The sequence below is a fragment of the Scomber japonicus genome, chromosome 16 (assembly GCF_027409825.1).
Source record: "Scomber japonicus isolate fScoJap1 chromosome 16, fScoJap1.pri, whole genome shotgun sequence".
Classification (NCBI taxonomy): domain Eukaryota; kingdom Metazoa; phylum Chordata; class Actinopteri; order Scombriformes; family Scombridae; genus Scomber; species Scomber japonicus.
In genome coordinates this window covers 13,749,466-13,971,998 of record NC_070593.1, presented here as the reverse complement: position 1 = coordinate 13,971,998, position 222,533 = coordinate 13,749,466, and the positions used below count along the sequence as shown (strand labels likewise).

At 40.9% G+C, this 222,533-nt stretch overlaps 1 protein-coding gene across 1 annotated transcript; it reads right to left on the bottom strand.

Annotated features, from left to right (window-relative positions):
- Window positions 1-11,725: 11,725 nt before the first annotated feature.
- On the bottom strand, window positions 11,726-150,824 carry pacrg (PARK2 co-regulated). The gene is made up of 5 exons (XM_053335140.1): window positions 150,756-150,824; window positions 126,307-126,441; window positions 77,654-77,825; window positions 69,645-69,794; window positions 11,726-11,886 (listed from the first exon to the last, which is right to left on the bottom strand). Exons 1-5 carry the CDS (start codon window positions 150,822-150,824, stop codon window positions 11,726-11,728), a joined length of 687 nt encoding a protein of 228 aa, XP_053191115.1.
- Window positions 150,825-222,533: the final 71,709 nt, after the last annotated feature.

Here is a 222,533-nt window from a genome sequence, read left to right as displayed (position 1 = left end):
TTAAACACCAAAAGCAGACAATATTGGTGCATTTTACACAGAGACTGAGGACTGAGGTCTGCATTCCTCAGCTTTAATGTGCATGGGTAAACACCAAAGGGGAACTCAAGAAATATACTTGGGTGTGAGTTAAAGGGGAAACCATACAACCCCCAACCCTGAAAAAAAAATACATTGGGTGTGAGTTAAAGGGGAAACCATACACCCCCCCCCCCACCACCACCCCTTTTTGGAATTTCTTTGAGGCCCCCTGTTTTTATGTATTCTTGTAGTTTCTGCATTTGCTTCACTTTCAGACTGGTAATGTGATTATAATTTAGTTTTTTCGCTATACAATAACGTATGTGGAACTTCTGATCACGCATTTTGATTAAGTCCCACTTATGTCACACCTGTGATTTGCTATCCTGATTAACAAGCAGAGCCTGATGAAACCTGATTCAGAGAGTGTTGGAGATGTGTAGCCCCTGCAGCCATAGAGCCTGCTTTCCTTGATTGTAAAGATACATTAACATGATTGCAAAGCATGAACCTTTTTGTGTTTTTCAAGTAGAAAGAACACAGAAATCCTGTAAGATGCAACAAGATCATCAGCACTGTCTTCCATGTTGCTCATCCCGTGTGAAAACAACCTCCCACTTATTACTTGAAAGCACTGTTGACCCATTTGTCACTTTGATTTTATGAGGTCTGGTATAATTGTATGGTTTAGCAATGACATGTACTAATCTGGTATGGACTAGTCTAGTGATCTGGTTCAAATAGTTATATGTGGGTTGTGTTCAGTGTCCCATATCCCATGCATAGGGTTTATGTGTGACAGTGGTAACACATGTGCCAAGACCAGCCTATGGTTGTGGATCTCATGCATAGGTTTCACTTTATGGTGCTGAATTATGAAAAAATGTGTGTGGTCCATATCCTACAAGATGCCCATTGTTACTCAAGACTTGTACATCTTGTTATCTGTCGTGGGACCAATTGATCAACGCTCCAGTGATCAATAGAGCCTTTTCACTGTCCTGTCCTTGGGAGGACCTTTCCACATATCTTCCGAAGATTAACATCCCTGATCAATGGGACACACACAATCCAGCTACCTCCGGTTTCTCAAATCCTGCTAAGTGTGAAAATAAACCACAACTGGCCTGTTTTGACTTTAACAGCTGTTGACTGTGAGGGGCCTGGCTAAATCTGAGCCTTGACCTTCACCCTTGTTCAATTTGTCCGCTTACTGTTCACCCACTCATGTCTTTGTAAAATAGTCTCTACGCTGGGTGTATGAATGCTCAAACAGCTGCACTCTGACCTATTGGCATCAGTGTGTCGCCACTGTGTTAGTATCGTGGGATACAACAATATGTCAGAGGAAATTGACCAAACAAATTTAGACTCAGTGATGTCTTTGGAAAAGTTTAATACCAACTTACAACATACATACAAGCTGTAAACCTTCACACATACATAAAATCATACACAGTCCCCCGCAAACAATCCTCAAGCCCAGATAGCATTTGGGAGTGCAGCAAGGCGACAGGAGCCACCACATCAAAGCAGGAAGACAGATACCGTTGCCTTAACAACCAGTGCAACACATTTACTGGCTCCTGCCTTTCTGCCCTTCAGCCACTGTCTACATATAGCCACAGTATGTTATTGCTATAATTACTGCAGAGCTTTAGTTGAATCTTAGGTCTGATTCAGGTGAGACAAAGGCATCAAATGTTGGGATTAATTTACTTGTTTGAAATACTGAAGTAATTCATTAAATATTAGCAATTTTTAAATTACTTTTCCATAGTAGGTTTTTACAGTTTAATACCTGAATTAGCTTGGCAGCACATCCACTGGCCTCTGGACAGTTTATCTGTCTGGCATTTATCACTTGATTGTCATTATTTTAACCAGTGACCATAGGAAAAGACAGTTTTTTACATAATGAGTTGTCATTTGCACCACCACCAATTACACAGGACATGTAATATTACTCCTGTCGTCCAAATGGTCTGCAATATCAGCGCGCTATCTTCAAGCCAGGGTGATAAAACATCCCTTGAAGTCAAACACTGATAAGTGATTTTGATGGATAAGAGTAAGTAGATAGGCAAACGGAATGAGAAACCCAATTTTTCATGTGACTTCGAGATAGCTAAATTGTTCATGGTGTTGACTTTATGTCCCCCCCCCCCCCCCCTCCCTTTATTCTTTGAATATATAAGCGATGGAAAAAGTCACAGACTTCTTGCATCAAAAGGAATCTGGCATTTATTCTGAGCTTTGAAAATGGGTTTAGTTCTTATCTCTAACGTTGCGCATGGTAATTTGCACCTTGCCTAGCGCTCATTCTTCTGAGTTGGGTCACATACAGCTTTCTGTGTGTGTCTTGATATGTGTGCGAAATAGAAACACAGAGTTAGAAAGAGAGAGAGACACAGCGACAGACAGGCATAACATACTGAAATGTGTGTGTGTGTGTGTGACAGTGAGTGCGTGTGTGTGACAGCCCCGGAGTAAACAGAAACGATATTAATCCCCCCTTTTGCTCCCCCTGCCCTTGTGTTTTCGTCATTTTTAATAACACGGTTTCTATTCAACAATTAATCCAATTAACAAGGATCCAGATAATTAATGAACATGCGTTTAGCCCCTTTTGAAGAGAGGCTGTTAGCTCACTCACAATGAGCTTGGAGAGCGCCCTGGGTTTTCAGCTGAAAGTATGCTGATGGAGACAATGGGGCCCTCGGTACGGGCCCTGTAGCTAGCTGCAGTCTGCCTCGGGGGCCGCAGCCGCAGGAAAATGAGTGGGAGCTGGTGACTCTGTCGAGGCAAGGCTGTCTGTGATAACGGCTGAGGCTCCGGAGGAGGTGAACAGAGGCCCACAGGCTCTGATAACATGCAAACATACAAACAAGAACAACATCTTTCCCTCTTTCTTTTGACTTACTAGTTTGGGGACTATGGGGAAAAGTGCTGGCGGAATCTGGGTCATTTACATTTTGAGGAAGGTATGAGCACAGCGCAACAAAAAATAAATGTCCTTCTAGCAACCACAGCAAATACAGAGAATATACAGAGAAATACATAATGTACCTATTATTCATTTTAACCCATATCATAAGCATGACATGAAAAATACCCTGTTCAAGCTTGTGTGCGTGTGTTCATGCACTGTTGCACTCATACTTGTTTGTGAGGGGCTCGTTTTGAACAGTCTGTGTGCATTTGTTACTGTCAGTGACTGAACATTATTTATTTCCCCTACAATCACCCAAGGAAAGAATTATAGACAATGAGGATGAAGGGGAAGGATGTGGAAATGAAAGTGGATAGTGAGACATGTTGGGATGACAGGCTAAAAATCAACCATTTTCCCCCCATAGTTTGAGTTTATTGGTGTTGTAGATTCATTTTGTAAAAATCAGTAAAGTTTAGGGCCTCTAAACCACTTTGTGAGCACGCATTGTAAATGTCAATACAGCCGATCACACAATCCAGGTGCTGCCATTTATGTTTACTCAGTCAGATGACTTTGTAATCATAAAATTAAATGATTGATCAGCATCCCAGTGCAGCAGCACAGGAATTACTGTTCACAGTGGTTAACAAGTAACATTTGCAAGTTAAGATCAAATCACTGTTTTATGCTCATTTTACGTGTCTGACAGCACAAAACAGACACATATCCTAATGAGAACGACTAAATTGTGAGTGCAGCTGTGCTAAAGCACATTTTAGATGATGGTGGAGAGTAGGAAGAGACAGAACTGAGCTTTAACTGGCTGACACTCAGCAGAGGCTGTGCCTGTCTGTCTCGCCTCTACTAAATGTTGATTTTGATGCATAACTGTGTTGTTTGCCAACCAAAACAAGACCTTTAATAGTGCAAACAAATCAACCTTCAGACCCTACAGTGTCATCATCAGAGTCAAAATGGAAAAAGACATCTGGCAAATGTATTATTTTCCTCTAAATAAATTGAGCTTTTTTCCTCTTGTTCATGCGTTTAAGAGCAGATGGAGATCTTTACTTCAACTACTCAAAATCGACTGTAGTGGTCTGAAGTAGTCAGTCTTGATGTGGCGATAAGTGATTATTCGGGACCCAAAACATCAGTGTTCCATTACAGTTGTGAGTGTGGGGCTGGTCTGTTGTGGGGTGCAAGGGAGACCTCTATCCATCATATTTGACACCTACCCGCTGACTGAATTAGAGGGTTAAGGAAGGCAAAAAAATGGATGCAAAAGGATGTATTTTCAAGTTTAGAGCGCTGAGTTTGGCCCTAGCATGAGCTGTACCTGTATTTTTTCAGATGCTTTTAAACCAGTCGTGGTTGTTGAATTATTTGGGGACTGAAGAGGGAACTAAATGGGTGAAGATAAGGGAGGAATGCTTACTTCATTTCTTTATCCACGCCAAGTTGGACTACTCATGAGAAAGAATGTACACAGTGTCAGCTGGTGCAAAGTTATGATGTGGGTCGGCATGAGAAAAATATCTATCACAATTCAATATGAAGCTGCGACATTCCAGCTCTTGCGTTTCCAATAACCCACTCTCACCACCACTGCTATTCACCATTCTCTATTTTGTTAAAGGTCACCTTGGGTGTTGTCGTCTAGATGCTCCAGTGGTTTGGCAATCTGGTGATGGAAATGCCTGTTGGCCTGCCTGTTGTCACACAGACGGGGGGAGAAATGGGGTGACAGCTGGAGCCACTTTTGATAGAAGGCTCCGATTGGGAAAACATCACCTCCAGACTCCCACCTCGAACCTGCTAATCGTCAAAATCAACAGGAGGAAACGACACACAAATCACACTTTACTGTAAAGGGCACTTTAACAGGCGGAGCATAAACAGCAAAAACAAGTTTTACCTACTCCGCCTTCCTCATTCTGCCCCTTGAGGAGAGCACACTAGTGTCAATACGGCTTAAAGAAGTCCAGCCAATTGTTACCAGTGTGGATCCATTCCTGCCCCTACTGAAGATGCTTGTATTTGTTTACTTGCTCGTTCGCCTGTTTGTGCACGCCTGCCAGCCCGTAGCAGGGGGAAGAAATGAGTGTTTGTGAGTGATAAGACCTGTAGGAGAGGAAGAGTAAGAAGAAGAAGGAGAGCTCATAAGAACAGAGAGTGAGAGGACAGAAGGATAGATAGAATCCTCATTTATCACACATGATGATTGTAAGCAGATTATTATTATAACAATTTTTCTTTCTTTTTCTTCATTTCTCATGTGATTATCATCTAATTGACATTTTTATATTTATTACATGAATATACTTTAATGAAACAGACAACTTGAATTTTATTGTCTCTCTCAAGATACAGTACAGCTGGTTCAAATGCTTGTTATTTCTCTGATGCATCTCACTGGTTTGTTTCTGGCAGTTTGTCATAAGCTTCAAGGAGACAATGTTTTTTTTTTGTTTTTTTTTTTTTATTGAGAGAAAATGACTTTCTTTTTCCCGTCATAATTTCAATGTGCATGCAGCAGCAGCCCAGGTAACCAGCGAGAAGCAGATGGGTTAGGTAATAATGGAGCCACAGTCGCTAAGTACATATCATATGTTTATCATGGCAGTAAAGTAAAAAAAACAAAAACAAAACAGAATTACCATAGTTTAAAAGTTTTTTCCATATGTTGCCATGTATGAAAAGACCCAAAATAAACACTAAGCGGACTGCTTTATTACTATAGGCAAATGATTTAAACATCAGTTGTATAGGAACGATTGTGTCCTAAGCTTTTAACCTATATAAGCAAAGTGGTCAGTGGTCATATAAGTGGTTGACCAATGTAACTGTGATCACTATAAGTGGTTTCCATTGTACTGCGGTGTAGTATACTAGATTTATGAGTAGGAAAAAAGAGTCACACACTCTAGCTCCTTATGTATTTCTCTTTAATCTAGATGACGTTTCAGACATCAGGCCTTCTACAAGAACAGTAGTAGGACACAGGCACTGATTTGTTATATAGGTGGCACCCTAATAACACATCTGATGGAGATTAGACAATCGTGTCCCTTCATTCAGGTGAGAAAAAACAGCCAATCAAATCATTACAAGCAAAGTGAAAACGTCTACTTGATTCATTATGTATGTATGTATGTATCATATCATATCACATATAGAGATTTAAATTTTACGTTACAATTTAATGGTTAAGTATATTCAAATGTGTTAAAATACATGTGGATATCTAATAAAAGATACACAGTTCCAGATAAAAAGAAGTGATTCACAAAACTAAAGTAAATCTGGATATCAAGAGTTTAGCAGACTTTATCCATTTTTAAGGGAAGCATTACAGAGGACTTCACAAGGAAAACAGAATATTAGCTCTCCTTTCAAAGGTGTTTACATTGTTCCTCCACTCATGAATTAAGCCTGCAAATGAGACACCTGGCATATGGAGAGGCAGATAGATAAATCTCCATTGTGCTGTCTTGTGTTGCACATGCTCAGTAGTTAGATGAACGTGGACTCCGGTAGGCAGAAGTGAACAAGCTGAACCGTTCCCAGGGGGACATTTATTTCTGTGGCACAGACACAATCCCCTCATTGCTCAGGTCCTAACAATCTGCCTTTTGAGACTATAACACTGAAATAAGAGAGACAGCACGGCAAAAGAAGGGACACGAGTGAAAAGGGAAGGAAGTGATAAAGGGGAAGACAGATGCTGACAAAAGACCTCCTGAATGCTTAATAAATCCTCCACTGTATGCGGGGGTTACATCACAACACAACTTTGATCATATTAAGTGTGACCCACATGGATGAATTATTTGATTTTCAACACGGCAGCGCATTCACTTTTAGCTTGTTTGTTCAGGTAAGGGAGCATGGTGATGTCGTTAAGTGCCAGTTGTCGCCTCAATTCTTTCCTGTTTTTCTAAAGTGAGCGAACAAAACAGATAAACAAGTGGTTGAGTTTGTAGAGCCCCTCCTCCACCACCACCACCACCTCCTCCTTTTCTTCTTCTTCTTCTTCTTTGGTCTCTTATTCCTCTCTCTGCAGTTGGCTGCTCCTAAATTTCAGGTCTGGCTAGACAGCTCTCTCTACCAGGTGACACAACATCCCACTTCCCTCCATCCATCCCTCTTGACGCAGCCCACACAGTCTCCCCCCTTCACTTCATTTCTCTCTGTGCTGGATTCATCTCAGTTTGGCGGTCTGTCTTCAAACCCAGGCGCGACACATCTCCCCGTCTTCCTCTTTACTCAACATGTTCTCTCACTTGAACACACACAAACACCACAAATATTTTCACGCTGCCTTTCCTCCTCCATAATTGTCTTAGCCTTTTCTCTGCTTTTCTCAATCTCATTTTTCCCCTCCGTCAACAGAACGCTATCGGCATGTTTGTGTAGCTTTTGTTGTACAGCTCATTGCAGTACAAAAGCCTTTGTTGGCCTGCCACCACTGTGATGTGGTGAGACGGAGATGCACAAGGACAAACTTGTGGAGCCAGCTTTCAGAGAGTCACCGCTAACTCACAGATAAGAGCTCAACCTGAAGGCTGGACAAGCTGGTGGCGTGTGAGCAAGACACACATGTAAGCACTTGTCTGTGACTGTTGATCTGTGAGGTTATATGAATTCTGTGTATAAATTGTCCCATGTTGGTGCAATGCTTAGGCTTCCCATCAGTGAAATGGCTTGCATGTGTTCCTCAGTGGGAGTTATTGCTAGCTGCAGGCCAGTGACAGCTGTTGTGAGGGCTGAGCTACCTAAGCTAATAATAACCCCGGAGCTGAGTAAATGCCCGTGGCCCCCATGTCTTCTAGGGTTGACCCCCGGAGTCCAGTTGCAATAGAGAGTGAGGATTAGACCAGGTTTTGGATTAGAGAACGCAATTTCACCTCTGTAAGGACGAATAGGTGTGCAGGAATGCTACACACACAGTGATTAGCGTTGGGGTCACAGCACTCTGAATGGACCACATTGGAGGCACCTGGTGAACCTGCACCATGTGATAGTGTTTTTTTGTCCCCAAATCCAGTTGAGTGTTGGAAAACACACACAAAGGCACGTTGAAACATCCCAGAAACAGGATCAACAAGTTCTTCAACCACCTTGGACTTAGATCATTTTTTTAAAGACAAAATTTCCCTAATCTTTTCAATACTTGTCTCACTGAGGAAAGCAAAGATGTGTGCAAAATGGCTGAATAACATTCTAGATCAATACCATCGCCCCCTCATGCCATTAGGCAGATCTTTCACAATAGACAAGGAATAAAAAAAACATCGGAAATCCTCTCAACTGAAAATAATAATGTGGCTTTATCTGCAACAGATATTATCTGCTGTAGGGAAGTAGAGCATGGTGTTATAACCTGTGCTCTATGACTGGAGGAAATACACTGAATGGGAAGCAATTTATTTCCGTGTGTATGTTGGTACACCCGGAGTCAGAAAATGATCAATTGCTCATTATGACTAAAGCGCAAGAGGTCAGAATATTATGATTAGGACAATTTCTGCTTTATGCTAAATTTGTTTTTGAGGCTTTTGTTTGCATGTCCGAGAAAAGGGTGAGATAAAGGAGAAATTCTAGTAAAGTCATGCTTAGTCTTTCCAGCCTGTAGGTCTGGACCAGTCATGCGTTGATCCCTTTGATAGGCCAAATAACCTTATTGGCTGCTTCCATTCCTGTTCATTTCACAGTTCACTCTATTACTTGCATCAGCAATTACATCTTGGTGTTTCTGTTTGGTATTGTTTGCCATTGTTTGTGTGTGTGTGTCTGTATGCAGGCATGTGTGCTTAGGCTTATGCATGTGTGTTCCTGAATGGCTCTTGATGCAGGAGACCATACTCTCTAGCGCTCCTTTCCAGACTGTCACCTTTCTTAATGAGCTTTAGTGGCTCCCTGAAGGGGTCGAAACGGACACCATTTAGCATTTAATGCCCATTAGTGCCCATGATGTGAGCCAAAGCAATAAGACTGCTTGGCCCTTTAAGAGTGAAGAAGAAAAGTAAACTCCAGGCAGTTCTATATATCATGGCTTATATGACATTGTATGCTGGCTTGAGGCAAATGGCTACAGATGGAAGGTTGTTATTAACATTTGTTCTGTACTAGAACCCTTAACAAATATGCTCACCATGTTCCGGTTTGTCCTTTTTTTTCTAGCTGTCCTATCTATCTCTAAGCTCTCCTGCCTTTCCTGGCCAGTTGCTAGCCTGTGGCTCAGTAAAATTGGACAGGTGAAGCGGGACAGCGGGGCATCACTGATACAGTTCGACAGAACTGCAGGCTACTCAGAGTTCGATCCGCTCATCAATTGAGAACAGAGGTGGAATTGTACCATTGTACAATTTAAAAAGTGTTTTTTGTGCCTGTGCCGCTGCTATATCTGTTGTGTTATGCAGTGGCAGTTATTAAGGTGAAATATGTGTTTTGTGTTGAAAGGGGACTGCTGCGCACTTCTTTTCGTCTTTCACTGCACAGATCAAGCAGCAGGCAGAGAGCAGCTCGGCTGAGTTCAGCAGTGTGGAACACCTATTCAGTAACATTCTTTTCAGGATGTGCCGAGGGTGAAATATGAGCATTATGAACCTGTCTTCTGGTTGAGAATAGATTTCTCTGCAGGCCTGTAAAGTTGCTTTTGCTGGAGACATGACTTACAATAAGAGACAGCGCGAGTGTCCTTGTGAGTGTCAGAAATCAATTACGCTATGTTTCCCCTGTGGGTCGCTGGATTGTATATGTATATGCACAAGTGTGTGTATGCGCGTATGTGTGTTGAGAAGTATGGTTGCTAAAGCTTCCATTGTGTCTGGGAAGATGTTTCCACTGTGACTTTAATGTAGAAGAGGATAGAAGGAGAGAGAGCACCTTCAATGTGCACAGTGTGAGAAAGTTGGTTAAAGTCGCCTGCTGAGTTACTGATCGGTCTTGATAAACAAAGAACGCTCGTATGCTGTCATGCACAAATACTCACAAATAAGCCCATATGCACTTCAAGTATTCACTGAGATCACTGTGGGGTAACGTTGTTAACCAAACGTGTGTGAGTATGTACGTGTGTTTGTCTGGAGGAATGCTGTCGGTCGTCATTCCTGTGCATCTTTGCCTGCGTGTTTAGACAGGCTCTGTCTCCAGCTGGGTTTTGTGACAGAATGGGTACAGTGGTACAACAGCACTGCACCACACCACAGTTTAGAACAGAAGCAGTTGTAGAGAAGGACAGAAGACAATGCAGACGTATAACTTGCACTTGCACTGATACTGGAAAGACGAAACTGCATCACTGAAATCACATTTTCCTTCCTGCCACTCAAAATGCATTAGAACCTTTTCGATTAAAAGCTTCACAGTGTCGAGACAAAGACTTTCAGATGTTTACTACTTCATCAAATACACACTTTGTTTCTATTCCAAAATATCATATATGATATAAGTGACACTGTCTGTTCACAGCATGCAGGTTTAAAAGGTGTAAGAACTAGAGCCTGACCGATATATCAGTCAGCCTGATATTACTGGCCGATATTGGCACAAATGTGTATGAATTGGTGTATATGTTGTCTGATATGTACATTTTATGTTTATTTAATCCTTTTTTTAAAATTCAAGTTGAATATATATGTTAATATGTAAATTTATAGTAATCAATAATTATTACATTTTCAGTGAAGATTAGTGCACTGATGTCATTTTATAAGGTAAGGTTTATTGTTAAACTATAAAATACCATGTCTCCATTACATATACTGTATTGTTTGTATTATGTACAGTACCAGTCAAAAGTTTGGACACACTTTCTCATTCATTGGAATAGAAAGTTGTGTCCAAACTGGTACTGTATATTGAGCATATATAAGACTATCAGCTGACATATCGATATCAGAATTTTTTACCCCCTAATATCAGTATCGGCATTGGCCTCAAAACTCCAGTATCGGTCAGGCCCAAGTAAAAACAAAAACAATGCTGCAGGAGTGGTTTGACAAGTTTTGTCTGACTTTTTAGTACTTGTTCCTCCTCACAAAGTCATCACCAGTGGAATCCACTGTCAACAACTATTGTTCTCTGTGAAGTCAAGCATTTAGGGGTGAGCGTTCGATAGTCAAAAGACAGATTTTGAATGAAGTATCACTTAAAAGTCAGAGAATCAATTATGTAATTATGTTAATTAATCAATAGGGAATCAACTATGCATCTTAAACAGTCTTTTTAAAAAAGTGTAGTTCTGTGCTTTTATACATTTTGTAAGTGTGTGTTTTTGATCGAATGCATGCCACGGTTTTAAATAAAAGTCATCATGCGTGGAGGGTTTGTTATCAGCTAGCTAAATAAATCATAGTTATAAAAAATCAATAATACATGGAAAACATATCAAATTCACATGTTTATTTTAATGAGAGGAAATTTGTCAAGTTTAGATTGATATTAACAAGCTATGGTGATAAATATACAGATACAGAGAGAAAATACTTGCATTCATGAATGTAATAGGGCTATAAAAAATATAGGCTGTTTGAGTGGAGTGGAGGAATGAATGCTGGTTCGTGGAGGGGTAAAAGTATGGTTCAGACACAAAAAGATAACTAATTGAGTGAGTGGAGATAGGGGGATAGGGGAGTGATAAAGACAGAGATAAGAGAAGGATTTGAGTTAAAGAAGGAGTCAGGAGGTACATAAGAACAGATAAAACACTGATACAAAGGTCAAAAGTCTGCACCACATCGGTAGTGATACCCCTCCCCCCCTTCAGTTAATCATGCAGGACTCATAGGTGGGCACCATGTATTTGATGTTTATGAAGGCGTCCTCCCCTCCGTAGCGCTCAAACACCTCCAAAGTCTCCTGGATCAGATCACCAATGTTTTCTCTCTTCTGCTGGCTGTAGTCGATGCCATCTCCAGAGTTAACTAAGGGTAAAGTGATAGAGAGAGTGACAGACAGAATGTGAGAAAAAGGTAAAACACAAAAATAAGTTGTATTTTAGCTCAGTCTGGGTGATTGCAGGCTCTGAGGTTGATGTCAGGGCTCACAAAGCACCACCTGTGGCCTCGCCGCACTGCTTTTGCTTCAGACTGAGTTGGCAAATGCCATCCTTCCATCTGACTTTAAACCCAATGGACAGACTGAATTTAATTTACTCCTCTTATGCTGTGGCCAGTTGGGACTCAACAGTAGAAGACTTTTTAACTGTTCAGCTGAAAGTTTAATGAGGCAGCCTGCAGAGAGCAAGGCAGCGTAAAGGACACACAAGCCAGTGATGGCTTTGCTGTTGCAGAGGCACAAGCAATGACCTGGAGTCTCACTCCACAGGTAGGGATGTGTGTGACACTGGTGTTGCTCTAAAATAAAAATCTGAGATGGAGAGCAAATTCAACACAATCAAAGAAAAGAGTCTGTTGTGTGTGTGTGTGTGTGTGTGTGTGCGTGTGAGTGAATTTTTTTTGTTGCATATCCCAGGTGTTTATGTGCATGTGTAGTAAATGGCAAATGGAGAACATAATACACTTGTGGCCAATCACAATACAACAACAAAGCTGCAGAAATCCCCTCCCCCATGACACACACACACACACACACACACACACACACACACACACACACACACGCAGACACAGTGCAGTAAAACACACAATAATGTACAACAGAACCCTAGTGCGCTGAGGGAACTTGTTATCGAAAAAACATTCCTGAGGTGTCCAGGCTCTACTCCTTTCTCCTTTTCACCAGTAGACACACTTAGACACGCACACACAGGCACACATACGCACACACACGCACACACACACACACGCGCACACACACACACACACACACACACACACAGACACACAGATTGTGACTTTATCAGCGCACAGCAAACTGCCAATCTCTTGCCACTGCACTGGGGGCTCAAAACACTTTACAGGCGGAGGTAAATATAGAGAGGAATGAGGCACACACACAGTTTTCCTTAGGCTATAGAATAAAAACAAATAAATGAGTGAAGAGAAGAGAAGAGAAGAGAAGAGAAGAGAAGAGAAGAGAAGAGAAGACAAGAGAAGAGAAGAGAAGAGAAGAGAAGAGAAGAGAAGAGAAGAGAAGAGAAGAGAAGAGAAGAGAAGAGAAGAGAAGAGAAGAGAAGAGAAGAGAAGAGAATACCTGTGATGTGAAAAACTAACAGCAGGACTTTAAGGAAGACCCCTCAGCCCCTTCTCTTACTTCTAATTAGACCTGGAGAGAAGGGGACATTAAACGTCTCTCCCACTTCTTTATAACACTGTCCTTTATTCTTTCTCTTTTCTAATCTCTCATCTTCCCTGACAGACTCAGCCTTCCTCTTCTCTTTCTCTCTCTCTCTCTCTCTCTTCGCCTTTTCCACCCATCCATGGCCTCCTCATTAAAACACAAAGAGAGCCAGTCCCATAAAGCGGGCTGTTAAGCAGTAACACATCTATGATCTCAGTCTGCTGCACTTGCTTTCTACTCAGGATCCGTTCTCGTGTTTAACATGAAAGTGACAGGGAAGAATTCTTCTGTCGTGCTTTGACCGTCAGTCAGCCCAAACATACAAGTTGAACAAACCCGGTCTTTATTTAGTGGCTACTTACTGTTTCCCTTTTAGAGAAAGAAAAAATGTATATGTTCAGGATTGCAGCCGCCTTAAAGAAAAGCTGCTTGTATCTAAACTCGGACTGTGTTTTATTCTTGAGCTACCCACAACACAGGCATATGGACCCTAGTAGTTAGCAAAATCTTAAATAGCATCTAAAATGCAGGCATCTGAGCAATAAAAGAAAAAGAAAAAGGAAGGCGAAGCAATCAGTGAGGAATGAGGACCACCATATGCTGTGATGTGTGTAGCTGGAGCGGGAGAGTGGTAAAAAGTGAAAAATAAAGTGACCCGAGTCAGCTGGGTCACTCTTACATGCAGGCTGTTTTAGCTGCGTGTTGTATGTGTGTTACTGTGCGTGCATGTATGTTAGTGTGTGTTAAAAAGCTAGGCCTGTGCAGAGCCACCCCCTGTTAGTGTGGAAATGAGCAGCCAAAGCAGGCCCAGAGGGAGAGCTTGGCCTTCAGTCTCAGCTCAGACCCGTTTACTGGCGCCTGGAGGGGAGGGGGGGCAAGGAGGTCCTGCAAGGGGGGAATTGTTGCTGTTATTATAGTGAGCGCTTCAGTCTCTTCCGACTGCATTTCTACTGCTGAGCTGTTAACATCTGAAGGAAGAGGGCAGAGGAATATGCAAAGATTCTCAATATTTAAAGAGCAGAAAAGGGAGAAGTGTGTTTAAGGAGGGATGGAGAAAAAGGAAGGAGGGGAGGGGTGAGGGTGTTAAAAGCTGCCTCTGCAAATGTCCTTCAGCAAAATAACTTTCTCTTTCTCTCTCTCTCCTCATTTTCTTCTTCATTCCCCCTCCTGCCTTTTTTCTTTACTCCTCTCTCTGTCTCTGCTTTCGGCAATATCCGCAATTCTGTCTAGAGAAGGGGGGGAAAAAATCCTTAAAAACAATCATAATATAAACTTGCGCTCTGTGAACAGAAGGAAGCCCTAGCAGGAGTTGGCTGTCTGTTCCTCTGAGGAAGAGGAAGGGTCGATGCATGCGCAGGCAGGGGAGGATTCTCGGCGCAGCGACATTTGCTACACAGAAGGTGGAGGAAGAAAAGGAAGGTGGCAGAGAAAAAAAGTGCTTTGTTCCTGCCTTTCATGATAAAATCCCGGGATTTGAGGGGTTTTTAGTACATAGACCACAAAAGTGTGTAGGAGAGAGGGAATAGGTGAAAGATAAGGGAGATAAAAGGAAAGCATCCTATCAATCTATCTATCTATGCATCTATCATGTCTATAGCCAGTATTGTTATATAAAGCCCTTTGTGACTCCAGAGGGAGCTGCACTAAGTCTTTTAAATTGCCTCAAGTGATGTCATTTGGGTCAGCGTCAGCGTCTCTCCTGGGCTCTGTGGTGATTTCTGCCAAACCCCGCCACAGCAACTCTGCACACAACAGCTGCAGCCTTCCTCCTCTTCCTCCACCCTGCTCTTTCTCCATCCCTTATTCCCCACGGTCCTAAACAACCTGTCTTCCCACATCAAGCTGAAGACAAGCAGTCACAGATGCAGACGGAGCTCGCAGTTTCCTCCTAACTACTTCCAAATAGATTTTTAGGGTCTATATACTGTGGACAAATTGGGTCTGATTTATGATTATATTATAATGCTTTACTGTTCCTCTTTCTGACTGAGGTTAGCTTGCTTTGTGTGTATGTTATGTTGATATAATCCCATCTCATGTGCTGTGCCTGACGCACCCCTGTGACACGCACACCGCAGCGGCTTTGGGAAGTTTAGCTCAAAATTCCAGAGCTGTTTCAACATAATATCAGCCGACCTGCTGTTGTTTCTAATCAACTTACCCCTGATTGTGGAAGTTCCTTATAAAGCAGCTTACAGAGGAGGCCCCCCGACACAATAGAGCTTTGATCATAGCAGCCAGATGCAGAACAGAATCAATGAATACGAGAGACCCGGTCGGTTCTTTTTTCTCCATGGGTTTGGCCTTGCTTGAAAAGGGAAATGGAGGAATGTAGGTTATGAGTGTCATGGACTAACTCGAGTTCCAGGAATATTTTGTGCAGAAGTTGATCGTGGCTGCACAGCTGAGAGTGTTATATGAGCTATGTGTTGTCATTCTTTGTTATCACAGTGATAACCCTCCCTTTCCTGATTTTTTCCAGGGCATAGAGAATATACATTATCCTTGGCATCACCATATTTTATTACATGTCTTCAACTTCTTTTATGATGCAATCACCCTATTTCTCCTTGTAATTCATTGGGAAATATGTTTAAAGAGAAACGATGCTACTTTTAAATGTAGATCAAACAAGTTTGATTCCTATGAAAACAAATGATGTGCTACACTCACCTTAACTTTCATTTGGGACACCACCGCCCATTTTTCTTAAGTGTTCGGGGAAGGAAGTACGGTCATATCTGTGTTCCCAAACAGGAAGGTGTAAACAAAGGTTCAGAGTGGGTATGGAGCACACCCTCCATAACACAACTTTTTTTTATTTCTAATTTTAGCGTTAGGGGCTGAGGTTCAATATCTTAACATTAGGAGGGTGAATGCTAACAAGTAACCTTAAGTAACCTTTGAATTAGTGTTATCTAAGCTTTTGCTAAATAAACCTAAGTAGCTGCAACAATAAGGTTATTAATCAATTAGTTGCCAACTATTAAATTAATCACCAACTATTTTGATAAGTGATTCATTGTTTTGAGGATCTTAAAGAAAAAAAGAAGTTCAAATTCTCTGAATCCAACATCTCAAATATAATATTCTCTGGTTTCTTTAGTCTTCTAAGATAGTAAACTAAATCTATTTGTAGACAGTTATCAACGTTTTCCACCAATTTCTGATATTTAATGGACCAAACAACTAATCGAGAACTTCATCGAGAAAATTATCAACAGATTAATCAATAATGTAAATATTAATAATGTTAGTTGCAGCCATAAACCTTAATTACAAAAAATGCCTCTTAGTCTAGCATAAGTAGGTTTGTATTTGTTATAATGCCACTACTGATAGTAGCCGCACATATCGCCAGACAAATCCAAATTGCTTTCATTTATTTATGAGTCTTTTGGTGAATTCAGTTTTTTTCTTGTTGCTTCTGTGAAAGAAGTCATTTATACATTTATGGTATTATAAAAATGACTCTTTATCATAAAAGTCTGTGTAGATGCTTTTTTCTTTTGTGTCCACTGAGGGAACAGAAGTGTGGTTCACAAACCCTTCCCCTACAGATTCGGTTTAAATGCAGAAATAAAAAGAAACTACAGGTAGAAATACTGCAGGCCATGTTTTATCTCATTTAGACTTTTTGTGGGATTTTCTCTAAATATCTTTCTTTTTATCAGTGGTTGAAGTTTCTCATAACTAAATTGTTCCTGAACTAGGGGGCAAATGTGATCACAAGTGATCTCTCTGCAACATATTTGAGATTGATTCTGATGGTGTGATTATGAGTTGCACCAGTAAATGTTTGAACAAACGTTCTAATTCAAATGAAAGTGTGTTCAAACTTTTGACTGGTGCTGTACATTCCAGCCATATGCATAGTAGATACAGAGGAAATATGTGGATACTATGTGTGAATCAGGCCATGAGGACAGGGAGAGGGTGGTGTTGCATGTGTGACAGGTGTGAGGAGGTGGTGGGGACTAGATGGGGCCACTGGAGGAGGTCTGTGCTTAACAGCAGGGCTCTAATTAAAAGGGCCTCACAGTTGGGCAACAGACAGGCCTCTCATAAAGAGACTCACACTCTAGCAGAGAGGTGGGAGAGACCAGGTGTGTGTGTCTGCGCGTGTGTGTGTTTGCATGTGTGTGTGTTTGCGTGTGTCTACGTGTGTGAGATAGAGACAGAGTGTGCTTATGTGTGCGTGCCTAACCACAGGTGTATGTGAAGGAAAGGTTGCAGACAGAGCAAGGGAGTATCCTAACAGTGTGTATGTGCATACTGAGGTAAATATGTTTTTGAGGGTATTCTGCGTTTACGTACAGACACGTATACGTGGAGTTGCACACACACGTGGAAAGAGGACAAGTGTGCTTATATGATAATGAGAGAAAGGCACTGTGTGTGGAAAAAGAGAGAGAGAAGGAGAGTTGATCATGGACTAAATGTGGAGAAAGAAATATGCTGATCTTTTATTCAGCAACAAGTAAAAAAGACATTGAGTCGGTTATTCATGCTATCAGTACTTCCAGTGTTCCATTATTGATGCAAAAAACACGATTTGATGTTTAAATTGTACAGATGTTATTAGCTCTACATCTGATAAAATGTAATGGACTAAAAGCATTAAGTATCACAAAATGCAAATACCTACTTCAAAATGACACTTGAGCAAGGTGCAATTCCTTTGTTTCTTTCCACCTCAGCTTTGGTATGTCCCTCCTCCAAAGTCTCCAGCCCCCTTTTCCCCTAATGGATAAGCCAGAGGCTGATGGACAGCACAGCTGTGGCTCACATACACAATCATGCACACACAAATACACACATAGACACACACACACGCACACACACACGCACACACACACACGCACACACACACACACCTGGAGCTGGGCCCATACCCACTATGTTGCTTTTCCATCTCAACCTTTGTGTTTAATCAATAACAGCATTTCAGCTTAACACAGCTAGCCTCAATGAGGGCTGCAGCTTCAGCCACACACACACACACACACACACACACACACACACACACACACACACACGCATATCCACACACACACGCATATCCACATGAGGTTGTGAGCAGAGAAGTAAAACAATAGGCTTATGGTCAGCAGTAGTTTATTAAACCCCCAACCTCTACACCAGCCATCATCTGACTGCTCTTACTTACTGAAGTCCAACCTTTGCTGTAGGTCAGTGATCTCATTTTCCATGTGTTCATCCAGCCTAGCAGTGTTCAGTCTATACGCTCGCTGCAACTCGGTGCCATTTCAACCCAGTGAAAGTTGGACGGCAAAGCAGTACGCCAGGTGGAGGAAAATGTGTCAAGGTCAGGTTTCACAGCAGAAAGTAAGACCAGAGGAATGTGTAGACAAAGTTGAGACAAAGATGTAACCTGCTGATGATGCTCCTGAGCTGCACAGGAGCTAAAGCTGTTAGATTCCTATCGATCCGGCTCCCACCGGCTTACTAGTCTACATCTGTACATAGGTATACAGGAATTGAATTCCAATTCCACACTTCCGCCAAAATCGTGCCATGTCTTTGGCTAATCTTCCCTGAGAAATCCCAGGGTGTAGGAGGGATTCAAAGCCCTGCTGAGGCAAGGTGGAAGAATCAGTCTTCCACACCTCACAAAACCGTCTTCTTGCTCCTTTCTTTTTCAATTAGCCAACTAGACCTAGCCATGACTGATAGCAATATCAGTTTGCACCATTTAGTCATGGCATTAATGCACAAAGAGGGCTCATCTTAGATGATGGATCAATGCTATTTTCCAAGCTGTTACCATGTCCATTATTGTTTCAATTACCACCATTCAGATAATGGTTATCCCAGTGCCATCTCATCCAATTGTAGCCTGATACATCTGTGAATCAGTTTCAGTATGCTTGTCCCTGGTCTGAGGGAAAGAGTCATCTCGTGTTGCAAGTATATCACACTAATGGCTTAGATGGGGAGAAACTTTTTAATTATTTTCAATTTAGAGTCCATATTTTTCAGGGTGCACAAGTCAGTTTGTGTTGCTGCAGCTTATAAATGATCCCAGAGACCTACTGAAGTAAAGGTTTTTATCCATGCCAGAAAATACAAAGCACTTCTTATCACTGCTAGGGCCATGCATAACCCAGCAGCACAGACCCACACCACAGTCCACAGGCAAGTCTACACACTGCATTTGACTGCGCTGCACAACAAGAAGCTGCAGCTGCTGATGTTTCTGTAAGATGTGGATTCAACTAGAAATACATAATCTTGAATGAAACAAACATGCCCAACAGACCATTTTCTCCAAAGAGATGTTTTAGATAAGTGTGGGATTGTGGGTTAACAAAAGACAAAATCATTGAGATAACTGCAGTGGTGCAAAATACACACTGGTTCTTGTTAAATGCAAGATTAAAAACTGATATGATTAGAAAAAGTGCTGCAGCTTCGGCTGAAGAAATGCTTTTTGTTATTTCATCACCCATTTACACACGCAGACCCCGCCAAAAAAAAGAAGAAAAAAAAATTGATAGGAAATGAACCAACGCTTTTAACAGTACAGCACACCACAGAGGACCTCGCCTTTCCCACTCTGCGTGTCTGTGTCTCTCCCTGGCTGGAAGCAGTGTCAGTGCTGTCAGGTGTGAGTCAATGCCGTCAGATGCGATCTCATTACGCCAGCTTACCTCAAGGTTAGCAGTGGGCTGCTGGCTAGGCACAAAATCGATCTGCACCAGGGACAGGCGCTAAAGGCCACTGCGGTGTGCTGTGCGCAGACCAAGACAAAAACAAACACTGCGCTTTGAAATGCAAAGGCCCACTAATTCAAGCAACGGCACGTAACATATATACACAGAGATCTGAAAGCACACTGTGATAGAGTCTGGTGCCGTGTGGAAGGGGAGCAGATTCATATATTAACATATTGCGGGGAATTACGTTCCTCTCAATGCAAGAAGTCTGCAAACATTTCAGCGGGCAGCAAACTGTGTTTTATATTTAGTCAGTGGTCAAAATACTAGTTTGCTTTAGTCATACAGATCGAGGAAGAACTCATTACCACAAAAAAAGCACTCAGTCGTGTCACTTAAAAGGAGGTCCTGAAGTGAAGAACTGTGCAAGCATATGACTTCATGCATATTTAATCAACACCTAGCATGTGACATGTCCCACAGTTTATGTGGGACATGTCACAATAACATCCCAACAGCACAGTCCTCTCTTGATGTTGTCTCTTGTCATATAAAGCAAATGAAATGTTTACTGAGAGCTGACAGCAGAAAGACTGTCTTATAATATGTTGCGAGTTTGACAGGAATCCAATACCCAATGACATGTTTTTTCACCCTTCAATCCATCAATCAGACCATTCAAGTTTAAAGAAAATACTCACCTCTAACATAAAGTACCTTCATCTGAAAATGACAGGACACTATTCCTTTCTCAGATCTGAGAACATATAGATGTCAAATTAATGGCTGTCACAGTTAATTTAAAAAAGCAAGGAATAGTTTTGTTCCTATTCCGGGTGGTTTTTGACCTTCAGTACCAGAAGCTAATGGTGAATGAATTAATATTCATAGGAAACAGCTTGGTAAGTGTACCTTTGCTCTGGTAGCAGGTGTCCATACGTGGAGGTTACTGGCACCTTGCTAAGGCTGGGCCCTCATTTATACATCCTAATGTGCACTGAGAGCATATGTTTAAGTTGCTACAACTGCTCGTTTTTCCCCCATTTGTTTATATGCAGGTTCTGAAAAGCAGGGTTGTCCATTTGGTGTGTAAATCTCAGAAGGCTGTCCAGTAGTTGATTATCTGTCATGATGGCTCAGAGGAAGTTACTCGTGTTTGTCGCTATACAGTGTCGACACACCATATGTGTTTTTTACGCATGTCTAAACAGTGCTGCAAAACTGTAGAAACCGCTTCGAATGCTCCTAGTTTTGCTAAATGGAGAATCCACCCACATTTGGTGCTCTGCAGTATCTTCTTATCACAATGAAATGTACTGAAATAAATGTATATGTGGCACAATAATGCAATTCATCAATTTGGCTGGTAAAAATATTCTGGGCCAGTGGATTTTTTCATTCTCCAGGTGAGTCAAAAAGTTAATTTCAGACATTTTTATGTTTGTTTTTTGTTTTGTTTTTTTTTGGGGGGGGGGGGGGGGGGGGGGGGTTTAGAAAATTTACTTTCCTTGAGCACTTCTGAATATAAACATTACAGTACAGCTTGGACACAGTGCAGATGTTCTGTTTTGTTTTGTCATTAACATCTATACATTGTGCATTTGGGCATGCAAACACTATATATATATATCAACACTAAAAGACAAACACAGTGAATGAACAAAGTAATGAAATATGAGGTTAATGTCCTGTGGAGGCATCTTTTGATTGTCACAAATAAGAGAAGGAGGAAAAAAGAGTTTCCTAATGGAAGGAATTTCCTTGTGTTGCTTTCAGTGAATTGAGATGGATTTTGATGTTTTTGTATAAAAAGGGCGCTTTGGTTTTGGTTCACTTTATGATCTCACACACACAAAATCAAAACAAAGGGGAGAAATCAAATAGAGGCGCAACTGTAATTCAATTTGAATGATTGACAATGAAAGATAAAGGCTGGCACTGTGTTGAGGCCTAAGCTTCTTCAGGTTGTGAGTGAAAGCTCAGCTCCTCAAATGCCACCCATTCAACTGTACTACAAACAAAAAGATAGGACAAAGCATTTGTGGAGATGTGGAAAGAAGAGTTCACATGATTACAAAACAAATTAGAGGCAGGCCTCAGATGACACCTGAAAGATATAAAAAATGGATAAAACAAGCTGCTGACAGTGGAATGACCTGGACAGCAATGTGAGGAATGGAACCAGAGGAATCACTCTCATAAAGACAGCAGCATATGTCCAGACAAAAAATCATGTGGGCTTCTGGTGGAAAAACTGACAAAGACACAGAGATGGAAGGAGAGAAGGAAGAGTGACAGAGAGAGAGGAGGTCGAGCGGCGAAGCAAATTCAAAGAGCAAATCCATTTGTCCCCTTCACTCGTCAGACGATGAACATTTGAAGTGACATACTAATTTAAGTCAGTGACAAATCAAAGTCTATCACTGATATTACCCTAAAGTGCAGTGAGTATCCTCTCTGTGCTTCATTTTTTTGCAAGTCATTGAAGGAGTATGATTGTAGTTTAAACTTCAAAGGAATAAGGTGTGCTTTAGCGCCTCAGTCACGCTGTATTATCTCCACTCACCAAAAACAGTGTTGTTACTGCACTGCGTGAAAATACAGGCACACACACACACTTGCCTTCACACTCGTACGGGAACATGGGAACGCATGCACACACACACACACACACACATACACACACAGAGTTATGTCCATACACCATGATGGGCCTGGCTAATAAAATCACTTTAGTCTTCATAACCACTTTAGCCTTGGAAGCTACCATCAGTGGAAGGACAAACACACACACACACACACACACACACGTACAGGAACGAACGGTGAGCGGTCCAGCCCTTCCATTAGCCTAATGAAGTGGCTCCCTAAGATGGATGACATGACATCACCTCCAACACCAATCACAATATCACCCCTAAAAAACCTTCCACTAAAAGCCTCATCCCTCCCCCGACTCACCCCCTTCCCCCTCCCCCTATTCCCCCCACCAATTGGTGGCTGCACCAAATGGACGATGAGCATTCCAGGGCCCATTCGGCCCCCTCACAACACTTTTATTGGTGTGGTTATTTATCTCTTTAATGCAATTGGCTGGAGTGGATGCCTATGGATGCGGAGAGCTAGTAAATCATGGTGGGCTGGGTCGGCAGTGTGATTAAAAGAACTTTGGTTCAACAATGACAATGGCACCGAGCGAACTGCACGCAGTCTGTCTGCATTTAGAGCAGGGACGAGCAGGGAGAGGCTACGGGAAGCCGGAGGGCAGACATTTATGGTGGATATAGACAAGATTAGATAAGATATTCCTTTATTAGTCTCACAATGGGGAAATTTGCACACAAATGCGAATACATTTAAAAATGCACCTCTTTCTTCTGCATTTTGGCCTTCCATGCACACTGCTATTTTCCAACAAGTGAGAAAGTGAATGTGGATAAGAAATGCCAAACTTACATTACAGTGTTATATATGCTTACATACAGTATGTTTGTCATGTGAATGCAGGTATTTCACTCATATCATGTGATAAACCTGCTGGTGCACTCTGTTCTGGTAACAGCCCACACCCACCTGCCCACCACCTACCCTCCTAGAAGGACAAAGAGAAGTGTTTATGAGTGGAAGGATGCAGGTACAGGCATCCGTAAACAGTCAGTGTTTTACAGGCAGCGGCACGGCCCGAAGGCCTGTCAAGGTTTACGGGTTCCCAGGCCCTTTAAAGCAGAAGTGTTTAAGTGTGGTATTTACATAAAGCGGGCCAAGGTGTCGGTCTTAACCTCACACCAGTAAAGTTAGCGGCTGATAGGCTGGGACTGGCCTGTCATCAGAGAGGGAATGTTGCTGAATGACAATGACAGACCAAGATAATGATACCTTCCTTTATTTGTGGATCTAAATTATATATAAATCCTGTTTGAGAAATACTGTTATGATCTGAAGGCTGAAACAATCTCAACATAACAAAGGTATGAGGTAAAAAGGTAAAATACTGTATGTTTTACTCTTAAGCTGCAGCATGTGTTGTATCTCAAAAGCCTATAGCTCATAAAGTATAAACTATAATACCACAGATCTTTGTTGTATATGCCATTAAATTAACACTTTCTCACTCAGTTCCAATTTCAATTTGGCTTCAATCATCTCTGGACTTTCTACTGGCCAGCTCTGTCCCTTATTCTCCATGCAGCTTCTATTTATTTTTTGCTTTCCTCACTCCACAGAGAGAAAGGCACAAAACTCATGAAAACACAATAAAAGCTTTGGAAATCAGGCTTGGCTCGTACAGCATGTAAGTGTGTGTGTGTGTGTGTGTGTGTGTGTGTGTGTGTGTGTGTGTGTGTGTGTGTGTTTATGTATGTCACCTTTACGTTATGTTTGCTTATCATTAGCAGATGTCCCTATGAGGTGCAGTCCAAACAGAAGCAGAGGGAGAGAAGGGAGCAGAGGAGGGAGGATAGAGGGGGAAGGGGGGTATTGAGATGTGCTGGAACAGCAGTACCACCCTGATGTGAGTCATAGGACACACTGTCAGCAGCCATCCAACATCACACACTGACTCATTACGCTGGAGGAGAGGAGATGACAATAGTAGCCATGATCAAGGAGAATGGAAGGGGTGCATCAGTGAGAGACAGACAGAGAGGACGCAGTTGGCGTCAGCAGTTATGGCAGTGGCACTTCTCTCAGTCCTCACAAATACAACCACAGCAGAGCTCTCCATACATTTTTCTTCTTAAGTGATTGCTGTTGAAACTCATCCATATCTTACACATTTCAGTTGGGGACTGTCCTCCCAAGAAAAACAACAATATCAGTAGTTTCAGCAAATGCCTCAAAAACAGCATCCACATATGTTCAAGCCCCCCACAGCTGTAGGAATTATAACTTTCACCCGGCAGGAACACCAGAGGTGATTTGGGTGAATGGAAGGGCCAAGAAAACATCCGACTTTAACACAGGAGATTTCTGTTTCAACTGTGTTTTTAAAAACAATCTCAAACCGTAACCTTTTCCTGACCGTAGCCATGACACGTTATGTTTTTGCACCTAAAGCTAATTGAACCTTAACCATAGCCGTATCAGATCAGACAATGGTTGTATTTTTGCAATGATACGTGACAATTTAGGAACACACTAACAAATCAGGTTTTCCTGTCAGTTAGGGGAAATAAGATGAGAAAATGCTTATAAACTATTTATTTCATCATTTAATTTAGAGGGCTTGTTCAGTTGAGCTAGTTTCACTTGTGTGTCTTTACAATACGGGGGAAAAATAAACCTTTGTTATATGTTTTGTACTTAATTAAAAGGTCAACAGATTTAAACAACTGAATTTGCCTTGTTGCTGTGAACGCTGGTAGGAATGAATGTTTACTGTGAATGTTGAAATCTGACTCAAATGTTTATAGTCAAGCTAACTTAAAGGCCTCAATTGGCACACTTTACTTTTTTTTAGCTGTTAGCTGACTGTTTGCTTTTGGCAGCCAATCCATAAACTAAATTATATGTGCCTGCAATCTTCTGGCATGAATTATGCTCAACTATAAACAATGTTTTGAATGCACATTTTAATTCTGTGCATCAAAAAACTTGAACAAACAAGGGAGACACCTTTAAAACAGTTTTTCCACTTGGTTGAGGCCAAAAAGTTGTTAAAAAACAAAAGCAAACCATGAATAGAAATAAAGACTGAAATAAACTGGCCGGACCTTCTTCCATTTCATTTTCTGATGCATCAATGGCATATTTATCCCACCATCTGCAACATGCCTCTACTCTACCAGATAGCCCAAACAATCCAGGTTGGTGAAAAAAACAACAAAAAAAAAAAAAAAAAAACCCACCACCTGCTGTGATGACAAAGAAGACCGATTCAGAACATATGCTGTAGCAAATGCCATCTCAGGTGGGAAGCAAAAATGAAATGCCTTGATGTACAGAAAAGATACTTGCGTTCATTTAATTATGTAATAAATCTAAGACCCTGTTGAGAATATTCTCACAATGTAGCAGTAAACAATAGAACAAGGACCCATTAGCATTTCATTTTGCCATCTTTATGGAGAAATTTTCAGGGACTTAATCACATATTTTGTAATATCCTCCAGTTGAAACATACCCCTAAAGGTTATAGAGCACTGCATGCATATATATGAGTGTTTGTGCTGTGTGTTACATGATCATGTATGGTATTTGAGTGGGTCGTTGAGATTTGAATTATTTCACTGTTAGGTCCCCCCACAACAGAGGACCTCATGTCACAGTCATTCGTCACCATGCAATCTCTATACAATAAACACTACCCCCAGACAAATACAGAGTTTGTCTGGGGATATGTTGACAGGCTTTATTCATAAGATGTGTGTATGTGTGATGCGTGCATGGCATGGCTAGTTGAAGCTTATATGTTTTCCTCATTGGAGGCTGATGTTTGTGTCCATGTAGTCCCTGGGCTGAGCGCTGTCCCCTGGCCAAGTGGAAAGCAGGACCATTAGGTCGGTGGAGAAGGACCATTTATTTGGCTCTTTTCTGGCTGTGGCTGTATTATCTGCCGTGATGCTATTTGTCTGAGACCAGCCGAGCCGCCGTTGTGACAGGAGGGGGAGATGAATGATGGGCTCGAAGACACGGCCAGTTTTGCTTCGCTGACAAACTGGGGCAAGAGCTGGAGGGATGTGGCGAGAGGAGCGAAGAGAAAAGAGCAAAGGGGTGGAGACAGGGCCGGGAATGAAAACATACGGGAGGACACTGCGGTAGCCGCTCGCCAGAGGACACAATTTACAGCACCTGTTGGCTGTGATTGATCAAAGGAAAAGAAGGGAGGGTAATGGTGTGTGTGGTCTGAGGCTGGATGGAGTGATGGGATAGTGGAGAGGGTTAAAACCAGACAACCAGAGAAAATGGAGTGTGTGAGAGAACAAGGGGGATATTAGGGTTGAGGAGGATAATAAAGACGGAGTCAGGAGGAGTGAGGATACAGAAAGAGAGAGGTAGCAAGAGAAAGAAAGAGAAGGGGGTGAATAAAGAGAAAAGGTCATTGGTGCAGGAATGTGTGAGGAAAAGAGACGGAGGGAATATATATTTGTCCCTTGATGGGAGTGTGTTAGAAGTCCATCTGTGGAGAAATGAGATCAGTAGCTGACTTAGTGGTAGAGGAAGACTTTGCTACCCTGCGGCTTACACACTGACTCAACACCCTCTCCTCCGTCTCTCTCTTTCGCTCTCTGGTCTCATACAACCTGCAGCACATTTAATCTGCTGGACAATTCTGTGTGTATGTTCAGGCTCGTGCGCATGTGTGTGAGCGCACATGAACGCAAGCAAAGCCTTATTACCCAGGCAAGTGTCCCACTCCACCTCTCCATCAATATGACCAGGCCAGTCTCCTCCACTCGTCTGTCCTCACTATCTCTTTTGCTCCACCCCAGCTGAGACCACAGAGGAATCTCCTCATAGAATCACCCACTAAATCATCTATCCAGCCGACAGACACCTTGGCACACACTCTTACTGGGAGCTTTCATTTTCAATCTAAACACACACACACAGGACAGAGAGTGGGCATGCATGCACATATGTGTTGGGGAAAATAGTCAACAAGAAAAGCAAAATTCCTCTCGTTTGTGCATATGTGCTACAATGGATTTGCTTGTATTTGTGATTAATTACAGGAAGGTGTATGTGCAGACTTGAATTGGATTGCACTAACTCTGTTGCCTGTGAATGTTCTCAGTAACTATAGATGGTTTCAAATGAGTAATTTAATTATTTAAATTCAATTAAATAACATTTAAACTTAAAGGGGTTGTATCATGCACATGTGTCTATATTTTTAGTCTGGGGCTCTACTGGTATTTGCATGATTTACATTTCCCAAAAAACTCCTTCTTTATCTTATATTGGACCTTGATGCAGCCCCTTACTTCAGTTCAGCCTCTATCTGAAAAAGGGCCTGTCTCTTTAAGCCCCTATCCTGATCATTTGTTAGCTCCCTGAAGCTGCCCCACTGCAAATGTCTGCTGACTCTGCTACATGAACAAAAAATAGTTGCCATAGTTGTCAAAAATAGTTGTTTCTTTTTCTTTGTCTTTTAATCAAAATAAAAACGTCTCAAATACATCTGTATATGTTCGAGCCTGAATCCGATCTGAAGAATATGAAAGTCAACAATACAAACAGCTTCTGGAACAATCTGAACAACAACCGTCGCAACAAAAGGCTGCAGACTGGACGGCCGTTTGTGGGCATGCACGAACGATCTGGCTTCAGTTCGATGAGGAAGTAGAGTTACTTTGCAAATGGAGAGTAAGGAGCAGGTCTTACGCCATTCTTACATACATTTGCTTCAAGTTTTGGACATGTGACCGTGTAAATATAGACATCTGATATAATCAGAGTATATAAATGAAACAAAATCACAAAAAGTATGTTATATCCCCTTTAAAGCGACTCTTACCTTTCTTGCATTTCACACAAAACTTGAACAGCAGCAACCCCTCCTCTCTCCTATGTCCCACCCCCACACTCCCTTCCCCTCCGCCTCCGCGAACGCGCACTACAATAGTTTTCTGATATAGTTTTCTTTTTCCTCGTGAGAGCGGCTGGAGGAGGAAGCCGTTTCCCACTTTTGTCGGTCATTGTCAGTCGCTACTGTCTGTTTATGGCTATCTCCGTGGATCATGGATGTATATTACTCTTCCTTTTCCCTCATTTTAATTTCATTATCTGAATAAGCAAATAGTTTTCAATTCAAAACGTTAAACTGCTAAACTTAAGATGTCTCCTATTTGTGCACTGGAGGCTTCAAGATTCAACATCACACTTGTGTAAGTTGAATATTAAACCATGATCTGTTCCAAACTACTTGTGATGTCACATGTCATGCTCATAGACCCACCCCTAAAAATGGACATTTGAATGAGCACAAAACGGCAACAACCACGGCTTGAAATCAAAGTCCCTTAAAGGGCAATGCCAGTGGTGCTGCCCCATGCTACATGCTAGCTACTAGAGTCCCATTCAACTTCTCATATCAAATACTAAGTCAATATTTATGTAGGAAAAAAACCTGTGTAGTGCACCTTGTGATACGTAAATCCTCACTTGGTAAACACTTGAAGTTACAGTATAACTTGAAGTTACAGAGAGCTAGTACAACCGGCTCGTGCACTGTGAGTGCATGTGTGTGTGTATGTGTGTCGTCTGTCCAACACTTTCATCTCACATGCAGGTTACCACATAAGCCACAGGGCCAACTACTGTTATACTCAAACCCAACACACATGGTACTCCACCTAACTCCTCAACACACACACACTCACATAACACAGCACAGGTTTTCTCCTCCCAAGAAACCAGATGAAGAGAGAAACAGACCTAGGCCTAGTGCTGGAGTGTGCCAGAGGAAAGCTGGGGGGGGGGGGGGGGGGGCGCAGATTAGAACGCCCAGGGGCTCTTGAGGAGGAAAAGGAGGAAGAAAAGGGGGGAAGAGAGATGAAACACGTAAGGAGTAGCAGTGGAGGAGTTAGCTTCAAGCTCATAGTATCTGACTGAGATTACTCTGCCTCTGGGCTTACCTGATTACAGCACAGTGCTGGAGGACAGTGAAAAGACGTACGCACATGGATTGGCATGCACATGCACACACATACAACTGAGGGCCTGAGGGTCCAACAGGAGCTAGCAACTGTAATTTGCTTTTCTGGATGGATTTGGACATCATGGTGGACTGTTTATGCCTACAAGTGCTTTTTTTGTATTACATAAGGTGTGTGTGCGTGTTACATTCGAGAGGAAGAAACACATCAGATGTATTAGTGAGTTCACCAAAGCTATTCCTCCTCCTCACTCTCCTCCAGTTTCAGAGGAATCAACCATAGGCACATATAATACACACTCTCTCCTTGCTCAAAGTTTCCTCTTGATCTATGTTTCATGTCTTGACTGGGGTGTATAAGACCAAGTCGGAGCACACAGCACTGCAGCAGCCGTACAAAGGTTCAAAATTATCCCGGCCTTACGAGGACGAGGAGGAGAGTAGTTAATTAATCACGAGTGTCTCATTTTCTCTTTATAACACTCTCATTTACTTCGTGGCTCATTTTCTGTGTGTCACTCTTCCCTCGCGGTCTTTTCCCATTGCTTATCTACCTAGCTCTGAAGGACTTGATGACAGTAACAGTGATTGTTGCTGGTTTTCAAATAGTTTTAGAGTAAGATCACATATTTTGTTGACTCGTACACGTGCACGTCAGCCTCATTTAACCCTGAATGAACTTGACAAACTTTATGCAGTCAATTGGGGATCTTAGCATGTAAATAGTGTCTCAGCTGGATGGTTAGTCAATTAGAGAGAGTGGATATTTCGTCATCTTGAGGAATGTGGTTTCTGTGTGAGATTTTCTAACTGCACTCTGTGGTTTAAATATTGATTTGAAAGTTTGAGCTAAGTGCAAACTGTTGTGAGAAACCATTATTTGGTTAATCAGACTAAATTAATTGGCAACTATTTTGATAATCAGTTAACTCTTATTTGTTGAGGAACATTATGTGATTTAAGCCCCTTAAATGTGAAAATGTTCTGCTTTTTTCAGTGTTCTGTGATTGCAAATTAAATATTGTTTAGGTTTGGAAGAAGAAAAGTGAGTTGAATTGAATGTTGAATGAATCAATCAATTGGAAGAAATGTTTGGCAGACTAGTTGATGATAAAGATAATTATTGCAGCTCTTGAATGAATCATCTATAAGTGAGTCAGTGGCTTGTTGTAAGTTATGATCCCAGGATTTGGTTCTTTATTAAGATTATCACATTTTTTAAAAGGCACACTAATCTTCAGAGAGAGAAAAAAAAGACTTCCTTGCCCAAAAAGAGAGGGGAAAAGTAGAGTTGATTAGTCATTTTGGGGAAGATCATTTATACTAAAAAGGACCTATTAGACTCTTTTCAGGCTCCATATTTTAATTGTGGGAGTCCACTAGAGTGGCTTTGTGTGATTTACAGTTCAAAAACCTCCTTATTTCCATACTGTCCTTTAACACAGCCGCTCAGTTCATCCTCTGTCTCTGAGACAGTCTAAGCTCCTGTCTCTGTAAGAAGCCTGCCAAGGTGGAGCAGTATCAGATTAATGTTAAATTACTACCGATGCAAATCCAATATTTCCTGCTTTACTGCTTTATATTAAAACCTTTTAAATGACTAAATAATGGGAGACTTTTATCATCAAGAAATTATTATCCAGAATTGATAGGAAATTAAACGTGTTAATCACCAAATTTGTGGAGCTGTCTTCCTTTTAGCAGTGCTAAAAACTGGTTGACACAACAACATATGGAGATATTTGGAGCTCTTTGTTCAGTGGATTAGTTAGAAATAATAAAGGGAGAAATAGTGCAAGCAGAAACAGCCACAGTGATGATGACGTTTGATGAAGAGCTGCAGATGACGAGCACACCTCCAACAGATATATAACTTTTACTTTGCTGTGCAATGGGGGAAAAAACACTCGACTTCAGTAGCCATGACTCAACGTAACTACTCCCAAAACAATAGAAAAATGGCATAATATTGGAAGCAGAGAACTTGCATGCTGTGTTTGGAGCAGACGACCTTATAACGAAATCCATCATGAGTTGACGTCAGCTCAGTTTGAACTTAGAAAAAACTCTTGGAGTAGAGCAGTCAGAGCAGTCTGTAGTCTGAGTCTTTTGCTCACAGCGATTACTTCTACACATGTCTACCTCATTATCTGAAACTTTGGCCACATTTTTGCCAACATTCAGCATTGTAACATTATATATGACTGGAAATAAGAAAGAGCATAGTAGATCCTCTTTAATAACAAGTGGGAATGTGTCCGCAGCTGTGCCTTAGCTCATGTCCTTGTGATGAATCCTTTATTGGTTGGTGGCCAATCTTCTTGAATATTCATTATAAGTATTCATATAGATTTTATGCAGTCATGGGTTTCATTCCCTATAGCAATTAATTTTTAATATACACAAGAGTGGTACAGAAATAATTAAATGCATAGAAAATGTGACATATTTCTGTGAAGTTGCACATGAGTGTAATATGTGGCTAAAGGAATTTAGCTCTTGAGTGTGACTTAGATCGCAAGGCCCTGTACTAAAACACAGCCACAGACAAAACTTAAACACAAACTTCCTCCTGACTACATCGTTGTAATCTGAAAAACAAAGATAGTGATTCTGTTTCTTATGATTTCCTCCCTCTTTCTCTATCTCTGACTCTCAGCTGTGCCCTGGCGATGTGTGCGGTACCCTCAGGAGAAAGGTCACACCACTGATCCGCTACAGTGCAATCAGACTTGAGACAGAGCCTTGAACTACACAACCCATGGGCCTCCTTCGGCTGTATCTTGCAGAGAGGCAGCTGGATATGGGCGTGAGTTAGAGAGCACACGCACAGAGAAAAAGTAAAAAGTAGAAGGTGGAGAGACGCCAGTCAAAAGTTCTGAAACATGCTCCTTGAATAATCAGCGCCCAAATCAATTTGTTCAACGTCCAAGAAGAGCGTGCGGACTACAGAGAAATATGTGGAGTAGGCGGTCGCTCAGTGCGCATCCGAGTCCATATCTCAGACAAACACACAACGGCAAGAGAGTCTGCCTGAATCAAGAGAAGGATGGCCAGGAGGAATGGGACTGGGGAGAGCTATGGACACACACACACACACACACACACACACACACACACACACACACACACACACACACACACACACACACATGAACACACTGCATTGCTTTTTAGTTTTCTTCTTTTCTTTCTTTCATTCTTTCCTAGTTTTGATAGAAATTACAATGCGCATAAATTTCCATATTCTTTTGAATCAATGCATACTTCCAACTTTATGTATTTGTTGTCTATACCCACCTGTTTCATTCTATGTAACAGACATGGTCAAAAAGAGCACACTATTGTCAAAAATATCATTAAAATTTCCCTTAATTTGAACTGAAGAGTGAAAACCATAAAAATAGAAAGTATTCTCATACTGTTTTTATGCTTTGGCAAAATTGTTTGTATTGAAACATTATGACGAAGCTTAACAGGTTTGAATTGAGATAAGAGCAAGACAGAGGGAATGCAGTCCGGTGCTAGTAGATAGACATGAAAAGGCCTGCAGGCGGTAACTGGCCCACTGTGCCCTGCTCAATAAAGACGGTCATTTTCTGACCCCGCCTCTTGGCATTTTAATTTTAATACTCTTCTTCTTTCTATCTCTTTTCTTTGTCACAGCTGGCTTTGTATTTTCTTTCCGTTGTCTTTGAATTCATACTCTGTCTCCCAGATGCTCTGCCCATCTTCTGTTTTTTTTTCCCACTCGTATTCCTGAGCCCTACGGAGAGATTTAGAGTAGGCCTAATGTGGGGAGGAGGACAAACGCTGGCCTAACCAGATTAGCAAGTATCCTATTTCTCACATTGACAAATTAATTTCCGTACAAATTAAATGAAGGAACACTCCCTTGATAATTCCCTGGGAAATTGAAGATGGTTTTGAGGAATGAAATAAAACAACAACTCCGTCGACAAAGAAAAAAAAAATCTAATTACCCGCAGAGCAAAATAAAAGTAGGCTAATAAATTAGGAAGAAATAAAGCTGGGCAGCCACAATCCTATATGGTCTATGAAACTGAGTAATAGGAAACTGAAAGATGGTTAGTGAAGTGGATTTGGGTCCAATGGGGATTCTGGGAAACGAGGGAAAGAGAAAGAAACACAGAGACAAAAAACAGCCTTGTCTATTACAGGATGTGCTATTTTCCTGCAGGCAATGGTGAGGCTGAGGTAAAAGACAATAATAAAAGTGTGGGAGAGGGCAGGAGATGGAGGAGGATGGGGGAAGGAGAGGAGAGGAGAAAATAAACAGGAGCCAGACAGAGACAAAAAGAAGAGAAGAGCATGAGTGGCAGGCGACGGAGCTAGGCTGTCTAGGCTCTGGCTGTTCAGATCCACTGACATTTACAGAGTGGCCGATCGCTCCTTACCTTCCTCTCCTTGAAAAGTTCAAACGAACACAGATCCACAGAGGAAATGCTACGCCGTGTGGATTAACGCACTGTCTCACATCTCTCTGCAGGCCTCGCCTCCATCTTTGTGTGTTACGGCTGTCACTCTGCCTGTTTGCGCTTCAGTTGGGTTTCATGTCTGTCTCCTACCTGTGTCTGCATGTTCAACAACAAAGGTCTGACTCAAAAACACAGTCTAACTTCCCTTGTGTGTGTGTGTGTTTGTGAGTGTGTGTGTGTGTGTGTGTGTGTGTGTGTGTGTGTGTGTGTGTGTTGAGTTGTCCTGGCCCAGCTTGTGGCTGGCACATACACAGGTAGGGAGAGAAGTACTGGAACCCTGGGTGGGAGAAGGCTGCTGAGATGGGCCTAATTAGAGTTGAGCAGTCGCCCAGCTTTGGCGCAGCAGGAAAACTCCCCACCTCCACCCTCCCGACACACACAGACACACACACACACACACACACACACACACACACACACACACACACACACACACACACACACACACACACACACACACACACACACACGCATTTGCTGATACATTGGCTGGCTTACTGGTTGGGAGAAGACATTGAATGCACTTCCTATGACCTCAGTGTTTTCCCCTGTTTCTGAGCAAAGGGAGTCTAATGCAATTTCTGTTTTTCTCTCTTATCATTACTCTTTAAATCTGTTTTTACTCCTGCTTTACAGTTTTACATTCCTTTTGAGTCAATGGTAATTTTATCTTTTTTTGGCATTTTAGCTTATTGATAGCAATTGTAGAGACACACAAAAATGGATGCTTGTAACATGTGCTTCTTAGCCACTAGGCCTATAATTTTTAATATAATAATTTTTTTTAGTAACAAGTACGTACTTTATGAGGATATGTTAAGTCTGGGGTGCTTCATTGTCTGTTTAACACTTGAGCAAACCTCACATGAACCAGGTCTACTCTTAGAGCATGACTATTCAACATTTTCTGAACAGCAGTCACTGTGGCCAAAAGTGGTACTTACAGGTTAATTTAATGTCTACATAGGCACATCACATTCACCAAAGAAAAAGAATGGAGGCCTTATTTTGTAATTATGACATTTGTACCTAGTAATGCTGACTCACTATTTCATAATTAGGTGAAATTGTCTCTCTCTCTCTCTGTCTATCAGTCATTGCTATTCAATCATCTAAAAGGCAAGTTGATGCTACATGTTCTTTATTTGCTTTTCTTTCCTGGTTTGGTTTAAGACACTGGTAAATAATAACGTCACTGAGCAACGTCAGTGGTTTTAATATTAGTGAGTCAACACTGCATAGTCATCTAAAGTCCTTGAGATTGTTCAGGTGGAAACCACACTCTGTAAAGATCCAGTAATTTCAAGGTTGAAACTCATAATGATCTTTGTAATCACAGGGTTTGTTTGCTTTGGTGATTGAATGCACTTCTCTATATTCCCCTTTATTTGCCAAGATTCTTTTGAATCAGTTGCTTTTCAAATATATCATTAGGCAACTTGACTGAAAGTAAGTTGGATGGGGGCACAAACAGGAAACAATAAACATGTCTCCTGGTAAGGTACAGTGTGTTTATTTGTTGTTTTATATTTGTGATAAAACAACATACTCATAAAGTATAACATTATAGAGGGAGGAGTCATACAGTCAGCAAACTGACTCAGTAATGTCAGTCATAGTAACATTTATGTAGGATTTGCTAATGATGGTAATGTTAGATATCATTAACTACCGTTTAAGTAAGGCTGTGGCAGCTAAATGCCTAAGTGACTTGAAATGAACAAGGGTGTGCTTTATTTCTTATGAATACAACTTTTCATTTGTGAGAGAATGATCTTTTTAATTTCCCTTACATTGTCGCCCTTGAATCAGTAAGATAACAAGCAATTATCACCTGCCAGTACAAAGGAGATCATACTGATAATGTGTTAAATACACAGTGACGATAAAATAAAGTTTTAAAACCAACATAAAATATGCAAGCACCGTGACCAGACAACAACTTTAGAGTAATTTTAGTGCCTTTACTGATTATCTCTCTGCTTACAGTGCTTGAACTTTCTCTGTCTCTCATCTCTCTCGCCCCACATGCAGCCCAGAGTGAATCTGCCTGCAGAGATGATGGTCGGCCTGCCCTCTTCATCACCTCTTAATCAGAGTGTTGGCACTGACTGCCCAGAATTGGATCAACCTTTGTGACCCCTGCTGCTGCTTTCCTTCCAGAGGTCAGCCTCACATCACTACACTGTCTCTGAGGCAGCGGCACGCTCTCTTAAATGAAATCTTATTTCTCCCCTTCTCACTTCCTGTCTCTCTCTTTGTCTTTATCTCCCTCTGGCTTGGTGTATTAACCCAGGCGTGATCTTTTCCAGTTCAGACCTGAGTTACTGGAGCTCTCTTTATTCTCAGCAGGGCTTGAGTTTTGTTTAATAGCTTAGTTAGTCTAGACAGTATTTTTGTTTTGTTTTATACAATATTACGTTATTTATGACAAATGATTAACAAGACGCGCTGTTCTTATGACCCCAGGTAAAACAGGCACGCAGGCATAGTTACCCTGATTGGATTTGATTGTAGGATAGCTGTAGTGTAAACAACACTGATTACACATTGTTTTTTGGGGACTCTTAAAACGTCCAAGATTAGGGTTGGTTTCAGCCTCCAATGGCTTGTAAACAATAAAAAATCAGAAAATGAAATAAATAAAACCACCAGCTGCCAAGAATAAGTTATACTGACTTAGATGATTTCATATTTTTTCATATAGATTTGTCAGCCCGCCAACTCTTAAACTCATTTTGTTGTGCCGAATCAATGAGTTCATCTTACAGCACTTACTCATTTTGGGTGTGCCAAGTTTACAATACATAATGATGAACAACCACAGTACAAATTACAAAAGAGCCGTCTGTTATCATCTAAAAGCAATGATTAGCAGCAGTGTGACAGATTCTACCTCACACATGGAAGTATACGTCTGCAGACAGTTTATTGTGGAAATTGTAGGAATTATATTTGTTGAGTGCAGTCATGCTGAAACATGACAACATATTTTGTATACAGTATGTCTACATGGCATGCAAACCAGGTGTCCGTGTATACAAAACCACTGAACCTCATGAGTATGGTGGTAGCATCGCAAATTACCCTGATTTATCTGATATCCAATATTTCAGTTTACCATAAATCTATGTATATTTTCAAATAATGATTTTATTCCATGGAGTATATACCATGCAATGAAAATGCTCTATAGGCTAAAAAGTGGTGCAAAGCTGCAATGTAAAGCAGGATTGAATGAGAATTAACTTGCTGTTAGCTAAAAGAAAGAATAAAAGTTCAACCTGTTCTTTCTGCAGGCCTGAAGACAGGTTGGGAGTTCTCTATGGCAGGCTGACATAGAGGACGTCAACACGCTGACAAGTATGTGTTCATGACGTTTGTCTTTGGTTCCACTTGGCTGCCTACACACACACACGCACGCGCACACACACACAAACACACACACAGATTCAAGGTGTCAAGATACAAAGGCAGTCATGCGTGAATGTACTGTACTCTTTCAACTTCCTGTATTCCAGCACAAGTTTGCAGCTTCTTGCATATCTTGTGTGTGTGTGTACAGTGTGTGTGTGTGTGTGTGTGTCAGTCTTTCCCTTGTTAAATCCAAAGTGAGCATCTGTATGTTTGGGTGTCAGTGTTCAGGTGAGCCTGTTGGCATGAAATCGCACCTGCACACTGCACAGAGAGCACATAGGAAGCATTAACAATATATTCGAACACACACACACACACACACACACACACACACACACACACACACACACACACACACACACACACACACACACACATAGAGACCAGCTTTCCTGACTTCCATTTTAGAGCCACATCCAATATGTTGCTCGATAGTTTGCTCCTGAATCTTTTCCCTCAGGTATGTAAGCTCTTCATTAAAGCCGTGGCAATCAGCGGGGGAAAAAGTACTGCTCCTCGTAAAGAGAATAGATTACTTCCCCATCTTTCACGGAAAGCTGTTTGCTAGAGTAGACACTCTCCTCCATTTTCATTAGCGACCTGACTACTATATATTTTAATTGAGGTTGAAACCTTCTGCTCTGTAATGGGGCTTTCCATAACCGTCTTTTAAAAGTGAAAGCCTGCCATCCTTGTGCACTGTGTGATATTGGCTTGTGTTGTGCAGTGTGTCTGTGTGTGTGTGTGTGTGTGTGTGTGTGTGCCGTCAAACAAATCACCTCCTGTCATCTTCTTCTCGTGCTACTTTTCAAAGACGTCTCGGAACAAACAAAGGCTTGTCCTCACTTTCTGAAAAAACGTTCTGTATCTGAAAAATTAAAGACGGCGATTAGAAATGAAATCTCCGCCTCTCTTTGTTCACAGGATTCAGACTTTCAGAGTTTGAACAGCTGAATGTAGCCGGGTCTTTGTCATGTAGGCCCATGGACTTGAATTTGTGCAAACTGGCAAAACAAACTCTTTTACAAGCTTATTTATATGCATGAGTTTTAGAACTCTCCTAATCATTATTTTATTTTACTTCTTTTATGTTGCTTTTATATTCTTTCCTCTTATGATATTTTATGTTTGCTGTGGTTTTTATGATAAGATGTGTGTGCCAGAATGAGATTGTAATGTTTATAATTATTTTATAAACTATAGTAAGACAGTTGGCAGTAATTTTGGGGCCCAGCATTTAAAAAAAATATTGGTATGATAAATTCACATACTTACTAATGTTGCCTCACTGCTCTGTAAGCGGAACATTAAGATTAAGCATGTCACTTAAATAGTCTCAATAAATGAGCACTACAGCGTGGTAAAGAATTTAAAAAAACCTTGCATGTGTTAAGTTGCTGAAACCAAACGCATCACAGGCAGCACATTTCCCTATCATCTTCATTTCACCTCAGTTCAGAACATCTGAGAAGTCGACATCTGAGAAAGACTTAAAGTAAAGTCGAGACAGTGAATGTTAAATGTGAGGTAAATTACTTGGCTGGAGCCATTTAAACAGCTAATTAAGCTTTTTGAGTCAGTCATAAAGCAGCGATTTTCTGCCATGATTTTTTTTATTCCAGGAGGAAGGATGACCCTAAACTCCTCAGGTAGATTTGGCTTTGTTTTACTGAGGAGACTCGGTGGCTTAATGTGACAAAGACCAGCCTCTCCTCTGCATTAACAGTAACAATACATCAGGAAAATGAAAGGCATATATGTATCCGTGTCCTCCCACCCATCTGGATTCAGCTTTCAGTATCGCCAGCCAACCTCTGAGTTAGTCAGCACCGTGTTTCAAACCTACCTGAACTCTCCCTGCATCTTTTACTTCCAGCCTATTAGCCCAGCTCTTACAACATAGACAACTCAGCTTCTCAAACTCAGTGGGGGTGATTTGTGGCGGTGTGTAAATTGGAAGTTGCAGTCTGAGTCAAAGCAGAGTCATAAATAGGAGGGGAGGGGAGGGGAGGACGGCAGTGCTCTGCCAGATTCGGGGGTGAGGTGGGGGTGGAATTGATGGAGTCCAGCAGCCGCACGTACATGAGAAACGCATTCTTAATAACTATCTCGTCAAACACATCACTCTGCCCACTCCCTAAGCCAAAGTGTAAAATAAGAAAGTGAGGAGTCAACAGGGAAGAGCAAGTTTTGGGCAGACAGGTGAAAATGTGAATGTGGATTAGTCCAGCAGTGGGTGGTTGAACATGCTGCCTATCTACAATCATTAGGCAGAACTGAGGTTCAAAGTTCATTCTTCATTTTGGAAACAGCAGTTGAGAGCATTTTCTCATCCGCCTGCATCTGGAGCTTTTCAAACATATCACAAGGTCATCACCCACAGATAAGTTTACTCAGATGTTATATTAACATTTGTAAGATTGCATTTAATAAAATGACTCAGAGTAAGTTGCAGTTCAATAATCCAAAAGTTTCCAAACAAGAAGTTCCTACGAAATGGGAATTTAACTTTAATGACTGTGATTTTATTTATAAAACATTTTAGTGTTACAGACAGTCAATGCACCGATAATTGACATCAACCGCAGCTTGGGTAACAATACTGTCTACGCCTTTGTTTGTGCTACAGCTCAGAATAGTTTCAAAAGTCAACTCAAGAATGCTTTTACTTTTATCCACACTTTTCAAAAAACATCCATCCATCCATCCATCCATCCATCCATCTTCTACCGCTTATCCGGGGTCGGGTCGCGGGGGCAGCAGCTTAAGCAGGGAAGCCCAGACTTCCCTCTCCCCAGCCACTTCGTTCAACTCTTCCCGGGGGATCCTGATGCATTCCCAGGGGTCTCCTACTGGTGGGACGTACCCTGAACACCTCACCAGGGAGGCGTTTTTAAAAAACAGATCTTTTTAATCCTGTCTCTGTACATGAAAGAAGTGGAGTAATCCAGTTTGGGATAAGCATGAGTTTTTCACTTATTCACTTCACTCACTTGAGTAGATCCATGTCCACTCATACCTTTCCATCTGTGCATCACACCGGCTCTTAAATTTACTTTACATCTAGTCTGAACACTCGGCCACCACAGTCCTACAACCAAAATGAACAAATCCCTGAAGATTGGCTGTTTGGAAACACACACACATCTCCTGAGTGACAGCAGCTCTGTATCTCTGAGTGTGGATATTATCTAACCCTGTGTTAAAACGATGTCATCACCGCTGATTTAAATGGAGCTGAAATGTTACGGGTACGTGTGAAATGCTGAGTCAGAGGGTCCCCCAGCTCATTCTGATTTCTGAGTGTCTGTGTTTGCTTAAATTAATGTGAGTGTGTGAATACATCTCGCGGTGGTCTGTGCATATCCATAATGTATGAGTTGACACTGCACTGTAAAAACGAACACTTGAATAAAGTGGCACTAATGTGATTTTCAAGTGAGCTGAACAAAAACTATGAATTGGCCATTTTCAACTATATCAGTATATATTAGTTCCAACAAACTGTATTGAGTTTTTTGTGAAAAGTTGTGATCACAACAATATTACTATTGGCAAGATATGCTTATTTCAGTCAGACTCCAACTGGGACTCTAACTCCGTAGCATAAGCCTTAACTGCTGTTACACCCACTTTCAGATTTATGAAACCTTGATTTTGCTCATTAAAACAGAAAAACAGGTGATTTCATGAATTAAGGAATAGGATTTTTTTTTTTTTTTTTTTTTTTACAAATGATTGATGTACTCTTGAAATTATAAAGTTAGTTTTGCATGGGTTTGGCCTGAGAGTCATGAGACTTTTACTGTTTTTAAACTAAGGTTGTTTGAATTTTAAAATGCAACCAGTTCACATAATTGCAAATTATTATGTGCATGATCATCTGATGTACACTCATCCAAACACTTACAATAAACAGATGAGCAGTTTTTAAATTTAAAAAGAAAACAGTGTTGTGTATATAGTTAAAACAGAGGAGGTTGAGAACTTTCTGGTAACAAAAGTGTATAACTGTCTAAAAATGTCAAAACTGACTTGTAGACTGACTCCCAATTTACTCATTACACTTATAATTTTGGAAATATATAATTCTTGGTTAGAATAACTCGAAGTTTCAAGTTTTTCTAAAGAAGAAAAGTAAATTATCTGAACAAAAGATTGTAAGTTGGCAAAACTGTTTCAAAGGGTACAAGTGGGGATCGAAGTAACTAAGTATTGAAGTAAGTTATCTTGAGTTTTCTCAACTTTTTTGTTTTTTTACAGTGAGTGCATCTCATTGTGTGTATGTGCCGCCCAGTTTGTCTGTGTTTGTGCTGTGATGTGATAATGCATCAACATCTGACATCTGTGTCATATGCGTGTGTGCGTGTGTGTTGGTAGCTACACGGCGCAGCTCTCCAGGGGACCATCAGTGTGTGAGTGTTTGTTTGAGAGAGTAATAAATTCGAGGAGGGCGGGGAGATGAGAGGCTGCAACCACCAATCGATCCCTCAGCTGTTTCTCAAATTAAGAGGGAGGGATGAGTGTGAGTGACGAACAGGGAGAGGGAGACAGAGAGACGGGAGGTGTTGAAGTCAGTGGCGACACAGAGCATTTCAGCTGGGAAGGGGCGGAGGTAGAAGAGACACACATGTACACAAGCAGAGGAAGAGATAGAGAGAAAGAGGGATAAATGGGTGGAGTGAGACGTAGATACTGTACCAGGGAGTGAGGGAAGTGAGTAGAGTGAAAGACAGCCAAACGCTGACAGGAGTCCAATTAAGTGTCATCCCAGTGGAGGCAACCGTCCCCATCCTCTCCTGCCAGTGTTACACAGCCTCAGCTTCCAAGGACACACTTCTCATCACGTGGCGCAACACTCACACAAACCTCATCACGCATTCAGAACAGACACTAGCACATACATGGTTGCACAATTTCACCAGAGCGCTGAAACACACACATAACACCTTTAACAGAATCACCACACAGACAGACACTAGCATGCACGTATCTGCAGTCGTACACATCTCCTGAGGGGCTCAGCCTTTGGAGGACCCAGGGACGAAGCGGTGCCAATGATGGCTGGCGCCAGCAGCTACTGGTCCCTAGGTGCAGATGTGTGCCAGGGGCTAACCCACTCATCTCTGCTCTGCTCTGCCCACCCACCAGCTGCTACCCAGGGGCTGCACACACACACTACCCTGGAGTGAGCTAGACATCAAGTACAAATGCACACACACACAAACATGTAATGCCTCTGTGTGAAAGAAGCCAAATCCACCTATGTATATACACAAGAAAATACAGTTCACATGCACACAGAAACAACCTAGCCCGTGTCTAACACACAAAAGCAGTGGCATTGGGGGTGGCTCTCTGTCTCTTGAAAAAGTCTGGTTAATGAGTGAGGCCTCTGGCTCTTGTGGTTTTGGACTATAGCAGAGCAGAGGAGTGACTGAACGACAGACTACGGCACTACAGTGGGATTAGAGGGATGCTTCATATTGACATAGAGAATAAATCGACATACTCTAATAATTCCCTTTCACATTCTGCGGCAGTGTGAGAGGAAACAGCAAATGGAAGGGAATAATAGAGGTCGAGGCAGACGGTCCCCTGTGAGTGCTTTTACCCCCCAGACAGCACAGCCCACGCTTTCACACACACAAACATATTAATGCACACATTTTGTACAAATACAAGTGCGCGGTGCACGCACGGATAGGCACAACACACATGCACTGAATGGAAACAAGTTATCCTTTTGACGGTGTGCACTGCAGCCTGAGTTTAAACAGAAAAACACAGAAAGCAGACAGAGAGAGTGGAGGGGGGGGGGATAGAAGAAGGTAAGAGTGTGAAAAAGAGAACCAGACTGGATTTAAACATGTGAAAAAAGGCCCTGTTATAAATTTTACTGGGCCTGCCTTAGATTTAATCTGGGCTGGGATGCAAACAAAACGCTGGCCCAGCCTCAACAGGGTGCTGCATGTGGAGTGTGTGTGTGCGCGTGTGTGGTAATGCGTGTGTGTGGGCGGCTGAAGGATTGGTTGCCAGGGAGATTCTGACATATCGGGCCCCACTCCCTGCTGCCCTCAGTTTAGCCTCGACAAGTCAGAGAAAACGCTCTGCAGCGGCCCGGCTAATTTACAATCTCTCCCTCTCGTTCCCTCTAGCCTCTGCCTCTCCCTCTTTCTCACGTCATGGTTTTCCTTTCTCTGCATCAAAGTTGTAATTTTTACTTTTCATTGTACTATTCACTTTACTTCACAACTAATTTTCTTAGTCGTCCTAACATATGTCCCCACACCGAACCATTCACCTTCTTTTTCCTCTTCTCCTACTTTAGTCTTCTCACCTCACTCTCTTTCTTCCTCATGAGCATCTATCCATCCACTCCTCCTCCTCTTATTCCTTTACTTTGCTCTCCCCTTTTAGGCTGATGTGGTCGGAACCTGTTGTTCTCATCTGGTGACAGCCAAACAGGGCCTGTTGTAATTAGTGTGGAATTCTAATGAGCTTATCAGGTCAAAAGCAGCTTAGTCCTCTAGGACCCTAGCAGGGTGGAAATTAGCCCCGCTCCCTCCCAGACACAACACACACACCCGCATGCACATTACACATGAACACATTGTGCATACCGATGATACAAGCTTGATTCATTAACAAACACTCGCTGACAAATTCCGCCTCACCCTCTCCTCTCATAAAGGGATTAGCCCACTTTACATCAGTCAGTTAACAAAAAGGCAAATTATTAATGTGAGTGGCAACAACAACAAAAAAAGGCAGTACAGCAGCAGTAACATATAAGACTGCTATTGTGCTAAATGAAAATGTAGTTGGAGGTAGGGAATAAGTTATTTGGGAAGGGGGAGGTAAGACAGAGGTAAATAAACATACAGTGAATAAAAGCCTAAACATGTTCAGCAAAATAAAGTATCTTGCTTCCTCTGACGCGATTCAGAAAGGAGTTTCTGGCTTAAAAAAGCTGAAAACATCAGACTTTCCTCTCATCTTCTTTTCCTGGTCGGGCAACATACTGCAGTGGACGGGCTGAGGCAGCCAGACGGCACCTATCTCTATTAAATATCTCCACAATTAGTTCTGGGAAAGTTGCAATGATACGCAGAAAGCAGAGAGGGAAAGGCGAGGTACATTGATTAAGCTCTGCAACAGCTGTACCAACAGGATTATACTCAAGAATTTTAATCGTACTTGTCAGCCATCTTCAAATATGATAAGATGCCCGAAAAAAAAAAAAGTAGATAGCTGAATGCACTTTGCGGACAGAAATGAAACTAAAGGTGAAATGTGTGTTAGTGTTATGGTGGAAGAACTGAAGACGGTAAAGGATTATGGGAAAATAGGAGGAGGTGGGTGGGATAAATCAATTTCCTGTGTTTGGTGATGTAGCGCAGCCTTCCATCTGTTTTATTCCAGGCTGGTTAACATCCAATCACTTACTGTGATACTTTTTGGTGTGTGTGTGTATTTAATGTGTGTGTGTGTTTCCCTACGAGTAGAAAAATGGAATGCAGAAACTCCTACGCCCAAAATGTTTAGATGTTGAAAACAGCACTGTGAAGCAATGTGTTTGAGCCAGCAGCTAATAGTGCTTTGTTCTGTCTGAAAAATAGCGTTACCTTCCGAAACAAGAGAAGCACCAGGCAAACCGAGCAAGAAATAATCAAAATAGAATCACGGCGCCACAGGAAATATTAAAATCTGTGAGGTGAAACCCTGAAGTCAGAGCTGTTTAAACAATATGAACACCAAGACACTGTTACTTACTAGAATAGCGGTACAAATATACTACACCTTTTATGGTTATGAGTAGTTTTTGATTCAGTGCTCATTAACCGTTCAACCTGCCTGCATCCAGTAACGCATAAATGTACTAATTTAATAACTGTATTTAAACTTTATTTCATCATTTGAGACCTTGTTGTCATATGAAGATTGTTAAGTTAAAAACACAAGTGAGCATTTCTTCTGCAGGCTGTCATGGTGGTAGATAATTAGGCCATCTGTCTTTACGTAAGTGAAATTTACACATCAATCCAGTGCATCTCCCATGGCTTCTCCTGGTATTAAACACAAATCCCTGCATTACCAAGCAAAGAGAGAGCAGAAAAGGACCAGACAAAAAAACGAGAGACAGAGAAAGAGAAAAAACAGCGAGAGCAGCAGTCTTCCAATGTGAGTGACACAGACAGCCACAGACAAACCCTGGCCATGGACCCTGGGAGTTAATGAAGCAGTCCTTCCCCATTGTTTCTACCTGCATCCACTTCAGCACAAGGTAACATGACCAGACTCTCCTCTCCTCTCCTCTCCTCTCCTCACTCCTCCTCTCCTCTCCTCTCCTTGCACCTCAGTCCTATCCATTACCCTGAAAACTAATCCTGCACACAACTCATCCCTCACAACGCACACTGTAAACCGTACCTGCCTCCGTCCCGGACAAAGGCATAAATCTGCCCTTGTTTCCAGGTAATAAAGAACTTCTGATAGCACAAGAGAGAAACAGAGAAAAAGAGAGTGTGAAAGAGAAGTGGTGGCGATGAGGTGCTAAGTATGAATTGCAGTGGCAGAGAAACAGATTTATTAAGGGAGTGAAAGAACTCCCTGACTAATGAAGTGAATAAAAGATTCATGGTGCTGATGCCATATGGTATAATGGTCATGATGGGTGTTTCGCGTAGGAAAATCTGATATAATTGCAAGATAACTTGAAAACAGAGTGGTGGCAGGTATGACCTAGCAGAAAAGTCACTTTATTGTGAGATTCAAGAAAGGGTCTGATGGCAGTTTTACAGGCTGGTAGAACTACAGGTTAGAGTGCCACAACATTGAATATCCACGTCGGTCAAGATCACCAATATAAAAAGTAACCTCCTCTGGCCAAAATCAAATGATATGATGAATGATCAGATGTATATGTATATGATTTTTATAAAGTATCTCTGGTTGTGGATGATGTGTAGTTTAATATACAGTATATAATATACACAGTGAACTTTGACTGGTACGACTGGTATGTGCCAGCTTAGTTTCAGACTTTGAGCTCAGTGGTTCATATGAGTCTGGTGCTATTGATCCATATGAAAAACAAACGGCCAATCAGAGCTTTGTAAGCAGGATTAAAAATGTTGATGTTGTCTTCCTTTATAGCTAGCTACTTACCTCCATGACATTGACACAGCTGTACAGGTTGTGAGTCGATTTCAGAATGAACAACATATCAACATATTCAATCTTCCTAAAAAACTGCTCCTAGCAACCACTGCTGCAGCTTCATGTTGACCGCAAATATGAACAATACTAATACCTCTCTACTAATACTACATTAAGTCATTTTTCTACCTGTTCTTGCCGGATGAGCTTATCTCTATCAGAACACAGAGACTGGCGGACACAAATGCAGGCAGGCAGAATCAGTTCTCAAGTAGTTTATTCAGTCCAAGAGTCGGTAACCAGGAAGTCCAATATCACAGGGCAGGAGTACAAAATCACCAGGCAGAAACTCGAAATCCAAAAGGCAAAACGGGTCGATAACACTGGGAATCAAAACTAGGAATAACGCTGGAACTCTTACAGAAAACTGATCTGGCACTGACACACAGGGGAGCACTGGTTATATACACACAGGAGGGAAGGGATAACGAGACACAGGTGAAACACATAAGGGTGGGGACAGGTAATCACACGGGGAGCAGGAAGTGAGCACAGAGACTAGGGTGTCAAAATAAAACAGGAAACAGACACATGACAGACCCTGACAATCTCTTAAACTGGGGGAGGTGTGAGGAGTGTTTCTGTGTTTGCACTTCCAAATGTGTCTCTTTTTTAATATGCTTTTTTTGTCGAATTGTTGAATATATGTCACGCATTTAATTGTTTTCTCCGGTTGTAGTGCACTGAGTTCTCCTGACCACCTTACAGAAAAGGTTAAATCACATTTGAAGTCTGCTAAACTGACTTGCCAGACTTTCTGAAGACTCCCTGCAGCCGTACAGAAACTGTACCAGTTATGAGTGTTGGAGACAAGTGAGTATTGCCTTACTGCCGCTCTTCCCCTGGGAAGGATGTTTTTCTGTAGTGCCTCACACATTGTATCCAATAACATTTCCACTAATATCAATATTGTATAACTGGAACAGTTGTCACGTCTCATTTTTCTTGGTTTCATCAGCAAAATAGGTCTGATGAATTGCATTTCGTGTGAAATGACAGCACTCTTCCCTTAATATATGTGATCTAGTTTGTTCTGTCTTTCACACCTATGCACCAGACCGACAGGGTGACTTTGTTGTGCTGTGCTTGATTGATGTCTGCACATACACACTCATAGTCCCATCTGTTGGCACAGACTTTTGTTACAGAAAAGCTTTGATTTCCCTGTGCTAGTGAACTGGTAATTGAACCTGTCTTGTCACCCATTCCCAATACAAGCTTGCCTAATACTGTACAAATCTGTCTTCATCACAATTAAGCAGGCATGAGACAGAAGTCAATATTTAGCATCCTGGCTTCTGTGGAGATAAAGAAACAGAGGCATAAAGGTTTGGTCTCTTGTGATGCTAACAGGAAGCTAGCTTCTCGGTCTTATGGTAGCATTTTTCATTCTGATTAGGACTCAAATGACACAGAGGTAATGAAACAGGAGAGAACTTGTTGATTTGCTCGTTGCCAATGTACAGTTTAGTAACCAAGCAGATTATCAATCAGTTTTATGTTTCCTGCTGTTTCCTGACTGCAATCCATTTGACTGTCAGTCAACACGTTTAAAGATTAAATAAGCTCAATTTCCATTCCGCCTCAGCAAAATCACATCTTCTGTCCTGATGCCCGTCTGTCATTTCACAGCCATGTGTGGAACACACCAGAGATCTCAATCTTTAATGCGGCTAATGTCAGAGAGAGAGAGTAGAAGGGAGAGGGAGAGAGACTGAGAGACTGAGACAGAGAGACCAAGACAGACATGACAGCAAAAGAGAGACAAAGGCGAGAGAAATCGACAGTGATATTCTTGGACTGGATGTGAGGCTGTAAGTATGAGAGGCTGGGGGGGAGGAGGGAAATGTCACGGCCAATCTCTAATGAAGGGCCTTCCGGGAACTATAGTTAGATAAATTATTTAAAGGCTTTCATTTAAAAATGTCCAAAAAACTGTGCTGCGATGATTTGCGCAGGGGCTGGGGAAAGGTCAGACGTGTGTTGGGAGTGCTTCATTAACCTCCCACCACCTCCCTACCTCAATTATTTCTGTCAAAGAGCACCTGGGGGGGAGGGTAAGAGAGATAGGGAGGGAGCGTGGCTGCTGTGGTCGAGCTGATACCACTCTGCCACTGTGGCTGCCGCTCAGGAGACGAGAGCTGAGGGGCTTCGACGACATGAGGCTTATCTCAGAACCTGATGGCGGTCCACACCAGGTGGAATATGTTTGGGGTGACTTCAGCGCTGTGAAATCCCTGAAGATGTGGCAGGTGAAGGATGGATGAAGTAATGTGGATGCTTGTATGGCTGTGTGAATAAATGGGTAGGGAGGAAGCTGGCTGGTGCCCAGGCCTGGGAGTGTTAAATACTTTGATCTTGTAGAATGTTTTCTACAAGTGTGGGACTAAGAGAGCTGCAAGGAAGTTTGAAAGCATGTTCACGCACATACACACAGTTTTGTTTTTTTCCCCCTGTCACTTCATCACACACGTCATCACTTACCTCATGTCAACATATGTCTATCAGAGTGATGTCCATCTTTTTCAGTGTGTAAAGACAAGAGCTTACTGTATGCCTGTGTTTGCCCTGTAGATAGTATTACATACATTTTATCCAACATATAGGCTTATCTAATCTTTAGCTTTGATTGCCGACTTTGCTTAAAATAATGTGTGTTGCTGCATTTCCTTTTTTGATATACATGTACTCACATGTCTTGTGGTTGCTGAGAAGGGTTGCAATGAGCTTAATGAGAGTCTTAGGCAGAATGATGCTATTGCTATTCTTGGAACCTTACCTAGAACTATGCAAAAGCTTTGTCCTAAGGATGGTATTACAAGAACACCATGAATAGAATAAGCAATTTTTTGAGCACCTTGTATCTTTTGATATGTCTCGACATTTTTAAATTATGAAATTGTTTTGCTGATGGTGGCATCAGATGAAAGATAGGCAGTCATTAAAAATCACAAGGAATCATCCTCTATGGATCTTGAATAGCAAAACCAGATTTCATAACAACACATCTTGATTTTTGAGGGAACAAAAATCAAAAAGGGAAGGAAGTTATCCTATTTGCTGCGTTGCACCACCCAATTTTATGTAACCCTACTCTTTAAGAATACATACCTCTCCAAAAGAGGAAATGTGGCATAGTTTGCAGTCATTAAAAAGGAGTGGAAGCACTAACACATCCCCTTTCACTTTGCCACTTTCCACTGTGACCAGACAATTCCAAGAAAATGCACCTCTGAGTGAAAAATGTGAAGCTCTAAATATGTTTCTTTAGACTTTCTCTGGGTAGGAATACATTTTGCTCTCTTTCTCTCTTGCTCTTCCTCTTTCTTGCTTTCTGTCTATTGTGTTACTCTGATCCTGTCCCAGTGAGGCAATAGCAGACTAATTGTCAGGCCATTCCTCTAATGCCTGATTTCTGTGTGAAGGGGCAGCTGTCGACTCTCCTGAGCTAATAAAGAAGAAGAAAGTGCAAGAGCGAAAGAAAGGGAGAGGTAGAGAAAGAGGTAGACAGGGAGGAAATCTGATCTGGCTAACATTTCCTGAAATTCCTCTCATTGTGCAACACTGCCCAGTGTGCAGGCGCTTCCACAATGCACACCGAGAACGCAGGACACTGAACTGTACAACAGAAAGGTGCTCACACATGTGCACACAGCTCTGCACCACATCTTAAAAGCAAAGTAGTTGGAAGAAAGTGCAATTTAGCGTGCTGATGTGTGAAGGGGTTTCAGTATTATGTTGTTCATACAGCTTGTGATTTTGTATTTGTCTCAATCAGCCCTATTTAGCCGGCAAGTGTCAGGCCGTCTTCCACATAAGAACCTTAATATAGGCTGCTACATCAAAGAGGTGACTAATCAGGCTGACGGAGAGAGGTGTCACAGAGTGTCAATCCTTCAGGGCTGCAGCCTGTCTCTCAGGGAGCCCACTCCATCAACTCTGACCTCAAATAACCCAGCACATGCACCCAGCACGTGCACGTGCAGCGGCACACATGAAAAAACACAAGTACATGTAGGTATAGACATACAAATGCGCATACACACCCATACCATACTTTGCACATGGATGCGTATACGTGTTACCTACACATATATTCATCTACTTACACAGACATACTGTACTCGTACATGCTAACCCAGCAACACACGTATCCCTGGGAATCATGGTGGAAGATGACTCGGTTCAATGATAGGCCTCTGTTGATGAGAGCTGATTAAAGAGGTAAAAAATGGAAACTCATCTTGATGTATTTGGGTCAATTTCACGTCCACGGCCGTTACTTGGTCAGGCCTATTTCTAGCAGGAGTGGTGGCGGTAATTAATGGGTGATAACGGACACATTTAATTGGCTGTAATCTATCCGATGAAGTGAGGAGCCTCCATTCTTTTGAGGACAAAAGCCCGTTGGGAGGGCGGAAGAATCTTGCCTCATCTGTAATGCTGCAGGCATACAGTATAGAGTGGACCATATATCAGCATAACAATAATGCAATACTGTGACGCTAAACAATTAAACCACACAATACATTTAAGACAATGTAAATACACATCATTCACTATGAGCATGACTGCATCTTCCTGCTTGAATACAGTGCAACAAGCCAGAATAAAAACCGCCTGGTGCTTAACATAAAACTCAATAAATCAGTTCAAGCAAGCAATGCAATGTATGTACTCAAGGCGTCTTGGTTCTGCCCGAGAGCTCACTATACAATCTAGATCCTCCACATGATAGAGAAGAGAAAATGCAGTCTGCCAAGCTCTCCTCCCAGAAGAGGGGCAAACACTTATTTGCATTGAAATGAACTGTCTGCATGTATATGTGTGTGTGTGTGTGTGTGTGTGTGTATGTGTGTGTGTGTGTGAGTGTGTGCGTGCGTGCGTGTGTGTGTGTGTGCGTGCGTGCGTGTTTGTGTGTGTGTTGTTACAATATTTTGCACTTGTGTGTTTTGTCAGGGGGGGCGTTGGCTTGTGTGTTGAACTGCTCAGATCACTAGAGATGGGGTGACTCCTCAATCTCACCACCCGCTCTCCAGCCTCAAGGGGACCTGTGTATCTGGATGTACTTAAAACATAGCGTATGTTCTGTCCGTTCCCAGTGCTGCCGCAGTGCTTTCCCATCCCCTGCATGATCTACGGGCTAGCGTAGTAGATTCAATGTCACTGTAAATCAACGTGATGTTCGAAAATCTCTCACAGAATTCATTTTGGATGAGGTCATTTACTGTGCAAACTTCACATTAGCCATGTTACTATATGTTAGGTAGGCAAAATGCCTTCAAATATCATGTCATGTTTCACACCCTTGTTTAAGTGACATATCATATTTGGAGACCAATAAAGCACCACAAACTGCCACACTGTCTCATTTTTGATTTTTTTTTATAGACCATTACCTTTAATCTTGCTAGGTCTAGTTCACTAACTAGAACCATTGTGAGGTCTAGCTAAACTGGCCTTGATACAACGCTGAACTGTTTTGCTACAATAATAATTTGGATTACTTAAGCCAACAGTTGATGGAGACTCACGGCCAATCAGCTATGAGCCGTGGTTTAGATAATACCCACAACAAGACAAAGTATGTTTCTATTTCTAGTGAAGCTGCCATTATTTCTAGATGATGCCTATTGAGCCTTGCCAGTTTACATTTGGGCTGTGTCCAATATCACTCCCTTGTTTACTCATTTACTATTATATTATAAACACTCAAAAGTTTACTTTATGGTGCATAGTGATTTGAGATTTGAAGGAATAATTATTATGTTGAACCATACCTGACAGGTCTATTGTTGCAGAACTGCAATTTATCCATCTACCAAAGGCAAATCATTACACGGTATGACTGTAGAATAAACTAGTAACTTTAATCTGCTATAGACACTACACTTTCTATACAGGATTTTTTTCAGGGTACTGCAGTGCATAGAATGTATACTTGGATTTTTAACATTTAAATAAAATGGCATAAATAAAGTGCAGGTGTGGTGCTGTCAGTGTATCATTGAGCTTAACCACAACTTGAGTGAACATTTGAGTTGAGAAGCACATATTACAGTACCAAATACACATTATATAAACTCATTATACTCTACATACCAAGTTACAGTAATAATATTAAACCCTTTAATGAAATATCAACATTTTGGGAAATAGCTACCCTTGTCTGCTTATCAGAAGACTGGTGACACACTCCTGGCAAGTAAGACAATGAGTGTACAGTATAGTATGTCCCAAGATATCAAAGTATTCCTTTAGTGGAAATCAATAGAAATTGCACAGGGCACTCAAAAAGGGAAAACAGACCTACAGTATAAAGCAGTACACATAAACAGACCATCCACAGGGAAATTAAGACAACCAGATCAGACAGAGCTTAATTAACAACAGAACACTTTTACCTCTGCTGGTTATAGACAATTTGTGAAGTACAGTAATGTAATTTAATTCTAAATTGGACTCAGTTAATATGATATAGCATGAATGGTCCGAAATGCTCTGACCTTTTGCAATGGCTTTCTTATTGTGCAGAAAGATAACGACATGTCTTTCTTTATAATGTTCTCCAGACTGATGCTGTCCTCTTTGGCCTGGTTAACTTTCCACAAATACAGAAAAACTCAACGCTGCTGAAAGGTTAGAGCGATGTTATGAACAGAGCGGTTCAATGCCACAGGCTGACAAACTAGACATCTGTTTGTTATAGGCAGGCCTCACAATGCATTAATACAGCAGCATTCAAATATCACATAACCTTTTCATCAACACAGGAGATATGCTGTATACATTCTGTGTGTTGTTCATGGACCTGCGTGTGTGTGTGTGGAAATCAACTCATGTTTGTGTGTTGCATTGTTGTTGCTATGCAGAAGTGTGCAGATACCTTTGTTGCTGCACTGCTGAGGTCTCATGGTGTGGCGGTTGAGCCCAGACTGATGTTCAGACTGAAAGGCCATTTCGTTACCACTCCATTATTCTGTCTGATTGCCTTCTTGTTAGCTGATTTCTGTGGGAGGATTTGCTTTTGCCCTGAACCGATGCTCGTGAATGACATGTCTGGCTGCTTTGACGTCCTTTTCAGTCAGCACTGAGGCTGCATTAGTCACTGTACAGTTTACCTTTAAAGTTCATTGTTACAGAAGAAATACTGACGATTCCACTGTTTTACAACTCTGGTTTTTAAAATATTTACCTGCTCACTGTACTGTAGCTATCTGACACAGCTTGGTAAAGTCACCATTTCACCCATCTTCAAAGGCAATGACTGGCTCAGATGTCTCTCCAAACTGGAAAACAGCCATTTGCCAGAGTGACATCAGATCTGTTTGAATTGGTTGACAAAATTTGAGATGTGGGTGGCGATTCAGAGGTTTGGAACCAGGCTAAGTTGAGCCTCCCTGTGCAAAGCATTATCTATGGATCACAGCTCGTCTCCACTGAGTGCTCTTTATAGGTAATCAATAGGCGAGCTGGCTCATGATGGCTCTCACTCATTACAACTCTTTAATAAAAGCCCACCCTGCGGTGACTGCTGCTCTGGGTAGTATAAACACACACACAGCCATATGGGAAACCAAATCTCTGTTTACACATACGAAAAAACACAAACTCACAAACATGGAGAGAGAACAGCATAATTTGCTAGCGGGCAGCTCAGTGCCATTCATTTAAAGCTTTCGCAACACCATTACTCGTTTATATCCCTACAAGCATTCAGAGATGTCCTGTTGGTGAGGACTTTTAAAGTATTTCTGAGTAGGGCCTAATCAATATGCACATTGGCATATTTTGATGGGGTGCTGGTTTTAAAGTATCAGGAGACTCTCAAGTAAAGGTGACACACACACACACACACACACACACACACACACACACACACACACACACACACACACACACACACACACACACACACACACACACACACACACACACACACACACTTAAATGCTCCAATCAATGCTCTGCAGTTTGCATTTATTAGCAACTAACCACCCCTCTCAAGTTAAGAGTGTCTTTCTTGGAGTCAAGAGAGTTGAACTTCAAATTGTATGGTCTCACATAACCTTCAGCAACATACAGTTTCCTCTCTAATTCACTCCTCATGCTGGAGGTGTGTATCCTTGTAGCAGTTTCCAAATCTCTCCAGAGCAGCTGTTCACTCCATGTCTCCGCACATATGGAAACAGGTGACAAAAGCCTCCTTTTCTGTCTTTTCCAGTGAGGCCTCACACAAGAATATAGGGTTGCTTCATCATATGTGCAGGGTTAAGGGCAACGATGTTATGGGTCAGTTTTCCGTGAACCACCCACCACCTTGTCGTCATATGTCAGGGAACACATAAATACACAAAAATAGAGAGGGGAGCCAGTGACCCTGCTTCAACTGTCACATACGTCAGTACCAAGCAGCAAACTCCAGGTCTGAAGAGTGAAGCTAATGCGGAAATTACTTAAAACTCCATTCTTTGTAATGGCCAGCTGGGGTTGACTCCTCTGATTGTAAAAAGAAAAGTGATTGTAAAGAAGCACTGCAGTGATTGCACTGAAGCGTCCTCAAAGGAGTCGATTCTACATTTTATTTAAGCCTGTTTTTCTCCAGCCAAAATTAGCATTAGCAATAGCATTATCAGTTAACCACAGACTGTAAATGGACCATGCTAACAAAGCTAGCAACTGGCATTAGGGTTAGCTCTACCCTGTTGTTCAAACATGGTCACTCCACAAACCAATGGGTGACGTGACAGTAGCTACATCCATTATTTTATATATATTATAGTCTATGCGCAGTACTCAACGAGAACATATAATGTAATAAAGCACCTGTTTAGATGTGAACTGAGCCCACAGGAACAACCAACATGGACCCACTACACCCTAAAACTGATAAAACTCAAAATAAAAGTCTATGTATATATATATTATGTATTGGAGCTGATCCTAAATGGTACAGGAATCTGCATATCTCTTTAAACAGTGGTACATATAAGCACATAAACAGACTGCTACAAATTAACAACAGAACATTGTGCCTCACCCTACTACAGGGAGACTGTGTGTGGTTATGATCTAAGCATCCTTAAGGTGCCTGTATCTTAGGGGAGAATGACCTTTCCCTGACCAGAATAGCAGGCCTGTTGGGAACAAACGCTGTGATGACAAAAACGTAAGAGGGACTGTGACCCTGCAGGGAAGCAACGCACCCAGTCTGAACTCGAGCTTTAATTGTGAGCCTGTATACCTTCACGAGTCACCAGTGACAAGTATGTAAAATCACTGAAAATGTAGTTTCAAATCACAAGTATTTCAATAATTTTCATCAGTGTGTATGGGTTTTGATTTAAACATTGCCAAATCTGGATTGGAGCACAGGAGTATGTGACATTACCTTTTTTCCACTGAGCCTCTTCAAACCAGATGGAGGAGCAAAGACAAGAGAGCACAAATCAAAACTGTTCAAACTTCAGCAGAAAATAGTGTGCTCCTGTGGGATCTCATCCCTCACAGTAAGAAGCTGGTTGAGAAAATAGGTTTTCGGGGGCCTTCAAGGTGTGAACATGGATATACCAATCACACTCACAACATATACACACAGACACACACACCCGCGATCACCTTACACATCATCTTGAGTGACAAGCATATCAACTGCCAGCTGAACTCTGATACACACAAAACAGTCAAAGAGAGAGTGTCTCATATTACAGACTTTGTGTTTCTCTCTGAGAGAAAAGGCAGAAAAAATAATGTAGCTGGTGTTGGTCCATCAGCCAGTGTTGGAATGAGGGAAGACGTAACTGCCTGTTCCGTGTAATAGCACTGCCGACTACATGCTATTACAAAAAATAAAAGAAGAAAAGGTGACTGTGGTATCTAAGCATTCTGGTTCACAAAACATCTATGTAGGACAGATTTCATGCTAGACAGTGGCAGGCCATGATTGCAGCTCTCGCCAGCACAGAGCTGAGATTTCAGCATGTTTGACAAGGCCACTCAGAGGGGGCAGAAACCTAAATGTTTCAGGCGCTCATCGCGTCATTCTCTCCCCCTGTTGCCTATCTCCATAAAGAGAGAGTTGAGAAGAACAGTGGGACATAAGGCGTTAGAGGGAGAGCGATGAGGTGAGACAGTGAGTGGAATCCATGGGGTAGACAGGGATGTGTGCCTCTCTATCCACACTGATTAAATATTTGATGTGAGGAGGTGATGGAGAGGAGCTGAGCTGAGGTGAGAAGGGGAGAATCATGGGTGCGTCTCCTTCGGGAGTGTGTAAGGTGTCCCCGGCATCCAGGGAGGAGGGGCTGGGGATGGGTTGGGGATGTTACAAGAGTTGCCACAGTGCACCAAGTGAATTATTCATGTGGGTAAGGTCAACACTAGAACAGCATTATGGGTGGCCCACAGTAGAGAACAAAGAGGCCAAGGCTTTTAGCACATAGGCTACACTGAACAAAAAGTGAAAACCTGGCACGACTCGAGATATGTGGAAGAGAATAAAAGAGGGACAGCGAGGGAGAGAGAAAGAGAAAGAGTAGTGGAAGCAAACAGGGAGGAAAAGATAATGTAAAAACCCTGGTTGGTATCGGAGGTTAGATAGAGTTAATTATATGGCTCCTATAGCAGGATGTAGCAGGAGGGGGTCTGCCTTGTGCTCTTATCAAAAACAGAGAAATAACAAGGAAGAATTGGAGACTGCAGATATGTCTAAACCACCACAGTAGGAATTCACCATCCTTGACCCTGCAGTGGTTTGTTTATCTTACCACGAACATTTTGTTTGCTTACATGTGCGATCCGCAATATGGACACTGTTCTCTAACAGAAACCGACATAAACAGTTAAACAAAAAGACCCATTTCATGTTTTAACAATCAGTGTCTGCAGTGGTATTTATACAGTAAGAGCATTGACCTTCATGCCATATTGCGGAGTGTGATTTAGGCATTCCAACTATTCCAAGGACTGCTTTGATTTTCTTCTTCCTGTATTTACAATTGATAACAAATATTTTCAAGTACACCATCTCAACACAAAACTGGCAATTATCACAGTTAAGTTGCACATTCGCAGTCCTTATACGCCATAGCATGTTATGTTAAGTTTTGAGGTCGTGAGCAACATGAGAGCCTTTTGAGACACGCCAAGTAAACAACCTGGAGTATGATCAGCGGTTGATCATTGCAGGCATACTCGACATTCTACATGGTGGTGTGAAGCGGACATATTGATGTTTATATCCTCTCTCGACTTTGAAGGGCATGGATGGAATGTGTGTGTATGTGTACCCCTGTCGGCATGCCTGTGCGACAGAACAGATCCAGAGAGTAAATAAGACAGTACTGTGGGAATTTTCTCAGTGTTTGCGCAGTAATGACTGTCTGCAATAGACACACACAATCACACACACACACACACACACACACACACACATTGTATTTCCTGATAGCAGTCTTCTCTGCTTGGGCGAATGGTGTGGTACCAATATTATTTACAGATGAAGCTGCACTGAATTAATTATGCAAACAATGTACAATGTGCATTCTAAATTATAATACTGTGCATTGCCAGAAGCTTATTTAAATATTAATATTTTCTTTATTAAATGAATTTTAACCATTAGCAATGTTGCAGCACTGAAAAGTGTAAAATGCTTGAAGCACATTCTTTGCAGATAAAAATTGCAAGCGACTCCATTAACTTCTTATCTCAGCTTGCATGCAAACACAGTCACAAGCTGCATTTGTTTTGGTCTTGATGGTTTTGGAGCAGAATATTGTAAAAATCTAATGTTTTTTCAAACAATTCGCAGAAATGTTTTTTTTATGTTACAGAGAAGATTACAGCAGTGTGAACTTGTTAGTTACTGAGAGTCTGAAGTCGTTGCCATGGGGTCTCAGAAGACCTACCCTGTCAAATTGCCAAATGTAGTTTTAGCGCAGGCCAGTATGACAGAGGGTAGGGAGGACCAGTTCATCCAACCATTTGAATTACAGCATTTAAATTTTTAGTTCACAATTTTAGCTCAAAAATATACTCCAATGAAATGAACAATGCCTTTTGCTCGATTACTTAGCATCATGGGTGCATACGGCACGTTATGTCTCTGTCTTTTTCATTTAAGATAATGTAACGTTGTGAGTTAAGTTAGCTAACTAACATTAACAAACAAAACACTGGTCACTAACTGACCTACTTAATACAATGTATTATGGCAGAAGTAGTGTGGTATGCCAATCATCTGCCATCTGTTTTTGTGATGTGAATGTCCCAGTTTTAAAATATTCAGGATAAGACTACCAGGATTCTTTTGCAAGTAGCCTCCAGTCTCGTCGCAAATCATTGATCTCAATTGTCCTTTACAGATCACTTGGCTCTTATTGAGGTTTTTTTTTCCTTTTTAATGTTACAATATGTCTAAAGCTTGAAGGTTCTGGCTTCAGTTGCAAATGCAGTTTGGTTGGATGGAGTTTTTATAGAGAATAACACTCCAAATGGCCATTAAGTTGCCAAGAGAGATACTTTTAGAAGCTTTAGGAGAAATAAGGATTCATGTGTCATGTCCCCGATACAGAAACACCCAGTGTGCTCTCGGCCAAGGCTGTTCATTCAATAGGTATTCCCGCAAAATTGCCAGTGAAAAGAAGTGTCAAGAATGGCATTTTTAATATAAAAATCAGAAGGATGACAACTTTAAATATAGAAACAAATTTCAATGCAGTGCTGACATTTTTTGTGATAGGGAGCCAAAGCCTTAAGGCACAATTGACTGTAAAATGTGCTTCATGTCATCATATGAAGAGAAGAGAGCGGAGATGATATGTTGTTTTATTGTAGAGAATAGGAAACAGATAAAACTGACTGACTCTGATTAGCTGAATGACAAGCAATCCTTGACCCTAGTCCATCTCCTACCAGGGTCCTGGGTGGTCAAACATAATAATGAACATCTGCTTCAGTAGATTGGCTTACATAGGGTACAAGCACATAATAAAACACACACGTATGCACACTTACACCCGCCTGTTACTTTAAGACAAGATGTGAGGTGTTATACTCCTATCCTAAGTGAAAAAGAGCCAAAGTCAAATAAGCCAAGTACTGTTATTTCACTGGTTAATTAAGTTAAAAAAAAGAGTAGCGATAATAATAGCAATAACAAACGAGTCCTTTGTAATTCTCTGTAATTCTCTTTTGGTTGAATTTGCCAACACATGCATTTCAGCAATTTTGCGGGACCCTTCTTTTCCCATAATTATTTTGCTGTGCGGTTCTGCTTAGAAAACACTAACTGCTGATCCATATTGCTGACCTGGATATTAGATCTATCATTAGCCTATATGTCTAACAGAGGCTCAGCAAATTGTTAATATATGTAAAACATGATAGGGATGATTAAGTATGAATATGATGAATAAATGAGTACCTATAAATACAACTACATAGTTTTTCTTTTTATCGCTTGCCTGCTAAGTGCAACAGTGGGCAATATTGTGACTCATTTATTAAAAAAAAAACCTTCTTTTTGATTGAAAAGAGTGATTATTTTTGTCTTAATGGACTTAATGAATGATGGAGAAATTGTAACTTAAACAACAGCCACTAATTCATTTTAATTTAATGGCAGCAATCATTATGAGAGTCTTTTCAAATAATGGATATGACATCTTGAGCTAAACACTGCATATACAGTTCTTATTATAAACTCATATTTTGTGATGGCTGGTGGAATATGAGCAGTGGAGCCAGATGGAAACATTGGAGATGGGAGCCAGCTAAAAACTGTTGTCTGGACCTGGGACAAGAGTTGGCAGGGACAACCTTGGGGGGGATTTGTGTGTGCTGGGGGGAGTGTTGTGAGGAGGTTAAAGGGGGGTGGGGGTCTTGAGACACGGTGTGCATTAGAATGTTAGAATAGTCTTCAATTACATCCATTAGAGATAGTGAGAACTGTGACTGGCGCATGCTGACATGCCAGTATGAAAATGGTGGAGATAAGGTTACCTCTGGTTTGGAAACGTGCTGAGAAGGAGTGCTGGGGCAGGGGCAGTAATGTGGTGTGGAGTGGGTCTCTAAAAGAGGCAGACAGACTGGAAACAGACCCCATAAATGGCAGGTTGTGGAGGCACGCACCCTGACAATACTATTCAGTGACTACCTCCACACCTACCTTTATCCTGACTTATTAAAAATGATTTTAGTACCTAAAATAATATATCTATTATCCACAACTGAAATATTAACATATTCACTTACACAGTTTTAATTTTAGTAATTCAATGACCAGGAATATAAAAAAACAGGACAATTCTCTACAATGATGAATGCATTTCTGGATTTCAAGATTATGGAAGTGTCACCCTCAAAAATCTGATTTTACTTTTCTGTCATTTACGTGTGACATGCATCAGGACTATATCTATTTTATGCTCACAGTTTATTATTATTTTTTTCTAGGAAAATAACTCTCTAAAATGCTATTTGGTATTTGTTTAGCAAAACTGTGCATTTTTTCACTTTGAAGTAGCGGGCCAGTTTGTGAAGGTGTGGCTGTTTATGAGAGCTGACAGGGAACCTGGCGCAGGGTGCGAATGCTGATCCAAAGCGGGCTGGACAAATGTCTGCACACACACCAGCATTGTGTTGCTGGCTGCCCGCGGAGATGTCAAACACAATGATGTGGTGAGAGGCTGCAGGAGAGCTACCCGTGCGCTATTAGGAAGTCATGACACACACAAAGACACACAGAAGGACACCGATTCAAACACGAGCATACACACAAAGCTAGATTGAAAAAGCAACCCACACGTTGGCTATCAAGTGGCTGTCAGCCCCCCCACCCCCACAACCATCAACGGATACACACACACACACTGAGGGGGTATAACAACATAACAGCCCCATCAAAGTGACCCATGTTCAGGTTGGAACAATCACCTGTCTTTAGCAAACAGTTAATGTTCACTCTATTCATCTCACTCTATTGTCTAATTTCGACAACTCGATAATTGTGTTACACATGTCAGGCCCCCGGAGCCCGGACAATCCCTTGAATCGTTTCAAAGTGCCCCAAATTCATTAATTACAGAGTGTGTTAATCTCATTGAGATGGGAGGGAATGGAGAGAGGAAAAGGACCCTCATAACTCATCCAATTAGGTAATTGAGTGCTATTTGGATTAAAGGGAATGAAAGGAGGAGTCCCGTTGAGATTGAGGACTTCTGGGTCCATACTAAGAATACATATATAGCGATCTCCAGCTTACAAGTAACCATGTGCTGAAGTTGACAATACAATCCAGCTGCAGCCCCGGAGCAGAAGCCCCTGACGTGACAAAAGCCTCTGGCATGACGGAAGTGACGTAGAATACCAGAAATTACGTTTTTTGAGGATACGCGAGTACCTTGCTGCAGTAAAGATCATAGACATATATATATGTATATATGTAGACATATATACGTATATCTATGGTAAAGATGGTCGACAAGAGCGCCGCCATATATCCAATCCTTGCCGGAATCGCCGCTCATATATTGCCAATCCTTGCCGGAACTGTCAGGAGGAAGTTAATCGCTGCTCCAAGCAAAAACAAAAGAAAAAGCCTAAAAAACTTCACATACGTCGTTTACACATAACTCTATGAACTTTGTTGCAGTTACATGTTTATTGTAACGGTATAATTGACTCCACAAGTTTATAGGCTACTGTAAGATTAAGAAGTTAGGTTAGAAGCCTACACTAATCAAGTTATAATGTTAACGTTTCATGGATTTAACTTTAATATCAACATTACATACAAGCTATATTAAGCAATTCTGTTTTACTAAAAAACAAAACAACGTTAACTAGCAGGATTAAATAAAGGTCAAACAAATGAGGGTTAGATAATTCATAGACGCTATGCGTAATTTCAATTTGAAAAAAGAGGCCACTTCCATCAAGCCAGAGGCTTTTGTCACGTCAGGGGCTTCTGCTCCGGGGCTGCAACTGGATGCTACTCGAAGTTGAGGCTATCCATCTAAAAGCTCAACCTTCACCTGAATAGAAATCCTTCGTTTCCCATTAATTTCCAAGGTTTTGGTCTTGGAATTTAGTAAACTACATGAGGACCCGTGAGCTAGCCTTTGTAGATGATCAAGCACTTAAGAGAAATTGGATGTACACATGTGAAGTCAAGTCAAATGTATGTATACAGCACATCTAAAAACAAAAGCTATTGACCAAAGTGCTGTACAATTAAAATATAAAATCCATAAACCAACACAGTAAAAACACTGGTATAACAGACAAAACATACAAGACAACTCTCACACTGTGTTAATGTTTGAATTTGCTTGTTTGTCTCATACTCTTCAGCTTCTTTGAGCCCACACTGGGTTCCTCTATTCTTCTCTTGTCCAGGGAACTTAAGGGTGTGAATACAATTTGACAAAAAAAACCTGAACTCCAGGTCCACTTACTACCTATTTCTGGAGCGTTCAACCGCATCCCACTGTCCTCCTTAGTGGTCTTGAACCGGTTTAAAGCATTTTGCACTCATCTTACACATTTATCCACCTGCTACACACTGAGCGTCAGGCGGATAAAGAGTTCAGCTCAGAGTAGATACGCAATCTAAGTCATAGCAGCTTTTCCCAAGTCCAATCAGAAGAGCAGAGTGGCGGACCATCCCAACTGAATTGTCGACAAGAAGACTGAAGGGAAGACTAGTGTTTTTGTAACAAACCACGTCGGCCTGTCTGATGTCACAGATACTGCCCAAAGGTCCAGTATAATCCTCACAAAAATTAAATTTGAAAGATTGTTGAAAGATGCATGTTATGTTAAATTACAATGCCATATTAAGGAAATAACATAACCATGAATAAAGCAGTCAGACAAAACTGTTGACTGGTAGCAGGGACTTAGGGGAAGGTGATCAAGGCCATGCAAGTTTAGCTGGCAAGCTTCCACACACTGCAGCAATCGAAGTGATGTTTTGTTAGAGTTGCAAACAGCCGGTACGAAGAAGCCAAAACTCTATTTAATTTTGAACATACTGCCAGCCTCGGGGCTCAGTGCCATTTAAAGAGTGGATCCCATAATTCCCCTAAGTGCTCCATATCGCAAAAGGCACTATGTACAAATTAATGAACAAATCAACAAACATAAAGCCAAGTTCTTACTGAACTCTCAAGCAATTAGCAAAAGTACATTATCTAACTTGATGGAACATTTGCAGGACAAACATGTTTTCTGTTTAGCTGAAAGAGGAAAAAGAAATGTCCATCGCAATTTGAAAAGTAAAGGTTTTAGAGGGTCAATTGTAGACGGAGTATGATGTGTGTATTTGTTGAATGTGCATGTGTGTGTCTTCGTTGAGCTGCCTGCCTGTCTGCCTGCAGAGCAGCCCAGATTATGCGTGAATCTAGCTGCTTATCAGCTGACCTTTAAATTGGAGCCGCAGAGCGACTGCAGGCCCAAGGGCTGGCGCTCATGCCTGATTGGCTGCTCCGTCTCAGACCTGCTGACAATAGAAATTAACAGAGCCAGGTGTGCATATCCGCAGGCAGAAGGGGTATAGAGTGGAGGGAGATAGGGAGAGGTGGGGCAGGGGGAGGGGAGGGGACTACATTAATATAAAAATATATTTCCACTATTTTCCTCAACTGTCTTTTTCTTGAGCTTCAGGAGAGAAGGAAAAAGTCATTATGTGCTGTGAAGCATGCTAACGGAGGAGCAGGTAAGAACAGACGAGTGCGGTATTACCTGGATTTCATCTCCCGCTCACTCACGTTATCTTTCCCTCCATCTTTCTCTTTTCTCTCTCTGTTTCTCCCACTCTTCTTGTATTTTAATGGCGGAGGGGTCTTGGCAGGCTGTGATTGCTTGATAGATAGATATCTCCTGTTGGAGAGGGGTGGATGGAGGAGGAGATGGGTGCTGAGGATGAGGTGTGTGGTCTGCCGTGCATAGGGACAAGGAGCTCTGTATGTCTGTGGAGGATGATGGATTACATGGGGGCCATGGGTTTATGTGTGTGTTTGGATGTGTGTGTGTGTGTGTGTGTGGCCCCCTCCGATGTGCTGCTATGTACACAGAGAAAGCATGGCAGTGAATTAATTTTTCACAACAGCAGCTGGAAAAGGTCATTAAATAAAGCAAATGTTTGTGAATGGGAATCCCCAGGAATTAACTTCAACACCATATACGCAACAGTGCGTTGTTCTGGCATTAAACGGGAGCATTACATTGTATTGTGGACAAGAGCACAGGTGGCTGAGTACGCTGGCATACGCTTGGCCTTCTGTCAGATTAAAATGAGTCAGTGAATAAATGCTTTCGATTTGATTTGCCTGTGTGTGTGTGTGTGTGTGTGTGTGTGTGTGTGTGTGTGTGTGTGTGTGTGTTTGTGTGTGTGTCCATTTAATACTGTGACATGTTACATGTGCATGATCTCCATCCACAGATGATGGAGTGTCATTGTCCACTTTGTTCCTGCCTATCGCCGTCCTTCTGTCATGAGGTCAGCCAGCTCTTCCTGTTTATTTCAGTTCAGCCATCAGCATGAGCTGTAACTGATCCACCGTTATCATGAAGACGTCCAACATGAGCAGTGAGTGTGAGTATGTGCATGTGTGTGTCATGTGATATACACAGATAAAGCACTGTGGGGGAAGACGGAGTGGCCAGCCAAAGCACTGCATCTGTCACCAACACAAAAACCTCACCAGTCGCCTGGGCAAAGAAGACAGAGAGCCACTATCACAACCTCTGTGTGTGTGTGTGTGTGTGTGTGTGTGTGTGTGTGTGTGTGTGTTTGTGTGTGTGTGTGAGTGTAGGCCCAGCATTGTATGTGGGTGAGACCTTATCATAGCTGGCCACATTCCTAGCAGCAAGATAAAAGTGTGTCTGTGAGCAATGTATGTACAAGTGTATGTGTGTGTGAATGTGTGCGTGTGCTTTAGTGTGTGCATGTGTGTGTGTGAGAGAGAGAGAAAGTGTTTGTCAGTGATGAATAGGAGTTTAAGGACCTACACCTTACAGATAAGCAGAGAAAATCATCAGGACAAGAACAACAATGCTACAATGAAGGTGCAAATAAATACCAGGAGAGCCCTCCAGGCAAACATCAACTACATTCAGACAACTATATGGCAATGCAGCAGTGTGTGTTTTAAGCTGTTCTCATTTTTATTAGTCGTTGCGTGGTGGAGGTAGTGGTCAGGGAGAAATGTCCTTATACAGTATATATAAAGAGAGTCAGATACACATAAGCAAGCAGAAATGTTGCCATATCTTGATCAACATTTGCATTACTATACTAGAACCTGACTGATACATTGAAAGGCTGAAGTAAGCAGCCGATATGAGGTTAGAACACGTACAGTAGTTGGTGTTGGCAGCAGTAAATGGGAGCAATCCATGTTTTATTGGTGGCATTTGGTATATATTTTATTTGTGTTTTTTTCTTTTTTTCTGTGTTTTTATTCAAAGTCATTTTAGTTTCAGTGATGTTTAAGGCTCAAAATATAATTCTAATACTGTCATGTTTGGTAATGATTTATTATTCAACTGTAAAATATTTTTAATAAGACATGTTCATCTAATATGATCGGTAATAGAAAATTATTACCAGCTGATATATTGTCATCAGACTTTTATTATTCTCATGTATTGATCAGTTTTGGCTACTAACTAATCTTTAGTCATGACTAGAGATGCATTCATCAGGCTTTTTGTCCCATGATGCTGATTCCAATACCTCAGTTTAGGATATCTGATACAGAGCACTGATCCAATTCCAGCGTTCTCTTTTTAACTCACCGGGCGGAACTAATTGAGAACACACTGTATTTATGCTGGGACCCGTGGAGCCAAAAGGTGAGTAGTGAGTCATGATTGAATGAATGGGACTGCATTTTATAACAACAATGACACGGAAGTTGTATTTAATGTGGATTGGTTTGTCTGTTACCCAATCTCCTTAACAAGGGCAGTATCGGCACTTATCTGATCCTTATCCATGCCCTCTGAATATTTTCTCTACCTCTGTGTAGTTTCTTTGGCTGTTTTACAAAATTGTACAAACTCTCTTTCTCACTCTCTTTACGCAGATGACGTACAGTAGATGAGTTCACTCCTTCCTTCGAGCTCAGAGGAGGAATTTGCTGGATGAGGGAGCACATCTCTCCTTCATAAGGAACGTTGTTGCATTTCATTAGGGATAAGATTCATCACAGCAGGCAAACAAGAGAACCGTGCAAATCACATTGGAGGAATTCCTACACTAACCTCAACATTGTCACACACACACACACACACATAAACACACACAAACACAGCTGATATGCAAAAGGCACATAGCAAACAAAAGCTGAGAGAGCTTATTCGGAAGACAAAGGGGTACATCAAGGACGGTGATACTCTGTGATTGCTCATTATTGTGCACTTCAAAATGACACATTACTGTGCCAGTGGTGAGAATGGCAGCTGGCTGCCTGGAGTTAAACAGGCATATTTTCTCTCATTAGACAATAGAAAGTTATTTCTTTGGAGGCCTGGACCCCAGCGTGGTTGAGCTGGTGGGTCAGGAGTATGTTCTCCTGGTCAGAGGGCCAGCGCTCCATCTGAGTGAAAGGACACCCGAGGGTCCGTTTTGGAGATGGCTGTTAAGGTCCAGCTCTGACCCTGGAAAAATGGCACAGATAAGGCCTGTGTACAGACCAATTTAACAGGTCATAACCTTGTCTCAGAGCGGGAGAGACACAGCGGGAGTGTGTGAACACAGCCTAGGGGATCTGTCCCATGATGAGATGTTGGTGATATCCAACTGTAGCCCCTGACCCTACAGCAGTGGCTGTCAGCCTATTGATTCACAGCTCTAACAACTGGGGAGACAAGGATGGTGTGTAACCATAACTGGGACACTGTGAGATTGTACAGTATATGTGTCTGTCTGTGAGTATCTAGTAGACGCTGAGCATTATGCGCCCGAGGCTAGCAGACAGAAACAGAGAGGGATGGAGACTGAAAGCTGGGTCCTTCATCCACACTGGAGCCAACAGCTGCATATAGGACACAACAGATCTATTCATGACAGATGTACACAAATGTAGACACGCACAAGCACACACAGTTGGCACATGCGAGACAGTGGCCCTGTTGTGGCTCAGGAGATGAGAGGGATGCCATGCAAGCTCTGTGAGTTACAGTGTGGGAGAGCTAAAGGGAGATGTTACCACACACTACGAGACACTGTTCTGTGTCTTCGAGTGTATTACACAATGATTGTACCTGTCTGCAAGAGGCAGGACGCTGGCTCTGGTTGAGAAAGCCAACTAAAGTGTGGGACGGAGCTGGAGGTGCACATGAGCGATAATAGATGGACTTCAATGAAAGCTTTGATATTGATACAAACAAGTCACACAAGGAGGAAGAGTGTGAGAGAACAACCACCCTAAACTATTGGCGTATAAGAGAGAAAGAACATAGAGTTCTGCTTCACACAGAGTTTGGTCCCCAGAAGAGAAGCATCTATTCTCTGTATTTGAAGTCGTATCTTTCTGTGTTAGTGGAGAGTGGGTGGAGCAGGACATGAATTGACAGCTCAACTGTCAGATGGGGAAAAAACAAAAAAACACTATAAAAGATTACTTTACTTTCTTCCTATCTGTTCCATTGACTAGTGTAGTAATTTTATTTCAACTTTAACTCCTAACCAAACTTTACAAAGACGGAAACTCGACTGGACGCCTATAAATTGCTGAACAGGAAGCACTGTCCTTGTTTAGCAGATTGGGTCCTGTGCTTTGGCAGCTGTATGGACCCCTCTCTGGCCCAGACTTGTCTCTGTGGGGGAGGTCAATATCGGGGACGTCTGCCAGGTGAGAGGTTGGCTCAGGTTTAATCGACGCTCGCCAGAGGAGGACAGAGAAGTGGGCAGGCAGGTAGACGGGGCGGCACGGTAACAACCAGGTAAAGATAAACTATTCCTGGTGGGGTTCACCGGCCAACTGCTGAGGCTGTGCCGTGGTGGAGAAACTCACACTCCAAAGTGGTTTAGGGGATTCATTTGACAGCTAATTTACAGAGGAGATTTGCATAAGGCCATGCATTAATAAGGCTGGCTTTTCTTTTCCATCCTTTGTCTTTCTCCACTATCTCTTTTGGGCATTCTCCTTCCTTTTTTTTAGACCTCAGCAAATAGTAACAGATTATGTAAGCAAATTAAAGAGACAAGAGATTCAAATTGGATATTGATTAACAGACTAAAGCCCTGTGTTTTTTCCTGTTAAAGCCTGTGTTTAAATGATTGATTCACAATGTCACTCTTCACATCCTACTGACTGTGTAGTGAGCTGTGTTTGGGATTGGTTGTGCCTCTAAGCCTTCAATGGGCTCACATCATGTCACACCATGCTAAGTGCTTTGACACTGCCACACAAAGAGCCCTGCCTATCTGATGCCAATCTCCCCAGGTCCTGGTGTCATCCAGGTGGAGGCTTTCAGAGAGAGCAAGGACAAAGTCTCCTCCTCAACAGCACCGCACAATGCAGCCTGACTGACAGCAGAAAGGACAAAATGGAGCTTCTCTGTCAAATGGATGTTTAAGTGGGAGGAGGAGAAGGAAAAAGGATTCAGGGACAGGCGCATACATTGGATCCACAAAGAAAAGAATAGGTAGAAAACAGGATGTTATATTTGAGTCACAGTGAAACAAAAGCAACGGTTAACATCTGTACATAATGTGAGAACTGTGAAATCACACGAACATTGGTTTAACCACTGGAAGCTGGTTGAACCTAACCACAGCCTTAATACAGGCTGCACGCATAACATAAACACCTATCAGTGCCTTTCACAGACTGCTAAATGTTTGCCAACTCACTGACATAGAAGCAGCACTGGCATAAAAAAAAAAAAAAAAACGATTTATGACACAAAGGGACTTATAGCTTATACATCGTCTACTCCACACAAGCACAGAGAGACGTCATGCTGACCGTCCATAAATGAACACAATTTGCTTGGCTCGGACTTACTGTTCATGTTCTTGAAGATGTTGAGAATGGGGAGGATCTGTCTGTAGTAGGGAACCAGAGCCTCTCCTACCATGTCCCCAGACATCACCAGATGTTGCAGGACTTTCAGGGTGGTGCAGATCACCTGACGGTTCCTCGTGTTCAGGGCATCTGGAGGGCAGGACACAAATGGCAATGGTCATGAATCAAGACTCGGCTACGTCTGAAGGTCAAGAGACTGAGCTGCAAGGACAAACAGTTTTTAAAGCTGCTTTAGGGGTTATTTGTTGAAGCAGGTGGATGTACAGTTAATGTAGAGTGATTGTGATGCCTGGAACTACAGAACCAATGAAGGGGAAGGTGTATCCAAACTTTTGACTGGCACTGTATAGAGTACATAAGTGTAGGCTGTGCAGATACACATAGTCAAAATACATATAACATTTTAACCACTACACAATCCTTTTCCCTTGATAGCATATCCTTTATAGCTGGGCTTTGATTTAGACCGGCTTGTCTGCAATCAGTGATTTCAAATGCACTGGGGAGGCAGGAGTAAGTGAGAGCCAATCACTGGGCTATTTGGCCTACAGCTGCACTTAACTCCATCTCCCACTGATAAAGAGAACAAAAGGGAATGATGGTGGGAGAGATGGAGGGCTAGGGAGATCAAGAGAGACAAACACACAGAGAGGGAAAGAGAGAAAGGGGGAAAACAATAAAAGACAAAATGTCAGAAAGAGATAAAGAGATGTGACAGACAGAGGGCAAAGGGTTAGAAAATAACTATGATTAGCAGCAAAGACTGACATATTTTTGTAGTTCTTTACGCAGGTTTTATTTGTGCTGTTTTAGCTGGGGGTTTTTTGTATGTGAGCTTCTGCATGAGTGCTGGTAATTCCCTTTGTGCCGACTGTCAGTCTAAACCAGCATACCCTTAGTTAGAAAAATAGACCTGAGCAATTTCTCTTTGTGAAACACTGAATCGTGATTTAACGCACACAGTACCTCCAGAAAGAGAGGATGGTAATGGCATCACAGGGCCTATTTTGCCGGTAAGCACTTATAGCGACAAAAATGAAAGGCTTGAAAAAAACATTTAAAAACAAAGAAAACCGCTACAGTGTGAGCATAGACACCACAGGCTTGTGGCTGATATGTAGGAGGAAAAAAGCAGGTGAGAGGGATAAAGAAACAGAGAGAAAGTGACAAGAGAATGTCAGAATGAGCGAGAGACATCGTGGTTGCTGAGAAAACACAGCATGTGATATCAAAAAGCGGAATAAAGCCTTTGTGTGAGGGGTGGAGCTATGCCTTCACAGAACAAGTGGCCACCAATCACTGACTGTATAAAAGATGGATGTCATGACAGCTCCCCAAAAGTGAAGCCAAAGCATCTCGATTGCCTCCTGGTGGCTGGCTGCAGTACCCCCCTCCATGCTAGCAGATGGGACATGAGACAAACTAAAAAATCAAAGCACACATCAAATTTAATTTTTTGTCAAAGATGGTTTCGGTCACGGTAGGTAGTTCTTATCACACTGATGTTTGTCCATGTGCTCTTTTTTCTGATAAGTTTGTTTTTATTTGACTATATAAAAAGGGGTTTGAAATCATGATTGGCTGTGACCGCTGCTTTCAAACCTCCATCAGACGCTAGGATGGCTGTGTCATATAAATCACCTGTGGAAACAGTTACTGTAAAAACCAATCATACTAATATTCAGATCAATGCAGAAAAATCTTTAGATGTTGCTGCTGTAATCACATCATTCTTTCATTTTTTATGATTTTAATGGGATTTACTGGTTGGACAGTATTCTCAAGTATTTAGCTTGTCATTTATTTTCCTTTTAGACTGTCAGTAGATTAGTTTCCACCAGGAATGACATGATCCTGAGATGTTTATTATCAGTAGAACATATTCTACACAGGCTATTCAGGGAAACCAGCATATTAGCACATTAGCAGCAGCTTCAGTCTTTTGTCAGTGTCCACACAGGATGCGTTCAGGCACACTACTGATTGTAGGTCACCAGCAGCAGTCAAAGCCCAATACACAGTCACTGAGGTTACGCATGTAAAATGAAGAAAATAGGCATGAAGCATAAAAATACTCTCTGGGTTTTTGTTACATTGGTAAAGTGTGGGCTATTTACCCACCTGTATTGATTCAAATAGAGGCGTATCTGTTATATCAGACATGCATGTGACGGATGACCAAAAAACACTGCTGAGACTCCTCCTGTGAGAAAAGCCATTAGACCAAATAAAACCAAAATACCACCAAAAACTCAACTTGTGCTGTCCCATTTGGATGAAATACTCCTCTCACCTCCTGAACTTGATACAACATTTTTTCAAGGTCAAGAAAATACTAATGTGTTGTTTGCTCAAAATGAATCAATAGAAAAATATAGTTTAATATAGTACCAAACCAAAAAGTAAGTCTCAACACAAGCAGCCATTTCAATGAGATTCCAAAAAAGACAAGCCCCAATCTTACTGAAATGAATAGAAAAGACAGACGCAGACAGAAAGTGAGCAACAACCCTAAAATATTGTGGATGACAGTTAGAGCACTCAGAGAACAGCATACTGCATCACCCACTGCCTGTGTTAAAACAGCTCATATGCAAATACAACGCTGTCACAAATGTAGACACACACTCACACACAGAAGTCACACAGAGACATGTGGGCAAGCACACACATTTCAACACACACACACACACACACACACACACACACACACACACACACACAAATGAATTAAACCCAATGAGGCAAAATGTCAGCTGCAGTCATGAGCACAGAGAGTACTGAGCATGAAGTAACAAAAAAATGAAGCAAGTTATACAATGTGAATGAGTCACGTGGCCAGGAGGTTGATACAGTAAGTCGAAGGATGTATCTCTATTCATATCAAGTTTATGGTACAATCCAATTTTGCTTATGAACAGTTTATGAGAAATTGACCATTGTTTTGTGCCATTTGAGTGTATGACAAGTTTGCCTCAGCATGTCTCTGTGTGTGTCATTGACTGTGTGTGTGTGTGGGTGTGTGGAGGCCTATACAGAGGACCAGTTGTGGAGATGGTGCTGAATGAGCAAATTGTGCTTCACGTCATCTCTCCATCTAAGCCGTACTGTCTCCCCAGATAGACAAGTGCGGAGATATCTGCCATCACCAAGATAAGGTGGAATGTGGAATGACAGGAATTTCAAACCTACATAACAAACAATGAAATTCTAATTACCAGCCAGCGCAAACAATTTTCCCTGCTTTGACATTTGGACCGCAGCAGGACTGTTCAATTATTCATCGGCACTCTCGCCTGGCTGAAAAAAAAAAAACAGAAAGGAAAAAAAAAAAAAAATTAAAAGAGCTGGGGAGAAGGCAGCCATGGGCTTGATTTATTATATATATACTAATATCTGAATAAAGTAATCATCTATTCATGCTAGGACCTGTTTCATGTTCAGCGTGAAAATAACACAACGGCGACCTTGTATTCCGTTTCCTGTGAAATGTCAGAGGTAGGGTGACACATTGGAGAGTTTAGTTGCAAATTGTTCGTCAGTCGATGTATAAATATACTTTTCAGATCAGAAGAAGATGTTCCTGTGCAGAGGCGTAACTGAGGATCTCCTTGTAATGAAAGTCTCATTTTGGTTCAAAGCTGAACAAATGTTATGCCAATCAACCAAGGCTCAAAGGAGGCATGGCTCTGAATCCTCCTTCCTATTTAAGGAAGCCAGGAAAACCCAAACCACAGCGTTTCACGTTTTACCCTTTCTCCTTAAGTCGTCATGGTAGTGCGCAGCTTTGTTCTTACAGTATCCAAAATATCAGTGTTACATATAAAATAAGTTATCACATTTTATTGCTGTATAGCTTTTTTGAATATTTTTTTACCAGCAGTTATTTTCAAAAACATCACCAAACCACATGTATATGCTTGAATGTATAGCTTTTCCTCATGAAGGCATAGGCATCTAATGTGGGTTGAAGGGAAAGGGGTCTACAGTAGGAAAAAGTTCAGTATTTAAGTCATTGAGGACAGGGCCTTGGAGTATAATGTCAGCCAGAGCCTTCTTCATTGTGTATTCTCATTGGGTGACCTGCAGTCATCATCAAAATTCACCAGGGCCTGACATGACTCAGTCGCTCTGCAGATAAGAGCCTGCCAGCCACATTGAAGATGTATTAACGTCAGAGGAGAAAAATATATATCTTGCCATTTTAGACTGCAGACGGCTTTTTACTTTCTTCCTCTTTCTGCTATCCCTCCTTCTTTCCTGATCCTTAGAAAAGTAATTAATCTGCAACAGAGACACGGACTGGTGGCTTTGCCTTGTGGATGGCGAAACAGGCCTGATTTTTAATAAACCAAGAAGTTAATAAGGAGCAGGCCATTTAAAATTCCATTATCAGTGCGAAGTGTGTGTTTTCATAAGGAGCACAACCATCACCTTTGGTCTGGCCCCCGAAAGGCAAATGGCCAAAACTGCTGAGAGGTTTGAATTTATAAACTGCTGTCTAAGTTAGAGGGTAAGCCAGTCAACGCCAAGTTAAAATGGGTTCTTCTTGATGAAGGGCAAAATAGACAGTAGGCTATCCAAATATTTAAACTATCGATGGAAAGCTGCTGGCACATCATGTACCTGTTTTATTAATATACTTTGTGCTGTTCTGTGAAACAATTTACTATACTGGGCATGGCTGGAAATGATTTAAATGTATTAAATTAGTTTTACTTTAATGAATAATTGTTGTTTCCTTTATTAAAGGTGACATGCATGCTTTTTGTTTTTTTAATTTTTATATAGCTATATCAGCTAAGCATGGCCAATGTTCCAAAATTTGAGGTGAACCAGAGCATGTTAGCGTAGTGGAGCAGTGAAAATTTCTGCTCCTCTCTCACATAGTTGTTCGTTCTCTTTGGCAACAGCTGTTCCAGGCCGCTCTGTTTTCAGATTTTATCCCGCTCCACTCAAATCACCCATGTTCGCTTCAAAAAAGAAAAAAAAAGCTGCATTGTATTTTAATTTTAGCCTAAACACTAGCTTGGCATCGCCTGACTAATCTGTAAATAAAACATGAGCTAGGCAGATTTGTCTTTGCTAAGCTACTTAACTACATAATTTCATTTCATTAAAAAAAAACACAACCCAACAGCAGTGCTGTCGTCTTATTATCCTCGGCCTCCTCTTCAATGCCAGGGTCAGGGAGGAGGATAAATGCTTGGATCATGTTACTGGCACTGTCGGTCACTACCTAAATCACACCTCATTGCACCTTCCAATTTTGCAGTACACTTTCGTACTTTCGCTAATTGCGCTCTGTATGTGCTAAAAGCCTAACAAAAGCGTTGTCCCCAGATTTTCCCATCAATGAAATCAATCTCAAAATGAATCTATACTAACTGCAACAATTTTGCCACATTCTTTTTCTTGTTCCACATTATCGTTATCTGTTAGTGTTGCAGGAATAGTATGCCAGTATGACTTCTCACCTTTCTTTTTCTATGTACTTAGTGAACTCTGTTGTTGAGCTAGCAGCAGCTGATTGTTGACAGAAAATAGTGTGGGTACGCAGATGCATTCTGGATCGAGCGTGCTTTGAACTTGTGGTGTAAGTGATACCGGAGCGAAATTGGAGTGTGATGGAGCAAGACATAAGGCGATGCTCCAGCTTTTTAAAAACATCTGCTCAATGCTCCTGCCAAAATCCTCCCACTTGCGCTCCACTCCTTCACGTGATGACAGACTTTTCGTGAATGCTCCAAAACAGCTGTTTGACCCTTAGTCTTTGATGCTGAGGTTGTTCAATGGGTTATCTGCGTTGCCCATTCATATATTTTGGATCAGATTCCTGCTGAAACATGCAGAGATATATATGAGAAGTTTCCATTTCAAATATGTTCAGTTTTTGTTTAACATAGCCTCTGGATCCACTGGAAGTTGACTTCGAAGGTCACCAATCAGAGTAGAGTGGGCACATTGAGAGGAGTGCCTTAAAGATACAGGAGCTAAAAGTCTGTTTCAGAGAGGGGCTGAACTGGCGGGCTGCGTAAAGGACCAGAGTAAGATAAATGTTGTTGTTTTTTAAACTGTATATCTTTCAAACATATTCCCAGAATATAAATACAGATTTGGAAATGTGCATGATATATCCACTTTAAGGAAATAAAGTGGGAAACCAAAAAAAAAAGAAAAAATGTAGTTAAAAATGCAGTGACGATAACACAAACACAAGACTAGATGTGTCAGTTGGTAACGTCTATAATGCTTAAGACCTCACGGTGTGTGTTCAGTAAAGTATGTAGTGTGATAACAGACTTTGTGCCAGGGTCAGTCTGTCACTGTGTCTCTGTGTCTCCAACAGCCCTGCTTAGTGTTGGCCGTTACGCCCTTCTGCCTCCACAGACGTCCAACACACACACACACACACACACACACACACACACACACTTAACATACACATACACTCTACCAGCCAACTGCCCGAGACATGAACACTATCCCGGCCTCACTGGGCGCCACTTAAAGACTCCCACTTTGAAACTGACACTCCACTTGGCAGCGGCGCCAAACAAAAGACAGTGTGTGTGTGTGTGTGACTGAAATTCTCCAACAAAAGACACACTCTGCATTATTCTAACTTCTCTGTTGCTTGATGCTCCTCATGTTCACCACACAGGAAACTTTTGCTATCCACATCCCTGTAAATTCTGATGTCTATTTTTGAAGTCATACACCCATCCACCCCTCCCCCTGAGACGTGACCTTTCCGCCCACCTCCGTTAGCCAACTTGAGTGTGTGTGTGTGCGCGTGTGTGCGTGTGTGTGTGTGTGTGCATGTGTGTGTGTGTGTGCGTGCATGTATGTACTTGTGTCAGTGCGGAAAGGTAAAGAGGCACAACACTGTGACACAGTTAAATGTAGCATGTCACCACATTCATGGCAGATTATCAGGCGTGCTTTCAGAGCCAACTTCTTCCGGCAAATGCAAAAACAAGGACGCTTCGCCCTGAGGGTTAATGTAATAATAGGAACAGTATGACTGCAAAACCAAATTAGGACTTGTCACAGGGCCTGTTGTATGGTAATGTTAGAATCTGTTGTGGTGTGAGTGTGTAAGACAGGTGAGTCTATTCCTGGTGAAGTATGTTGTTCTATTTTGGTTGCACTCGATTGCCTCTGCAATATTGTCTAAAAGGGGTGTTACAGCGCCGCTGTAAGTAATTATTCAAACACGTTAATAAGATTTGAGACATTTATTTAGGTTTAGATGCATAATGATTTAATTATTTAATTTTATAATGTTAATGCTTTTTCATCAACTTTAGAACCACATTTCTTTGGTGAGGAAAAGCATGTAATCTACAGTATATCAAATTTATTATACTAAACCTGATGCTAAAATAGATAGGGATATACACTCCACTCCATTTAAGATCAGCAAACAGGAATCAAAACAGTTAAAGAGTGAATGAGTGAGTAAAAAATATTTATTAAGCCAGCAATTAAACTTACTCGAGAAGATTACTTGACTGTCAGTCACTCATTAAAAAAATAATATTCACTAAACTAATGCAAATGAATTAAAGATAGTGGGAGCATTTTATTGCTTAAGTTAATTGAATAATTGCCCCGTTTTAATCATCTATAATTGCTTTGATAATAGCCCTGAACATATTTTTGTGCTGAAATAATAATATTACTTATTTTAATTCCCAAATTCTTCTTTGCTTTCTCTTTTTCACTTGATAGTTGTATAGCCATATTCTTCAAAGTCTTTTATGGCTTACTGGCAAAACATTTTAACAATCATTTTATTTAAAATGACACAATAAGCATTTGTAAGGTGTCTCTATTGTCTTGAGATCAACCACACAATATCCCATCAGTAGAAGAACTGAAAGGTAACACACAGTGACGGTAAAATGCCATCAATATGCACAGGGGGTCACTTGGGAAAGGAGCCATGTGGTGTGTGATTGGAAAACTGTAGTAAGACTTACTCTTGATGGGGATGATGAGCTGGGGAATGACGGGCTGGATCTTGGGGCCTCCGTGCTCCAACATGTCATGGACTCCCTGGCGGGCGAAGAACTCGTAAGGATGAACAGTCTCACACAAGCCATCAAAGAACAGAGGCAAGTAGTGGTGGTAGTCCAGTTTATCAATCTCGACCTGAGGAGAGAAATTTACATTCACATTATGGGCATGATTAGCTGCTTCTTTAATCCACAAAGGCGAAAAAAAGAGAGGTGGTAGTTTCTGTCCTTCGCTCAAGGGCAACACACCGGAATGGGTTTTAAAGTGGGAGGTGGGGGGGCATGCAGCTTTGGATGACGCAATAGTTTTTTTAATATCAACTTCCTTTCAATTTCAGCTGAGCCAACTGTTTTTGCATGACTAAAATATGGTAAGAAATGCATTCCCTCCTCTCATCAGGGTACTTCCAGATCAAACTGGGGTTTTTGTTCTTTTTCTTTTTTTTATTTAGCACAGTGGTCTGCCAACAAGCAGCGGCTAAAAGGTTCAACTCAAAAGAAGCGCCCTGGGTCTTTTTGATGTTTTCTATTCTGAGAACTGGTCCATTGTAACCCAACAACCAACCAAACGGTCAGTATGTTTTTTAATAAGGTTTTAAAGAGGATCAAAATTCATGCTCTATTCGGAGGCCTCCAATGCTCTATCCAATATGTCTCCTAACATACAGTACAAATAGAAAGCACCTTAGTAAAGCGAGGTTTAGTATGCTAGTATGGTGGATATCATGTCCACGTTACGAGGTGCAGCATACAGTACTAGAGTAGGCTTACCATACTACAGTACTTGGTTTAGATATTACCACTTAATTACCATAACACCTGAAAATGGGTCTTGTTCTCACCCATATTAGTGCTCAAGGGCATTTGCTGGAACATATGGCTACTGATGGAGACACTGGCGAACAGCAGGGATGAACGTTATTACTGGATAGTCTCTCTCCTTAAACATGCTTAGTGAGAGATGTTTTCGAGGAAATCAGTTATTGCCACAAAGCTCCCTTTCATTGTTTGCCCTTTCTTTTTGTTTGTCCTTGGCATATTATCTAGGGCAAAAGCTCCTCTTGCAGCCATTTATAACCCTTACAGTAAATACATACATTCACATGATCACATACACACACACACACACACACACACACACACACACACAATGGAGGAGGACAGCTGTTCAGGAGATCATGACACAGCGGCATGTGGCATCCTGTGGGCTGACATGTTAACACCTGTTTACACCATTTACAGGACAGGCCGAATGGCATGCACACACACACACACACACACACACACACACACACACACACGCAATCGGGCAGTAGATGAAGACATTTGTCCAGCTACAGGCCACAGGCAAGCTTTGATGTTGTTTGGCTGAGGGTGTGGGTACTGTGTGACACATTAAAGTGAAGTCTTTCATGTGTGTGAAGCCATCAGAGGGCAGCCACTCAGGCACACTGAGCTGGAACAAACAGCTGACCCAGAGGAGGCTGTCCTTGAGCCTAGCATGTGTGTGCATGTGTTCATATAAAATCTTAAATGTGGCTCATATACTATGTGTGTGTAACAGGGGTATCAGCTGTACCACTGTATCCCAGTGGCGCTATTGTTGAGCGAGAGGTTAGAGGTTGACGGGGGGATTCTCTCTTTCATGTAATGAAAGGTAATCCCTTGGGTGCAGAGGCAAATAGCCCCCAACAGCTGGCAGTCCTTGAGGACAGCTGAGGCCATGAGGAGACATCCTCTTGTCCACACACATATATATTATATATACACACACACGCACACAAGCACCGTGCTGGGTCACGCTGGTCTGTGCTGAAATGTCACCCATGCAGTGACTCTTGGTGCTTTCAAGTCCCCAACCCTCGCTCAGCCGCCGGTCAGAGTCAAGACTTCAAAGCAGGGTAGATCCGCACCCCCAACCCCATCCCCACCCCCCGCTGCCAATCCTTCCTGACACTCGTCTCCCCCTAGGGTAAACACAGAGACAGAGGAGAGAAAAAAGATGGAGAGATGGCAAGAGGGAGACAGAGAGCTCACATTCACAGCCATAGAGACAAAGCTGATTGCTTTGAGGCAATTTGCCGACCAACCTTGACCTTTCCTTGCACTTGGTCAAGATCATCATTGTGAGTCAGGCGGGCGGGAGACGAGAACAAAAGCAAACACGAGCACAGAGAGAAAGGCAGGAGAAGGAATGGAGGGGTGTAGAGGCTGAGGAGAGTCGTGATGACACCACAACAAAGCACTGCTTGCTAGCCAGTGGCAGTCACTGGCACACAGGGACACGTCATGCCCTAAGCTGCTTTTTTAAAATTTCTTTGGACACTATAAAAATACTAAAACACAATCCCACAACATCTAAGCCATTAGATTTTGACTTGTATGAGTAGTTACATATTCTTAAATGTTTAAATGGACATTATGTGAATATTTCATGATATGGGATAAAAGGTTTATTTACATTAGAAATCATTTTGGTCTTATTTCATTACACTTCTATTGGTAGTGTTTATGTATTGTGTGTGTGTGTGTGTGTGTGCGTGTGTGTGTGTGTGTAATGTTATCATTGGCTGTTTTTATTTTCTTTGTCAGGCAAATGTAGATCAGTTTAAATATCTTTTTAACAACCAAAGTGAGTATTTTTTTTTTTTTTATTTGGTTGTGTGATGACTGATGCAATACATGACATCAGTACATTAAAGCCAAAGATAGGCGTACCTTAAGCCACCGATAATATTACACAGTCCTCTTTGTCAGTGGATAATCAGGTCTCACATTTAGGCTGAGACACGATCTCACCTACCATGTTGTAAAGCTGAGATAACATCTCATCTTAATGTGGTGTCGTTGCAAAGATGCTTCTGAAGTATATGATGCTCTTAATCAAAATCACATAAACAAGCACTTAGGGACTGGTAGAGATTCTAGTTAACGCTAAAGGAGTTGGGACAATCAGCAAACACATTTACACATTCTCACATAGCACACACACACACACACACACACACACACCCACCCACACACACACACACACAACCACACACAAACACATTTTCCTGGAGAATCTTAATCAGCGGCTGCGCTGAGCAGTAACTCTTGCATCCGTTATCGATTGTCCGCCCAGGTTTGTTTGTCTTTGGGTGCCTGTGGGAATCCCACCGGAGTCCAGGGAGTCAATGAGAGCAGAGCCCAGAAAGAGTATCAGGCAAGTAGCAGCAATTAGCCCTGGGACACAGACCTGCATGTCTCCTCTGGTCAGCGCTGCAACAGCAGACACACAGCAACAGAAGCAGACTAGACTTGAATCTAGTCTGAGCAAGAGAGTCTCTGCTCATTAAACAACAGTATCAGAGGCCCTTGACAGGCACAGGAGACCAGGAGGAATGAAAACAGCAGGTTGCCACTTTAAATACACAACGGCTGGACGTGATCGTGTGCATGTGGGCATGTGTGAATGTGTGTGTGTGGGTGGATGGATGTGTGAGTATATGAATGCTTACATGTGACTCCATGTATAGACTGTGTGTGCTCTGATGTGATAAGCTATGAGGCTACTTTGCCAAGGTGGTGTGAGTCACTTACGTTACAAAGCTAACGGCGAAATAATGCAGAGGCTTAATGCAGGATTGGATCCAGTGTGAATAAGAGAGAGAGAATAAAAAATAGAAAGAGACTGCATGTGCCTGTGTGTGTTTACATGTATTTGTGTTTGTGTGTGTATATATGTGTGTGTGTGTGTGTTTTCATTCTGACCCTGGGGTAATTACTATAGGCTGCTAGCTAGCAAATGACAAAAAAGTGAAGCTAATCTTAATTTGTCAATCTTCTTCTCTCACTCATCAGCTAGGGGTAGTGACAAAAGCTAAATATTTATAGTAAGTATGTCAATTAGATCATTAAAAAACACACTTTATGGCACTGAATAATAATTCAACAATCAAATGATGATGCTATAAATGATTTGACCTGGATTCAGCTGTCTCTTAATACAAGCACAGGTTACTGTATTTAAATGAGCTGACAGATGAGCTTCTGTCAGTTATTTCAGCTTTGAGAGGAGAGCCGGCTTCCTGTTGCTGCCACTCGCACTATGAGTCATTCATGGTACTCTGGCCAAACAAATATCCATTTGTTCTACCGAGAACGTATTATAACACACCTGACTGGAAGGCAGGGGTCATGTACGCATAGCAGCACGTACACAAGGTATTTACACTGAGGAAAGAGATATGCATTGAAACTGCCATACATCGCTGAGATTCAGAAGGCACACATGAACCAACAAGCACTCGAAACAACAATACATACCACAACAGAATTCACATCAGTCATCGGTGTTATCTTGAGACTAGATGTGAGTTTTTGACACCCCATCTGCGGTCAGTGTATTTTAGATTTGTGCACATAAGTTCTCTCCTAGAGTAAGAATTATAAAGACTTGACACTACACTCTGTGATATTGTCAGTTTTTGTTGTAGATGCACTGTAGGCTTCTTGGAAGTGTTCCCTTATTTAAACAGTGTTGCTGCATCATGATGTGTGGACATGGTCCTGTAAAGGAAGCACTCCATTAAGTAATTCAATAAGTAGCATTCAGACTACCATGAACATTACACTGACTTTGTGACAATATACCTCTTATTAATTTTTTTATATGACTTGTTAGAATGAGTATTTACCACCATGAAATTGATCTTTTGAATGCAATAACTGCATTGAGTCCATGAGGCTAGCCTCCAATTTCACTCTGTGCAGCTGCAGACATCACAATTTGGCCTCTGTTACAACTTGGCCAGAGAATCAACCACGTTGACAAATAATGATATGAAGTCAGTGAAGTCAAACATGTAAACAGGACAGACAGCCAAACAGGCCAGTTATTCAATTCCATATTTTCAGCTGCAAGAGGGGCCATTTTTTGTTATGATTGCGGACTGTCACTGTGGGTAGAGAAAGACCAGGATGACTTTCCACATCTGTTTAATGCCAGCTTACAGTGCAAAGGGCTACTGTAATGATTGTAAGGACTGATGTATAAACTTTCTTGGGGTTTGTGGTGTTGGCCACACACTCAACAAATGACTGCTACATTCAATGTTTGGTTCTTGTGGAAGATGTTAGCACAGTGGACCCAATTTTAACCACTCAAGTGCAACGACAAGCTCAGTAGATCTTAGGCGCATGAACTGTGTGGGCCTCTATGAGCACCTGCTATTTTGGTTCATGTATGCAATGCAACGTGCAAAAGGGGCTGAGTGAAGGTTCATATAAATCAGCGGATGTGGTGATTAATAAATACCCTCCCAGCCTGTCACCTCACCACTCTCATCTCAGCTCTAAAACAGTTGTGCCAAACACAGTTAAACATGATAATGACAGCTCAATAAAAAGAAAACTTTTCTACAGGAAATGTCTGGATGATTCAGAGAGCCATGATATAAACCCACATGACCACAAATCTGCACCTAAAGATGTATGAAGTGTTGCGTAGTGTAGCGTAGTGGATAATTAGCTGTTCTCATCAGTTATTTGGTGAAACCATTTATATGATTATATTGGACCAATACTATTTCAACAATAATTCTAGTGTATCTAAGCCTTTCCCTGAACCCCCCCACCCCCCCACCCCCATCCCCATAATGGATGTAGGCATCATGTCCCCATTGGTTTTTGAACTCTTTGCCTTGAGTTTGTATTTTGACCATCATCATCTTGTTTATTTGGAGCCAGAATTGGATAAGAGGGTGGAGCTAACCCGAAAGCTAGCTACTAGCCAGCACGGTGCATTAAGGAACCCCGACTATGAAGACTTATATTAAGACTATTTATTTTACGTCATCAACCCAGAGTTTATTGCAGATGTAGTGTACTGGCGGCCCCTGTATGTCAAAATATATATTAAATGTTGATGATATTTTTGGCGTATTTTAAGGCTTACTGGTCAGGGTTCCTTTTAAAACAAAATGACCTTACTAAAAAGTATTTGGAAAAAACTGAACATCAGACTCCTTTGAAGGTCTTTTAATACAACAAAACACTGGATGAGACTTTTTTTTTTGGAAACCAAAATGTTACAATTAACTGCTTTAACCACACTTAATGTTATTTTCGGTGCTGATTTTGGTTGGAGAGTATTTAATTAAAATACATTGTTAGCATAATAAGCATTAATCCATTACTGACGCACATATGCAGCAAATATTTAGTTTGGTCCTGTTGATGAAATCACCAAAGCAGCAGCGGACTGACGTTGCACCACAAATAGACATGGTTCTGTTTTTAGCACAACGTCTAAGCAACTTTCAAGGTCAGGAAAATACCAAACAGTCGGAGCGCTGCTTGCACTGGTCGTTGCACCTCCATAAAAGTACAGCTTAGTCAGTCATCTCCTCATAAACTATTTTAACACCATGGCGGCAAAATAAGTCCTAGACTTTATTGTGTTGTCCATGACACGCAGGCTTTCTACTGTCAAACCAACAAAGCTCACCTGAAAAGAAGCCTCTGATGTTGCACTGATGTTACAACTCTTGACGGAAGCTTTAATGGCAGAACACATTTTCAGGAATCAATGAACACATATACAACACGCAGCCTAATAATAATTTATTCATCCCAATTCTACTTGTTTCCAGCTGTGCCACAGGTGCACGGCACACCTCTGGCCAAAAAAATAAAATTCAAGAATCAGTTGCCATGCTGTGCGCACTCTAAATATGAGAAAGAATGAAAAAATAAAATAAAAGGGAGACAAAGAACAGAATATTTTGACTTTCTTGGGGGGTCACAATGAGAGGAGCTAGACCGGAATAGGGAAATAAGTGAAGGAAAGAGGAGTGAGTCACTCGCACTATCTCCCTTGACAGCTGTTTCCATCTAACAAGCATGCAAGTATGCTCAATTCAAAGCACTAGTAGTAGAGTGCATGGTGTCAATTGAAATGATACCTAACACATGCTGCATGAGACAATTTTGGGGCTTCAAAGATGGTTCAAAACCAGGACACAGGCAGTTATAAATTTTATGTGAACATACCACACAAACTGAGATGAAAAGGATTTTATTTAGGCAAACAGCAGCCCCAAATGGTGTGTTGAGGATTGAAAGCATGAGGGTGTTATTAAAGTAACACACATTAGCCACAGTAATTGAAACAGTGATGCTGCAGACAGTGTTCCTGTTGAGATTGTGCTTCTGTTAACACCATTGTTAAAGATGAAAATACCCTGGTAGATGTTCCTGTTAGAGACTACACATAGAGGCGCAAAAAGAAATCATTTTCTCAATAAAGCCTTTTTTTGCACGGTGAAAAGAAAATCCTGAATTAATGTCCCAGGATGCATAATAAGTCAAAATGTCACTTGAATATTTAGCAACAAATATTAAAGAGTTTTGGCTTTGCTGCAGGCTTTTTTAATGCAGACAAGTACTCTATTTACCCAAACTGTCATCATCAAAATCATTGTTAAGTTTGTGTTTCCGCAGTTTCCTTGTTTACATAAGGAACAAAGAAGACATTTAGTTTGTTCTTGCGCTCCCACTGAGAACCCATCACAATTATTTTTCTGTAAACAAGAAAGCAAGTAAAACCAATTAATTTCCTGCACGCATTTCAAACTTGCCAGGACAATGTTGGCAATGTCTGGCAATAACTGGGTTTGTTTACATTCTTCTAGTAAATCATGCCGTTTTTCGTTGCACACAAAATCGACTGTACAGCTGCGTTAGCCACAGCACAGTGCAATCAAAGTGACACGACACAACTGGAGTCCTGAGCAGGTCTCGATGGCTGCAGTGATTGGAGAAAAAAAAAAGGGGGTAAATGGAGTGATAAAGAGCCGAGCAGGTTGATGGAATGGAGAGACAGAGGGATGTGATGTAAGAAGAAGCTGAGGGGGATGAAGAGGAGGAGGCTCATCCATATAGGACCAAAATATTAAAAAAGAGCCATTGGTTGAAATAAACCATTACCAAATCTTAGTATCTTTTATATAAACATGTTTTGTATTTTCTTTAGAAAAAAAATCCATTATAGAAATTCTGATTAAAATGCTACAACTGCAACAGCTGCAGGGCAGGCAAAAGGGGAAAGAGCACTCTGTGTGAAGCTGTGAGAGGAGAGCAGAGGAGGAGGACGGGCTCCTGCTGTCTTCCTTAGGGCGGGATCTCTTATATCAATTTAATGCACTTCATTTTTCTCATTCTTATCTGTTATTGGCTAAAACACGTAAAATAATGCTCCAATGGAGGATGTCCTCATTAACCAGTCAACAAACACCATAATAATAATAATGCAATATTCACATCGCATTGGTCCAATAATATTTTCTTTTACCACTGTATTCTACATGAGTGTGACGAACTGGTGCTAAAGAGATGGACAGATAGATAAATTCATATTTCATAAGTCAGCATATTAGAAAATAACTTATAATATGCAAATTGTGAATTATTTTTAAACACAACCCAAAAAAATTCAGCATTTTATGTGAGTCCAAATTTCGTTTTTTCTATTTTAAATCTAGCAGTAACATTAAATTTCTGTACTTGCATCAGCAAACACAGTTTTAATGGCATATTAAAATTGTCTGCTCCTCTGGTTTCATTGAATGGAGGACAATGATGCAGTTTGTCATAATATTCCATGTTACATTTTGTTTAAATATGGGTTGCTATAATTCAACAGGTTATGGTGTAAATTATGTGGGTTTATAGTGTTTTAAATTCTTGTTGCACATGCCCTTTTTTCAACTATGAGCACTTGCCGCTCTGAAGGTCTGTGCATGGCCTGCATTTGAAAACAAAAACATAACTTGAACATGAGAAAGTAGCCTGTCAGCCACAATTTTTGGAGTCACCAGCTGCCTTTGGTCTGGATCCTGCTCCAGTTTTAAAGGTGAAGCAGCTAAATAAAGCTCAGATTAGGACTCCACTCACTGTGCTCACTGTGTGTGTGTTTTTGTGAGTGTGTGTGTGCTACTGCACGGGACCCTCTGCCACTGAGATGGAAGTAGGCCAGAACATTGGAGAGGAACAAGGGGAGGAGGGAAATGAGAGGCAGTGAACATGACAGCAGTTGGAGACAAAAGGTTTCATAGCTGGAGCTTTCCTTATCTCTGTATAATGTATGCATGCCTGCACATGTGTTGGTCTATGTGCACCCATGCCCAGATGCTCTGACGGTGTGAGATATGGGCCTTTTAAATGACCTATCAATGGCCATAGGTCACAGCTCACCAGCTAGCGGTGTGATCGTGGCTGTGTCTTGTCTATCGTGGAGCCGCGGCCTCTGCTCTTAGCTTCCACTGATTACAGCTCAGCAGCCGAGCTTGACAACACACAGGCAGAGTGTAATCAAGTCAGAGAGAGGGAGGTGTAATCAGCATTTCCCCTCCAATCAGCCCCAAAATCACTGTCTCTAATCTGCAGCCAGCCATTGATGGGTTTGATTGATAGGATGGATTTGTTATCTGGCTGTGGGGGTCTACAGGGAGCAGAACAACAAGCAAGAGCAAGAGACACAGTCAGCTTATCAGCTATCGCTACATTTGTTACCGCTCCCCTCGTTGAACGAGCTGAGCTTTTCCTCACAGGCTACAACTGCAGCACTCCTCTCATTTATCATACAGAAGAATTAAATGTGGACACTTCAAAGTACTTCCACACACGAGGGTCCCCGGGGGCATGTGTTTTCTCCCCTGTTTAAAATGGAAAGGGCCAATCCATCACTGGTTGTTTGTGATGGAAACAGAAACCACAGTGAGTATTTGTGTGTCTGTGTGTGTCTGTGTCTAAAGCATGAATGTGTCTATGTATGCATTAATTACTCGGATATGTATGTGCACAGGCGCGTGTGTGTGTGATTTGTACATGTCAGATGCACAGGGAAGATAAGAGGACAGAATAATGCTTTTTCAGCAAGCAAATACCATGACTGTAGCATCTAGTGCCTGTACGGTTTTGATAAATCTCGCTCCCTCTGCCTCACGCTGTACTGAGAAATCCTCACAAATGTTCAAACAAATATGCTCATTTTCAATGAGCATGTGATGAATGAGCTCCATTGATTTTGCGTATGAAGCCAAAACAATAGAGACCAAGACAAATGTTAGCTCTGTTTAAGATAACAAGGCAGCTTTACCAGGCTGTGGCACACTCTCGCTCTCTGTGTTTGAAGAATCAGGATCCACACAATAAAGAGGATAAAAGACAGGATTTAACTTAAGAGATACAGATGTGATTAGATTTCACATTTGTGACCATAAACATGTAAAACTATTCAACTGTTTATTTGAATGTTACCTGTTTCTTTGTTTTCCTTAGTTAATTATTTGTATCTCACACAGATAATGAAGCAAAGAAGCAGTTACTTAAACCAAAACTGTCAATATTATTTAAATATAATGGATTAAAAAGGGGATTTAGTTTACTCCACCAAAGCAGTGGTATCAAAATTAAATCTTTTCATTGTTATAACAACCCTCTGTATATTGGATTAATAATACACATGTACGTGTGTGTGTGTGTGTGTGTGTGTGTGTGTGTCTGTGTGTGTGTGTGTGTGTGTGTGTGTGTGTGTGTGTGTGTAGGCAGAGGCCGTCTAATACAACACACTCTGTATTGCATGTATTGCATATGTATGAAGAATCATGTAATTCCAAATCAAATGACAACTGGACGAATTCCATCTGTGATACAATCAAAAGCACTAGAACAGTTACTAAATGGATCTTGTGGTGTGATTTTTTTCTTTCTTAACAAAATATTTCTTATTTCAGATGCCCAAATTGAAAATTATAATTTCGCTGAGGCCCTTTGATCAACCGGGCAGCCCACCAGAATTTCAGTTGCATACACAGCAATGGGAGACGGCTCCATGACTAACTAAAAAGAAATCACAGAGGGAGCATTTCAATATTTGAAATTCAACAGGTGAACCTGATTCTGAGCCTGTGTGTCAAGTGCGCTGAGCCAGTAATGCCCACCCTGAGCTGGGAAGTAGCACAGAGAATCAGCAGCATCAGTAGCAATAGTGCTACAGCAGTGTGCTTTTAGGGGCCAAGCAGCAGCAGCAGGAGCAGCAGCAGAGGCAGAGAGTGTCTGTCAAGGCTCTATCCAGCTCCTAATGGGATGTTCTTGTTGTTGCCAGCGGATAACTCTCATCCTGTGTTCTGGACTACAGATCAAAGAGTGCCTGGACTCCGCAGAGCTACAGAGGCTGTATGGATGGAGAGGACAGACGCAGTGAGCGGAGCAGGAAGGGTAAGTAAAGGGTAAAATGAGGAAGCAAACAAGCAAACAGGTAAGACTGAAACAAACGAAAAAAAGAAAAGAAAGCAAAAATAAAAATAAAACCAAAACTGTCTTCTGCAGTGAGCATGCGTTGTGTCCTTCTGTTCACCTCCGCAGGCAGATTACAGTACATTCTTCTATTTTCTGTCTCTATTTAGGTGAGGGGAAAAGGAGGGGAGCAAAAAAAGATAAAAGCCGACTGTAAAAGTCAAGAGGGACTGCTGTGTTTTCTTTAAACCAAATCCAGGAAAGCTGAGAGATTGATGTGCCTGTGAGCGGTGGCACAATGTGGCGCAACATGATGTCACTTTGACGTGGTTTGCCAGCAGATTTGACTTTTTGCTACTTTGTGAAAGACAGTCAGACAAGAAAATCAAAACTTTTGGGGGTACTTGTTGGGTCAACGAATGGTGAAGAGGTGAAAGGAGACACTGTCACATCAGAAACTACATAGCTCGTAGCCAATGGGCACACAATGTTAACCCTCTCTGCTAAGGGTCAGTAGTGATGTCAGGGCAAAGTGCTTTGTCAGGTGATGTGAAAAACCTTTTTTGAGTTATGAGTGGCAGCCAGCTGTGCAGGTAATGATCCAGGGATACAAAAAAAATGGTTTGGTGTGATGAATATCTAGAGGTAAAGAGCAAGGTGAAGGGGCACCAGCATCGGGGCACATGCAGACACAACAAAGAATAAAGCCTTGTACACAGGGCTGCACAGACTTCATACACACACACGAACACACATGCAGGAGTATGATGATAGCATCTTCAGTATGATGGTTCAACACTCGCACTTGAGGCCTTTGACAAGAGGACCGAATCTAAAGAAGAGGATTGTTTCAGAGAGCTGACTAATGTGCGCTACCTTAAGAGTGGGATGAAAGGTAGCTTTTGAAATGTCACAGTAAATGTAGTGTTTCAACATTCTGAGCACACACAGAATCGCTGCAACTGCTGCAAGATTCATGTTTCAGTGGAGACTGGCCATGATCTTTTGATAATCAGACGCAAAGTAATGCAAAGCCATACTGAAAAGACAGAGTTCTTTTCCAGTCTTCCAGGCGTCAATGAAAAAATAACCAGGGTTGAGATGATGGCAACTACTAAAAATCGCTTTCTAGGCGCGCAGGTGGGCGAGTGGTTAGAGCGCATACCATATACGCAGCAGACCCCGGTTCGAATCCCGATCAGAGGTCCTTTGCTGCATGTCACCCCCCCTCTCTCTCCCATGTTTCCTGTCGATCTACTGATGAATAAAGGCGTCTATGCCAATAAAATCTTTAAAAAAATATATATATATCGCTTTCTATGCAAACATGAAATCTACCTAGACAGTTTGTGCCTGTGACAAAACACTGTCTTTCACAGTTCAAGTTGGAATGAGAAGGAGCAGAAGTCCAAAAGATGGGCATCTGGTGACAGGCGACAATGTCACGATCCGCATCATGCATTGGTTTCACACTACTTTACTGATTGACAATTGGTGGAGGTAACACACCAACAAACATAGCTACTGTATGTGCCAACAATAGCAAATAAGGAGAAGACTGCTAGCAAGCAAACACGGACGTAAAGAATGAACGATTAAAACCTCCTGATAATAAAGCAAAAAAGGAATTTTTAACCTCAAATCAATTTTGCAGGAAGAAACAACGTGCTCCAGGAACATGTTGGGGAATAGTTGTGTTTTTCTACTTGGTAGTGTAAAGAAACCTCATGATTTATCCAGTGTACAGTACTTGTTTTCACTACAAAAAATACAGTAATAGATTTTTTATTTTTTGCAATGTGAGAAAATGGGCTAATGTTTTTATTATTTATTATTAAGGAAATGTAACTATAGTTTTCTTAAAGTCTTACTGTAGGAAGCATTAATGCCAATAATGTATATTTTCTGGATTTAGAATCTGTATGAGCTTTACAGACTTATTATTGTTATTATTTATTATTTGTTCACACATTGCATTATGTTTTATTTTACAGCCTACATCATCCTCTCAATGTATTTTGCATAAAGACACAAAAACTACCTACTACCCCTATACTGGAATACTTCCTGCCCCAGTTTCCCTGTATGGCGGTTAGCTTGTGGTCATTTAATCAACATCATTATTTGGAAAACTGTAAGTATGCACATTGATATGTCCTGTATAAAATACAAATCATTGCTCCCATACCATATTATTGTTATTTATTTTTCCTTGTTTGTTTATTTAATAAACTGACATTTGTTTTATCTAATTCAATTTTCCTCATTCATGGTAGTTCCCCCTGAACCATGTAGTAACAACACATTACAAAGACAAAATAATCAGGTTTCAGAAAGATTTAAAAAAAGACAAAGATATCAGAAGTAGATTTTGACAGAGGGACCCTCAGGATCCAAATGATTTCAAGCTGAACTAGTTGATTTTGTAGCATAGTGGTACAAATTCCCAGTCAAATTTCCAAATAATAAAAAAGAAAATGATTGAGTAATCTGCTTTGCTAGGATGATAATCCAATCTTATAGATCACCTTTCACATATACTGCAAGAGCTTCACTCTTGACTTCAACAAAGACAGAAATAGAGGTAGTGATGTGCAGCATCTTTAACACTACAAGTCTGCCCTGTTTTCCCTGCCAGGAGGCACTTCTCTCCCATGAGACATTAGAGATTCACTTTTCCTAATGTTAATGTTAGTCCAAGAAAAATAATCAATTTTCTGCCTTTTAAATTCACTAACGGGATATTTTTACCCTTAAGACAAAAGATTGGCTTTGAAAAAATGTTTTCTGAGAAAGGAAATTCATTTAACATGTTCATTAGACCTCCAGCCCGTACAGAGATATAATGAATGTAAACAGAACTTTTGTAAGTTTATAGGAAAACTACACAGGGCATCTTTAAGTGTGGTTATAGGTGACATGGGTTATGGAAAGAAAAAAACATATACATTTCGAACCATGATTAACACTGGAAGAAGGTTACTGATTAGTGCGTGTGATATTGAAATCATTAAACCTTTCCTTGAGAAATAGATCCCATTCAAATAAAATAAGATAAGATAAGAAAGATTTTATTTGTTATTCAGATTATTCACTATATGTTTTGGTGCTAAAAGCCCTGCCCATCAGGCTTGTTGGTAAAGACAAAGCTTGGCATCAGTGGCTCAGGTCAGTGTTGGACTTTGTATTGCAACAGTACTGTAAGCCATGAGCCAGTAGACCTAGAGAGGTAAAACTGAGCACCATAACTTGACCTTTCAATTCAAGACAGATCTCATATTCTTTCATGAATCATTTCCTCCTTCAGTAGTCTAATGTAAATAGAATAGATGTCACTTAAAATGTGTGTAATTAAATAATAATTACACACACAATTACAGGCATACACACACAGCTGTAGAGTGTAGCGATAATTTAATTTTATGCCCATATTATAACGGCAAAATGGATAAATACAGCCTGAATCCACTAGCTTGAAAAGTGCAGAGTCACAGTAGGGGATCTGTTATAGCAGGGGGTGGATGGCATTACAATGGATGGAGAGAATATACAGAGATATATATACTTGGGAGGACAAAAGCCTTTCTTCCATTTAATGTTGTTTGTCTGGATATAAGAGAAATAGCTTGTGCCCAAAGATGGTGTACAGGGATTATGCTTGTTCATGCTTGTTTGTTTGCCAGAACACTCACCCACACACACACACGCACACACACACACCCACACACCCACACATACCCACAAATCTACTTCCCGTTGGGAAGAAAGAGAGAGTGAGGGGAGCAGAAACAGTGCAGTGAAGCAGATGTAATTACAAAAGGCAATACAAGCCGTGTGTCTCCAAGTCTCTCTGACCCACAAGGAGGAAGTAAGTCAGAGCTTATCAGGGTGCCACAGAATGGGGGAAATCTTCCAGCAGAGGTGGCAAGTGTTCCCTGCTCTTTTCACTGGGAAGAAGATAATGGCGGTGGTGGTGCAGACTGGTGGTTGTGGTGTAGGTAGTGGTTGAGCTCTAAGTGGAGAGAGTAGCAAATAAGGAAATAGCCCCTTCTGCATTTCTGAGAGCAGGTAATCTCATGTTTGCCCCCAGAAAGAGAGATTTGAGGCAGATAAACAGCACTAGTCCAGTCGTCCTCTCATGCACTGACAGAAAGCTCAGTTAGACGATGCAGACGAGGGAGTGAAGGTGACAGGGTGACAACATATGATTGCTGGTTGCACAGCCATTATATAAGGAATTAAATGTTGATCATCTTGACTATTAATCATTCAGCAAAAAAGCCTATAAACTGTTGCACTGTCAATTTGTAATGCTCTACCAATCTTTATGTCCACAAATCACGTGTGGAGATGCTGTTTTTTTTAGGTATTCCTGCAGAGCGCTTTGACAGCTGTTGGCAGATGACAAAGTGAACAGCCAGGAGATGAAGATGGGCATGCTTGTGACAGGTTTATTGCAAAAATTGTAGGTGCAAACTGTCCGGCCTTGATGCTGCCTGCTGTTGCGAATGCAGGCAAGCAAACAAGCATAATATGAAAAAGACTTCTACATACAGTATGCACACGGTCAAGGACACACAGCACACAAACACAATTACGCTGCCTCAGAAGTTTTCCCAAGACAGATGATTGAAAGAAGCTGTTTTACCTCAAGATGAAACAAAGAGGAAAAACACAGGAGAGAGAGAAAGGTAAGAACATAAGATTTTAGTTTTGGTTTTTGCCATCTCAAAATAAATAACTCTAATTCTTAATCTTAATGATGTCTCATTCAGATTATGGACAAAATGATATGTTATCACTATTATTGTCAGTAGATTTAAACTGCCTTAAACAGTAATATGACATTTCTTCACGTTTTTAAAGTCATTAAATAAAATAATACTATATTTATAATATACAGTATATTTATATAGTTTGCTGTCCATGATGTGGATGTGCTAGTATCGGTTGATTTAGGGATATTATTATTACATGCAGAGGTAATCAAACTAAGGCTGTCAAACGTAATGATACTTCAGTACTTTTTTAAACCAAGTGTTTGAAATGTTTCAGTCTCAGTTAATTATTTGTTCAACTATATCAAAGGTACGTCAGCTAGAAATATATTTAAAAAACAACAAATCTACAATCAGGCTGCACAGACGATACAACATGGAAGAAAATCAACTGGTTCTCAACCTGTTACAGCATTCTGTCGAACATGGCACATTTATTTATTTTTAAATAATCTAATTTACTTTTTTTCCCCTTTTTTTGTTGTGGTTTTGAAAGAGGTATCATGCACCATAATTTTATACTAGTATTATATGTAAGTTTAAAATACTGGTATTGTCACAACCTTCATTTAAACACTTCAATCATATACAGTATTACAGTATAGTGCAATGCTTTGTCAAGTACAAATATTACTTTCCTTTTCCTTTGTAAAGCTGAGCCGCCCTTTTAAAGCATACTATAGTGTTAACACAAGTAGCTCACAAACATCCAAACCTCAGATATTGACAAGAAGAATTGAAAAGATGAAAAATGTAGACCATTACAGTTCAGATCATTACAGTCTTTACACTAAACTCCATCAATACCGTAAGAACAAGGCAGCGAAAAAACAAGAGAACCTCCTCACAGGGTATTTTGCCTCCAGGATGCAGCCCCCCCCCTCCCCCCATTACCTCTACTGATTCACTGGAGGTAATCACCAATATGGCTTTGGAGAAATCATAAGGATAAGGAAAGAGGGAAAAGTCTGTTAAACAGAAAGAATGAGGATACATGGACAGGGCTTTGAATGAAATATGGCTTATATTATTTCTTCCTGCCCACCAGACAGGGCCGTCTGTCATGGCGAGGAAGGGGCCAGAGAAAGTGGGCTAAGTGGTCAGGCCATTTCTTGTGCCTTTCCAAGTGGCTGAATAGATATTAGGATTTTACAGGCTATTACACATGATAATTGCACAGCATATTGAATTTCGGGCAATTTTCTCACACCGACTCTCTCTTTCTTCCTCTCCCTCTTCTATAAATAAACATTTTACAGTATGTAAAGTATCTGTCATATGTTGACTATGATTTAAAGGTTATTTGTGACATGCAATCAGTGTCCGCAGCATTCATTTAAATTCAATAACAGCATTCTACTAATTGCATGGCTTAAACCCAGCTTTAGCTCTTCAGATATTTATCTAAGCCAATTAAGTGAGAGGCGGGTCGGCGATGGGGCATAATCCGTGTTCGAATGTTAGAGTGCACATTCAAGAGCAATGTCGGAGGAGGATCCAGTCCACTCGAAAATTAGCAGCATGGCTCACCTGACATTTATTCACCCTATGTGTTTCTATTAAAAACACAAGTGCTACTACAAAAAGATAAAATACTGTAAACTGAGAACAGATCATAAAGAATTAATAGTTATGGTTATATATCCATTTCTAACCTTATATATAAGTGTGTGGTGTTTACTATATTTTCTCTTTATTATTGGTCAATTAGTGATTTGTAGCAGTAACATTATACCACAACAAGAAAATTCTTATTAGTGAAAAAAAACAAAAAAAAACAATAGTCGATCCAAATTCAGCCAAAAATAGAAAAGAGACCAAATGTTCAGTAGAATTGCCATTATTAAAAATAAAGCAGCCTCTCTAAACAAAGGGGGGGGGAGATTTTATGATGATGCCTGCACTACAGCAAAAAGCTGGAATGGAAACAAGAGGAGAATGTGGTGCCATTTCTAAAAATAGTCTCCAATAACCACAGCATCAAACAAATTAAAGAAGAAATGATAACACTGCCAATAAGCGTCCAAACTTTCACTGAAAAGTAAGTTATGTTTCCAAGTAAGTCTGTGTTTAGACATCAAGCTGAAGAGCACAGCTACAGATATGATCAACTTCTATTTGACTACGACTGCAAACACCAGCAGTTTTCAAGACTGTTCATGTTCAAGAATCTTTCAAAGTTCATCAGAGAAACGCGAGTTGTAAAGAGGCCTAAATTCAAGTCTGTCGAGTATTCGGGTAGCATCGCCGTGTGCACCATTCACCACACTCGCTCAGCCTAGTCGTGATAAAGAGCAGAGAGGGAAGAAGACAGATTATGAAATGCTGATGGAGTACCCTCAGCACTACCATTCATCAACATAATTAAGCATAATCAGCACCATCCGCAGAGAGAGAGAGAGTAAGAGAGGTGGATGATGGAAGAAAAAAAAATAAAGACTGTCAAGTAAGAATGTGCAGAAGGTGGCAGAGCTGCGTAAAAATAAACATAATGTCACATCAAAAACCTCCCCCATTTTCACAGATGTAAAAATCCACTGAAAATTACATAGACTTTATTAATTATCAATGACTTCTGATCCCCCCCCCCCCCCCACACACACACTGAAAGTCTGCACATGCTGTGTGTCTCAGTACCACGTCATCCAACACTTCATATGTCATACGAATATCTTTAACCATGAAAATAGTGATTAGAACAATGATATCGTTATCTGAGTATTAATGATGTGAGTCCAAAGCTAAGAAGAAATCTAAATTTAAGCTAAAGCTTGCATGTCTGTGGATCACCACTATAGCTACGCTGCACAAACACACTGAAGGCTTGTCAAGTCTGGCCTCTATCAAGTGTCTGCATCTCATCTCGCATAATTTTGTCATACTTTTCATCAGGGTCAGCAGACATACCGACAGATTGTCTGAAATATCCAGTCAGCTCACGCCATGTCCCAAGCCCAGTTCCCATTACACATGCTGATCTGCTCGTCTTCATTCATTATTAACTGCCAAATGCAGCCGGGGCCATGTAGGCCACTTTATGGGAGTTTAAAATTTAAATACTTCAAAATTCCTGGGTAATTTGGACGACGACCTGACAGGAGAAAGGTGACTCACTGCATATAATCTGAGAGAGATTTACACCTAATATCTGCATGGCGGCATTAAGGCTCTAGTAGTTGGCTCAGACTCTGCATGTCAGTTATAACCATATAACAGTTACTATCTGAGGATATTATGAACAAGGACCAGTAGCTGCAAATATGACTGGTTGTGCAAAGCTAAATATACTAATTGAAAACTGTCTCTGAAAGTACCCAAGCACTAATATTTAAAAATCTTTAATTCAGCTGTGTTAACGTTTCATAGGGAAATCATGAATAACAATTAAGTCAGATCTTCTTTGTTGCGTAGACAGCGGGAACTAATATTTATATTCCAACTACATTTTACAAAATTGATTAAAACTCCTGTTAGTACTGCTAGGTTTTGCTTCTTTTTTTTTTACATTGTCTTCCTCAAAGGTCGTGAAGTAAGTTCTAATGTGGCCCTTTTTAATTATCTCTGTATGTATGGAGCGGTTTGAGTGTTGCGTGTTTCACAAGCAAGTCTGCCAGAAGCCAATCCCCTATGACCCTGACCTTTTCAGGAACTAATAGAATTACAGCACACTGAATGCCAATTAAATAAACACATAAATGGAAAACAAAACAGGCAGAGAGAGCACAGGAGTGTAATTGCCATAAAACCCCTTAAGGTAAACACATGTTCCCGCAGTGCAGCCTCAGCTAGATATAGGGTGATGAGGAAAGGGAGGAGAAGTGTGTCTGCCTGTGTGTGTGTGTGTGTTTGTGTGTGAGTGTGTGTGTGCACTGAGGTATACAGAGAGAAAAAGCCGGGGAGGAGGGAGTCAAACAGGCGAGGCAGGCTAGTCTGTGAACGTGTTGTTAATTTAGCCCTATTTTAATTAGCTCTTCTGCCAGAGCACAGCAAAGCAGAGGGGCTAGCGGGGAGCCCTGAAGATGTGGGCAGACTGGCAGGCTGAAAGAGGCCACCAGATTGGCATGCCTAACTACTACTGCCTGTCTGAGGACCAGCAGCTAGGCACCCACATAGCCCACCGCTGTTCTTACCACCCAAATGTGAAAAAAAAACTGACCTGACAATAACAACACACACACTCTTAGACACACACGCACACACACATTATACTCATTTTATTAACTCCTATTCTTTTTTATGTTGTTTTTTTCTTTTATTCCTCCTGTGTCCTCAGTCTAGCTTTAATTAAATCATGGTCTGTTCTGATTTTCTCTCTGCTTAACAATTCACAGTCAAAATTTGACAGTTTCTTATGATAATGCTCCTGACTCTCACTCTCCAAGGGACAATCTATTTACAGAGTTCACACTTGAGCTCCGTTGAAAGTCAAGTGGGTGTCTGCTTTGTGTATATGAGGCCAGCTGATATTTAAAGAGTTTGACTATTTTATGAGTTTCAGTATTATGACGAAACATTTTTTAAAAAAGCAAAACGGAGACAATTCCCTCTCAGCAGCAAACAGCGCGTGTCCTGATGGAATGAGCAAATATGACCCTGCTTTAGTTCTCTGAGAGGATTTATGACATTGCGTCTTATTATCTGCAGGTCGGATTACTGCCATGCGCTCCCCTCCGAAATAAAGAGGTTCCACGCCAAAAAGCCCAAAGTGTTTTCTGAGCTGCCACACTCCCTTGCACTCTCAGCACAGATTTTAAGGATGACTACACTGTTCACTTCTTCGGTTGATAATGACGAGTTGCTCACGTTAAGCCTGACAGACCCACTCACTACCCTCGTTTGCCTTAGCAGTTGATGCAGCAGGACAATCAAAAGGTCAAGAAGACACAGGCATTTTTCCTTAGTGTCACCAACCTGATGAGCCCTGCACTTGAAACGGATAGTAATTGGTTGGTGAGCACCCAAGTAATGTGGCGGAGCTCTCCAGAGAAGATAGATTAAGCTACCTGCAGATGGAGATAGGGCAGGGCCTGGGGACAGAAGGGAAAAGGGTCTCCTACTTGACTTTGAAGACAGAGAGAGAAGATGGAGAGCTTGTGATGAAGGAAGCTGATTAACATATTCTGCTGTAGAGAGAGAGCCCCTATCTACAAGTCAGACACTGTCTAGGGAAATATGCAGCGTCCGCCACAGTTAATGGGAGCCAGCATGTTTATTGTCCTGTTAATTAGCAGGGATGTGGTTAGGGCTGTAAAGATACGTAGTCTGTGAATTCAGGGAGGATGCAGGAACAAGTAAACAAAGAGCTGTAACAGCACACAAGATTCTCTACTCAAACAATGATGACAAATATTGTTGGTCAACCCCTTTAACAACTCTGCGGTGAGCAGCTAGGACTTTTCCTCGCATCACAGTAAGTAATTGCAGGGTTTGAACCACATTTCCTGAGGCTGTAAGAGAGGTAACTAACTCCCTTGTCTGTGAGTTGAGTTGTTTGATCTGCTAACTTTGATCATACAGAACGTAGAGTTGGACAATCCAATTTGACTGCATGCCACAGTGAGAAAAAATGCCTACAGTACAGTATGATTTTCTATACCGTTTTCTTTTTTTCGCCCCTTAGCATCCTTGTTTTTACCACAGTGACTTCACCAATGGAATGACACAACAGTGCTTCTGCTTCAAGAGGAGGTGAATGCACATCTGGTCTGAGCAGACAATACTCATCCAGTGACTTTGCTCATTTTAAGTGCAGAACAAAAGCTCACGGCTCATTTCAAGTCTTCCTTTTGGCACAAAGACAGCGACACAGAGACAAACAGCTTTTGGTATCATATCTGATCACTGGAGGAAAAGGAGGATTCTGAGGCAAAGCCTTTGGGCCAGAAAACCCCTACAGCCATTTTCATAATTCATGTTTCAGCCAGCTAATGTTAGACACCAAAATAGAAATAATGGATTTCCTGGTCTTTCTCTTTCATTCACCTCCCATTCAGAACCTGCCGACAACACACAAATGTGCGCACAGACACACACACGCACACAGACACACATAATGTAGTACTCTGGCCCAGACCAGCAGTATCAGAAGACAGTGTTAGCTCCAGGCCTCTAATTGGCCCCATTTCTCCTCCTCTTGTCTCTCTCTTTGTGCTCATGAAAGCACCAGCTATTCTGTCTAATACATGTTCCTGAAAAGGGTGGACGTACTGTAGCCTGCACTTATCCAAATACAATAAAAACTCTCCAAATGAAACCAAAGATAAAAGACGAGGCCAGCGTCTTGAAAAGTGTGCATGTGTGTGTGCATGTGTGTGTGTGTGTGTGTGTGTGTGTGTGTGTGTGTGTGTGTGTGTGTGTGTGTGGTCCAGGTATTCCGCATATTGTGGGGACAAAAATCACATAAATCCTTAATATTAGGGTAAAGAAATGGTTTCAAGTTAAGGATAATTTAGGGTTTGGTTAAGGTTAGGGTTAGGAATGTGGTGGTTATGGTTAAGGTTAAGATTAGTCTCCAGGAACTGAATGTGAGTCACTGTAATGTCCTCTGAAGTGATGTAAACATGAGTCTGTGTGTGTGTGTGTGTGTGTGTGTGTGTGTGTGTGTGTGTGTGTGTGGGTTAGAGAAAGAGAGAGACTAACAGAAAGGGGATGAGATGGAGAGTGCAGTCACACAGGGAGAGTGTGCTGGCTGCAAACTGTAAGGCATGAAGGACGTCCATTGAAAGATCCATCGCCGGCATCTCACGGACATAGCTATGAGTGCGACAGGGCCACAGAAAGAACAGAGGCTCTTCAAAGCTGATTGTGGCATGCATCACTTAGAGCCAGTGCCTCCCACCCACTGTCCTGGCCAGCCAATCAATGGGCCTATTGTTGTGATGTATGTGTCCAGAGGTTTATGGGTGCCCGTGTGCCGCAGTGTCTGGCGACTATAGCTCTGAAACTGCTACTGTTGATTATAAAAGACTGCTGCTGCACACTCTAACTCTGTCTCTCTCTCCTTTTATTCTTCCATCTACTGCAGAGCCAATTTGCTAATGGATGCAGCAACTGTGTGATTTATTGTTGTCAAAGATACGCTTCAAGTAAAATGCACTAAATGGTTTAAGTTTGCAGGCAAAATTTACATTTGAAAGCCAACCCACTCTGGAGAGCGCCTTGCATCAAATATGCAAAGTTGATTATGTGGAGCATCTATTTAGTGGTTCTAAATCATTGTTCTAGCCCTCTCAGTGATATTAAACTCAGTATGGATTGTCTGCGGTTTGCGTCTATTCTTGGATTCAGTTTCTGAGATGGAAATTAAAAGAGCTACAAGGAAGATAGTACTGCAACAAAACCCAGAGTCACCATTGTCTGGCAACTCTGATATTAAATCTGCCTAAAGGTTAAGGTAGTTTCACAGAATAGAGCTGGAATTTTCTACTTGAGTTAAAATACTCTGGGCTGTACGCTTAAAGCAGAACAGACAGCGTTGAACGTAACAGCCTGTACTCAATTTTATTTTATTTTTTTCCTCTGTATTCAGTGTAGACACCAGACAGACGGTCAGTTCAACAGCTCCATCTCCTCTCACTTGTATAGGCATGCCGGATCTATAACTCCCTCTATCTCTCTGTCCCTTTTTAACCCATGTCAGCACAGAGTTATTACAGACAGACCTGCAGGAATGTCTGAGAGCTCCCCAGGGTGTCTAGCTGCTGCTGAAACCAGCTGTGGCTCCTAGAGCTAAGTGGCCCTCTCAAAACCTAACAGACAGTCCGGAGCAGCAGACGCAGAGTATTTCTTTCACTATCTGTCAACCGTTTCACACATTTCATTTTGTCCCATCCACCACTTTTCCATTTATGCCTCTCCTCTTCGTCTTATTCCCTTTTCCCTCTTCTCTAACCCCCTCCCCCCGGCTTACTCAGCATGTTCCTGCTCTGGTCTCCCCTTCTCTCAGTACCAACAGTACCAACAACTCCTCCTGCCTCAAAGGAGGAACAGACCACCACAAAAAAAAAGATGGCTTCAGGTAATTTACACACTGTTGGGCTAGAGAGCAGATAATGATTATTTTCATTGTTAATGTACATACTATTTTGTTCAATAATGCATCAGCAAACTGAAAAGTATTTCTTTTTTCTTTACATTAACTGATTAACAGAATTATTGCAAACTCATTTTCAGTTGATCTATTTTGATACTCAATTAACTGACTGACTGTACTGGCACTACACTGGTCCAGTCTAAAATCTGAAACCTACAAACTGCAAAATGCAAAAGAGCAAAAGCTCACGAAAAGAGGAGAAGAGTCTTAAAGATAAAAATCCTTCATGGCAATTAAAACACATATGGTTTCAACTTTTGACTCTCAGGATTCAAATGAAGAGATAATACCAGAGTCTGACCCTCTGTGACCTACCAGCAGTTCTTTGGTTGGAGAGTGTCTGAAGATTTACCCATTTCTGGACTAAAATCTAAAACCCAAACAGGGAAGAACAGTCTGTTAAAAGAAATAATTGCAAAGCACAAGTAAAATACAAAAAAAGAGAGTGAATTATCTAAAATGATATAAAATAAATGTTTAATTATACCTTCTGCTGGACATGCTATTTTGCATTAAAAGAAAAGAGTGACAATGATATTCAAATCAGGACCTTGCTAAAAGTACTAATTTAAGTAATAATCAACAGAGACTACGGATGTCACTTACAGTTCATTTTGCTTTCAACAGACTGACACCCATTAACCGGTAACTAACCATTTTATTTTATTTTTTAAATATTTCTAAGCAAAGTTGTAACATAGCTTTAGTTTGTATGACTTGTCCAGCAGTTGGTGGTCAGAGCTAGCTTGTCTGCCCTGACTAACTTGACTTTCAGCTTATCCTTCTTCACCTCAAAGTGTTTTCCAATGTGTTTCGTCACAGTAGTTCTCAAAGGTTTAACATACTAAGGCTTTAGGTATACCAAGCCAGCTCTTATGATCCCTGAACCCTTTACCACACTGACTAGCAGCAAATCGGGAGCGCACTGCCCAGGAACGCCAAACAATGTGCATGTTTACACTATTTAACCTTTAGCTGTGTGCCTGTGTTAGTGTGTGACTTTAACCTGTGGATTAACCTGTAGCTGTGGCCCAGTGTCGAAAGACACTTGGAGACTGTCAAGGACATGTAAAACCTAGAGAGCAGCCCTCAGGCACTGCCTTGAGGCCCTCTGACTAGCTTGCTCAGTGACACAAATGCACACATACTGTATACTCTATGTTCAATGCACGATTCTGTAACCGATTCAGACCTGCTGCTATCACCACAGGGGCAGCACAGCATGGCACGAGGGGACAGCTAATTTGCCCTCCATGGCACAATGCAGACCCAAGTACTTTTCAAATGACATTAAAATGATCTAAATAATGATCATGTCGGCGTTGCAAATAAATCACAGGACATTTGACACACAAAGAGCCCATTCCCATTCTGCATTGATGAATGTCAGGGATGCCACGCGGGCAGCTAGGGGTGCTGTTTCACACTTGGTTGAATCTGCTTACCGTGACATGCGTGTCACTGTCATGTCAAAACCAAATATTCAGAAACAAATGCAACATGCAAATGAAAAATAGAGAGGGGATGAGAGGCACCTAAATCCAGCAGTGAGTGTTTCACAGCATAAAGTCCAGGTTTGATTTAAATATATCTCTAAAAAAAAAAAAAAAAGAGTATATCAGTCCATATCTGAATGCAGACTTTTCTGACTTGCTGGTTTAGGGTGGCAGGACCACAGAAGCACGCTGACCTTTTCAGATGGTGACGCACAGCAGCTATATGGTTCATTCCCTCTCTTTGACAGTGGAGGCTTTTAGTATCAAGTGACTCAAGAGGGTATAACATTTACTTTAGCCTGCTTTCAAAGGGCTGTTGTAGTGCTGACAGAGCCATGCATTAGAAAAAGCAAGCTAAAAAAGTGTAAGGGAAAAAGCCTGGGCAAAAGCAACACATTACATATCTCATTCACATTTGGCATTCAAATCCCTCCCTGCTCTGCTCTGCTCTGCTCAGCTGTGCTTTACTGAGGCTCGGCTGGCGTGTGTGATCAAACAGAGAGATTGGACAACTGACTTTCTTCCTTCGCTTCACACCGCGCCATGTTGAAAGGCTTCATTAAAGCACAGGGCTGGAGATACAGTATCAGAGGCAATTTTCCATGCCTTTCCTTGGGAAATAGAGGATCCCATTGTTAGAAACAGAGGGAGAAAAGTCTGTCAGGGCCTTTAGATGATATATAATACAGTGCTCTGCCGCCTCTGTGCTGTAATCTATAGTGATGGGCTCGGGCTAATAGGAGTCTGACCTGCAATAGAACTCATTGGGAGCCATGCAAAGAGGCAGAGCAGAGAAAGGGAGAAAAAGGAGGGGACAGCAGGAGGGCAAGAAAGAAAGACAGAGAGGGGGGAAGGGGGGCAGGGAGGAGGAAGATAAAGAGAGAGAGATGGGAGGAAGAATTGGCTTGAAATTTTCTGACAATGAAATGTCTCCAGTAATTGTTCCTACGGTGATAAATGGTGTCCTATTGTACAGTGGGTCTCCTTGTCCTTGGGAGTCAAAGAGATGAGGAGGAGAGGGGAGGAGAGGAGAGGAGCAGAGAGGAGGGAGGGGACGCAGAGATGGACTGGTAGAGCAGCATTTAACTTGGCTCGCGCTGCAAGCAGTCAACTTTCTGAAGGTGACGGTGTGCGTGCATTAAGAAGAAGAAGTAGAGGAAGAAGTACTTTATTGATCCCAGTGGGGAAATTGATCCTCTGCATTTGATAGGAGCAGTGGGCAGCCGCAGTCTAGCGCCTGGGGACAGACTCCAGTTCTTCTGCCTGTTCCAGTAGTCAGAGTCACTGACAGGAGCTTTAACCCGAAAACATGTTGTGATGATGGGAGAACATGTTAACTCTACACAGAAAGGACCTGGTACGGCCAGGGTTCGAACCCCTCTTGCTTTGAGGCAATAGAGCTAACAACTGAGCCACTGTGCTGCCTTATGTGAGTGTTCGTGTGTGCTTGTTTGTGTCTACATGTCTATGTGCCGTATATGTTGAAGCATTTCTGGTGAAGTGAACCAGCAGGCAGCACAGTTGTGAGTGGGGCTCCTTGCCCTTGGGGATGAGGCTGACAGAATGAAAACACATCATAACACTGTAGTAATATTCCCTTGACAAGACGCTCAAAGCACTTTGTGCCCCTGAGACATTTTTTGCCGCCATCCACAGGGAAGAACATTTACCATGCTGTGACTTCTTCAGCAGTTTTGTTCGAGGCCTTATCACTTACAATTTCAGTTTTTACAATTTTTGGGTTTTTTTTTATACTTTGCTTCCATTTGGTGTTTATTTTGTTTCATTTGATAGGTTTGAATTACATGCTTGTACCAAAGAGGCATGCATGTGAATCAAAGGAACATTAATTTTTAAGATTCACTGTGTTGTATTATTTCATGTTTTGGGAATTGTAAGGAGCTTTGGCGAGACAAGAGGCAATAGTTCCAGTTTTCTGCTTCTTAAATGTATTTCTTTATTTTTTGTATATGTACAAACAAGTAAATGTTTAAACAATGTCTAATTTTGGTGGCTACATCAGGAACTACACACTTTCACTCATAACCCACTCAAGAAAAACAGGAAAGGAATTAAGTCAAATAAATAAGTGAAATGACCAGGCACTGAACCATGATATATAAAGATGAAGAAAAGGGTAAAAAAGGCTCAATTTGCCAGTACAAACGCTGTAACAAATACTTCTAACAACAAAGTTTTCTTCATTTGTGCATATATAAAGTTTGATTCAATACATTTACAAAGCAGAATATATATATTCATATCGAGAATCTGTGCAAAAAGATCCACTAAATACTAAACCGCAGAATCAAAACATCTACAAGACAACTGATGTACAAGATTAAGATGTTCTCACAGGTTGTCCTCCAAGGCCCCCCGCCCCACCCCCCGCTAAAGTTGATCATGCAAGTTACAACAAGGGTGTTAAATGCTTACGGAAATTGATCATTTTACGATCCTGTCTGCTTTACAATTTTCAGCTGAATCAGCGGTGTAAAGACGACGTAGTGCGGATATATTCCAGCAAGTGAACGAGCCTTTCCTCAAAAGCACATTCAGACCCAGACAGTTAGGTTAATTGGCATTCATGTCATTTATCTTAATTGGTATTTGTGTCATGCTGCAAAGAAACAGACGGGGGAGAAAAAAAATGATGATGGGCGAGATGTAGCACGGATAAGTGCAATGGGAAAAAAAGTGAAAGAACAGCATTTCAGTTACTTTATGGCAAAACGAATCTGGTGCAAACTACTTAATCTAAGTAACATCTATCACTGTGGGCCCAAGTAGGCACATGAGAAGAATGGAAGAGATGGGAAGCGGTTTTTATTGCAACATAAGAACATAAGGAAAGAGGAGAAGAAGCTGTTCAGGCTCTGGAAAGATTGTGAAGGCAAGAAGAGGAGGGCATACTGCAAATGCTAAAGAGACTGCGGAGCCTCGAGTTACCCATGACACACATTAATCATTGGTGGTCTCTCTACACTGCATACGAATGTGTGGTGATGATGATCCTCCCCTTGCACCACTATCTTACCCACAGCTGTGACACAAACGCAGGCCCAAGTGTCACATATGCCGGTCTGCTCTCTTCCTCCCCACTTCGTGTCCCTTCACATTTCCTCTACCTGTGTTTTCTGCATCATCTCGTGTCCTCTCGCCTCCTAGACTCATTCCGGGCCAACAACACACATGCACTCCAACATTCATCTTATCTCGCTCCCGCCCCCCACTCTGGTCCCTGCTGGCCTTGGACAGGTCCATGCCAGGCAGAAAGCAGGTGGCTGAAAGAAAAAGGTTACACTCATTATACAGATTAAACCTGTAAATGCCCTGTCATTGGTGTAATCGATGTGCCACTTCATTGCAGTGACTTATTGATCAATCTCGTCTGGGGGTCGCACACAGTGCATCGTTATAGCTTCAGTAGTAGCAGGGACTGCCCATCACTAGAAACTGAATTTCAATCATTTATATTTGAATTTGAATTGCTTGGCTTGAATAAATGCATTAAAAAACTGAACCTGAAGAGCATAATTTGAAAATTGAATTCATTAGTTTGGAGCTAAATTCCAATAAACTTGAGAGATATACAGAGTTGAATTTTCAGTGAGTATGCGGCACACAGTGCAAATGAATTACATTTCATAATATTACATTCAGTTTCAAGTTTATTGGAATTCAGTTGCAAACTAATACATTCAACTTCAAATTAGGCTTTTCAGATTCAGTTTTTCAATGCAATTATTCAAGTTTAACAATACAAATTCATATTTAATTTTTAAAATATGATTATTCGAATTGAGCAACTCAAATATAAATGACTCAAATTCAGTTTCTGGTGGCACACATTTCTGTCATTTCAGACCCCGACCTCACTGTGAATGTACTCTAATATGAGGTTTGCTTTATCCTCCAGCTGAAATTAAACAGCTTTTTTTTTGTCAGCTACAGCAGACATATCTGCTCTGTACATAACTTGTCCTGTGTTCTCCTTTGAGGAATAAAAGGAGATGTTTTATATTTTTTAGTGTTATGATGGTGTCCCCAAAGTTTTGCATCAGTTTGAACAGCATTAGTTCTTTGTCTTTGTCGACAGACTTAGATCTTAGGCAGAGCAGATGGTTACAATGAGCCAGATAGCAGCTGCGGCTACACAACACACAAGCTACAGACCAAAATTAGCTTTCCTGCTAAAGGCTGCTCTTATCTAACTGACAAAAATGAACTCACGTCTTGTTCCTGTACCATGCTCGTTGTATGAGCGACAAAACAAACACTGCACTACTAACATCAATTTGCAGGCTGAACAGGCGATTAACTGCTTAGCTGCAGCACATTAAACAGCATGTAAACTCACCTGAAAATGTCACTTTCCAAAACTACAGCCAACAACCTACTATCACACACATCATGTAGCTACAGCGGAAGTTTATGAAATCACATTTTAGCCACTTAAACAATTCAGTCCAATATTTCAACACCAAAAGCCAGATGAATATCATGTTGGGTTATTACATTGTGTCACATGCACATTAAGCTCTGTCTGTTGATAAGCACACAGTGGCCAATCAGTGTGAAAAATAAATCTTTTTGCCCTTTCATCAACCTTTCCACAAGTTTTATGCAAACGGGAAAACAAAACAAAGGGGAAAAAACAACCACCAAATTCTTTTGATGAAGGTAATTAAAAGTGATAAGCGTCTAAAACAGAGGTTTTTCTTTATCTGCAATTGTTTTCAGCAGCTTGCTAAAAATCCTACAAATCTAATTCTCCATTAGAACAAAAAAAGCCTCAAGACAAACTGGAGCTACCCTTCTTTCTATAAAAAGTGGGATAGTTCCTGAATTGAGGCTTGACAGAGGATACATCTCAAAAATGACAAAGATAAAACACAGAAAAACATATTTATTGTCATGGTTCCTCATTCTAGACAAAAGGAGAATACAATATATTTGTGTGAAATCTCCACTAACATCCTAACACCTGTTCAATCTTATCTGAGGACTTAAATAAACTACAGTGACTCCATTTTGACTAACTGAAAGGAGATACATTTGGCTCCTTTGAAAGGAAACCCTTTACTGCGGTGAGGGAAGAAAGACAGAGCAGCTGTCTGGCCTCACATGACGCCTGCCTCTCCCAACCCACAGATCACACCAACCCATAGCTACAAAGAACATCAATTTGTGATTACAAATAACACAACGCTTCTTCCTCCACAGTCAGAGACGCACTGCCCAAAACCCCCACTGCTCTTCTTTAGAAGTCCTCTGTCCCTGCTGCATCAGTCTGATGGGGGAGGTATCAGGTGCACCTTTGGATTGAAAAAATAATTGGTTTTGGTAAATGGATAGATGGAGTGGGTGATTGGCCAAGTTTTGGGAAGCAGAGTTTGCATGCTTATCATGCTGCACAGCTGCACACCGCAGGGTTTCTTTGTTTTATGGTGCCTCGCTAAGAAGAGCCTTGATTGCTAGTGAGGCAGATAACTTTGTTTTAAACCACTGTTAAAAACTGCTCTGAATACATAGGGCATTGTGAATTACACAACACCAAAACAAAAGAATTTCAGAGCTAATTCCTTTCATTTGACTTGTGCGATGTCTTTCTGTGCCCCCCCTCCCACCCCCCTTTCACCGGAAGATGTGAATGTAGGAGCTTAAATGTAAATATTGCCCGAGGGAGCTATGGTGACACAAGCTGAAGGCATGAGGCAAAAATGACTGGAATCTCTAGCCTGTTGCTAAAGGGTAAATCTATCATGCAAGTCAGCTTTCATTTCAACATGACACACCCTCCTAGAGGCACAGTATCCTCCATCCATCTGTACGCCACAGGTCCACTAAGAAAAAGATCATCAGAGCCCCACATGACTGAGAAATGCGTCACTTGTAAATAGTGAGCATTTGAAGACTGCGAGCACTGTGCTGTGGTATTTTCCACAGGGGTGAGAGTGTATGAGTATGGCTTGTCACTACGAGGAGTAAGCTCTTTCAGTATGAGGAGCCATATTAAAGTCTTCATCATTCACCATATTTTTTCTCCTCACCTTCAGTTATGGATGGAAACAGATGACCGGGAAATTGCACCCTGTCTGACAAATGGCAGGATGGCATCGCTCCACAGGCTGCCCACCGGCAAACTGCTGCTACTGAAGGAACGGACGGGAACAAATAGCCTCCCGCTGCTCCAATTACCGGGCACGCTCATCTCGCAGAGGGACTGCAGTCAAACTCGATGGGAGGGGGATGGAAAAACACTAGCTCTTAAGGGCACATGATGATGGGGGTCAAGGGTAAGATGACATCTCATTCCAATCAGCTATCAGCCTTAATTTGTTATTTCACTAAAGTGGGAGTACGTCAGACAGGTGACTAATGCAGTTAGGACGTTGCTGTATAATTCAAACAGTTAACTGGTAATTTAGGGCCGTGGAGGTGCTAAATATTCGATTCCAGAAAAGAGCAGAGACAAGGATTTCCTGTACAGTTAGGATGTGATATACTTGGGCTATGGAATGAGGTTTGGCTATTCACTATTAGCTTAAAGTGCTCCTTTGGGGAATGAGGGAGTTACTTAGTTTTAAAAAATAAAATTGTGGATAAAACAGGGAGGGGGAGTGGGGGCTCTTTGTTAGATTTAAATGCTGCACTATGTTCTCTGTGACAGGCTAGAGGTAATTTATTGCCACAGCCATTACGGTTATTAGAAAACTCACTCAGGAAGACAAATGGCAGCCTGGCTGGTCGTTGGTCTTCCATCAGGGCTGACAAGGGAGACGCAGCACTCTTGGCTATTGACATTTTCACACCTAAAGCCAAGCTCTGCCAGCTGTATTGCAATTCAAATCCCAACTTAATGGCAATGAGCTAAATCATCCCTAGCCTTGGCGTACAACATTTCTTTATATCCTTTATAAGAGGACGAGACGAGCATTCTGGTAATCAGCAACAGGGTCCAGCCCTTTGGAGTAGCCATTTCCTGGTCAGACTTTTTTCTCCCCCAGACTGACAGATTAAAATGAATCTTGCCATAAATAACTTCTATCACAAAGAGCCATTAAGAGAGACCGTTAGGAGTGTCTAAATGGAAGCCATTTCTCCTGTATGACTGAGGGTGTAGGGGAATGAAGGTGGAAAAGGAAGGAGATTTCAGATGAAGGCAGTGTGTGCCAATGTGCTTTTTCAATTTCAACATTTTTGAGGCCTGTGAGTCATATTTCACTCAGTGGCCCAGAAAGAATGACAAATGATTTCAGTTGTTTTGTAGCAATTGAATGTGAAAGGTGACATGGCTATCAGTGAGGGCTTTGGCCCCAAAATAACACTTTGTCCGGTGGCACAAAATACAGGGATAAAAACAAAGACTGCGTCAAAACAAGACCAAAAGTCATTGATGCTTTTCATTGCCTCACACAATATATAAGAAATTAGTGAGGTTTGACCTGATGAAGGCACATAGGAAAGAAAAAGTATGGTGCAATTGACATTTTGATGTCATTATGGTACAACTGGCCTCTCATACATTAGGTGTATTGTGTGGAAGTGGGGAATTTAGAATGAGTGGCGCTAGAAGAAAAGTAAAGAAAACTAATCAATTCATAAGATTTATCCTCAGGGGAAGCATATTTCATGCAAATTGTGACCATTTGTCTTTGTGATATTTTGTCATGGATCAAAGTCCAGCCAGAGGGAATTAGGGAAGAGTAGTGATGTTAGACAGAAGTTCAATGGGAAGCCAGAAACAGATTCCCCTGAAACCAAGTTGCAAGGGAATCTGGCTTGTAGATGCCAAGACATCTTGCATGTTTCACAAACAGACTCACAGAAGGACAAACAGACTCATACACAGACCAGCACTGAGAAAGGATCATGGTTATGTAATTATGTTGGCGTTACTTTCTCATCTGGCCTGACCAACATTGCCCTCCTTTGGCCTTTCTGCTTAGTGGGGATAGCACACCAAACAAACTAGTCATGTAGAAATCAAGTATTTCATTTTACAAACGTTATTGCAGAATATCCAGAATGTTGCTTATGGAGTTATAAGTTAGCCAAATGTAAATATGGAGAAGGGTTGTGTGAATAAGAGACAGTAATTGTAAAGTCTAGTACTCTAACACTGACATGTATCCCTGAGAGGCCACAGGGTGGTGAGTAGCTGTGTGTTGAATTGCTAATGGAATGTCATGTGAAGGGGAGTGCTGGATACATGAGGGTAATAGTGATGATGATACTGTGCTGATAGCTTCCACAATAGTGTAGTTTGTGGCATGTTTTTTGCATTCGTCGAGGGAAAGGGTAACATACAGTACGGAGGCTGACTCCATGACTTAAAATATGACATTTCCAACAGAAAAACTGGTACCACTTTTCACTTGTAGCTTAAACTGAAACAATACAAACCTAACAAGATTTAATTCTTTCTGGGGTCATTTGTTTTCTTTTGACCAGGATAAGAATAGAGGTAGGCCTACATATTGTGACTTGTACATTATACATGCTAGGCATTTATTGAAACTATGTATAGCTTAGAGAAGGCCAAGGTTCAGGGCAGACTGGGGTTAACTGCCACTCCCTAACAGCTCAGATAAGAGAGTGATGTGCACAGTGGGAGGTCACTGTGTGTCAGACCGCCAGCTAACACTGGCTCATTGGGAACCCGGCATGCTCCATTTAACTTCACAGGGCATCCACACCCAGTGTCACACACAGAGACAGACACATACACACACACACACAAATACACACACATTAAGACCCTTGCTCTCCCTGCCTCTCCTGCATGGCCTTGCAGGGCTCCCTGCCTCCTGTAGCCTTCCTAGGAAGCCAGAGTCACTCTGCCTCATTAGGGTAATTGAGACAGGTCCTCCCGAGACTAAAGAGCTGCTGAATTGCTACTCACTCGCGCATTTAAAAGACCACTTAATCAAGCCCTTGTGTGTGTATGTTTTATTCTCTCTCTTTCTCATCATTCCCCTCCTCTTTTTAGTCATACTTTTTTAACATTTCTTTTTTTTCCCCTTCCGTTTATGTGTCAGGTCATTGAGTGGGATACAGTGTGATGTCTGTGTGCTGCTAATTGCCAGTAAGGAAATGATCTAGGGGGTTTCCTGCTCTAGACTACAGTCCCCTGGTGTAGAGAAAGTTTCTGGTCCATGGAAGTGTGAATAGGTGACAGCAAAGAAAAAAATGCTGATCTGTGGATGTTGGGAAGGAGGAAGGGAGGGGGTAGAGATTGAGTGAGGGAGGAGAGGAAAATCCGCCACCTCAGCGATTCCTGGGGCTGGGCTGCTCTGAGCTGACAAAGACACCCAGATTGTGGCCAGAGGTTGTCTCAGCAATGCGAGGTGAGCCAGAGCACCCGTCATGTAACAAGTCAGATTTAGCAATACTGCTGGGTCAGGTCAGACCCAGATTGAAGTTGGAGTCACGGCTGGCACCACGCTACTCACCTCTTCTATTGCTCATCCATCTGAACACAAATTACTGAACCTTCCTCCTTAGGCTGAGAAATATAGTCTAGTGCCCTGTGTACGCCTGCACTTTATTCACAGGCAAACACACAAATCAAAATAAAGTGACTATCCTAAAGATGATGCAGGATGGAGGGATGCTCCATTGTATTTTATTTTCTCTCAGGACATTATACAAGTCTGTGGCCCAAGATGATGAGGACAAAAAAAGTCAGATGTTGTTTGTCTGATCCCATGAAATAAAGCAACGTCAATGCAGCATGTTCAACAATCTATCAAACACAAATCAAGATTGTCATCCCATAGAAAAACCACACAATAGGTTGTACTGTCAGTCGTCAAAAACTACCTATAGTTAGGTTTGAGTGACATCTGCCATCCAGCTGCCATAGTAATTATGACCCAGAGATGTGGCTCAGTTCAGGCAACAGGTGTCTATATAAGGTGACGAATCGGTGACATGTTGGGTAGTTGGCTAAATTCTAACTTGCAAAAGGTGGACTTAGTTGACTTTGCTGCAGGTGATTAATGTTTGCTTCCTGTTTCCAACCGAGTCGAGTCGGGACACTGTAAAAAAAAAACTATGATTCAAGTTTCAAGTTTATTTTATTTTTATTGCACCTTCTATAGCACCTACAAGCATAAAGCATGATTGTCATGGTGTTTACTTTTCTCTAACTTTAAGGAAGTAGTAACTGTAGCCCACACCAGGTTTCAAACCATGATCATTCTCTAACAAAGTGATTTATGTGCCTAAACTGAGCCAGACCTTAACCATGGCATTGTCATATCATTTACATTGATTTGTGACAATTTGTAAAGCACAGACAATTATTGTCCTGCTGATTACTGCTGATAGGAGTGCCAGATTAGAAAATGCTCCAATGGGTCATTTTGGAGTGCATGGTAAAACGGCCTATTTGGGTGTTTAATTTGGAGAACTTGTTGCACAACATGGGGAAATGGGAGAGAGTCACCACAGAGACCTCTCTCTTTAATCATGCCCTGTTTCTTTCTCTTTCTGTTTCTCTTTCTCTCTAACACAACTATATCATTTTCTTTATACTGCCATTCTCTTTTTCTTTCCATTTTTCTTATTTCCCTAGATCCTCCGCACATGCACCTCCCTCCCTTCCTTCCCTCTTATCAGTGACAGGCTGGAAACAGAAGCGAGATAAGGAAACGCCAAAGCCAATACGAGGTGTGGTGGTCGAACACCCAGGCAGATTAGTCATTGACACGTTTGTCAGTTAACAATGGCAAACTTGCAGCTCAAACAAGAAAATGGGAGCAGAAACAATGAGATGAATTTTTCCTCATAATGCATTATGAGCCCTGCAGCATCAACGGCCAGATCCAGATACGTACAGTTCGTCCATTGAGGTGTGGAGGGACAGATTACTAAAATGGAGCTGCTATTGCATACCTTAATCAGTTCCTGTCACTCAATCACACACACACACACACACACACACACATTTACATACACCCACTTACAAACTAAAATACATCAGGGTCTCCTTTATCACTCCCCTGTTATCCCTGTCTAGACAGTGGAGGCCTCAATTCTCGTGTGTACCAACAGTTTTTGTGCACTCATTTCTGTACATGTGGAATGAAAATGATCTCTTTCCAAAAATGTCACCACTGTTGTCAACCACGTCAGTAAAATTGATTGATTGATAACTGATTGTCAACAATGGTGCTTGGCCCTCTGCTGTTAGAGTGCAACTCAGACATGGGATAATCTAACATTTTCAGGTGATTTTCATTTAGAGCTAACAGCGTTCATGCTCTTTCAAAAGGTCATATGCAATTTCGTTTAGTTCAACATCTCCTTTATGAATACCATCAATGTATTATACATTCAAGATGTAATTTAGTTATTCTAAACACTGACCTCCTCCAGGTCCTCCGTGGAGTGAGCAGCATTGTCAAACTCTTTGCTGTCTGTGTAGGATTTTGGTTCTCAGTGCCGAGTTCACGGTGCACAGGTAGGAAAAGAGGTAGGATGTGAGGCTCATTCCAATGAGACAGTACAAAGCTAGTTTTTGGTATTTTGGAGGAAATTGGGTGAGAGTAATGTCAACAGAACCATATCTGTTTCTAGCTCAAAGTTAAGTCTTCCCTGGCAATTTAGTGACTATCAATAACAGCAAACTAAAAAATTGAAGCAAATGTGCAGCAATAATGGAATGATGCTTAAAATGTAATAAAATAATTTAAATTAAACACTCTTTAAGTCAGCAGCAAGTTAATGTTTAATTCATTTAAAGCAGGAATGTCCTCCAAGCACTCTGCATTTATCAATAAATGAATATCTGTTGTCCACAACTATGTAATACTGCATGACAACTCCTTCAGCTTATTGAATCCCTGCAGTCATCTGAAGGCAGCTCAGGACAGATATGTTCATAAATCTGCAGCCTATGATTGGAAAAGTGCAGCGCCGGCACGTAGTGCCATTTCACAGGGACGTTCACAGATTTACCTTGATTAAATCACATGTAAATGACACCAGGCTGCTACAAAATACACCTCTACACACATCTGACTGATCATTATACCTCGGTGTGCTGCCTGTTTATGAAGGAGAAGTCAGATTACCGGGGCTCATCAATTCTGTACATCATTGCCTCCTATTCAACTTTGTTTTTGTGTGTGTGTGAGTTTCATGTTTTATTCTTGAAACGCATTATGTTAGAAACGCTGTTGTGTCACATCAATTAGGATATGATGGGATCATTTACGACGTGAGACACAGTAAAGAAGAATTATGACTGAAAATGAAGACTCGAAATGAAGTGATCATATAAACAGTTTCAGCAAAGTATTTTTTTTATTATTCATTTATGTCATAATTGTAATAAACAACTATTAACAACCCATTCCATCTGCCTATAGCTGATGATTTCTGATGCTGTGTGTTGACACCTATGAAACAATTCAAATGTGCATTTAGGGATGCCCACACAGTTCATGCAGCCAAGATCTATCGCTCTGTGCTTATTGTTGTGCAGCTGCAAATAAAAATGCCTTTTATTACTTGCTGTTGTTTTTCATTTAGTGCATCACTGAGCACAAGCAGCTGAATTTGTACCGCACATCTCTAAGCCAAAGTGAGACTTGACACAACTGGAGGATCTGTTGACATTATGATATTACGCTGATGAACTTTGACATTTTGGCATCATAATTTCTAACGGAACTGACCATGTTGGGTAATGTTCTGCTATGCTGCAACTGTTCAAATAATATCAACACCTTAAAACAATTTTCTCCCTTCTTTGGTGGAGTTTCTTCTGTGGCTGACAGAGTTGCACTCTCAGTTTCACCACCAGGGACCAATAATTGCTGCTATTTTGTCATCTATGGATGACACTGAAGTACTCTGCACCCCTTCTGTGGCAATAATGGCTGTCATTGAGCTGCAATTTTTCGAAGGTCAAGCTATTTTTCCTTCACCTCTGCCACAGTTCTTATTATAGGTGAGACAGTGTTCACAGCGTTCGTCAGTTGCCCTCATGCTGTGTTGTTGTTGTTTTTTTAGTAGCTCAATCTTAATGTCTTACAGTTTTGTCTGGTTTTTCTTCTGCTTGCTGTCTTTTTGCTTCTAGCTCAAATGTTTTTTTACATTTAGGACACTAGGGGCCTTTTATAAAATCTTGTTAACCACACATGACAATTTAGTGGTGTAAATTAATTATTTAAACACCAAGAGGGGAATCACTTCTGTTGCTGTACAAGGCAGGCTTTTGTTGCAGTTTACAGTTTAAGGTTGATATATGATCTTGTATTCAAGTGAAGATTCCTCATTGAGCCAGATTCAACAGGGAGCAGTATTTCTTCTCTGTGATTATTGCAGTATTAAAACTAGTCATGCTAGTGTGGTGGTATTTCACCTTTTTTGGGTATTGCAATTACACCACACAACACTAGTTGACCCCACTTGAGAAACAATGCACTAGAGATACTGCAATCTATCTCTAAAATGCAACAACAATATAAATTTAGTTTTATTTCCATTCAGTATTGGTACTTAAGCATCAACGGCATAAAACCATGTTCAAGTGCATTACACAAGAGTTATAACTCCTCACTGGTAACTGAAAAGAAAAAAACACTATCATCATCATCGTCTGCATACTGATATATTTTAAATAAGACAACTTAATACATTTAAATGTTTTACAGCACTGAGCTCAAAATAGATATCTGCCACATGCCCTGGCTGTCAGGAATTTAGCTGTTGCTGCCCTCACACACTAATGAATGCATGTTTGTTGAATAGCTGATAAACCAGCTAGAGGCACTGCTATAGCCAAGAGAGGACAATATTAGCAAAATTAAATGGCAAAATCTTTCAAAATATTTGGATAAATCTGTTTATTGTCTACACCAATATTAAGTCTTTTGAAATTACAATTACAGTAACAGCTGTTATAGGACTGTAATTGTCTTTAAAACTAAGACAAAAATTAGACAGATGTGGACTTCAGATTGGAATGGAGTGCTCTGAGAAGATTACTGAAAAGTAATTTTTGACATGCAGGAAAACTTGGACACTGAGTCAGGGAGACAAGTCCATTCACAAACACAGCAGAGTATGGAAACTGCACTTGACAATTAAATATATTTATAAATGAGCCTATATATGCTAATTAACCTGTTTGTGCACAAGATGTATGTGGAACAGGTGGGATTTATTGCTTCTCACTGCTTACAGCAGTGTGTGCATGCGTCATTTATTTTGTGCATACGGGTGGTTCATACATATAGATTGTGTTCTATGCATGCTTTGATAAATACAGCGCCTGAACTTCTGAGGCCTCTCTTTCCCAACAGCCCACCAGAGACAAATACTAGAGGCGTTCTAGTCAGCCACCTGCCCCTTTAAATGGCACTTCAATCAAGAGAATGGCCATGAGTCCTCGACTCCCTTAAAATGTTGCCATTTAAAATTATTGCTGCTGTAAGAGGGTGAAGACTAGTTTAAAGCACAGAGCATGAAGCCATTCAGCGTTTCTTCCCAGCTTTGTCCCTTTGTCTTTAACCCAGTTAAGCCAATATTGTATTATTATACTTAAGAGTGTGAGGGATAATAAAACTCCTTTACATGGCACCACAGAAGGTTTTGCTCCTCAGTTCCGCAAAGTTTTCGTTTTTCTCTCAAACAGCTCCCGCTGGCTCAATTAACTATTGATCAGATTTGTGGAACCGAATGTAAATAATTAACAAAGGTGGAGATAGCATCTGCAACTCTGCAAACAACTTCAATACAGAGGCTTCTGTGTCTCTGATCAATGGGGTGTGGACAGCATACACAGCAGCCACAGTGGGGACCTCTGCAAGGTGGCCAAAGAAACAGAGAAAATCACATTTTTATCAGACATCGCAGCTGTGTCAGCAAAAAAACATCAAGACCACAGTAGTAATCAGGCAGTGGCTGTGTTATTGTAGATACCAGAGTGCGGAAAATGATCTCTCTGACATTTAGAGGTAATCTAATTAATTCTCTGACATGGCATACTAATAGGTAAATGAAAAAAGAAATTAGTGTTGATAAGTGCTGACATGCATTTGGACTTTTTTTCCTTAAATACAGGAATTCCACAGAGGATGGTGTGCTGCTCCCATGTTAATATGTCATTCTATAAGCAGCTCAAAGGGAAATGATAGCCCGGTTGTGTCCAATAAAGCCATCGTAAGTAAAGATGTAACATAGTGAGGACAAAAGCATAAAGGTCCTTGGGGAGGAGAGTACAGTGTGGCACCGTTAGGGGGGATTGAGAGACGGCCTTTGGGTAACCCTATTTGAATATGAATGCCTTCTATGATCCACACCAAGGGCACTGACAGGGGCACCTCTACCTACATCTACCTCCAGCAGATGTAATTGTGTGCCTGCGTATTTGTGTGTGTGTGTGTGTGTGTGGATGGGTGGGTGGGTGCACAACTGATCACTCCATGCAGCCATCAGCCACCGCATTATTCCAAGGTACTTTGTACAGTGCATTAATCACAGGGACCCTTGAGCGCTTCCACCGATCCAAATATTCCGACCTTGAGGTTACAAGAAAGACATTAGTCCTGATCCATTCAAAGTATTGGAGAGTGGGAGTGGAGCAGAGGGAGGGGGCAGAAAAGCTTTCAAGGTAATGAAATTCTGCCATCATTTAAAGGAAAAGACTTGTGGGGACAAGCCTGAGCCAGAGTAAGAAAAAAAAAAAGATTAAATTGGATTTTTTTTTTTTTTTCGTTTTCCCCTTTATTTTAAATTAGGCTTAAGTGCATGTGGGGGGTAGTTTTTCTTTCTCTTTTTTTTTTGAACAAAAGCATGATAACAGCATTAACGTCCAGAATGAATCGAATCATTTCCAAACCAATTAACCTTTGACAGAATGGATGAGTGGACAGGAATGAGAATGGTGCAGAGGTAGGAGGGAAAGTGCAGGCGGCAGTGTACAGAGACAGAGGTCTGCCTGGCAGGGACTTAGTATTTTGGGGGTGACTACATGAAGGGCTCTGATTGGGTGAACACATTTAAACCAGTGCTGGTGGTTGATTTGATTGCGATTTTGCAGGCTGAATGCACTCACAGCAAACCTGAATTGCATGTTTGCCTCATTAAAAACATATCAGTGAAAAAAATAAATGATAGTGAATACAGGATTCAGTGCAGAGGATAGAAAAAAAAAGACAGAAGAGAGTCCCCTCTCTCACCTCCTACTCCTGCCTTGTGTCTGTCCTGTCCATCCTGACTGATAGTCGGAGGGGTCTGCAGTTAACCCCACTTATTCTTTATGCTGGCTCTAACACCGTCTCTCACTCTGTCTATCTCTTTCTATTCCTCCCTCACTGGCTCACACACAGCTGCAGCCGGTCCATTAAGTTAATTAAAGGCTCCATTTTGAGCTGGAGCCCGCTAGCAAATACGAGTGCCAATCAATAGATCTCTGGCTTATTTTGTGGGAGGGAGGGGTGACAGCACTGGTGCTGCATTCGGGGACATGATTTGTAGCCTTGGCAGACGAGCCATGTCCCTCTCTGTCCGTCCTCTGTCTCTGTCTAATTTGGTAGCCACCCTGCCCCTTCCACAATCTCCTTCCCTCTTTTCACCGTGATGTCATCTATCAAGTTGCTCTCCCTTCTTTACCCCCAGCTATCCGCGGCCTTTCCCATCTGCCTACAAGGAGACGGACCTGTGTCTCCCTTACAAGTGTGTATGTGTTTTAGTCGCCATCTGCACAGGGGGGGTCAGGTGTGTGGGGCTGGGGGGTGGGGGAGTCTGGTGTGTGGGGCTAGGGTGGGCAAAATGTGTCCAGAGGGATGATGTTAGCTTGGGGAAGTTAACAGCAGGACAGAAAGGGGGCGGCTCAGGGTGGAAGAATGCACAGCGTTCCACACATCACATCACTGAAGCCCCATAATAATAATAAGAGTTGGGTCACTTTGTTCCATACAGACAGACGTTAGAATTAAACGCTTTTATTCTGATTCACTTTGTATGTCATCTTTTGAAATAAAAGCTTCCCCAGTGATCGCTCCATTTTCTCAGAAATCTATTTTTTGCTATTGTCTTATACCACAGCAAGAGTGGAAGACCCACAGGCAAAACAACCATTATCAACTTCATGTGGCATTCGTCTGCTATGAATAATGGCCGAGGGCGGCAGGCAGCGTAGCAGTTCAAGATCCACAGACAAGCTTTCTCTGCTGGATGCCTTCGTTCCAACAGTCCTTCCATTCTTGCAGTTACATCAGCAGCGTGGCAGCGGTAGCTCATCGGGCTTCTTCCCAGCAGTCATTCGGCAATTCTCTCCCTCCAGGGAGGCAGCCCATACAGGCCTTGATAGTTAGCCAGTGTTACTTGTTGGAGGCCTTTTCCCTTCACCTCCTCCTTCCTTCTCAGTGAAAATGGCTGGTGTTTTTTCCACTTCTTTAATCTAAACTCCCCCCTTCTCTCTTCTCTCTCCTCTCAGAGAAAGCCCAGGGGGGCTTGTTCATATTCTCTCCTCTTATTGTGTTTCATCTTTTTCCTTATGACACAGAACTATCCCCCCAGAGTATCCAGCTTTCAGCCAGGGTGCTGGAGAAAACGCATGGTTAACCCCATTTTATTCTGTCTATTCAAGGGTTCCCCGACAAAGCTCTAGTGCTCACAGCAGATAAGAAATCATTCACATGGAGTAGAGGAGAAGGTATGGTATACATTCAACAGAAGCAGAAGAGAAGGTCATTTTCTGCAAAAGTATGGCATTCAAAAGCAGTGCATTTTGAAGCAGTATGTTGTACCATATTGTGCAGCTTTCAAAACAATGGGGGAGCTCACTTACCAAAGGCATGTCTACTTTTTATTGGTTGGAGTAGAAGTTCTTAGCTCTTAAACTTTCTAATTCATAAGATAATTATATGTTACGGTAAGAAAATGTCAGTCATACAGTTGAGCCTATGATATTATTACATATTCACAGAGATATGAGACTATAGGCTTTAAGTCTTCGAGACAGCTTTTCCATATAGTATGCGTACTGTATGACAATTTACTGTTAAGTAAATGACAAATTTGGTCAGAGCAGCACTCAGCTGTGAATTGACACCAAAGCAAAATGATGTGCCCATGCCATGTGATATAGCTGTCAAAAGAAGGGGTTATCAACCATAAGGTATGACACATAAAAATGTAAATGGTTAGACGGGGGGAAAGGAGGAGGGAGGGAGAGAAATAAGGCTCCTCTCCATTGCTGTTTCTGCAATGACCTCATCTCTCTTTCACCCCACTCTTTCGCTCTTGCTCTATTTCATTCTTTTTCTCTCTATCTTTCACTCTCTCATATCAAGCACACACTCCCTCTGCGTTTCTCAAGCACATGCTCCCTCATCCTCGGTCACCCTAACCACCTCATTTCTCCAGCCCTCCCTCTTCTCCAGCTCTCACTCTGTGCGTAATTCAATCATCCCAAGGAGATGGATATCCGTCCCCTAGGAGCGCTTACGCTCTCCATTTCCTAAAGCGCTTGATCAGATTAATTGATTGTCCCCCCTCATCTCTGCGCCCCTTCTGCCGACTGAGGCTGATGTGGTGGCGGAGGGTGTGCAGAAATCAGGTTTGCATTGATATTTTTATAAAATGGCTTTTTCCTTCTGCCCCCAGACAGACCCTGTAAAAGGACAAAGGGGAATAGATAAAGTACATGAGCCAGGAGAAGGCGGGGGCGGTGGGCGACACGGAGGGGAGGAAGCCTGCAGAAACAGACAGGCAGGATTTATAAAGAGGACAAAACAACAACCTGGAGCGTACAGGAGACACAGAGCTGAACAGGAGATCAAGGGACAAGATAAAGCAGATAGGCGATCAATGAAATGAAATAATAAACAAGGCTGTTTAGGAGGTGTATAGTACATGTGAGGTGAGCGTGGATGCTTGCATACATTTACCGTGATGTTTGGCCGCAAGCCTGCAGAGCACAGCAGAGGGTGGAGAGGGGAGAGTCGAACCTAGCCCCACAGGGAACGCAGGAAGACCTCAACTCATCCATTATAACTGAGAGCCAAGCGGCTGCCATGTCTCCTGATTGCTGAGTCCCTGTGGAGCTGTCTCTCTCTCTCTATCTGCCTCTCTCTCTCTTTCTCTCTCTTTTTCTCTCCCACACCTCTGTCTTTCTCTCTCCTCCCTATCTCTCTTTTTGGCACTGGGGATCGTAGTAGATTACACTGCTGTTTCAGGCCTTTGGCTTCTACTTTATGGCGGGGGGCAAATACACACGCAAATGTACACATGCGCAAATGTACACGTGTACATGCACGCACACACATACGTATATATACTCACAAGCAGACAAACACACGAACACACATACACAGGGATAGGAAGTTGCTCGTCTCTCTCTTATCTATCTGCCGCACATGTTCCCCACACGTGTAAAGCTTTTACCTGAGCGCGCCATTACAGCTGAGGCTTTTACCTCTGGAGAGCCAAATTACCTTTCAGATACAACCTTCCCTTTTTTAGCTTGCCCTTGACACTTAGTTCACTTGTATTTCCCCTGTACATATAGGGTCGGACACACACGCACACACACACACGGCCTCTCGTATGCACAAATACACACAGTGGCACGTCCTCGGGTTCATAATTCTTTTTCATTTAGACCTCACACATTTTCTACTTGTTCTTCTTCTTCTTCTACAGTATCTTTTGTGTTAAACAAATGCTGTATGTTTACGGGATGGACCACACGACTCGGGCTGGTACATACTTTAATCACTGAGTAGGCCATGTTCCTTTATGCGGCAAAACATTTCAGACTTGCCAATAACAGGTGGTGCTCACTTTACATCTGTTTTATTAAGAAAAGACGACATTGCTTCTATCAATAGGGAAATATTCATGCAATAACACTGGTCTCCAGCTCTACTTATTGCCATCTGTACCAAAACAAATATAAGACACTCTCACAAATACAGCTTATTCAAACACAAGATGCGTAAAAACCATGAAAAAGGGTTAGAATTGCATGTAGTGCGATCGCTCCATAGATAATTAGAAATTGATGTTTTGTGTTTTCACAATTAATCATATACTTTGTTAAAAGTCCATTATTCAATATTTCCTGTATTAACATTGATTTAAAGTACTCCCTGTGAAATTAAAGTCTTGGTATTTGCTGATCCTGCTGAGAATCAACACAGCACTTTGCAGTTATATGCAAAAAATATATGCAAGACTGCTCAAACAAGCCAATTCTGCACTGTCTGCCCAGTGTGAAATGACATAGTTGTATTTATCGAGAGGCTCTTGAAGAGACCATTTAGCAAGCAAAAGAGACTCAGATACTTTTCAGGAGTTAGTGAGTCAATGTTAAACTTAGAGAGAACTGAATGTCGAGGTTGCTTTTGACAAGATATAGTGACAATAAAGAGGATTCCAGTGGACAGCCCATTTGGCTTTGTTTCTGGAGTGCAGGACTTTAAATTAACGTATGTTACAGTCCAGCCCTTGCCAGTTGAGTTCACACAATGCTGATGAAGCTAATCATCTTTAGTTCACAGTATACAGAGATTTTAAATCTGGTATCTGTGGCGACATTACCACATTGGCACACTGTGTTCAGTACTATAAGCACTCTCGGTGGCTACAGATGTACAGTTCTGACCACATCCAATAGTGATGCCAGACATGAAACTTTAAACATTAAACCAGAAGAAGTCGATGAGGCAATGATTTTTAGCTTAGTGCTCATAAAATATTTAATCTTGACTTTGTGACAAATAACTACAAACAGGTATATCAAGCATGTCCGATCTATTAAGGACGGAAAAAGACCCTTTCTTAATAGAAACTTACTTCTGGATTGCAACTGCACCCACTACAAAGTCATTCAATCATTATTTTTATTCAAATTTGACCTAAAATATGGCCCAAACCCAAGACAAAAAATGTTAAAAGTGAAAATAATATGTTGAGGACTAAAAATTAGATAAATTAAAACTATTTCTGCATATTATACACTATGACAAAACTTATTTTCCTCCAGAGTATTCACTCACCCAACTGCCTACAGCGGTGCTGAGCTACTACAATGTAAGTGGAGAAATGTTAATGATACCCAGCAGATGATTCATTAAGTACTCAGGAAAACATGCTGCTGCTCCCTGCTGCTCGGAGGGGGAATGACCATATAAGTGCAGAGAAGGAGAAAGGAGCTACACCTGTACAGAGGAGAAATGCTTTTATTGATTGAACAGACTCGTTTGGCTAAATTTGCAGCCTATTTCTTTACATTATAGTCAATTTAGGAAGTGAGTTGCATTGGCTGTTTGGCAAACATGTTAAAACAGCACATTTGTAGGAAGGAAAACTGAACTCCTGACCTGAACACACATACCCATCAATGCAGACAGACTGAAACATACACACACAAAAACACACATGCACACACACTCTGTATGCTTGAGTTCTCAGTTCACAAACTAAATCAACAAAGCATTTATTTTTCTTTCCGAAAGAGTCTCTCTTTCTTACTTTCCCCAGACTTTTTATTTGCTAGAGGCTTGAGCTCGCAGACTGGGATTGATCCTGATCTGCCGTCTTGAACCTGTGCCCTGAGGGCGGCTCAGTGCAAACACGCAGCAGCCCCTCTCCACTCTCTCTCAATCATGGTTACACTTTGTTACACTGTACCCACATACAGTATATGCTGTACCCACACAGCGAGTGTCGACCGTCTCTACCTGGGCTGCTTTAAACAAACAGTGTGCTGATAAACAGTAATTACAAGGAAAAGCTAATTAAATTAGAAAAATACATCTCCTCCGCTAAAACAAACACAGCTTATAAACACCCCACAGATACTTGTTCACAGTCAAAGTGCAAACCCAAAGAGCCACAGTGGGCCTGAGCAGTAAACTCGTCTTTTGAGGAGGATTTTAAAAATGACTAGCATATGTATTGTATTAAATCAATAAGCATAACAGCCGCATTGGGTATGACAGCAACAATTTCATACACCACATCCCATTTGCTGAGTGCTTTTTCAAGGGTAGAGAACAAAAGAAATCCATTATTTTTCACAAATGCAAAGATCATTTGAACATTTTACATAAATAATTCATACAAAGAGAGATGCTTTTTACAGTGTTTTCACCTGAAGACAGGCAGCTAACTAGCAAAAAAGCTCACTCACTTACCCACCCTACCTTCTCTCTTTGAAGTCAGTAAAAAGGGAGGAAAAGGGCATAATTTGTTTGATTCATTTATCGTTGCTTACTACGAATGAATGTCATTAAGAGTGGTTGCTGCGCGGCTGTTGCGAAGTTATGGAATAGCTGGCAGCATAGTGGGAGCTGAAATAAAGCAACATGGTGATTAGAAGAATGTATCCATCCCACACACACTGTGCTATTCAGGAAAGTAATGGCTCTGTGGAGGCTTGCACTTTGAAGCACGCATACACACACACACACACACACACACACACGGGCCAGAACACAAATACATATGCAGTTACTCCGTATGATTTGCCGTGACTGCCATGGGTTCCTATAGAGTTTGTGATTGATGGATTCTGTGATTGGTGCTGTGAGACAGGTGGGGCCCTCAAGTCAGCTAATCTACACTGCCTCCTACAGGATGACGGTTCACACTGGACCTGGGAGCATGTCAGAAACAGTCATCATCACCATCAGTCGACTTGATAAATAATTACGATAAATGGTGTTTGGGTAGTAGCACCTATCAAGTCTTCAGATTCAACCGCCGTATCTGCTTGACAAGGATGGATTCACACAGCAGACTGTGTACAAGGACTGCTGTGTAAATTGTAAATGAAGAATTCCTGCTTGTGTCCCCATCAGAAATTTGGTGGGTTTCTTTTTTTTCTTTGCACGCCTTGAATCTGACACTTCTTAATGGCGAGTTTAGCACCCAAGCTTTTTTTGTCAATAAAACCATAAGCGTTAGTCAGTCCTTACCGGAGTACAGCACGCCTACCTTCCATGCAATGCGGTTCCCTTTGGTGTCATGCTCCAGTGCCATCGGGAACTCACCGCGCTCATAGAATTTGCGAAAGGTTGTTGGTTTGGAAGGCCGCTCCCTAAAAGCCCCTGCAGCCGGGGGGCCCACCACCTGGTCAGACACAAAGGAGAGAAATGGGAATGAGGCGAAAAAAGAGAGGAATAGAGAAATAAACAGAAAGAGACGTACACAGCAAGTGACAGTGTTGTTTTATGAAATCAGAATTGACTGTTTTCTCCTACAAGAATAGAATCACTCCCACTGCTTTTTCTTACAAGTAATTCAGGGAGACACATGTGCCTGCTTCTCTGCTCCTCTAAGAAAGGCAAAACACAGATAGTGTGTGTGTGTGTGTGTGTGTGTGTGTGTGTGTGTGTGTGTGTGTGTGTGTGTGTGTGTTTGCCTGTAGCCAGAGGCACTGCCAGAGGCATTGTTAGGATCATCTTGTCTCTGCCTCCATATTGGATATGTGCTATTACTGTGCCACTGAAAGCCAATGGGACTCCTATCACATCAGCCACAGTGTCTGCTGCTATTGTAGTGGGGACCTTTGGTGGTGGTGGTGGTGGCAATGCCGGTGGTGCCCATACAACAGATGTAAGTTAATGCAAGAAACTGGAGTAGAAAATGGACTAGAAAAGACAGACCGAGGAAGATTTTAGGATTAGAGATTTAATGTGTAATTTTAATACTGTCTTCTATGGGACAAAAATAAAGTGGTGTTACGTTTCAATTTCATAAAAATGCTAACTTCTTGAAAGATGATAAGCTGTTAAAAGATGTCACATATATTAGGAGCCTTGACAGGATTCTAGACACTCTGATGTCACATTAACAACCACAGTCATTTCCAGGAGGACAACTGGCGGTTGATTTAAACTGTGGAGATATGTGAAATCAGTACACTGTACGTGACAGAGATTTCCTACCTGGAAGTTACCGTAAACAAACACTGTGATTGGTTCTATTACCCCAAAATACCCAGTGATGAGATTGCTCAAGTCAAGTGGGGGCTCCTCATACACTTGAGGAATTAGGATTTATATGATTGAAAACATTACAGCTTTGCAACAGCATGTTGTAGCGGACGAATGACAGAATGTTGGAGTCAATCTTCTCCCCGTCTGTGTCCCTTGTGTGCATCCCCCGCCATCTGTGTCGTACCACCACATGACTGGCAGATGTGTTGCTGTCATTAATCCTCAGATTACCACCCATTGAGAAACTGAATTTTGCCACAGAAGCCCACAGAGCAGAGCAGAGTGCGGGACAGGGATGTGCTATCTTTGGCAGGACCGCCTAAGATTGGTGTGCAACTTAAGATATTTTAAAGAGGTTTGACTCTATTACCAGGATGCTACCCAGTGGTACTTTGGTTTTTTTAGGGTTACATCATTCACTTGTGTTGCCTGTTTGTTGCATAATTCAAAAACAAAATAGAAATAAAAAAAGAGGCCCAGAACTGCAAATGTAGCTCAATGAGACTGCCACAGAGGGATGATGAAACATGGATCAAAGTTTAACTTACACGTGTGACGTGTTGTAGCTGGTGCCAGCACAGTCAGGCTCAAGAGAAAACTAAAAGAGGAGAAACTATTACGAGGGACCCTGAGTAAGTGTCTCCAAGCACTCACTGCATTTAAACAGCCCTAATGCACCGTGGGATTGCAGCGCAGTCATTTCAAATGAATCCGTTTGGAGCATTTGTTTACCATGCCAGGGAATACTGAATAATATTATGCTGAATTAATAGGCCTAGGTTGGCATACCTGCAGGAGAAAGACTACCCAAACAAAATGTCTGTGTCTAACAATGCATGTAAACACTAGAAAAAGCACTTTTTCAGTATCGCCTGTACTAGCCAAACAGCATTCCATCACAACAAGTACGCCTGGCGTCATCTTTTAATTCCTGTCTTATATTTTGTGTGTATTTTATGGTGATATGTTTAGTTTAATGTGTGTTTAATACAGTCACAAAAACAGCTATTGTTTTGTGACCCTGTAAACAGTGCCCGAAAGATTGCTCAGTTTTCCTTAAATTAGTGTTTAATTAGTTAATCAGTAAACATTTGAATTATTTTGTCTTGTCAACATCAGGCTCAAAGTATAATTTAATACAAAAATGCAATAATGTCTTTCGTGGTTTCATTTACCCACTGCAGGGTCTAATTATGAGTCAAAACATTATTTAATATGAATACTTGGAACGCTGTGCAACATACATCTCCATCATCTTTCCATCTTCCATCTTTTCTTTGCATGTCTCTGTTAACTTTCACTGCAGGAGTTGTTTTGCAGCCCCGACTGTGAAAATGGAAGCTGCAAAGCTCGCAAGATCATTGCTGCTCCAGCCTGCAGGAGTGACAAAGCCCTCATATCCAGGTAGCTACGACGGCGGTAGAGCCACGCTGCACAGGGAAGCTAAAAATAGCTCAGACTGGGCAGTGAGAAGAGAGAATGAACCCAGACTGCATTGACTGGCTGAGCAGCTTTTATGGTCAGGAATGATGACGCTGCAGTCAATTCCACGGCCTGCGTTCATGGCTGAGGTGTCGAGAGCTTTGCGGCCATTTCCCTGCTTTCTCTCCAATCATCATCTGTGGCAGAAAAGACACAAACAGCCAAGAGGTTGTCTACACATGCATGCACAGCAGCATATTTCGCTGTGTCTGTGCCTTTTCCTCAGCTATTGATGTAGGCTGCTGTTCCGGGCAGCTTAAGGAGAACTGTAATAGGAATAGCATTGTGGGGAGATTATCGCCTGCCAGCTTCCTGATACGATTTCAGCGATCCGCCTGCTCCTGTTCCACCATTGATGACATTCGGGCCTAAAGCACCTGCACACCAAGACAAGAGTCCCAAAGAGCCACTAACCTAGTTTATTTTACGGCAGATTCACAAAAACCATCTTACTCCTTACAGTATAACTTATATTCTAAGAAGCCGGGTGAACTTACGGACATGTCATGAGACGCATTTCAGATAAGAGGCACACAGTGTTATGAGCAACAATGTCCCTAAGTTCATGCTTGTATGGATGAGCACGGATCTATGTTAACTTGATTTAAACTGGCTGCAACAACGACTGCTGCTTATTCTGTTATGGCTCCTTTGGTGTGTGTGTGTGTGTGGCCACAAACGGTGGCTGTGTTGTTATTGAAATGGGCATTGGGAAAAAAAAAAGCAGCCCCATGCAGAGCAGAATACTGTGTTCATCCCAGCTCTAAAACATAGGCATAAACACAAACAGAGATAGTGAAAAAAAGAGCCTATAACGCAGACCTATATGAGCAGATAACATCCCGGCCCCTCAGTGGAAGCCATAAAGTGAGCCTGTGAGGCGACAGACTACAGAACAGAGATAGAGGTGGTGTAAGGCAATAAAGGGAGGAAGAGTCTGTTTTGTGTGCTCCTGGTGCACACATCAGGGAGTCATAACAAGGCAGTACTGGTCAGATGAGCTCCGGGCTGTCATTTCTCTCTTTCGTCTTCACTCTGCCTCCAGATCTGTTTCCTCCCTAATGCTGTTGTCCACACCAACTAGCTCCACCGTAAACCTGGCTGCTGCTGCAAGGCCCACAGAGGCAATAACACAAAAGCATGCACTCGTGCGCAAAAACACACACACACGCACGCACGCACACACAGCACCACACTTCACACGCTGAGCTCCCCCATGGGCGAGCCCCTGCAGAGGTGATTGAACACCGGCAGGGCCTCATGCTCCTGTCATTTATAAAGGTGTCACCCTGAGAAACAGAGATGCTCCCTCTAACCTTATTAGTATGGCCCTTCTATGGCTCTCCTGCCTGATGTTGACACACAGCCAGGGTGTGGTATTCAAAAAAGGTGTGAGGGGGAAAGAAACAGAGAGAGAAAGAAATGAAGAGAAAGGAAGGTGAGATATAGAGCAGAGAGGCACAGAAAGATACAGAGACTTGAGAACGATGAGAAGAAACGGTAAGAGAGAAAATCAAGAGACAAAGGGTGAAGAAAAAGGAGAAATGGAGATGGAGAATGGGGGGAGGGTGATGAAGGAATAGTGGATATGAGGGGAAGAGAGAGACGGGGAGACAAGAGGTGTGGCTCATCAATTCTGAGGGTGAGTTCAGCGTGGCGGGGCTGCTGCAGCATGTAGGTGATCCATCACTGTGCCTGGGCCTCCAGCTCCAGCTCTCTCTCTCTCCCTCTCTCTCTCTCCTTCACTCATCTCTCTATACCATCACCCCAAAACGCCTCTGAATGCCTCTGATAGATGCCTGGTGAAGGGCTGTCAATTCATTGTCAACCCTGCATCACCATCACCACTGCACTTCCTCAAATGAGTCCGTCGTTAATCTCCTTCTTCATTTCTATCCATCTATCCTATCGCCCTCCTGCCTCGTGTCTACCGGGGCGAAAATGCATTTTGTTGCATTGCATTTGTCGGAGAGCAAGGGTGCCACTGCACAGGGGTGCACTGCATCACCTGTTTACTGAGGCAGCAAAGAGGGGTAGGTGACTGCTCCCTCGCTCTCTTTCTCTCTCCCTGCATTTCACTGCTGTTCTCGGTTGAGAGGTTATTGAAATCTAGCTCCGCACAGAAGGCCGCCTTTCCTGAGGGAGGAAGCAGGGTAGGTGAGTCACAGAGGATGGAATAGACAGGCCGAGGCTTTCCTGATAAGGTCAGCTCGCACATCGCTGCCACAGGCAACGAAATTAGCTCTCTTTATTTACAGGGCATTTTCCTCCATAGACTAGCCAGCTGCCTGCCCACCAGCCACCAGGGATACAGTCTGGGCTCGAGACGTGTGCTTTATCCTCCGACTGCATTTCAATGAAACAAGAAACAGAAAAAAACGAATGGAGGTATTTAGCGTGTTCGGAAATACCAGCTATATGGTCATGTACAAACAATCATTTGACAGGAGATTTTCCTCTGCAAGGCAAAACACAGACCGGTGGGAGGCTGATTTCTTTCAGTAGAATAAATCTGCAATATTTGTGCAGCAATCCATTAATTTCTCATGACCAAACAGCAAGAAGAGCAATCAGTCTGCGAGTGATTTTCATTACGTGCAGAAATTATCCCTGTTGTGAGAGACAAGGTCGGATGAGAACAAATGAGTAAAAAGCTCTCACTGGACAGGAATACCACAGACTGATGAAAGGTAACAGAGTCTTTTGTTCACAGCTCACAAGACCATAGGTGCGCTTTACAATTGCCACCGTGTCAGACGCTTTTGCATCAACTGTATCGCACACACGAACAAGGGCAGGAATGTTTGTAATGAAAAATGACGACACAGCTCGGCAAAGGCAATACTACACACCTCGTGTCACTACAAAGACACGGGGGGATGAAACAGGTGACAGTCACCTACTATTGAACTGTGCACAAGAGGGATAACTTTAAAGAGGAACTTCAAAAAGAAGCTTCAAGCACTGAAGAGCGCCCCACTGTTTTCTGTCTCCTCTAGTTTAACCCCATCACTTAAAAGAACAGCGCAGACACGGGGAGACATAAACGGGATGTGAAAGAAAATAATTTGAGGTAGTAGTGTGAAAAGGAGGAGTTTAAGCGTAAGAGGCTCGGTCTGAGCGAGACAGAACAAGTGAGAGAGAGAGAGAGAGAGAGAGAGAGAGAGAGAGAGAGAGAGAGAGAGAGAGAGAGAGAGAGAGTGTGTGAGAATGCCCCAAGTATTTTCCATCTTCTCTGTGTGGCCCACTTATCAGCTAGGCAGCAGGGTAGCCTTGTGCTTATACTGTAGAGCCCTATTGGCTGATTCATATCACCAAACCACAGTGGAGACAATGGTACAGAGTGAATCAGCCTCCATGGTAAAGGAAGAATACATTAGGTCTTACTACAAGTTAAGTGAATGGAAAACCACATGAGGTTAAATTTTCAAAAATACACTCACACTGTTTGACACAATGTAAACCAACATGAATACACAGCAAACCACACATGAGCAGTGTTATGTAGTCTCATTGTAATGATCTGTTAGACTAATGAAACAAATCATTTCAATATAAAATAAGAATTGTCTGCCAAAACATGGTGTGATACGTGACCACGATGAGTTAAAACTCCATATCTCCACTTATCATGCTTTGCAACATTGTAATTGCAACCTGGTCATCTGAGCTTTTAGACTTTTGATTTGGGTGTTATTTATTTATTATCTACAAAGGTGGTAGGGTGTATGCATTTAACTGCGGAGATATATTTTACATGTATGTCATACATAACTGTCACTGTGTGTCACCATGCTGTCTGTCCAGACCAATGTTGTGCTGAGCTCTTTGTGTTTACTGACTGTTTTAATGTCTGCATGGAATAATAATACATGTCTATTTTTTAAGGTATTATTTCACAAAACAGCTATTGTTTTGTAAAGTCCTGTAAACAATGCCCTATATTTATTTATTATCCTCAGGGGGAAAAAGTAGAATTTCCTCATTAAAAATGATAAAATTGCACCTATTCCTTATTGCTCATTAAAAAAAAGCCAGAATCAATGAATATTAAAATACTGTTTGTTTCAAATGTTGGATACAAAGGATGTTTCCTCCTTCACTGAAAAGTCTGTTCTCAGTGTTTGTGCACCAGAGGCTTTAAGTTTCCACATAGCACTTGTATAAGTTGTATAGTGGACCAAGATTAGCCTCCAGACTAGCTTTGATGTCACGAATCCTGGTCACAGGCCTACCCTGTAATGACTGACAATACGACTCCAAAGCAAGACTCAAACTCACAGCTCAAAATCCAAGGAGTTTAATGAAAGCAGGTACGGTGTATGAAACAAAAGGCAGAAGGACTAGGCTGGGACAGGAACAGATGAGTCGAACTGGCAGAGACAAATGGGAGCATACAGACTAAATACACAAGGGAAGGTGTGGGATATTTCAACGCAGGTGGCAATAATCGGGACGGGGCAGGTAATCACACACACAAGGGAAGGAAGTGAAGATCTGAAATGAGACACAAAAGGTGATTACAAAATAAAACAGGAAATAAGAAAAAAGAATGAACAAACTCAAGAACTAGACGTCACACACCTTTCAACTTTGATTTTCACTGAGCACTGAGAAACTTGGGGGGGGGGGGGGGGGGGGGGGGCTTTAAGTATATATGTGGATTTGTGTGTGTGTCTGTGTGGTCAAAAAGAACAAAGCAGACAGTGTAATCCTGGCTGTTAGAGAGCGGGGAAAGCACTGATCCAATGCTTTGTCTTTACAGCCCCCCGATGACGACACCTGAAGGTATTGAAGCGCTATGCCGGGCCATGAAATTAATGAGACACACAAGGAAAACTACATCCCTGATATGCTGCATTTGCCACTTCTGCTGCTGAGAATGAAGAATTTAACTGTCCCCCGGATTTTATTCAGCAAATAAGTGGCTTCTCGTCAATAAACACCCTCATAACTGCATTTAATTTATAGCCGACAAAAAAAAAACACCCCATAGAATATTAATGTTCCCGAAGTCAGTAACAACACTTTTTTTAAATTTAGTACTGGCCGCAGCTCAGAATAGCTGCATGACTCATTGCAAAAAAAAGTTGAAAGCTGAGTTTGTTTTTTTGCAGGTAATAAAAGAGGCGGCTAAGCAGATAAGCAGGCAGCTCATAGAAATAAAACAGCCACACGGGGATATCCTGAGGTGGGCAAACTAGGCCGGAAGCAGGCGATGGAAATGATGAACAGATATGCAACAAGGCAGGCGGGCAGGTGAGTTGTGGGGGGTTTGATATGACAGCAGCCGACCCACAAGGGGAAGGAAGAGGAGGAGGACACACGCAGAGCAGCAGGGGGGCCATCAATTTCACCACAGAGCCACAGACAACCCCGGAGATGAGAGAGGGGAGATCAGGTCAGTCTGATGGCCCGCCACCCACCACACCATACACACACACACACACACACACACACACACACACACAGGGTTTCCTGCAGACCTTATTTGGCCAGGCGCCCCGCCCTGCCTGAAATCTCGAGCGCCCGGGCTACAATGTCGGGCAAAAAAAACAAAAAAAAAACACACAATGCATGCAAGCGACACGGCAGCGCTTGAGAACTAATCTACCAGCACACATAGATAGATTTGTGTTATAATGAATTAATGTTGATTCTCTAGTGCTGCACTGTTTGCCTGCAGTGCATTCTGCGCCACCTCTCTCTCTCTTTCACACACACACACACACACACACACACACGCTACCAGTTCTCTGTCAATCACTCACGTTTGACAGCTCACGTCTCGTCTCACTTCAATACCAGTTAAGTTTTCCTCCGCTTGCTTTTATGTCGGTCCGTAGGGCCTGAATTTCAGCGCGGGATTGCGGGTATTGCGCACAATTTAATTGATTCCCGCAAATCCAACACTTATAATGCGGGAAATTCAAGCACACATTTACAGCGATGTATTACTGTTCAACCAACGTCTGCAGCGGGCCGGAACCGCTGTTTCCGACTGTCTGACTGCGACCCTGAACACACCTGTAGCTCCCTCTGTACATCCCGCTAGCATTAAGTTTAAGGAAACAAACACAGACCGCTGGTTAAAACATAAATCTACATCATCTGAGGCAGAACCTGCTCAGAAAAAACAGCGGAGCCCGCAAAACTAATGAAAACCGCGCCATGTGATGTCAACATTAACAACGTTTATCCTCAGACAGGTAACTGTGACGTTACTATAGCAACAAGCTTCAGGCTAACTGTGACGTTACTATACACTATGCTGCGGTGCTGCGCGTTTTATCAGCTGATGTTACAAAACGTCAATTTTAAGTCACTCAGATGTTTCTCATTCAACAGACCTGAAGAGAGTGAGTGAGGCATTCAACAAGAACATGACGCTACTGAAGCTGAATATAACTACTTAACTGTATAATCCAATCTAATTTAATCCAATACAGCAGCTCTGCTATAAATTCTACATTTATGTTTATTCATATATTTATTTAAGTTTATTAATTTTTTGACAAGAAGGTGAAAATTCAGCTTTATGTTCATTATTGAGAGATTGTGGTGTATTAGGGTGCATTATATTGAATGGTGTTCCTAATATTTTGTCCACTCCATTAACATACATGAGGAGTCACACCACCACCACTTAGTATAACCTCAGTAATAAACAAAGTAGAATTATCACTTTTTTGACAATGTCAACAAAAACTGAAAATGTATAAACTCCAAAAAAAGCAGAATGTATATCAGAGCTGTTTATTGGATTGAATTATATTATATTGCATGTGTTCCTAATGAAGTTGCAGGTGACTGTAGTTCAGAGAATAAAACTATACTATATACCATACTATACTAAATAACTAATTACTATATAATATAGTTCCTTAAATTGAAGGAAAGTGCCAAAATACAATCTGTGGCAAGAATAGGACAAGGTGCAACCTAGGCCCCCCCCCAACAAAGTAAAATCCCCCCTATATGAAGCATTTAAGGGGGGAATTCCCCCCTATTTTAAAAAATGAATTTCAGGCCCAATTATTTAAAGTTAGTAGAGATTCTGGTAAACTTTATTCGTAATAGAGCCGGTGCTTTTGTTTTGACCAGACCGTGCGACTTGCGTCGCGCCTCTCACTGCAGTTTTTTTTTTTTTCGGTTTGCCAATTCATTAATAAAGTGACACACACACACACACACACACACACACACACACACACACTAATCAACATTATATTTAACATTGTCTATAAAAGAGAAAAAAGAACATTAGGTATTAAAACAAAATAAATAAATAAAGACCAATGGGTGCACTGCCTGTCATCTGGACTCAAGCTCACATAGCTTCACTTGACAGCTGTCACACCATTATAAAGCTGGATTTTGTCAAAAATGTTAATGATTTTAAAACTGCCAAATATCATAAACTGTTGAAGATATCAATAAGCTGAGTCACAGAGGAACACAGTTTAGAATTTGAATGAAGTCTCTAGCAGAAAGTATGCTGAAGCTTTAGAGGCTCAAAGAAGTAGGAAGATTTGAAGATTTTGAAGACTGTTCCAATGCACAATGCATTCTCTATAGGACAAAAAAATCAGAAATAATTGAATATTGCAAAAAAGTATGAATAATTGAAAAGAGAAAAGTCATAGCATGCTAGACCAGAAAAGGGTGGAAGTAGTAGTTTTCTGTTTTCTGAATTTTGTGTTTGCTTTGTGTGCCAAACTTATTAGGCCATGACCCCAAAAATAAACAGTTCGTGTTTTCCATCATCATGTTAGTGGGTTTGTTGTTAAGCAACTTCTTTCATATTTTGAGAGCCAAAAATAATAATTGATTAAGCAACTTCTCTTTAATTTTGAGGGCAAAAATAATAATTGAATAATCTAATTAATTAAGTAATTTACCCTTTTTTTGCCGAGAACGGTTGCCGAGAACCGTTCTCGGGTTGAACCCCCCCACACTCACCTCCCCCCCTGGCCAAAGTTTTTTCCTGCAGGAAACCCTGACACACACACACACACACTCACACGTCACAGGTAGCCCGGCACTGACAGATCCCAGAGGAGTGGAGGGAGGCATGGGGAGATAAGCAGACTGCACATGGCTAGGAGATATAGGTTCTACCTCTGATATGAGAATATTGTTTAACAGTGAAGAACATTATCTAGGTGATTAGTATGTATTGCAAAATGAACCCCAGGCCCTTGGTCTTATCGCACAACTAGTGTGACTTTCAATTCCAGGAAATCAGTCTTGCTGCCTGTAAGGCTGTCTGTTAAAAAATGATGCTGGGGGTTTGCTTACAGAGACACCATGCAGAGACCAAAGCCCGGCATGGTCTGAAATGTGACCTTTACATAAATTAAAAAGGGGGGAAAGCGCACTGAAGGCTACATCCCTGCTCTGCTAGTAGATACCCAGGATACACAGCCTCAGTCAGACACACACGTATTCTCTCTATCTGCTCGCTCTGTTTCATATACTTATTTGAATGTGACATTAAAATGCCTCTTAATCCAAAACTTGTTTACTACCACAGTCTAATGGAGAGGAGCTCCCAGCAGAGGTTGTTACAGGAAGCAGTGAGTGTTATATATGGAGCAGGGGTCTGTTACTGAGATCCTGCAAGGATAATGCTCTGAATGATAGTCCACCCTTCAGATTAACCCAGGAGACAAAGAAGAAGAAAAGAAAAGAAAAGAAAAGAAAAACACATTTGCTCACTGGATGCCTTGAAAACAGGCAAGTTCTCCGACGCTTAAAATCTCACAATGTGCTTGCTGCTGCAGTTCAGTTTCAGCAAGGCTACAGGGAGACACACACACACACACACACACACACACACACACACACACAAACAAACAAACAGAAAGAAGTTTAAGCAAAGACATGCCCAAAGAACTTGTTACATATGCAAAGTCATACGGGTCTACTTCAATATTATTAATCCGCCCGCTCCTTCGATCCACTCATCTATCTAATCACCCCTCCCCCTTTCTTCACCTCTTGCTCTGCATTGCAGGTTGCCGACACTCTGACAGTGAAACAGGTGTCTGGGCTATTAGTAATAGTCTTTCTGTGCCACCTCCTCTATCGCACCCCTCTGATGACAAGCATAAATCAAGGCTGTGTTGAAAGGGTGCTAGTCAATCAGGAGTGAGCTACAATAGCAGCCAGGCAGCATCCCAATTGTCAAAGACAAATGATATAGAACTTTCTGTTGATGCGACAGATCTGAAACAGGCCAAAGCAATGACTTAAAAGAGTGCAGCGCTGTTTATTTAGGCAAGAGTTAAATATGAGTTCCCAAGTTCAGTCTGAGCAGCAGAAATCCCTTTCATCATCATAAAATGAACACTCATCTACTTAAGAGGTGTGTTGCATCACCCTCTCTCCGCTGAATCATATTCGCTCTCCAATACCCCCCCCCCCCCTCTCCTCCCCCCACTCTAATTTCCTCTCATAAAAAAGACTGCCTTCTACGACTCTCCTTGGCTTGAATTTTTATGTCTTTTTCGTGGCCCATCTCAGAGGAATGTTGTCAAGGTAATGTGATGATGACCCTTACACTCCTCATTAAATCGCTCAGTATCAGAGCGTCAACTAAATGTCGAAAATGTAAATGTGAAAATTCAGCCAAGACAGCACAGGTGACCTTAAAAAAAAAAAAAGTGGTTGGGAATTCTTTTTTTCTATCTCAACTACAAAGGTCTTCATCACATTTGTTTCATATCACTAGATATCACTAGATAATCTAGTGAGATGCTGATGTGTGAGTACTAATGTAAACAAATGTGACGAAATAGATTACCAAAGAGGCTCCAGAGAGTTATTATGACACAGCTTCAGACTTGTGAAACTTTTATTCTCTTTGTGAAAATACAATTCACTGAACTTAAGGGTAGAAATTCACATCACGATCCCTCCATTTGGTTGGTTATGGCCATGTAGAGCTCCTCTTTCTCACTTAAAGACGATGGTGGAAAACTGGAAAATCTTTACCTTTTGAAATACAATCACACAATAATCTTTATAGAGTAAATGTTCTAATCTGTATAATGTGATCTGGATGGTAGAGAGCAGAGAAGAATGGAGAAGGAGAAATATCAGTGAAATTGCCCCCTTTTTTACTCTCTTCATAAGCAAAATAAAGCTTTCATAAATCTGAAAATGGGATTTAAGAGCGTTAAAGCTTCTTCTATGATGTCTAACAGTTTTTTTTATAAGTGTAAGTGGTTAAAAAAAAGAGCATCAGCCGCTAAATATCATTATGTTCCTCTTTATTCTTTCAGGCTATCTTTGTCAGTAATCAAACTAAATGAGAACCAATGAGAGGTCATGGTCAGTACTGAAAGTGACCAGCCAAAGGAGTGGACTCAAAAAAAAGAGTCACAAAAGCCAACTTGACAAGCAGCAAGTGTTGAGCAGTTGGGAGCATGTGGGGTGGGTCGACCTCACGCTCGTCATATTGGACCAATGCTTTCAGATACTTTCCTGTGCGCTCACAGGGTGGAGATGCTTCCTAGCAAAGAGGGTTTTGCTCTCACGGATACTGTTCTGCATGCACACACCAGGTTTTGAGACTAATTAAACGCCATACACAACGTTACTGAGACAGCCAGACAGGCAGTCCAAACAAAGTCAGTTAGATTCAACAGCACTAAAGAGATGGGTGTCAGAGTGACAGATGGAAAGTTGGGCATCTGTCACTGTGCTGAACCATTTGGCCGAAATCAAAGGGAGACGAGGGCCTTCAAAGGACAGGCAAAGCTGTGTCTGAGGCCAGACATGCTCTGGTGTGCTCCGCAGATAAGGGCCAAGGGGTTATATTGCTTTTCTTCTGTCTCTCCTTTTGTTCTCCTCTGTCTTAAGGGAGTGGGAGGGAGATGGAGAAAAAAGAAGACCGGGAAAAAAAAGTAGAAAAGAGAGAGAGAGAGAGAGAGCGAGGTAGAGTGGGAATGAGTCATGAACAGGTTGCCTGTCTCCTCCTGCCACAGCACGCCTTGTTGATCAAACACTCGTTAGTAGAATTTGCTTGGTGTTTCCGGACGGCGAGGGTAATGAGCAGAGGTGGCTGAAGCAAAGGGTTGTCGGGTCGTGATGTGGATCATTTCTGACAGTATCGGAGTACTTTTGCCTTCCAGCCCTTCCCTTTCCCCTGCCTTCTCCAGATTTGCTGCAGACAAGCGGTTGCCTCCAGCGTACCTTCAACAGGGAGCTAAATAGCAGAGCAATCCTCGCTGGAATTTGGAAGTAAATGCACACACACTGCCTCAAATCTCGAGGGGTTCACAGGTTTACTTTCCTGGCACCAGGTGAAGAATACCGCAGCCCTGAAGCACCATCTATGAAGTCGACTGCTGTGCATTTGAAAACGGGGCGCCACTGTTTCACTGTAGCTCTGCCCTCCGATCCGATCCATCCTCTATGTGGAAACAATTCTCCCATAATAAGGAACATTTTTGTGTGTGTGTTTTTTTTAAAACATTTATTACAAGGATGCAACTGCAATGTACTGCACTCATACATGGTGGGACATTTGTCTTTGACCTTGAGGGATTACATACTTGCAGCGCATTTGGGTGTCTGTGTTGGTCAGCAAAAATTTCAAAGGTCAGGCCAATGTTATTGCACTGACAGTGATTTTGAAAGATTTTCAAAGTGGAGGGGCTAGCAAAACAAAGGCCACCATTTGGCATTATTGGATTGGAACAACCGAGTATGTCAGATACATCGATTTGCCACAGGTTCCCATTATGGTGATGTAGGCAGTGTGTGAGCTGCTGTCAGAGGTGAAAAGTAACGATTTACATTTACTCACGTTACTGTAATTGAGTAGTTTTTTGTGTACTTGTACTTTTTAAAGTAGTTTTAAAAATCTGTAATTTTACTTAAGTATGTTTTGTTTGAAGTATTGTACTCCGCTACATTTTATATCACATCCATTACTGAGTAAAAAAAAGTTTTTTAAAAAGCAGGGGATCGTACAGAAGAGTTTAAATGGCATGATACAATAACTTAACATTCATAAAGTGTTGCAGCCTATGACAACCTGGTAGCTAGCTAACAGAACATAACAAACTCACATATTTATGGACGTACACTAAAAGAAATGTCCATTCATTGTGCTGCTGTCACCTGTCTCACTCTGCAGGTACAGTACAGTCACCCAGTGAGCATGATGCGTTCATGTGCACAGGACAGCATCGGACATGAGAAAATTGAGCGAATGATGCACAGGGCACAGTCTTTTTTTACGGATACTTAGAGTTTGGTCTTCTTTGGGTCATTTAGGGAATGTTACAGCGCTTGTGGCCTTCACTCGTTTTGATTTATAGATTTGCAGTACGACTGTTGGTGAAGAAAAGGATCGTTGTGGCGAGTGGTTGTGTTGTTTGAAAATGTGCTTTGGGATGGTCTCCACTAAAATGATACATTATACCTCCATAAATGTTTTAAATGTCGTGTGACAACACATTTTGTTTTGTCACTTTTACATGAGCAGAATATTTCAGTACTCCATCTCTAATGACTATGTAGTAAAGTGTATAACGCATGCTTAACACTGGCTGATTAGACTCAGGTGGGCCCATTCTCCTCTAGCAAGGACAAGTCAGTCTGATGGCTGATAATGATGGAGGATGAATGGAGAGCTAATGTCCTGTCAGTTTAATACACTTAAAGCAGAGCCTCATTTAGATTTCACTTTAGCTGATTTCTATTCTGACCAAAATAAGAGTGTATGAGTCAGTGTGCTTTTGAAAGAATATTTTATTGCACACGTGGATAATAACACGGTACACAAAACAAAACAATGTAAATGTTTGATGAAGATTGACTTTAACTTCAAAGTAAATTAACCACAATTACAAACACTATTACAAAAGGTGGTTCAGAGGAGATTGACAGCAAATTAGCAGCATTTGTCAGTCATAAAAACAGGTCTGGCTATCAGCACTTTAATCCTGAGTTATAAATTGTTTACAATGTAGAGAGGAACAGGTATGAAAATTATGACAAAATACTGACAAATTGCCTCTAAAAGGATGAAAGGTGGTCACAAATTAAAACTAAGCAATAGTGATATGATGGAGGTACACAGTGCACAGGGCAAACTGAAGCTGTGGAGAATTTGCATAACCTGCCTTCGTAGCAGTAGAAATAATGATTTAGTTATTTCAGTGTTTCATCCTGTTTCATGAAATGTTTAGCATATTTTGTCTGTATGTTTGCTTGTAGTTACGGTAACAGTGTGTCTAATTGGTTACAAAAAAAAACATAAAAAGCCATAACAAGGGCTTTAATTAACTGTTTCTCAGCCCACAGTTTATAGCTAACACACTGTATGTTTTCATTTGGTTTCAATCTTATTTATTATTATTGCTTAAAAATTACAAGATTTACATGCACTCTGCCATCTGAGCAACAGCGAGGCAGAAAAGCAGATGATGAAACAAGGAAAACAGTTTTAATTGAAAAGTTATTTTATCACTCTGGCTATTTTAAGGACCTTTCTTTTTCTTTTTTTTCTTTTTTGTATTGTAAATTTTACACATAAAACACAGAAATGTGCAAGTCTCTCAGAATGTGAAACTGTCAAAATAATAAAACTAAAGTAATTGTCCAAATATAATGGATAAGAAAATTTATTAGGTTGCAATATAGTACCGTGAAACCGTTTTGTAAAACAGTTTTGGATGAGATTGCTGGTTTATATCAACAACATTAAAGAAAATAAAAAGCTTAATGTTTAAAAGTAAGGAGAGGTAAAACCAAATGGAGTGATAACTCCACTGTCTTCACTGACACCAAGCCAATAAAGTGGGATAAAACAAACATTGGCTGACAACTTATTAAGCAAATTGATTTTATGGCCATTTTTAACCATGTACAAAGAACTTGGTGTCTAATGGACAAAACAACATGCATATCGTGTTTGTGTATGTGTGTGTGTGTGTGTGTGTGTGTGTGTGTTCATGTTAAACATAGCCACATAAAAGCGTATCCTTATATTCATGCTTCAAATACGACTGAGACTAAGTGAAAACAAGCATGTAATTCAGATGACGCAGCCTCTACATTCTTGATTTTGGTTCAAGAAGGGCACAATTCGTAGAGGAGGCATCGGCCTAGACGTCCTCTGCATTGGTTATCACATGACATGGGCCTAATTAACTCTAGAGTGGAAAACAGAGCCTCTGCAAGGAGCAATAAACATTCTCCATTAAAAGCCATCTAATTAGGATGCAAGCTACGAGGGCTTGAAGGAGACCATAACAAACACGGAGGCCGGTGTAATTGTCAACCGAGCTCCGAGGAAAGCAAACATAATAGACATAATCAGCCGAGCACCTCCTATAAGGTCATGAAGGGAAGGCTGTGGAAGTACTTCTCCATATCTGACTCAAGTTTCCAGATGGTGTTTTCCTCGACTGCGGAAAAGGTTACACACATTTCTGCCAGTCACGCAATTCAGATGACACGCTATCAATTATAACCCCATCTATCAATTGGTACCTGGCGAGGAAAAGCACGAGGCACAGAGACAACTTCTTGTAAACATCTGCCAAAATCATCTTTTAGTTAAATGTTGTGGATTTTTTTTTTAAATCTGTGTCAAAACACCAAAATCTTGAGTTGAAGTGGAGAGCAAAGTCATGGTGGTTTCACCATGGCTCCACTTCCCCTTTTATAGTCACTCTTAATTAACCACATTTAACAAACAAGTCTCTTTAAACAATGTTGAAAATGTGCTTTTATTTTGGGTCGGTCTTATTTTTCCCACTGCTTTTAAAAGTAAGCGGCAGGGCAGCCAAAGTCAACAAAGTCAAAAGTTATGGGAGAAACTGTATGATTTCCAAGTCAGCCTAGTGCTCGAGACCTTTAGGCTCCATGGTTGATCGATAGTAATGGAAACGCCAGCAGGCTCCCAGAGCCCATTGCCAATTTAACCTGTTTCACCATGACTCAATTCTTCCTCAAATAACCCAGATGCTTACTGGGATGGACTACGGGCTTCTGGTGCTGATAAGATGAGCGTGCAGGAGCAGAGGGAAGGAAAGACGGACACAGAAAAATAGTTTTAGTGTGTGCATGTGTGTGCGTGTGTGTGTGTGTGAGTGAGTGAGGTTTACACTGTGAGGCCGTCCAGATGGGGCAAGCAAGTTGACAGGTGAGAGAATCTACAGCATAGTATCCAACTGCGGAAACCCAAACTCAACTTACCTTTACTTGCATAGGTATGCTTCACACACACACACACACACACACACACACGCACACACGCACACAACACATACACAAAAACACATACACATACACAAAAACACCCCTGCCAGCTTCATTGCCAATTTATGTATCATGCTGGGCAGATTATGAGTTCCTGTGTCAGGTAAATGTGTTTAGAGCGATGGGGAGGAATGATTTTGACTGTGAGTGAAAATAATAAATAGACAGATTCATCTCCATAAAAGCTTTCAAGGATTCAATCATGGTCAACAACTGCCTGCTGTCCATATAACTGACAATGGGCTTATTTTTATCTCAAACGCACGACCCCTTTTTTCATCTTTGTTGTGCTCATGCTCTGTTTGTTAAGATTTCTCCACCCCGCCGTGTTTCAGTGGACGGAAGTAAAGATTAAATCATTTTAAATCAAGCTTTTAACCGATACACAACGGGCGATAAGCAAACTTTTGAAATCTGGATTAATTCAAAACCAAATTAAATTTATACCAGCATTTTAAGCAGGTGCATGTTGTAATTTAATAGTGCGATTACACTTAATCAGGTTGTGCCAAAATTCGCAGCTAATTTAAGCACTAATTAAGGATCAATTCTGAACTGTCACTTGTTAAATTTGTTCAGATGGCTTAATTTATTAAGATGACACTAAGGGGTTAGTGCATCAAAGGCAAAGAGCCGAGACAGAGTCAACACATCTCTGAAGCAACCTTATCAAAGCACGGCTCTGAACTATTGACTAAAGACAAAATTACTTTGATACAATACAATTAAATCCCAAAAATCAAAGCCCTCCTACGTTCTGTTACCTCTTGTTATTATTTTATCGATTGGGTTGAGGGTTTATCATACAGTCTAATAGCACCTTTTCTTCTCAGTGTAAAATATCTTTATATTTAGGTATTTAAGGACTTTCCTGGTTGAATGAAGGAAAGACGATGATAGAGAGAGAGACAGATGAAGACAGACAGGGAGACAGCACGGGGGGCAGAGACATCTGCTCAGGTGTATAATGATGACGCAGTGGGGGGAGGAAAGGGAATAAGATATGGAGGTCATGTTTGCTAGTACGGAGTCTCCATCTGTCCCCCCAGGGAGGTTAGTGGAGGTGAGCTGGGGCAGGGATGCTGCGTCGTGGGCTTAAGGGGTTGACGGGTGGTTTGCATGGAGGGTTTGTGTCAGACTCGGGGACACAGCGTTTGTCTTCTAGCTCGATTTTTATCGCACGGGCCAAGCGAACAGTAAATGAGGTACGCTTGTAATGAAAGCGGTCTATCAGGTCGGGCAATCTGCTGACCCTCGCGCACACAGACACACACACACACACACACACACAAAAGTTGGGGTTGAGATCAGGTGTAGTTTGTATCGATTTGCCCTCTCAGATGAACTGTGCAATATGGTGTCTTAAAGAGGATCGTGTCCGTGTTGTTGCATGTGGGTTGTATATGTAGTGTAGAACATAGGAAGGGGGGGGGGGGGGGGTGCAGACATTTTGAACTTTCATCCTCTCTTTCATGTCTTCTCATAAAAGGAGCATTTTCCGAGAAAAAAGGGGCCGCATGACACTTCAGACCTTGAAAATGTCATCACTGAGACAGTCTTTGTTAAAGCACAGACGGCAGTACACAAAAAAGAGGAAATACTATAAAGGACACCGTGTTATTGCAAACATCCGACAAATCATAGCCTACATAAATCAATCCAGGGGCATGATGATGATCGTGGGGCACATATTCCACATCCTCTATAATCAATTCTATCTACATGAGTGTGTCTGATAGATATTGACCCAGTGTTTTCACCTTCAGGTAGGTGTTTAAACTGATTCCTGTCTGTTGTTGCATCTGCTTTTAAACGTACATCAAATAAGAAATGAGAAGATGGCCTGAAAAAGAGAAGAAGAGTCCTGTTTTTGTTGCTTTCCCTCCAGTCATACATGTATTTATTAATATGTCTATGCTATTTAAACTCTTTTTAATGTACAAATTGAAGGAACTGACAGGATTACATTTCACTTCACTGTGATTGTGCCTGATTGATTGACAGCAGCTGGAGAACCAGTCCACCCTAACCCTAACCAACCAGAGCTTTAGAGTCGGTATTAAGAATAAGGATGTCATCTCTTTGTTTTTAATGTTTATTATTCTTGCAAAGCACTTTGTGAACTTTTATTTCTGTTAAAGGTAATATACTAGGGGTGTGACGAGATCTCGTGCCACGAGATATCACAAGACTAAAATGTGACAATATTTCTCATTGAAGTGAATGTTGTCTCGTAAAGCTATAATTAAGGGGCGCACCAAAAAACCAAAAAAGACGATCAGTTTTCTATCGCTCATTTGCACGTCATGTCTTCTTTTTATAATGTCACATGTGGATCATTAACCTTGTTGCAGCTTTTACCTGGTGAGAAGATCTCAGTCAGAAGAAGTAGATGAGGAGAGAGGAGCAGTAGGTAGGTTAACCTCAGGTCTCTACACTGAGAGCCTGAGGTAGGAGGAGCGGAGGAATCTAGCACAGCTATGGAAGTCTAATGATGCAAAAAGTTAAATGAGTCACCAAATTATAACACAATTTATATGTTGTTCTACTTGTGTATTTATGTGACTGGTAGTGTACATTCATGAAAAATAGTCACATAAATGGGGCCACAGAGAATGTGAATGATATTGTTGCAGCTGTACAAGGAACGGACAAATTTGTGATTTGCTACCAGCTGACAACATGGTAATTCAGTCTAATTATCAGGAATAATTAAGAGTCTCAACGACGAGTCATTGAAATCAATTAATTAGAAAATCAATCAATTAGTCGATCAACAGAAAATATACTGGAAACTATTTTGATAATGGACAGATAATCAATTCAGTCTTTTGTTTTTTAGAAAATGGTAAAACAAATGTGAGGATTTGAAGCTCTTAATGTGTCATACATTATCACAGACTGTTCACACAAAGACATTTGCTTATGTCACTTTGGGCTCTACCATCATCGCCATCTTCTGACATTTATACAAAAATAATTAATTGATTATTCAAACAAATGATCGACATTTTAATTGATAGTGAAAATAATAATTAGTTGGAGCTCCAGAATAAACTGAATACACTGATTAAACTCTACTTAGGTTCAGGGCTCAGTATTGTGCACGCTGGCTCAATGAGATCTTATTAGGGCATTTAAACAGAAGAGAGTAAAAACTGCTATGTCAAAATCTCTCTCAAAGATCTGTTGGATCATTGTAGGCAATTTTGCAAATCAGTAAGCAGCACTTCTTTGTGGCAATATTAAATTTCATATTATTTCTGCATCAATCTGATTAATACCTTCATTTGTCAGGTATTCAGTTTGCTGGATTAGCCAAAATCATGCATCCCAACACCGTTACACTGATAGAAGATGTTATCCGTGTTGTCCACTCTGACTGAATAGCTCAAGAAAATCTTCCTTTCCTCAGTAGCTGGTTTATCTGATGTCAGCTGCGACGATCAGCGTGTGTTCAGTATGTGTATTCATGTCCATTCGTGTCACACAACATTGCACAGGTGTTTGGGTTTTCTCCCTGATCCCGTTATTTTTTGTCACCTTTTGCTGAAATAAGCCTCTGACACAGAAAATAACAGCTCTGTTTCCCGTCTCTGTCTGAAACACAAGGTGATGACCTCCCACCAGAATGTAAAGTGCATCTTTTTTCTGTCTTTAAATGCTCGGGGATTGAATCAGTAGAGGAAAAAAAATGGTTGAGAGTTTCAGGGGCTATGTGCTATTGATTCAATTTCTATGACCACAAATACTTTAAAGCATAATAAGCCTATGCTTCAACTCCCCATACCCTTTCAAGTCTTGAAATGGCCTTGTCGTTACCTACAAATCACAGCTCTCCGCAAAGCTGCCCTCTCCAGAGCGATATGTCAGTGACCACAGGGGAGGAAAAAAACAGAGGGCAACAGACACAAGCAAGCCTCTGAAAAATGTAATGGTTTTTGTTGAGGATTTAGCCAGTGGTATAGCGGTGCGAGAGTATCATTCATGTTCCAGACACTGCAGATCCTCTGGGGAGATGGTGAATATTAAAGGGCTTTGCCGGAGCCTTCCTCGTGAAGGCTCTTTGACAGGAGATTTGTTTATGACCTTCAAAAAAAGGAGGAGGAAGTCAATGATAGCTCCGACTGCCTCTTTTGCATCTCAAGGCAAACCCCTGCCACAGAGAGAGAGAAAAAGATAGAGAGAGAGAGAGCTGCAGTTTCAATTCCAAGTATTTACTGTCGTCATGTAGGCCTGATTCTTTTAAGTGGAGAGCGAATGTAACAAGGCAATAGAAAACAAATTAGTGGCTCAGAGAGGAAGGACCTAGTTAAAAAAATGTTTGCATCAAAGTACCCAAGACTGGACAGAGAGGATTGCTGACGGAAAATATTCAACTGACACTTCCCTCAAATTAAATTATTGCTGACCATGGACGCCTCAACTTGCAGTGCGCTCATTTCACCATGAAATACGTCAAAGCTGTCAACAATTAGAGCGTGAAACAAAAAGCAGAAAGCAAATCAATGTATTCTTGGAATATCCCTTGGATACTTTGCAGGTTTCGTATTCCTAAACCTAGTATATAAAAAATTACTTGTAGTGGAAGCCACCTGTCCTCATTTCAACTCGTATGAAGAAAGAGATTCTCGGAGTATCGTGCTGTTTCAATGGGCTGGGGAATAATTGCCTGAGAAAACCAAATGCCTCAATCTGTCAATTTAAGCAATGTGACTGCGTGTGACGAGCTTTGTTGCTCACCAGCAGCAACTGTCTCTGTGTAAAAGGTGCCAAGTGAGAATTAAAAGCAAGCAGACGTAATGTGTGAGGCGTCTCAGACTGTGTTCGTTATATAGTGAGTTCCTCTAAAACAGAGCCAAGCAAAATACACAACTCCTCTCCTCGTGAGCGAAATCGACTGAACTCGCTGCTGAGTAACTTTTCTGTCTCAAGTGAGGATGAGTCTTTGTGGCTCATTCGTGAAGGACTCAAATTAACATAGGTTTCAGTGTTACATGTTTTATGGCATATTTTTTCCATTAAGTGGACATAAATCCTGATTAGCCCTGGTTTATGTGAGCCAAACTCAAGATCTCCACGTGAAAATGTGCTGCTAGGAAGCTTGCTTCCTTCAGCTGATTACAGTTTATCACCTTCGCTGCTCCTATGGACTGCCACATCTGTCAGACCACAGCAGGGGAGGCTACATGTGCACATCTTTCACTTACCTTTACTGGCAAACTATATCAGTGAGGGGAGGAAAGCCAGTTCCCATTAATGTTTAAAAAAAAGTGGTCTGGCAAATTTTGTCCATTTCACAATCATACTAGTACACTAACCCATAGACCACCATGACAACAAACATATAACTCATCCTGGTCTAATAGATTTACCGATACAGGACCCAGCCCGCATACAAGTGGTCCAGATTTCTACTAATAATATAATTTTTGGCAGCACAAAAGCAGGTTTTACTGACCACTCAATACATCCATCAATAAAGACTAATGTCCTCTGCTATATAAACCTATTACACTTTCCAGATCCATCTTCATTTGCAGTAAATGAGAAGAGAGGAAGACCTTACTTGGCTGTCTTTGGAAATTAGTCTACCCTTTCAATAACTACACTAGAGGTCCAATACAGGGGGACTGCTCAGCAAGGAAACCAAGGTCATGATGCTCTTGTTTATCAAAGAATAAAGAGAAAAGGCACTGAGGCTGCTTTAGATGAATGCATAAAAGCTTTTGTGGCTGAGCAAATAATATGACATCTCTCTGAGCTTGTAAAATCAAATCATGTGTTGCATACAACTCCCCAGCTACCCCACACGCATGCCAATCTATAAAACCTTCCTTAATGTGGTGGGGGAAAAAAAAAAAGAAAAAAGACATTTGCATTTTTTTAAGCATATGGCTTCTGGATTTCTTAGCGTCTAATGATAGCGCTATAGCTTTGAAATGGCTTTTAAAAGTGTCATTTTCAGCCCATAAAAGTTACTGGATGATTTTAGAGCTCTCAAATCCCCACACTTGTGTGAAACTCATCCAAGCTTGTCTGACCAAAAGTCTTGCACACATACACACACACACATGCTCACACAAAAACACATGGAAAGCAAAATGATGGTTAGAGAGAGTATGTTCAAGTATTCTGGTTTTTGCTTTTTTTCCCCACTTTTTCCCATCCTCATTTTTCTGTGTTGTGTGCTGAGATTTCACACGAAGAGCAAAAAAGATTATAGGTTCTCCTGAGTAACAATAGACAAATGATAGGGGGAAAAGAATGGGTAGGAGAATAATTCAAAGGAGAAAGTAAGAGGCTGCCCCATCCCTCCATCCTTTTCCATCCATTGTAACTTATCCACACAGATGGCAGCATGAGTCGAAACAGAGTCTTCATGTACTACACAAAGCACAACTCAACCTCTCTGGCTCTGTTACAATACACTCTTGACTGAGACTTCGAGATAGCATTCAGAAACACTGTTAGAGAATGAAACTCGGTGTAAAGTTAGACAGCTTGTGCTCACTGACCGAAACGGTGCAGCCTTACAGACTGTGTGTGCAGCCTATCAGCCCATCACATATTATCACAACTTCCCGTTGCCAGTCAGTAGCTTCAGAATAAGCACGTCCAAACTTAATGCTACATGCACTGCTAACTGTTAGAGCTAACCCAAATAACTTCACTCACCACGGAGTTCTTCATGGTGGCCTTCACGGTGAAGCCTTGCGCTCTCAGGTCCGTCTTGCTCCTCGACATATCGGCAGGTCTTTCTTTGTTGTAAATGGTGTGACGAATCCAAATCAAACTGAAAACGAGCAGCAATGTTGCTATTTGGTAGTTGTCTGACTCTCTGTTTATCGTGGTGGTTGCTATGCAACGTCAGAGACGCTGTACTTTGGTTGCTGCGGAGACGCGTGTCTCCTTGTTACCATAGAAACTCCGGTCCGGGTACTGCTGAAACAGAGGAAAGAGGACATATTAGTTAATAACTCGCCTAATAAATACACAGCTGTTTCTCGTGGATTCTTTAACACTTTCAGAACTCCACATCATCATATGTGTGTACCCTGAATGGTTTAGTTTTTCTTTATCAATTATAAGTGTTACCATCCCACTCAAGTTGACTTATGAAAAGCAACGTATACCCGTTCATTTTTTGTGCATGCGAAAATTGTGTTTCTTTTTTCAAAAGTGCCTCCTAATAAAATGCTTGGCTACTTAAAAAAAAAAAAAAAAAAAAAAAAAAAAAAAAAAAACAGGAAACATGACATTTTTCAAAAATATATAATTAAGATGTGGACATAATCATTACAATGCATTTTTACATATTAACCCTGCCACCTAATCATTTCAGTTATCATGAGGTCAGAATGGTGCATACAATATAGCTAGTGTTTGTGTTTGCATGGATGTGCAACAATAATTAAGGTCCAGTAGGTGGGCAGAAGATTTTTGCTGCACCTCACACTTCTGTTCAGTGAAAATAATGGGTCAAATTGGTACCCTGCATACTTCTGCCAGCAGGTTAGTTTAACACGCTGAACTAATGGGCTACAAACAGGGGGAAGGTGACCTAAGCTCACACTGGATGACCTGCCTTTTTGTGTGCTGCTGCAGCAACTGCCAAGCCACCACCCTTTCATCATAGACACAGAGTATCGATCATAATCTCAGATCATCATTATACTCATGCAGTGGATCTTCATCCAGGAGTAAATACTTTGTGATGCTCTTTGGCAGGTAGACCAAGGCCTTGACTCTCAATAAGCTGGTTAGAGAGCGGACTGAGCACTGAATCATTCCAATTTAGGGATGTGGCACTTTTAATCTTCAAATATCGTTTTTGCGTCTGGAGACTTTCTTGGGTGAACTTGTGCAACTGTTATTAATCTTCAGTGCACAGGCAATTTCTCTAAAAGCCCCTATTTGTTTTTTATGGCTCCATTGAGAGAGGAGGGTATAGCAGCAGGGAGGGAGACTGTAAACAAGGTATGCAAGGAAGGCAAGTTATGTCCCTGTCAGCATTCAATGCTGGTCTCTCTCTTTCTCTCTCCCTCTCTCTGCCTCCCCTCAGAGGATTAAAAAGAGGAAGAGGGGAGTTTTCAGAAAGCAAACTGAGCAAACTGGAGCGTCAGCATGAATTCAGCTGGACTGAGAAATGACTGTTCAAACAGAACTGCTCTATCTCACTCCTGTGAGTGTGTGGTAAGGGGGTAGCTGGTCTTTGTGCATTGTGCTAAGATATCTTGCAGGAATCAAGCATGAAATACAAAATATATTGTTAGTTTTGCCACACTCTCAAATTCTGTCTGTTCATGTGGGAATGTGTGTGTGTAAACGTGTATATCCCTGTCAAGATTCTAGTGTCGGTCACTCTTCGGGTCAAATTTATATCTAAGTTTCATACAGCCACTTCAAGGACAAACACATAGGTTCTGAATTGACTTACACAGCGAAGATTCATTTGCATTTTCTGCCACTAATGATGTATTGTGGATAACCAGTTCCAGTTGGTTCGACAGGTAGGGCAAGAATGAGGGGGGAAAATATGAGTAGCAGCACTGAAAAAGGGACCATATGCTTTGATGAATGTGTGTTTTTTCCCCTGCATCTACACTATGAATTCATCATCATCGTGTCCATGGTTTGATCTCGAGCTCATTTGCTGGGCCACCTTCAGGCTTGGCAACCATTGTCCACTGTGAGGGAAAACAGCAATTATGATATCATTAGAGCAGAAACTGATACCTACAAAGCAGGAGACCCAGAGGGGGCCAACAGAAGAGTCTCAGCAGGAAAAGATAGAGACTTTGCTGCAGAGTCAGTTGCTCCCCAATTACCATAAAACAAGGCAAACAGCCATTAGAGTAGGCCATTAGGCTGTAGGGAGAGCGGCCAGGGGCTTGTTGGCTTTAACAATTCGTCAGGTTGTGAAAGTCACACAAAGTCTACAATGTACTGTATGTGGCAGAGATAAATGCTATCGAATGCAAAGAGAGTCAGGCTTGTAGTATATGTAGTTGCATGATATATCATATGGTATTCCACTGTTAAACCAGAACAAAAAAATGTAAGCCTGGATATATGTAGGTACACTATAGAACAGCTATACAGAAACCCATAAAGTTCATCAAAGTCCTTATAACAGCACAATTGGGTCCAATAGATAGTGTACCCCTTCAAACAAGATTATTTTTATGAATACTGTATATGTTGTATCTGCTGCAGTTTACATTTAACTGTTTATTTAAAATGTTGGTAAAATGGTAAAGCCATTGCACAAATACGGAGCCCCTCTGGTGACATGGTCAAAAAAAATTTAAATTGTGGCCACAATATAGCTGTAATGTGTGCACGAAATAGGTGTAACGTGCGCACGAAATACTAATTTGTGGCCACGAAATAGGTATAACGTGCGCACGAAATACTACTATAATATTAATATCATTAACATTATAACCTGCAATAGCCTATGTCCGGACCAAATTCTGTTCACAGTTTCAGCTTGAAATCAGCTTAAAAAGTGCCTTTGTCACTGATCATCACCGTTGAAAGTAGCATCATATCTGTCAGACTCTGAGCTGAGGTAATACATAGGTTATATGAACTGCAGCATTTAATGATGCCACCAGACAAAGCCGTGCAGTTACAGTAGTGCTCACTGTATGTATCACGTTGCCAAGGGAACCTATAGCCTATCAGTGATCAGAATCTAGTTTGTATTGATTTGCAGGTTGTTGTTGCTCTGACTGAACTACTGAATGTGTAGTGTTCTCTGGACATTTGTCCTTCAATAAAATCACAGAAGATTAAAAGTTCACTATATTATTGATCAGTCTGACGTTTACCTGCAGATGAAATGTGCTATAATTCCTTTAAACCTTTATGTTAACCCTTTGATGATGTTTTATGCTTGGACCTGTTTCGCTGAAGTCCGTTTTACACTGCTATATTACAGCTAATAGAACCCTGATTAGAAAATTGCGCAATCCTTTATTACCACAGATAATATCTGATCAATAAAAATCATTCCACTTTGATTTGCCAAAGACTAAAGTGATTTCATAGGACAGTGTCAGAGCTTGAGCATAATGTTTAAATCAGCTGCATCAAGTTTAAAGTTTCAGAGCTCTACAATGTGCAGCTGTTACCAGAAATACGGGAGGCATTGAGAGTGCACCCAGCACCCAGGAATGATATTATTAATATTATTAATTAGTATTTCATGCGCACGTTATACCTATTTCGTGGCCACAAATTAGTATTTTGTGCGCACGTTATAGCTATATTGTGGCCACAATTAAATTTTTTTTTGACCATGACACCAGAGGGGCTCCGTACATAAATGTAGTTTTAACAGACCAAAAACAAAGGTGATCTCTTGTCCAGTATGTATGCTACTACACACTCTCAATTTAATTTGAGATGAGATTTTGCCATTTTTAGTCGCTAAAGGGCCCTGCACACCACACACACACTCCACAGGTGTTTTCAGTGTTGCCTGCAGCTCCTTTCAGGACTGTGTGGGTGTGTGAAGACTCTTGTTTTCTTGCACCTGTTATCCCAGAAAATTACACCTTTACAATTTTTATTAGTACAACAACTTTGGTGACCACACATAATACCCAGAATGGCAGCTGCCAACTTAAACCTTGGCAGATGTCTAATCAGTCAGGCTAAGTGAAAACACCAGTGTGGGTGTACAGGGTCTTTGATAGTTTAATGTGTCATTTGGAAGAGTCTGGTACTCAATTAAAGTTAAAATGAAACACAGAATGGCACGATCAGAATACTCAAAGAGAATTATTGAATGAAAGAGTCTGCTATATTCTCTAAAAACAATTACAGTGAGGGAATAATATTCTTTGGTTGAAATGATCAGAACGTATTGGCATATGCAGGGGTGGAGCAACGATCTTAAAAGTATGGGGGTTCAAAGGGTGGGAACTGAGCACAGCAACCCCTCACCTTCAGCTCACATTCCATTCTCCACAACATGCCAAATTAAAATAAATGCCAGACATTTCTACATTTTTTTCTGGTAGCAGTTTACTACCTATATACCTATAGTCCATGGACTAGTAGAACAGAAACTGTGGAATTTTTTTTCTCTTCCAAATCCAAAAAGGAGTCCTTTAATTGTTTTTAATTGCAAAATTAAATACCAAAACTTGTCCAGGACGTTGTGTAACAGCAGCTGTCACTGCCTCGCCAATAGCCACAGGGAATAGTCAGTCCCTCTTCATCCACAGCCCACCTCAAAGCTAAACATAAGCAGGTGATTTGAAGCTAGTGGGGGCAGAGAGTGAGCAACTAGCTCTCACAGGCTAACTCCCACAGCTACAAACATATGGGCCCTTTTTTTAAAGTTTAAGACAAAACACTATAGCTCACTGCAAGTCATATTAAATGTAAAACACACATTACCCTCTAAAATAAGAAGTACAATTATGACATCTACAGCAACATCTTGAGCTTAAAACAGCACAAGCCATAATTAGCTCTGGACAACTTGTACAACCTAGCTAAAATCTGCCTAGTATGGCAGCTAAATAGCAATGAGCTTAACTCATAATTAGCATTCTAATAAACATTCATTTGGTGGTTAAAACTTTGTCACGAGCCATGCGATACATTCCCATAAGTAAAATAATGTTATCTGTGTCTATGACCATTTTAAAAACACAACAGTAGTGACTTTACAAACCAAATTGGTCACCCACTTGCATTTAGGACAGCCTATGTTCAATTTTAGCTGACAAATCACTGCTGGTTTGGTCAAATGGCTGTGATTGGCTTGATGTCTGTTCAGTTAATCTAACTTGAACATTAGCTCTTCATGTACAGTATGAGGAACACAGTTTCATTGCATCAATGACCACCTCAAGAAAAAGTGGAGGTGTGGAATCATCTTTCTGTGAAGGTGGGGTGGCTGCAATGCACCTGGGCATATTCAATCTTTGATGAGGGGGAGAAAATAGGCATTGCTTGACTATAATGGCTTACACGCCCAAAGATTTGTGAAAAAGACATTGTGCACTAGAGGATTATATCAATAGAAGTCAATGCAGTACAACTTTAGAGGGAGAAATATTGTGCCCCCTACTATTATCAAAGTGCATGTGCTATTGCTGTGGCCTTCCCTGGTGGTTCATGTACAGATCCTTTTCATAAAGCTCAGAAATCCCTTATATTACATTTTCCTGCTAGTGAAGTAAGCTGGGTGTAGTCTGATCCCAGCCTAACAAACATGTTTGTGTTAAAAACAAAATACATTTTTAATGAAACCATGTAATGTAAATTAAGCCATATTTCATCAAAAACCTACAGGGTACCTTTACAGTAGGTAGTCTACATTCAGTTTGGACTGCTTCTAGAGAATGTGAGGGGAAAATTTGACTGGATATGTACATTTTCCCTACCTCCACCTCACATACCAATAGTGCATCTACTAATGTATTCTTCTTTGCTTTATATTTACAACAAGAGTGCAGATGCTGTGCAAATATTTCTAGTGATGTAATTATCAATTTTGATGATGCACATGAACAAAACAACACAGGCCCAAAAAAGAAACAACAAAATCCTTTTGTGAATCAGTTGAAGTTAAAGCTCAGAAAATACCAGAGAGATTATTAGTGAAATGCTCTGTTAATAGTGATCACTATGAAATGCTTCTCTACAAGTCGTCATCAAATCCTGTCATAAAACTGTGAATGTCAGAAATACCCCAAACACAGTGCCACTAGCTTTGCACCCCGCCCCCCCTTTACTCCAAACAATAGCAGTTTGGGTATCCAGACTGTAGTCAGCTTTCCCCAGAGCCCTGATAAATCCAAAGGCATAGATCTCTTCAAACGGCAGGGCATTTGGTGGGAATACTTGATATGGGCACAGAGTTGCAAGGCCTCACTCACAAAGCCACAGCGTATTGATCTTCATGCATTATAGAAGCAGCTTTGAGGCCAGCTGATATTGGAAGGCATAGCTTGCTCTCCCTGGGAGCATACACTCTAACATGCCCACTGGACCATAGCCGCAATAATCAGACACAGACCCAGATGATAAACATATGGATAATACATCTATTATAGTATCGCTGCACTCTGGTTGATAATTGCTTACATGATTATGTTTGTTATAGATTATACACTTTTATGTGTCTCTCTCCAACTTCATGGATACTGTATGTCTCTTTGAAACTAACAGGCTGGCAGACTTTAATCTTGAATAGATTACTAGCCATTTTGTCACTGTGTGTTGTCAGACTTTTTCAGTCTGAATTATCAAAGGAAATCCATTGAATAGCGCATTCCTCAGAGTACGACCTCACCGGTGGTGCTTTCAGCAGCCTTGGCAACACCTAACCCTCCAGAGAATTGAGTTTTCCTGTCACCCACAGGTCAATGTCACATGAACCTGAATGTGTGAACAGCGACACCAGTGATCCCACTGGGGCACATAAAGCTGGGCGCTCCTGCACACGACTTCACTGTGGACATGGTGTTAAGGATAGTGAAGAAAAATACAAGAAAAAGGAGAAAAGGTGGAAGGGACAATGGCAGTTAAAAATACTAACCTAGTGTGAATATAAGGCAGTAGTGTGCATGAGGAAAAACAAACTTTTTGAAAATACTGAAATGCTGTCATTTTCATGTCATAAAACTTTCAGGAATAAGGCTGATGTGTTCCTAATAATCTTAAGAAGCAAACTTTCTAATCACATCTTACTCATACATAATCACATTTCTCCTAAAAATCAATCATATATTAGCATTAGCATTGCAGAACACAACATGTAATGTAATTCAGGCAGACATTATGTTTCCTCTAAAACTAATTTGGTAAAAATTGGCAAGTAAGATATTATGTAGGAGATTGGGTTGCAGCAGCTACATGGCTGTCTTGAGCAAGACACTACAATGACTGCACAACTATAAAATAATGATTTGAGGCTCTAACAATGCAATTCATGAATCGCTGTAGTATTGTAGCATTAATTTTATAGCCATGCAATCATTATAACAAAGTCAAGTCAATTATACGTATAGACCACATTCAAAAAGCAAAGACTAATCAAAATGCATTTTTTAGAGATGACAATTAAATTTGATGGAAGTGTGAGAATTAATCATTTTGGATATAAATGTAAGAATTGAATAGGTGTATTGCACAAGAAACTAAGGAAAAATAAAAAGTTTGACCAGTCACGTCTTTAACGTGATGAAAATAGATGGGTCGGCATGTTTTTTGTAAAGATTCAATTCAGTTTTAATTTTATTTGTATAGCATGTATAAAATATAGGGCATGTTGATTCTCAGGTAATGTAATGAACAATGGGTTGTGCGGTTAGGCACAATGAAACACCAGAAGAATCCAATCTAATTGATGTACCCCTTTGTTGCAGGTGGAATGGCAGGTTATAAGTCGATACAGACCGATGGTAGCTGAAGGCTGACAACATTCAATGTTTTTTTTTTTTGTTTTTTTTTATCGAAACAGAAAATAGTTTTCATGCTATCATTATATTAACCTTAACACATTTAAAAGTGATATATATGGCTGTCAGGTTAACTGGTGAGTAATACAATGCACAACTAATCATTTTTACTTAACATAAATAGTCAAGCATTAAGATACTGTAAATACTCGCAATGTCCCTCAGACAAACAGTTTTTGCCAGCAGAGAAGCAAGGGTTCTGCTGCAGGTAAGTGGAAAGGGCTCACACCTGAACTTAATCCTGTATATGAAAGCTCTGATTAAGCCAGGCTCTTCCTGTTCCTCCTTACACAGCTCCTCCTCCAGGAGAGCAGTGATTGGTCAGCACACCTGAAGGGTCTGGAGGTGGAATATAGGGGGCTGAGATTAGAAATGTGACTTGCTGCCAAACTGAAAGACACAATCACCTGTTATGTGTCAGTGGTATTAATGAAACACAAAATAATAACTCTTGTCATGACGTAAATGCATCATTTGAAATAAATGCCAGTAAACAAGAAGAAGAAGAAGCAGAAATGTCAGTGATGACAGGAAACCTTTAGGCTACGTTCACACTGCAGGCCTTAATGCTCAATTCCGATTTATTGCTCAAATCCAATTTTGTTTGACTGTTCATATTACACTTTTAAATGTGGCCTCCTGAAGTGACCCGCATGCTCAGTTGATCATTAATGACGTCATGCACAGAACGGTGTTTACAGAAGCAAACATGGCAACAGCAACAGCTGGTGAAGTTACTGGTAGTATCATTTATGGTCTAATGTTAAAAACTGTGTGTGGCGGCAGCTGGCAAATTTGTGAGCGGGTGATGTTAAAAAGGAAAGAAAATGAATACTTTAATGATGTCTTTATGCGGCGCATTAGCTGTGTGTTGCTCCAGAATAACGTCAAAGTCGCATTAAATGTAGGGCTGGGCAAAACAATTATTTTTGTAATCGATTAATCTAGCGATTATTTTTTCGATGCATCGATTAATCTAACGATTTTTTTTTTCAATTCGATTCGATTCGATTATCGATTATTTTCCCATTATTTGCCTTATATAGCAATTTACATATGCTAATTTATGTATCTCAAATCTCTGAAAAAACACATTTCTTCATTCCAACATATTTTTATTGTTTTAACCAAAAATGACCAAATTCCAAAATAAAATTCCAGTAATGAAAACAATAGTGCAATCTGACACCAGAGGTGGCATTTAACAAAAAAATAAAATGAAATAAAATACTTTCAATAAATAAAACTGTTGTGCAAGAATCAAGAAAATGTTATCAACATAAAATAAATGAAATATAAACAGCAGCAGTGTTCTTTTTAAACCAACAAAATATAACCTCTTAATACACGCCCCTATTTTTTATGTTTTTAGCCTAAACAACATGACCAAGTTGTGAGCAGCACTGATCCCACATAGTTTGGCCTGAACCACAGACTGTATATAAGAACCCCGCCAAACTGATAGCTTAGCGTGATACGTCATACACCGATGGAAACCTCAGACTATTGGCTAAAAGGTTATCAATTTCATTTCACCGAATATTTCCATAGGCTGGAACATCTGTCAATCAAAGCCACGTTGTCGTTGTCGTCGGTCACATGTCCTCATTGGCTTTGGAGGCACGTGCTGCCTAACCCTGAGCACTGATTGGCTTGTGAGTGGTGTCGTCAGAAGCAGGAGGAGCTCACGGTCGTAAACATCTAGTCACGTGTATTCTGAGATGGACGTGCAGGTCAGGAAATTACATAAACGGACCGTATATGGTTTGTTATTTGTGTTATTACGTTACGTGTTGGACTAAATACATGTTGACATATTGAGGAAAGTATTTCGGTTAGAAGGAAACGGATTTCATATTTCACAAGAATGGATACTTGGCGAGCTGTACAGAAAGTCCTGAGTCATAAGATGATCGTTGTGGATAAAGGGAAGACTTTGAAGGTATGTAGCATTATAGCTGTTAGCTTACTTTAGCTGAGTGGCTAGCCGAGGTAATTGCTAATACTATTACGGCTGTGAGCAACCATACAATTTGTGAGTGGTCTTGAATGAATCAGGACAATCTAAGCTTTCTAACAATGCACGGCATGAATATATATGTTTAAGGGTTGCTGTTTAAAACATTCAGAAGAACGTGTCGCTACCTCCTAACATCCGTCCCGTCCCATAAGAGGAACAGCGTGCATTAAGAGGATAAACTGCTCTTCATTCATAGGAACATACACTCTGCCTTTTCACTCTAGAATACGGTGTGTAATGTGTGTGTTTAATCCAAGACATGATGTAGTCATGCATTGGAGTGGAGGAATGTTAGCATTTCAACATGCTCAGCAGTCAGACTTACCCTTTTTTTGGTGACAATGTTTCCAGCAACTGAAAAAAAGCCTTTCAGATGGCGTTGATGTGGCTGGTACAGAATTACGAGTTCGTTTGTTACATTGATCAGAGTCAACTGACTCACTTGCGTTGCTGCTGCCTCTACCGCTACTCGTTTTTTGTTTTCAAACGACGCATCGACGCACAGTTTTTGCGTCGACGTAATCGATTACGTCGACGCGTCGCCCCAGCCCTAATTAAATGCTTCCTGACTGTTCAGATTGCAGTCGTATTAAAAAAAATCAGATATGAATCCGATTCAGTACTACATTTGAAAGTGGCCTGAATTGGATTTGGAAATGTCAGATTCAATGCGACTTGTGCGGTTCACATTGTCAGAAACAAATCAGATATGGGTCACATTTTAGCGAACAAATCGGATTCAGGTCACTTTTAACTGCGGTGTGAACGTAGCCTTAGACAAGGATCCATAAATAATACTTTCAAATTCAAACATATTAGTCATAGGGTAAGTGTAATGTACCATTTGTGAATGTCTCTGTCTTTACATCTTCTTTAGTTAACTATTCAAATCCATTTGCATCTTATACACACATAAACACAAACACAACATCCCTGCAGCGACAAAGGGTGTATAGCAGGGCAAATGCAATTTGCTTCATTTGAGAGAAAAAACAGCATGCCTCTTATGCACCTGACGAATGCTTCTCTTCTGTTTGCAAGAAACGTTCAAATAGAGAGAGACAGGCATTTATAAAGCCTATATATTTCAAAAGAGATCCCCATAAGTAAAGATGATACTCGGGATCCTATCACATATGGACAGATGGAGGAAGGGAAAGAGGGGACAAGAGGATTTTTTTCTCCCCAATAACAGAAGTCATCTCCGCTCACATCACATCTGCCTCTCTTTTCCTGGAGCAAGATGCTCAAAGCCTGCCTCTCCAGTGTTCCTGACATCTTGGCTCCGTTAATTGCAATGTTTGCCGGCCATATTGGTATTCACAGTGGGCCCTGGGAACAGATGGCGTTTAGCTTTAAATATTATTAACACTTCCCAGATTTCTAAGATCCTGGGTGGGGGTTATGAGGACGAGCAGACGTGCAGGTAAAATTACCACAATTTCCAGAACAGCATCAAAGAGGGAAATACAAATTGGGATAATTCTCCAACCGTCGAGAGTGTGTGTGGGTTGTTTTTCAATGAACCAATACTTTGATTTTTTTTTATGTTTATTTTTGTCTGTTCATCTTTATTAATATGTTTTCGATCTGCCGTATTACTGGATATGTGTGTATGCTTTCATTTTTTCATCATCCCTCTACTATCAAATCTCAAACATAATATAACCCTCTGAAGTTGCTCCCTTTTAAATATTTGTCATATTGTGTCATTTCAAAATGTTGTCGTAAATGAATCAGTTTGGACTTTTTGTTAATGTAAGACATAAATGACATATCAAATATTTTATAGGCTCTCTCTGACTATCATAAGTACCCTTTAATGCTAGAGTGATTATGAGCACTCTCATTCACTTGTCATTCTTGAATAAGATATTCAAAAAATGTCTTATTCAAGAATGAAAGATGTCTCCAAAAGTCACAGCGCAAAAGTACGGCCAGTGTAGCCTTTTGGTAAATGTGCATTCAGTCTCTCTGAATGTGCTTTGAAATGCCTTTGAAATATATATGACAGCCTATCTGAGAGGGTCTGCAAAGGCACTTAACTGTTGGGTGGTAGGAGAGGTGTCAGAGAGGTGGGATGACGTGGAATGACTGGAAGGCTACGCAGAGGAGATGAGGAGTGAGCAGGAGGAAAAGCGAAGACTGAGACCAAGGAGAATAAAAGCAAGCTGCTACTTTTATATAGTGTAGGGCAGAGTGGCTGCTTTTGATGACAGCCACAGGGAGAGTAGGGTGAAGGCGTGTGTGCGTGTTCATGCAAGAGTGAGTGACTGCATTTCTCTGTTTGAGTGTCTTTGTGTTTCTCTGTCTGGTTTTGTGAGGGAGAAATAGAGAAAACTGTGTAGGGGTGTTTGTGTGCCAGAGAAAGAAACAGAGGGGAAAAAATAGTGCGCTTGTATGAGTGAAAGAGGGCAATGTTCTCGAGCATGCACTGACATGTCACATCGTATTTGTCACATTCGAAGGGAGAGCACCCGTAGTCCCTGGTGCCCTGACCCTGCAGCTGGGCGGTGCTGCCTCACTGTAGCCGCATAACAGCCACCATCTCTGGGATTGTAGGGCTGCAGATAACTGATCCTCTGTAACCCCACTGGTAACCTCGGGAGTACCCCAGCAATCCTCCTCTACTCGTCCCTCATATATTGAGCTCCTGCCTGTATCTCAGAGAGTCATGATAATGTATGGTATAGGCACATCTGTACAGTATATGTGCATGTCTGCATGAAAACTGCAAAAAGTCTCAAAATTAGCAATCATTTTCTGCTGATTGCTTAGCATGTACAATGTGTCTTTCTGAGATTCCCAATCAGCTCTGCATAAACGCCCACCCACTGAAATGCTGCAGGTCTTGAAGCACAGGAGGTTATTAATCTATGAATAGAGGTGATTGTGGTTTGGCTTCAGGTGAATCATCTGCAGGCTCTGTTCAGTACTTAACAGGTGCAAGAGTTACTGCTTCAGTTACCCTGGAGACAGGGATTTGAAAGGGCAGACAAATCCACTCCGGGATTGGTTGGGTTAATGGGAAAAGGCTAAGCTTTACTGTAAAGTGGATGCTGCCAATGTTGAAAATAACACTTTCTTACAGACTCTAGATTACTGTGAAACAATCAAGCTAATGCATCATTGTGTTTGTATTAGCTTTTGTGAAAGGCATACTGTTGTGCATATATTATGTGCATTAATTGTATCTGTTGCCATTATAGTAATAGCTTTGCCTTTGTGGTTAGGAACCTTAGACACTGTGCTGTATTGCTATGTAGAAGGGGAGAATCAGGCATATTTCAATACTTCCCTCACATTTCATTTAGACAGATGTTTATCTAAATTGTTAATTTGCAACAATCACAATGTGTAAAGCATTAAGGGGTTCAGAGTCCAGTTTCATAATGTTTCACTAAGAAAGACTGCTATTACTGGACCACTGTGGCAATCAAACCTACTTCTGTTAATGGACACTTGACTACAATATTGCACCCTGCCAGCCCAGCATGTCCCTGTCTTACGGGAGAGGTGGAGAGAGAAAACAAGGAAATGAAACAGTTTGTATTGCTTTATGAAGGGAACACATTTGATTATAATAATAATAATAATAATAATGCATTTTATTTAAAGGCGCCTTTCAAAGCACTCAAGGTCACCTTACAAGGCACATATAACACAAAAACAGTACATCAAACAAATACAAATCAGGTGACATTTTAGTGCAGAGATAAAGAATAATGAAAGAAAGAAAATAAATAAAAATAAATATGAACGTGACTATGTTACTGCTATATGTTTAAATTGATAATTGTTTTTAGTTTCTTTCCTGGGTTTTTTCCCCTGAACTTCTGAGTATAAACAAGGCCTTTGAGTATCTTGGTGTGCAGTATGAACACACTTACACTAGATCACTACACAAGGAAGTAAATAACAATTTTCTGGCCTCTGTGCTAAGTTCAGGCAAGTGAACAAACTGGTCAGTGTGATGTTTTCCTGAGCTTACCTCAGGGCTCCAACCAGAGTCAAAACAATTACACAAATAAGCCTCTGCAGTTCATTCCTGTGTGAGAGAAGCAGACGTGCCAGATACTTTGGAAATTCTAATTGAGAGAAAGAAACATATTGCAGACTCACACCTCTTTAACAATGCTTCCCACTCGAGGCCAGCCTTGCAGAAAGTGGCTACTGTTTGCTGTTTGTTGCTGTTGTTTTGTGCTTCATGTCAAGTGTTTACATCTGTTCTATAATTAATTAGCTTTTTAGAAAAAGCAAACATGAGGTCAAATCTCACATGTACTCTTATCTCATGTACTATTTATTCATCTGGTATACCACAATAACTGGCACTTGGCAGGGGAATAATGTGTATATTTGAGAGTGTTTTTACAGTAGTATCCTCAAAATAACTGTTTCATTAAGGAATTCATGTATGCAACTGCAAAGACTGATAATTGTACCTCTGCTTTCACTTTACTTATCTTTTTTTTCAGCTCTATTAGATGCGTGCGAGAATTTTATTTTAAAATGACAAAAACTCTGGTGATGTCACTCGAGGTAACGTCTGCTGGGGCTGAAGACATGAAGTTTAAAAATGAAGAAATTCTGGTGCTGTGGAGTTAGAAATTAGTAAGCTACACCACTGTAGCCAGCTATTCAATGTAGTCTTGACATCTCTGCTTGACTCAAGCATAGATGTCAAGACTACATTATGTGCGTCATACTAGCATAATACAACCGAGTCTCCAACCGAAAAGTTAGCAGTATAGTAGCATTGTGGCTGATGTCAGTTTATGCTGAAAAGAGATTTTTAAAATGACTTATCTTGTTTTCCTTTGTTAATTTTGAAAATAACACTATATACTGCTTACCCAGCACCAAACAGAAGGGAAAGTTAGCTAGTCAATGAAGAGTCAATGAAGACCAAAAGCAGAGCTAAAAGTGAGTGAATAACGGACCTATATTTGACACTTGGCCAAAAACATGGCTCCAAATCAATGCTAATGTTACGTAGCTGTAGGCAGCGGTTTGCTAACAAGTTTGCCATCCCCTTTCAAATGATAAATGGGGTTTGATTTTCCAACAATTGTGCAAATGACAGGTCTGTAGGGTCCCTAAATCTGGGTTCATTAGAAAAGAAAAGAAACCGTGGGCTTGATTTGAAGGACATAGGCTATATACCCTATCTGCCATTTGTGCTGCCAATATTCTTTCACTGAGCTGCAATAAGAATTCCCTGTAGAATGATTGAGTTGTAATAGTAGCCCTGACTCTTAATATGCCCCTCTGTTTAGGACTTAATTGAATAATTTATGTATGAGTAAAATGATCGGTCTTAAAGCTTTTAGAATCAAATGCTGTTTCCATTTCTGCAACAACATCCTTCAGGGATCATGACCTTTGTCTTGTTGTACAATCCCAGCTTGGAAGGGGCTCAACTGTGAATGGAAACAGGAGACTTGGAGGCTGAGATACAAATGACAAAAAAGAGACAGACAATGGAAGAGAAAGACTCTGAGAGGAAAAAAAGGGAGAGTGGGAAACAAAAGAGAGAGTGACAGAGCAGTGGGAGGTATATGCTGTTTGTCAGCACAAGGAAAGCGAAATGTCAGTTTTTGTGCTGCATCAGTGAGTGATGGCTGCCATTATCCCACCCAATGGGTATAAGCAGGCAATATTAGCACACTGTTTCTACACCCAGATGAAACAGACAGAGTTCTCCACAGTGGGGATACCCAGAGCCAGCATGGAAAATGAAGTGTGAAAGCATGGGAGTCATAAAGATTGGTAGGGGGAGATATAAAAAGACTAGGGGAAAAAAAGGAAATAAAGAGAGAAGAAAAGGAGCAGGTGTCGCCGCATACAAAAGGCAATCACAAGAAGTCTAGTGTCAAAAACGGAGGAAGAGAGGAAATTAGAACAAAAGAACTGAGTGTCCCTGTTGTTTCAGAAGTTCCTGCAGTGTTTTAAATATAATGGTCTCTCTCAACATAGACCACACGGTGTGATGTGACATCCATTGAACAAAGTGGCTGAGGCAGATATGGTGCTTTGGGGCACTGCAGTGGGGTGCACACGCATTGACAGTTATAATTATAGAACAAGCACACCTCACTAGCTCTCTTAACGCAGAGGGAAACTACCTGTAATTGTTTTAGCTGTGTGAATGTGTGTGTGTGTGGGGGGGGGGGGGGGGGGGGGATTTACAGGTGGTAATGCATGTCAATTGTTTAGAGTGAAATCTATTCATGGCTAAAATTGTATGGCTCTTTGGGGTTAGAAGTGTGTAATTTTCCCAGTGTTCTCACCCTTGTATGCAAAAAAAAGGACATTTCCTGATGCAGGACCTCGTGTGAAAAGAAACCATTGTTAACATCCAATGCACATGAAAATCTGCATTGAACAAATATTGAAAAAAAACAGCTTGACTGGCATGATGTCACAAAATGCAAGGATTGCTTCCTGGATACTGTTGAAGAAGTTTTTTCTATATCAGTATAACACCCATGTTCACAAAATAAGTGCAAGTGCACTTAAGCAAGTGTTGCAAATTTGAGGGGTTTCAGGGTTTTACTAACCAAATATATTCAAATGACTTAGTAAAACAGGCATGTCATATTTTTTCGATGTGAATATACTGGCAACCCAATGTGCTTTAAACAAGCCCAGGCTGAGCTTTTAAGTAATAACTGACTTTTATTTGTATTTGTTGGATACATGCCCTATTTTATGTAATCATTTCATTCAAAAAGGATTTGGTGGGGGAATGTATGGAAAGTATGGAATGAGGGGAATAGGTAGTGATAAATGAGTTTGTATTTTAAGAGGTTCATAGTTAATAAAGTAAGAAGCGGTGGGTGAGTGAATATTTTATCATTCACCTTAAAGACTGCTGCAAAGAAATAGAATAAACTCACATGTAATTAAAACCTAAGTAGGGCAGTGTTTAGATGAGACATTCATGTTCATTACTATTGCATATATATAAATCTACACTGAAATTGTTATTATTATTCACAGAAATAGGATTTCTCCAAAGCTGTGGTACACAAAGAGGAGACAGTTAAGAGCATGCACAATATAAAGAAGAAGAACAATTCCTGCTGTGTATGCTCTTGTCATTTTTCTAAGTGATACTGTCCTCTGCTGAAAAAAAATCCTCAGATAACGTGTAAGTCAATTAATATGCCCTAAAACAAAAGTCAAGTGTGTAATGTACTTTTCTATTATGTATTCAAGCTGCTTGCTTCTTAACCTCGTATAGACCATGAAAACAATATCTATGTTTAGTGTCTGAAAAAAACCCCAACACAAACTGTATAATGTGTAGTCCTTTGAAGTCCTTTTTTTATTTATTTCTCCAACAAAACCCCTACAAGCCAACACCATGTATGGTACACACTGTCTCTTCACACTGCACATTCGTAAGTATTTACCTTTTACACCCCCCAAAAAAAGCCTTGGACCATGGTAATGCTAATCGTGCTTCAATTTTTCCAGCAGCGTTTTGCTAACGAGCAGAATCGGTGCAATCCATCATTGCAGGAAGCTGTATCTCGCTTGACACAGTGTACAGAAATGACAGAGCAAATTAGAGAGGCATTAATACACAGGATGTGCCCCATGTAGGGTATATCCTGTGTACTGAACACTTCGCCTTGTGCCATTATCGAAGGCAAGCACTAATATACTGTTGAACTTGAGACCTACTGTAGGAAAATTCAATTGTAACCTCCTCCTTCAATAGTTATTTGTACCTATTTGAAAGAGATGTTGTTATAAAAAACACTGTAATAATTAACAGCCTGAGTATGGGGACATTTAATATTTGTGGTTTTAATAGAAGCCATGGGAACATTTGGGATGTCACATCTAAAAGCCGAGCGAAATAATCACCGAGCTGGTATTGATTTGATCGACAGTCATGTAGAATCCCTGCAGAGAGGCTGTGGCACATGATCGTTGTGTGATAGGACAGTAAAGAACATACAGTACACAACTCATAACCTTTATGGATAAAATGAAATGGTTGATAAAGTCAGAGGCGTTTCATGCCATTTGCCTGCACTGTGCAGAATAACCCAACATTGGAGTGAGGCAAAATATGTTTTCCAGACACTGAAAAATGCCATTATCATCTTGGCACAAAGAGGACAGCATGCTGGTGTCTGCGTGTGTCAGGATGAAGTTGCTGAGATGAATCTCCCGCAGTAAGTGTTTCACGGTCCCCTAGGCCTTCAATCAAAGTTATTTTTCCCCTGAGATTTGTAACAACATGTGTAATAGCACTTTTTTTACTTGCCTCACTTTGATGATGCAGGTTAAAAAAAAGAGTGTCTCAGGAAATCAAACCATTATCAGAAGATGTCCAGTTCAGAGGAAGTTTGCACACTCTCAACTAGTAGCCAAGGTATACATACGTCCCTCCAAATGCTGCATTTTCTTTGTCAATCTTGTCCACGCTCCAGTGCAGTACAGATAATACTCAAATAGCAGCGAAATTCAGACAGATGAGTCTTTGCAATTTCAGAGTGAACCAATACATAGTTCAGCCCACATCTAACCCCGTCTCAGTCCGTTCACCAGCTGTGGCTCAACTACTTCATCTCTCCCCCTCGGTGTCTATCTCTTCATAAAACAATATGAAGGCGGCAAAGTAATCAAAACAAAGACCTCGCTGTGTACATTTGATTGAGAACTGAGAGGAGGTGAAGAGAGGTGAGGCTGAGAAAACTGCAAGTCTAAACTACAAAGACTTCCACTCCCATGAGAGGTGGCAATGAACCACAAATGGCAAGGAGTCAGCATCAAAAGGAGATTATTTGTTTTCAGCATGAGAGGAGGTCAGAAGCGCAAGTCACACACTAAGAACTTGAGAAGTGACCAGTGGGAAAATACTATTTCAACATCAACACATTAGGTCAATTTACTGGCAGATACAATGTCTCATTGGTAAGAATAAACGTTCTACCTGCAGTCAACATCACCTTGTCTTCTCTTCAGGGGTGACAGCTTCTGATCGTAGGAGTTGATTGTGATTTTCCATCAACACAGCCAATGAATGCATTCATTGTGCCTGCGATTGTAAGAGCGCTGACAATTGGCTTAAAAAGATCTTTTTCCTATTATGTCTGCAAAGCCTCCCGTATGATGCTATCTCCCTCCTTTTCTCAACCATCTCCAGTAATTTTTAAACACCTCCTGCAGTCATATCTGGCTTTTTTTTGTCCAGATTGAACTAAATGAGAATAGATGTTTTGTGGAGTTTCATTTTTGGGAAACGAGGACAGTGTATGCCTCTTACTCTAAATCAGGTCCATCAGTTTTCAGTTTTCCGTTCCTCACTGTGACAGTTGAATATGTGTGGGTGACAGTACAAACAAAGGTGAATCGATGCATTTCCCTGAGGTGGAGACAAAGAGAGGTTGAGAGGAAGACACAGAGTGAAGGAGAGAGGGAGAGGGAGAGAAAAGACTGAGAGATGAAGGTGGCAGCGTGACATAGGGAGTGTGACAGTGTCATGCAGGTTGGTTACATCGTTTCTCCCCAGCACCCTGGGGAGATCATTAGCTCACAATATGGAGTCTATCAATCCTCACAGAATACCACTCTCCCCTCCGGATACATGTCCCGTCTGTCTGCCTCTCTATCTGTCTGTTTGTCTGCATGCTGCTCATTGATGTACATTCAGGATCAAGAAAATATAGTTAGTAGGAAATGGGTGGCATGTTATCTAGCCCTTGGGGGTTTTTCATTGAAAAAGACAGTTGCTATAAGAGTAGCTATTATCCACTATGAAAGAAGAACTCCTACACTGTGCATATGTCTGTCAGTGTCCTGCTTTTTTCTTTGAGATGGATATAGATTTAGGAGTTTATAGTGTATATGTTGTAGAAGATGAAGACCCATTTAGACTAATCCAATAATGCTAAAGAAACAGAAGTCTGTTACCATGGAGCAGACGCAGAGCAGGTAAGGTGAAAAGGTGTCAGCAAAGGCCAGAAACAAAGTCAGTTAAGTCCAAAATGGGAGTGGACAGACTAAATAATACACTGAATGCAAAGGCTACGTGACAGTATGAGATCTGGAAATATGAAGGTAGTTATAAGGATTATGGGGTATGAGCGGCAAATAGGCAGCTACTGATTTGATATTGAAGGGTCTGGAATGACAAAGAGTGTTGGAACCAGCAGGCATAGAAATTGCTATGACAGACACACCGTTAACAGGTTTTATATACATTTCCTATTATTTTGACATCCCTATCTAGAGTGCAATATAAGTATAGGCAAATACTACTGGGGTTATTTCCCTAATTATTGATTTGCTTTATAACATTGACATAGTTGTGTGTTCCTACACTAACTTTGAAATGAATTCAGGAGATTACTTTGTGAATATAAAATGAATAACCACTTTCTAATAAGAGAACACTTATATGAGTTTATGAGATGTAACTAATGGCTTGAATAAAGGTTAGTAGATCACTTATTAATGCTTTATAGATCAGTTACATGCCATTAATGCGAACGATTTTTGGGTTGTCAGGTTATGATAAAGTCCCTATGACTGATTAGAGTTTATGCCCACTTAACGCCTGGAAAAAGCCTGAAGAGGATCAGAGGACCAAAATTCATTCATTTTTAACTTATATAATATTTAATATATTTCCAGTATTTAACTCCATCATTACCAAAAAAAACTAAAAAGCCAAAAGACACCACCCAAAGGTATTTTTCATCCACGGAGCATCAGTAACAATTAATAAAGGCATTTGTTAAAATATTTATTGATGGTCCCTCATGAGAAAGTGACATTAAATGTATAGCTAACTGTTATTGCTATGAATATAATAATGCTTCTGATTCAGCATCTGATTCATAATAATGTTTCTAGCTCTGTAATAGACTGACAACAAGTCTATACCTTTCACCCAATGCATACTAAGATAGACTTTCTTTTGGGTGTATATAATGGATGAATAATGCATCTAATTTTAATATTGAATTATAATTTTGTGTATTTCAAATTTTAAAGAATGCTTAAGTAAAAATATGTGGCTGTTTCTACGAAAAGTTAAATTCAACCCTACCCGTCATGGTAATATTCATACAATCTCTAAGTTTTTCATACACTCTGTTGCCCATTGATGAAAGGTACATGTCTGTATGTTCTCCCAGTACTGACAGGTGTTTAACATACCGTAATAGCATCTGTCATACTGTATGTTTGAGTTCAAGGCTTAGAAACTATGCAGAGACAGGGCTGTGTTTTCCAGAGAAGAGAGATAATGCACCAATGACACTGGTGGCAAAGAGGTGAATGTGTTCCTAATTGGAAAAGGATGTCACGTACACACATGCATGCATTCACACACACACACACACACACACACACACACCCAAACTCACACCCACAGAGACCCTCTGGGAGGTAATCTCTCTTCCTGTTCCGGCTATGCCTGGTCAGCCAAGCAAAGCTGCCACCTCATTGTGTCCTTCTGTACCAAGGCGCTGTACGGCCCGAGAGAGAGAGAGAGAGAGAGAGCGAGAGAGAGAGAGCGAGAGAGCGAGAGAGAGAGAGAGAGAGAGCTCAGGCTCCACCAAGATGTTCACAACACACCCAGACACACACACAAACACACACAGGGCCGCATGGAGCCTGATGCCCTGCAGTACAAACAAAGAGATTGTACAGAGGCTGCAGCATCTGATTCACAATCTGCTATTTTCTGTGTGTATGTCTATGTGTATGTATGTTTGTTCAAGTTAACAGTTCAACTATAAAAGAAGCAAAAATTTGCCATTGTTGAGCATTAAAGACCAGCTGTGCTCTGGATGAAAATACAAATGGCTGAAGAACTCTCAGTAGTACTGTATCTTTGTTATAGTGCTATAAAATCCATAAAGAGAGGGTTTGACAAATGGGTCAAGAACATGATAGAGTGAGTGAGTCAGTGAGAAAACAGGTTAAAATACATTATAGATTATATGGTGGCAGGTGTGGTGGTTAGTTATACCATCCAAACAATGGATTATTTCTGCTACAAGGAGACCTAGTGGCATTTGACAAGACCAACACATATAATTTCTGTCCTTTATAATATTATCTAGATTTATGGAAATAGACATCTCCATTTATTGCTGTAATATGTGACAACATAAAATGCTGCTTCTGAGAAAAAAGGGGAGGGGGGGGCAAATGTGATGAACATATTTATTCTGATTCCTCACGCAGAACAGCCAAAAGACGCTTGGAGGTCAAATAAAAGGAAATGAGCCTGACAATATGAAACACAAACTCACGATGCATCAATACATGTTTAACAGATATCAACGACCCCGTGAATGTAAATTAAAATGATATGTGGGTTGCAATAAACACAATGTTTAATGGCTTTGCCCCTCCAGAAAGGCTAATCTTTTTTTTTTTCCTCCCTTCACACTCCCTCTTTTCACACACACACACACACTCACTCACACACACACACAAAACAATTTAAGAATTAACACTGGATGCAAACAAACTAATTTGGGTATTTTCTTGTGTTTTTGTTGTTGTTTCATATCATTTACTTCAGTCTATATCTGGCATCCAGCACCCTCTTAATTTTCTTTCTTCAATTTTTCAATTTGTTTCACCTAAGAGGTTTTTAAAAATTCATTAACGCTTTGCGCAAAACACTTCTGGGAGTCTCATATTGATTTCTTATTAATAGGTTGTTTGTTGTAATAAATTATTTTGATCTTAAGGCAATGAATATGTAAAGTTGGAATACGGTTGGTGGAAAAATGGCCCTAGGTGCCACAACCAGCAGAGAGGAAAAATATGAATGTCTTTATTCATTTGATAAAAAAACAAGGCTGAGGAAATCATTAGCTATCATCTTCCAAAACTTATAAATGTATATCGTCGATCTCAGTCAGATTTACTCCCAAAGTGGTGTGTGATCAATATGCATGTCTGTGTGTGTGTGTGTGTGTGTGTGCATGCATGTGTGACTGTCTGTCGTCTATAATAAAAGGATGACATACTGCACAATACAGTACAGATTGAATTAATATAAATAATATACTGTTTAGGGAAGGTGTCTTGCAATTAATATTGGCTTGTCATTTTCTGGTTCATGTGAATGTTTGTGCTTGTGAGTGTTAGCCACAAGGAAAGAGGTAAATAAAGATAAAGAGTGAGGGGAAAAAAAGCAATTAATACCGTAACTGCATGACAAACGTTTTACAGTGACTTCTTTAATGCAATACAAATTTATCAGACACACAGCATTAAGGCAGTGGAAAATGGAAAATGGCAGTTGTAGACAGGGGGAGGATAAAATTAGACAAATATTCAACAACAAAAGGGGAGAATATTGTTTATATACTGTCATTATAAATCTTCAGTAGTACCTTTCTAATCCCCTTCAAAGTATTGTCCTTGAAATGTTCCTCAGACACCTGTCCCTGTGCTTTTCCCATTCCTGGAAACATTTCCATCTTTTGTCACCGTGTCCAGAGTCTTTAGCAATTCTTCCTGAATTTATTCCACAGTGGCGAATCTTCTCCCTTTCAGACCCAATTTTAGTTTCACCATCACTACATTAACCTGACGTGCCAGATGGTTTGTTATATAGAACCATCTGAGAAGTTGTCCATGGAAACTGTTTGGAAAAGGGCAGGCACTTTCAAAAAAATACTTGCTAAGTAATTGGATTAACCATCTGTCTGTCACTGTCAATAACTGTCTTACCTTATGAGGCAGCTGGATTCATGACACTAATTGGTGTTCGGACACAAGCGTTTAACTTGAAGCCTGATGAGGTAGACTCTTGCGTGATCTGGTGATGTTGTGATCTCACAAATCCAGCTGTTTCGCAAGGTAATCACTACCTAGCGGCAAATCTAGAACTAGACAACTACCTCTTCCCTTCGTTACCCAGTTTTCTCTTTTATTTTGCAATCCAGTATAATAACCAGCTGCTCATTCAATTATGTGTTCATTTTTGAGATGTTGTTGTTTTCAGTGAGGCGCTAATGACAGATGTCCATATTTTATCTAACCTTGTGCAAACATTTATGCTAAAAATAGTGAATATTCGAATCGAGGGCAAGTATAAGATAAATAAGAAGCTTTTTGAATGGTAAATCATGCAAAGATAATTTAGTAGAGCTCCAGAATAAAAATGTGGAACTGGAAATGTGTGTGATACATCCCCTTTAACAGAAGATGAGAAGCAGATTGAGTAAGAGGATTACATTAGAAAGTCTGCTTGTTCAAGGAAACAGCAAGAATCGGGAATACATCCAGGAAGGTTCATGCACACATACCCACGCAACACTCATACAGTACACCCAAAGTAGCATATCTTGAGGAGCCTAGCTGCTCTTGTTAATGCATTATTGGAGCTGCCATTCTGATTCAGTCTATTTATCACCTTTTCCAAGTTTGTTTACTGCAACACGTAACAGACAGACCATCCCTCTCTTCTGCACATATAAAACTTTTACTGAGCTAACAAACTGGAACCATCAACAGGAATGCCGGTAGTCTGGGGAGGGAACAGAGAGGGAAGGGAGGAAAGGGACGATGAGAAAAAAAGGAACAGCCCAGTATCACAGCAGTTTGTGAAATAGTCATGAAACTTAATCTATAGATTCATGTACATGGACACGAATTTTCCATATTGTCATGACACTCAGCACAACTTTCAAACATACGTATTTGAAAAAGTGGCCAAGGTTTAGGTAAAGATACATAATAGTAATATATATGATTTATAAAAGTCCTCAGCCAATACAGTGATGACAGCCAGATAAGCTGTGTAATTTGTTGTTTATAGCCTGTGTGCTCTGAGAGGTCACCTGAATCACATGGTCAAAGGGGCTTCAGTATCCTGACATAACTAGAAAGGTTTGTACTGTGTGTACATTGCATACTAAACATTATTGTTGTCATTATTTTAATTGTTGATTATTATCATTTTCACATAAAAGCAGTTTATATACAATTATTTGATGATGATTTAAGAAGACAGAGATAGATGTTTATTTGGCCACAGTACAAGTTACTCAGTACATTTTTGTATTTCCAAGAATATGTGGCTGAGGATATTATTTAACACACATTTAGTATTCTTAATACATTCAAGAATTAATATCATTATTCTTTAAACAGTCTTCCTCAAATAATATTGAGCCACCTCATTCAATAAAGCAAACCAAAGTTTCTGTGTGTGTGTGTGTGTGTGTGTCTGAGAGAGAGAGAGAGAGAGAAGGGGGGGGGCTCATTGAACCAGCCCCACACAAAATCTTAATCAGTTTCAAATGAATTCAGCAATTAAAAGTGAATAGTAGATATAATAGTTACGTACTAAAAGATTTGAAACAGGTAACAAAGACTGTCTTGGTCTCCATAGTAACGGTGGCTGTGGATCATGGGTAATATAGCTTGCCACTATCCAAAAGTGACACTACATACTGAATTTCTCAGAATTGGACAAAATCATTAAAACAGATGGCCATACCATTAACCTATCATACTGTTATTGGGTTGAGAAATGTTGATGATATCGTTAAAAGAAAACCTTAACAGGGGAATTCACAGTGATAATAGCAACAGGTAATCAAAATAAAGAAATAAAAACAAATGTTGAGTAATGCAGTGGTTATACTTAAGAAAAATAGAATAACAAATGAGAAAAAACAAGGGTCTTTCTGTGCTCCCAAGTCCCAAGTGCTCCCAAAAAAAAAAACACGTAAGCTTCTGTGCTCAAAAAGATACTTCCAATTGAAATACAATAGTTTGAAAGTCACGCTGAGTGTCATGAAAAAAATTAAAAAATTTGTGTCCATGTACGCAAATTTATAGACAGACAGAATTTTGTGACGATTTCACAAACTGTCGTGATACTCGGTTGAAAGGAAGGCTTTACAACGCCATGTAAATCTGTCCATCAGAGCTTTCTTTCTTATCAGCTAAATTTGTTCTCTTGGCGCCACAATGAGCTGTCTAGACTCCACTCCAAATAAAATCAATTCAACCCTTCAAACACAACTCAAAACAAAAAGATGTTTTAGTTTGGGAGGCGGAGAAAATGAAGGAAATTGTGTGTTTTTCAAGCTGCAACACATTTCATTAGTGGATGGATCCTGTTTCACACATGGGAGAGAATGAGGAGCGTAAATGAGAGGTAGCAGAGAAAAGGCTTTAGAGATGAGAATTTATTCACAGCCACAAAAAAACTCACCTTTCTGCCGTGCCGGAATCCTACTCATTAGCTTTATGAATTTAACATCATGGTGGAGAGCCAAAGCATTCAATGAGCCTGCTTCTGTTTGTTAGTGGGAGCTAGTGATTATTGTTTATTACTTCAATAAAAGCCCTACAATCCTCAGCCTTCCTGTGCCCATCTGGTATAATGACAGCTTAAATATTCAGAGCTGTGCAGCCGTAAAATAAAAACAGAATGGGTAAAAAATAAAGTGTGTAGTAGCTGGCTAGCCCCCCTCCAGGATAAGCTTGTTTTCATACACCTCCAGTTTTGGATTGAGAAATGGACTGGCATTTAAAATCAGAAGCTTGGCTCTTCAACAGTGATGCATGAGGGATATATTTACCTGCATGCATGCAAATAATGCATGCATGTCCACACTCACTCCAACAAAGACACTAACAAACCCGCACCTACACAAGTACACATTAATCACATGCCCGCAGGACACGATATAACAAGATAAACCACGACAATTTTGCATGCACAATAATTACACCAAAGTATCATACATACACTGCACCAATTAAGCTAACACAATTAACTCCAGGGCCATGGAGGATCTTAGAGGCTTGGTAAAACCTTATGAGGATTTGTAGCAGATCCCAGTCATTCCTCATTTCATATAATTCTTCCAAGTATCATGTAACCGTCTGTGTTGTGCACCTGTGGAGTATTAGGAGGGCCAGTTGGCTCTGATTACATTCTCTGTCTCTGGTGGGCATTGTGTTTTGTTGTCACATTTTCTCTGCCAAACTGTTTTGCTTTTGTAGGAACACTTAGTTCCTAGCTGTCTCTCAGGCTTTCTCTGTACAAACCACTTTTGCACTCCTCTCTGCGTTATCTCGTCCTCTTTTCACCTCACTGTGCTTCCTCTTCCTCCTCCACCCTCCCCTCTCTCTCTCTCTGTCTTTCTGCTTCCATTTGGCTGTGAAGAAGGCCACTGTAGGCAATCAATACCTGACAATATGCCGAAATCATATATTTTTCTTCTTCTTTAGCAAATTCATTTTGGTCCTTAACATTCCAGTGGCTTTAATTAGATGCCCACGGTAGGAAATCGCAATTTACATTTTTATAGTTTTTCAAGTTAATTAGCTTGCTCACTCAGCCAAACCGGACTTGTTTATGCCCCCCACCTTCCTTTTCTCATTCTGCCCCCTTGCCTACTTTTTGAGACCTCTGTTTATGTTTTGTTTACCGAAGGAAAAAATGTCACACAATTCATTCTCAACAAACCAAATACATACAACATTAAGTCTACAAATACTTATTTTATTAGCCCTTTAAAATACTTTTTTTTACTACATCAAAAGGTTTCCCAGCCTCACCAATGTTACGTCCCATTACACAAAAACATTAAAACATTTTAATCATCTCTTTTATGAGGACAGACCTTTTAAAAAATCAAGTAGCTCACGTGGAGTGTTAAAATCTTGACTTCAGTTGGTCCAAAGGAACGTTTTATTGAGTTTCCCCTATCTCTGGACATGCCATGGGGATGATCCTGAAACAGCATCAGAGTGGAAATGATTGTCTGCTATTTCTTACTGATTTTTGCCAATGTTGTTGTCCAGTGACCACACTGTGATGAGATCATGCCTGCAGACTTGAAGCCATCCATATCATCACCAGTCCGATAACGTTAACAAATTTTAACAACAGTCTGAAAAATTGCTTGTCCTTTAACTCTTAATCTACCACCATGTACTCATGCAATGTCAGTTAAAAGTGCTTTTCAGAGATACCATAAAACAACCCAACATTTAAAAAAAATGCAAGGTTGTTGTGAACGTTCAGTATGTTAGTTTTATTATTTATTATTATTAAGTATCAGTTGGATAATGAAATACAACCCAAAAAAGGTCAGTTTGAGTGATAGATCTATGAGTTTAAAGGCTTATCAGATGCCAACAAACTTCACAGCGCTTTATAATGTTACAAGGACAAATTTTACAGCACTAAAAAAATCATTCTATCTTTCATTACAACAATTGCAAGATAAACAAACAAGTCCTCTAATATAAAAAAAACAGTGTTTAAATTTAGTGGCATCTAGGGACCTTGAAGATTGCAACCAATTGAATAAGCCCCCCACCCCCTAAGCCCACTGTTCCAAGCATGTAGGAGAACCTACAGAGGCTTTTAAAATGGTGAAAAACACAAAAGACCTTCTCTAGAGCCACTGTTTGATTTGTCCGTTCTGGGCTACTGTAGAAACATGGCGGTGCAACATGGTGGGCTCCAGAGAAGAGGACCCGCTTCCTGTGTACAGTAGATATAAAGGGCTCACTCTGAGGTAACAAACAGATTATTCTTATACTCAGGTGATTATACACTAATTAAAACATACTTATGAATATGAGATGCCATTTCTGCCAAGTCTGTTCCACTAGATGCCACTAAATTCTACACACTGCACCTTTAAATGACCAGCTACTGTACGTTGTTTGACCCTGTGCACTACAGATTAACAAATAGCACTTTCTAATCTCAGCACTAATTGTCATCATCGTCATTTTTGTGTACTTTCCGAAGCCGTCACTGTTAAAAACAAATGATGTTTTATGATATGGCAATGCTATGGTTATGGTCTGGTAAGGTTTAGGCACACAAATCACCTCGTAAATAGGTTGCTCCTCTCTCTTTTCATTAGGCCCTGGTTCCCAGCATTACTATTGCTTTTATGTATTAGATTCCTAATTTTAGTCCAATGTTTTGTTGATTTATCATTCAAGTTGTACAAATAATAATGGAATATGGGTTTTACAATATTATATTTCATTGAAGAGCTTCAGTCCTGCTGTGATGTTTCTTTGAGAGTTTTGTGATGGTCGGGCAGATCGTCTGCCAGTGATCGTGACTACGGGTACTGTATGTATCATTAGCTGCACTAAGCAGTAAGTCACAAGCTCTGTCTGTTGAGGTGTTGAGGTAAGATAGATAAAACTGTTCTGTAGTAAATGACATGCTATATAATTTGATTCAATCACAGCTGTGCGTCTGTGACCATAAGAAAATATGATTGTCAGCAGTAAATACTAAATGGACTCTACTTATATAGCGCTTTTACACTACATGTCATATTCACCCATTCACACACTGATGGCAGGGTGCCTCACATAGTGCCAACCTGCTCATCAGGAGGAAACTAACCATTCAAACACATTCACACACCGTTTGCATTAGGAACAATTTGGGGTTAAGTGTCTTGCCCAAGGACACATCTACATGTGGACTGGAGAAGCCAGGAATTGAACTGCCGATCTTTCCATTGATGGATGACCGCTCTACTTACTGAGCCACAGCCGCAGTAACAAAGAAATCCTACATCAGTGTTGGTCTACATGTTTTGAAAGCTTTGTATCAGTCTAGCTCACCCTGTGATAACCTGAGTAGATGGTGTGTTTCAGGTAGGTGAAGCTGAGAAGGTAATAGGCCAGTTACTGGTCAATTGAGATGGAGTAGGGGAGGAATTAAGTGGCAGCTTGCTGTGAGGCTGCAGATGTATTTGTGTCTGTTCTTCGCTTCATTTTCCAGGGTTCATTTTTGCCTCTGATTCATATTTTTGTCAATAAACCACCTTTTTTCACATACTACCAACCTGCTTTTCTTAAACATCTCTTTAAAAGTTAAAAGTCCATTGCCAATACCATCGTCTGCACTTTACATAGGCTTACAGCACTACAGACCTGTTGTGTCATGGATGACAGTCTCTAACAAAACGCTGTATTCATGTTACAAAGTAGTCTACCTTGAGTGGTTGCTTGCAAGTATTTGATTGGTTATCAGATCACATTGCATTGTGCTGCAGCAGTGGCAAAAAGACTGAACTGTCACCAGGGTTGATCATTTAACTCTTCCAGCTTACAAGTGCAGCTTGCTACATAACTATGGCAGCCCTGGGAATGACTCCAATGTAAACAATTCAGATTATACCGAGTTAATGGTATCCAAAGTACTCCAAATTAGCTTTATTGTTCCAGTGTGCAAATATGTTAATCTAGGAAAGAGGAAAAGCATCAGCTGGCTAATATCATGTATGGGCCAATCAACAATGTAAATGTAAATGATCCACAGCACTTTACAATGCTTTTGCTGCTCACTCATCTATTAACACACACACACTTGCATACTGATGGCGACAAGCTACCACCTAGGGTGCTGGCACAACCATCAGGAACGGTTCATTATGTTTTGCCCAAGGACACTTCAACATGCAGGAGGAGTCATGGTTAGAACCACCAACCTTCTGAATATTGATTAAAATTTTAGGTGATGAGATAGATGGACAGCAGTAAAGTGCCTGTATCTGTGGCTGCAGGGTTGCACCACCCTGTCCAAATACAACACAAACAGGGCAGTAACTATCATTGTCGAAAGCACCTTTACTACCACATCCACAGTAACTTTACAAGAGATTGAGTTTAAAAATTCAAGCTTCTCTTCAAGCCAAAACACACAACAATTGTTGAAGAAATACACCTCTCTAGAGCTGACCCCTGGAAAAATACAGCTGGCCTCAACTGCTTGCAGCGTGTAGAGAAATAGAATTGGTAAGTGAATGCTCATACCCGCAATTGTCAAAGAAGAGACAAGAAACAGTATCTCCGTTTTGTTACCTGTCTGACATTTTCTTGTTTCTTTATCCCAACCCATGATCATGTTTATTCCAAAACTGAACCTTCTTTTTAGATGACAGATATCCACAGGAGAGGGAAAGAGGAGGGCAGGGGAGGACAAGAGAGAATAAGATAGAAGGTGAGATACAACAAGAGACAGAAAAGTCTGAGTGTAAGAGAGGTGGATGGAAAGGGAAAGACAGCGGGAGAGAGGAAGAGTCAGTCAATGCTGCCGAGCGAGGCAAGTCACCTCTACTGTCAGTCACCACTCCTCCCTGTGACCAGAGGACTAAATGAAACAAGGCCTTCGAGGTCCTCCATGTTGTCTTCTGTTTCATCCTCTGCCACCATCACTCTTGATCTCCTTAACAGACATCAGACATTTAGTCATGGTGCCCTGGAGACTGAGGGGCTGGTTGAGGACCAAGGGTTGCTGACTGCCAGGAGACCATGTAAGCACTGACCTCCATTACAACTATTAAATGACTTGTGTCGTCCTTCAATATAAGAGTACACTTGTGCTCCCCTCCTTCCATCTATTCCTACGTCCCCTGTCTCCTTTACCTGAACACCATCCCTTTGCTCCTCATTAAAACATTGCACCCATTTAGTGAAGTCTACTTTGACATATTGTGCAGTGTGTTGTTATTGTTTGACTCAGGTGATTACTTTCAGGGCCTCCTGGAGGCAAAGAGGACAGGCAGGGGCTAATGTTCATGTTAGCCACTAATTGCTGGTTTTATGTTGATAAAAATGAGGGTCAGAAGTTCAAAGATTCCCAGACACTCTGGCTGGTAGTAAAACATCAATGGACAATAAGTTATAACCCATGGCTGTGTGCAGCAATGATTGTGGAAATGGGGCAAGTAAAAGCTTTCTATCACATAACAAGGAGACAGTAAGAGCATCAGCATTTAAACATCATCTGTCAGATCATTTTATGCACCAGAGAAGCACATTTCTTCTTCCTAAGAGCTTTTAAATACCACAGAACAAATTAAGGAATCAATTTTTTCGCTTTCACACTAAAACAGTCTCTGCCAATTGAGAAAAGATAAATATCCTTTCTCTATGATTTCTTTTCTTTTTAGGAAAGGAAAAAGTCACTGGACCTCCTATCCACATGGTGAAATTAATAGAACTATCTCACTGATGGGTTGGTTTCTTTTAAGTTTTGGAGCACCGAGAGTGCTGAAAAAGGGCTTAATTTTAAAGTCCACTGGGATACCTCTACACCCCGCAGGCTGCATCATTATAGGCAATATTTTGGTAGAAAGCATGCCAAGGGACAAGCTCCTGGCTCTGAGAGTACAGTGTTTGAAATCACACAGAATTTTTGATAGCAAACTTTAGTGTTTCTTTGGAATTACAGAGGCTTCTCTTCCCTACATGAGCCGCTTCACCTCACCAATCGGAATTCACCCTTCTCTAATTAGGGTTCAAACCCCGAAGGAGTAGAATCCTTCTGAGTTTGTGCGGGTTTAGTATTATTTGTTTTCTGCCACAGTGGCTTGAATTGCCGCAAGCTAGAATGAGTAAAAAAATGAAACTTGGCCCAATAACTGATAACAATTGATGTGCAGGTGCTTCCCAAGAAATATGAGCCCAGTCGACAAGATGGCGGTGCTGTAATTAGGGCGCAAAACCTCAATTTTGGAAAGGTCACATCCCTCACACTGTAAATCCAATTGACTTGAAATTTCACACACACGTCTTGCCCAATGTCCACTACAAACAAGCCTTTTGGACCATTAAAGTACACAATAATGGATTTATTTATTTATTTGACTAATTTACATAAACTGAAAAACAGTAATGTTTGGATTTTCTATTAATACCAAATTTGGTATACAGCCTTGAGAGACTGAGATACACAATTATACTTTAAATTACAAAGATTGGTCCAAAAACATAGCCGCCATCAACCAAAATATCTTCTAAAATATCTAACATGGGTGAAGCAAAAAAATGTACCATAAATTATAAGCTATTTGTCCAATCATCATAAATCTGGGTAAATAACTTCAGTCCATGTTTAGGAATACATCTACCCAAGCATTTTGAGTCACAACATATGTGTATCTGAAAATCCAGTGCACAGAATTTCACCAAAGTTGATGTGCATGCTCTGGGGGCAAGTATTAACCAAAATGTCAAGTGCCATACTGATCAGTGCAGGTGGGCATGACCTAACACATATTTGGGTTATTCAAGGTGCCCTTGAGCAAACCTGATTACACTCACAGTAGACATCCTGTGCTCTCTCCTGAACATACCCAAAGAGGTTCATTCACATCCGATAAAGGAGGGACAAATGGTGGAATTTTGGAATTATCGGAATGCTGGAAACCTTGTGATGATTAAACAAGTATGTGCTTTTGAATCACTCCTTTTTTTAACAGAATTAAACAAGTTGAAGTGGTTGTGCTCAGCTTTGCTCATAGCTTTAATTTTGATTGAGCGCAAAAAGATTTGAACCCACAAATTGCCACTTGCAGTGATATTTATAGACTGTTTGTTTTTCTATAAGCCCTGCTGAGCCTTTGAATTCAGAATGTTACTCTGCCACTAAGATCTATTTTATTTTTGTGACAGCCTCTTTGTGTTATAGAAGTAGTTTTCAATATTCCTAACCCTATTTTGTGTCAAACAGATTGGTATGGCTGTAACTATTCTGTCCTAAAAACTAAAGAATGATATGCATAAACACAGCCATTCCAAAAAGAGGCATAATCTCCGCCTTAGGGATAGAAGAGAGAGAGGTGAGGACATGGGGGCGAAAGGGAAAGGAGGGCCTCTGACCTGATGTTCTAGCCCCTATCTGTTAATTAGTCCTTTTCACTAACCAGATGCTTATAATTAAATTTACACGCAGTGGTGGATAGCCAGATGAAAAAGAACAGACCCATCAGGAGGCCACGAAAGAGGCGTTCAGCAACCATCACATGGCGTGTAAAATACACAAAAACATAAAAAGCTCATTAAGAGAGACAATAAAGGGAAGAGAACCCCCGAGCACTTCAAACACCATCTTGAGTTGTGCCCTGGAAGCATCCGCCCACCTTCTCCTCCTCTACCTCCCTTCCTCTCAGACATTTTATCTCCACCTTTCCTTCTGTTTTTCCTCTTGTTTGCATTAGACTGATGATGTTCACTCTCTCAGTCTGCAGCTGTCCCACATTCTCATTCCCAACTCGTCAAATACAGCAGCTTGGTCAGAGGCCTTATGTTTCAAACTACGACACTCTGGGTACTTCTCTAATATCAGTTTTGCAATAGAATAGTTCTTGCAGTTTAATGTAGGAGCTTGTTCTTTCGTTCTGAGCTCAACTCCAATTACAACCTACTCTCCTGGTCTGTAGCATGCAGTCTAGGCATATTCATTTGAGCAACAATGGAATATAATAATTTATGTAATTTAAAAATAGGGTTTGTCCCAGGCCCAGGCAAAATCGCAGCAAATAATAGGCTTATAGGCTATCATTTCTCTGTCTCTAATTACAATGACAGAAGAGGTAATGCATGCTGGGTAATGTTTTTCTGGAGCCTGACTGACATTGACAAATCTATAAAATGTGATATGATTGTTCTCAATTAATCAACAAACCACTTGTAACATTGTACAACTTAAATCAACTGTGGTGTAAATGGTTTAATGTTCAAAAATGTATTTTTGCCTGCCATTTTGGAAATTTGGAGTTAGAGCAGGGATTTCTTGTATTTATTGTCAAATATGTTGGTCAATTAAGCCCTTCTAACTGCAAGATGAAAAATATCTAATGACATAAGCAAAGCAACCCAAGATGAATACAATGGTAATCTATGCCTACATGCAGACTTATTATTTCATTCAAACACTTGAGAACAGATTGTCACATACAATGATGTCAACACATTTGAAATGCTGCTAATACCAGTATTGATTTAGAACAAAAAAACTTTATTTACAAAAAACATAACATTACTTAAACATATCTTACGATGGTCTATGAACTACAGAAAAACAGAATAAACTGTGCATCAGCCCAGGCTTACATTTGTTCCACTTGAACACTGCACCATTAATATCTATCTAACACCTCTGCATGTGCAAAACTGATGCTACTGGGATACCTTAAGTGTCATAGTTTGAAGAGTAAGGCCACTGACCAAGCTGCCATATTTGACGAGTTGGGAAAGAGAACATGTTGCCCACAGTGGGTTGTTTGTTGTTACACAAGCGGTGTGCAGCTTCCAGAGGCGGACGCCCCTTCCCTCTGGAGATGTTCAGAGGAGAAGAAGAGGGGAGGAAAGAACAAGCTCCTCTTCAATGCAGTTTTGGCACAGTGCCCTGACTGATGGGAGTAGCTGCAGAAGGAATACAGAATCAGCAGCAACCACACACCACAACAGAAAAGCCATACTCACACACTTACTCCCATTTTGATGCTCTGGCTAGTTAATTATTGCTCAGAGCTATTTAAATACACCTAATTAAAACAAATGTAAAGTAGATCATTAGTTGAGAGATGTTTGTTCTTGTTATAAGGGGGACTGCTGGTATGGGCACGCAAACAGAAGGCCATGCTAGATTGAACCGTGGTCAGTGACCGCTAAGATATTCATCAGTATCAAGGCCGATAGAAGATAAACTGGCACACAAATGCCATTACTGTTTTCCTGTCAGTTTCAAAAAGGCAAACAACTATTTGATTTCTAGCAAAATGCAATGACTAGCATGTGGTGAGCTGATCAAACAAAGTACATATAGAGGGCAAATCATCAAAAGTAAATATCAAAGGAACTGACAGACAGAGGTTTAATTGCTGTTATTTCCCATGAGGTTTCCTCATGCTCTGTAAAAGCAGTAAATAATAAACTTGAGCACAGTAGAGAGGAGGGAGAGGAGGTACAACGAAAATCACAGAGCGCTTACAAGGATGGAACAAGGAAAAAGTGTAAATTAATGGACCGTTTTCACAGCAGACATTTTGGTATGTCATGGCAGGAAAAGCACAGGTGTAATTAATAACATTAATGATGTCTGAATATCATTTAGGTGTTCCAGTTTTATGCTTGGTGGCTTGCTGGCTCATTGGCATGTTTTACTGGGACATTTAAATGGAACAGAGCCATTGTTAGCATTATTAGTCACACCTGTGCATTTCCTGCTATGACAAATCAAAATGTCTGCTGGGGAAAGGGTCTATTGCTTGCTGTGATGGCTGTTTGTTAAATATATGTCAGTATGTATATGTGTATGTATATGTTTATATGTAAGAGCTTCCTTTAAAGGAATATTCTACCACTCTATGTTGGATCATGAAGTAAATTATAAACTGTTCTATATGTTTACAGCAGAAAATTAGGGTCATAATTTGTTTTCTCTTATAAATAAGTTTGGTCAACGTGGATGTCACATTTCTTTGTAGTTATGTTTATCTCAGAAATTAAGTCAACCATGTCACCAGACAAGATTGGACTGTTATAGAAATTACAGTATGGTTAAGGATAAGGAAATGTTGTGATTACAGTTAATTGTGTGACAGACAACTAAAACTCTTACATCACACATAATCAATTGGTGGGTCTGGATTGAATAACAATTTAATCAGGAAAGGATTTGGCTACACAAGTGGTGTGTCATGGCTCCCATTAACACAGAAATGTTGCTTAAGAGGCGCCTTGGTAGTCAAGTGGTTACCAGCAAAGGACCTCTCTCTCTCTCTCTCTCCCTGTTCCCCATCAGCCTCAATGCCATCTACTATCATTTTTTTTTTTTAAATGCTGCTTGTGTAGTGAGTTTCTGAGCAGAAATATTATTAATGCACACTTCCTGGACCTCTGATGTGGTGGCAATTTATAAAGTGGACCTCTATGACTTGTATTTGAGTACTCCTGTCCTACATGAATGTAGACATGCAACAAGCTCACCACCACCCAACCTCCACCCTGTTATTGACGCCTGAACATTGTCACTTGTCATAAATCTTGAGGTGCTGAACTTAATTCATACTAATTAACTTGCAATGTACAATGTCATTATTTAGGAATTATGGTAAAAAAAAATAGTTGTAATAAGTTATAATAAAACAGTATTATAATTACATTTTAAAATTGAAAGAAAAAATAAATAAATAAGAATAAGGTTTGCTGTGCAGTGAGATAAACCAGTGAAGAATGATTCCACTTTTAACAGTATGAAGGCCCTTCTCCTGTGTCAGTCTTTAATTAACTATTGACCGTGCCACCAACAGGAACCAAGGAGCAGTAGACAAAAAATCCAGACTGGAGGCTAATGGCTTGAGAACGTGATACATCCCTTAAAGGCCTTTTCTCTGCTCCACTTATCGCCTCTCCCTGTTTAGGCAGCGTTTCAAATCCACACTCAGATGAGCTCACTGCAGCCAGCAACACACCATCAACAAGTTCACTCTTCCCAGAATCTACGGATTTGTTTGATCCAAGTCCGATAACAATTACAAACTCATGCAGACGCTGCCAATACACTCATAAAGGCATCTGCACTCACAGAAGTGTTTGTGTTTGTGTTTGCTTGTTTATGTGTTAGCACATATGGCTTCAGAGTGTGTGTGTGTGTGTGTGTGTGTGTGTGTGTGTGTGTATACCTGTGTGATTGAATTGGCAGCCAAGACAAAGCAAGTCAAACAGAGGAAAGCTGAAAATATCTGTGAATGTGGCAGAATTTGCGAAGGCATTACTGCAGGCATAATTAGCATCATGATGGAGGGTCGCGAGCAAACACACAAACACAACACATGCACCGAGCCACAGGGACCCCGCTTTTACTACCCACAGTCTGACAGGGGCCCGTATGCAAAACACATACACCCACTTATAAATTATATATTATGCACACAGGGAGAGAAACAAACAGCCAGGTTTTTTGTTGGTTTTAACCACAGAACAATCTATACTATACAATCTACACTTATTTATGTGATGCCAACTAAGATACAGCAAAACCTTAGTAAACAGAGGAGTTATGAGGCCATGAAATCATTAATAAGCACAAGCAGTCGATCATTAAACACCCACATTAGATATAGTCACCTAATGCTAATTAACAATAATTAAGTGGGATATAATGGGATTTTTTTTTTTTTACATGTCCATCCCTGTCTGTCAATCATTTTTAACATATGTGAAGAATAATTACCACCTGCAGAACTGATCGTGTACTGCTCCGCTCCATACCTGTAATTACAGAGGAAAAAATACTAAGCAGAATGTATTACCACGTGTTTGATTGAAGTGTCTGTTGGTATGAGCCATCCTCCCACTGCGGAGGTACAATACAGTATGAACGGACACACATATTGTGTATGTGCTGGCCAGGCTAGAGGATAAAGCAGGATAGATAATTCAAAGGTATAAGAGAGGACACACGCTTGGTTTGCTGGTTCTCCTTGATATTATAATGAGTCTCCATGGTCTCCAAACATGCCCATAAATTTTCATAACCGGTGGGTGGACCATAGTTGGCACGGAAAGTGAGCAAATGGCTCAGTCTTAGGCATCATGAATATCAATGAAAGATGGGGAATATGACTGTCCTGACAAAGGAGGGACTGGGCAAGCAAATATCCTGCACTTCCAAACCATAAATTGGACCACATACTTCCCAAGGCTTATGATGACTGATTATGTATGTTACAATTATTAGTCCTCATCAAATGTGAGTTTCTAGTTTCACAGTTTTGGACAATAGAAAGCTGATTACAGTTTAATTGTGTTTTATAATGGTAGCCTGTTAAAATAAACAAACTGTTACTACATTGAGTGTGGTAATAATCACACAAATAGAATTATTGTTAGTAAATCATTGCAAAGATTGGCATCCCTACACTAGTTTGGATGTTTGTTGAGATTTTTGCTGTAAATCTGCAGGTTTGTACAGCACAGAACAGAGAGCATAAACTGAGCTTTGAGAGTGTCTCATGATGGCAGATGGTGGAATAAGTGAAAGGCTGATGGAAAACTCACTTCCATGCTTGAGTGTGTTTATCTTCTTCAGACTGAGAAAATCTCTCCACAAGAGCAAACATATGTGTGACAAGGACCAGTGGGATTTAAGTTAATTATATTCCCAGGCCATCTATCATGTTGGCCACAGCTTAATTTTTGCACTGTTTGCAATGTAGCATCACAATTAATTTGATAATGATATATTGGAATTTAATGTATCACTTTTACAAGAGCACTCCAGTGATTTAGTTAAGTGCAGGTGTGCAAGAGACAGATTTGAAAAATAATTGTCAAAATTTCTGCAGTGTAGGCTAATATATAATTTTAGACTTTAAGTCACAAGAATGGGCCAAGCTCAAAAAATATTATGTCCTTCATTTCCCTTAATGTAACTCATCAGCATTAAACTTCTCAACAGACTCATGGAGAAATTGAGAGTTGGATGGTGCCAATTTGCCACAGAGTCAAATTGTGGTACTGCAATGAAAAAATCAGCCTAGACCACCACTATGCAGGGGACATCAATAAAATAATGTCATTTATTACTATTTATATTGCAAATTTTGAGCTCAGGAAGGTTTGATTACAGACTAGAAAAGCTATTTTCTTGTGTGAGACATCTCAATGTAGAGTTGACAAGCGAAGTGGGCAGAAGCAGACCCTGATGATAAAAAAAACATTTTTGGCCTGTAGTGCTGGGTCAGCCAATTTAGATTAGATTAAACAAAAGACAACAAACCTCAAAATATACCAAAAATGTATGTTATAAATGTATCTCCAAACCCAAGCTCAAGTCAATATGAACCAGGTGATATTGGTTGTTTTCCTCCTCCTGACCCTCTGAAGACATTATCCAACTCTTATAATGGCCAGTTAGCAGAGTTAGATGTGTGAAATCCCTATCCAGCTAAACTAATGGAAAAGCCTTAATGATTTGAATTTGCAGGGCTGCTGTCAGTGTATGAATATGTCCGGCTGTCTGGTTGGAACAGATGAGAAAATAGAAAAGTGGCCATTACCTGTTGGCTATTGAACACAGGAGAGCCAATAGTTACAGCAGTCAATGGACAGTCAGCCCTTCCACTACAATAGAATTATAAGCAGGATGGATGGTTGAGCCATAACATCAATATCTACTTATCCATGTGTCCATCTAGAAATCGGCCGAGAGAAATGTGATTAAAAGCTTTGTGATTCATATGTTCAATTGTATTGATCTCTTTATATAAACCATTACTGGAGCCTGAAACATGCATGTATCCTTACATGTGTACACATCACATATGAAAACACACAGGCCAAGAGACACAGAAACACACACACATACATGCATTCATATCTATAACAATCAACCTGAGGTAGACTGACTGACGACCTTATTCTCTCACTATCTCTCAAACACACACACACACACACATACACACACACACACACACACACACACACACTCACATTACAGTAACACAGGCTTCCATATGCCAGGGCAAGCTAGACAGCTAGTTTGCTGTAAATTTAATGCGATAAGCTGAGCAGAGGTGAGCACTAGCTATTCCTGGACATTAGGTGCACAAAAACGGCCACTGCTGGAAGATTTATCTCCTCCTCTGAAATTTCATTTGTGGAAGGAATAATAAGGCCTAGGAAATGAAAGTTAATCATGAATCCTTTCTCACTTTTCCATCTCCTCCCTCTCTCTCTCTCTCTCTCTCTCTGTGATACAAGCTTTGCCGAGGCCTCCTTTATTTAGTCAAGAACCTTTTGCCCCCCCCCCGTCCCCCCCGTCCCCCTCGCAACCTTTTAAATGCTTCATAAATCAGAAACAAGGCGCACATTTCTGATGGTTTGTTGTCCCACAGAAACTAATTACAATGAGATAGCCCTTCCGCCAGTGAAACAAACTAGAATGAAATGGTTCACTATCCTATGGCCATTAGATTTGTGGACAAGTTAAAGAGCATAAGGAAAAGATTGGAATGGGAGTCAAGATGCAGCAGAATGGTTGCTATCTTATTATTTTCAGTTTCAGAAAAACGTATGTCTTTAATCACATCTCGTCTCTTATTAACGTTATATGTGGAGGAGTATTTGAGAGTATACAGTAGGCACGAAAGAATGAAAGCAATAATCAACTCTTCTTTTTACTAAATCAGAAACACTATTACCTACACGTACAGGTAATTCTCTAGTAAAGGTCTTATTCAGGTTAAAGGATATTAACACTAAAATTTAACTCCAGAAAAAGGTTTGAAGGGAAACGTTTGTGGCATGTGTCCAAAATGTGTTATTTAACTTATTATCATCTTTGTTTTCCACACTGAGTGCTCTTCCAACAGATTTTAGGTCATTCACTGAATTAGCCTGTAAACAAGAAATCCCCTTAACCTTTGGTGTCGCCAACACAGCTGGACTATTTCAACCCAAAAAAAAGAAAAAATGTGCCACTTCACATGTTTTGAATGAGCAGTAGATACCTACTACTGCATTGAGTTACCATTAAATGTAAAACAGGAAGTCAAAGGTGTTCACTTATCTCTGCATGCCATTTGTAATCTGCTTTAAAGTCAGGGCTAAAAACTTTATTTTACTGTCGCTTTCTCCTAAATTCAATACCTACTTGCTGGTTTTTATTGCTCCTATTTTGTTTCATTTTTTATTTTTACTTTAAATCGTATCTGTTCTTATCCTAATTTTTACTCATTTACTTGTGTTTATATATATATATATAATTTTTTCCCCCCTAATAAATAATGTTTAAACGTTTGTTTTTTAAATGTGTTTCCAGCTTTTGTAAAGCACTTTGAATTACACGGCATATGAATTGTGCTATACAAATAAACTTGCCTTGCCTTAAAGTTGGCATTCTTAACAGATCTCCCCAGGTATGAATTTTACAGCTGCACATAGTATTCTTTCTGATATTACTGTAACATTGAATTTAATGACTTTGTGTTGTGTGACAAGGTCACTGAACTGCTAGGATTAACATCCATCTGTGTGGTTCTTCCCAGCTGTGGGTCATTTTAAGGTCCTTGTTTTAGTTTTCCAGCCTGCGTATAGACTGTACACTCGAGTTGCTGTTTTTACTAACAATTTCCCACATTTTAAAGCTTACTTTGCACGCTTACCTCTATGTTATTCAGTTACTGTTATGATCACTTGTTACATTTGATTTTTTGTACTGTTGAATAGTTCTAAATAGTCATTAGCCTCATCAGCATATTCTCCCACCACCATGACCCTGCACTAGGGTTAGCAGAAACAGGCTCAGAAATAGGCAGGTGGATGGCAGGATCTGTACAAAAGGCTAAAAACTCCAAAAACGGCCTTCAGTACACCTTTGTAATTGTGTTATATCTTATTTTACTTGTGTCCAGGTGTACACTCTATTCCTACTACCTATTTTCTAATCTACTTTAACCTTATGTTAAACAAGACTAATAGTGGGCAGTGTTAAAAATGTACTTAACCTAGTCTTGTGTTTTGATTGCCGGTTATTATGAAGTAGTAGTGGGGCATTTCAGGTGTAATTGAACAGAGCCAGAAGTGCCAAGATAGATAGGAATGATTTCTTTCAATAATGAAGGAAGCAGGAGAGAGGAAGGCGAAAACTTAATTGAGGAGAATGAAAAAGTAAATGAACCAAGGAGACGAGCACTGAAAGGTTTGTTTTTTATGCTTGTGCCTATACATTAACCGAAAGAGCAGATAAATTGAAATAACCTATTAAATTGTCTGAATTTCCCTAGACTGGTTTTCTGCCTGATCCCTGCTGGTTAGATTTACCTTCTTTGGTTCATCTCTTGGATCTGACCCTTGTTTACTGGAATAAACCTTGCAAATGTTGATTTCTTACCCGATTGTTTCTGTGTCATGTGTGGGTTCATATCTGCTTTGAGTCAGTAAGCATTACATTAACACATTGAAATACACTTCATGCAAATAGGTGGAAAGACCCAAAAAAGCATCCATATTAGCATAGTAGATATGAAGCTGTTTATTGCTGTAGTTTATGATGGGTAACCCTGAGAGTGATTTTTTTTATTAGGAAAAGGGATGTAAAGGCTTCAGGCTTTATGGCTGTTGAACACTGATAGCAAAAACCAATAGCATATTCTTCTAAAGCTGGCTTCCCTTATTGAGATCATAAGGTTTAGTCATTTATTCAGGCATACATGTGAGCAAACACACAGATAAATGTGCCACAAACACCTACTAATGTGTCAGATGGAGTGTAGTCAAAAGCATGAATGCAGCCATTAAGCAGTGGTTGATGAATCCAATTTTCTTTGAATAAAGGAAAGCTGCTGTCTGTCATTCCTCTGAGCAAGTCACTTAACCTGAATCGCTTTTGTAAACACCCTGTGGGATAAATGAGTATTATCTTAGAGGAGGCCAAGAGCCGGCAAAGCACAGGGGTGATGGAAATAACTGGAAAAAAGCTATCGCTTCCACTTCCTGGACAATGAGGATAGCTGTAATGAGTATTGGTTTGTTTGTGTGTGTGTGTGTGTGTGTGTGTGTGTGTGTGTGTGTGTGTGTGTGTGTGTGTGTGTGTGTGTGTGTGTGTGTGTGTGTGTGTGTGTGCGCGTGTGTGTGTGTGCGCGTGTGTGCGCGCGTGTGTGTGTGTGTGTGTGCGCGCATATGTGTGTGTTTCTGTTCTGTTGTGTTTGAGGGGGTGCAGGAGAAAGATCAAGAAACAGTGTTTGGGAGAGCAAGACAGAAACGAAGGGTAAAAAAAAAAGAGAGAGAGGGAGGGAGATCACGGTAATGAGGTGTCTGAGAAGCTGATGTGTTTTCAGCGATAGGCAGCATCAAGCAAACAGTTCTCCGAGCAGGGTGCTTTAACATATACACCTCCTGACCGAGTGGAGCTGATCCAGATTGCTTCCCAATGATGTGAGTTTGCTGTGCGGGGCTGTGATTGGCTGTTGCGCTCACCTGCTGGTTAGAGAAAGGAAAGACTGTTTTCTCCATCATTTCTTTCTTTGTTGATAACACTGCACACATAATTGTGGAGATCTCAGATCAACAGCATTGCTAAAAATACATCTAACTAGGCATCAAACATGAGTCATACAGATCTTGAAGAAGCAGACTGTTTGCAGATTAGCTATACTTTATTGGGTAAAGCTAAAAAACACCCATAATTTTGTTAATAATCCCTCACTGCACAGAAACAATATGACTGCTGCAAGTATAGTATTTCAAAATTGAACCAGAAAGTTGGGCAGTAAACTGTTGTAGATATTTACAATGGCCTGTTATGGGTAATAATTTTACAGTTTATCTTCTAAATAAATTTGAATAACCTGGGATTTGTCTAGAAACATGTCTAATCATCTGGCTACACCTGCTTCTTGCCCACGTTGGACCCATTTTTATATGTCAACACATTCTGACAATACAGTATATTTTTGAGTGAGAACAAAGGTAGAATTACTGATGGCCCAAGCATCAAGTTGTGATGGACCATAGCTTTCTGTTGATCTCTATTCTGTTTTCTTCATGTTCAAACATGGTCAAAGTTCCGAACTTGAGGTCAGATTGTTCACATATGCCCACAAGTGGCCGTCTTTTCCTTAGCCTTTGTTGCTAAAGTTGTTGCTAAGGCATTCGAAGGGGTTGCTCACATGTCCACTTGCATTTTTCAGATCAGATTCAGGCTCGAACTGGTACGGATGTATTTGAGAAGTTGACATTTTGAGTAAATAACAAGAAAAAGAAGTGAAATCTGAATACTGCTGTTTATTTATGTAGCCTTTGGAATTACTGGAAGTAGCTTTTGGAAGCACACCAATCAGAACAGAGTGGGCTCCTCAAGAAGGGGCCTTAAAGTGACAGGAATTAAAACGCCCTATTTCAGACAGAGGGTGAACTGTGGGGCTGCATAAAGGGTTGATATAAGATAAATAAGGAGGGTTGGAGGGGGGGTATGCAAAGATATTCCAGTAGAGCTAATGCAGTTTTTCTGTGTGTCATTGTCAGTGTTCTAACAAATTAACAAAAAGGGTTGTTTTTTTCTTGCATTACATTACATTAATGAAACGACTGATCTTGGATGAGGCATACTGATTGCAAGATTATTGCTGAAGCTAATTACTTTGATATAAACAAAAATAATGTAAGACATCACTGTGTTTCTGCTACCATTTTTCTGTGGTGATCTCACTAGACACGGCTCATCTCCCATCTCAGAGTGCCTGTTGCTCTGTAGGTCTCCCGTTTTCCCTTATTCTCTTTTCCTTTGTTGCTTGTCCCCATTTCCTCTCTTCTTCCTCTTCTCCATTATCTGCTCTGTCCACCCTAGGGGGGCCAACTCTCCTCCCTTATGGACAAGTCCCGTCTGCCAGCGCGAACATCACAACAGCTACAAAAATGTGTGTGTGTACGTGTATATGTGCAAGTATAGATCTGTGGGCATTTCCAAGTGTGTGTGTGAGAGTGTGTGTGTGTGGGGGGGGGGGGGGGCACTTTGTGGCATGCATCATTTTCCGGGCGGACAAATATGAAAATGCATGACAACTCTTGCATGACAGCCCTGTCACCATCCACCCATCAATCAACTTTGCAACATATATGTACGTGCACACAGAGAGCACAGCAGTACACACAAATGCACACATCATGCCAATATAGAAATATGCTGATTGAATGTCATGTAATTTATTATCCAATATACAGCTGAGAGAGAAAGACAAATAGGTTGAGGGCTGAAGAAATGAACATGACGCTTCACCAAACCATTTTGCTCCTCATTTCTGTTCATTTGGTCATCACTGGATGTCGTAGGATGTCACGTCAAATTCAGCTCCACCTGTGTGAACTGATGGGGACAGGAGCTACTGTCTGGGGGGATGTTGTAGTAGGCAGAGATATGGACAGGTGGATGGAGATAGAGGAGGAGGGATAGATGGAAGGAACTGACAGATGAAGAAATGGTACCTTTAAGGCATGTCTGCCTGGTAACAATCTCATCCTTGACTGACCTGTCATTTCATTTTAAAATACAGTATTGTTTCAGACACAATCTGTCAGTCAGCTATCCTTAATCTTAGCAATACGTCATTATAGTACAGAGATTTTTAATTACCAACTATATACCAGTGACTGCAGCCAACAGCAAGTTAGCTCAGGGCCTCTCTCCTCCTCTCCTGTCTCTATATCCCGAGTGTAAATCAGAGCCTTAAGCAGGCAATATCCTCAGCTAGTCCCTCTGCTCTCTCTTATCTTTAAGCCATATATTGCATTTTCCATGCAGCAATTTCCCCAAACTTAACCTGCCTCTTTCCTCAAGACTTATGAAAATCAGGTTTTATTGGTTAGGGTCTCCTACAAGTGGATTCAGAAAGGTATGAGAAAGGCTGAAGGGAGGACATATAGATTTATTTGTGGTGAAGTCAGAGGAATGGGCTGCCTATTCAACCGGTATCGTTGTACACAGTAGATATCAAACTGCAGCTCTATTGTACTGTTCAGTTGAAATATGTCATTGTGCTTCGCTTACTCACTTTAAAGAATAGTCATTAGTGTGAGTAAATGTCATATCTAAAACACAGAGCATGCATATTGATTTTATCATTACCATTTGCACCATATCCAATTGATTATATTCAAGATTTTTGTAGTGAAGCTGCAATAATATTATTTGAGTGACAGCTGGAATTCTGTGGGGCTGAGATTAGAAAGGTTGTTATATGCTGAAGGCGTGGTCATATAGATATAGAAGTATGGTTCCAGTCATTTTGAATATTAAATGTATTATGCATGGATGGCTCTCATTCAGTTTGCACATGTTTGAGTTTAATAAGTCCATGTAAATGAACTGTATTTGCAGCCACAGTAGGAGTCCATTGTAAATGGAATGTCAAACGAACGCTGCCATCTTTCTAGGAATAATGACAAAACCAGCGGGTGAAATCCTTCAAATACTCTGTTTTAAGGCTGTTTTTCATCTCAAATTACATAGCTTGAAATTCTGCTTATTATAATTGCTATTTGTAAAATATGATTATTTAGTTTCTCAAAGTTAGTGTGATTCATTTTCCTGTCAAGAACCTGAACATGTAGAGAAAATAAGCACCAGTATTATTGACCAATCAAGATGTCTGAAAACCCCTTTTTGTTACTCCTATTTCTACCCTATTCTGTTCTGTTTTATTCTTTTTGGCGGCGCCCTGTGAGAACAGATTCACTATAATCTGCTGTATGATGTCAGCATGTTATTTTTCTCCTGGCTTGAGCCGTGATTAGGCAGCAGATTGAAGACATTTGTTGAGTGCAGACCCACAGATTACTGAGCGACATGGTGACAAAGACAACCTGCACCGCCAGCCATACATCCAAAAACAAGGAGAGCTTTCTGCAGACTCATAGTAGAAACACTGAATACACTGTGACCATGTTCATGCTTTCACACATCACATGAACTTTATACAGTCAAATAAATTACACACATAACTACAAATTATGCATATTATTACACCCAAGTGTGAACATAGCAGCATGCACACAAAACACAAATCGAACACTGAAGAGTGAAAAATGTGCTAAGAAAACAATATGGAGGCTCCAGAATAATAATGAAAAATGCTTTACAATTGACAGAGCAAAACATAGAGCATAATGAAATAAGTTGTCACAGGTGTGTTATAGGACAAGGTCACGGCAGATTATGCAAATATATACCTTGACTAATGACATGAAAATGACATGTTCATAATGCATTACCCTGCACATGAATTCACACTCACACATGCATTAACAAGACTTACAAGAATGTGCTGATGTGCTGTCCATGATAGATCCACGAATACATTGGCTAATGCTTGTATGCATATGCATGCATGTGTGTGCATGGGTACTCACCTTCATACGTGTGGTAATGTATGTGTGTGTGTATGTAAGCCTGTGTAAGTGTCTGCCTGTGCATGAATGTGCATTAGTGTGTATACTGTACAAGCCCAGGCACGTACCTGTGTTTGTGTGTGTTTTCCTACCCTATCCAGTGCTCTAATAGTGTGTCCTCTGGATTAAGTGATATAAATGGATAACTTTTCCTCCTGGTGCATCATCCACCTACAGGCCTGGAGAAAAAATAGTCTCCTTATTGTCTCCCCTCCTGAAGCAATGGTATTCCAGGGCCACTGCTTACCAGGGATCAATGAGGAAGACGAGACAAATGAAGAAGAGGCAATCAGCAATTCAGGTCAGTCTTGCTTTAACAGGATGTGGGTCATAATATGTAGTGTGCCACCAGGAGGGAGCGAATGCATTTTAACTAAATTGTGTGATCATCGTAAAGCAAGATGCATTTCCAATTTAAAGAAATTCAGTCAGTTGTTGTAGACATAATGCCATCATTAGAGGATATTTCTGGCACTAGTACATTACTGGCTAATGTCAGATTTTATATTAACAGTCAGTCCCTCAGAGTCTAAAAGCAAGAGCTTAGTTCTACGCTCACTCTCTCATACATGAAGAAAGCAGAGGATACTGATTTCTCCTCTGAAAATCAACCATAACACAATGGAGCCAAACACACGTTTCATTTCCAGTAAGAGCCTCAAAGCTTTATTTTTCTTCTGCTCATCCCATCAAGTTCACCCCTGTCCTCCAGGCTTTGTCAAAAGTCATTTCAGGAAACGTAGGAAATCACTTTCTAAAGCCGAATTCAACTGGTGGGGGAAAGTGGATTCAGCTCAGGGGTAGATTTCAATGCTGCATCTCCAAATTATTTATGATATGCTTCAGCATTACAGCTATATATATAAATACTTTTAGAATCGATTTTAAGTAGCACTTTTAAGACCCAGATTGGAGTGGTCCCTGAGTACCTCTGATGGATCCTGTATAAATGACCGGTCCCTGTTGCTCTGGAATGACTTGTATGACAGTGTTATGACTGGCAAACCACATCTTTTAAATCAGATTTTGTCCAATAATCTGTTCTGTTGTTTTATTTTAAGATGTTGTCAAATGCTTTAGTTTACTCTTACTTTTAGGTTCTTTTCATATTGCCTGTTTTTATAATTCATTCTGGCTTTTATTATTCTGTTGTGAAGCACTTTGTAAATAGGTTTTGAAAGTTGCTATATGAAGTACAAAATGTATTATTATTCTAAATCATCTGAGTGTATGATTTTACTTTAATCTTCACCACTTTCACATAATCAACGCAAAAGAATGATTTATTTTTTAATGTTGTTCAAAAACAAGTGCTTATGTATTTCATGACGGATGATGAGGAGTGGATGCAAACGTGGCTCTCAAGGATTCACACGTTTACAGCCTTAACGTCACTCCTGTCTGCAAGTATTTTAGCTTCGCGCCTGTTTTGCAGGGATAAGAAAGTTACATAAAAGTCTATTTTCAGAGGTTTAACCTAAATTTGAGTCGTGCAAAAGTTTCTAATTTGCATCACAACATCTTCACGGCGTTTGCATCCCCGCGGCTCCCCTCTGTCTCTCTCTCTCCTCTGTCTCTCTCCCGTCTCTCTCCATCACCTCCACACCTTTGCTCACCTCGCTACCACACATCAGTAACAATCTCATTTACCGCCCCATTAATTGCTGGAATCCCAGACACTGGTGAGAGAGGTGTGCGTATGTGTGTGTGTTTGTGAGAAGTCTGCAAGTATAGTGGCAGTGTATTGGTGGGAGGCAGAGAAGTTAACCAGGATGTGTCAGTGACAGTAAATCCTCTCCATGTGCTGTAAAACCACTCTGGCCCTTTCTGAGGAAAAGAGACTGCTTATGTAAACTGAATATAGCAAATGTACAAAATATTAGAGGCCCTTATTCTTTCAATAAAATGTATTGATGAAATGAATCCTAGTAAAATCCAATATTCCTCATTAACTTCACTTATTAAATCTCTTTGTGGGCCACAGAGGAGGAGACATAGATAAAGACCAGGAAATGAGTTAGAAAAAGATTTCAAAAGTTGAGATGTCGATGTCGATTGCATGTTCTGTCTAATCCCTGCTCTTGAAGTGATGACACATAGGCATTAGCATTCAAACACCTGTACAACACAGATACACCTGCAAAAATCTCTATTTCCGTGTCTGTCATTTAATCTCAGTGCCATGATACACAGACACTGGCAAACAAACACACATATGAAAGCACAAAAAAAGTGTGAGTGGCACATTAGCAGGGGTCTGTTAATAAAATGAGTGCCTGCTGCAGTAATGAGCGTGCAGATTTAACTACATTAGCATCCCATTCCTCCTCAATAGTACATCAGGTAGGGCACAGCAGCCCTCACAGTCAGACACATTACAGTTATTTGTTGCAACATCGATCCAAGCATCAGGATGCTTCTGCTTTACTAACAGACAGGATGCAGCGGGCATTTCACACTGAAGGATTGTAAGTTCCACTGATTCACTCTGAGCTTTGTTTGTATTTTTGTGGTAATGCTTCGAGAAGGTTTTGTTGTTTTATGCTATTTCATGAGTATCAGATTAAGAGACTTTTCTGATTCAAAAATGAGATACTAACTCCCTGAAAGTACAATAAAGGAGATTCTTATCTGAGAGAAATGATTGCTACCACTAAGGTAGTGCTGAGATCCTGATTATATCATATTGATACCTGATTTGTTTTGTTTTTTTTCAAAAATTCAGATTCGTTGTGTCTTGCTGCTTATCAAAAATGACAAAGGCAAGCAAGCAAAAAGCAAAAGCACTCTCTTTAATGGTTCAGGAGTTCACAGTTCATCTAAAGCATGACGACACCTGCACTCAGTTATAACCCTACACCTTTTACTGAAGTTATTTTTGCCATTTTACCCTCACTTTACATACACTCATGCACTCTACGGGTAGATGCCAGTTATATTTCTGAAGTGCAATAACTCTAATGAGCATCTCTGCATGCAGGGCACATCATGTGGATACTTGGCCATGAAATGAAAGCATAATTACACCAGGGAAGTGCTTTTGTCTCTTCATTTTCTCTCATCTTCACTATTCTGTGCTCCGTCGCTCTCAGGTGGTTCAGTGTTGCACAAATGCACACAGGGGCAGCCTTTCTCTCTCACTGTCTCTGACTCTCTGTCTCCCTCAGTCTTTCCCCCTCTCTCTCTCTCACACGCACATGAAGACTTCCAGCATTCTTTGTAACAATCATTGTCAGGACAGGTCTGAGGAGAGTGAAAGAAATAGAGAGAAAGGATGTATGGGCTTGAGTCCTGGATAAAGGTCAAACAGATGATTACAACTTCTTTCGGGTTGTAAAACACTACCCGAAAGGAGGCATGGTTATGACATCTTACATAACCACTGTCACTGCCAGTGCCATCTGCATCGTCTCCATCAGCACAAGTTTTATATAACCAGTAAGTGGCAAGTGGTATCTGACATTCCAAGGCTTTTACAAATTGGTCTCTCAACAGTTCAAGTTGGTATTTCTCTCTCTCACAGGTTTTAGTTTGAGATGAATAGGGATGTTTAAGTGGTGGCTCGGGATGCCGTCAAATCGTCCTTGAGTGTCAGACAATAGACACAAAGCGGAGTAGAGAGGGGCGACAATGGGAGGCGAAAAGAGATAAGAGGGAGAGGGTTAACAAAGAGGCTGTCAGAGACTGAGGCGCTTTGTCATTGTCTGGAGCATTTAATGAGCAGGAATTAAACAATGACAGCCCGTAATAACCTGAGAGTAGTCTGTGTGTGTGTGTGTGTGTGTGTGTGTGTGTGTGTGTGTGTGTGTGTGTGTGTGTGTGTGTGTGTGTGTGTGTGTGTGTGTTTGTGTGTGTGTTTGTGTGTGTGTGTGTGTGTGTGTGTGTGTGTGTGTGTGTGTGTGTGTGTGTGTTTGTGTTTGTGTATGTGTGCGGATGTTTGTGTGTTGATACCCAGAGGTTTGCTAATGTGCTTAAGATGTTGAGACATATCTGACCGTCGATTTCAGAATTGAAACCAAGGACTTCTGAAGAAATGAATGACAGTTTCTCAGGATGTTGATTACAACTTCCTCGATTGGTGGTGTCTCATTTCAGTCTCTACTGTCAATAATTTTGAGGAAAAACAAAACTAAGAGTCCACAGCATGCTAGTGCCCACTCAGTATGCTCACAGTGACAATGCTGAGGTGTGTGTACAGTGGGGTTTTAGGGCTTTTTCTCTGACAACGGCTGCCTGCTGCAGCAGGAAACAAACACTTTTAGAGTGGTGAAAATGAACCAGAACAGATAAACAATAACCTGAAACTTTCCATAAAGCTGAGGGGAGGTACAGACTCAGGCAACAATCCTCTGTAGGTTCATTACTACAAGCGACACCTTTAACATTACACATTGCCATTTAGATACATTGTTAACATTGAAAAATATTGATTATTGCCACTTCTCAGCATCTCAGCATGCTAGTCTTTGCTAATTAGCACTGAACACAAAAAAACTGTTGAAAAAAGAGCTGGTAAGAATATCAGTGGCTTTGCAGGTATTTGGTCATAAACCTAAGTTTATGAGAAATATTTTTTTCCCTGATGATGGTGCTGAATGAAGAGTATAAGAAAGAATCGCCAAAATTGCAATTCATCCAGACAGGAACATAACTGTCTGTACAAAATGTCAATCATTGCAGACACACAAAAATCAGTTCACTTTATGATGGTGTTAGACCAAAAATCTGTCAATCTGGACCAAAGTGGTTGAACAACCAACTGACATTCCTATAGCCACACACAAAGTGTAGCTAAAAACACTGCATAAAAGAGCAACGGGGAAATTATTCATAGTTAGCTATTCTACTGCATGGGTTTGACTCTTCAACCAAATCAGTTCATCTTGAGGAAGTCCACATGAAGTGTTTATCAGCTGAGTCAGCAAACCTTTAGTCTGATGTCTTCCAGGTTTCTCAACAGACTAACAAAGGTGATGCAGTGTTTGTCAGTATCTGTTCTGCTCCAGAGACAGTTTAATATAGAATGTATCACTGGTGTGACAACACCATCGCAATGAATATGAAAAGTAACTGAATATCACAGGGTATAATATCAAAGCTGAGGAAAACAAGGTGCAATGCTTATTGACTGGCAATCAGCTGTCACTTATCCAGTTTGCTGTTTTTTTCATCTGAACAATTATTGACATTAAACATTCCTGATTTTAAAAAAACAAGATTGCTGTTTTCTGTCCTGTTTGAAGTTGCACTGTCAATCAACAATCAACAATACTTCAACAAGTTGGCTCTACATGTTTATGAATCAGCATTCAACCTTTCACTTGAGCAAACAATAGAGAAAAAAAAGACATGGTAACATAGCCAGGCTTTACGCTCTTAATGTGATGTGTGTTAAAAGTTTACACTGAAAAGGACCAGGAGAGGCCGCCCACAGCTACTAAAAACACTTCCTTTGTAATTGTTTAAAGGAACAGCAAACACGGACACAGTGTATTTACACATCCTGATTTCAGTGGGAATCTCGGTAAAGCTTATATCCCAATAAACCATTCAGGAAGTTAGCAGGCAAAGCTTTGTTTCAGCCCTCTCTGAAATAACTGAGGTGGGCAAAACATGTTCCAAAAATGGCAATAAGGGATCATAAAACCTCTCTAAACAGCTAATGCAGTGTTATGCTCGCTTGTTTGGAGGCTAAGTAACGATGCTACATGTCCAAATTCTAAAATGCATTCAATTACAATGTGGTAAGAAAGAGCACTTTACTTTTGGGTGATTTGTTTTAAATGGGCATCTATGAATGGTGCACATGCAAACGCCTTAAAACAAAAATCCTGCGGCAACAGGGACATCTATCTCACTCCTGCTCCCCTTCCTCCCCCCCATCTAAATACACAAAGTAACTTCCACACCGCAGTCTCTTAATGAGCATAATCCTCTGTGTTTGAATCTCACGGGCCAGTAAAAGATTTGGCCACCCAGTTTCTCTGCTTTCCAGCTGATTCCAATTAGACGCTCCCCCTAAATAATATTGTAATGCAGTGGTTTACTGAAAAGAGAACAGAGCACATTAAGGAAGCTTCTCATCTCCAGAGGTTAATCTTCCATTTTCAGCCTAATTTATAGAGCACCAGGAAACATGCATGCAGTGAGAATGAGACAGAGGGTGAGAGAAGCTAGAGATAGCATGATCGGCAGGGAGGAGAAAGCAAGATTCGTGCACGAGACAATGAGGGACAGAGACTAAAAGAATAGAAGGAAATAGTATAGTTTATATATAGAAAAAGGAGTAAAGCAGGGGAAAGGGCACAGCTCCTCCTGGATTCTGACCAAACAGCACCGCTGCTGCATGTAGCAGAGACATTTCATTTGTTGTCTATTTGAGTGGAAAATGACTGGTTGTGATCCAATCAGAGTGCCTGTCACTGGGATGTGTGGGGGAGCGAGCGAACATGAGTAAACGTTTAGAGACCAGCCTGCCCTGCTGCAAGCATCAATCTCCACCATCAGATTAAACATGCTGAAATTAATCCAGACCAACTGGGCGATATGCAGATCACACTGCCGCATGTAAATGATGGAGCAGCTGTCTCAAAAGTGGATGGAAACTCAGCAGCGTGATTTTGCACAAAACAGCAGTTGACGTAGTCACGTACGGTACAAATATAGATCCCTGCACTGATTGTTACATCACATGATCGAATGTTCATACTGTGTAAAACAAAGGCAGGATTGCTCAGGTGAAGGCATCACATAAATGTCAAATGAGGCAGCAATAATGTAGTGAATATGTTGAAATAGGTCAAGCTGAGTGCAGTTGATCTGAGGTCTTTACGCAGCAGGGTGAGCTGCATCTGTGAGGCGGCTGTGTCTGCTCTGAAAACACACCAGCCGGACGAAGCTTTCTGTCTGGATACACAGCACCTCCTAGAGGATCATCCAAAAACAGGGGGCTCCCTACATATGTGCATGAGAAGGATTGTAAGAAAGAGAGAGAGAGAGGTGTGTGTGTGTGTGTGTGTGTGTGTGTGTGTGTGTGTGTGTGTGTGTGTGTGTGTGTGTGTGTGTGTGCGCACTAAGCGGTAGGCTAGGCCAACTGAGAGGGAGACTCAGTGACTTTATACTCCTGATAATCTGGATTAAAACCCTCTGGGACAGCATTAAACACTGCCGGCTGGGCATTACACGCACACACACACACAATCTCTTTCTATTTCTTTCCCCCCTTGTGTCCGTATGTTACTCTAGTGTGTAGGTGTGTGTGTGTGTGTGTGTGTGTGTGTGTGTGTGTGTGTGTGTGTGGGTGTGTGTGTGTGAGTGAGTGGGTGTATCCCTGCATGCATGTGTGTTATTATAACGATAATATCATTTCCCTTACTAAAAGGGTGTGTGAACGTGTGTGAGAATGTAAATGAATGTCTAAAATCTGGGTGTAAACGTATCTTCTGATCTTACCACTGTAGTACTGTGTGTGTGTGTGTGTGTGTGTGTGTGTGTGTGTGTGTGTGTGTGTATTCATTTGATCCACCAGTTTCACACTTAACACTAAATCCTTTCATACACTTTAGGCTGACAAGGAGATCCCAACTGTTACAAAAATCCTCCAATGTTTCCGCTGCTGCCCTGAGTGGAGAGACGCGGCGTGATGGTGCTGTTCGATGAGATGACAGGAGGGATGGAGAGTGGGTTGGCCCTGCCTTGCCTGGCCCAGCAGGGATATTAGGTTTGATTGGATTGGGGTTGGGGATTTGTGTATTAAACTGAGATTACCATGTGATCCAGTGTTTCGCAGGGAAATCCACCCAGCAGTGAGAGGCAGAGCTTGCGGCATGAGTCCGTTGACCTCATGCCTGATTTGATTCACTTCTGCCCTGTCCTGCTAGGCTCTTCGACTGGTGTTGTGTTTACTTTGGTGTTAATTTCATTTTATTCTATTCTTTTACACTCAATTCGGCTGTGTTCTGTTCCTTTTTATTCAACAGCTGTTTCTTCTAGTTTCTAGATCTAGTCTGATCCATCCGATTCCATCCGAAATCCATTGATTTCATTATATTCAGTTCAGTTCTGTTCACTTCTCTTCTGGTGTTTTTCATTCATTCTGTTCTGTTTCAATAATCATGAACCAAATTCAGTTCTTCCTCACCCTCTTGGTTCTAATATTCCACAATAATTTTATGCCTTTTTTTTACACTCTTACTCTTACTGCTTACTACTTTATTCATTTTTTTTAATGTAGTTTCAGAATAACAAAAAGAGTCACAGAGCTTTATCACTTAAATGTAAACAGATGTTGATCTGGGAATTTGAGGTGATTATAAAGCTATATTTTGTCTTGGGAGGATAGGCTCATGGGATTCCTTCAAACCAAATAAATTAGTTTGACGAAAAATAATCTTAACTCAAGGACCACTTGCTAGCTTTTAACTGAGCAAACTCCATCTGCTGAGGGAGACCACAAATGTGGTTTAAAGCTAATGTGGTGATGTGGACCTTGAGTTGAATTTTTGTTTTTTCCCCATCAAAACTAATTAATGCTCACAATTAAATTATATATTTACAAGTTTGTAAATACTTCTCACCACAAGACATATTAAGTAGCTGTTCTGGAGCTTATAATTATGTCCATGATCCTCAACAGCAGATGGAGTTTGTCCAGTTGTTATGAAATTCTATTGTAGATGATTATTTTTTGCTTCTTTTTTTTAACCTTTTTTACAACTTGTCTTGGATGATATGATATGATCACAAGCTACAGAACAAGAACGTAGGATAATAGATATGGTGGTGAGCGGTCAGGAACTTTTAACCTCAATAATTCTATAACTTCATATACACTGTACATGCAATAATGTAACAAATTTGCTGTATATTAATCTAATTTGTGCAATGGTAGCTGTTTATACGTTATCTATAAATAAATGTACCTACAGATGCCCAGGTCACTCTTGTTTCATACTTGATTAATTGTTAATTCAAATCTTATGTTCTACATAGTCTTTTTCGCTGTTGAATCATATTACTTTTGCTGCGGCACCATACTAATTCCCTCACAGGGATCATTAAAGTATAATCTTATCTTATTTTAAAATTCAAATTTAACTTTGAATCCTCACACCTTCACAGCAGATTTTCACACAGCCCCCACGTTCCTTGTCTCAGATTCAGAAAGCGCCCTGTTTGACTGCCAGAATGCACTATGAGACTGTACACAATCTGTGCTTGGACTGTTTAATTCTCTTGATCTTTTCTTTACATTTCCCTGTTTTATTCTCTGACAAATTCTGTAAACAACTATCTGATGTTGTGAGTAATCTGGTTAACCTGACCCCACTATGGCACATGATGCTGAGAGCCTAAAGCTTTTCAGACATGCCAATGGTGTTGTACATCTGGTGTACTAATCTTTGTGTAGGTTGTGTGTGAGTATAAGTACTGAAGGAAGATTAGAGCACACAATAGAAATCAAGATTCAGTGAAAGGAGATGTGTGACAACTTTGTCATAAGCCATGGATATGAATCCATAGTGTTTACAGTGGGACGACCATCGGCTGGCCTTTATCCTTCTCTTTCTCTCTCTCTCTCTCTCTCTCTTCTCTCTCTCTCTCTCTCTCTCTCTCTCTCTCTCTCTCTCTCTCTCTCTCTCTCTCTCTGTCTCTCTCTCTCTCTCTCTCCTTCTCTCTCTCTCTCCCTCTCGCTATGCACAGAGGTAGCAGTATTGGGCCTACCAAGTGGGTCATTGATTTTCTGTCAGCAACGCAAGGGCTGCAGGCCCATTAGACCAGGACCAGACAGATGGACAGATGTGCACACATACACACAAACACATGCACACACACAAAGTTAGGCAATTTGATGTGTCACCACATGCATCCAAATCAACTCTGGGGGTGAAGTTTAAGATTTTCTAGCATGCATTTCCAGTCCTGCATTAGACCAGGTCAAGTTAAAAGAGCACTCGAACAGTATAGTATTGCACTTCAGTAAAGTTGTTAAGTTAAAGTTAAACCACTGGAAGCCAGCGAAAACAAGATTTTTAGCTGATGTTAAGTTGCTCTTTAAGGCAAGGGTACTCTTGAAATAAACTGCTTTGTGCAAAGTGTCTTTTTGATAATATCAATGGGCAAAACTGTTAATAACTGTTCCAAATGGGCACACTCAAAGGTGGGGCAAAAAGCTTACAGAATGGATGAGAGGCAATGAATGGTGCAAATGTGGACAACACCGTACACCTTTGAACAATCTTTCCTCAAAGGAATTCATGAAAAAAGAACTTGAGAGAGAAATTCAAACTCTGTTCAGGGGTGGGGGGTTTCAGATATGACAAGTGATCTGACAGGCAAGCATTCTCACTCCTTTACAAGAAGCAGATTTAAGAAAGAATGGTCAAAATCAAAGCAGCCGCAGCAAAGATGTCCACATTTTTTTCATCACATCACAATTTTAAGCATATGCTTTCTGTCGAAAATTTGTGCTTTTCAAGCCAAAGTCGAGATAACACTTGACATGCTTTAAGTCATTTTCTCAGACTTAATAAAGCATCCTCCAGAGCCACAGCTGACCGTATAGCTATTTCACAGGCTGAGTAGTATTCCCTTTTACTGGGGGTATAGAATTGTTGATGTAATATTGGTGGAATTCCCCTTTAACAATGAAAAGATGCAGCACAAGTGCATGAAAACAAAGTTACACATTTTTCCATCATCATTTCGTCATATATACAGTACAGCATTGCGTCATGGTCCCAACTTTGCATTACGTCATTACTTTTCTCTAAACTACACAAACTGTCTCTCTGTGTGTGTGTCTCTCTCTCTCTCTCTCTCTCTCTCTCTATCTCTCTCTCCTTCTTTCTCTTCTTCTCTCTGTGAAGGACATTTGGTTGATTGATGGTGGTCCAGCTGTTTGTTAAGAGGCTCCAGGTGGAAAGCTGTTATCAGCTGAGGGCCGCAAGATTACCTCCAGCAGCTTCCTGCTCCAACTTTTCCCTGCTAAATCCTTCCATTCACAAGCTTCTCCCAAGACACACACACACACACACACACACAAACAAACACATACACATGCACACACCTGAAAGCACAACTTCATGCACTGGATGGCACAAAACAACTCACATGCATACAGAGATACAGCTGGTGACATACACCCACAGAACAGATTTCTTCCCCCTTTGATGTTTTTCCATCATAATTCATACCCTCTTTTGTCTCTTTCCATCTTCCTCCATTTCCTTTCCATCCCCTAAGTTAACAGCTTTAAGTCAACATTGCAATGCTGAATGTTGACTCAAAAAAAGTTCTCCTACTAGCATACTTTGGTCCGACACTTTTTCATGTATTGACCCTCAGATTTAATCTGCCATACCTGAATCTGTCACTTCCCCTGATCTCTAACTGTTTCTAGTTCTTTGAGCGGCACTCTGTGACACATCTGACGACAGAATATGAGGAAGTTAACACCTTTAAAGAATTAAGCAGCTGTCACAGTGAGAGTCACAGTAGTCATACCTTTCACCTACAGGATGCTTCTGTCAGGATGGCTTATTCCAGTAGTGAAGAACTACTAAATATTTAATATGCTTCTTATAAAGGAAAACAAATATTAAGGTTGAATTCATTATCACCAATACATTGAAGATTTCTTCAGCAAAACTAGTATCAAGTGGTGCAAGGTTATCTGTTCTCATCTTCTTGTCATTTTGCACAGGTCGCTGGTGTCACACATTTAAAGTGTACAATATGTCTCATTTTGAATTGAAACTGCTCATAATGTCAGCCTTGAGGAAGTGAAGATGAAATGGCTTCTGTTAGCTCTGTAAGAGCTGGGTCTGAGCAGGAGGAAGCAAGCTGACGGGTTGGCAGAGACACAGAGCAGCCCTTGCAGGCTGCTAAAGGGCATAATACAAGGCCTGCAGAGATTGGCAGCAAGATGGATGCACAGGCTATTATACAGGCAAAGGAGATAAAAGCAGCCAGGTTGAAAGACAAAAGTGCTATGAAGTCAAAAGTACTATGAAGGTGACTGACAGAGTCAGAGGAGAGACAGAGCTGCCTCAGTATTTAAAGAAAAAAACAAGACATAAAAGCTTTTGTGTGAACAGTGATGAAGGTAAAGTATATTTGTTCAAACTGAAACAGATTTTTCACCAGTGGGTTCTGTGCCTGAATTTGTCATGAGGAAGGAGCCTGGAGTCAAGAAAGATGTAAGGTAAGGTGAGAAATAAAGTGACCATTTCATCACTTGCCTCAAAACAAGTCCTGGAACTACTAATCAAAAGATGTTTTTTCTGATAGCTGACACTGGCAATTGTAAATATTTCCTATTGTGCATATTTGCATCATTCTTAAATATGAACTCTGTTTAAGTAATGCAAATGACATAGTGGTATGGCTCTGTTGGTTGGAGGGTCAGTTGGTGCACCACTTCGGCCCAATTTGAAATATGTCAATGATTGGATGGACTAACACACAATTTGGTACAGACATTCATGTTGGCCTCTGGATGAACTGTAGTAACCTTCCATCTAGCATCACTGTCAGTTCAAATGGTGATTCTTCCAATACTTTAAGACCAAATATCTGATCAAAATAAATGCTTAGTGTTGGAGGCTGGCAGGCTGCAGGCTTCTTTTGCCTAAATGTCACATTGTTTTAATCACTGTGGACTGTTACAATAATGTACAGACAGATCTTGATGAGGAAACTGTTAAAAAGAAGTTCCATGGATATGTTGACTATTGGTGCTAGATATTAAACTATGATGGTTTACTTGGTGAACATTATCTGATAAGTAACACCATGTTAACATAGTTTGCTCACGGTAGCACTCTAGCCACACAAAACCGCAACAGACTAATGATGAAGCCATGTTGAATCCTCTGTAGATCGTCTCATTCTTGGAGGCTACACCTCAGTGTGCCGGCACATCTGTCATAGGAGGTGCTTCCTGAATTGTGACTCACTGTCTGTATCTCTCATTTGCATGCTCTCCACCCCATCACCCCCTCATTGCACTGTGGCACTTCTGGGTCAGCCTTCCATCACGACAACAGGCAGCAGGTTTGGACTTGGAGAGAGACTGAGAAAAGGGAGGAAACAGACAGCGACAACAGACAAAACAAAAAAAGAGAGACAGAAGAGGAGAGTACACTAAAACAAATTGTTTTTTTACAGGAAATGTTCTGTATTATTTTACAGACTTTTTCCTTTTCCTGTAAAACAATGCAATGCCTGTGAATTTACAGATATTTTCATTAATTTAAAGTTTTACCCTTAAAATTACAAGTAATTAACCATAAGATTACATTAATGGTACGTTTTTACATGAAATGTGAGGTAATTTTACCTATTCATGATGATGAACAAATGCATGTAAAATTACAGAAATCTTTCATTAACCATTCATTAACCATGTATACCATATATACCTCAGTGAATTCAAGCATGCTACTGTTATGGGATGACACCATTGCAAGAAGTCAGTTTGTGAAATTTGTTCCCGGCTAGATATTCTACAGTCAACTGTAAGTGGTATTATTGAAAATAGGAAGCATTTAGGAACAACAGCAACTCATATCACCACTTATAGGTGAAATAAATTTGCAATGGGATACTTTTAAGAGAATCTACTCAGTTTCTGTGTCAAGCTCTGACATCAATGCGTATGGAGAGCTACTAAAGAGTTACCTACTTGTGGAGTACAGGAGTAGCTGCTGAAGAAGATCAATATTTTAGGCTTACAGCATGGACGGTGTAACACAAAGTTCTACCGAGATTCAATATCACTTTAAAGGATGAAGGAGGTGTAATTTTGTATGTTACCATGGCCCGTGAAAAGAGCAAAAGTAGTGAACTGTATGATAATTTAAGTATTTAATTTTTATACAAGATTTGCTCTCAGGAGAAACTTGTCATGTACTTTCATGTACTTGACATTTTCAAAATTTCAGCTGAATAGTGAAAATAGAGATTTGCAGTCAGTATGCGTTACTTGGAATGTATTTTTTCAATAATTTGTAGCATTTATACATCTATCGAGACAAAAGATGGTTAACTGGTTAATTCTTTAACATGTCTGATTATCTAAAGACACAGAATTTTACCTTTGAATGTAGCTGCTTATTAAAGAAATAGTTGGGCCCAAATGACATGTTTTTGGTCATGATTGCTATCAGTGGAAACCAGAACTTGGCATGAACATACGCAACAGTCTTTGAAAACTATGGCACACATTTTGCTAGACACAATGCTCAATATGTCTGTTTTCCAACTGTTTAATGCACAGTTATCACTAATAATATACTGTTTTTTAATTGATTTTTACAGTTAAAAAATGGAAATAATAATGACTAATAATGAATAATAATTTGATAGTATCTGTCTGGAAAATGTACTGCCAGACTTTTAATTTTTTAATTTTTATTTTTAATAGTGTAGAGAGGAAAGACAGAGGGAGACAGAGAAAGGGATGGATGAAGAGAGGAGAGGAGACATACGGACCGACACAGTCCAACAGACGGAGAGCTATGGGGACATTTGGAGGATACATGAGGCAGTTATGAACCTATTTAGTTTCTTCTACAGGAGCGCCCGAGTGTCACTAATGGCAAAGTAGGGGCTGGTAAACACATTTCTGTGACGGCACGACACTGCCGAAAAACAAATTAAACTCTTCTCTCATTTCACACCCTCTCAACCCTTTTCTCTCTATCTCCCTCAATTACTCATTTTTTGCCACTCTGATTTTTCCGTCTCTGTCTCTCCCTTCTCTCAGTCTTTCTTTGTCTGGCCATCTCTCTCTTTCAGTCTAACCCTCTATTTTGTTTCTGTCTCTCTGTCACTTTGTCCTCATCCATTGCTTGGCTCCACCTCAGTCTCTGTCTCTCCTCTCCACTCCCTTCTGTGTACACCCAAAAAATGAAAAACATGGCCATATGCATGGGGACAGCTAGCAGAATTGCACTCCTGATGTTCCTGCTGAGGCAGTAAAATGACTCTCTGCAGGCCGCGCCCACTTCAGCCCTGCCCAGGACATGTGGACAGTTGGCAAGCGTCATGGTGCTGAAGAACACGGTGGCTGCCTTCTGGCTGTGTTTGTGATGAGACTGGGAGTGTAATGAAGCTTCTGGGTCCTTGTGTAGACTCGCTACCCCGTGTACAATGTCTGTCTGAGCTGCTGGTGCAGAACAGGATGAGAGGTGTGCTTGTCCTGCAAAAAGTCGAAGACGAGGATGAGTTTGAATGTAAAACTGAAGATATTAGGAGGTTGACTGACATGGCTTGTGTCCTGTTGACCAAAACACACATAATGTGTGTGTAAAGCGATGAATAGCTCATTACAGGCTTAAGGGTTGCCTTAACTTGTGTCTTCCTGCATACCCAAATGAGTCCCTTCTTCAGTGGCTGGCTGTTAAATGGCTTCAAAGTGGAATTTTGACATCAAATAAAAGCTAGCCCCTCCAGAGACATCCTCTCCTTTTTCCTCATAGCCTTAACTTGAGCTAAACATTTTTTAAACACACAGCTTATACCTCTTTCTGACCTTCACTTCATATAGAGAGCTTCACACATGTGTATGCGTCACATCTCTCACACACATTGCCTCTTGTCCTTCAACTTATCGATCTAGGAGTTACATTTTCTTCAAAGAGGCCAGAATACAGAGGAGGCTGATTTGTTTGACCCTCTAACTAAAGCACTGTAATGTATCACCTGACCCTTCAATTACAGGCATTAGGGAATAATTTAGTGTGTAACATCACACCGCATTCAGAGTATTCCAGAGGCTAATCTGATGCATGTTACTGGTGTTTGTTTTCATAGAGCAGATGCTGAGGACGCTGTCTTCTGGTAAACTACACTACAATGGCAGAATGAAACAAAATGACAGCACTCTCAGAGAAAAATATCTACAATTAAAAGTCTTGTATGGGTGATTTGGAAAAGCATTTACAATGACTCAGAGCAAGCAACAGACAAGAATTTAATAATTTTGTATTATATTTTCTTATCTCAGTAAGAAGGAGTGGTCTACCACATTACTGAGGATGGTGCTCTACTTTAGATACTGTCATTTAAAGTCCCCCTCCATGCAAATATGCTTTTCTCCTTATTCTTTCAAGATACCCTCTCTATGTTCAAAAGTAGGCTTAAAACTTCCTCTCTTTTTTTGATAAAGCTTATAGTTAGGGCTGGCCCAGGTTTGTCTTGGACTCTCTGTGTCTCTCTCTCTCCTCTCTCCTCCCTCCCTCTTTCTCTTTCAACCCATCCAGTCAAGGCAGATGGCCATCCACCTAGAGCCCTGTTTTGCTCGAGGTGTCTTCCTGTTCAAGGGAAATTTTTCCTTGCTGCTTTCACCAAGCGCTTGCTCATAAGGGAATGTTTTAAAATAAAGAGTCTGGTTTAAACCTGCTCTACATGAAAATCACTCTTTAGATAACCTCTGTGGTGATTTGGCGCCATCTATTCAATATTGATTTTGCTTTGATTGGAATTGCATGTCTGAGTTTCACTGTGCAGAATGATGTACCCTAGTTTGACACTATGAGGGTGTTTTATCACATTCAGCTGCTGAAGACAGATGCTCACCTTAAATCTGAGTTTAAACCATGTACATGTGAAAGAACTTTGGTCCAGTATGCAACTTACAATGTGTGATTTGGAAACTTGATGCCTCCAAGGCTGAGAATGGACTTTACAGTGAAATAGGAGACTTTGAAACTACAAACATTTGCATATTTATAGATCATGGATTTGTCAATATGGTGGAAAAAAGTATATGATGTAATTTTAAGGAAGGTAATTCAACTTCTTTTGGGGAAAAGACATGTCAGACACAAATTATTATTCAAAGTATATTATTTTAAATGTCTTGTGTCTTGAAGGGATCTTTAATTATTTAAGTTTATATTGTGCCCAGATTGGGCATATTCTTAAATAATGTTGAATTTAATCACATGGTGCTAGCCCAGTGTATAAGGCTGGCTTCTGGGTCTTTGTGTGCACTGTTCTGTGAGAAAATCCACAAAGCACAAAGGGTGGGAGGTGAGGGGTGGGTGAATTGGAGTCCAACAACAAATGTGTGCCCCAGGTCCCTTAACAAGTTTAACAGGCCATGAGTAGCAGTAGTATTACTGTATATGAATTACTACAGTTTTGATGGTGTATCATGGCAAGCGGAAATTAAATGAAGGCTGTGGAATAATAAAATGAATGCCATAAAAATGTTATACACTGCAAAATGTGAACACATATTAACAATAAATATCACAGAATTTAGCTACTTTCTCCCTCTCTCTTATTTAAGAGAGTACTAAACTTATATCTCAACTAAACTTTATATTAGAGTTGTATGAAATGCTTAGAACGTCTGTCTGTTCTTGGAAACGTTGAGGATAAGGCTCCAGATTTTTGGCCAAAAAACGCACAGAGAGGACGTGGAATTGCAGCAGGTGGTACTGAACAGAAGGAATCTGTTGGATATTTCTCAGAAGAAGAAAAAAACTTTCATGCCAAAATTCAAATTAAGAACAAGTTGAAAACGATGTTTCACAACGTATTTTGCTATTTGCTCATGAGTGAGGCAAAATTCAAGTGACTGAAGTGACTTTCTTGCATAAGTGAAGGGCTTATTAAAGCTAAATGGGGTGTTTGCCACTAATATGCCTCAAGAAAAATGTATCCATCCTATAAATATGACTGGATCCTGTAAGTAAATTGTGAGCTTATATTTATTTTTGTCCAACTATAACTAAACATCTCATTTAGTTGCATTGAACCCAAAGATTTGACTAAGTTAGCATGAGATATTCACAGATTGTGCACACACTGCAGGAAATCATGCTCCTTAGCTACAATAGTGCAACTATACTCTGTGCAGCTCAAGTGCTTAACTGAGGCCTTGTTGTGACACCATATTACACTAATGCTGAAAGTGTGACACGGTTGCTATTAGCTCTCCATCAAATCTCCCTTTTCTCTTCTCCTCAGTCAATCTCTCCCTCTCTGCTCCTAACATCACACCCCACATGCATTCTGTTATCACTAAAGGTGTCAGAAGAATGTGCTTAACACTTAAAGCGAGCCCTGTGTGTGTTTGTGTGTGTGTGTGTGTGTGTGTGTGTGTGTGTGTGTGTGCGCCTGTATTTAGCGAGGTGACACTTTGAATCAACCGTGCGCTACTACAGGCGCTGGTGCCGGTGTGTGAGGGGTTGCATGGGCATGGGTCACTAAGTCACTAACTACTGCCGAGGGAAAGCCGATGGAGGGTTGCTGATGTTTACAGGGACCCTCACTAACACCTAAATGCTGACTGTGTGTGTGTGTGTGTGTGTGTGTGTGTGTGTGTGTGTGTGTGTGTGTGTGTGTGTGTGTGTGTGTGTGTGTGTGTGTGTGTGTGTGTGTGTGTGTGTGTGTAATAACCTCTTTCTGGACTTAATTCTTCTGAGGAACATTAGTAACAGACCAGAACACTCCCATCTGCCACTGCGCTGTCCTTCGATATGCCTCCCATCCTTTTTGCTCTCCTTGTTTAATCATCACTAAGCTACTTCTTCTCCGCTCGCTCACTGTATCAGTTTCCAATCCTATATTTTCTTCCTTCAAGGTCTCCCTTCCTTTCTTCTTTAAAAGGTTCAGCCAGTCTTTTTTTTCCATTTCCTCTTCTCCTCATTCTGTCATTCCTGCCACCTGTTCTTCTTGACATCTCTCCATGTACTGTATCCCTCCCAGTGTGCCACCATCCGCCTCTACAGCTCACACACACACACACACACACACACACACACACACACACACACACACACACACACACACACACACACACACACACACACACATTTTAATGCCTTCATTTATGTTCATGTTTTAAGCTTAAATATTGGATGATGCACAGTCAAAATACCACTACTGGTGAAGGCTCTCTTTGTGTTTTTTGTCTAAATAACTGCCTGTCGCTGATTCTCTCCCTCTCCTCATCTCTTTCACACACACACATACACATACACACACACACACACATACACACCCCTGCCTCCAATGTGGGGAATAGTAAAACTGAAAACAATAAACGTTATCACAACAGCCACTGAATTCTAAGAGATAAGAAATTCATTAGGCGCCAGCTTGCTAATGACGTGCAAAGAGATGAAATTATGGCAAGGACAAAAAGGGTGTAAGAGACGGGACTAGGGGAGGAAGGAGGGGAGGAGGTGAAATGAAAAAGGATGTGCAGAAGAAAATGTTCCCCAGGATGGCACATCATATCATAGCTTGCCTGCTCAATTGGCTTGTGACCTCTGTAAATCAAAGAATTAAACCAGGCTTCACTCGTATGTCAACACTCCCTCTTTCGCTGTTTGTGTTTGTTTCTTTCACTCTTCCTCCCTGTCTGTTTGATATTACTCACCATGCACGAGCATGGGGAAATCGAGGTTGAAATTTGAGGCAATCATGCTCACATTCTCTTATTTGGCTTACTGCTCGCATGCTATTCAAGGTCGCTCTAAACCTACGCCCCCATTAACTAGTAATGGAAGGTCACAACCTCTACCGTGGTACAATGTGAGCGATGAGAGGCCGAAAAAGAATTGGGGAGTTTCATATCGAGTGCTATTATCCACCTGCATTTTGTGTGGAGAACAAAACACTGCAGGTCCATCTGCAGCACATCAGACTACCATAATCCCAATGTCAGAGCCTCTCCATGCTTAACATTCCCTCTGACACACGCGCACACATACACGCACACACACACAGGCAGCCACCATCTGCTGCCCATTCTCCTCCATGTTATACCCCTCTGTCCTGTGCTGGATTACTCCCTCAGTATTTACATCTTGCAAATCCAGCCAGCGGCCTCTGATAGGGGCCATCTGTAATCTGAAGGTTATATCTGCAGAATGTGTGTGCGTTTGTGTGTGTGTGTGTGTGTGTGTGTAGGCCTGTAATTTGTTACCGCTCAGTGCAGGGACAGTATCAGCGTCCACGACATCTGTTCAACACAGGGCCTACACAGCAGAACTGAGCACATCATCTGCACCGCACAGCACAGGGATGAAGCAGCCTGACTCTCATACACACATAAATCCATACACACAACCACACACACACGACTGCGCTCACACATACAGTATATACGTGCACACATAATTCAACAAACACATGCATACACACACACACACACTGTGTTTTAATGACTTAATATGTTTTCCTTCCCACAAATTGAGATGGAGCTATTGTTATTCTGTCAACTCTGTTCACACAACATCTATTACGTGTCTGTTTTTCCTGGGAGAGTGATTCCTCCTGTATTGCTATTTCAAGGGATTCTTTCTTTTTTTTCCCCTATTCAAAGTTGGGCCATCTTAGGAGATTTTACTATTCAGGACTGATGAGGATGAAAAACAGATTGTTGTACAGATTGTAAAGCCCTTTTAGGCAAATTTGTAATCTGTGATTTTAGGCTGTAGGCAATTCTCTTAATTTGGCTCAAATGTTGGCTTTGATGAAGATAATGTACCATAATTGTGCTACCATCTTGGCAAGTATTCTAGAAAAATAACTAGCGATCCCAAGAGACCATATTGGTTAAATGACAGATTTTTAAAAAGGACACCCTTGAGCATTAAACCACAACAACCATACAAAGCTGTTTTAATGTGGGTGTCCTGGTTTAATAGTGGTTAAAACACATGCCATACATTGTGCAGATACGATTTATTGCCTATCATACCCCTCTATCTATCCCTCATCATTTCTCATCTGCATCTTTGTTGTTTTTGATACTGCTTTAAATTTGGGGAATTCACAAGAATAACCTTTAAAAGAAAAGAAAAAGATGATGAAGAAGAAGAAATTAAACAGGCAAATATATATTGACCCTTAGTGTCTGGTACAGGTCAAAATCCAAAAATACTGGCTGTAACAATTCTCATAATGCAACCAAATACAACTTCTTGCTTTTCAACTCTTGCCCTTTTGTAGCGCAGGCTTTCCATTAAGAATTCAAATCTCCAAACTCAAACTGAGATAACCCTGATGATGTCATCAAGATCATTTTGGGGGGAATGAATAAAGCTCCTGCAGACTCTCAGTAGAAATAGTACAGATGTTTTGACAGGCTGAGTAGTACTGCCCATAATGATCTTGATATGTTAAGAGTGCCCCTTTAATGATCAGAAATTGTGGAATACAGTTTATTTGTCAGGGTGTGTTGAGCACTTCCATTTTGTACACATGTGCATTGAATGAGTGTGTTTGTCTGCACATAAGCACACGTCATGCAGTCGTGCACATCTGTGTGAAGTCAGTCATAATCGAAATGTCTCTATCCCACTCAGAGAGACAACACGGGGGGGGGGGGAGGGAAAGCTCTGAGGTAAAAATATTGGAGTTTGAATGCCCAGTATTTCTCGCCAATGATGACAACAACTCAAGTGGGATCCATGCAGAGAAGAAGAACAAAAAGACTGAAATGAATTTACAGCTCACTCGTCGGGGAATGGATGTGCCGAAGATGAAGTGATGATCATCTCTGTTCTCTGCTAAAATGAAATATGATGGCAAGGGAGCTTGGTGCCATTTCCTGCCTGGCACAGGAAGCACCCATCTGGAGTTGAGTGCTGTCTGTCCTCTGTTGTTGTGTTGTAATAGCTTTTGTCACTGCTGTTGCTGCTCTCAGTGCCTTTATTATTTTTGAAGCACCATGCAGGTCAGTGGAGGGAAATAGAGAGAGAAAGAAATTATTTAAGATGCTGTGTTGAGGATCGTTGAGGAGCAGGCTGGTAAAATGGACAATAAGTTAGGAGTTTATCATTTGAACTGGGATGGGGGGGTAATCGAGGCAGCGGAGGAGCAGTGAGAGGCATGCTGGCAGCTGTCCGTACGACTGTCACATCCCACCACCCGCCAGAAAAGCAGAAGGAAGCCACTCGTCATCACCGTGACAACCAACGCGTGACGAGAGGAAGCAGGAAACTTATCCATCAAAAAATAATTCAGGGATGAATGCACTCCTTCATCTTTCTACTTGCACACACACACACACACACACACACACACACACACACACACACACACAATGCCTTCATCTTTCATTTCAGTCATCATGAACAACTGTCTACGAGAGGAAATCTGACTGAATCTCATGCTTTCTCGGCTCAACAACATTATAATGTATTTTCATCACAATGAAGTGACTGTAACCCCCCATGGGGCTGATGTTCAGAGCATACAGACAAACTGAAAGCACGGGGGTAGGGATGGGGGGGGGGGGGGGAATTCAAGTGTAAACTAAAAAACACCCCAGAGCCAGAGACTGTCACACTGACACTAAAGCCAAGTCTCTGGTACAAAAACATGAATTTATTTGTAGGAAATTAACCTAAATAACAGAAATACTGTTTTAATAGGTTTTTATACAATCCAAAACCAAAGCATCTGATTAAAACCTTATTAATCACCCACATACCTTATTAAAAATTACTTACTATATTCAAGTTTTGTGTCATACATGTTAAAATACCCTTTTTTTTGCTGAAAAATAGCGATTTCCAATCTTTCAGTGCACAAAAACCTTATCTGACTGTCATTAACTATACGCTTGATAGGAAAATAACCTGCAGCCACCCATAACAAGCAGCTACATCAACCTGCTAATGGTGCAGATTGATGGGAGCAGATCACAGGGGACAAGAAACCTGAAAGGAAGGCTCAAACTGTGTACTATTATGGCTTTCATGCAACTAGAATGAGATTTAAACTGTGAGTACTGAGCTCCACCCAGTGGTTGATTATGCTTTCAGAGCTCTCACTGAGAAGTAATACAGATTTGAGCCTGTAGCTGCTCATCACAAAAGATAATCCGTCTAATTTGAAAGGGTGCCGATCTGCGGGTGTGTGTTTTTAGCCTCGCTGTTTAGAGCATGTTTTCTTCTTCTCCACTGATGTGGAGTTTAAAGTCCCCCCTCCAGTCAAAAATGTGTTTGCATCTTGTACCCTCAGTTGGATATTAAAGCTTCACTGTGCAGAATGATGCATGTGCAGGGTTTTACACTTAAAGGCTGTTTTCACACTCGTGTACTGAAATGGGAATGTTTCCTGTATCTATGAACATAATTTTTGACATCACAACTAGTTTGGAGCCAGTCAGGGATGAGTATATAAGTTTACAGTGAAATAGAAGATAGTTTTTTGTGGAAAAATATGTCAAATACAATTTGTCATTCCAGGCAGAGGACTTATATATGTTTATCTTAAAATATGTCTCTAGGGGACCTTTAAAATATTCAATATTTCAAAAATATCCATTTTTAGTTGTTTATTTCTTCATCTTTTTTTTAAATATACCAATTAATTTACTCTTTGTGAATGAATTCCCAGGAAGTCTGATGGTAATGTGACGTTGCTCTAACACATTTACTGGGCTGTCTTTATTTGGCAAAGGAAAACATTCAAAAATAATTGTTGGAGCTTGTCAGTGAAAAGGAGACTATTTCTTTCTTTTTCCCAGCTTGTCCACTCATTCACATCGCGCACTACTGTGATCACAAACAAACTTCTACAGCTCGTAGGTGAATGCTGCCCCCTAGAGATTAATACAATCAACACACATAAAGGCAAACAATAAAGAATAGCATTAAATACAGTATTTGCATTTGTCCAACTCAGTAAAGGCAAACATTGACATCTGGAACAATATTACATATCTGTATAGACACACATCACGTGAACTTCATCCCATTATTCTACTGTCAGCTATTGGCAGGAGGGCCTCAGTGTCTGTGGTGAGAACCAACAGGCATGACTGCAGCCAGCGGTACAGGCAGAATAATGAATGAGCAATGAATAATAAAAGAATAATGAAGAATAATGACTTGGGGGAAAGACACACATGCATACACTCACATGCACACATTATACACACACGAGGACAGACACAGATAATTATACAGTATCACCATTTATCTTTCTCTCAGGGAGAGAGAAAGAGGTTCCTCTGTCCCCTCTGGTGTACACAACTTCATTAAGAGGAAGTCACAGATGGCCACAGGGCATATAGAGTAACATCATCTCTTTCTTCTTCTGCAAAAGAAAAGAAAAAATATATGTTTCAGGAAATATGGGTGTGGATGATATCAGAAAGAATTTGCTGTCCTGAAATGTCAGGATATATTTGCAGAAATTCACCTTGTTACCATGAAGACA

Coding starts and splice junctions, on each gene's coding strand:
- pacrg (XM_053335140.1), bottom strand. CDS start 150,824: ATGTCGAGGAGCAAGACGGACCTGAGAGCGCAAGGCTTCACCGTGAAG. Junction 126,442..150,755: donor CCACCATGAAGAACTCCGTG/GTGAGTGAAGTT, acceptor GTGTCTGACCAG/GTGGTGGGCCCCCCGGCTGC. Junction 11,887..69,644: donor CATCTTCAAGAACATGAACA/GTAAGTCCGAGC, acceptor CTTTACCCTTAG/TTAACTCTGGAGATGGCATC.